This window comes from Rhinolophus sinicus, chromosome 12, assembly GCF_057876585.1.
Source record: "Rhinolophus sinicus isolate RSI-liver-muscle chromosome 12, RSI-T2T, whole genome shotgun sequence".
In the NCBI taxonomy this organism is placed as follows: Eukaryota; Metazoa; Chordata; class Mammalia; order Chiroptera; family Rhinolophidae; genus Rhinolophus; species Rhinolophus sinicus.
In genome coordinates this window covers 17351431-17637735 of record NC_142512.1, presented here as the reverse complement: position 1 = coordinate 17637735, position 286305 = coordinate 17351431, and the positions used below count along the sequence as shown (strand labels likewise).

General features: G+C 44.1%; 15 protein-coding genes, 1 non-coding gene and 3 pseudogenes across 28 annotated transcripts; 7 read left to right on the top strand and 12 right to left on the bottom strand.

Moving 5' to 3' along the window:
• Positions 1-5552: 5552 nt before the first annotated feature.
• On the bottom strand, positions 5553-6491 carry LOC148756481 (olfactory receptor-like protein DTMT). The gene has a single exon (XM_088788983.1). It carries the CDS (start codon positions 6489-6491, stop codon positions 5553-5555), a length of 939 nt encoding a protein of 312 aa, XP_088645109.1.
• A 29134-nt stretch (positions 6492-35625) lies between these two features.
• LOC141568969 (olfactory receptor-like protein DTMT) lies at positions 35626-36564 on the bottom strand. Its single transcript, XM_074320415.2, has one exon. It carries the CDS (start codon positions 36562-36564, stop codon positions 35626-35628), a length of 939 nt encoding a protein of 312 aa, XP_074176516.2.
• Positions 36565-45510: 8946 nt separating this feature from the next.
• On the bottom strand, positions 45511-46494 carry LOC141568968 (olfactory receptor-like protein DTMT). The gene has a single exon (XM_074320414.2). It carries the CDS (start codon positions 46492-46494, stop codon positions 45556-45558), a length of 939 nt encoding a protein of 312 aa, XP_074176515.2. The 3' UTR covers positions 45511-45555.
• A 9530-nt stretch (positions 46495-56024) lies between these two features.
• On the bottom strand, positions 56025-56973 carry LOC141568892 (olfactory receptor-like protein DTMT). The gene has a single exon (XM_074320010.2). It carries the CDS (start codon positions 56961-56963, stop codon positions 56025-56027), a length of 939 nt encoding a protein of 312 aa, XP_074176111.2. The 5' UTR covers positions 56964-56973.
• Positions 56974-65681: 8708 nt separating this feature from the next.
• On the top strand, positions 65682-65844 carry LOC141569096 (U1 spliceosomal RNA). Its single transcript, XR_012492494.2, has one exon. It is a non-coding gene; the product is annotated as a U1 spliceosomal RNA (small nuclear RNA).
• A 2252-nt stretch (positions 65845-68096) lies between these two features.
• On the bottom strand, positions 68097-69090 carry LOC109453769 (olfactory receptor-like protein DTMT). The gene has a single exon (XM_019743785.3). It carries the CDS (start codon positions 69088-69090, stop codon positions 68146-68148), a length of 945 nt encoding a protein of 314 aa, XP_019599344.3. The 3' UTR covers positions 68097-68145.
• An 11359-nt stretch (positions 69091-80449) lies between these two features.
• Positions 80450-81388, bottom strand: LOC141568897 (olfactory receptor-like protein DTMT). Its single transcript, XM_088788986.1, has one exon. The coding sequence runs from the start codon at positions 81386-81388 to the stop codon at positions 80450-80452; it is 939 nt and encodes a 312-aa protein (XP_088645112.1).
• A 7446-nt stretch (positions 81389-88834) lies between these two features.
• SPATA22 (spermatogenesis associated 22) lies at positions 88835-116399 on the bottom strand. The gene is made up of 9 exons (XM_074319559.2): positions 116229-116399; positions 102436-102545; positions 100312-100440; positions 98372-98432; positions 98144-98239; positions 95688-96033; positions 93209-93338; positions 91110-91207; positions 88835-89026 (listed from the first exon to the last, which is right to left on the bottom strand). The coding sequence occupies exons 2-9, from the start codon at positions 102470-102472 to the stop codon at positions 88835-88837; spliced, it is 1089 nt and encodes a 362-aa protein (XP_074175660.2). The 5' UTR covers positions 102473-102545; positions 116229-116399.
• Positions 106225-125372, top strand: ASPA (aspartoacylase). Of its 3 annotated transcripts, none has more exons than XM_019743851.3 (7): positions 106225-106330; positions 108352-108612; positions 111641-111836; positions 113188-113281; positions 114657-114764; positions 118808-118917; positions 123875-125372. In XM_019743851.3, the coding sequence occupies exons 2-7, from the start codon at positions 108377-108379 to the stop codon at positions 124070-124072; spliced, it is 942 nt and encodes a 313-aa protein (XP_019599410.3). In that variant the 5' UTR covers positions 106225-106330; positions 108352-108376; the 3' UTR covers positions 124073-125372. The 3 variants fall into 3 exon arrangements, with proteins under 3 accessions (XP_019599410.3, XP_019599411.3, XP_019599409.3); XM_019743852.3 differs by lacking the exon at positions 106225-106330 and adding an exon at positions 106484-106627; XM_019743850.3 differs by lacking the exon at positions 106225-106330 and having other exon boundaries at positions 108215-108612.
• A 3056-nt stretch (positions 125373-128428) lies between these two features.
• TRPV3 (transient receptor potential cation channel subfamily V member 3) lies at positions 128429-159959 on the bottom strand. Of its 2 annotated transcripts, none has more exons than XM_074319560.2 (17): positions 159841-159959; positions 153564-153668; positions 153308-153394; positions 152438-152592; positions 151451-151627; positions 146866-147006; positions 144759-145039; positions 142904-143080; positions 141778-141936; positions 140947-141048; positions 139817-139890; positions 137560-137725; positions 136090-136156; positions 134504-134778; positions 133310-133422; positions 132105-132184; positions 128429-131809 (listed from the first exon to the last, which is right to left on the bottom strand). In XM_074319560.2, the coding sequence occupies exons 1-17, from the start codon at positions 159957-159959 to the stop codon at positions 131712-131714; spliced, it is 2376 nt and encodes a 791-aa protein (XP_074175661.1). In that variant the 3' UTR covers positions 128429-131711. The 2 variants fall into 2 exon arrangements, with proteins under 2 accessions (XP_074175661.1, XP_074175662.1); XM_074319561.2 differs by having other exon boundaries at positions 128429-131806.
• Positions 159960-162363: 2404 nt separating this feature from the next.
• Positions 162364-164522, top strand: LOC148756480 (small ribosomal subunit protein eS6 pseudogene; annotated as a pseudogene).
• A 1010-nt stretch (positions 164523-165532) lies between these two features.
• Positions 165533-201893, bottom strand: TRPV1 (transient receptor potential cation channel subfamily V member 1). Of its 2 annotated transcripts, none has more exons than XM_074320845.2 (16): positions 201726-201893; positions 190875-191261; positions 190033-190199; positions 189805-189957; positions 189249-189389; positions 188805-189103; positions 188075-188254; positions 184645-184803; positions 183337-183432; positions 182054-182124; positions 176986-177151; positions 176495-176561; positions 173685-174007; positions 172618-172745; positions 171921-172036; positions 165533-166296 (listed from the first exon to the last, which is right to left on the bottom strand). In XM_074320845.2, exons 2-16 carry the CDS (start codon positions 191156-191158, stop codon positions 166124-166126), a joined length of 2523 nt encoding a protein of 840 aa, XP_074176946.1. In that variant the 5' UTR covers positions 191159-191261; positions 201726-201893; the 3' UTR covers positions 165533-166123. The 2 variants fall into 2 exon arrangements, with proteins under 2 accessions (XP_074176946.1, XP_019599392.1); XM_019743833.3 differs by having other exon boundaries at positions 190875-191176.
• A 154-nt stretch (positions 201894-202047) lies between these two features.
• SHPK (sedoheptulokinase) lies at positions 202048-229707 on the bottom strand. The gene is made up of 7 exons (XM_019743836.3): positions 229147-229707; positions 223045-223186; positions 213543-213726; positions 212846-212998; positions 211719-211894; positions 208151-208351; positions 202048-204624 (listed from the first exon to the last, which is right to left on the bottom strand). Exons 1-7 carry the CDS (start codon positions 229318-229320, stop codon positions 204212-204214), a joined length of 1443 nt encoding a protein of 480 aa, XP_019599395.3. The 5' UTR covers positions 229321-229707; the 3' UTR covers positions 202048-204211.
• Positions 229708-229784: 77 nt separating this feature from the next.
• On the top strand, positions 229785-247481 carry CTNS (cystinosin, lysosomal cystine transporter). Of its 4 annotated transcripts, XM_074320849.2 has the most exons (13): positions 229841-229924; positions 230552-230728; positions 230849-230928; positions 234913-234991; positions 236193-236277; positions 237549-237652; positions 237756-237887; positions 241585-241684; positions 241780-241899; positions 242977-243147; positions 244949-245066; positions 245316-245430; positions 245791-247481. In XM_074320849.2, the coding sequence occupies exons 2-13, from the start codon at positions 230715-230717 to the stop codon at positions 245906-245908; spliced, it is 1236 nt and encodes a 411-aa protein (XP_074176950.2). In that variant the 5' UTR covers positions 229841-229924; positions 230552-230714; the 3' UTR covers positions 245909-247481. The 4 variants fall into 4 exon arrangements, with proteins under 4 accessions (XP_019599404.3, XP_074176952.1, XP_074176950.2 ...); XM_019743845.3 differs by lacking the exon at positions 230552-230728 and having other exon boundaries at positions 229785-229924; XM_074320851.2 differs by lacking the exon at positions 242977-243147 and having other exon boundaries at positions 229838-229924.
• On the top strand, positions 237756-241000 carry LOC141569012 (transcription factor BTF3 pseudogene; annotated as a pseudogene). The gene is made up of 2 exons (XR_016022848.1): positions 237756-237887; positions 238288-241000. The product of XR_016022848.1 is annotated as a transcription factor BTF3 pseudogene (transcript).
• Positions 247482-247930: 449 nt separating the features above from the next.
• On the bottom strand, positions 247931-252654 carry TAX1BP3 (Tax1 binding protein 3). Its single transcript, XM_019743842.3, has 4 exons — positions 252503-252654; positions 249700-249819; positions 249243-249320; positions 247931-248926 (listed from the first exon to the last, which is right to left on the bottom strand). Exons 1-4 carry the CDS (start codon positions 252539-252541, stop codon positions 248789-248791), a joined length of 375 nt encoding a protein of 124 aa, XP_019599401.1. The 5' UTR covers positions 252542-252654; the 3' UTR covers positions 247931-248788.
• Positions 252655-252759: 105 nt separating this feature from the next.
• On the top strand, positions 252760-254214 carry EMC6 (ER membrane protein complex subunit 6). Of its 2 annotated transcripts, none has more exons than XM_019743843.3 (2): positions 252760-252917; positions 253127-254214. In XM_019743843.3, the coding sequence occupies exon 2, from the start codon at positions 253165-253167 to the stop codon at positions 253495-253497; it is 333 nt and encodes a 110-aa protein (XP_019599402.1). In that variant the 5' UTR covers positions 252760-252917; positions 253127-253164; the 3' UTR covers positions 253498-254214. The 2 variants fall into 2 exon arrangements, with proteins under 2 accessions (XP_019599402.1, XP_019599403.1); XM_019743844.3 differs by having other exon boundaries at positions 252834-253017.
• A 1390-nt stretch (positions 254215-255604) lies between these two features.
• On the bottom strand, positions 255605-273417 carry P2RX5 (purinergic receptor P2X 5). 4 transcript variants are annotated; one of them, XR_002138379.3, is made up of 13 exons: positions 272638-273417; positions 267963-268113; positions 267297-267368; positions 266932-267007; positions 266749-266845; positions 266382-266462; positions 265932-266070; positions 265248-265384; positions 264656-264749; positions 264450-264515; positions 262125-262209; positions 261741-261823; positions 255605-259455 (listed from the first exon to the last, which is right to left on the bottom strand). XR_002138379.3 is itself a non-coding variant. In XM_019743802.3 (12 exons), exons 1-12 carry the CDS (start codon positions 272772-272774, stop codon positions 259386-259388), a joined length of 1203 nt encoding a protein of 400 aa, XP_019599361.3. In that variant the 5' UTR covers positions 272775-273386; the 3' UTR covers positions 255605-259385. The 4 variants fall into 4 exon arrangements, 2 of the variants coding, with proteins under 2 accessions (XP_019599361.3, XP_019599359.2); XR_016022847.1 differs by lacking the exon at positions 262125-262209 and having other exon boundaries at positions 255605-256062; positions 259287-259455; positions 272638-273387; XM_019743802.3 differs by lacking the exon at positions 262125-262209 and having other exon boundaries at positions 272638-273386.
• On the top strand, positions 272813-280941 carry LOC109453767 (large ribosomal subunit protein uL11 pseudogene; annotated as a pseudogene).
• The last annotated feature ends 5364 nt before the right edge of the window (positions 280942-286305 follow it).

Genomic DNA, 286305 nt, shown 5'->3' with positions numbered 1-286305 from the left:
GGCAGGGTTTTGTGAATTTCTGGATCATTTTAATCTAATGGGAATCAGTTTGAGGAAAAGTTCAGAGTAACTGGCTCGCACAAAGCAGAGCAACAGAGAGGCCCACCCAGGAAATAAATGGCCCATTTCTCCCAGAAGCTGGAAAACTCCCAAATGCAGAGAAATGAAATGGGTCTCGGGGCCGCTGAAGGGTGGAAGGGAGTGAAACAGTCAACTCTAAGGACGAGAGAAGAGGCCCAGGTGTGAAGCAGCTGCTCACAGCCCAAACCTAGACATCATCCCAGGCGTGACTGGTTTGTTAGGTAAACAGGAGACTTGCCTGAGGCAGCTTCTAATGAAGCCAGTGGGGCCACATACACAGGGAACCCAACTCTGGTGAAGGTCTGGTCACGACAGTGAACACAGCAGTGATTTCCCCTAATCTGATCCTCCCCGCAGGGCTTCCTCTTCGCTTGTGTAGGTGCTGAGGCCCCTGTGAGTCCACATTGGAGGCTGAAGAAGGTACAGGCCAGGGAGCAGTGAGCTGATCCAATGGCCCCCAGAATCCTTTTCTAGTGTGCACAACCAAGTGGGGCCTCTGCCACCGCACATCCACCCCCTCCTACCCCTACTCGCTGCGCTGATCCTGGCATTGCTACTCCATAGAAAGCCCATATTTGTCTACCTACCCACTTATCACACCCCCTCATCCACCTGTCTCAGGATAAGGGGCAGGTGAGGATGATCCCAAACTGATCTGAGCCCATGTCCCCTGCCCGCCCCAGCCTGGGGACAGTTTAGACCCACAGGGGCTGCTCAGACTCAGAAAGACATGAAGGGCTGACTTCCAGAAGGCAGTGAATTTCTCTCACCATCTACTGGCACTAAACCCCACCCTCCAAAGCTTTGGATCCACTTTGTGACACGGGAACTACTGGGAACATGGCTCTCCCACTTTGATTTCTCTGTTACCTAGATTAGCACAACCTCCACCCACGTAGGAGTCTTGTCTCTTTTCCCTTTGAAGACTATTGACCCAGGGAAACTTAGGCAGGGAAGTAAGACTTAGAAGGGAATAGATTCTGAGATGAACATTCTGGAGGATGTCAGGGGAGCAGCTGAGAATGGGTGAGCCCAGGGTGGCATACACAGTATTTAAGTGCTAGGTCCCTGGAGCCAGTCCTCCTGGGATAACCTTACTGCATCGTACCAGCTTCATGACCTGGGCTGAGGATCTTAACCTCCCCTACAATGAATTCTCTCATCTGTTTAATAGAAATGAAAGTATCTAATTGATCATGACAAGGGAGAGAAAAAAATGGAACAATTCATGTAAAAAACTTTCTATACAGTGAGACAGTGTGGCATTAGTAAGACTTACTATTATCATAATTAAGTTCTGTGATGAGGACGCAGTATTTTCCCAAAGACCCCTTCCATTATTTTCTCCTCTCCCGATGAGGACAGACCCTTGGGGCTGGTAGAGAAGGCATGGGGCATGTGGGAAGGAAGTAGTTATTAGCTAGAAACAATACACTGGAACCAGAATAGTGAGGATTTCCTGTCACATTATGCGTTGAATTTATCCCTAGGTAAAGGCATTCTTAATATTAAGAGAGCTCTTGGAGAAAGAAAACTGGCTTCTCAGAAAGGAGTTCTCAGGATGCTCTCTTACAACTGTTTAACTTGCCCCCAAACACAATATTCAGGAGCAAAGAGGAGTCAGACTCCATTGTTTACTGGCCTGTGACCTTGGCAATAACAGAACTTTTCCAACATTACACTCCACCATCACTGAATCTTCCATACCTCACAGAATTGTAGGTTTGGAATGATTGATACCTGCAAAGTATAAAATATACAATTTGTTAATTCCCATTAACAAGTCTGATGATTCCCAATTACATTTAGAGATGGGAATCACTGTTGAGAGTGGGAAGCAGTGAGGAACATGACTTCTAAACCATCCTGCAGGAGTTGCGCTACAGAATTATGGAATCCTAATATCTGTTAAAGGGGATTTTAGTATAACTACTTCTTCTGAACTCCCTCCCCACTTACCTAGCTTGTCTGAATGTGGCTGCAGAGCCTGCTTCTTGTTTGCTGCTTCCACCTCGTGCATTTCCAGCCAGAGTCCCTGCCATTGTCTCCTGACTCCTCTCTTCTACAATGCCCTGACCCCTGGGGTCCCTGGGTCCCGTAGAAACTCATTAGTAACAAACCTGGTGCTTGCCCTCACCCCACCTTACTCTTGCACATTTCTGAATAAATCATGTCCAGAGACAGAATTCTAGATTCACCCCAAGTCTGACCTTCTCATGGAAGCTTGCCCGGACTACCACTGACACCTCTAATATCACCCTTCTCCATCCTATGCAGTATCTGGCCTTTTACAAAGTTCGCATAATCAAATACTGTCAGGTGATCACCACTGTTTTATGTTGTGCAGTGAGTGCTCCCATATATACCAACCTTCTCTCATCAGCTGGAGTTTAAGCTCTGTGATAGTAAGTAATGTGTTAACTGACTCACCCAGGAAATACTTAGTGCATCAGTTCATTAATGCATCCCTTTAAGTAACATTTACTGGGAAAGTACCATGTGCAAGACCGTAAGCCATGTTCTGTGGGAAAGACTGTGGCCGAGGTAGAAATGGTCCCTGCCCTTAGACAGCTTACAGTTTAGTTGTCAGACACAACTAAATAAGCTACTACCAAGTATTATAAATGTTTCATAGGAGAAATAGAGGATGTGATAAGAGTACGTATCAAAGACTCCTAAACTTATCCATGAAAGACATCTATTTTTTTAAATAAAGTTTAAAGAATCTAAGGAGTCTTCTAGGGAAAGAGAATGAAAATTGTCCAGAGAGAGAAAAGTACATGGCAAAGCCCAGAGGTGACAGAGCCTTGAGCTGTTTACACAGTAAAGGGGGCTCAGTGTGGCTGAGGTGTATGTGGGTGCTGGAAGGAGGGCAGAGGATGGGGGTCTCTGGGAGGGAGGAAAGGTGAAGGATATAATTTGGCGATTCTTCAAAATGTTAAGCATAGAATTAGCACATGACCCAGCAATTCCACTCCTCGGTGTATGTCTCAAAACACTAAGGTACTGAAACAAGAACTTCTACATGAATGCTCACAGCAGCGCTGCTCACAACAGCCCCAACTGCAAACAACCATCAACTGATGACTGGAGAATAAATTGTGGTGAATCCACACGTGGAATATTATTCAGCGATAAAAATAAAGTACTGATTCATGCTACGAGATGAATGAGTTTTGAAAACATTATGCCAGTTGATAGAAGCCAGTCACAGAAGCCAAATATTATATGATTCTATTTATATGAAATATCAAAATTGGCAAATCCATAGAGACATGAAGTAGATGGTGATTGCTAGGGAAATACATAGTGATTCTTAATGGGCATGGGATTTCTTTGAGGGTAATGAAAATGTTCTAAAGTTGATTATGGTGATAGTTGTGCAACTCTGTAAATATACAAAAAATATTTAATTTATAATTTAAATGGGTGAGTGATATGGTATGTGAATTATATGTTAACAAATCTCTCATAAAAAGCAAGTCTTTATCATTGGGGAAATTTCTGTATAGATTACACATTAAATATATGTGAAATCACTTGGTTTGATAATAGTATAGTTATGTATGAGAATGATCTTGTTTCTAGCAGATTCTGAAGGCTGGATATAGTGGCTAAGTGTCTTGATGTATGAAAATTATTTCAAATGTCTCATCTATTTACAGAAAGAAGGAGAAGGAGAAGAAAGAGAAAGAATAAACAAAGGCAGAAGAAGGCAGTGAGGGAGGGAAAGAGGTTGATATATGATATAAACATGAACAAATGAAATGTGGAAATATTTGAGTCCTTAATGGAGTGTAAGAAAGACAAACTAATTTGAAATCAAGCATTTGTCTTAAATATCACAGGTTTAATGACATAAGGTTCCATTTGTTTCAATCTATGAGATCAAGTACACACCTTGTTTTGGCACTGAATGTTTATGGAACCACAATATTATAAATTCCTAAGGTATACAAAATAACGTTATTATTTTTGTTTAGGTAGATTGTAGTGCATAAATTTCAAATCTTGTACAAAAATTATTGATCTTACTAAAGTAAAGAACAGAAAAAATGGAACAATAATAATGTTCCAAGATATAATAGTAGATAACTCTCCTGAAATGGAAAAGATACAGATTTATAAATTAAAAAGGATTTGCTGTGCTAATTAAAAAATTGTAACAAAAATCAGCTGTTACAAAAAGAAATTCTGATGATGTTATTCAACTTCATGTTTGGAAAATAATACTACAATTTCGGGTGTAGCGGAGAAGATGGTTATATAAGGGGTGGAGAGAAGAAGGAGCAGTCAGCCTTACCTCAGATTTTTCCACAGCTGTTTTGGAAAAGACACAAATAGACCAAAGTTGGAAACCTAGTGCATGCCACAAATGGAGCCAAGAGTTTCCTTTGTTTATTTGTTAGTTTTTTAATGGCTTGTCCACTTCTTGTTGAGGTAAAGAAAATAAGAAGAACCTGTAGAATCACATAGTCCAGAATCTTACATACACTCAACAATTCACACACAGTATGACTTGGCAAGTAATTGAACACCATAATTTTTAGTCAGTGAAATAGTGATAATTTTTTCAATACGTCCTTAGAATTATCATGAGGCTAGAATAAAAACATAGTCATGAAGTTCTTTTCTGAAGTCCAAACTATTATACCAAGAGGAGAGAAGCCTCCTTCAACTCTGAACTTGTATACCAGCTTCTAGCTTCTTTCCACTTCTAGCTTATTTGCTGGAGAAATAAATTTTAGGGCCCCTAAATTCATTATTCTCAGAAAAAGACAAAATACACTCTTGTTGTAAAAGTGTTTGGGTGGTGAACACACAATACAATATATAAATGCTGTAATATCGAATGGTACACTTGAAACAAATTATATTATTTAATTGCTAATATCACCCCAATAAATTTAATTTTAAAAATCAATTTCATGTCTGGCCTAGTGAGAAAAGGCAAAGTCAATGCCAATTTGAATCAGAGAAGAAAAAATAGTTAACAGATAAAAGGAAGTGAATATTGTGTAGGGAGAGGTAAGTAGGAGCCATTTACAGGAAGCCTGGGAGGTTGAGATGTTTTTTAGATTTTATTTAGTACTGACCTAAGACTACAGAGAATCATTTAAAAAATGATACTACAATTAAATCAGAGTTCTGATTTAAAAAATAACATCCTGTAATATATCAGTTAAGAATGTAAGGTATGGAGATCATTTAAAATAGTACTTCTTCAACTACACTTTCCAGGATCTACAGGGGAAACCAAAGAGAAAAGCCAAGTCAGAGGTCACAAGACTTGTTTCCCTAGTTCAGCTATGAGTTCCACATCATCCCTTTCACATATTGAACTATTATATAGTATGTCATCTTAACTGATGTTTCCATGATGAGGAAAATATCTGGATAATGTTCCAATATTATTAATAATATATCTACTGAATAAAGTTATGTGAAAACCTCAAGTGTTACCATCATTGTTAACCAAAAAACATCTTTTTACAAAAGACTCTGCCCAAGGCTCCCTTCATGTCTCTGTTTCTCAGGCTGTAGATGAAGGGGTTCAGCATGGGCGTCACCACAGTGTACATCATGGACATGACAGTCTCCTTAACAGTAGAATTGTTAGCTGATGGGCATAAATAGACAGCAATAACTGTCCCATAGAATAGTGACACCACAGAGAGGTGGGAGCCACAGGTGGAGAAGGCCTTGCGGATACCCCCAGCAGAAGGAACCTTGAGGATGGAGAACAAAATTCGTGCATAAGACGTGATGATGAGGAGGAATGGGATGACTACAGTGAGCCCTCCAATGGTAAATATCACCAACTCATTAACTCGAGTGTCAGAGCATGACAGCTTCAGCAGAGCAGATATGTCACAGAAAAAGTGGGGGATCACGTTGTCTGCACAAAAATACAACCTGGCCATGAGCAGAGTGTGTAACAAGGAATAGAATGTGGTCAGCACCCAGGACAGCACCACCAGGGAGAAGCAGAGCTTGGGGCTCATGATGGTGGTGTAGTGCAGGGGGAAGCAGATGGCCACATAGCGGTCATAGGCCATGGCCACTAGGAGGAAGCTCTCCAAGTCTCCAAAAAACAGGAAGAAGTATATTTGGGTCAGACAGCCTGCGTAGGGGATAGACGGGACTTGGCTCTGCATGTTCTGCAGTAACTTGGGCATTGTGACAGAGGAGAAGCAGAGGTCAGAGAAGGACAAATTGCTGAGGAAGAAATACATGGGTGTGTGGAGGTGGGAGTCCCAGTGAATGAGCAGGATGATGAGGAGGTTCCCCAGGACGGTGGTAAGATACATGGCCAGGAACAGGGCGTAGAACAGGTCTCGTTGATCTGGTTCAATGGGCAGGCCCAGGAGGAGGAATTCTGAAACGATGCTTTGGTTCTCCATTTTCATGTTGTTATTTTATCACCTTTTTAAAATGAAAAATAATTTGTATTAAATTGCTAGTCACAAAATAGTCACGAGGATGTGAAATACAGTATGGGAAATATAGTCAATAATGTGTAATATTTATATATAGTGTAATATTTATATATAGCTTTTTGGGGATCACTTCATAAATTATATGAATGCCTAATCACTACTCTGTACACCTGAAACTAATACAACATAATACTGAATGTCAACTATAATTTAAAAAATAGGTGTACAGTTAGGAATGTAAATTGCAATGTAGGGAATATAGTCAGTGGTATTGTAACAGCTATGTGTGGCATCAGATGGGTAGGAAACTTGTAGGAGTGTTTAAATGTCTAATCACTATGTTGTTCTGTACACCTGAAACTAGCAATAAAAAGTTAATTAATCAATTAGTTAAATGTTTTTTAAAGTATAATTGCTATTAAAGTATGAACCTATAGATATGTGTACACACATATAAAAATTGCAGAACTTTCAAAAAGATCTTTTCTAATCAAACACTCATAAGGTCAGTATTTCATTTATCCTCTACCAAATACAAAAGTAAATATTTACATAAAGCAAAACTCTGAAAGCATCTGAGGTTATGCATCCAATTCAACCATCTTCCCGAATTCTATCAGAATGTTCCATAATTGCTTCATGAATGGAGTCAATCAGCGTGACCTGAAAGGAGGAAGGAAGTAGTCTAATACTTCTGTATGCTTCTGGCTTACAGATGTGTGAGAGAGAAGAAAAATCTATGCCTAATTTTACTAATAAAGTAGAAGAAATGAAAATAAACAATGACACTGTTAAACTGATAAGGATGGAAAAAGAGTAGCAAAAATTCAAATAAATAGATTCATGCAATTGATGAAGCTAAAAGCACATATGAAAAAATTTGAGGCCGATGTCATCAAAATGGTGGCGTGAGGTGAGCCTCTGTAAAGCTCCCCTGGATTTTACAACTAATTGAACAACAATAACTCCACAAAGGACTCCCTGCACAGCAGACAGGCAAGACGAAGAGCTCAGTGCTCCGAGATCGCTGCATCCCGGAACTACCGCAGCTGCAGGAGAGGGAAGAACTCGGACTGCAAGGGCTCCGCTTATGGCCCACAGGGGTGAGGGGGCAACATACAACACGGCTGAACCCAACGCTCACAGCAGAGACCTCAGAGAAAAGACTGAGGGAAGAAGGCTGAAAATGGTGGCTTAAGCCCTCACTGCCAAGCAGAGAATGGAGCCTTAGGCACTGAGACTAGCCACCTCCTCCCTACCCTCCCAGAGCTCGCCCCGCCCCCATGTGCTGGGTGCTAGAAACAGAACAGTAGCAGTGTCAGATCAAAAGAACAGAATATTTGCTGTTCTGAGAACTGTGGACCACAGACACAGATTCGCAGCCCAACTAGTTCCAGCAAAGGAGAGGGAGCTAAGGAAGCAGGGCCGGTTGTGGTGATGGTCACCACCATTGCTCTGGGCCACCACTCACAACTGACCCTGCCCCCGGCCCCACCTATCTGGGCAGATCCCTGGAGGAGTAAACAGAACTGCTGAAACATACGGGCTCTGAATCTGGTGCAGGAAGAGCTTTGGATTTTCAAAAGCTCTCTGCATACCCACCGGGACACTGTGCCCTGTGTCCCAGGTGAACTATTAACAGAGGAGAAGCCCGTCTCCCAGGGAATCCCCCCATTGTGTGAGAAGCTGGAATAGTGCAGAGAAAACATAGCACTACCGTGTGTGAGAGAGAAAAAAAGGCTGCAGTCGGAAAGAAAATAAAACGTTCTACCAACAAGTACTGGAAAACAAAAGAAAGACCTCTTCCTATCAACCTGTTGCAGAAGCCACTCCTGTAGATGTCTAGGAAGAGAAAAAATAAATCAGTAATTGCCATGAATAACCAAGGCAACAAGACAGCTCAGAAGGAAAGTGAAAAGTCTCCAGAAAAGGAACTTAAAGATATGGAAATATGTGACTTAAATGACAGAGAATTCAAGATTGCAGTTCTGAAAAAACTCAACGAGATGCAAGAAAACACAGAAAGGCAGTTTAATGAACTCAGAAACACAATCAAAGATCAACATGAGCATTTTATGAAAGAGATTGAAATTTTCAAAAAGAACCAAATAGAATTTCTGGAGATTAAGAACTCAATAGAAGAAATTAAGAATGAAATAACCAGCTTAGGTAGTAGAGTTGACCAGATGGAGCAAAGAATCAGTGACATCGAAGATAGAAACCTGGAAATTACACAGATGGAAGAAGAAAGAGACTTGAGACTTAAAAGAAATGAAAGAACTCTACAAGAACTTACTGACTCCATCAGAAAGAGTAATATAAGAATAATGGGCATACCAGAAGGAGGAGAAAGAGAGAAGGAAACAGAGAGTATATTCAAACAAATTGTTGATGAGAATTTCCCAAACTTGTGGACAGAACTGGATCCTCAAATCCAAGAAGCAAATAGAACACCTAATTACCTCAATCCAAACAGGCCTTCTTCAAGGCACATTGTATTGAAGCTGTCTAAAATCAACGACAAAGAAAGAATCCTCAAGGCAGCCATGGAAAAGAAGACGGTAACCTACAAAGGAAAGCCCATTAGATTATCATCAGATTTTTCAGCAGAAACTCTACAAGCCAGGAGGGAGTGGAACCAAATATTCAAACTATTGAAAGAAAGAAATTATGAGCCAAGAATAATGTATGCAGCAAAGATATCCTTTACATATGAAGGAGGAATAAAGACCTTTCCGGGCATACAGAAGCTGAGGGAATTTTCTAATACACAACCTGTACTACAAGAAATACTAAAGGAGGTTATTCGACCACCATCAACAGGGATAATTTGTGGCAACCAAAATATAAAAAGGGGGAGAGTAAAGGCCTGAACCAGAATATAGGAATAGAGAAAGTAAGTGTGCTGAAGAAAATGGAATACTCTAAATATTTACATAAACTTAAGGGTAACCACTCAAAAAAAATGCAGAACTGAAATATATACTGTAATAAAAGAAGAAACAGAGAGAAAAATCACAGAATAACACCACACAGAAATAATAGAGAACAACAAAAAGGCAAAGAAACAATGGAGACACAGCCTTACCAGAAAACTAAAGATAGAATGACAGGATATCCTCACATATCAATAATCACCTTAAATGTAAATGGACTGAACTCACCAATAAAAAGGCACAGAGTAGCAGATTGGATCAAAAAACTAAACCCAACCATATGCTGTCTCCAAGAGACTCATGTCAGCTACAAGGATAAGCATAGACTCAAAGTGAAAGGGTGGAAATTGACACTCCAAGCAAATGGTACCCAGAGAAAATCAAGTGTAGCCATCATGACATCAGATGAAACAGACTTCAGGGTGAAAAAGATAACAAGAGACAAAGATGGGCATTTCATAATGGTAAAGGGGACTATACAACAAGAAGACATAACAATCATCAATATTTATGCCCCCAATCAGGGAGCACCGAAATATACCAAACAACTACTAACAGAACCAAAGGGAGAAATTGACCAAAACACAATTATAGTAGGAGACCTAAATACATCATTGACGGCTATGGCTAGATCATCGAAACAGAAAATAAATAATGAAATAGCAGCCCTAAATGACACATTAAATGAAATGGACATAATAGACATATATAGAGCACTTCATCCTAAAACATCAGACTATACATTCTTTTCTAGTGTACATGGAACATTCTCGAGGACAGAACATATATTGGGACATAAAATCAGCCTCAGCAAATTTAAGAAGATTGAAATCATACCAATCATATTCTCTGATCACAAGGCTTTGAAATTGGATATCGACTGCAAAAAGAAAGCAGGAAAAACCATAAATATATGGAGATTAAACAACATACTTTTAAAGAACGACTGGGTCAAAGAAGAAATTAGAGGAGAGATCAAAAGATACATAGAAACAAATGAGAATGAAAATGCATCCTACCAAAATTTTTGGGATGCAGCGAAAGCAGTTTTAAGAGGGAAATTTATATCATTACAGGCCTATCTCAAGAAAGAAGAAATATCCCAAATAAATAACCTCATATTACACCTTAAAGAGCTAGAAAAAGAAGAACAAGTGAAACCCAAGGTCAGCAGAAGAAAGGAAATAACAAAAATCAGAGCAGAACTAAATGAAATAGAGAACAAAACAACAATAGAAAAAATTAATTTGACAAAGAGCTGGTTCTTTGAAAAGATTAACAAAATTGACAAACCCTTAACTAGACTCACTAAGATAAAAAGAAAGAAGATACTAATTAACAAAATCAGAAATGAAAAAGGGAAAGTTATCACGGACGCCACAGAAATACAAAGGATCATCCAAGAATACTATGAAGGACTATATGCCACCAAATTCAATAACCTAGAAGAAATGGACAAGTCCTTAGAAACATATAGCCTTCCAAGGCTGAACCATGAAGAACTGGAAAATCTAAACAGACCGATCACCAGTAACGAAATCGAATCAGTCATCCAAAACCTTCCCAAAAGCAAAAGTCCGGGACCAGATGGCTTCACTAGTGAATTCTACCAAACCTTCAAAGAGGATCTAATACCAATCCTGCTCAAACTCTTCCAAAAAATTGGAGACAGTACTCCTAACTCATTCTATGAGGCCAACATTACCCTGACACCAAAACCTGGTAAGGACAACACAATAAAAGAAAACTACAGACCAATAGCTTTGATCAATGCAGATGCAAAAATCCTAAACAAAATTCTAGCAAATCGAATACAACAATGCATTAAAAAGAATATTCATCACGACCAAGTGGGGTTCATCCCCAGGGCACAAGGATGGTTCAACATCCGCAAATCCATCAATGTGATACATCACATAGACAAAATAAAGGACAAAAATCATATCATTATTCCAATTGATGCAGAAAAAGCATTTGACAAGATACAACATCCATTTATGATTAAAACACTTAGTAAAATAGGTATAGAACGAAAATACCTTAACATAATAAAGGCCATATATGACACGCCCTCAGCTAATCTCATAATTAATGGTGAAAAACTGAAGCCCTTTGCTCTACGTTCAGGAACACGACAGGGCTCTCCCCTATCACCTCTGCTTTTCAACATAGTGTTGGAAGTCCTTGCCAGAGCAATCAGGCAAGAGAAAGAAATGAAAGGCATCCAAATTGGGAATGAAGAAGTTAAATTGTCACTCTTTGCAGATGACATGATGCTATATATAGAAAACCCTAAAGAATCCACCAAAAAGCTATTAGAAACAATCAATGAATACAGTAAATTTGCTGGCTACAAAATCAACGTACAAAAGTCCATTGCATTCCTATATACTAACAATGAAATGTCAAAAAAAGAAATACAAAAAGCAATTCCTTTTGCAATTGCAGCAAAAAGAATAAAGTACCTAGGAATAAACTTAACCAAGGATGTGAAAGACCTATATGCTGAAAACTATAAGACATTTTTGAAAGAAATTGAAGAAGACATAAAGAAATGGAAAATTATTCCGTGCTCATGGATTGGAAGAATCAACATAGTTAAAATGGCCATATTACCCAAAGCAATATACAGATTCACTGCAAACCCCATCAAAATCTCAATGGCATTTTTTAAAGAAATAGAAAAAAAATCATCAGATTTGTTTGGAACCATAAAAGACCCCGAATAGCCAAAGCAATCTTTAAAAAGAACAATACTGGAGGTATCACACTCCCTGACTTTAGCTTGTACTACAGGGCTACAATAATCAAAACAGCATGGTATTGGCAGAAAAACAGACACATAGACCAATGGAATAGAACTGAGAACCCAGAAATAAAACCACATAAATATGGACAGATAATTTTTGACACATAAGCTAAAAACATACAATGGCGGAAAGACTGCCTCTTCAATAAATGGTGCTGGGAGAATTGAATAGCCACGTGCAAAAGAATGAAACTGGACTGCTATCTGTCACCATGTACCAAAATTAATTCAAAATGGATCAAAGACTTAAGCATAAGACCTGACACAATAAACTGCATAGAAGAAAACATAGGTACTAGACTTATAGACCTTGGGTTCAAAGAGCGTTTTATGGATTTGACTCCAAAGGCAAAGAAAGAAGAGCTAAAATAAACGAATGGGACTATATGAAACTTAAAAGCTTCTGCACAGCAAAAGAAACCATCAACAAAAGAAAGAGGCAACCAACTGAATGGGAGAAGATTTTTGCAAACAGTGCCTCCGATAAGGGGCTAATATCCAAAATATACAAGGAACTCATGCAACTCAACAAAAAAAACCAAACAACCCAATTGAAAAATGGGCAGAGGACTTGAAGAGACATTTCTCCAAAGAGGACATACAACTGGCAAATAGACATGTGAAAAAATGCTCAACATCATTAATCATCAGAGAAATGCAAATAAAATCCACAATGAGATATCACCTCACCCCAGTCAGAATGGCTATCATCAACAAGACAAATAATAACAAGTGTTGGAGAGGCTGTGGAGAGAAAGGAACCCTCATATACTGTTGGTGGGAATGCAGAGTGGTGCAGCCGTTATGGAAGGCAGTGTGGAGGTTCCTCAAAGAATTACGAATAGAATTACCATATGACCCAGCAATCCCTCTCCTGGGTATATACCCAAAAAAATCTGAAAACATTTATACATAAAGACACGTGTGCTCCAATGTTCATTTGTTTACGGTGGCCAAGACATGGAAACAACCAAAATGTCGTTCGATAGATGAATGGATAAAGAAGTTGTGGTATATATTCACAATGGAATACTATTCAGCGATAAGAAAAGATGATATAGGAACATTTGTGACAACATGGATGGATCTTGAGAGTATAATGCTAAGCGAAATAAGTCAGACAGAAAAAGCAGAGAACCATATGATTTCACTGATATGTGGTATATAAACCAAAAACAGCCAAAGAACAAGACAAACAAATGAGAAACAAAAACTGATAGACACAGACAATAGTTTAGTGGTACCAGAGAGTAAGGGAGTAGGGGATGGGAGGTGAGGGTAAGGGGGATCAAATATATGGTGATGGAAGGAGAACTGACTCTGCGTGGTGAACACACAATGGGATTTATAGATGATGTAATACAGAATTGTACACCTGAAATCTATGTAATTTTACTAACAATTGTCACCCCAATGAATCAAAAAAAAAATTGAAAAACAGTAAAACTGATTAAATAATTTTAGATCTTTTGTGTTCCAAAGATCAACAAAATAGACAAAACTGAACAATCTAATATTTTATATTAAAGTTTTTGGGGTCAAATGGTTAATAAAGTTACATAGAAACAATAAAATAATACAGTAAAACTGCCGGGCAATCTAATGTTTTAAAAGATAAAATTAACTATAACACATTAGGAATAAGAAAAACGATATAGTCACAAAGGCAAATTTTTAAATCTTCCCAAAAGTTCTCAAATATATTTGAAAATCTGAATGAGACATTTTCTAAGCAAAGACAAACTTCAAAATTTGGCTGAATAATATATAAGGTATCTAAATCGACAATTAAATAAATATTAAAGTAGAGCAACAAATGTGAAATAAAAGAAAGAAAACAATGTCCAGTAAAAGTCCTTAGGACAACAATAAGCATATGAAAATGCACCTAACATTGTTATTCATCAGGAAATGAAAATTAAAATCTGAAGATACTACTACATATCCACTAGAATGGCTAAAATGAGAAACATTTACAATGTCAGATGTCGGCCAGGATCTGGAGCAATTAACACTCTTATACATCACTGGTAAGAATGTAAAATAGTAGTTCCGGAAAAATGGCGGAGTGAGGTGAGCCTCTGTAAAGCTCCCCTGGAATTTACAAAGAATCGAACAACAAAAACTCCACAAAGGACTCCCTGCACAGCAGACAGGCAAGACGAAGAGGCCCACTACCGACTGAAATCACCTACAGGTGGGAGATTCGCGCGCGCGAGCGGGGGGAGGAGGAAAGTGAGAAGCGGGCGGAGACGCAGCTCCGCGGGCGCAGGACTCAGACCCAGCTCAGTGCGCCGAGCTCGCTGCTTCCCGGAACTACCGCAGCTGCGGGAGATCGGACTGCTAGGGCTCCGCCAGGGCTCCACAGGGCTGAGGGGACAGCATATAACACGGCTGAACCCAACGCTCACGGCAGAGACCTCGGAGAAAAGACTGAGGGAAAAAGGCTGAAAACGGTGGTTTAAGCCCGCACTGCCGAGCAGAGAACGGAGCCTTAGGCACTGAGACTAGCCGCCCCCTCCCTCCCCTCTCAGAGCTCGCCCCGCCCCCACCTGCCCGGTGCTAGAAGCGAAACAGTAGCAGTGTCAGATCAAAACAACAGAAAATTTGCTATATTTGAGAACTGTGGCCCACAAACACAAATCCACAGCCCAACTAGTTCCGGCAAAGGGAAGAGAGCTGTGGAAGCAGGACAGGCTGTGGTGGTGGTCGCTGCCATGGCTCTGGGCCACCTCTCACAGCTCACCCCGCCCCTGGCCCCACCTATCTGGGCGGTTCCCTGCAGGAGTAAACAGAACTGCTGAACAAAAGAAAGACCTCTTCCTATCAACTTGTTGCAGAAGTCACTCCTGTAGATGTCTAGGAAGAGAAATAGTAAACCAGTAATCGCCATGAGTAACCAAGGCAACAAGATAGCTCAGAAAGAAAGTGAAAAATCTCCAGAAAAGGCACTTAAATATACAGAAATATGTGACTTAAATGACAGAGAATTCAAGGCTGCAGTTCTGAAAAAACTCAACGAGATACAAGAAAACACAGATAGGCAGTTAAATGAACTCAGAAACTCAATTAAAGAACAGTATGAGCATTTTACGAAAGAGATTGAAATTTTAAAAAAGAACCAAATAGAATTTCTGGAGATTAAGAACTCAATAGAAGAAATTAAGAATGAAATAACCAGCTTAGGTAGTAGAGTTGACCAGATGGAGGAAAGAATCAGTGACATCGAAGATAGAAACCTGGAAATGACACAGATAGAAGAAGAAAGAGACTTGAGACTTAAAAGAAATGAAAGAACTCTACAAGAACTTTCTGACTCCATCAGAAAGAGCAATATAAGAATAATGGGCATACCAGAAGGAGAAGAAAGAGAGAAGGGAACAGAGAATATATTCAAACAAATCGTCGATGAGAACTTCCCAAATTTGTGGACAGAACTGGACCCTCGAATCCAAGAAGCAAATAGAACACCTAGTTACCTCAATCCCAACAGGCCTTCTCCAAGGCACATTGTACTGAAGCTGTCTAAAATCAACGACAAAGAAAGAATCCTCAAGGCAGCCAGGGAAAAGAAGACGGTAACTTACAAAGGAAAGCCCATTAGATTATCATCAGATTTTTCAGCAGAAACTCTACAAGCCAGGAGGGAGTGGAACCAAATATTCAAACTATTGAAAGAGAGAAATCATGAGCCAAGAATAATATATCCAGCAAAGATATCCTTTAGATATGAAGGAGGAATAAAGACCTTTCCAGACATACAGAAGCTGAGGGAATTTTCTAATACACGACCTGCACTACAAGAAATACTAAAGGAGGCTATTCGACCACCATCAACAGGGACAATTTGTGGCAACCAAAACTCAAAAAGGGGGAGAATAAAGGCCTGAACCGGAATATGGGAATGGAGAAAGTAAGCGTGCTGAAGAAAATGGAATACTCTAAATATCAAACTTACTTTTACATAAACTTAAGGGTAACCACTCAAAAAAAATCCAGAACTGAAATATATACTGAAATAAAAGAAGAAACAGAGGGAAACATCATAGAATACCACCACACAGAAATAATAGACAACAACAAAAAGGCAAAGAAACAATGGAGACACAGCCTTACCAGAAAACTAAAGATAGAATGACAGGAAATTCTCACATATCAATAATCACCCTAAATGTAAATGGACTGAACTCACCAATAAAAAGGCACAGAGTAGCAGATTGGATCAAAAAACTAAACCCAACCATATGCTGTCTCCAAGAGACACATCTCAGCTACAAGGACAAGCATAGACTCAAAGTGAAAGGGTGGAAATTGACACTCCAAGCAAATGGTGCCCAGAGAAAATCAGGTGTAGCCATAATGATATCAGATGAAACAGACTTCAAGGTGAAAAAGATAACAAGAGACAAAGATGGACATTTCATAATGGTGAAGGGGACTGTAAAACAAGAAGACATAACAGTCATCAATATTTATGCCCCCAGTCAGGGAGCACCGAAATACACCAAGCAACTACTAACAGAACTAAAGGGAGAAATTGACCAAAACACAATTATACTAGGGGACTTAAATACATCATTGACAGCTATGGATAGATCATCCAAACAGAAAATAAATAACGACATAGTAGCCCTAAATGACACATTAGATGAAATGGACATAATTGACATTTATAGAGCACTTCATCCTAAAACATCAGACTACACATTCTTTTCTAGTGTACATGGAACATTCTCAAGGATAGACCATATATTGGGACATAAAATCAGTCTCAACAAATTTAAAAAGATTGAAATCATACCATGCATATTCTCTGATCACAAGGCTTTGAAATTGGATATCAACTGTAAAAAGAAAGCGGGAAAAAACACAAATACATGGAGACTAAACAACATACTTTTAAAGAAGGACTGGGTCAAAGAAGAAATTAGAGGAGAGATCAAAAGATACATAGAAACAAATGACAATGAAAATACATCCTACCAAAATTTTTGGGATGCAGCGAAAGCAGTTTTAAGGGGGAAATTTATCTCATTACAGGCCTATCTCAAGAAACAGGAAAATTCCCAAATAAATAACCTCATGTTACACCTTAAAGAACTAGAAAAAGAAGAACAGGTAAAACCCAAGGTCAGCAGAAGAAAGGAAATAACAAAAATTAGAGCAGAAATAAATGAAATAGAGAACAGAAAGACAATAGAAAAAATTAATGTGACAAAGAGCTGGTTCTTTGAGAAGATTAACAAAATTGACAAACCCTTGGCTAGACTTACTAAGATAAAAAGAGAGAAGACACTGATTAACAAAATCAGAAACGTAAAAGGGGAAGTTATCACGGACACCACAGAAATACAAAGGATCATCCAAGAATACTATGAAGGACTATATGCCACCAAATTCAACAACCTAGAAGAAATGGATAAGTTCTTAGAAACATATAGCCTTCCAAGGCTGAACCATGAAGAACTGGAAAATCTAAACAGACCGATCACCAGTAACGAAATTGAATCAGTCATCCAAAACCTTCCCAAAAGCAAAAGTCCGGGACCAGATGGCTTCACTAGTGAATTCTACCAAACCTTCAAAGAGGATCTAATACCAATTCTGCACAAACTCTTCCAAAAAATTGAAGAAGAAACAGTACTCCCCAACACATTTTATGAGGCCAACATTACCCTGATACCAAAACCTGGTAAAGACAGCACAAAAAAAGAAAACTACAGACCAATATCTCTGATGAATACCGATGCAAAAATCCTAAATAAAATTCTAGCAAATCGAATACAACAATGCATTAAAAAGATTATTCATCACGACCAAGTGGGGTTCATCCCCGGGGCACAAGGATGGTTCAACATACGCAAATCCATCAATGTGATACATCATATAAACAAAATAAAGGACAAAAATCATATGATTATATCAATTGATGCAGAAAAAGCATTTGACAAGATACAACATCCATTTATGATTAAAACACTTAATAAAATAGGTATAGAAGGAAAATACCTTAACATAATAAAAGCCATATATGACAAGCCCTCTGCTAATCTCATAATTAATGGAGAAAGACTGAAGCCCTTTGCTCTACGTTCAGGAACACGACAGGGATGTCCCCTATCACCTCTGCTTTTCAACATCGTGTTGGAAGTCCTTGCCAGAGCAATCAGGCAAGAGAAAGAAATCAAAGGCATCCAAATTGGGAATGAAGAAGTTAAATTATCACTCTTTGCAGATGACATGATGCTATATATAGAAAACCCTAAAGACTCCACCAAAAAGCTATTAGAAACAATCAACGAATACAGTAAAGTTGCTGGCTACAAAATCAACGCACAAAAGTCCATTGCCTTCCTATATACCAACAATGAAATCTCAGAAAAAGAAATACAAAAAACAATTCCTTTTACAATTGCATCAAAAAGAATAAAATACCTAGGAATAAACTTAACCAAGGATGTGAAAGACCTATATGCTGAAAACTATAAGACTTTTCTGAAAGAAATTGAAGAAGACACAAAGAAATGGAAAGACATTCCGTGCTCATGGATTGGAAGAATCAACATAGTTAAAATGGCCATATTACCCAAAGCAATATACAGATTCAATGCAATCCCCATCAAAATCCCAATGGCATATTTTAAAGAAATAGAACAAAAAATCATCAGATTTGTTTGGAACCACAAAAGACCCCGAATAGCCAAAGCAATCTTAAGAAAAAAGAACTATAATGGAGGTATCACACTTCCTGACTTTGGCCTGTACTACAGGGCCACAATAATCAAAACAGCATGGTATTGGCAGAAAAACAGACATATAGACCAATGGAATAGAATTGAGAACCCAGAAATAAAACCACATAAATATGGACAGATAATTTTTGACAAAGAAGCTAAAAACATACAATGGAGCAAAGACAGCCTCTTCAATAAATGGAGCTGGGAGAATTGGATAGCCACGTGCAAAAGAATGAAACTGGACTGCTATTTGTCACCATGTACCAAAATTAATTCAAAATGGATCAAAGACTTAAGCATAAGACCTGACACAATAAACTGCATAGAAGAAAACATAGGTACTAAACTTATGGACCTTGGGTTCAAAGAGCATTTTATGAATTTGACTCCAAAGGCAATGGAAGTAAAAGCTAAAATAAACAAATGGGACTATATGAAACTTAAAAGCTTCTGCACAGCAAAAGAAACCATTGACAAAATAAAGAGGCCACCAACTGAATGGGAGAAGATTTTTGCAAACAGTGCCTCCGATAAGGGGCTAGTATCCAGAATATACAAGGAACTCATGCAACTGAACAACAAAAAAACAAACAACCCAATTGAAAAATGGGCAGAGGACTTGAAGAGACATTTCTCCAAAGAGGACATACAAATGGCAAATAGACATATGAAAAAATGCTCAACATCACTAATCATCAGAGAAATGCAAATCAAAACCACAATGAGATATCACCTCACCCCAGTCAGAATGGCCATCATCAACAAGACAAATAGTAACAAATGTTGGAGAGGCTGTGGAGAAAAAGGAACCCTCATACACTGTTGGTGGGAATGCAGACTGGTGCAGCCGTTATGGAAGGCGGTGTGGAGGTTCCTCAAAAAATTACGAATAGAATTGCCATATGACCCAGCAATCCCTCTCCTGGGTATCTACCCAAAAAATCTGAAAACATTTAGAGATAAAGACACGTGTGCTCCAATGTTCATTGCAGCTTTGTTTACAGTGGCCAAGACATGGAAACAACCAAAATGTCCTTCGATAGATGAATGGATGAAGAAGTTGTGGTATATATACACAATGGAATACTATTCGGCAGTAAGAAAAGATGATATAGGAACATTTGTGACAACATGGATGGATCTTGAGAGTGTAATGCTGAGCGAAATAAGTCAGACAGAAAAAGCAGAGAACCATGTGATTTCACTGATATGTGGTATATAAACCAAAACAACAAAAGAACAAGACAAACAAATGAGAAACAGAAACTCATAGACACAGACAATGGTTTGGTGGTTGCCAGAGGGTAAGGGGGGTGGGGGGTGGGGGGTGGGGGGTGGGAGATGTGGGTAAGGGGGATCGAATATATGGTGATGGAAGGAGAACTGACTCTGGGTGATGAACACACAATGGGATTTATAGATGATGTAATACAGAATTGTACACCTGAAATCTATGTAATTTTACTAACAACTGTCACCTCAATAAATTTAATAAAAAAAAAAAAAAAAAAAAAAAAAAAAAAGAATGTAAAATAGTAAAACCACTTACAAACTGTAGTTTCTTAATGTTTAACATTCACCTATACTAGTACTCAGAAATTTCACTCCTGAAATACCCAAAATAAATGAAAGAAAATGTCCCCCAAAACTGTGTGTAATTGAATTTCGCACAGAAGTTTCAGTCATAACAGCTAAAACCAAACAACCCAAAGGTCCACCAGAAGGAGAATGGATAAGCAATTCATTGGCATATTCATTTCAATCATACATTACATAGCAATGAAAAGTAACGAACTATAACAGTTCAAACAATAACATGGATTATTATGCTAAGCGAAATAAGTCAGACAGAAAAAGTGAAGAACCATATGATTTCACTGATATGTGGTACATAAAACTGAAAACAACAAAGGAACAAGACAAACAAATGAAGAAACAAAACCTCATAGACACAGACAATAGTTTAGTGGTCACCAGAGCATAAGGGGGCAGTGAGGTGGTAGATGAGGGGAAAAAGGATCAAATATATGGTGATGGAAGGAGAACTGACTCTGGGTGGTGAACACACTATGTGATATATAGATGATGTATTACAGAATTGTACTCCTGAAATCTATGTAAGTTTTCTAACAATTGTCACCCTAATAAACTTTAATTTAAAAAAGAACATGGATAAAATCTCAAAAACATGTATGTTGAGTAAAAGAACCCAGTTCATGAGCTGGCAAATCTAGTCTATGGTGACAGAAACTAGGACAGAGGTTATTGCAAGATACTTGTGAGTATTGACTAGGAGAGGGCACGAGGGAGATTTCTGTGGTAATGTAAATGCTCTGTATTTTGGTCTGTGCAGTGTTTATGTGGATGTAAAATCAGTGAGCTGTGCACTTAAATTTGTGTGCCATACGTAAATTATATTGTAATTTTTTTAAACCCTTGGGCCAGGGAGCTTTCTAGATTTTTCAAACTTTCAAGGAACAAATAATCCCAGGCTCTACATAAGGCATTCTAGAACCTAAAATTCAATAGAAAGCTACATAATTTACTGAAGAAGGAAAACAATCATTAAGTAGTGTGCATCAGGCCCCATGTAGGGCATCTTTCTGAGAATTTATGAAATATACATAATAAAAAGAACTATCTTATCAAGAGTAAACAAGGTCAAATACATGGTGATGGGAAGAGAATTGACTCTGGGTGGTGAACACACAATATGATATATAGATGATGTATTACAGAACTGTACACTTGAAAGCTCAGTAATTTTACTAACAAATCTCACCCCAATAAATTTTAATTTAAAAAAAGAGTAAACATTACACACAGTGGTAAAAAAAAATTTAAACCGTCAAAACTATGGAGGCAATCAAAATGTAGCATATTGATTAATCTAAGGCATCGCTGTCCACTAGCAATAAAATGCAAGGCATAAATGTAAGCCACATATGTAAGTTTAAATTTTCAATAAACACATTTAAAAATGCCAGAGAAACAGGAAAAATAATCTTAATAACATTTTACAAATACAATATATCCAAGATATCCTCATTTCAATATACAATCAACATTTAAAAAATTAATATGTCATGAATCTATTTTCTTCAAATTCCAGTGTGTATTTTATGCACCCAACTCATTTCAATTTGAGCTAGGCACGTTCAAGTAATCAACAGCCACATGCAGCTAATGGCTACCAAAATGGACAGTACTGATTTAAAGCATTGCTTCTCCATGATATATTCTGTGGACAACTACAATCAAATGTTAAAAAAATGCTCAGCGGTAGCAGGGCTGGGAAATGAAACAGTGCCATTGGCATGCCAGAGCTTTGAGAATTTCTGGTTCAGATGAAGCCAATGGGAATCAGTTTGAGGAAAAGTTCAGAGTAACCGGTTCACACAAAGCACAGCAACAGAAGGCCCACCCAGGAAATAAATGGCCGATTTCTCCCAGAAGCTGGAAAACTCCCAAATTCAGAGAAATGAAATGGGTCTCGGGGCCACTGAAGGGTGGAAGGGAGTGAAACAGTCAACTCTGAGACTACAGAAGAGTCCCAGGTGTGAAGCAGCTGCTCACAGCCCAAACCTAGACATCATCCCAGGCGTGACTGGTTTGTTAGGTAAACAGGAGACTTGCCTGAGGCAGCTTCTAATGAAGCCAGTGGGGCCACATACACAGGGAACCCAAACTCTGGTGAAGGTCTGGTCACGACAGTGAACACAGCAGTGACGTCCCCTAATCTGATCCTCCCGCAGGGCTTCCTCTTCCACTTGTGTAGGTGCTGAGGCCCCTGTGAGTCCATATTGGAGGCTGAAGAAGGTACAGGCCAGGGAGCAGTGAGCAGTGAGCTGATCCAATGGCCACCAGAATCCTTTTCTAGTGTGCACAACCAAGTGGGGCCTCTGCCACCGCACATCCACCCACTCCTGCACCCTGCTCGCTGCTCTGCTCCTGGCATTGCTACTCCATAGAAAGCCCATATTTGTCTACCTACCCGCTTATCACACACTCTCATCCACCCATCTCAGGATAAGGGGCAGATGAGGATCAGCCCAAACTGATCCGAGCCCATGTCCCCTGCCTGTCCTAGCCTGGGGACAGTTTAGACCCACAGGGGCTGCTCAGACTCAGAAAGACATGAAGGGCTGACTTCCTGAAGGCAGTGAAGTCCTCTCACCATCTACAGGCCTTAAATTCCAGCCTTCCACAGTTTTGGATCCACTTTGTGACACTGGAACTACTGGGAATATGGGTCTCCCACTTTGATTTCTTTGTTACCTAGATTAGCACAACCTCCACCCACGTAGGAGTCTTGTCTCTTTTCCCTTTGAAGACTATTGACCCAGGGGACCCTAGGCAGGGAAGTAAGACTTAGAAGGGAATAGAACTGAGATGAACATTCTGGGGGATGCCAGGGAGCAGCTGAGAATGGGTGAACCCAGGGTAGCATACACAGTATTTAAGTGCTAGGTCCCTGGAGCCAGTCCTCCTGGGATTACCTTACTGCATTGTACCAGCTTCATGACCTTGGCTGAGGAACTTAACCTCTCCTACAATGAATTCTCTCATCTGCTTAACAGAAATGAAAGTATCTGATTTATCATGACAAGGGAGGGGAAAAAATGGGACAATCCATGTAAAATACTTCCTATAAAGTGAATCAGTATGGCATTAGAAAGACTTACTATTATCATGATTAATTTCTGTGATGAAGATGCAATATTTTCCTAAATATCTCTACCCTTATCCCCTCCCCTCCCAATGAGAACAGCACCTTGGGGCTGGTAGAGAAGGTATGGAGCCTGTGGGAAGGAAGAGCTACTGGCCAGAAACAATACACTGGAACCAGAATAGTGAGGATTTCCTGTCACATTACCCATTGAATTTATCCCTAGATAAAGGGATTATTAATATTAAGACAGCTCAATGGAGGGGAAGGAAAACTGGCTTCTCAGAAAGGAGCTCTCAGGATGCTCTCTTACACACTGTTTAACTTGCCCCCAAACACAATATTCAGGAGCAAAGAGGAGTCAGACTCCATTGTTTACTGGCCTGCGACTTTGGCAATAGCTGAACTTTTACAACATTACACTCCACCATCACTGAATCTTCCATACCTCACAGAATTGTAGGTTTGGAATGATTGATACCTGCAAAGTATAAAATATACAATTTGTTAATTCCCATTAACAAGTCGCGATTCCCAATTACATTTAGAGACTGGAATCACTGTTGAGAGTGGAAAACAGTGAGGAAGATGACTTCTAAACCATCCTGCAGGAGTTGCGCTACAGAATTATGGAATCCTAACATCTGTTAAAGGGGATTTTAGTGTAACGACTTCTTCTGAACTCCCTCCCCACTTACCTAGCTTGTCTGAATGTGGCTCCAGAGCCTGCTTCCTGTTCGCTGCTTCCACCTCGTGCATTTCCAGCCAGAGTCCCTGCCATTGTCTCCTGACTCCTCTCTTCTACAATGCCCTGACCCCTGGGAGCCCTGGGTCCCGTAGAAACTCATTAGCAACAAACCTGGTGCTTGCCCCCACCCCACCTTACTCCTGCACATTTCTGAATAAATCATGTACAGAGATAGAATTCTGGATTTACCCCAAGTTTGACCTTGCAAGGAACCTTTCCCTGACCACCGCAGACCACTCTAATATCACCCTTCTCCATCCTATGCAGTATCTGGCTGTGGGGAGGGAGCCCTAGAGAGCAGTTTCCAACTCTCAGCCTCACATATGAAGGTGCTGGCTCAGGTAGTAGATGGTCATTAGCTGTGGCTAGTTGGTCGTCAGCTGTAACCAGTGAGCCATTAGCCAGTAATATAACTGCCGTGGCTACGCTAGCAGCAAATGGTGGCTAGCGAGTAGATGGTGGCTGAGCTAGCAAGAGCAGATTGCAGTTAGCACGGCGGATTGCAGCTAGCAAGTGAGGTTGGTTGGCATAGAGAAGTGGACGGCAGGTTGAGGATAGTGTGGCTCCTGCTTCCTGTGTCTCCAACACAGCTGCCAGCGAGAAGATAGTGGTATGACTCCCCTATCTATGGCTCCGTAGGTGTTCCTTTTTGGCCTCACCATGTCTTGCGTTCTTATGTGGGGAGTGGGAGCAGAGAACCCCATGACACCCTGCATGACACTGGCCTTCTGGAAAGTTAGCATAATCAAATACTGTCAGGTGATCACCACTGTTTTACGTTGGGCAGTGAGTGCTCCCTTATATACCAACAATCTCTTCTTAGCTGAAGTTTGAGCTCCATGGTAGCAAATAATATGTTAATTGACTCATGCAGGAAATACTTAGTCCATTAGTTCGTTAATGCATTCCTTCAAGAAATATATGCTGAGTAACTACCTTGTGCAAGGGAGTCAGCCATGTGCTGTGGGAAAGACTGCAGCCGAGGTAGACATGGTCCCTGCCCTCAGACAACTTACAGTAGCTGTCAGACAGAACTAAATAAGCTACAACCAAGTATTATAAATGTTTCATAGGGGAAATACAGGATGTAATAAGAGTACGTATGAAAGACAACTAACCTTATCCAGGAGGTCAGAGAAGACATCTATTTTTTTTTTAAGAAAGTTTAAAGAATCTAAGGTGTTTTCTAGAAAAAAAGAATGAAAATTGTCCAGAAAGAGAAAAGTACATGGCAAAGCCCAGATGTGAGAGAGCCTTGAGTTGTTTACACAGTAAAGGCGGTTCAGTGTGGCCGAGGTGTATGTGGGTGCTGGGTGGAGGGCAGAGGATGGGGGTCTCTGGGAGAGAGGAAAGGTGAAGGATACAGTTAGGTGATTCTTCAAAAAGTTAAGCATAGAATTAGCACATGACCCAGCAATTCCACTCCTCGTGTATGTCTGAAAACACTAAGGTACTGAAACCAGAACTTCTACTTGAATGCTCACAGCAGCGCTGCTCACAACAGCTCCAACTGCAAACGCCATCAACTGATGACTGGAGAATAAATTGTGGTGAATCCACACATGGAATATTATTCAGAAATAAAAATAAATGAAGTACTGATACATGCTACGAGATGGATGAATTTTGAAAACATTATGCCAGTTGATAGAAGCCAGTCACAGAAGCCAAATATTATATTATTCTATTTTTGTGAAATATTAAAATCGGTATATCCATAGAGACATGAAATAGATTGGTGATTGCTTGGGGGAAGTGAGTAATGATTGTCAATGGGCATGGGATTTCTTTGAAGGTAATGAAAATGTTGTAAAGTTGATTATGGTGAGGGTTGTGGAACTCTGTATATATACAACAATATTTAATTTATACATTAAATGCATGAGTGGTATGGTATGCAAGTTATGTCTTAACAATAGCTCATAAAAAGCAAGTCTTTATCATTGGGGAAATTTACATATAGAGTATATATTGAATATATGTGTATTAATGTGAAATCACTTGGTTGTGATAATGGTATAGTTATATATGAGAAAGTTCTTGTTTCTAGAAGATTCTGAATGCTAGACTTAGTAGCTACGTGTCTTGATGTCTGAAACTACCTCAAATGGCTCACCCATTTACAAAAAGGAGAAGGGGAAGAAAGACAAAGAATGAAAAAGAGCAGAAGGGAAAGAGGTTGATATATGATATAAGAATGAACAAATGAAATGTGGAAAGATTTGAGCCCTTGATGGAGTGTAAGGAAGACAAACTAATTTGAAATCAAGCTGTAACTTTTGTTTTGAACATCACAGATTTAATGACATAAGGTTTCATTTTTTTCAATCTATGAGATCAAGTACACATCGTGTTTTAACACTGAATATTTATGGAATCATAATATTATAAATTCTTTTTTTCTTTCTAATTTGTAGAAAATAAAGTTATAATTTTTGTGTAGATAGATTGTAGTGCATAAATTTCAAATCTGGTGCAAAAATTATTGATCTCACTAAAATAAAGGACAGAAAAAAAATGGAACAATTATAATGTTCCAAGATATAATAGTAGAAAATTCTCTTGAAATGGAAAAAGGTGCAGATTTACAAATCAAAAGGGATTTATTGTGTTATTTAAAAAATTGTAACAAGAGTTAGCTGATACGAAATCAAAATCTGATGAAGTTATTAAACTTCGTGTTTGGAAAATAATACTACAAGTCTTGGGGGTATGGGAGAAGATGGCTACATAAGGAGTGGAGAGAAGTAGGAGCAGTCAGCCTTACCTCAGATTTTTCCACAGCTGTTTTGGAAAAAGGGTTTTCAGTGTGAAAACAGATGTCCACAAAATTCCATACCTAGTAAGGCTGTCCTTCAGAGGTTAACAAACATAGAAATGGAAATTTTAATATGTGAAAATTCAATAAATATTGTACTCATGTATGAATCTTATTTTTAAAATGACTGGAAGATATAACCCAACAAAGGAATTAATTAAAATAAAGAATTAAACAGTAAAAACTCATTATGGGAAAATAATATTGGGAAGAATTCTGTTTAACATAACTAAGAATAAAGGAGGAAACATATGATAATAAATGCAAATACCTTGCTTAATCATTTAATAGAAAGCTGAAATTTAGCTTATAGCATTTTAAAAAATGAAAATTCATTGCTATAATAAAGGGGATAGAAATATTCCTTTAGGATCAGGTCAGGTTAAAAAAGACACTACGGATATATGAATACATTAGGAAAAATTGACGTGATAGAGATAGAATGATGTGAAATTTGAGTAGAAATAGGTCAGGTAGGAAACATATATGTCAATGGAACAGAATAGGTAATGCAGAAATAGATGCACCCATACATGGTCAATTGACTTTACACTAATGTACTCAGGAGAGTCAGTGGGGAAAGGATAGTATTTTCAATAATTAATAAACTGCAAAGGCTCGATACAATTCAAATCTCTATCAAAAGGTGAACGAATGAATAAGTTGTGCTATATTTGCACAATGGAATACCACTCATTGATAAACAGAAACAAACTAATGATACACAGATTTATAGCTAAATCCACAAAACTATTTGCTGAGCTAAAGACACCAGATGCAGAAGAAAACATACTACATGATTCCATTTATATGAAATTCAAAATCATGCAAATCTAACCTATAGTGACAGAAATCTGGTAGATAGAAATCAGATCAGTGGTAGCAAATGGGAGACTGATTGTAAGGTGTCACAGTGAATAGTGAGGTGATGGAATTTTCCAGGTATATTTTGGGGTTGAAATTACACAGATGCTTATAATTGTCAAAACTCATTGAACTGTGCACTTAAATGGGTACATTTTCTTGTATGTAAATTACACTTCAAGAAAATTGAAATGTACATCAGTTTTCTTATTCCCACATCCTTGCTTTACCATAGAATATCATTTATTCATTTTTCTATTATGTGTTGTCATTCATTTACCACTTCTTGTTTTTTCAGCTTTATTTTTTCTGGTTCACATTGAAGTTGAACATCTTTTCATATTGTTTATTCTTTATAAATTTCCTGTTAATATTCTTTGTACATTTTTCTAGTCAGCTGTTTGTTTGTTCTTATGTCATTTGTAGTTCTTTGTATATTCTGAATATTAATTTTGTATCTGTTAGGCCTGCAATAGTCTGTCACTCTCCATCAAATTTCTTTATGACATCTTTTGTCCTGCAAAAGTTTCTTATTTTAATATGGTAAAATATGTCAAATTTACATCACAAAATAATTCCATTGAGAATTTGATTTGGATTGCATGCATGTACCTGAGAACTGATGTTCTTAACATACTGATGTTTCAAAGTTCATCAAAATGCACAATTTTAAATGAATTGATTTTATCATATAAAAATTACTCTTAAAAATGCTGTTTAAAATGAGGCACCCTTTCCAGCCTCATTGTATTATGTCAATTTAAAGTGGTATTCATTTATATATTTCAGTAAAGTTTTCATTTTTTCTTTTTGTAGTTCTTGCTCCTATTTTTCATTGTTATTGAAAATCTGATCTATTTTTCATTAGCTTTTAATTGGATTTTTCTAGTATAGAGGAAAGTGATTCAATTTAAATATTTTTCCACTGATATCTCTGTTGTATTATGCCATGAGATTTCAGAATGTACCCATTATACAACCTAGTGTTACCATCTCATGGAGAATAATAAAATATTTCAGGAAATACAATATTAAATGAAAATGTGTAATGCAAGATTATATGAACTATAATCTACTTTTGTGAATATATGTACATATAGAGGTGGCTGCTTGGGTAACAGGGTGGAAGATAACATCACAAACCAAGGTATAGAATAAAAGACAAAGAACAGACTTGCGGTCATAAGAGTTCAATGTTCTATATGTTGAGATTGAACAGCTCATAGACCCTCAAGTGGAGAAATCCACTGGGCAGATGAGAATAACAGCTGGGAACTCGGGAGAAAGGTCTGGGCTTCATATAGAGATGTGGAGGTCACCAGAATATACAAAAGGATGAAAGTGGTGGGTTTGGATGCCATCATTTAGAGGAGATAACTAAGGATACAAATGGACCAAGGCTGGATACCTAGTCCACGCCACAAACGGAGTTAAAACTTTTGTTTGTTTCTTTGTTTGTTTTCTAATGGCTGTTCCCTTTCTTGTTGAAGTTGAAGAAAGTGAGAAAAACCCATAAAATCACACCATCTGGAATCTTACAGAGACTCAACAATTGACACACTGTGTGACTTGGCAAGTAATTGAACACCATATTTTTCAGTTAATGAAACAGTGATAATATCTTCTATACTTCTTTAGAATTATCATGAGGCTAAAATAAAAACAGAGTTATAATGTTCTTTTCTGTAGTCCAAACTATTATACCAAGAGAAGAGAAGCATCCTTCAACTCTGAACTTGTATACTAGCTTCTAGCTTCTTTCCCCATTCCTGGAGAAATAAATTTTAGAGCCCCTGGGTATTCATTTTACTCATATAAAGACAAAATACACTCTTGTAGTAAAAGTGTTGGGCGGTGAACATACAATGCAATATATAGATGATGTATCATAGAATTGTACACTGGAAACCTACTATATGGTTTTATTAACCAATGTCACCCAAACAAATTTAACTTAAAAAAAATGAGTTCCAGGTGATAGCACATCAGGAAACACAAAGTTATCACAAATTTAAATCAGAGGGGGGAAATGATTAACAGATAAAATATGTGAAACTTCTGTAGGTATGTAGGAGGCATTTAGAGAGAGGCTGGGAGGTTGAAAGGTGTGGATCTTATTTAGTACTGACCTAAGAGTACAGAGAATCATTTTTTTTTAAAGATACTACAATCAAAACAGGGTTTTGATTTAAAAAATAATGTCCTGTAATGAATTAGTTAAGAATGTAAGGTATGGAGATCATTTAAAATAGTTCTTCTAAATGAAGAGTGAAATAGCCAGGTTAGGTAGTAGAGTTGTCTGGATGGAGGAAAGAATCAGTGACATTGAAGATAGAAACCTGGAAATTACACGAATGGAAGAAGAAAGAGACTTGAGACTTAAAAGAAATGAAACAACTCTGCAAGAACATTCTGACTCCATCAGAAAGAGCAACATAAGAATAGTGGGCATATTAGAAGGAGAAGAAAGAGAGAAGGGAACAGAGAGTATATTCAAACAAATAATCAATGAGAACTTCCCAAACTTGTGGAAAGAACTGGATCCTTGAATCCAAGAAGCAAATAGAATACCTAGTTACCTCAACTCCAACAGGTTTTCTCCAAGGCACATTGTGTTGAAGCTGTCAAAAATTAATGACAAAGAAAGAATCCTCAAGGCAGCCAGGGAAAAGAAGATGGTAACCTACAAAGGAAAGCCCATTAGACTATCATCAGATTTTTCAGCAGAAACTCTATAATCCAGGAGGGAGTGGAATCAAATATTCAAACTATTGAAAGGGAGAAGTTATGAGCCAAGAATAATATACCCAGCAAAGATATTCTTCAGATATGAAGGAGGCATAAAGACCTTTCCAGACATACAGAAGCTGAGGGAATTTTCTAATACACAACCTGCACTACAAGAAATACTAAAGGAGGCTATTCGACCACTATCAACAGAGACAATTTGTGGCAACCAAAACATCAAAAGAGGGAGAGTAAAGGCCTGAACTGGAATATGGAATGGAGAAAGTAAGCATGATGAAGAAAATGGAATACTCTAAATATCAAACTTTCTTTTACATAAACTTAAGGGTAACTACTCAAAAAAAAAAAATGCAGAACTGAAATACATACTGTAATAAAAGAAGAAACAGAGGGAAAAATCATACAATGCCACCACACAGAAATAATAGACAACAACAAAAAGGCAAAGAAACAATGAAGGCACAGTCTTACCAGAAAACTAAAGATAGAATGATAGGAATCCTCACATATCAATAATCACCCTAAATGCAAATGGACTGAACTCACTAATAAAAAGACACAGAGGAGCAGATTGGATCAAAAAAACTAAACCCAACCATATGCTGTCTCCAAGAGACACATCTCAGCTACAAGGACAAGTATAGACTCAAAGTGATAGGGTGGAAATTGACACACCAAGCAAATGATATCCAGAGAAAATCAGGTGTAGCCATACTGATATCAGATGAAACAGACTTCAGGGTAAAAAAGATAACAAGAGACAAAGATGGACATTTCATAATGGTAAAGGGGACTATACAACAAGAAGACATAACAGTCATCAATATTTATGCCTCCATTCAGGGAGCACCGAAATATACCAAGCAACTACTAACAGAACTAAAGGGAGAAATTGACCAAAACACAATTATACTAGGGGACTTAAATACATCATTGACAGCTATGGATTGATCATCCAAACAGAAAATAAATAATGAAATAGCAGCCCTAAATGACACATTAGATGAAATGGACATAATTGACATTTCTAGAGCACTTCCTCCTAAAACTTCAGACTATACATTTTTTTCCAGTGTACATGGAACATTCTCAAGGATAGACCATATATTGGGACATGAAACTAACCTCAGCAAATTTAAGAAGATTGAAACCATACCAAGCATATGCTCTGATCACAAAGCTTTGAAATTGGATATCAACTGCAAAAAAAAAAAGCAGGAAAAACCACAAATACATGGAGATTAAACAACATACTTTTAAAGAACGACTGGGTCAAAGAAGAAATTAGAGGAGAGATCAAAAGATACATAGAAACAAATGACAATGAAAATACATCCTACCAAAATTTGGGGGATGCAGCAAAAGCAGTTTTAAGAGGGAAATTTATCTCATTACAGGCCTATCTCAAGAAAGAAGAAAAATACCAAATAAATAACCTCACGTTACACCTTAAAGAACAAGAAAAAGAAGAACAAAGGAAACCCAAGGTCAGCAGAAGAAAGGAAATAATAAAAATCAGAGCAGAACTAAATGAAAAAGAGATAAAAAAGACAATAGAAAAAATTAATGTGACAAAGAGCTGGTTCTTTGGAAAGATTAACAAAATTAACAAACCCTTGGCTAGGCTCACTAAGATAAAAAGAGAGAAAACACTAATAAACAAAATCAGAAATGAAAAAGGGGAAGTTATCATGGATGCCACAGAAATACAAAGGATCATCCAAGAATATTATGAAGGACTATATGCCACCAAATTCAATAACCTAGAAGAAATGGACAGGTTCTTAGAAACATATAGCCTTCCAAGGCTGAACCATGAAGAACTGGAAAATCTAAACAGACTGATCACCAGTAACGAAATCGAATCAGTCATCCAAAACCTTCCCAAAAGCAAAAGTCCGGGACCAGATGGCTTCACTAGTGAATTCTACCAAACCTTCAAAGAGGATCTAATACCAATTCTGCTCAAACTCTTCCAAAAACTTAAAGAAGAGACAGTACTCTCTAACTCATTTTAGGAGGCCAACATTACCCTGATACCAAAACCTGGTAAGGGCAACACAAAAAAAGAAAACTAAAGACCAATATCTCTGATGAAAAATCCTAAACAAAATTCTAGCAAATCGAATATAACAATGCATTAAAAAGATTTTCATCACGACCAAGTGGGGTTCATCCCTGGGGCACAAGGACGGTTCAGCATCCGCAAATCCATCAATGTGATACATCACATAGACAAAATAAAGGACAAAAATCATATGATTATATCAGTTGATGCAGAAAAGGCATTTGACAAGATACAACATCCATTTATGATTAAAACACTTATAAAATGGGTATAAAAGGAAAATACCTTAACATAATACAGGCCATATATGACAAGCCCTCTGCTAATCTCATAATTAATGGAGAAAAACTGAAGCCCTTTGCTCTACATTCAGGAACACGACAGGGATGTCCCCTATCACCTCTGCTTTTCAACATAGTGTTGGAAGTCCTTGCCAGAGCAATCAGGCAAGAGAAAGAAATAAAAGGCATCCAAATTGGGAATGAAGAAGTTAAATTATCACTCTTTGCAGATGACATGATGCTATATATAGAAAACCCTAAAGACTCCACCAAAAAGCTATTAGAAACAATCAACGAATACAGTAAAGTTGCTGGCTACAAAATCAATGCACAAAAGTCCATTGCCTTCCTATATACTAACAATGAAATCTCAGAAAAAGAAATCCAAAAAACAATTCCTTTTGCAATTGCAGCAAAAAGAATAAAATACCTAGGAATAAACTTAACCAAGGATGTGAAAGACCTATATGCTGAAAACTATAAGACATTTTTGAAAGAAATTGAAGAAGACACAAAGAAAGAAATGGAAAGACATTCCGTGCTCATGGATTGGAAGAATCAACATAGTTAAAATGGCCATATTACCCAAAGCAATATACAGATTCAATGAAAACCCCATCAAAATCCCAATGGCATATTTTAAAGAAAGAACAAAAAATCATCAGATTTGTTTGGAACCACAAAAGACCCCGAATAGCCAAAGCAATCTTAAGAAAAAAGAACAATAATGGAGGTATCACACTTCCTGACTTTGGCTTGTACTACAGGGCTACAATAATGAAAACAGCATGGTATTGGCAGAAAAACAGACACATAGACCAATGGAATAGAACTGAGAACCCAGAAATAAAACCACATAAATATGGACAGATAATTTTTGACAAAGAAGCTAAAAACATACAATGGAGCAAAGACAGCCTCTTCAATAAATGGTGCTGGGAGAATTGGATAGCCACGTGCAAAAGAATGAAACTGGATTGCTATTTGTCGCCATGTACCAAAGTTAATTCAAAATGGATCAAAGACTTAAGCATAAGACCTGACACAATAAACTGCATAGAAGAAAACATAGGTACTAAACTTATGGACCTTGGGTTCAAAGAGCATTTTATGAACTTGACTCCAAAGGCAATGGAAGTAAAAGCTAAAATAAATGAATGGGACTATATGAAACTTAAAAGCTTCTGCACAGCAAAAGAAACCATCGACAAAAGAAAGAGGCAACCAACTGAATGGGAGAAGATTTTTGCAAATAGTGCCTCCGATAAGGGGCTAATATCCAAAATATACAAGGAACTCATGCAACTCAACAAAAACAAAAACCAAACAACCCAATTGAAAAATGGGCAGAGGACCTGAAGAGACATTTCTCCAAAGAGGACATACAAATGGCAAATAGACATGTGAAAAAATGCTCAATATCACTAATCATCAGAGAAATGCAAATAAAATCCACAATGAGATATCACCTCACCCCAGTCAGAATGGCTATCATCAACAAGACAAATAGTAACAAGTGTTGGAGAGGCTGTGGAGAAAAAGGAACCCTCATACACTATTGGTGGGAATGCAGACCGGTGCAGCCGTTATGGAAGGCAGTATGGAGGTTCCTCAAAAAATTACGAATAGAATTACCGTATGACCCAGCAATCCCTCTCCTGGGTATCTACCCAAAAAATCTGAAAACATTTATACATAAAGACACGTGTGCTCCAATGTTCATTGCAGCTTTATTTGCAGCAGTAAGAAAAGATGAAATAGGACCATTTGTGACAACATGGATGGATCTTGAGATTATAAGGCTAAGCAAAATAAGTCAGACAGAAAATGTAGAGAACCATATGATTTCACTGATCTGTGGTATATAAACCAAAAACAACAAGAGAACAAGACAAACAAATGAGAAACAAAAACTCATAGACACAGACAATACTTTAGTGGTTACCAGAGGGTAAGGGCGGAGGGAGGTGGTAGATGAGGGTAAAGGGGATCACATGTATGGTGATGGAAGGAGAACTGACTCTGGGTAGTGAACATACAATGTTATATATAGATGATGTAATACAGAATTGTACACCTGAAATCTATGTAACTTTAGTAACAATTCTCACCCCAACAAACTTTAATTTTAAAAAAAAAAGAAGAAAACGAAGAAAAAAAATTAAAATAGTTCTTCTTAAACTACACTTTTCTAGGATCTCCAGGGAAAGACAAACATGAAGGCCAAGTCAGAGGTCACAAAGACTTGTTTCCCTAGTCCAACTGTGCAGTTCCAATTCATCTCTTTTACATATTGACCAATTATATAGTATGTCATCTTAACTGACGTTTCCATGGTGAGGAAAAATATCTATATAATAGTCTAATATTACTCATAACACACTACTAAATAAAACTATGTGCAAAGCTCAAGTGTTATCATAATGTTAACCAAAAAATATCTTTTTACAAAACACTCTTCCCAGGGCTCCCTTCATGTCTCTGTTCCTCAGGCTGTAGATGAAGGGGTTCAGCATGGGTGTCACCACAGTGTACATCATAGACATGACAGTCTCCTTTACAGTAGAATTGTTAGCGGATGGGCATAAATAGAGAGCAATAACTGTCCCATAGAATAATGACACCACAGAGAGGTGGGAGCCACAGGTGGAGAAGGCTTTGCGGATACCCCCAGCAGAAGGAACCTTGAGGATGGAAGACAAAATTCGTGCATAAGACGTGATGATGAGGAGGAATGGGATGACAAGATTGAGCCCTCCCATGAAATATATCACCAACTCATTAACTCGAGTGTCAGAGCATGACAGCTTCAGCAGAGCAGACATGTCACAGAAAAAGTGGGGGATCACGTTGTCTGCACAAAAACACAACCTGGCCATGAGCAGAGTGTGTAACAAGGCATTGAACGTGGTCTGCACCAAGGACAGCGCCACCAGGGAGAAGCAGAGCTTAGGGCTCATGATGGTGGTGTAGTGCAGGGGGAAGCAGATGGCCACATAGCGGTCATAGGCCATGGCCACAAGGAGTAAGCTCTCTAGGTCTGCAAAAAACAGGAAGAAGTACATTTGAGTCAGACAGCCTGCGTAGGGGATGGACAGGACTTGGCTCTGCATGTTCTGCAGTAACTCGGGCATCGTGACAGAGGAGAAGCAGAGGTCAGAGAAGGACAAATTGCTGAGGAAGAAATACATGGGCGTGTGGAGGTGGGAGTCCCAGTGAATGAGCAGGATGATGAGGAGGTTCCCCAGGACGGTGGTAAGATACATGGCCAGGAACAGGGCGTAGAACAGGTCTCGTTGATCTGGTTCAATGGGCAGGCCCAGGAGGAGGAATTCTGAGACGATGCTTTGGTTTTCCATTTTCATGTTGCTATTCTTTTACCTTTTTAAAATGAAAAATAATTTGTATTAAAGTGGTAGTCACAAAATAGTCATGAGGATGTGAAATACAGTATGGGAAGTATAATCAATAATGATATAATATTTATACATAGTGTCAGTTGGGTACTAGGCTTTTTGGGGAATCACTTCATAAATTATGTAAAAGCCTAATCACTACTCTGTACACCTGAAACTAAAGTAATACAATATTGAAAGTCAACTTTAATTTAAAAAACGGCTACATAGTTACAATGTAAAAAAAGCATAGGAAATATAGTCAATGGTATTGTAACAGCTATGTGTGGCATCGGATGGGTAGGAAACTTGTTGGAGTGTGTAGATGTCTAATCACTATGTTGTTCTGTACACCTGAAATTAATAAGAAAAAATAGTTAATTAATGACTTTTAAAATTTTTAAAGTAATAATTTGTGTTAAAGTATGAACTTATATATATGCATACACACAAATATGAATTGCAGGACTTTCAAAAAGATATTTTCTAATCAAGCACTCATAAGTTCAGTATTGTATTTGTCTTCTACCAAATATAAACATAAATATTTACATAAAGCAAAACTCTGAAAGCATCTGAGGTTATGCATCCAATTAAACCATCTTCCAGAATTCTATCAGAATGTTCCATAATTGCTTCATGAGTGGAGTCAATCACATGACCTGAAAGGAGGAAGGAAGTAGTCTAACACTTCTGTATGCCTCTGACTGAGAGATGTGTCAGAGAGAAGAAAAATCTATACCTAGTTTCTACTAATAAACTAGAGAAAAATGAAAATAAATGATGACAGTCTTAAGCTGAAAAGGGCTGAAAAAGAGTGGCAAATATTCAAATAAATAGACTTATGCAATTTCTAAAGCAAAAGCCTATATTAACAAATTATAAAACATAAAAGCAGTAAAATGGATCAAATAATATCAGCGCTTTTTTTTCCAAAGATCAATAAAGTAAACATAACTGGACAATCTAATTTCCTTTAATTAAAGTTTAGTGGTGTTAAATAATTAATGAAATTACATTAAACAATAAAAGAAATATAGTAAAGTTGCCGGCCAATCTGATGTTTTTAAAGATATAAATCACTGTAAGATATTAGGAATAAGAAAAACAAAATAGACACAAAGGCAAATTTTAAATCTTCCTAAAATTTCTCAAATATGTTTGAAAATCTAAATGAGACAAATTCTAAGCAAAGACAAATTGCAGAAATTGGCTCAATAACATATAACGTATCTAAATAGACCATTAAAATAACTATTAAAGAACAGCAAAAAAATGAAATAAATAGAAAGAAAACAGTGTTCTGTAAAAGTCCTTAGGACAACAATAAGCATATAAAAATGCACCTAACAATATTATTCATCAGGGAAATGAAAATTAAAAATCTGAAGATACTACTACATATCCACTAGAATGGCTGAAATAAGAAACATTTACAATATCACGTCAGCCAGGATGTATAACAATTAACACTCTCATACATCACTGGTAAGAATGTAAAACAGTAAAACCACTTTACAAACTGTTTGTAGTTTCTTGAAGTTTAAAATTCACCTACACTATCATTCAGACATTTCACTCCTGAAATACCCAAAATAAATGAAAACAAATGTCCCCAAAAACACATGTAATAGAATTTCCAACAGTAGCTTCAGTCATAACAGCTGAAAACAAACAACCCAAACATCCATTGGCAAGAGAATGGCTAAGCAAGATCTGGCATATTCATTTCACTGACACACTACAGAGCAATGAAAAATAATGAATTATAATGATCCAAACAACAACATGGCTAAAATCTCAAAAACATGAATGTTCAGTAAAAGAATCCAGTTTATGAGCTGGAAAATCTAACCTATGGTGACAGAACCAGGATAGTGGTTACCTTAGACCCTCATGGATGTTGACTAGGAGAGGGCACGAGGGAGATTTCTGTCATAATGTAAATGCTCTGTATCTTGATCTGTGCAGGTGCTTACAGAAGAAAAACTCAGTCAGCTGAACACTTACATTTCTGTGCCACGTGTAAATTATATTGCAATTTTTAAAAACCTTGGGCCAGGAAGCTTTCTAGATTTTTCAAACTTACAAGGGACAAATAATCCCCAGGCTCTGCATAAGGCATTCTAGAACCTAAAATTCAATACTAAGCTACATAATTTACTGGAGAAAGAAACACAATCATTAAGTGGGGTGTTTTGGGCCCCACTTAGGGCATCTTTCTGAGAATTTTGAGAAATACATCAGAGAATGATCTCTTTTATCAAGAGTCAACATTACACCTATTGGTAAAGCATTTAAACTATCAAAATTTGGGGGCAATCAAAATGAAGCATATTGATTAATCTAAAACATCACTGTACATTGGCAATAAAATGCAAGCCACATTGTGAGCCTAATACGTAATTTTAAATTTTCAATAACATATTTAAAAATACAAAAAGAAACAGGTATTAATTAATCTTACTAACCTTTTATAGAGCCAATATATCCAAGATATCCTCATTTCAATATACAATCAATATTTAAAAAATTAATATGTCATGCACCTGTTTTCCTCAAATTCCAAACTCTATTTTACACATGCAGCACATGTCTTTTTGAACTGGCCATGTTCAAGTAATCAACAGCCGCATATAGCTAATGGCTACCAAAATGGACAGTACTGATTTAAAGTACAGCTTCTCCATGATATATTCTGTGGTCAACTACAATCAAATGTTTAAAAAAATCCTCAGTGGTAGCAGGGCTGGGAAATGAAACATAGTGCCATTGGCATGCCAGAGCTTTGAGAATTTCTGCATCATATTAAGCCAATGGGAATCAGTTTGAAGAAAAGTTCAGAGTAACCAGCACACACAACGCACAGCAACAGAGAGGCCCACCTAGGAAATAAATGGCCTATTTCTCCCAGAAGCTGGAAAACTCCCAAATTCAGAAAAATGAAATGGGTCTCGGGGCCACTGAAGGGTGGAAGGGAGTGAAACAGTCAACTCTGAGATTAGACAAGAGTCCCAGGTGTGAAGCAGCTGCTCACAGCCCAAACCTAGACATCATCCCTGGCAGGACTGGTTTGTTAGGTAAACAGGAGACTTGCCTGAGGCAGCTTCTAATGAAGCCAGTGGGGCCACATACACAGGGAACCCAACTCTGGTGAAGGTTTGGTCACGACAGTGAACACAGCAGTGACGTCCCCTAATCTGATCCTCCCCGCAGGGCTTCCTCTTCACTTGTGTAGGTGCTGAGGCCCCTGTGAGTCCATATTGGAGGCTGAGAATGTACAGGCCAGGGAGCGGTGAGCAGTGAGCTGATCCAATGGCCCCCAGAATCCTTTTCTAGTGTGCACAACCAAGTGGGGCCTCTGCCACCGCACGTCCATCCACTCCTGCCCCTGCTCGCTGCTCTGCTCCTGGCATTCCTGCTCCATAGAAAGCCCATATTTGTCCACCCCCTCCGCTTATCACACCCCCTCCTCCACCCATCTCAGGACAAGGGGCAGGTGAGGATGAGCCCAAACTGATCCGAGCCCATGTCCCCTGCCCGCCCCAGCCTGGGGACAGTTCAGACCCACAGGGGCTGCTCAGACTCAGAAAGACATGAAGGGCTGACTTCCTGAAGGCAGTGAAGTTCTCACCATCTATAGGCACTAAACCCCACCCTCCAAAGTTTGAATCCACTTTGTGACACTGGAACTACTGGGAACATGGCTCTCTCACTTTGATTTCTTTGTCACCTAGATTAGCACAACCTCCACCCACGTAGGAGTCTTATCTCTTTCCCTTTGAAGACTTCATTGACCCAGGGGACCTTAGGCAGGGAAGTAAGACTTAGAAGGGAATAGAACTCAGATGAACATTCTGGGGGATGCCAGGAAGCAGCTGAGAATGGGTGAACCCAGGCTGGCATACACAGTATTTAAGTGCTAGGTCCCTGGAGCCAGCTCCTGGGATAACCTTACTGCATCGTACCAGCTTCATGACCTTGGCTGAGGATCTTAACCTCCCCTACAATGAATTCTCTCATCTGCTTAACAGAAATGAAAGTATCTAATTTATCATGACAAGGGAGGAGGAAAAACGGAACAATCCATGTAAAACTTGCTATACAGTGAGACAGTGTGGCATTAGCAAGACTTACTATTATCATGTTTAAGTTCTCTGATGAGGATACAATAATTTCCCAAATATCTCTACCCTTATCGCCTCCCCCTCTCGATGACAACAGCACCTTGGGGCTAGTAGAGAAGGTATAGAGCCTGTGGGAAGGAAGAAGCTACTGGCCCAAAAAGAACAGACTGGAACCAGAATTGTGAGGATTTCCTGTCACATTACGCGTTGAATTTATCCCTAGGTAATGTCATTATTAATATTGAGACTGGCTTCTCAGAAAGGAGCTCTCAGGATGCTCTCTTACACACTGTTTAACTTGCCCCCAAACACAATATTCAGGAGCAAAGAGGAGTCAGACTCCATTGTTTACTGGCCTGTGACCTTGGTAAATAGCTGAACTTTTACAACATTACACTCCACCATCACTGAATCTTCCATACCTCACAGAATTGTAGGTTTGGAATGATTGATACTTGCAAAGTATAAAATATACAATTTATTAATTTCCATTAACAAGTTGCGATTCCCAATTACTTTTAGAGATTGGAATCACTGTTGAGATTGGAAAACAGTGAGGAAGATGACATCTAAATCATCCTGCAGGAGTTTTGCTACAGAAATATGGAATCCTAATATCTGTTAAAGGGGATTTTAGTATAACTACTTCTTCTGACCTTCCTCCCCACTTACCTAGATCTTCTGAATGTAGCTCCAGAGCCTGCTTCCTGTTTGCTGCTTCCACCTCGTGCATTTCCAGCCAGAGTCCCTGCCATTGTCTTCTGACTCCTCTCTTCTACAATGCCCTGACCCCTGGGGTCCCTGGGTCCCATAGAAACTCATTAGTAACAAACCTGGTGCTTGCCCCCACCCCACCTTACTCCTGCACATTTCTGAATAAATCATGTCCAGATATAGAATTCTGGATTTACCCCAAGTCTGACCTTGGTAGGAACCTTCCACTGACCACCGCAGACTACTCTAATATCACCCTTCTCCATCCTATGCAGTATCTGGCTGTGGGGAGGGAGCCCTAGAGAGCAGTTTCCAAATCTCGGCCTCACAATGGAAGGTGCTGGCTCAGGTAGTAGATAGTCATCAGCTGTGACTAGAAGGCCATCAGCTGTTACAGGTTAGCCATAAGCCACTGATAGAACTGTCGTGGCTAAGCTAGCAGCAAATGGGGGCTAGCAAGAAGATGGTAGCTGAGCTAGCGAGAGCAGATTGCAGTTAGCAAGTGAGGTTGGTTGGCAGAGAGAAGTGGATGGCAGGTTGCAGATAGTGTGGCTCCTGCTTCCTGTGTCTCCAACACAGCTGCCAGCGAGAATATAGTGGTATGACTCCCCTATCTGTGGTTCCGTGAGTGTTCTTTTTGGCCTCACCATGTCCTGCGTTCTCATATGGGGAGCGGGACCAGAGAACCCGCATGACACCTTGCATGACACTGGCCTTCTGGAAAGTTAGCATACTCAAATACTGTCAGGTGATCACCACTGTTTTATGTTGGGCAGTGAGTGCTCCCATATATACCAACCTTCTCTTCTTAGCTGAAGTTTGAGCTCCATGATAGCAAGTAATGTGTTAATTGACTCATGCAGGAAATACTTAGTCCATTAGTTCATTAAAGCATTCCTTCAAGAAATATGTACTGAGTAACGATCCTGTGCAAGGGAGTCAGCCATGTGATGTGGGAAACACTGCAGCCGAGGTAGACATCGTCCCTGCCCTCAGACAACTTACAGTAGCTGTCAGACACAACTAAATAAGCTACAACCAAGTATTATAAATGTTTCATAGGGGAAATACAGGATGTAATAAAAGTACGTATTAAAGACAACTAACCTTATCCAGGAGGTCAGAGAAGACATCTATTTTTTTAAGAAAGTTTAAAGAATCTAAGGTGTCTTCTAGAAAAAAAGAATGAAAATTGTCCAGAGAGAGAAAAGTACATGGCAAAGCCCAGACGTGAGAGAACCTTGAGTTGTTTACACAGTAAAGGGGGTTCTGTGTGGCTGAGGTGTACGTGGGTGCTGAGAGGAGGGCAGAGGATGGGGGTCTCTGGGAGGGGGAAATGTGAAGGATATAGTTTGGTGATGCCTCAAAAAGTTAAGCATAGAATTAGCACATGACCCAGCAATTCCACTCCTTGGTGTATGTCTGAAAACACTAAGGTACTGAAACCAGAACTTCTACATGAATGCTCACAGCAGCGCTGCTCACAACAGCCCCAACTGCAAACAGCCATCAACTGATGACTGGAGAATAAATTGTGGTGAATCCACACATGGAATATTATTCAGCAATAAAAATAAATGAAGTACTGATACATTTTGAAAACATTATGCCAGTTGATAGAAGCCAGTCACAGAAGCCAAGTATTATATTATTCTATTTTTGTGAAACATTAAAATCGGCATATCTATAGAGACATGGAATAGATTGGTGATTGCTTGGGGGAAATGAGTAATGATTGTCAATGGGCATGGGATTTCTTTGAAGGTAATGAAAATGTTCTACAGTTTATTATGGTGATGGTTGTGCAACTCTGTATATATACAAAAAATACTCAATTTATACTTTAAATAGGTGAGTGGTATGGTATGCAAATTATACCTTAACAGTATCTCATAAAAAGCAAGTCTTTATCATTGGGTGAATTTACATATAGAGTATATATTAAATATATGTGTATTAATGTGAAATTACTTTGTTGTGATAATGGTATAGTTATATATGAGAATGTTCTTGTTTCTAGGAGATTCTGATTGGATTTAGTGGCTAAGTGTCTTGATGTATGAAAATTATTTCAAATGGCTCATCCATTTACAAAAAGGATAAGGAGAAGAAAGAGAAAGAATAAACAAGAGCAGAAGAGAGGCCGTGAAGGAGGGAAAGAGGTTGATATATGATATAAGAATGAACAAATGAAATGTGGAAAGATTTGAGCCCTTGATGGAGTGTAAGAAAGACAAACTAATTTGAAATCAAGCTTGTAACTTTTGTCTTGAATATCACAGGTTTAATGACATAAGATTCCATTTGTTTCAATCTGTGAGATCAAGTACACACCTTGTTTTGGCACTGAATATTTATGGAACCACAATATTATAAATTCTGCTTTTCTTTCTAAGTTGTACAAAATAAAGTTATCATTTTTGTGTAGGTAGATTTGAGTGTATAAATTTCATATCTGGTACAAAAATTATTAGTCTTACTAAAGTAGAGAATGAAAAAATGGAACAATAAAAATGTTCCAAGATATAATAGTAGATAACTCTCTTGAAATGGAAAAAGACACAGATTTATAAATAAAAAAGGATTTGCTGTGTTATTTTAAAAAATGTAACAAAAAATCAGCTGATACAAAATCAAAATCTGATGAAGTTATTAAACTTCATGTTTGAAAAATAATACTATAAATTTCAGGGGTAGCAGAGAAGATGGTTATATAAGGGGTGGAGAGAAGAAGGAGCAGTCAGCCTTACCTCAGATTTTTCCACAGCTGTTTTGGAAAAGATACAAACAGATCAAGGTTGGAAACAGAGAGATTGCACAAATGGAGCCAAGAGTTTCCTTTGTTTGTTTGTTAGTTTTTCAATGGCTGGTCCAGTTTTTGTTGAAGTTAAAGAAATAAGGACCTGTAAAATCATATAGTCTGGAATCTTACATACACTCAACAATTTACCCAACTGTGTGACTTGGCAAGTAATTGAACACCATATTTTTCAGTCTGTGAAATAGTGATAATTTCTTCTATAGTTCCTTAGAATTACCATCAGGCTAGAATAAAAACATAGTTATGAAGTTCTTTTCTGAAGTCCAAACTATTATACCAAGAGAAGAGAAGCATCCTTCAACTCTGAACTTGTATACCTGCTTCAGATTCTCTCCCCACGCATGGTGAAATAAATTTTAGTGCCCCTGGGTATTCATTATAGCCATACAAAGACAAAATACACTCTTGCAGTAAAAGTGTTTGGGTGGTGAACACACAATGCAATATATAGATGATGTATATAGAATTGTACACTTGAAACCTATTATATGATTTTATTAACCAATGTCATTCCAACAAATTTAATTTAAAAAAATGAATTCCAGGTCATAACACATCAGGAAATACAAAGTTAACACAAATTTAAATCAGCGGGGGGAAATGATTAACAGATAAAGTATGTGAAACACCTGTAGGTATGTAGGAGACATTTAGAGAGAGGCTGGGAGGTTGAAATGTGTGGATCTTAGTTAGTACTGACCTAAGACTACAGAGAATCATTTTTAAAAAAAGATAGCACATACCAGAGGGTAAGGGGGGTGGGGGGTGGAAGAGGAGGGTAAGGGGGATCAAATATATGGTGATGGAAGGAGAACTGACTCTGGGTGGTGAACACACAATGGGATTTATAGATGATGTAATACAGAATTGTACACCTGAAATCTATGTAATTTTACTAACAATTGTCACCCCAATAAATCTTAAAAATAAATTATAAAAAATTAAAAAAGATAGCACAAACACAACAGAGTTCCGATTGAAAAAAATAATATCCTGTAATGAATTAGTTAAGAATGTAAGGTTTGGAGATCATTTAAAATAGTTCTCCTTAAACTATGCTTTTCCAGGATCTCCAAGGGAAGACATAGAGGTAAGTCAAGTCAGAGGTCACAAAGACTTCTTTCCCTTGTTCAACTGTGCAGTTCCAATTCATCCCTTTTACATATTGAACAATTATACAGTATGTCATCTTAACCGACGTTTCCAAGGTGAGGAAATATATCTGGAAAATAGTCTGATATTACTCATAACACATCTACTGAATAAAAATATGTGAAAACCACAAGTGTTACCAACATATTAACAAAAAAACATCTTTTTACAAAAGACTCTTCCCAGGGCTCCCTTCATGTCTCTGTTCCTCAGGCTGTAGATGAAGGGGTTCAGCATGGGCGTCACCACAGTGTACATCATGGACATGACAGTCTCCTTAACAGTAGAATTGTTAGCAGATGGGCATAAATAGAGAGCAATAATTATCCCATAGAATAATGACACCACAGAGAGGTGGGAGCCACAGGTGGAGAAGGCCTTGCGGATACCCCCGGAAGAAGGAACCTTGAGGATGGAGGACAAAATTCGTGCATAAGACATGATGATGAGGAAGAATGGGATGACTACAGTGAGCCCTCCAATGGTAAATATCACCAACTCATTAACTCGAGTGTCAGAGCATGACAGCTTCAGCAGAGCAGACATGTCACAGAAAAAGTGGGGGATCACGTTGTCTGCACAAAAACACAACCTGGCCATGAGCAGAGTGTGTAACAAGGCATTGAACATGGTCTGCACCCAGGACAGCACCACCAGGGAGAAGCAGAGCTTGGGGCTCATGATGGTGGTGTAGTGCAGGGGGAAGCAGATGGCCACATAGCGGTCATAGGCCATGGCCACTAGGAGGAAGCTCTCCAACTCTCCAAAAAACATGAAGAAGTACATTTGGGTCAGACAGCCTGCGTAGGGGATGGACGGGACTTGGCTCTGCATGTTCTGCAGTAACTCGGGCATCGTGACAGAGGAGAAGCAGAGGTCAGAGAAGGACAAATTGCTGAGGAAGAAATACATGGGCGTGTGGAGGTGGGAGTCCCAGTGAATGAGCAGGATGATGAGGAGGTTCCCCAGGACGGTGGTAAGATACATGGCCAGGAACAGGGCGTAGAACAGGTCTCGTTGCTCTGGTTCAATGGGCAGGCCCAGGAGGAGGAATTCTGAGACGATGCTTTGGTTTTCCATTTTCATGCTGTTGTTTTATCACCTTTTTAAAATGAAAAATGATTTGTATTAAATTGCTAGTCACAAAATAGTCACAAAGATGTGAAATACAGTATGGGAAAAACAGTCAATAATGTGTAATATTTGTATATAGTGTCAGATGGGTAGGAAACTTGTTGGAGTGTGTAAATGTCTAATCACCATGTTGTTCTGTACACCTGAAACTAATAAAAAATCAATTAATGAATTATTTAGTTGAGAAAAATTTAAGGCATAATTTCTGTTAAATTATGAACCTCTAGCTATGCATACACACATACACAGATTGCAGAACTTTCAAAGGTATTTTCTAATCAAACACTCATAAGTTCAATATTTTATTTATCCTCTACCAAATACAAAAATAAATATTTACATAAAGCAAAACTCTGAAAGTATCTGAGGTTATACATCCAATTCAACCATCTTCCAGAATTCTATAAGAAAGTTCCATAATTGCTTCATGAGTGGAGTCTATCAACATGACCTGAAAGGAGGAAGGAATTCATCTAATACGTCTGTATGCCTCTGGCTTAGAGACGTGTCAGAGAGAAGAAAAATCTATGCCTAATTTCTACTAATAAAGTAGAAAGAATGAAAATAAGTGATGACACGGTTAAGCTGACAAGGATAAAAAGAAAGTGGCAAAAATTCAAATAAAAAGAATTATGCAATTGATGAATCTAAAAGCACATATAAAAAATAAAACCAGTAAAATTGATTAAATAATTTCTGACTTTTGTTTTGCAAAGATCAACAAATAGACAAACGGGACAATCTAATTTTTTAAATTAAAATTTATTGAGATGAAATGGTTAATAAAGTAACATAGAAACAATAAAAGAATACAGTAACATTGCTAGGCAATCTAATGTTTTAAAAGATAAAATTAACTATAACACATTAGGAATAAGAAAAACGATATAGTGATAAAGGCAAATTTTCAAATCTTCCTATAATTTCTCAAATATGTTTGACAATCTGAATGAGACATTTTCTAAGCAAAGACAAATTGCAAAAATTGGCTGAATAATATATAAGGTAGCTAAATCGACAATTAAATAAATATTAAAGTAGAGCAACAAATATGAAATAAACAGAAAGAAAACAATGTCCAGTAAAGTCCTTAGGACAATAATGAGCATATGAAAATGCACCTAACATTGTTATTCATCAAGGAAATGCAACTTATAATCTGAAGATACTACTACATATCCACTAGAATGGCTAAAATGAAAAACATTTACAATATCAGATGTCGGCCAGTACATGGAGCAATTAACACTCTTATACATCACTGGTAAGAATGTAAAATAGTAAAACCACTTACAAACTGTAGTTTCTTAAAGTTTAACATTCACCTACACTGGCATTCAGAAATTTCACTCCTGAAATAACCAAAGTAAATGAAAGCAAATGTCCCCCAAGATGTGTGTAATTGAATTTCCCACAGAAACTTCAGTCACCACAGAAACTTCAGTCATAACAGCTAAAACCAAACAACCCAAGGGTCCATCAGCAGGAGAATGGATAAGCAAGTTGTGGCATATTCATTTCAATCATACATTACACAGCAATGAAAAGTAATGAACTATAACGATTCAAACAACAACATGGATTATTATGCTAAGCGAAATAAGTCAAACAGAAAAAGTCGAGAACCACATGACTTCACTGATATGTGGTATATAAATATGAAAACAACAAAGGAACAAAACAAACAAATGAAGAAACAACAACTCATACACACACACAATAGTTTAGTGGTCACCAGAGCATAAGAGGGCAACGAGATGGTAGATGAGGGTAAAAAGGATCAACTATATGGTGATGGAAAGAGAACTGACTCTGTGTGGTGAACACACTATGTGATATATAAGTGATATATTACAGAATTGTACACCTAAAACCTGTGTAACTTTCCTAACAATTGTCACCCTAATAGACTTTAATTTAAAAAAAACCATGGATAAGATCTCAAAAACATGTATGTTGAGTAAAAGAATCCAGTTTTTGAGCTGGCAAATCTAATCAATGGTGATGGAAACCTGGACACTAGTTATTGCAAGATACTTGTGAGTACTGAAACTACAGGGCAATCAAAGTGTAGCATATTGATTAATCTAAGGCGTCACTGTCCACTAGCAATAAAATGCAAGGAACAAATGTAAGCCATATAAGTAAGTTTAAATTTTCTATAAACACATTTAAAAACGCAAAAGGAAACAGGAAAAATAATCTTAATAAAGTTTTACAGAGCCAATATATCCAAGATATCCTCATTTCAATATACAATCAATATTTTAAAAATTAATATGTCATGCATCTATTTCTTTCAAATTCCAGTGTCTATTTTATACACACAACACATTTCAATTTGAACTAGGCAGGTTCAAGTAATCAACAGCCACACGAGCTAATGGCTACCAAAATGGACAGTAGTGACCTAAGTATAGCTTTTTCATGATATATTCTGTAGCCAACTAAAATCAAATGTTAAAAAAATGCTCAGTGGTAGCAGGGCTGGGAAGTGAAAGAGTGCCATTGACATGCCAGGGTTTTCAGAATTTCTGGTTCAGATGAAGCCAATGGGATTCACATTGAGGAAAAGTTCAGAGTAACCGGCTCGCATAAAGCACAGCAACAGAGAGGCCCACCCAGGAAATAAATGGCCCATTTCTCCCAGAAGGTGGAAAACTCCCAAATTCAGAGAAATGAAATGGTCTTGGGGCCACTGAAGGGTGGAAGGGAGTGAAACAGTCAACTCCAAGGACGAGAGAAGAGGCCCAGGTGTGAAGCAGCTGCTCACAGCCCAAACCTAGACATCATCCCAGGCGTGACTGGTTTGTTAGGTAAACAGGAGACTTGCCTGAGGCAGCTTCTAATGAAGCCAGTGGGGCCACATACACAGGGAACCCAACTCTGGTGAAGGTCTGGTCTCGACAGTAATCACAGCAGTGACGTCCCCTAATCTGATCCTCCCCGCAGGGCTTCCTCTTCACTTGTGTAGGTGCTGAGGCCCCTGTGAGTCCATATTGGAGGCTGAAGAAGGTACAGGCCAGGGAGCGGTGAGCAGTGAGCTGATCCAATGGCCCCCAGAATCCTTTTCTAGTGTGCACAACCAAGTGGGGCCTCTGCCACCGCACATCCACCCACTCCTGCCCCTGCTCGCTGCTCTGCTCCTGGCATTCCTACTCCATACAGAACAAACTGGAACCAAAATAGTGAGGATTTCCTCTCAAGTTATGGGTTGAATTTATCCCTAAGTAAAGTTATTATTCATATTAGGACAGCTCAATATAGGGGAAGGAAACCTGGCTCCACGGAAAGGAGCTCTCAGGATGGTCCCTTACACATTGTTTAACTTGCCCCCAAGCAAAATATTCAGGAGCCCAGAGGAGTCAGACTCCATTGTTTACTGGCCTGTGACCTTGGCAATAGCTGATCTTTTCCACCATTAACTCAACCCATCACTGAATCTTCCATACCTCACAGAATTGTAGATTTGGAATGATTGATACTTGCAAAGTATAAAACACTCCACAAATATACAATTTATTAGTTCCCTTTAGCAGTTCTGCTGATTCCCAGTTACAGTTAGAGATGGGAATCACTGTTGAGAGGGGAAAGCAGTGAGGAACGTGACTTCTAAATCATTCTGCAGGAGTTGTGCTACAGAATTATGGAATCCTAATATCTGTTTAAGGGGATTTCAGTATAACTACTTCTTCTGACCTTCCTCCCCACTTACCTAGATCTTCTGAATGTGGCTTCTCCAGAGCCTGCTTCCTGTTTGCTGCTTCCACCTGGTGCATTTCCAGCCAGAGTCCCTGCCATTGTCTCCTGACTCCTCTCTTCTACAATGCCCTGACCCCTGGGATCCCTGGGTCCCATAGAAACTCATTAGTAACAAACCTGGTGCTTGCCCCTCCTCCCGCCTTACTCCTGCACATTACTGAATAAATCATGTCCAGACACAGAATTCTGAATTCACCCCAAGTCTGACCTTCTCAAGGAACCTTTCCCTGACTACCGCAGCCCACTCTAATATCACCCTTCTCCATCCTACGCAGTATCTGGCCTTCTACAAAGTTACCATAATCAAATACCGTCAGGTGATCACCACTGTTTTATGTTGTGCAGTGAGTGCTCCCATATATACCAACCTTCTCTCATAAGCTGGAGTTTAAGCTCCGTGATAGTAAGTAATGTGTTAATTGATTCATCCAGGAAATACTTAATCCAATATTTCATTAATGAATTCCTTTAGGAAATATTTACTGAATTACTACTGTATCGAAAGCTCTGCGACATGTGCTGTGAGAAAGACTGTGGCCGAGGTAGACATGATCCCTGCCCACAGACAACTTACAGTAGCTGTCAGACACAACTAAACAGGCTACTACCAAGTATTATAAATGCTTCATAGGGGAAATACAGGATGTGATAAGGGTACGTACGAAAGACAGCTAACCTTATCCAGCAGGTCATGGAAGACATCTATTTTTTTAATAAAGTTTAAGGAATCTAAGGAGTCTTCTAGGAAAAGAGAATGAAAATTGTCCAGAGAGAGAAAAGTACATGGCAAAGCCCAGATGTGAGAGAGCCTTGAGCTGTTTACACAGTAGAGGCAGTTCAGTGTGGCTGAGGTGTATGTGGGTGCTGGGAGGAGGGCAGAAGATGGGGGTCTCTGGAAGGGAGGAAAGGTGAAGTATATATTTTGGCAAGTCTTCAAAACGTTAAGCATAGAATTAGCACATGAGCCAGCAATTCCAATCCTTGGTGTATGTCTGAAAACACTAAGGTACTGAAACCAGAACTTCTACATGAATGCTCACAGCAGCGCTGCTCACAACAGCCCCAACTGCAAACAGCCATCAACTGATGACTGGAGAATAAATTGTGGTGAATCCACACATGGAATATTATTCAGCAATAAAAACAAATAAAGTACTGATTCATGTATGAGATGGATGAATTTTGAAAACATTTTGCCAGTTGATAGAAGCCAGTACCAGAAGCCAAATGTTATTTGATTCTTTGTATATGAAATATCAAAATTTGCAAATCCATAGAGACATGAAATAGATTGGTGATTGTTAGGGAGTGTGCAGTGATTATTAATGGGCATGGGATTTCTTTGGGGGTAATGAAACTGTTCTAAAGTTGATTATGGTGATGGTTGTGCAAATCTGTAAATATACAAAAAATATTTAATTTATAACTTAAATGGTGAGTGATATGGTAGATGAATTATATGTTAACAATCTGTCATAAAAAGCAAGTATTCATCATTGGGGAAATTTATGTATAGATTATATATTAAATATATATGTATTAATGTGAAATCACTTGGTTGTGATAATGGTATAGTTATGTATGAGAATGTTCTTGTTTCTAGAAGATTCTGAAGGCTGGATATAGTGGCTAAGTGTTTAATGTCTGAAAATAATCTCAAATGACTCATCTATTTACATAAAGAAGGAGAAGAGAGAGAAAGAATAAACAAGAGCAGAAGAGAGGCAGTGAGGGAGGGAAAGAAGTTGATATATGATATAAATATAAACAAATAAAATGTGGAAAGATTTGAGCCCTTGATAGAGTATAAGAAAGACAAACTAATTTGAAATCAAGCTTGTAACTTTTGTCTTGAATATCACAGGTTTAATGACATAAGGCTCCATTTGTTTCAATCTATGAGATCAAGTACACATCTTGTTTTGGCACTGAATATTTATGGAACCACAATATTGTAAATTTTTTTCTTTAAGTTGTAGAAAATAAAATTATCATTTTGTGTAGACAGATTGTAGTGCATAAATTTCATATCTGGTACTAAAATTATTGGTCTTACTAAAGTAGAGATCAGAAAAAAATGGAACAATAATAATGTTCCAAGATATAATAGTAGATAACTCTCTTGAAATGGAAAAAGATACAGATTTATAAATCAAAAGGGATTTGCTATGTTATTCAAAAATTGTAACAAAAATCAGCTGATACAAAAACAAAATCTGATGAAGTTATTAAACTTCATGTTGGAAAATAATACTACAAGTTCGGGGTTAGGGTAGAAGATGGCTTTATAAAGGTTGGAGAGAAGAGGAGTAGTCGGCCTTACATCAGATTTTTCCACAGCAGTTTTGTAAAATGAGTTTTCAGTGTGAAAACAGATGTCCACAAAATTCTATACCTAGCCAAGCTGTCCTTCATACGTAAACAAACATACAAATGGAAATTCTAATTTGTGAAAATTCAATAATTATTGCATTCATGTAACATTCTTATTTTTAAAATGACTGGAAGATATAACCCAACAAAGGAATTAACCAAAATAAAGAACACATACACACACAAAACTCAAATGGTAAAATAATGGTGGGAAGAAGTTTCTTTAACACAACTAATAATAAAGTAAGACAAATATGATAATGAATGCAAACACCATGTTTAATCATTTAATAGAAAGTTGAATTTAAGCAAATAGCATTAAAAAAATAAAATTTCATTCCTATAATAAAGGGGATAAAAATATCCCTTTAGGATCAGGTCAGGTTAGAAAAGACCCTATAGCTATATGAAGACGTGAAGAAAAATTGATATGATACAGATAGAATGATGGGAAATTTGAGTAGAAATAGGTCAAGTAGGAACCATATAGGTCAATGGAACAGAATAGGGAATGCAGAAATAGAGGCACCCATACATGGTCAACTGACTTTACACAAAGGTACCCAGGTAAGTCAGTGGGGGAATGGATAATATTTTTCAACAATTCATAAACTTCAAAGCTAGATACAACTCAAATATCTATCAAAAGGTGAAGGAATGAACCAATTGTGCTGTATTTGCACAATGGAATACTACTCATAATAAAAAGAAACAAACTACTGATACACAGTTTTATACCTAAATCCTCAAAACTTTTTGCTGTGCTAAAGACACCAGATACAGAAGAAAACATACTAAATGATTCCATTTATATGAATTTCAAAATCAGGCAAATCTAACCAATAGTGATAGAAATCTGGCCGATAGAAATCAGGTCAGTGGTAGAAAATGGGAGATTGATTGCAGGGGGTCACAGTGAACAGTGAGGTGATGGAATATTCTAGATATTGATTGGAGTTGAGATTACATGGATGCCTATAATTGTCAAGCACTTAAAATTGATGCATTTTTTGTATGTAAATTATATTTCAAGATAATTGAAATGTACATCGGTGCTCTTATTCCCACATCCTTGCTTTACCATAGACTATCATTTATTAATTCGTCCATTATGTAGTCATTCATTTACCACTTCTTGTTTTTCCAGCTTGGTCTTACTTTCCTGGTTAATATTGAAGTTGAACATCTTTTCTGTTAATATTATTTGTACATTTTTCTATCAATTGTTTGTTTTATTCTTATATCATTTGTAGGAGTTCTTTGTATATTCTGAATTTTAATTTTGTGTCTGTTAGACATGCTATAGTCTGTTACTTCTCTTTCAGATTTGTTTATGTTATCTTTTGTCCTGGAAAATTTTCTTATTTTTATATGGTATATTTGTCAAATTTACATCACAAAAATATTCCATTGAGAATTTGATTTGGATTGCATTGCATGTACTTGAGAACTGATGTTGTTAAAATACTGATGTTTCAAAGTTCATCAAAGTGCACAATTTAAATTGGCTTGATTATATCATTTAAAAATTACTCTTCAAAATACTGTTTAAAATGAGGCACCCTTTCCAGCATCATTGTATCATGTCAATTTATTGTGATATTCTTTTATGTATTTCAGTAGAGTTTTCATGTTGTCTTCTTGTAGTTCTTCCTCCTAATTTTCAATTCTATTGAAAATCCAATCTATTTTCATTGGCTTTTAATTGGATTTTTCTAGTATAGAGGAAAGTGATTTCATTTAAATATTTTTCCACTGATATCTCTGTTGTATTATGCCATGAGATTTCAGAATGTACCCATTATACCGCCTAGTGTTACCATCTCATGGAGAATAGTAAAATATTTCAGGAAATACAATATTAAATGAAAATGTGAAACGCAAGATTATGTGAACTATAATCTACTTTTGTGAATATATGTACATATAGAGGTGGCTGCTTGGGTAACAGGGTGGAAGATAACATCACAAACCAAGGTATAGAATAAAAGACAAAGAACAGACTTGCGGTCATAAGAGTTCAATGTTCTATATGTTGAGATTGAACTGCCCATAGACCCTCAAGTGGAGATGTCCACTGGGCAGATGAGAATAACAGCTGGGAACTCGAGAGAAAGGTCTGGGCTTCATATAGAGATGTGGAGATCACCAGAATATACAAAAGGATGAAAGTGGTGGGTTTGGATGCAGTCATTTAAAGGGGACAACTAAGGATACAAATGGACCAAGGCTGGATACCTAGTCCACGCCACAAAGGTAGCTAAAACTTTTGTTTGTTTGTTTGTTTGTTTGTTTGTTTGTTTTCTAATGTCTGTTCCCTTTCTTGTTGAAGTTGAAGAAAGTAGGAAAAACGCAAAAAATCACACAGTCTGGAATCTTACAGAGACTCAACAATTGACACACTGTGTGACTTGGCGAGTAATTGAACACCATATTTTCCAGTCTGTGAAATAGTGATGATATCTTCTATACTTCCTTAGAATTATCATGAGGCCAGAATAAAAACATAGTTATAAAGTTATTTTGTGTAGTCCAAACTATTATACCAAGAGATGAGAAACATCCTTCAATTCTGAACTTGTATACCTGCTTCAGATTCTTTCCCCATGCCTGGAGAAATAAATTTTAGTGCTCCTGGGCATTCATTATACCCACATAAAGACAAAATACACTCTTGTAGTAAAAGTGTTTGGGTGGTGAACACACAATGCACTATATAGATGATGTATATAGAATTGTACACTTGAAACCTATTATATGATTTTATTAACCAATGTCACCCCAACAAATTTATTTTAAAAAATGAATTCCAGGTCATAGCACACCAGGAAACACAAAGTTAATTCAAATTTAAATCAGAGGGGGAAATGATTAACAGATAAAATATGTGAAACTTCTGTAGGTATGTAGGAGGCATTTAGAGAGAGGCTGGGAGGTTGAAATGTGTGGATCTTATTTAGTACTGACCTAAGAGTACAGAGAATCATTTTAAAAAAAAAATAGCACAATCACAGCAGAGTTCTGATTGAAAAAATAATGTCCTGTAATGAATTAGTTAAGAATGTAAGGTTTGGAGATCATTTAAAATAGTTCTCCTTAAACTATGCTTTTCCAGGATCTCCAGGGGAAGACATAGAGGAAAGCCAAGTCAGAGGTCACAAAGACTTCTTTCCCTTGTTCAACTATGCAGTTCCAATTAATCCCTTTTACATATTGAACAATTATATAGTATGTCATCCTAACTGACATTTCCACGGTGAGGAAAATCACCTGGATAATAGTCTAATGTTATTCATAACACATCTACTGAATAAAAGTATGTGAAAAGCTCAAGTGTTACCAACATATTAACAAAAAAATATCTTTTTACAAAAGACTCTTCCCAGGGCTCCCTTCATGTCTCTGTTCCTCAGGCTGTAGATGAAGGGGTTCAGCATGGGCGTCACCACAGTGTACATCATGGACATGACAATCTCCTTAACAGTAGAATTGTTAGCGGATGGGCATAAATAGACAGCAATAATTACCCCATAGAATAGTGACACCACAGAGAGGTGGGAGCCACAGGTGGAGAAGGCCTTGCGGATACCCCCAGAGGAAGGAACCTTGAGGATGGAGAACAAAATTCGTGCATAAGACGTGACGATGAGTAGGAATGGGATGACTACAGTGAGCCCTGCCATGAAAAACATCACCAACTCATTAACTCGAGTGTCAGAGCATGACATCTTCAGCAGAGCAGACATGTCACAGAAAAAGTGGGGGATCACGTTGTTTGCACAAAAACACAACCTGGCCATAAGCAGAGTGTGTAACAAGGCATTGAACGTGGTCTGCACCCAGGACAGCACCACCAGGGAGAAGCAGAGCTTAGGGCTCATGATGGTGGTGTAGTGCAGGGGGAAGCAGATGGCCACATAGCGGTCATAGGCCATGGCCACTAGGAGGAAGCTCTCTAGGTCTCCAAAAAACATGAAGAAGTACATTTGGGTCAGACAGCCTGCGTAGGGGATGGACGGGACTTGGCTCTGCATGTTCTGCAGTAACTTGGGCATCGTGACAGAGGAGAAGCAGAGGTCAGAGAAGGACAAATTGCTGAGGAAGAAATACATGGGCGTGTGGAGGTGGGAGTCCCAGTGAATGAGCAGGATGATGAGGAGGTTCCCCAGGACGGTGGTAAGATACATGGCCAGGAACAGGGCGTAGAACAGGTCTCGTTGATCTGGTTCAATGGGCAGGCCCAGGAGGAGGAATTCTGAGACGATGCTTTGGTTTCCCATTTTCATGTTGCTATTTTATCACCTTTTTAAAATGAAAATTAATTTGTATTAAATTACTAGTCATAAAATAGTCACAAAGATGTGAAATACAGTATGTGAAATATAGTCAATAATATGTAATATTTGTATATAGTGTCAGATGGGTAGTAGGCTTTTTGGGGGATCATTTCATAAATTATATAAATGCCTAATCACTATTGTGTACACCTGAAACTAATATAATATAATATTGAAAGTCAACTACAATTTTAAAAAATAGGTACAGAGTTACAATGTTAATTACAATATAGGGAATATAGTCAATGGTATTGTAACAGCTATGTACGTATCAGATGGGTAGGAAACTTGTTGGAGTGTGTAAATGTCTAATCACCATGTTGTTCTGTACACCTGAAACTAATAATAAAAATTAATTAATCAATTATTTAGTTAAGAAAAATTTAAGGCATAATTTCTATTAAAGTATGACCCTATAGAAATGCATACACACATATACAGATTGCAGAACTTTCAAAAACATATTTTCTAATCAAACACTCATAAGTTCAGTAATTTATTTACCCTCTACCAAATACAAAATAAATATTTACATAAAGCAAAACTCTGAAAGTATCTGAGGTTATGCATCCAGTTCAACCATCTTCCAGAATTCTGTCAGAACGTTCCATAATTGCTTCATGAGTGGAGTCAATCAGCATGACCTGAAAGGAGGAAGGAATTCATCTAACACGTCTGTATGCCTCTGGCTTAGAGACGTGTCAGAGAGAAGAAAAATCTATGCCTAATTTCTACTAATAAAGTAGAAAAACTGAAAATAAGTGATGACATGGTTAAGCCAACAAGGATGGAAAAAAATAGCAAAAATTCAAATAAATTGAACTATGCAATTGATGAATCTAAAAGCACATATAAAAATTTTCGAAAAAATAAAAGCAGTAAAATTCATTAAATAGTTTCAGAGCTTTTGTTTTGCAAAGAACAACAAACAGAAAAAGGGACAATCTAATTTTTTAAATTAAAGTTTATGGGGATGAAATGGTTAATAAAGTTACATAGAAACAATAAAAGAATACAGTAAAGTTGCCAGGCAATCTAATATTTTTAAAGATAAAATTAAGTATAACATATTAGGAATAAGAAAAATGATATAGTCACAAAGGCAAATTTTTAAATCTTCCTATAATTTCTTAAATAGATTTGAAAATCTGAATGAGACATTTTCTAAGCAAAGACAAATTGCAAAAATTGGTTGAATAATATATAAGGTATCTAAATTGACCATTAAATAAATATTAAAGTAGAGCAACAAATATGAAATAAACAAAAAGAAAACAATGTCCGGTAAAAGTCCTTAAGACAACAATAAGCACATGAAAATGCACCTAACATTATTATTCATCAAGGAAATGCAACTTATAATTTGAAGATACTGCTACATATCCACTAGAATGGCTAAAATGAGAAACATTTACAATATCAGATGTCGGCCAGTATGTGGAGCAATCAACACTCTTATACATCACTGGTAAGAATGTAAACTAGTAAAACCACTTACAAACTGTAGTTTCTTAAAGTTTAACATTCACCTACACTGGCATTCAGAAATTTCACTCCTGAAATACCCAAAGTAAATGAAAGCAAATGTCCCCCAAGATGTGTGTAATTGAATTTCCCACAGAAACTTCAATCATAACAGCTAAAACCAAACAACCCAAGGGTCCATCAGCAGGAGAATGGATAAGCAAGTTGTGGCATATTCATTTCAATCATATATTACACAGCAATGAAAAGTAATGAACTATAATGATTCAAACAACAACATGGATTATTATGCTAAGGAAAGTAAGTCAGACAGAAAAAGTCGAGAACCACATGATTTCACTGATATGTGGTATATAAATATGAAAACAACAAAGGAACAAGACAAACAAATGAAGAAACAAAAACTCATAGACACAGGCAACAGTTTAGTGGTCACCAGAGCATAAGGGGGCAGTGAGGTGGTAGATTAGGGGAAAAAGGATCAAATATATGGTGATGGAAGGAGAACTGACTCTGGGTGGTGAACACACTATGTGATATATAAGTGATATATTACAGAATTGTACACCTGAAATCTATGTAACTTTCCTAACAACTGTCACCCTAATAAACTTTAATTTTAAAAAGAACATGGATAAAATCTCAAAAACATGTATGTTGAGTAAAAGAATCCAGTTCATGAACTGGCAAATCTAATCAATGGTGTCAGAAACCTGGACACTAGTTATAGCAAGATACTTGTGAGCATTGACTAGGAGAGGGCACGAGGGAGATTTCCGTGGTAATGTAAATGCTCTGTATCTTGATCTGCGCAGTGCTTACATGGATGTAAAATCAGTGAGCTGTGCACTGAAATTTCTGTGCCATATGTAAATTATATTGCAATTTTTTAAAACCCTTGGGCCAGGGAGCTTTCTAGATTTTTCAAACTTTCAAGGAACAAATAATCCCAGGCTCTACATAAGGCATTCTAGAACCTAAAATTCAATAGAAAGCTACATAATTTACTGAAGAAGGAAATGCAATCATTAAGTAGCATGCATCAGACCCCATGTAGGGCATCTTTCTGAGAATTTCTGAAATACACATAATAAAAAGAACTATCTTATCAAGAGTAAACGAGGTCAAATATATGGTGATGGAAAAAGAACTGACTCTGGGTGTTGAACACAATATATGATACATAGATAACGTATTACAGAATTGTACACTTGAAACCTTAGTAATGTTACTTAGTATTCTCACCCTAATAAATTTTCATTTAAAAAAAGAGTTAACATTACACACAGTTGTTGTCACACAACAGCCTAGCCAACTGTCCCCCCGTGTCTTTCCTTAAGGAAAGAAGAGTCTGTAAGACTGTGCCTTTCTGGGACTCTGTTCCATCCTTGTGTTTACACCTTATGTCTCTCTGTCTGTTCCCCAAAAGATGGTTTGCAGCCAAAGACGGGTAAGATATCTCACGGGAGATACAACCTAAGCCAGGCGGAACCGAGTGGGGACCCCCAATGAGCTGCCTTAGAAAAATCTGGGAAGGAGGCTTGCCTCCTCTTCCCCCTGCCTGGGAAAAGCTGTTGCCGGCTCTGGCTTTTCCCTGGCACCTGTTTGTGAGAGAAGTCATGGGGGCAATAAAGATCAGTTCTCTCACTTATCTCTATGGAGCTGTTACAATATGCGAGACTTGACTCTGAAAAGGTACATACCTTAGGTAGGACATCATGGGACCTTGTACTTAGCTTTTTACAGACAAAGGGTGATTGGAATAAACATTTTTCTGTTGTGATGTGTGAGTCTCACAGACCGAGTAAGAAACAGTGTTACTTTCTTCTTTGTATACCTATCAATAAAAACCTTCAGTCGGCCTTATTCTGGGCTCCAGTCCTCTGAGACTGAGAGACCACTGGCCTTCGGAGAGATTTAACTACATTAAGTCTCTGTTTGTTTCTTTCTTAAAAACTTAACCCAAGCCGCCCTTTCTCGCACCCTCACTGCCCGTGTTGCGCTGGACGCGACACACAGTGGTAAAAAAATTTAAACTATCGAAACATGGGGGCAATGAAAGTGTAGCATATGATTAATCTAAGGCATCACTGTCCACTAGCAATAAAATGCAAGGAACAAATGTAAGCCATATAAGTAAGTTTAAATTTTCTATAAACACGTTTAAAAACACAAAAGGAAACAGGAAAAATAATCTTAATAAAGTTTTACAGAGCCAATATATTCAAGATATCCTCATTTCAATATACAATCAATACTTTAAAAATTAATATGTCATGCATCTATTTCTTTCAAATTCCAGTTTCTATTTTATACACAAAACTCATTTCAATTTGAACTAGACAGGTTCAAGTAATCAACAGCCACACGTAGCTAATGGCTACCAAAATGGACAGTAGTGACCTAGGTACAGCTTCTCCATGATACATTCTGTGGCCAACTAAAATCAAATGTTAAAAAAAATGCTCAGTGGTAACAGAGCTTGGAAATGAAAGAGTGCCATTGACATGCCAGGGTTTTCAGAATTTCTGGTTCATATGAAGCCAATGGGATTCACACTGAGGAAAAGTTCAGAGTAACCAGCTCGCACAAAGCACAGCAAGAGAGGCCCACCTAGGAAACAAATGGCCCATTTCTCCCAGAAGCTGAAAAACTCCCAAATTCAGAGAAATGAAATGGTCTTGGGGCCACTGACATGTGGAAGGGAGTGAAACAGTCAACTCTAAGGACGAGAGAAGAGGCCCAGGTGTGAAGCAGCTGCTCACAGCCCAAACCTAGACATCATCCCAGGCGTGACTGGTTTGTTAGGTAAACAGGAGACTTGCCTGAGGCAGCTTCTAATGAAGCCAGTGGGGCCACATACACAGGGAACCCAACTCTGGTGAAGGTCTGGTCACGACAGTGAACACAGCAGTGACGTCCCCTAATCTGATCCTCCCACAGGGCTTCCTCTTCACTTGAGTAGGTGCTGAGGCCCCTGTGAGTCCATATTGGAGGCTGAAGAAGGTACAGGCCAGGGAGCGGTGAGCAGTGAGCTGATCCAATGGCCCCCAGACACCTTTTCTAGTGTGCACAACCAAGTGGGGCCTCTGCCACCGCACATCCACCCACTCCTGCACCCTGCTCGCTGCTCTGCTCCTGGCATTCCTGCTCCATAGACAGAGCAGACTAGAACCAAAATAGTGAGGATTTCCTCTCAAGTTATGGGTTGAATTTATCCCTAAGTAAAGTTATTATTCATATTAGGACAGCTCAATGTAGGGGAAGGAAACCTGGCTCCACGGAAAGGAGCTCTCAGGATGGTCCCTTACACATTGTTTAACTTGCCCCCAAGCAAAATATTCAGGAGCCCAGAGGAGTCAGACTCCATTGTTTACTGGCCTGTGACCTTGGCAATAGCTGATCTTTTCCACCATTAACTCCACCCATCACTGAATCTTCCATACCTCATAGAATTGTAGATTTGGAATGATTGATACTTGCAAAGTATAAAGTACTCCACAAATATACAATTTATTAGTTCCCTTTAGCAGTTCTGCTGATTCCCAGTTACAGTTAGAGATGGGAATCACTGTTGAGAGTGGAAAACAGTGAGGAAGATGACTTCTAAATCATCCTGCAGGAGTTGTGCTACAGAAATATGGAATCCTAATATCTGTTTAAGGGGATTTCAGTATAACTACTTCTTCTGACCTTCCTCCCCACTTACCTAGATCTTCTGAATGTGGCTGCAGAGCCTGCTTCCTGTTCGCTGCTTCCACCTCGTGCATTTCCAGCCAGAGTCCCTGCCATTGTCTTCTGACTCCTCTCTTCTACAATGCCCTGACCCCTGGGATCCCTGGGTCCCATAGAAACTCATTAGTAACAAACCTGGTGCTTGCCCCTCCTCCCGCCTTACTCCTGCACATTACTGAATAAATCATGTCCAGACACAGAATTCTGAATTCACCCCAAGTCTGACCTTCTCAAGGAACCTTTCCCTGACCACCGCAGCCCACTCTAATATCACCCTTCTCCATCCTACGCAGTATCTGGCCTTCTACAAAGTTACCATAATCAAATACCGTCAGGTGATCACCACTGTTTTATGTTGTGCAGTGAGTGCTCCCATATATACCAACCTTCTCTCATCAGCTGGAGTTTAAGCTCTGTGATAGTAAGTGATGTGTTAATTTATTCATCCAGGAAATACTTAATCCAATATTTCATTAATGAATTTCTTTAAGAAATATTTACTGAATAACTACTGTGTCGAAAGCTCTGAGCCATGTGCTGTGAGAAAGACTGTGGCCAAGGTAGACATGCTCCCTGCCCACAGACAACTTACAGTAGCTGTCAGACACAACTAAATAGGCTACTACCAAGTATTATAAATGTTTCATAGGGGAAATACAGGATGTGATAAGGGTACGTACGAAAGACAGCTAACCTTATCCAGCAGGTCAGAAAAGACATCTATTTTTTTAATAAAGTTTAAAGAATCTAAGGAATCTTCTAGGTAAAAAAGAATGAAAATTGTCCAGAGAGAGAAAAGTACATGGCAAAGCCCAGAGGTGACAGAGCCTTGAGCTGTTTACACAGTAAAGGGGGTTCAGTGTGGCCGAGGTGTATGTGGGTGCTGGGAGGAGGGCAGAGGATGGGGGTCTCTGGAAAGGAGGAAAGGTGAAGTATATATTTTGGCGAGTCTTCAAAACGTTAAGCATAGAATTAGCACATGACCCAGCAATTCCACTCCTTGGTGTATGTCTGAAAACACTAAGGTACTGAAACCAGAACTTCTACATGAATGCTCACAGCAGCACTGCTCACAACAGTCCCAACTGCAAAGGCCATCAACTGATGACTGGAGAATAAATTGATGTGAATCCACACGTGGAATATTATTCAGCAATAAAAATAAATGAAGTACTGATTCATGCTACAAGATAGATGAATTTTGAAAATATTACACCATTGATAGAAGCCAGTCACAGAAGCCTAATATTATATGATTCTATTTATATGAAATATCAAAATTGGCAGATCCATGGAGACATGAAGTAGATTGGTGATTGCTATTGGGAAATGAGTAGTGATTGTCAATGGGCATGGGAATTCTTTGAGGGTAATGAAACTGTTCTAAAGTTGATTATGGTGATGGTTGTGCAACTCTGTAAATATGCCAAAAATAATCAATTTATACTTTAAATGGGTGAGTGGTATGGTATGTGAATTATATGTTAATAATCTCTCATAAAAAGCAAGTCTTTATCATTGGGGAAATTTACACATAGAGTATATATTAAATGTATGTGTATTAATGTGAAATCATTTGATTGTGTTAATGGTATAGTTATGTATGAGAATATTCTTGTTTCTACAAGATTCTGAAGGCTGGATTTAATGGCTAAGTGTCTTGATGTCTGAAAATTATCTCAAATGGCTCATCCATTTACAAAAAGGAGAAGGAGAAGAAAGAGAAAGAATAAAAAAGAGTGGGAGGGAGGCAGCGAGGATGGAAAAGAGGTTGATATATGATATAAACATAAACAAATAAAATTGGAAGGATTTGAGACCTTGACGGAATATAAGAAAGACAAACTAATTTGAAATTAAGCTTGGAACTTTCGTCTTGAATATCACAGGTTTAATGACATAAGGTTCCATTTGTTTCAATCTATGAGATCAAGTACACACCTTGTTTTGGCACTGAATATTTATGGAACCACAACATTGTAAATTCTGTTTATCTCTAATTTATACAAACTGAAGTTATCATATTTGTGTAGACAAATTGTGGTGCATAAATTTCAAATCTGGTACAAAAATTGTTGGTCTTACTAAAGTAGAGAACAGAAAAAAATGGAACAATGATAATGTTCCAATATACAATAGTAGAAAATGTCTTGAAATGAAAAAGATACAGATGTATAAATCAAAAGGGACTTACTGTGTTAATTTAAAAATTGTAACAAGAGTCATCTAATACAAAATCAAAATCTGATGAAGTTATTAAACTTCATGTTTGGATAAATAATACTACAAAGCTCAGAGATAGGAGAGAAGATGGCTAAATAAAGGGTGGAGAGAAGTAGGAGCAGTCAGCCTTACCTCAGATTTTTCCACAGCTTTTTGGAAAATGGGTTTTCAGTGTGAAAACAGATGTCCACAAAATTCTAAACCTAGCCAAGCTGTCCTTCAGAGGTTAACAAACATACAAATGGAAAATTTAATATGTGAAAATTCAATAAATATTGTATTCATGTATGAATCTTAGTTTTAAAATGACTGGAAGATATAACTCAACAAAGGAATTAATTAAAATAAAGAACTAAAAAGCAAAAATTCATCCTGGGAAAATAATGGTGGGAAGAATTCTGTTTCACATAACTAAGAATAAAGTTGGAAAAATATGATAATAAATGCAAACACCATGGTTAATCATTTAATAGAAAGCTGAATTTTAGGCAAATAACATTTTAAAAATGAAATTTCTTTGCTATAATAAAGGGGATAGAAATATCCCTTTAGGATCAGGTCAGGTTAAAAAAAGACACAACGGATATATGAATACATTAGGAAAAATTGATTTGATAGAGATAGAATGATGTGAAATTTGGGTAGAAATAGGTCAGGTAGGAAACATATAGAGAATGCAGAAATAGATGCACCCATACATGGTTAATTGACTTTACACCAATGTACCCAGGAGAGTCAGTGGGGAAAGGATAGTATTTTCAATAATCAATAAACTGCAAAGGCTGGATGCAATTCAAATCTCTATCAAAAGGTGAATGAATGAATAAGTTGTGCTATATTTGCTCAATGGAATATCACTCATTGATAAACAGAAACAAAATAATGATAACAAAGATCTATAGCTAAATCCACAAAAATATTTGCTGAGCTAAAGACACCAGATACAGAAGAAAACACTACATGATTCCATTTATATGAAATTCAAAATCATGCAAATCTAACCTATAGTGACAGAAATCTGGTAGATAGAAATCAGATCAGTGGTAGCAAATGGGAGACTGATTGTAAGGTATCACAGTGAATAGTGAGGTGATGGAACTTCCCAGGTATATTTTGGGTTTGAAATTACACGGATGCTTATAATTGTCAAAACTCATTGAACTGTGCACCTAAAATGGGTACATTTTCTTGCATGTAAATTATACTTTAAGAAAATGGAAATGTATACTTACCTGGCAGGGGAGATACCATGATCACGAAGGTGGTTTTCCCAGGGGGAAGCTTATCCATTGCACTCTGGATGTGCTGACCCCTGCGATTTCCCCAAATGTGGGAAATTCGACTGCATAATTTGTGGTAGTGGGGACTGTGTTCGCGCTCTCCCCTGAAAAAAAAAAGAAAATGGAAATGTACATCAGTGCTCTTATTCCCACATCTTTGCTTTACCATAGACTATCATTATTAATAGGTCAATTATGTAGTCATTCATTTACCACTTCTTGTTTTTTCAGCTGTTTTTTCCCCCTCTGGTTCACATTTAAGTTCGACATCTTTTCATGTTGTTTATTCGTTATGATTTTCTGTTAATATTCTTTTTACATTTTTCTATTCAGTTGTTTGCTTTATTCTGATACCGTTTGCAGCAGTTCTTTGCATATTCTGAATTTCAATCTTGTGTCTGTTAAACATGCTAGTTTGTCACTTCTCTTTCAAATTTGTTTACATTATCTTCTGTCCTGGAAAAGTTTCTTATTTTAATGCAATAAAATATGTAACATTTATATAACAAAGTAATTCCATTGAGAATTTGATTTGGATTGAATTGCATGTACTTGAGAAGTGATGTTAAAATACTGAGGTTGCAAGTTCATCAAAACGCACAATTTTAAATGGATTGCTTTTATCATATAAAAATTACTCTTCAAAATGCTGTTTAAAATGAGGCACACTTTCCAGCATCATAGTATTACATCAGTTTATTGTGGTATTCTTTTATACATTTCAGTAAAGTTTCCATGTTTCCTTCTTGTAGTTCTTCCTCCTAATTTTCATTCCTATTGAAAATCACATCTATTATTCATTGGCTTTTAATTGGATTTTTCTAGTATAGAGGAAAGTGATTTCATTTAATTATTTTTCCACTGATATCTCTGTTGTATTATGCCATGAGATTTCAGAATGTACCCATTATACAACCTAGTGTTACCATCTTATGGAGAATATAAAATATTTCAGGAAATACAATATTAAATGAAAATGTGAAACGCAAGATTATGTGAACTATAATCTACTTTTGTGAATATATGTACATATAGAGGTGGCTGCTTGGGTAACAGGGTGGAAGACAACATCACAAACCAAGGTATAGAGTAAAAGTCAAAGAACAGACTTGCGGTCATAAGAGTTCAATGTTCTGTATGTTGAGATTGAACTGCTCAGAGACCCTCAAGTGGAGAAATCCACTGGGCAGATGAGAATAACAGCTGGGAACTCGGGAGAAAGGTCTGGGCTTCATATAGAGATGTGGAGATCAGTGGTGGGTTTGGATGCCATCATTTAGAGGAGACAACTAAGGATACAAATGGACCAAGGCTGGATACCTAGTCCACGCCACAAATGGAGCTAAAAGTTTTGTTTGTTTGTTTCTTTGTTTGTTTTCTAATGGCTGTTCCCTTTCTTGTTGAAGTTGAAGAAAGTCAGAAAAACCCGTAAAATCACACTGTCTGGAATCTTACAGAGACTCAACAATTGACACACTGTGTGACTTGGCAAGTAATTGAACACCATATTTTCCAGTCTGTGAAATAGTGATGATATCTTCTATACTTCCTTAGAATTATCATGAGGCCAGAATAAAAACATAGTTATAAAGTTCTTTTCTGCCATCCAAACTATTATAGCAAGAAAGAGAAGCATCCTTCAACTCTGAAATTGTATACCACCTTCTAGCTTCTTTACCAATTGCTGGAGAAATAAATTTTAGGGCCCTGCATATTCATTATACTCATATAAAGACAAAATACCATCTTGTAGTAAGAGAGTTTGGGTGGTGAACACACAATGCAATATACAGACAATGTATTGTAGAATTGTATACTTGTACCTATTATGTGATTGTATTAACCAAAGTGACCCAAATAAACTTAATATGGAAAAAAATGAATTCCAGGTCATAGCCCATCAGGAAATACAAAGTTAACACTAATTTAAATCAGAGGGGGAAAGTGATTAACAGATAAAATATGTGAAACTTCTGTACATACGTAGGAGGCATTTAGAGAGAGGCTGGGATGTTGAAATGTGTGGATCTTATTTATTACTGACCTAAGACTACAGAGAATCTTTTTTTTAAAAAAAGATACCACAATCAAAGCAGAGTTCTGATTGAAAAAATAATATCCTGTAATGAATTAGTTAAGAATGTAAGGTATGGAAATCATTTAAATAGTACTTCTTAAACTATGCTTTTCCAGGGGAAGACAGAGGAAGGCCAAGTCAGAGGTCACAAAGGCTTCTTTCCCTTGTGCAACTATGCAGTTCCAATTCATCCTGTCTACATATTGAACAATTATATAGTATGTCATCTTGAGTGATGTTTCCATGGTGAAGAAGAATATCTAGATAATGTTCCAATATTGTTCATAACACATCTACAGAATAAACTATGTGCAAAGCTCAAGTTTTACCATCATATTAACAAAAAAAATATCTTTTTACAAAAGACTCTTCCCAGGGTTCCCTTCATGTCTCTGTTCCTCAGGCTGTAGATGAAGGGGTTCAGCATGGGTGTCACCACAGTGTACATCATGGACATGACAGTCTCCTTAACAGTAGAATTGTTAGCTGATGGGCATAAATAGAGAGCAATAACTGTCCCATAAAATAGTGACACCACGGACAGGTGGGAGCCACAGGTGGAGAAGGCCTTGCGGATACCCTCAGAAGAAGGAACCTTGAGGATGGAGGACAAAATTCGTGCATAAGATGTGATGATGAGTAGGAATGGGATGACAAGAATGAGACCTCCCATGAAATATATCACCAACTCATTAACTCGAGTGTCAGAGCATGACAACTTCAGCAGAGCAGACATGTCACAGAAAAAGTGGGGGATCACGTTGTTTGCACAAAAACACAACCTGGCCATGAGCAGAGTGTGTAACAAGGCATGGAATGTGGTCAGCACCCAGGACAGCGCCACCAGGGAAAAGCAGAGCTTGGGGCTCATGATGGTGGTATAGTGCAGGGGGAAGCAGATGGCCACATAGCGGTCATAGGCCATGGCCACTAGGAGGAAGCTCTCTAGGTCTGCAAAAAGCAGGAACAAGTACATTTGGGTCAGACAGCCTGCGTAGGGGATGGATGGGACTTGGCTCTGCATGTTCTGCAGTAACTCGGGCATTGTGACAGAGGAGAAGCAGAGGTCAGAGAAGGACAAATTGCTGAGGAAGAAATACATGGGCGTGTGGAGGTGGGAGTCCCAGTGAATGAGCAGGATGATGAGGAGGTTCCCCAGGACGGTGGTAAGATACATGGCCAGGAACAGGGCGTAGAACAGGTCTCGTTGATCTGGTTCAATGGGCAGGCCCAGGAGGAGGAATTCTGAGACGATGCTTTGGTTTCCCATTTTCATGTTGCTATTCTTTACCTTTTTAAAATGAAACATAATTTGTATTAAATTGGTAGTCACAAAATAGTCATGACGATGTGAAATACAGTATGGGAAATATAGTCAATAGTGTTATAATATTTAAATGTAGTGTCAGATGCGTACTAGGCTTTTTGGGGATCACTTCATAAATTATGTAAAGAAAACCTAATCACAGCTCTGTATACCTGAAACTAAAGTAATATAATATTGAAAGTCAACTATAATTTTAAAAAATAGGTACACAGTTACAATGTAAATAAAATATAGGGAATATAGTCAATGGATTGTAACAGCTATGTGTGGCATCAGATGGGTAGGAAACTTGTAGGAGTGTGTACAACATGGATGGATCTTGAGCGTGTAATGCTGAGCGAAATAAGTCAGATAGAAAAAGCAGAGAACCATGTGATTTCACTGATATGTGGTATATAAACCAAAAAACAACAAAAGAACAAGACACACAAATGGGAAACAAAAACTCATAGACACGGACAATAGTTTAGTGGTTACCAGAGGGTAAGGGGGGTGGGGGATGGGAGATGAGGGTAAGGGGGGATCAAATATATGGTGATGGAAGGAGAACTGACTCTGGGTGATGAACACACAATGGGATTTATAGATGATGTAATACAGAATTGATCCCTGAAATCTATGTAATTTTACTAACAATTGTCACCCCTATAAATTTAAAAAACAAATTAATTAATTAATTTAAAAAGAACAGAAAAAATTCTAATCACTATGTTGTTCTGTACACCTGAAACTAACAATAAAAAATTAATTAATGACTTTTAAAATTTTTAAATGAATAATTTGTATTAAATTATGAACCTATATATATGCGTACACACACATACGAATTGCAGAACTTTCGAAAGATATATTTTAATCAGGCACTCATAAGTTCAGTATTTTATTTTTCCTCTATGAAATATAAACATAAATATTTTCATAAAGCAAAACTCTGAAAGTATCTGAGGTTATGCATCCAGTTCAACCATCTTCCAGAATTCTATAAGAAAGTTCCATAATTCCTTCATGAGTGGAGTCAATCAGCATGATCTGAAAGGAGGAAGGAAGTAGTGTAACACTTCTGTATGCCTCTGGCTTAGAGATGTGTCGGAGAGAAGAAAAATCTACGCCTAGTTTCTGCTAATAAAATTTAAAAAAGTGAAAATAAATGATGACAGTGTTAAGCTGAAAAGCATTGAAAAAGAGAAGCAAATATTCAAATAAATAGGATTATGCAACTGATAAAGCAAAAGCCTACATTAACAAATTGGAAAATATAAAAGCAGTAAAATGGATCAAATAATATCAGCGATTTTGTTTCCAAAGATCAACAAAATAGACAAAACTGGACAAACGAATTTTTTAATTAAAGTTTACTGGGGTTAAATAATTTAAAATTACATTAAATAATAAAAAGTACAGTAAATTTGCCGGCCAATCTGATGTTTTAAAAGATATAAATAACAGTAAGACATTAGGAATAAGAAAAACGATAGTCACAAAGACAAATTTTAAATCATCCTAAAATTTCTCAAATATATTTGAAAATCTGAATGAGACACTTTCTAAGCAAAGATAAATTGCAGAAATTGGCTCAATAATATATCACGTGTCTAAGTAGACTATTAAAATAAATAATAAAGAAGAGCAAAAAATATGAAATAAACAGAAAGAAAACAATGTCCTGTAAAAGTCCTTAGGCCAACAATGAGCTATGAAAATGCAACTAACATTATTCACAGGGAAATGCAAATTAAAATCTGAAGATACTACTACATATACATTAGAATGGCTAAAATGAAAAAAATTTACAATATCACGTCAGCCAGGATGTATAACAATTATCACTCTCATATATCACTGTTAAGAATGTAAAATAGTAAAACCACTTTACAAACTGTGTATAGTTTCTTAAAGTTTAACGTTCACTTACACTATGATTCAGAAATTTCACTCCTGAAATATCCAAAATAAATGAAAACAAATGTCCCCAAAAACATGTGTAAGAGAATTTCCAACAGTAGCTTCAGTCATAACAGCTGAAACCAAACAACCTAAACGTCCATCATCAGGAAAACGGAGAAGCAAGTTCTGACATATTCATTTCACTGACACACTACAGAGCAATGAAAAATAACGAAGTATAATGAGCCAAACAACAACATGGCTAAAATCTCAACATGAATGTTCAGCAAAAGAATCCAGTTTGTGAGCTGGAAAATCTAACCTATGGTGACAGAAACCAGGATAGTGGTTACCTTAGACCCTCATGGATGTTGACTAGGAGAGGGCACGAGGGAGATTTCTGTGGTAATGTAAATGCTCTGCATATTGATCTGTGCAGGTGCTTACAGAAGAAAAACTCAGTCAGCTGAACACTTACATTTCTGTGTCATGTGTAAATTATATTGCAATTTTTTAAAACCTTTGGGCCAGGAGGCTTTCTAGAGTTTTCAAACTTACAAGGAACAAATAATCCCCAGCCTCTACATAAGGCATTCTAGAACCTAAAATTCAACACAAAGCTACATAATTTACTGGAGAAAAAATGCAATCATTAAGTGGGGTGTCTCGGGCCCCACTTAGGGCATCTTTCTGAGAATTTTGAAAAATACATCAGAGAATGATCTGTCTTATCAAAAGTCAAAATTATACATATTGGTAAAGCATTTAAACAATCAAAATTTTGGGGGGCAATCAAAATGAAGTATATTGATTAAAACATCCACTAGCAATAAAATGAAAGCCCCAATTGAGAGCCAAATATGTAATTTAAAATTTTCAATAACACATTTAAAAACACAAAAAGAAAGGCAAAATTACTCTTAATAACATTTCTCAGAGCCAATAGATCCAAGATATCTTCATTTTAATACAATCAAGATTTCAAAAATTAATACATCATGCATCTATTTTCTTCCAATTCCAAAGTCTATTTCACTCATACAGCACATGTCTTTTTGAACTGGCCACATTCAAGTAAACAACAGCCAGAGGTAGCTAATGGCTACCAAACTGGACAGTACTAATCTAAAGTACAAATTCTCCATGATATATTCTATGACTAACTAAAAGGAAATGTTAAAAAAATGTTCACTAAGTAGCAGGGCTGGGAAATGAAAAACAGTGCCATTAGCATGCCAGGGTTTTGTGAATTTCTGCATCATATTAAGCCAATGGGAATCAGTTTGAGGAAAAGTTCAGAGTAACCAGCTCGCACAAAGCACAACAACAAAGAGGCCCACCTAGGAAATAAATGGTCCATTTATCCCAGAAGCTAGAAAAATCCCAAATACAGGAAAATGAAATGGGTCTCGGGGCCACTGAAGGGTGGAAGGGAGTGAAACAGTCAACTCTGAGACTAGAGAAGAGTCCCAGGTGTGAAGCAGCTGCTCACAGCCCAAACCTAGACATCATCCCAGGCAGGACTGGTTTGTTAGGTAAACAGGAGACTTGCCTGAGGCAGCTTCTAATGAAGCCAGTGGGGCCACATACACAGGGACCCCAAACTCTGGTGAAGGTCTGGTCATGACAGTAAACACAGTAGTGACGTCCCCTAATCTGATCCTCCCGCAGGGCTTCCTCTTCCACTTGTGTAGGTGCTGAGGCCCCTGTGAGTCCATCATCGGAGGCTGAAGAAGGTACAGGCCAGGGAGCAGTGAGCTGATCCAATGGCCCCCAGAATCCTTTTCTAGTGTGCACAACCAAGTGGGGACTCTGCCACCGCACATCCATCCACTCCTGCAACCTGCTCACTGCTCTGCTCCTGGCATTCCTACTCCATACAAATCCCATATTTGTCTACCTACCTGCTTATCACCCACCAGCCTGGGGACAGTTTAGACCCACAGGGGCTGCTCAGACTCAGAAAGACATGAAGGGCTGACTTCCTGAAGGCAGTGAAGTTCTCTCACCATCTGTAGGCACTAACCCCTGTCCCACCAAATCTTAGGATCCACTTTGTGACACTGGAACTACTGGGAATATGGGTCTCCCACTTTTATTTCTTTGTCACCTAGATTAGCACAACCTCCACCCACGTAGCAGTCTTGTCTCCTTTCCCTTTGAAGACAATTGACCCAGCGGACCTTGGGCAGGGAAGTAAGACTTAGAAGGGAATAGAACTGAGATAAACATTCTGGGGGATGCCAGGGAGCAGCTGAGAATGGGTGAGCCCAGGGTGGCATACACAGTATTTAAGTGCTAGGTCCCTGGAGCCAGTCCTCCTGGGATTACGTTACTGCATCGTACCAGCTTCATGACCTTGGCTGAGGATCTTAACCTCCCCTACAATGAACGCTCATATCAGCTTAATAGAAATGAAAGTATCTAATTTATCATGACAAGGGAGGGAAAAAAATGGAACAATCCATGTAAAACTTGCTATACAGTGAGACAGTGTGGCATTAATAAGACTTACTATTATCATGATTAAGTTCTCTGATGAGGATGCAATATTTTCCCAAGGACCCCTACCCTTATCACCTCCCCTCCCAATGAGAACAGCACCTTGGGGCTGGTACAGAAGGTATGGAGCCTGTGGGAAGGAAGAAGCTACTGGCCAGAAACAATACACTGGAACCAGAATAGTGAGGATTTCCTGTCACATTACGCGTTGAATTTATCCCTAGGTAAAGGCATTATTAATATTAAGACAGCTCGATGGAAGGGAAAGAACACTGGCTTCTCAGAAAGGGGCTCTCAGGATGCTCTCTTATACACTGTTTAACTTGCCCCCAAACACAATATTCAGGAGCCCAGGCGAGTCAGACTCCATTGTTTACTGGCCTGCGACCTTGGCAAATACTGAATGTTTCCAACATTACACTCCACCATCACTGAATCTTCCATACTGCACAGAATTGTAGGTTTGGAATGATTGACACCTGCAAAGTATAAAATATACAATTTACTAATTCCCATTAACAAGTCTGGTGATTACCAGGTAAATTTAGAGATTGGAATCACTGTTGAGAGTGGAAAACAGTGAGGAAGATGACATCTAAATCATCCTGCAGGAGTTGTGCTACAGAATTATGGAATCCTAATATCTGTTAAAGGGGATTTTAGTGTAACTTCTTCTTCTGACCTTCCTCCCCACTCACCTAGCTTGTCTGAATGTGGCTGCAGAGCCTGCTTCCTAGTTGCTCCTTCCACCTTGAGCATTTCCAGCCAGAGTCCCTGCCATTGTCTCCTGACTCCTCTCTTCTACAATGCTCTGACCCCTGGGATCCCTGGGTCCCATAGAAACTCATTAGTAACAAACCTGGTGCTTGCCCCCCCCTCCCGCCTTACTCCTGCACATTTCTGAATAAATCATGTCCAGACACAGAATTCTGGATTCACGCCAAGTAGGACCCTCTCAAGGAACCTTTCCCTGACCACCGCAGCCCACTCTAATATCACCCTTCTCCATCCTACGCAGTATCTGGCCTTCTACAAAGTTACCATAATCAAATACCGTCAGATGATCGCCACTGTTTCATATTGTGCAGTGATTACTCCCATATATACCAACGAACACTTCTTAGCTGAAGTTTAAGCTCCGTGATAGCAAGTAACATGTTAATTTACTCACCCAGAAAATACTTCATTATTTCATTAATATATTCCTTCAAGAAATATTTACTGGGAAACTACCATGTGAAGGCTCTGAGCCATGTGCTGTGGGAAAGACTGTGGCCGAGGTAGACATGGTCCTTGCCCACAGACAGCTTACAGTAGCTGTGAGACACAACTAAATAGGCTACTACCAAGTATTATAAGTGTTGCATAGGGGCAATACTGGATGTGTTAGGTACGTACAAAAGACAGCTAACCTTATCCAGCAGGTCATGGAAGACATCTATTTTTTTTAATAAAGTTTAAAGAATCTAAGGAGTCTTCTAGGAAAAAAAGAATGAAAATTGTCCAGAGAGAGAAAAGTACATGGCAAAGCCCAGAGGTGAGAGAGCCTTGAGCTGTTTACACAGTAAAGGGGGTTCAGTGTGGCTGAGGTGTATGTGGGTGCTGGAAGGAGGGCAGAGAATGGGGGTCTCTGGGAGGGAGGAAAGGTGAAGGATATATTTTGGCGAGTCTTCAAAACGTTAAGCACAGAATTAGCACATGACCCAGCAATTCCACTCCTCGGTGTATGTCTGAAAACACTAAGGTACTGAAACCAGAGCTTCTACATGAATGCTCACAGCAGCGCTGCTCACAACAGCTCCAACTGCAAACGCCATCAACTGATGACTGGAGAATAAATTGTGGTGAATCCACACGTGGAATATTATTCAGTGATAAAAATAAATGAAGTACTGATTCATGCTACGAGATGGATGAATTTTGAAAACATTATGCCAGTTGATAGAAACCAGTCACAGAAGCCAAATATTATTTTATTCTCTGTATATGAAATGTCAAAATTGGCAAATCCATAGAGACATGAAATAGATTGGTGATTGTTAGGGGAAATGCGTAGTGATTATTAATGGGCATGGGATTTCTTTGGGGGTAATGAAATGTTCTAAAGTTGATTATGGTGATGGTTGTGCAAATCTGTAAAGATACAAAAAATATTTAGTTTATAATTTAAATGGTGAGTGATATGGTATGTGAATTATATGTTAACAATCTGTCATAAAAAGCAAGTCTTTATCATTGAGGAAATTTATGTATAGATTATGTATTAAATATATATGTATTAATGTGAAATTACATGGTTGTGATAATGGTATAGTTATGTATGAGAATGTTCTTGTTTCTAGAAGATTCTGAAGGCTGGATTTAGTGGCTAAGCATCTTAATGTCTGAAAATTACCTCAAATGGCTCATCTATTTACAGAAAGAAGGAGAAGAAAGAGAAAGAATAAACAAGAGCAGAAGAGAGGCAGTGAGGGAGGGAAAGAGGTGATATATGATATAAATATAAACAAATAAAATGTGGAAAGATTTGAGCCCTTGATAGAGTATAAGAAAGGCAAACTAATTTGAAATCAAGCTCGTAACTTTTGTTTAGAATATCACAGGTTTAATGACATAAGGTTCCATTTGTTTCAATCTATGAGATCAAGTACACACCTTGTTTTGGCACTGAATATTTTTGGAACCACAATATTGTAACTTCTGGGGTTTTTTCTAAGTTGTAAAAAATAAAATTATCATTTTGGGTAGATCAATTCTAGTGCATAAATTTCATATCTGGTACTAAAATTATTGGTCTTACTAAAGTGGAGAACAGAAAAAAATAGAACAATAATAATGTTCCAAGATATAATAGTAGATAACTCTCTTGAAATGAAAAAGATACAGATTTATAAATCAAAAGGGATGTGCTATGTTATTTAAAAATTGTAACAAAAATCAGCTGATACAAAAACAAAAACTGATGAAGTTATTAAACTTCATGTTGGAAAATAATACTACAAGTTTCGGGGATAGGGAAGAAGATGGCTTTATAAGGGGTGGAAAGAAGAAGGAGTAGTCAGTCTTACCTCAGATTTCCACAGCCGTTTTGGAAAATGGGTTTGCAGTGTGAAAACAGATGTCCTCAAAATTCTATACCTAGCCAAGCTGTCCTTTACAGGTAAACAAACATACAAATGGAAAATCTAATTTGTGAAAATGCAATAATTATTGCATTCATGTACCATTCTTATTTTTTAAATGACTGAAAAATATAACCCAACAAAGGAATTAACTAAAATAAAGAACACATATACACACAAAACTCATAATGGTAAAATAATGGTGGGAAGAAGTCTCTGTAACATAACTAATAATAAAGTAAGAAAAATATGATAATGAATGTATATACCATGCTTAATCATTTAATTGAAAATTGAATTTAAAGCAAATAGCATTTAAAAATTAAAATTTCATTCATATAATAAAGGGATAAAAATATCCCTTTAGGATCAGGTCAGGTTAGAAAAGACACTACAACTATATGAATACATTAGGAAAAATTGATTTGATACAGGTAGATGGTGTGAACATGTGAGTAGGGGTAGGTTAAGTAGGAGCCATATAGATCAATGGAACAGAATAGAGAATGCGGAAATAGATGCACCCATACATGCATCTATTGACTTTACACAAAGGTACCCAGGTAGGTCAGTGGGGCAATGGATAATATTTTCAACAATTCATAAACTTTGAAAGCTACATACAACTCAAATATCTATCAAAAGGTGAAGGAATGAACCGAATGTGCTATATTTGCACAATGGAATACTACTCATAATAAAAAGAAACGAACTACTGATACAGTTTGATAGCTAAATCCACTTAGCTTTTTGCTTTGCTAAAAACACCAGATACAGAAGAAAACAAACTAAATGATTCCATTTATATGAATTTCAAAATCAGGCAAATATAACCTATAGTGATAGAAATCTGGCCGTTAGAAATCAGGTCAGTGGTAGGAAATGGGAGATTGATTGCAAGGGGTCACAGTGAATAGTGAGGTGATGGAATTTTCCAGACATTGATTTGGGTTGAGATTACCTAGATGCCTATAATTGTCAAGACTCATTGACTGTGCACTTAAAATGGATGCATTTTCTTGAATGTAAATTATATTTCAAGATAATTGAAATGTACATCCGTGCTTTATTCCCACATCCTTGCTTTACCATAGAATATCATTTATTAATTGGTCCATTATGTAGTCATTCATTTACCACTTCTTGTTTTTTCAGCTTGGTGTTTTTTTCCTGGTTAACACTGAAGTTGAACATCTTTTCTATTAATATTCTTTGTACATTTTTCTATCAGTTGTTTTTTTTTTATTCTTATATCATTTGTAGGAGTTTTGTATATTCTGAATTTTAATTTTGTGTCTGTTAGACATGCTATAGTCTGTCACTTCTCTTTCAAATTTGTTTATGTTATCTTTTGTCCTGGAAAGTTTCTTATTTTTATATGGTATATATGTCAAATTTACATCACAAAAAAATTCCATTAAGAATTTGATTTGGATTGCATTGCATGTACTTGAGAACTGATGTTGTCAACATACTGATGTTTCAAAGTTCATCAAAGTGCACAATTTTAAATGGATTGATTTTATCATATAAAAACTACTCTTCAAAATGCTGTTTAAAATGAGGCACCCTTTCCAGCATCATTGTATCATGTCAATTTATTATGATATTCTTTTATGTATTTCAGTAGAGTTTTCATGTTTTCTTCTTGTAGTTCTTCCTCCTAATTTTCAATTCTATTGAAAATCCGATCTATTTTTCATTCGTTTTTAATTGGATTTTTCTAGTATAGAGGAAAGTGATTTCATTTAAATATTTTTCCACTGATATCTCTGTTGTATTATGCCATGAGATTTCAGAATGTACCCATTATACCGCCTAGTGTTACCATCTCATGGAGAATGTAAAATATTTCAGGAAATACAATATTAAATGAAAATGTGTAATGCAAGATTATATGAACTATAATCTACTTTTGTGAATATATGTACATATAGAGGTGGCTGCTTGGGTAACAGGGTGGAAGATAACATCACAAACCAAGGTATAGAATAAAAGACAAAGAATAGACTTGTGGTCATAAGAGTTCAATGTTCTATATGTTGAGATTGAACTGCTCATAGACCCTCAAGTGGAGAAATCCACTGGGCAGATGAGAATAACAGCTGGGAACTTGGGAGAAAGGTCTGGGCTTCAGATAGAGATGTGGAGGTCACCAGAATATACAAAAGGATGAAAGTGGTGGGTTTGGATGCCATCATTAAGAGGGGACAACTAAAGATACAAATGGACCAAGGCTAGATACCTAGTCCACGCCACAAATGGAGCTAAAACTTTTGTTTGTTTGTTTGTTTGTTTTCTAATGGCCGTTCCCTTTCTTGTTGAAGTTGAAGAAAGTGAGAAAAACCCAAACAATCACACCGTCTGGAATCTTACATAGACTCAACAATTGACACACTGTGTGAGTTGGCACGTAATTGAACACCATATTTTTCTGTCTGTGAAATAGTGATATCTTCTATACTTCCTTAGAATTATCATGAGGCCAGAATAAAAACATAGTTATAAAGTTCTTTTCTGTAATACAAACTATTATACCAAGAAAGAGAAGCATCTTTCAACTCTGAACTTGTATACCTGCTTCAGATTCTTACCCCATGCCTGGAGAAATAAATGTTAGTGCCCCTGGGTATTCATTATTCTCAGATAAAGACAAAATGCACTCTTGTAGTAAAAGTGCTTGGATGGTGAACACACAATTCAATATATAGATGATGTATTATAGAATTGTACACTTGAGACCTATTATATGATTTTATTAACCAATGTCACCCCAACAGATTTAATTAAAAAAATGAATTCCAGGTTATAGCACATCAGGAAACACAAAGTTAACACAAATTTAAATCAGAGGGGGGAAATGATTAACAGATAAAATATGTGAAACTTCTGTAGGTATGTAGGAGGCATTTACAGAGAGGTTGGGAGGTTAAAATGTGTGGATCTTATTTAGTACTGACCTAAAGTGTACAGAGAATCATTTTTTTAAAAAAAGATACCACAATCGAAGCAGAGTTCTGATTGAAAAAATAATACGCTGTAATGAATTAGTTAAGAATGGAAGGTATGGGGCCGGCCTGGTGGTTCAGGCGATTAGAGCTCCATGCTCCTAACTCCGAAGGCTGCCAGTTCGATTCCCACATGGGCCAGTGGGCTCTCAACCACAAGGTTGCCAGTTATATTCCTCGAGTCCCACAAGAGATGGTGGGCTCTGCCCCCTGCAACTAAGATTGAACACGGCACCTTGAGCTGAGCTCCCAGATGGCTCAGCTGGTTGGAGCACGGGCTCTCAACCACAAGGTTGCCAGTTCGATTCCTCGACTCCTGCAAGGGATGGTGGGCTGTGCCCCCTGCAACTAGAAAATAGCAACTGGACCTGGAGCTGAGCTGCGCCCTCCACAACTAAGACTGAAAGGACAACAACTTGACTTGGAAAAAAGGCCTGGAAGTGCACACTCTTCCCCAATAAAGTCCTGTTCCCCTTCCCCAATAAAATCTTTAAAAAAAAAAAAGAATGTAAGGTATGGAAATCATTTTAAATAATTCTCCTTAAACTATGCTTTTCCAGGATCTCCAGAGGAACACATAGAGGAAAGCCAAGTCAGAGGTCACAAAGACTTCTTTCCCTTGTTCAAATGTGCAGTTCCAATTCATCCCTTTTACATATTGAACAATTATATAGTATGTCATCTTAACTGATGTTTCCATGGTGAGGAAAAATATCTGGATAATAGTCTAATATTACTCATAACACAACTACTGAATAAAAGTATGTGAAAAGCTCAAGTGTTACCAACATATTAACAAAAAAATATCTTTTCACAAAAGACTCTGCCCAGGGCTCCTTTCATGTCTCTGTTCCTCAGGCTGTAGATGAAGGGATTCAGCATGGGCGTCACCACAGTGTACATCATGGACATGACAGTCTCCTTAACAGTAGAATTGTTAGCAGATGGGCATAAATAGACAGCAATAACTGTCCCATAGAATAGTAACACCACAGAGAGGTGGGAGCCACAGGTGGAGAAGGCCTTGCGGATACCCCCAGAGGAAGGAACCTTGAGGATGGAGAACAAAATTCGTGCATAAGACGTGATGATGAGTAAGAATGGGATGACTATAATGAGCCCTCCGATGGTAAATATCACCAACTCATTAACTCGAGTGTCAGAGCATGACAACTTCAGCAGAGCAGATATGTCACAGAAAAAGTGGGGGATCACGTTGTCTGCACAAAAACACAACCTGGCCATGAGCAGAGTGTGTAACAAGGCATGGAATGCGGTCAGCACCCAGGACAGCGCCACCAGGGAGAAGCAGAGCTTGGGGCTCATGATGGTGGTGTAGTGCAGGGGGAAGCAGATGGCCACATAGCGGTCATAGGCCATGGCCACTAGGAGGAAGCTCTCCAAGTCTCCAAAAAACAGGAAGAAGTACATTTGGGTCAGACAGCCTGCGTAGGGGATGGACGGGACTTGGCTCTGCATGTTCTGCAGTAACTTGGGCATCGTGACAGAGGAGAAGCAGAGGTCAGAGAAGGACAAACTGCTGAGGAAGAAATACATGGGCGTGTGGAGGTGGGAGTCCCAGTGAATGAGCAGGATGATGAGGAGGTTCCCCAGGACGGTGGTAAGATACATGGCCAGGAACAGGGCGTAGAACAGGTTTTTCTGCTCTGACTCAATGGGCAGTCCCAGCAGAAGGAACTCTGAGATGACAGTCTGATTCCTTTGTTCCATATCTCTCTCCAGTATCATAGGAAGAAATAATAGTATCCATTAAAACCTGAATTTAAAAATGAACAGATTTCTGTGATACACTGCCTTTTACGCACTCTACAATTACAACCTCTATTCTCCAAATCTATTATCAGAATCTCTGTGATCAAAAATGATGTATTATCTTCACTTCTCTTTAAAACATAACAATGTTTCACCTTTTCTAAAAACACTCTCATCCATCAGCTCCTGGGGCACAAAATATATTGGTTTTCCTCATACCTGCCTGGCCAGACAGCCTCGGTGACTGTAACTGGCTCCTGCTGTCAGTGTCTTGTGTAATGATGCTGCCCAGGGCATTTTCCTAAACACTGTTCTCTTATAATTCTACATATACCAACCAAGAAAAACTCATCTACTCCAAAGGCGTCAATTACCACTTAAATTCAGACATCGCTGACTCTCTAACCTATAAAAGAGGATACTCAGTTGTTTAATGAATATCTTCCCTTGGTGGTGTTATGCATTTTAAGCTCAACAAACCCCAAAAGAAAACCATGGTCTCACCCTGCTCCTCCCCTAATCTCCTCCTCTAATTTCCCATATCTCAGTAAAAGATCCAGGTTCTGCACAGACCTGCGAGTTTTCTTTCATTTCCCCCCTTTTCTCTCATCTATGTCCAATCTGTCAACAAGTCCAACAGACACTGCCACTGAATTCTTTCGCATTCGTGCATTCCTTATCTCAATTTTCACTACCCTATATCAATGGACATCATATGTTGTCTACACTATTGAAACAGCCTCTTGAGTCATCTCCCTCCTTCCATGCTGGACCCTATGCCTGCAACATCTTTCCGTCTCTCTGTGGCATTCTAAGATGCAAGTCTGATCAATGCAAGTCTGATCATCATTCTCCCTAAAGTCTCCATGGATTCTCATTGTTCTGAAGATAAAGGAAAAATTCCTTTCAAAAAGTGCTTCATCTTTTTCACCCATCCAGTGAAGGGGAATACAGCCAGGAATATCAAAACTTTGCGCAGTCAGAGATGAATACTAGACTTGGTGTGGTGATCACATTGTAAAGGACGTAAATGTCAGATCAGTATATTGTACACCTGAAACTAATATAACGTTGTACACCAACTGTACTTCAATTTTAAAAAGTGCTTCATGACCTGACACTGACCTACAACCACAACTTCATCTAGCTCCACAATTGCATTTAAATTCCTTACCCAGCAATGCTGGACTTCAAAGTCACTATTTCTTGCCTCCAGCTTTTTGCACGTGACGTTCCTCTTGCCCAGCATCTTCCTCCCTCAGGCCCCTCTTGACCTGGCTTGCCCCTACTTACCCTGCAGGTATATTACACGTCACTTACTCAGCTATAATAAATCTTCCCCGTCTCCCCAGACCAGGTGCAGACGACTGCTATGTTTCACAGCATCCTGTGCTTGTCCCCACAGCAATCGGTGCCATTGGGATTATTTGCTGACAGCTGTCTTCCCTACTGGATTGTAAACTCCGAGCAGGAAAGGTCATGTCTGCTCATGACTGCAGCTGTGCCAGCGCCTGGCAAAGGGCCTGGATGTAGCTGATGTCTCGTACATATTTATTGGTTGTGCTTCAGGCTGAGACATGCATTCCTCCAACTTTAAAGGCAGCAAAAGTCCTTTCAAGTTAGAGTCACTACTCTTACAAAATTTTCCCAGAGCAAGAACTCACTAACCTCAACTATTTAGTGCTAAATTTGACACTTTATTACTAAAAATGTTAAGGCACTTCAGATATACTACTCTTGTCACTAATACAGATGATAATAGATATATAGCTATGCATCTAGATAGATATAGATACAATCTCCTATTGGTTCCACTTCTCTGGAGAACCCTAAGACACCCCAGTGTGCCTCAAAGCTGACAAAAATGTAGAGAAGCACCGAGAGACATGAGAAGCTCCTTCAATAAAGACAAAACTGAGTCCAGTTGCTGGGAGCTTCCCCCCTAGATGTGTTTGATCCAGCCACATTAACAGTTTATATGCTGGGGCATTACGTAGTGGTATCACAGTGGGAAAAAGATCCAGGGAAAATCGTACACCTGGTTTCTCAGACTGTTGCTTACCTGGTAAATGAGTCGAACCTGACTTTTGTGTCAATAGTATGAGTGGAGATGACAAACCAGAGACAGCACCTGCAGATGACCCCACCGATGACGCAGCAAGCTTCTCCTCTTCTTCACCTAGTAAGTCAGTAATTCTCAGCCTGGATTGCACATCAGTGGGGCCGGTGCTTCTAAAATTAATGTCCAGGCAAATCCCCCAGGAGTTCTAGTAAAACACTGATTCTGTGTCTATACACAAGCTTCTACTTTTTAAATTAGCCCCGAGTTAATGCCAGTGCTGTTGTCCATGGAGTACACAATGAGTTGCAAGGACATGTGATGCTTTTAAAAATAAAGATTCCTGGTCTCCCTCAGATAAATGTAATCACAATCTCTGAGAAGAGGGAGGCCTATGCAAAGGTTTCTAAAGCTCGAGATGATTCTAAAATAAAGCAAAGTCTCAGAACTAGTGTATTAAAGCCTACCTCGAGAGTTGTCACTATGTTAAAAGTATACTATATTGTGGGAATACACTCCAGAGGAAGTAATACTTACAGATTCTATTATTAATAAGAGGCTTATAACTAACAGTAATAAAAATATTTCTAGATGTAGAGAAGTCTTGGGAGGCAGAGAAGTGGAGGAGGGTTATCGTACCTGAAAATCTCCCCTGCAGGGCATCACATAACCTGGGAAATTAGGACCCTCAGGTTGGAAGGACCCCACGAGTCCAGCTCTTTCATCCTCTGCCCACCTTAACCAGTGTGTCTGAGGGTGATTCCAGGACCCTGACCTGAGATCCTTCTCCCCTTTATTCACTATGACATGTGAAGTAACAGCCTCTGTGGTTGTCACCTGTTTCTGCAACATCCTGTCTCACATCTCCCATTCTACATATCCCTGTGCCAAAAGTGTTCTGGGCCCTGGAGGACTCTAGGTCCTGGAGGAGCTCGTTAAAAATAGAGTAATTACCCAGGACTTCTCAAAACAAATGCTCTCAGAGTCATGAAGCAGTGACTGGTTATAGTCATTGAGCACACCTAACTATACTTTGGGGGAAAGAGGGGATGGACAGAAGCTCATGTACTGGTGCCTAAACACTGCCTCTTTGATGTACAGTAGCCCCATGGGACTAGAGCCTACATTTTGGGAGGTGAAATAGGATGGCTGGAGAAGCCATAGAAATAAGCAGGGGCCAGATTGAATACCCTAAAATATAATATCTTCACGTGTACGAGTATAGCCTTTATCCTCTGGGCAAGAAGAAGCCATCGGGGTCTTTGAGTAGAGTACCACCATGGAAGACACAAATTTTGGAAAGATTCCCAGGGGGCAGAATTTCTCACTACAACCCAATTCCCCATAAACACACCTGAGGAAAGAGATAAACCTACAGCTAACAAAGACTCGACTTCTATGACCCAATCATATGCACTGCAGATATATGGAAAGGACAAGAATAAAAGATAAACTCTCCCAGATCATGTTCAATTCTTCATCAGGCCAAGACAGAAAAGAAACCCAGCTTGGCATCCCACTGAGGTCCATCGAGCTTCTTACCTTTCTAGGAAAACCCACCATCACCATTACCTCTACTACGCTCCGTATGTCAGATTACCTCCTGTTTCCGGCTCTTCCTTACCTTGAAATTGATCAAAAGGCCATAGCTAACATAAACTTCTTCCTTACCTTGAAATTGATCAAAAGGCCATAGCTAACATAACCTTCTTCCTTACCTATTCCATGTTCCCTGTCACCACTTCAGCTGGATGGGGTTACATTCGACCTTCATTCCTTGGGAGTCTGAATCCTCAGTGTTCTATGAACTTTTAATTAGTGGCACCTCAAAGAACCTCCTGGATATCCGGCATGGTCTTTTCTTTCCTCATTATGTAGAGAAACCCAATTTTCTATTGTTAATTTGGATTGAATTATGCCAAACAGTATGGTAACTCCTTTGTTTGCCCGCTGGTTCACTGACCCAAAATGGCCAGGTGGCCATTTCAGCTTCCAGTAGAAGAGAACCATTGCAGCAGTCCTGGTAGCACTCCTCCCTTGGGAAAGGTATCAGACACTTCTTGTTCATGACCTGAGGCTCTCACACATAATTTTTTATTCCAGCCACAGCTGCAGTAACCGGTTCTGCACAAACTTCAACCAGCTTCTTCACATAGATACAATCTGACAGCATTACTACGGGCCTGCTCTACCTGCTTCTCGTGTCCTGCCACGTGGTGTCTCTGATTCCCTGGAGTGAAATACCATGGGAAGCCAGCTTAACACTCACACACACAACCTGATGAATATATGCTTCCATTTTCATTAAGGTGGACGGTCCTGTGATGCACTTCATCAAGCCTTATTCACTCCCAGTGGCATCCAACTTAATAAGCCACCCCAGTATTGGCTCTTCCATCTTCCTTATTTACCCCATCTATCCATTACTTCTCCCTATAACTTTCCCAAATAAGCTACTAGCAAAAAGGACTTTCTCTCAGTCTCTGCTTTTTGGACCACTCAGGTTAAGACAGAAAGTAAGCTCTCTAAACCAGCAGAGCAAAAAATTGAGAATGGGAAGCAAAAATTCTGCAAGTACATTTGGTCTAATAATGACAGAAGTCAGTCCTGCTACCAGCCCTTGATTTCCAGACTCATGAGTCATGGTTATGGGGGAAATAGCACCAAATATGGGTTCCTGGTTCAAAGCATACTGTATTCTATGAGTTTACACCAATCTTTCTGGATGTGATCTCCCAACTGGCACAACTGAATCTTTGCTACAGACAGTAACTGCAAAGCTAGGAAAGAACTTATCATCATCCTCTGCATGCTCCTTTCATGTACGTTCCACAACATTTCTCCACCTCGTTTTTGAAGCTGGGGCCTGTAATCCCCCTCACCCCTCTTCTTGCTTGATTCATAGAATGGTGAGCAAAAGAAATCTAAAGAATGGGGACAGGAAGAGGATGTAGGGAGGAAAGGCCAGAGTGCAATGTGTTTCAGAAAGACAGGTCTGAGGAAATAGAGAATTAAATGGGCATTTTGTGTGTGTGTGTGTGTGTGTGTGTGTACACATATATCGAGAAATAATAGAACATGATCTGTGCAAGATTTTTATGAACAAATTTATAAAACTTTACTAAAAGACATAAAAGAAGATCTAAATAAATAGACATGACATATTTCTTAACAGGAAGATTTACTGTTAGAAATATGTCCACTCTCCCCAGAGTAATTTATAAATTTGATGCAATCCTAATCAAAACTCCAACAGGATTTAAAATGTAAAAAAACAGACTTTGAGGCAATATCTGTAAGAATACTTAACAAATTAATCAAAAAAAAAGTTTTAAAAAGAACTCATGCTTGCTTTATTTTATAATAAACATGGTATTTCAAATCAATAGGAAAAGGATGTTATTATTCAAGAGATGGTGCTGGAATAATCAGCCACCTATTTGGGAAACAAAGTTAAATCCCTTTGCCTTGCAACTTATACAAAATAGTAACTCCCAAATTGATGAAAAAGCTAAATATATAAAATAGGACTACAAATTTTAAAAAAGGAAACATTAAAATCTTTAGCATAAACCTCTAAGTTTATTTTTTTTAGATGCTTCCCAGTGGTCCCAATACCATTTATTGAATGGTCTCTCTTCCCCACTGATTTTAGATGCTACCTTTATCATTAAGTTCTCTATATACTTGAGACGATTTCTGTACTTTAAATTGTTGTACTGACCTGTCTATTCATGAACCAGTACCGTATTTTGCATGGATAAATATGTCTTTATAATATGTGCTAGTTTTAAAATATGTCGGCCATTCCTTTCCTTCAAATGGTGGAGCCTAATTCCCCTCTTCCTAAATGTGGTCCACCTTAGTGATTCACTTCTAACAAACAAAATGCAGAAGTGATGTTATGTGACTTCCAAGGTGAGGTCAAAAAAAGGATAGCTTCCACCTGGGTAACTATTAGATTACTCACTCCAGGGGAAGACAGCTACTATGTCGTGAGAACACTCAAGCAGCTCTTTGGAAAGACCCGCATAGTAAGAAACCAAGGCCTCCTGCCAACAGGAAGCACCCACTAGGCAGTATGTACATGAGCCACCTGGAAGTGGGTCTTCCTAAGGGACTGCATTCCAGAACTGTCCAGCTGAGCCACTCCTGAAAAGCTGGCCCACTGAAACTGTGAGATAATAAATGATTATTGTGTTAAGCCACTAATTTGGAGAGGGGGCTAATTGGCTATGCAACAATAGATAATACATTTAAGGCTTTATAATATCCAATAAAACTATCCTCTATTGTTCTTTTGGTCTTGTTTTTCAGTTTTCCTGACTATTCTCATTTATTTTTTTACGTATAACGTTTGGTATCAGCTTGGTGTGTGTGAGTGTACACACAGGGAGAAATTACATGTTACAAATTAATTTGAGCAAAATCAACATCTTTGTTTTCCTATCCAACTAATTTATTTTCCATTTGTCCAAGTCTTCTTCTCTATTTCATTAGTATTTTGAAGTTTTGTTCATATACTTTTCATATTTATCATTTAGTCTTGATTAGTCTTGGATATTTTTTCTATCTTAAATGGTATCTTTATCCATTTTGCACTCTAATGGTTGTTGAGTCATATAAATACCATCTACTGATGAGTTCTGCATATTATTCTATTCTAGTACCTTATAAATTATCTTATTTTTGCAAGTTTCTCAGTTGATTTTCTTAGGTTTTTCACATATACGATTATATTAAATCCCAATAGCAATAATTCTTACACCTCAAATTTTTCTTTTTTTATCTAATGTATTTTCTGGGTCCAGAAATATAAACTCCTTAAGTGCAGAGATTTTTGTTACTTCATTAAGTGCTTTAATGAAGCATGTGAAACACTGCTTGGCATAGAGTATGTGCTCACTACGTATTTGAAGGAATTAAATAAACTCCATTTAGAGACTGCAGCGCCAGTATAATACTTAGTAACAGTGCTAATCGTGGGCACCCTTGTCTTCTTGTTCATGACGTTAGTGGGAATGTCTCTATATTTCCCCATTAAGCTTGATGTTGGCTTTTGGGCTGACTCAAACGTATTATTATCTCATGTTAAATAAGTATCTACTCCTATTGAGCTTTTTTATCTGAAATGGCTGTTGAATTTTAGAAAATATACCATTTTTATAAAAACAGTAAAATTATTTTTCAAAAACTCTTTACACATTGAAAAGGATTTAAATATTTTAATTCAACAAAGTACAGAGAAGCTGTGGCTATAAAACCATAAAACCATGCATATTGTAATTTAAACAGTAACAGAAAAATGCTTTAAGTTATACTATTTAAACTTCTTTTATCACTATTTAAATTTCATTCTTTACATTAGTATAATACCGCATCTCAGCATCTGCAATTTTAACAAATGCTTGAAAACTATTTTGTTCAGAAACAGATGCCGGTCTGACAGAAACACACTTGAAAATATTATTTTTCTGGTCATAGTTTCCAACACACCTATGAACTCGGCCTCTAATCAGTCTTGGAAGTTCACGATCCTGTTATTTAAAAGATAAATATCAATAAAGTCATTTATTACGTCACCTAAATTTCAACTTTTTGCAACTAATAATATGATCAACTAAGTATAAATCACCCCAAAATGCTCTAACTCCCTCACCTGATTTAGGGCCCCACAGCTAACAAGACCATGATAGCTAGGTATATATGGGTGCCCTGTCAGAGGAAAGACCTTCACTTGGGTCAGGCTTCTTACAAGCTAGCAAGCTGCTGCTCCTTGAAAGATTGACCAATTCTCAATGTAATGGCACATGAACTATTCTTCCCTTAGATTGTGAGAGTTCCATTTTCAGTAGAATTGCAGAGAAATGAGATAGCACTAAACATCTACTAGAATAGCTAAAATAAAAAAGACTGACAGTATTAAGTGTTGATAAGCATGCAAAGAAACTACAACTCACCTGCACTGATTGTGAGTGTGTAAACTGGTACAACCCTTTGGAAAATTCTTTAGCAATAACTACTGTATTAGAACATACACATGCACTCTGGTGCAGCAATTTTACTTTTAGGTATATACCCAACAGAAATGCACGCATGTGCACAAGAGACATATACAAGAATGTTCACAGAGCATTATTCGTAACAGCAAAAAATCTGGAAACAACCCACATGCCCAATAGTAAGACAGAAAATTAACTGTGGTATATTCAGACAACAGAATATTGTATGTAGAAGTATAAATAAATGAACCATAGTTACATGCAACAACATAGATAAATCTTACAAACACTGTGTTGAGTGAAAGAAATCAGACATCGAAGAAGTACCGTATCATATTATTTATATGAAGTTCAAAAAGAGGCAGAATCTGACATTAAAAATCAGGCTAGTGGTTACTTTTAGGTAGGAGACAGGAGGTAGTGAATGGGAGGAGGCACAAGGATGATGGGGTGACAGCACTCCCCTAGTTCTTATCCTTGGTATTGTTCACTTTGTGATACTTCACAGAATTGTACAGTTATGATTTGTGCACTTTTCTGTATATGATATACTTCAATAAAAAAGTGTTTTTAAAAACTTACCAGACGAGAGAAAATAAACATTCAAGATATTTTAGAAATTACTAATATGACAACTACTATTTCTTGATCATTTACTATGTGTCAGATGCTATACATCCATGTTTTATCATCTAATCTCCAAAACAATCTCTCAAAGTAAGAATTAGTCTCCTCATTTTACAGATAAAAAAAAAACCTGAAGTTCAGAAAGTTTAAGCAGCTTACTCAAGGTCATAAAGCTAATAAATGGTGGAGTAAAAACTAGAATCCACATCTGATTTCAGAATTGCAGCCAATTTCAGAATTAATGCCAAACTTTTATAAAATATGTAAGTCTTATAAGGTCTCCAGACTCCCTTGTGATCTCCAGCCTTCTTTGTCACCCCCAGCCTTTTCTCTCACCAAGCCTCTTCTTCCCTATATCTCAGTCCACTCTTTGCCTTCACCCAACTTCAGAACCGCTACCCTTGCCCCCATCACTTACTAATTCTACACGCTGGTAATTATACACTACTTGCAGTTTCCTATACAATCCAGGCTCTCTCTTAGCTTCATGTCTTTGAATATGCTGCTCTCTCAATTTAAGAGTGCATTCCTCCTTACCTCTTTCCTTCCCCCTAACACACTTTGGCTTAATTTACTAGTCCTTAAATATCTAAAATAAAGTAAGTTACTACATTCTTCGAAAATGTTTCCCTGATCTTCCCATCTACTTCTATAGCACTGCACATACCTCCCTCATGCCATTTATCACACCACAGTGTAACATTTATGTAACTGTCTTTCTACCTGAGATTATGAACTCTTTAAGAGAAAGAGCCATTTACCACTTATATCCCAATTTGTATCCATTGCACCTAGCACAGCACTTGGCACATAGTAGGCTCTCCATATTAGTTGAACGAATAAACAACTTTAATATCAGAACTAAAACCAAACAAAATGGTGAAAGTACTACTAAAGTGTTAACAGAATTTCTACTGCAATGCAATTACAGCCTGCATTTGTATGTTTTGTTGGTATATGTTTTGCAAAGAATATTTAGACAAATACTCACTATTTCATAAAATACACAAGGCAGAGTGTTTTTCCCATCTCTCATAAGAAAAGTCTTGGAATAATGTGGTCCGTGTGTAACAGCTGAGTCGAGAACAGCTAAGCAACATTGAAACAAGGAGGAAAAAAATCAATGCTGGTAAAATGCAAAGAAAATTTAACAAAGAGAAGTTGATATTTAAATAACTATGTCCACACCAACCTTTCTCAGTTTTATTTATACAATAATAAAGAAGATATTTAAAGAGGAAAAGATTTTTTCTGAAACTGTTTTATACTAAGAGAAACAAAATTTCTGGCCCTCTTCAATTTAGGAATAGGCTATATGCTAAAGTTCATACAACTGACAATAGTTGGCCATCTGAAGCTTTCTCCTTAGAATGTATTCTATAGAGTGGTTAAATCCCCAGACTAGTCTACTATATTATAATAATAAAATACACACATATGACAAATAAGCATCGTGGTTTAATGAAAAAAACAAAACATTGAATTAGAATCAGAAGGAATGCATTTGAGTCCCAATTCTTCAATATACTAAATTGAGCAAATTATTTAACCTCTTTCAAATCTGTCTCATCTATAAAATGCAAATAAATCATGTTTACCTCAAGAAATTATCAATTAAGGGCAGTATTTATTCCTTTAGTAACCATCTATTGAGTACTAATAGTAATAACATTTGTTATTTTGAGGTCAGCCTCTATTTCTCCTAATAATACCCAGATTTTCCTTTAGGAAACCTCGCCTATGCCATATGATTTGAATGGGATTTGTCCCCATGCCCAGATGCAGGAGTGATCTGAGACTGACTTAAATCAATCAGTGTATCCTATTCCCCAGCTACAGAGTTCAGTGTCTAGGTGATGGGCTTGTTACCCCGTCAGAAATGATGATATGCAAGGGGTCATTTGCTAGTTTCTGGGAAAGAGCAACCAGAAGAAACTACTGAAGAACATGACAGTGTGGTATAAGGATGGGTGGTACAGAGAACTTTGATAATCATCTTAATACCACAAGTGAAGAATCAGAAGCTGCTAGAGACGACACGTGAGCTTCAGGATGAAGACAATACTGTGACAGAATAGAAAATGGCTAAATCTTAAACACATTATGCTGGATGAAGATGGAAGGAGAACTGACTCTGGGTGAACACACAATGTGATATATAGATGATGTATTACAGAATGGTACACCTGAAATCTATTAACTTTACTAACAATTGTCACCACAAAAAACTTTAATTTTAAAAAATGTAAGCTGCATATTTTAAAACACATAAAGCAATAAAAAGTATATATATAAATTTATGAAATCAAATGGACACAGTAAAATTATAAAAGCATGGACAAGAAAGATACCACAGTGATTAGCTCTAAAGAAGAAAAGTGGATGGGGGTTTCAAATATATCTGTAACATGGATATGTGGATATTATATTCGCTATATGTTTAGAATGTTTCATAATTTAAATTAAATTAAATATTTATATTACTTAAACTATTGAAAGAAATATGTTTTGAATCTTTACGTGTTTATCTCTTCATTCTAGGTAAAATCAAATTCCACATTCTACAAAACTCTCCTCCACTTAAATATTAATTTCGAAAACAGATTAATTGTAGGGTGTCTATTCATATCAGTAAAGGATTCTTTACAAATGTTATTTCAGAGTATTTAAAATATGATTCAATTTATATACAAAATTACTACTGGATTTAGTGCAATATAGGAGAAAGAACTACATTGGTAACATGGAGACTTGGATTCTAGATCCATTTTTGGTACTACATAGTTTCGTGATTTTAGTCAAGTCTATCTTAATTATTTGCTCCATTTCCCCACCTACCTCAAGGGTTGAGTTGGATTACTTTAAGAATCCAGTTTTAACATTACGAATCAAAAGAATACCACCATAAATAACCAAGTACATCTTAAGTCACACAAATTAATGACAGACCCAGGTGCTGAACAAAATCCTAATGAACTATAATGTCCTTTTGCAAAATTTTTTCTTTAAGATCTCCTATGTATTCCTACTGACATTCAAAACTATTGTCCAAATAGTATTACTGAAGTATTTTTGAAGTATTATACTTACCCAATATTTCAAAAAGAAGTACAGTTTTTTGTGCATGTTCACGCCAGTACTTCATGCTTTCAATAACTGCAGATATAATTCTTAAAGAATTATCTTTTTCCTTAAACTTTAATGGATACAATGAGGCATCCTTTTGAAAAAAATAAAATCATAGCATTAGAAAAACCTTTCCTTTTTTTCATTATACTCTTTCACTTCCTTTGTAAAGATTCTATGTCCTTATAATAGGCAAATGTGTAAAATATTTTTTTTTTGAGGTACCCAATTCAACTTATAACAAAAGTGTTTGTCACTTTCTCCTTTCTTTTTTTAAATTAATTATTAAGTGAGTTGTATTTTCCTGGACCAACCATTTGCAAGGGTCTTCTGTGCAGGAAGGGCAAGAAGGACCAAACCAGTTTTCTAGGCTTCACGATGCTTTGACTGCCAGTCAGACTGTCTCATTCAATGTGGCTCTTTTTTGTGGTTTTTGTGTAGCCTTCCTTCCTTTTCTTCTTTGTTCTAAACTGGCCCCATAGGGCTTCTGCTCCCAGATCTGTTCTCTATGTCATCATCACTAGTCATTGCACAAAGGTAACACAGTCCCTACCTTTCAGGTGGGCATTTCATCTACTTTCTGAGATATACCATATCTGAGTTTCCCAGACACGCTTGTGAACACTCTGTACTTCCTCTTTCTACTGTGCTCCCTGTAACTTCAGCCCAACCTCAGTTCTTTTTATCTCCACCTCTGTTCTGGTTGTTTCACTTTGAGGAAACAACTAAGTTTTTCACTTTGTCATGAACTTCTCATTTTAGGGAGTCTATTTTTGCTGGTATTTTCTTGGATCTGCTGCTGTTGATTCCCTTAAACACTCCAGGTGCAACTAAAGACACTCATGAACGAGGACTTCCAGAACTGCTTCAGAAAGTGGCAAGGCGATGGGATAAGTGGGTTCGAAGCGAGGGGAAGTATTTTGAGTGTAAAATATTTTTAAAAGACTATCAAACATTTTAGTACAGTTACTCCCCTAAATTAATGGCATCATTAGCATTTTATGGGAGAAACTAGGATGTACTTGGAGACAATTAATCAAGAAGAGAACGATTTATATGGGCATTCATTCTTTATTCATTTGTTCATTTGTCAATATTTTTAATGTATCATGTGCCAATCCTCTGATAAACACAGGTGAGCAAAACACAATTCCTAATGTGCTCACTCTAGGATAGAAGTCAGACACATTCATTCATTCATTAATTCCAAAAGTACTTATTGGCATCTACTAAGTGCCAAACATAGCTAATGAAGAAATAATAGTGAACAAACAACATATCTACCCTCACAGATTTTGCTGTCCAATGGGAATTCAGAAAATAAACAATATATAATATCAGAAATTGATATATCCTATGCATGAAAAAAAAAAAGCAGGGTAAAAGGTTAAAAAGAGGCAGGGATTATTAAATAAATATGACTATTTATTATTAAATAGTCATATTTCCAGCAAAACAAACAAATCAGAATTTACCCTAGATGGTTCACTGAAAAAACTTCTTACAGGCATACAGGCAGAACAAATACGAGGTACATAAGCACTCAAAGGACTAACAATAAGAAACTTCTACCATCCCTAAGCTAAAAGGACAAGTGGAAGAAATAAAATTACCAAACCTGTGAAAACTGGACTCATGGAGTGGCTATATCATGCAGGGACATAGCTATGAGTATTGCCTCTGACACAACATTTAAGCAGGGAGGGAATAGGAAAACCCAACCTCTCTCCCCACCCTTTGATGTCTGGCCAGTGAATCACACTGGCTGAACCATAACAGAAGTCAGCTAATGGATCCCAGGTCATAGTTAGTCTGGTCTTATTTTACCTTTCTAGCCTCATATTCTATATTCCACTAATTCACCAATGCACTTGGCCATTTCAGACTCTTCCCAATTCTCTAAACATGATATACACTCTGCTGTCTGTTTTTGTTAACTTTTATTGGAACATGCCACACTCATCCATTTATGTATTGTCTATGGCTGCTTTTAAGCTACAATGGCAGAGTGGAGTAGTATAATTGAGGAGTTACAAGGAAGACAATATGGCCCATAAAGCCAAAAATATTTACTATCTTGCGCTTTACAGAAAGTATGTTGACCCTTATTACAAAAACTTAGACTGACATATGAAGGGGTTGAAGAACGTCTGCAACCACTGGATAAACTTACATAATCTCAATAATTTAATAGTGAAACTAAGAACCCAGGAGGATACTCTAAAGCAACAATGAAAAGGAGCAGCCATTCACAATCTCTTAGAAAATATTTTGGAAACCAACATTCACTCACTCCAATGGAAATAGATATTTGTGCTAATCAAGTAATGCATGCCATGGGATTGATTTCAAATACTCTTATCTCTATAATTTTCTAAATACTTATTTCATATTTTTAAAATGTAAATATAAAAATGTAAATAATTCATATTTAAAAGTTTACCTTGAGAGTGTTTTCTTCTGGAATATCATTCGACACTTTTTTCTTAAATTGATTTTGTTGGAAATTGGGCTTAAATCCCTGTAATGCACTGTTTTTGTCTAGACTTCTCATTGTGGAGCCAGATATTTTTGATGAATGTGTTTGTCTGCGTACTTCATTTTCTCTTTGGTGAGATAAGTTAGGAGGTTCAGATATTCTTAATTGTTTCTGTTGTTGAGCTCCCAAACTCATACTTGGACAAGAATTTCTTCCATCATTTGCTACTAGGTTTGTTCTTTTGCATTGAGGCCTAAATTCATTTCTATCCCAAGTTTTCAAGCTGGTATTTTTGTTTCTATCTCCATAGCTGTAATAGTTTTTATAAAAATGAGTATTAGTTTTTGTTTCTATATACTTTGTCCTAATTAAAAGAAAATGAAAATTTGCATTTATATAGTGCTTTGTGGTTTATAAACTACTTTGTAACTACTAGCTAGTTAGAAATTCTAAATACATCATCACAACAACCCTACAATATATTCTATCTCTTTTCAGGTGAGGAAACTGAGACTTAGGAAGAAAGTAACTTGTCCAAAGTCATATAGCAACCCAGAACCTAGAGAACCTTAGTCTCCCAACTCAGAGTCCAATGCTATTAAAGTATATTTTTAAACTATACAAGCCTTCATACATGTATAACAGTGGTTGTCTCTGAGTGGTAAGATTTTGAGGACTTTTGCTTACTTCTTTACACATTTACATTTAAATTTTCTATAAAGTAAAATTTTAAGAAGTTAAACTAATGGCTTGCCAGTGATTTTTAAATCAAAATAATAGACAGCAATTTTATTTTCAATAGAAACAATTTTGTCTTTTCTCTCTCATGGCTGTAGAAATTACTTCTATTATTCATAGTTTAGAAAAGTTTCTTTCAGCCTCACAACTCCTTATTGGTAACAGCACATCTGCAACTTCCACCAACATTTTTGCTCAGGAGGTGCTCCTAGCCTGGACGAGCCCTGGGAGAACTATGGTCCTTTGACCTCACTGGGCATGCCCACACACAGTGCTGCTTCAGCAGCCAATCCAGCTCAGCCAGGTCCGCAACATCCCAAGCAGACCACGAGGCCTAAGTTGTAGTGGCTCCTCACAGGGCAGGGAGCAGTGTGTCCCTCAGATCCTTCTCCTTGGGGACAAAGATAGGGTCCAGATTTCAATTAGTTCCCCAGGAACAGGCTGTTGTTGGGGGCAGATGGATGTGAAGGTAAAGCCTGGATTCTGAACCTAAGCATAGAACCAGTCAAAAGATCTTCAGCAGATTACTAATTGCCTACTTGGGTTTTCAATGTTTTCTGTTCCTGGATTTCCTGTTGTTATAGTCCAACTGTCTGATGAATCATCTATTATTTCAAATTAGAATATCAAATACTGGGTGCCTCTCTAGATTACAATCTGTTTCCTAATTCTCTAATGCCTGTCAGAAGGGACTTTCTTCTTAGCACATGCAGCTGGAACTATGCCTCCAGGGACCATCTCAAATCAAGAATAGGCCTAGTTTCAAGCCCTGAAGAAAATAACTGACTGATCCTAAAGAAACTAGCATGAGTAATAAAACCAAAACTCAGTTTTTAAAAATAAAAATATTGTTTTGATGTGTATATTAACCACTTTATTAAAAGCTCCCCCCTTTAAAAAACAATACAGTATCTTAAATAAAAGTGAAGGTAATGTTAACTTCACAGGATTATTGTAAGGATTAGTAAAATAACATATGGAAGCACTAAACGGTGACTGATATATGTATCTGTTTGGCACTGTTTTTCCAATACATTTTTCTCCAAATTATTTCCTTTAGTAGTTGCCACTTACCCAAGAATACTAAAATCCAACCTAAAATATAATCCATGTCATTTTTCCATCCATTTTTTCATAATATTTAGGCATTAAATTTAGATTCTTATGGCAATGACTCAGAAGTACCCTCACCATCTTCCTTGATGGTTCTCTTCAGATGTATACGCATTTCAGTCTCCATCTTTCTTTCTTATTCTGTTTTATTTACCTTGAAGCAAACTGTCTTACTAGGGTAAAATTGAGCATTCTATTTGGTTTCCAATTTCTAAATATATCCAACATTCAGAAACAGCTATTCCTGACTCTGTAACATATTGTCAATTAGACCATTAATGATCCATAGCAAAATCTTAAATTCATGTGATAAATACTGGCAGAAATTTCATTATAACATGAAGAATTGTTTGGAAACATAATCACTGCCAAAATTTACCTATTTTTAAAGTTCTTCACCACTTTCATAAAATGTAGCTAATACTGCTATAGTCATTAAGTATAGATAAATTTCCTAAATGTAATTCTAAGAAAGGCAGAAGAGATGGGGAGAAGAAAAAGGAGGAGAGGAAGAGAGGGGAAGGGGAAGAAGAAATAGAAGAAGAAAGAGAAATCTTAAGTAGACTCACCTCCAACCACTCTTGCTTCTTTCAGTATCTGATTGAATAGACTTAGACACAGAATCTTGACTTCTCAGGGGATGAGAAACTGAATGTGGTATTTGCCTTTTGAGGAAACGTATCTTTTTATTAAATATTAAAAATTTATTTCCAAACTGAGAAATGTAAAATATACATAGAAGGATAACATCAGGCAGTAACAGACATGCATTTGTTGATGTATATTTTTCTACATACCCTGCGTTCATTGTTTTCGTTAAAGGAGGCAACTCTGGATTCATCGCTTCCCAAGCAGAATCTCAAAAGATGTAAGTAATGGGAAAAAAAGTAAAATAGGTAACGTTTTTCAAAAAATAATTATTTCAAACTTATTTAATTTGGGGGTTGAAAGCTTGAAGACGAATTTAAAGATATGGACTTGTTATTCAATGGCACTTTATTGGAATTTTTCACAGCCTGCCTTATTAATTCTCATAGATAGCTTTCTTCCCCACTGTATTTTAAGCAAAGGTAATAGTATCTTTTCCACAACCAATCCTAGTATAGTACCTTGTATTCTGTAACATGAATTCAGTGTAATCAATGATTCTTAGACTTTTTTGATCCCAACCCACTGCAAGAAGTACATCATAACCCAGAATATATACAGGTGTGGTGTGCATGTGTGTGGATGTGTGTGTGAGAGAGAGAGGAAAAAGAACATAACAAAATTTCACCATCATTTCTTATTCTTACTATGTGTGATACCCTCTGATATTTTCTATTCTACTCTACTCTATTCTCTTTCAGTTCTTTTTTTAAAATATTGGTCGTTTCCAAGCCTAATGGATCAAGACAAAATTTTGAAAAACACTTATCTAGTCCTATCTCTTACCTAATATAAGGATCTTATTATATCTCTGGCAGATACTAATCCTAGTCAGAGCTTGTAGAGTGCAGAGTACTTTAGGAGGATGGATGCGCATTTCCCTATGGAGCAGCTCAAATTGTTGTCATTTTTCAAGGTCAGCATTCATGCTATTTATGAAACTATTTTAAATGGTGGAGAATTTTTAAATGGCAAAGGATGACCAGATAAACATCCACTTATGCATATCCATATGAATTTTTTTATCCATAAAAAAATGGGAATAATATAAAATTCTTACTTCAAATTCTTCAAATATGGAAGAAAACAAAATAATTATAGTTTTAGAAGTAGATTAAGGTCTATGGTTGCACACTGGATATTAACAATACAAGTATTGAGAAAGAGCGAGAGAGAGAGAATTTTAAAATTCTAGTTGTGTAAGATCCTATTGAAGATTTTTGAAGTGTGCCCCCCCAAAATGTAAAAGTAGATAACCAGCATATACCAAATATATTTCAGAATGTGTGCCTGTCCATACCTTCTTCTGGAGAGAAGCAAAAAGTCAGAAAACATTAAGACCTCCCAGCACCCACTACCACAGCTAATTGTTTTAGAGATGAGAGGCCTAAACATAAAGCTAAACCAATATTTTAGTGACCTCACTTAAAAATATGAGCCAAACCAGAGGCTCTCTGTCTCTAAAGTTTGAATAAAGAGATATAGAGGACAGTCAATGATGGGCTCTGAGGACTAGAACTAAAAGGTTATGTTAACTCCCCAGCAAGTGCAATTTAGTTCATGTGCTAGTTGAAACTGTAAGAGAGCCAAGTGGATGAAAGAGTAAAGAGTCAACAAATGAAGAAAGGCAAAAATATTATAAGAAAAGGAAAAAAGACTACAGCCAAGCACTAGAAATCCTTGGGCTTCTACCCTTGCTAAGTTCTATTTTTTTTCCCATTTTTCCTGTGTTCCCATGCACATTTATCCTTATTCCTAAGGCAAACTGAGTTTCTCTATTCTTTAACACCAAATGTCTAAATATCCTTATGTGTTTTGAAAAGAAAATTCTTTGCAATGCAGGTTACTAGTTCATTAGAACAAAGGCTCCAGATCTAAGATACTCCATTTAAATGCTAAGCCACCCTTGTAGACAAGGAAACTCAAACTACTGCACTGGAATGTCCAGAAAGAGCCAAGTAACCCCTATATTTGGATAGTGGAAAGAAGAAAAATATAAACTTTATATTTCCATTACAATAAAATAGAAAATGTAATTTTCTATAATCCTAGTTCTTATTTTCTGAAAGTTTTCACCTTATTTTCTTACCTGTTGGTAGAGGAAAGAAATCATAACTGTCAGAAGCAGTACTTATACCTGGATCATTTTTAAGTGGATTGGATGTTAATGGTTGTCTATTCCTCTTTTTCTGATTGAACAATGGTACAGGCAAACAGCCTAAATTTAATATACCAATAAATTAGTACATAACAGGAAAATAGATATAGTTATAGAATAATTACTAGGACATAATAATGCACAATTTGAATTTGTCTACTTCTATTTGTTAATTTTATATTTATTATAAATACATTTCTACATCTTTGGATTGATCTTTACATTCTTCATAAGATCCTAAATAGCCTCATTTGAGTCTCTAAAAATTCCTTTCTTGTTCTACATTAACACTGCCTTAATTTTTCTTGTTTGGAAGTAATTCTCATCTCCTTCCTCATCCCTCAACCCTTTGAAAATCCACTTTGTTTTCCTTATCTCTTTCCTGTGCTTGCCTATTATCACATTAACTCGAGGGGATCCTTCAAATACAAAAGTGGTGAGAGAGAACCAGACTTTGACCCATGCTTTCCAAACCGTAACCATTCTTTGGACTATGGTAGCACACCCTTTAGAGCCATGGTTCTCAAACTTTAGTTTGACTAAGATTTATATGGAATCATGCTTAACATGCTAGTTCTTAGACCCCACTTTCATGGATTTTATTTTAATACATTTGATTTGTAAGCCAAAATCCTGTAATTTTAATAAGTACTCCAGGTGTCTGTAATGCATATTTTTTGTGGAACATTTTGAAAATGTCTCAGAATGACAACATCCAATCCAAATGAGAATAAATACTACCTCTAAACCCTTCAGATAAGAGACCTGGGATCTCAAGTCAAGCCAAAAGTCAGAATTTATAAGTAGTAAACCTAGAAGGGATCTCAGAGGGAAAAGAGGTCCTAAAAGCTTGCATATTGCCACAGTGGAAGGACCTAGATAGGACACAAGCTTCCTGTTTCTCCGTTCAGATATCTTGCCACTATACCATACTCTAAATCAGGGGTGTGCAAACTTTTTTCAACGTTTTTTACCAAGGGCCATATGCGGTAAAATACACAAACAGCCGGGTCACTCACTCGAGGTGAAGTACGTATTGCCTCACCTGGTTTATTTAACTAAATATATTTTTGGAATTTGCTGCAGGCCAATTAACAATGGATTGCGGACCGCAGTTGGCCCGCGGGCCGCAGTTTTGACACCCCTGCTCTAGATGGGCCACCAAAACTTGTACTACCAGAGAATATAGACTTTGTAATAACTGTCTCATAGGAAAAGCTGGGAAAATGATGTGGGTTCTAGAGTCAGAGCTCCTGGGTTTGAATTACAACTTCAAAGTAGGTTTGAATTATGTACAACTCGAAGTATAAACTTGGACAATCTCCTTAAACTCTCTGTGCTAATATGACATATACTGAGAGGCAGGATAATACAGTGGTTAAGAGCATGGACTCTAGAGCCAGATTCCTATGTTCAAATCCTGGTTCTGCCACTTCCTAAATTACTTATTTAACAACCTCTTTGTGCCTTAATTTCTCATCTGGAAAAGAAGGATGATGATAATAAGGCCTAGCTCAGAGGGTTGGTGTAATCATTAAATAAACCACTACATATAATTAAATATCTAGAATACAGTACATCCACCATAAATAATAGCTATTACTATCTTCATTGTGCATTATCGCCATTACCCTGGTTCTCTTCATGCTTGCCCTCTAACTAATAAATTGAGGAGCAGAAATGGTAGGGGAAGCTGTTAGGGAGACAGAAGTTCTTCTGGAAATACTTTAAATAAGTCACAAATACAAACGAAAAACAAACCTATTTCTTTGTTTCCAGCCTAAAAGCACAGAAAACTCAAGCACATGGGGTTTGTAGAAAGAACACTATAGTAAATCCAGAAAAGTTTGATTTTACTCCTACCTCTGCCACTAAATGTTTTTCCCTTGAGTAAGTTATTTCCTTGGACCTAAAAAGTAAAGAGGCTATACCACATGTTCAATCTTTTTTAAAGTTCCTTTCAAAATGCCCCATCTAGAAATTATACAAGCTTTATTGTGATATATACAAAATACAGAAAATTTAGAAAATTTAAAAATATAAGTTGTTCAATACCTGCTGTACTTCGAGTTGAATTTTCATTTCTCTTCATTTCCTTCAATATCAAAGTCTGTAACTTTTTCCTTAGCACTCCAAATTTATAACATGAAGTTATTTGACTAAACCTTCAAAGAAAGAAATGTGTAACTCATATCGTATCAGCAACAAAATCAAAAATTTAACCTAGTTAATTACTGAAACTGAGGTTTAAAACTATGGTTTCAAACCTGATAATGTAAACACTTTACTGAGTCTTTTGTTTCCTGAGTAACAATTTATAACATAAACCATTTTTCCAACTCTGTTTGAAATGTTAGGACTGGGGTGGTTATAACCTTGCTTCCTAAACATACGCAGAATTTCACGCAGTCTACGTAATTTGTTTCAGAACTAATGATCCACAGGAGAATAATTCTGGACCAGATTTATAAAGAGAAAAATGGATTATAACACTGACAAACTTATATGGTTACAAGGCCAGAGAAGAAACATAGACAGTTCAGCTAACCATGTGAGAACACGCCATGTCTCACTTTAAAACACTGTGTAGATCATTTGTTTTGCCCATTAGTGTGAGATCCCTGGATTATGTAACACCAAAGACTAAGGCCTCACTTAGTATCCAGAATAACCGAAATAAGTTTCCACTCAGTTTCTGTAACTTCAATGAGTGAAACAATTTTTTTTACAGAATTTCTGCTGTAATTTTTTCCATGGTTAGCCTCCTAATATTATTTCAATCCCAATTTACACTTACAACAAATACTTACCTATTGTGTGAAAAGGCAAGACACAAACCTAAGTAAGATCATTTCTGCTCCCAGGTTCCCTACCCAATGAGACAGGTAGACATGAACACAAGTAATAATACAAATCATAGTGAGGTAAATACCAATTTCCAAATATTGTTTATAGAAATAACACTTGGGAAACCTAAGAGCAGTAAACGCCTCTACTTTCTGTATCTTGGGCGTGAAGCTGGACCTAGTAGGTCCCTTAGAAAATATTCTTCACGCCATTCTAGGAACCAAACCAGAGGTGACTTTTTCTCAGCACAGAAATACCATCACAACTCACATCCTAAACCCAGACGGGACTTATGAGGGCTATTACGTTTCCGAGTATCACGCAAACAAAATAAAGAAACGCGTAACGCTCTCCCTCTGGCCCACTGACCCTGTCACAGGGACTGAGTTACACCCGCCACCCCCCAACCCAGCTTCCAATTGAACCTAAATGGCATTAATGTGGTGGTCGGCAACAGTGCGCAAAAAGTTTGCTCAATCTGCAAACGCGCGAGCGCACAGAACCCCCAAAGACCACGGCCTCGCATGGAGGCCCGAGGGCCTATTTCAGGCCCTCGTTGAGGGGGAGGGGCGTCCCTGTCAGGGTTCACACTCTCTTCCAACGTTCTCCTCACGCAGGGAATGGAGGCAGTTTAGTAACTAGCGAAAACACGGTCTTTCCCTTCTTGGCCTTCCTACCAACGCGACACGCAACTTTTGCCCTCAGGTTCCTTCAGCTTCCCTCACTTCAACGGTCGCGGTGACCGCCCAGTCAACTATCACACGCCTCCGCCTCGAGAAAGCGCGAGCCGTGCGCAGGCGCACCTAGATCCTGCGCAGGCGCGCCTCCCCCTGAACCTACCCCTCCGCCCCCACCCCGCGCAGGCGCAGAGGCCACCACCTTGGGGCACGTGCGCAGTTGTGTCGTCCTTTCTGATAACGAGAAAAAGACACGTGCCCCGTTTCCCAGAAACGATGATGTTAACATCGTAAGATACGAGGCGCACGGATGGCTCTCCCGTCTTTAGAATTTTGCCCAAAGAAGAAAGAGCTTGTTCTAGTTACTGATGAGTCGGTGGCAGATCTGCTCAGCGGTCTCTGCCCCAGCTTTGTCGAAAAAGTGTGCCCAAGGCTGGTCGCCTAACACTCTGCTCCGCGGTCATTTCATCAGTCTGTAAAATGCTGGTGGTAACCTGGAGTGTGCCTAAAAAAAACTGACTCAAAGGCCACCGGCCTCAAAACCCGGTCACAGGAGTCTTACGGTCTGGCTGAGTTTCCGAGTCAGATGAATCAGGGAATTAGAGTTGCCAGGAGGCCGGTGGGAGAGTTGAGGCCTGGGTTTAGGTAACAGACTTGCAAGGCAGAGAGTAGTCAATAAGGCAGGGCCTGTGCTGTGCGAGTTCCGGGGAGGGAAAGGGCACATGTTCCTCAGCGACCTGGGACCAGGCGAGGCAATGGAATGGTGCAGTGACTCCGAGCTCTGGCCTTCTGGCCGCTAGATCACTGCTTCTTAGCCCTTTGACCTTGGCAAGTTATTTATCCCTTCTAGACCTACATTTCCCTCCTCAGTAAAAGAGATACAATATTTATTTAATTGTACTAAAAGTATTAAAAGGAAAAATTAATGGTACTGGCACACAGTAAATGCTCAATAAATGTTAGCCCTTATTTAATAACACTAGCTGCCATTTATTGCATACTTACTGCAGGCCAGGGTTAGTAATTCTAGTTCTGTCTAGGTTCAAAGACCATACTTTGTTGTTACCATGCTTTCTGACCATGGGAAGACTGGGCTAGGTGAAGGGAAGACGTGCAGAGGGTGCAGAGATGTAGGCGAAGTTGTTAGTAAAGGCTTACTAGGACTATGTAGCCATGACACATCAGAGTAGTTTCTTTGAAGATTAAGTCTAATAAAGGAGAGTATTAGGAGATAGGATAAGAGGTAGACTGAGACCAGATAATATGGGGCCTTGAATGCCAAACTTAGGAATAAGCTTAAAGAAATAGGATCTTCATTTAATTTGGAAAAGAGAAGACTTTAGATAAAATGTCTGAAAAGATTTGTTATTCATCATGGTTCCAGAGAGAAGACTTAAAAAATTAGTAGAAGCTTCAGGGAAGCCACTGTTGACCATATATATATATATATATATATATATATATATATATATATATATACATGTATACATACATATACTTACATACATAGATACATACATATACAACACCCCCAAAAAATAGATTCCTCATTAAAAAGGAAACAATAAACATACTATGAACAACATCCTGTGCTGCATCTGTGAGGAATTCGCATATGAGGAATGTGGAATCTTTGCTAGCAGTTTACAAACTTATCAATTCTATCCCTATCTTGTTCTGGTTATCATTTATTTATTTCCACCTAGAAAGTTGGTCAGGATGATGACAGCAATAGGGCAAAGGGGAAGAGGAAAATTAAAATAGTGAGAATAGTTTGATTACATGACTGTTGGACCACATGTTATGTATGAGACACCTTATATATAATAGAGGGAAGACCTTCCTTATCTTCCAATCATACTATTTTGGAAACTATCCCACCTTAAATTTGTCTCCCACAAAATTTCTGGCATTGGACAGCCATGACTATGAAAATTTTACTCTCCCTTTTTAAAAAATAAACTACATTATTTTACCAATAAATCAGGCACTACTATCCCCACAAAACATTTGCAGTGGGGGAAGTTATTAGCCTTATTCTTTCAAGTACTTCAGAACATTAAATATTCAACCTAATAGTGAGGTTGTGACAACTAGAAAGGATTTGCTTTGTGTACTATTAGTTCTTTGAACTTTCAAAAAATAACTATACTGTTAGGTTGGTGCGAAAATAATTGCGGTTTAAAAGGTTAAAAATAATTGCAAAAACTGGAATTACTTTTGCACCAACCTAATAATAAAAAAAGTTTCGTTTTTGTGGGGCTCAAAAATTTAGTGTGCATTGGGAAACAGGGAGTTAAAAATCTTTTGGAAGTTAACTTGGTATAAGAGTATGAAAAGCCGCTGTTGCTCTAGTTCTAAAGAAATGCTCTCCTTTTTTCTAATAAAGCTTCCACAGAAGACAATCTCTGTGCACAATAAACAAGGTAAGTATGGGAATTACTAGAATTCAAAACTCTAAAAAAACTTCTTCATTTTGCATGTAAGGGAAACTGTACTTATGAATGTTAAATGTGCTTCAAAGTGCTGATCTGTTAAAATTCCGTAAAACAAGCTTCAAAATATGAGTCATTGGTGCCAGCTATCTATGAGTAAATAACTGAAGCAGCATTTCCAGAAAGACTGGGGCAAAGAACAGAATTAACCACAAATCAGCAGAAAAACAAAACAAAACCATGATCAAGAGTTAATAATTCACCATAGTTACTGCTCTTAAAACCAAAGTAAGTAAATAATAACTGTCATCTGTTTGTATTTATGCTTGTTTTCACCATCTCTACATTGTAGTGTTCCGTGTACATTGATGTGGGTAGAAAATCAAAGGCTACGTGGGACTTTTTCTTGGAACAGTCATTTTAATGTGTAAATGTCGATTTTATTATTTTGCTTTCTCTATTTCTGCATTATAATCCTTTAAAGGAAGAACAGAGGAATTGGTTTATTAAATGTTTTGAAGTATTCACATTTTGTATTTCCAGCATGCATTTTGTTTGTATGCTTGTTTTTTCCTGAGCACACTGTAGTGACTGTTTATGAGAATTCCAAATGAGCAAATTAGAACTTTGGGGAAGGCCAAAAATAACAGGCAGCACCCTATTGTTCTGTGAAAAACACTGGTATTAATATTAAAATCGGGCAACCTGGGTCCAAGGCCTACTATTCTCTTGGTAGCGGAGGAAACTTCAAGTACATTAAACTATTTTTCCTTTACCCCTGCAATAGGGATGTCAATACCTAACCCATCCTATTTTATAAAGTGAATATATGAATGAAACGAGATAACATACGCAGAAAAACATTATAGATTACACTACTCTGCAGTTGCAGTGAAGTACTTACTCTTCTTGTACCTCTCAAATAAGCTGGCATTACTAGTGTATAGTGTTTCCAATACTTGAACATATTTGACTTTCTAGATGATTGAGCATGAAATAAAATTGGATTTGGTTCAGAATCATTTCTCCAAAGGAATATAATCACTTTAGTATTCTGGATAATTGCCCCTAACAAGGCCCTCTTTTGAGTAACACATTCCAGTGGAGAGTCTCTGCTGCCAGTAAATTAGGCTTACTGTGTCTACATAAACTCATATAATCTGGTTAGTATATATAGCATGCCCTATGGCATTTTCAGGCATTACAAAAACCTGAAAATTACTAACAGTTTCTTTCTTTTTAGTATCAAGGCAAAAAAGTGAGAAAGATGCCTAAGGAAGTTGATACAGAATTACAAAAAACTTCATGAGAAAGAAATTAAAGCATATTTCAAAGAGCTTTCTAAATCCCAGTGATCATTGATTTGGTTCTTGTGTCTCTGATAACAAAAAAAACAACAACACAGCGTTCTGAAAGAAAGGAAGCCATTCCAGAGGAGGTCTCTGAGGATCTGCCTTTGGCTGTTCATAGAGATGAAATTCAAATGCCCTCAGATGGTGAAAAGTATCTGAACTTATTTCAGAGAAGAAATGTTTTTAAACGCAAGTGGAAAGATAAATATTGAATAACATGCATATTATGAGCCACTTTATTTTTTTTTATTTTTGAGGATTAAAAAAGTATAAACTGTTTTTTATTACTACAAATAGTCATGAAAGCACCATTAGATGACATCCAGCTGAAGAGAAAACAATTTTTATATTAGTATGAGCTGCTAATTTATTATTGCATTTAGATCTAGCAACCATTTGAGGGAGTTAGAAGTTAAGTAAACAGCTGTAACTCTAGTTGATCTCTGCATATTTTAATCCAAATATGGTAAAGGGCAGGGCTAAAGAAGGGAGTGCTCCTATAATAAACAGGGCTCAGAACTTGTAAGAGAAAATTAAAATATACTCCACTCAAAAGAACTCTGCACTTTGTACTTTGGTTAAAGTTTCATTTAGATTGAAATTTCTAAACTTTTCTTAAGAAATTAAGCTTTCTTCGGTCTCCTCTCTTCTGAATTGCAGACATCAGATAAAACTACTAGATAAAATGACTTCTTGTCACGTTTTTGAAGAGCCTATAAAAAAGGTTGCTATCTTTGGAGGAACTCATGGGAATGAGCTAACAGGAGTATTTCTAGTTAAACACTGGCTAGAGAACGGCGCTGAGATTCAGAGAACAGGGATTGAGGTGAAACCATTTATCACCAACCCAAAAGCAGTGAAGAACTGTACCAGATATATTGACTGTGACCTGAATCGAGTTTTTGACCCTGAAAATCTTGGGTAAGACTATATTTTGTGGGTGTGTGTGTGTGTGTGTGTGTGTGTAAATTGGGTGTGTGGGAGAGAACATGTATATGTAAATGTACATTATTTATGTCCATACATATAGTCGCTATTGTGAATGAGATCACTTTCATTTTTAATCACATTCCATTATGAAATCACTCAGTTCTCTAAATTGGGCGTTCGTGTGCTCTTTTATAAACCTTTTTAAGCATCGAACTATTCTTAACTGATTTTCTTCTTAAATGTATCCTATACAGACTGAGACAATAAATAACACAGGTTTTTATTTTTAATCATATCTCTAAAGAAATACATTTAACGGTCTTTTGCATTAAATTAGTGTTTGGCCACTGTACTTGGGTACATTTTTGTTAGCTTTCTGGGTGATTCACTACTTTGTTTTTATGCAACTATGTTTATGGTAGTGCATAAAGTTCTAGTTAAGGAAAGTGTAATGTTTTGATTAATATTCGTTTAATGAAAGTATGCAACCATAACACTCTAAGTATGTTCTTATGAATTATTTTTGTCTCTATTTACATCATTATAGTTACTACTATTTGTATATAGGCCTCTAAGTATTTTCTTTTTACCAGTTCTGTCTTTCATTTACCTAAAAATATTGTTAAACACCTACTCTTTGCGAGGCACTGTGGGAGTACAACGCTATGTACAAAAATGGTTTCTAACCTCAAGGAGTTGGCAGATTATTAGCTAAGATTTAAGACGGGGACAGGAACAACTAACAGCACTGTTTTATGTACTCATTTTCTAATAAACTCTAATTTGAGTTTAGAAAGCTACTTAAATTTAAGCTCACCACAGATCAAAAGATGGCTACTACTTTTAGTACAAATATGCCTCACTTTATGGAATAGATTTTTTTCCCAGGGCATTTATACATTAGTCATACATTGTATATGAAATCATATTTTTACTAGCATACATTTTAATTGCAGAAATGCTTTATCTTCATGACTGAGGTATGTCAACACAATTAAAGTTTGTCTATTCACCTTAAATAGCTATTAAGTGACTCATATTACAAGTAAGAACTTGTTGAAGAAAAACTTTTCGTTGACATGTTAATGTCCAAACAACTCTGAAATGGATTAGGATGAGTTTTCTTATTATGACCACTCAATAGTATGCATTTTAATGACAGCAGTCTTTTAAATTAAATTCATGTTCTATTTCTTACATTTAACACTATTCAGAGGCTAAACAGTTCTCTTTCAGGGTGGTTATGGAAACTTATAAGATTAATTACCTTCTCCTGTCACTGTCCCAAATTAGCTCCTTTTCCTGTATTCCCCTCTCATTGATAGCACTGTTACCCACCAAATCTCCTATGAAAATCATCTTAGAACCTTCCTTGTTCCTCATCTCCCACGTCTAGTGGGTCACTAGTCTTCCCAAGTATTCAAGTATTGAACAATTACAAGTATTTTGCAAATTCAATCTTCCTCTCCATTTTCACTACCTAAGTTTGTTTCTTCTGTGGACAGTTGGAGTAGTCCCCTGAAGAATCTTTCTGCATCCAGCCTTACTCCAATCATTCCTGCCATCGATTTTCAGTATGGTAGCAGCCATAGGGATCGTCCTAACATGGAAATCTTACTGTGTATCTCCCCTGCTGAAAATTCTGCAAAAATCGCCTATCCGGAATAGATTTAAGTAACTTAGTATCGTTGATGTGCCCTTTAGGATCTTGCCCCTGCCTGTTTTTTCAGTTTCACCCTTAGGACTCTTTTTTGGGATCTGGACTCCAGGCATGCGAACTCAAAGCGTCCATTATCATTTAAGACTTCAAGCCTTGACTCTGAGCAACTAGGCGTCTAGTGATTTCCTCACATGAGGGAGAATTAGAAGCAAATCAGATGGGGATGGGAGGACCTCATGGAGTTGTTTCATGAATTAACTTTTAAAAGACATATGAATCAATTAGGAACTATGGTTGCATATAACAGAAACTGAAAACAGTGGCTTAAACAAATAAGGGTTTCTTTTTCACAAAGAGTAGGTCCAGGGGTATAGTGGTTCAATAATGTCATCAATGCCACAGATTCCTTCTCTCTCCCCACTGCACCATCCTTAGCCTGCAGCTTATGTCCTCAGAGTTTTTGCTTCCTAGTCAAAAAGATGGCTGCTCCACCTTCTTGATTGCATTCCTGGCAGAAATTACCCAGGTGCAAACTGTAGGTCCTTTGAAGATACTAGCAAAAATAGTCAGGAAATAGAAAAACATAGATGGAATTATAGAGGTGTAATGATAAAAAATAAATTTAAAGCATCATCATGTATAGAAAAAAATGCATCCTAACCATTGCTGAGGTGGGGAAGGGGACAGGTAGAGGCTTGTTTGAGAATTCAATAAAAATTATTAACCCTTACCCCAGGGGGAAAAAAAAAAAAAAAAAAAAAATATATATATATATATATATATATATATATATATATATGCATATACCTGAAAAAATTTTCACTTTTCTCTGGGTTTACAGACTTGTCTGTAAAACTTGTCCCTGGACCACTGGAACACTATCGGTTCCTGGACCTCAGTTAAGAATCCCTAATTAGATAAGTGAGCATTATGTAAGTTTGACTATTTTGTGCACTAGCATTAGCTAGAGGGCAAAAAAACCATTGGTTCATTTGACTGTCTAGCTCCATAATAGCCTAGTGCACATACCTACTAAGAAACTGTTGATTAAACTAATGGATTAGTTTTGTTCGAGGTTGAAGTCAAATGGTAAATTCTGTTTGAAATGTCCTTCCTTTGGCCAGCCACATAAATGAACTATTATTTGCAAGCATGCCAATGCAACATTACATAGAATCAAATGGAGGAAAAGAAATGTAATTTTTAATTTGTAAAGTTTTCAAATAAGTTTCCACTTCACTCACAGATTTTTCATATTAAAGGTTTGGCAACTGGTTCCTTATATACTGTGTTCTTATTGTATGTTCATGTAATCTTACCCACAGATGTTGTTAATCTTTTTCTTTCTGCTAATAACAGCAAAAAAATGTCAGAGGATTTGCCATATGAAGTGAGAAGGGCTCAAGAAATAAATCATTTATTTGGCCCAAAAGATAGTGAAGATTCCTGGGACATTATTTTTGACCTTCACAACACTACTTCTAATATGGGGTGTACTCTTATTCTTGAAGATTCCAGGAATGACTTTTTAATTCAGATGTTTCATTATATTCAGGTAATGTCAATGTTATTAATTTATAAGTTAGCATAAGACCTGTACTTTTAAGTCAATTATAGATGTAAAACCACCAGAAAAGGGTCAGGAGGGAGGGTCCAAGAGAGATGGGGAAGTGAGAAGAGCCCCAGAATAGAGGCAGTGGTGACAGGCAGGAGAAAAAGTAGAAGAAATGAGTAAATTAATACCAAAATTTAAAATGGTGGGGTTGCAGTAGTTCAATTACAGTTTTAGGAAGCCTAAGAAATAGTCATTTAATGTTGACTAAAGAACAATGATGAAAAGATTGGCTCTCTTTTGTCCTGCCCTTCTCTCCATTTAATTCAGACATCCCAATACACAGCTGATGTTTCAGTACTTCATATAACTAATCATTTTAAGGCCAGAAATCGACAAGATGAAAAATTCAGCAATCCAGTGCCTAAAGCTAGAGAAAAATTGCTAGAAAAGAACAAGCAAGCAAAAACACAAATGAGGATCTGTATGCTTATTTCTGTATACTGGATATCGTTCCTTCCAGAGAGCTAAGATTATTCAGCGGAAAGAGTTTCACCCATGTATCTAGGAGAACCTGGGTTCAAATCCTGACTTTCTCAGTCACTAACTGTGGACAAGACACTCAACTCCCCAAACCTTGCTTTCCTCGTTTTACAAAATTGACATAATAACATTTACCCCACATGGCTGTTCAAAGCCTTAGGGGGTAAAGTATTTAAAGCATTTAGCCTGATACCTAGCAGATGGTAAAGATTAACTATCATTTTTGTTTCCTTTGAGTTTTTGACAATAACTAGACAGTGGTTCTGGCAGGAAATCATATTCTTTGTTGCACCTTGAAGGAGAGCTGAATGCTCTGGTTGCCAGGCATGGAAGCAGCATGGCTAACAATTATTAAAACTGAGAGGCCTGTCTTGAATTCTCATTCAAATAAGTGGAGGTAGGGGGAGTTACCCAGCCTCTGCAGAGACCTGGACCATGGGGGTAGAAACAGAATTCTTTAAGAGAGCAATACTAAGCTAAATCGTAAGTGTAACCAGTGATGAAAACAAAAATAACCAAATCCATTCAGGAGGAAAATTTATTTCATATTCTTTGACCATGATTCTGGAGAATTTTAATGTGCATTTTACCCATAAAGCTATGTATAATTCAATTTCATATGTAATTCATTTACATGTTTTTAAAAGCTATAATAACAACATTGGATTTTAGGATATGTTTCATAAAGCTGTCTTACTAATCTTAATTAATGTAGTAAAACATATTGAAAGCATTTTTGACTCCCTAGCAGCACAAAAAACAAAGCATACGGTCTTGACATAATAAGAAAGATGTTTCTAATTTTTTTCAGACTTCTTTAGCTCCGTTACCCTGCTACGTTTATCTTATTGAGCATCCTTCACTCAAATATGCAACCACTCGTTCTATAGCCAAGTATCCTGTTGGTAAGTCATATTTCTCATTGTCACAACTAAACAAAATATGTCCTAAATAAAACTCTGAGAAAATGATTTTTTAAGGAGTATTTATAACTACCTTACTTATCATTGTGACTTATAATTGTCAAGTAATAAGCAAACTAACTCCAGGCAGGCTCGAACTAGATCAAATTCCCTCTGTTTCCTTGAGCAGCCTTCTGCATTCCAGGAGAGAAACAATGGGTTGAGGGAACTTGAGTTTTTTATAATGCACAATAAACATGCCTGCCTTTTGCTCCAAGGAAGACGTCATCCCTATCTTCCAATGCGGTTCACTATATAAACATTCTTCAAAAGTAATTTGGAACCAAGGCAGTCAGTGTCTTTCTGAAAAAATGTGCAGAAACAAAAAGACCCGTGGAAAATCTTCTCCCAACATCTCACTCAGCACCCACCTTGCAGTAGCCTCCCCGAAACTGTTTGTTATCCATTCATTTGTTTGCCCTGTCAGTTACTGGGCTGTGAACTCATCTTTACCTTCTGATAACCTCCAACATGCAAACTTGCACTTTCACATACCCTCTCAGACGGATAGTCTCTTTTCTATATCCCATTCTCTTTCCTGAGCGACCTATTAGCATAATTGTTTGCAGAGTACATTAGAATCATTAAAACTGCTGTCACAACTTAAAATCTTTTAAGTTAGATCTCAGATAATTTCACCAAGAACAATTTAATTTAAAAATGAGTTGTCAAACAATGTAAGCAAATTTAAAGTTATCTTGATTATTCAATTATTAATACTTTTGGTGCATAATCAAGAGATCAGTTGGAGCAATCTAAATATACAAGTTTAGGTAATTATTTGAAACAAACCAAATGTTTAATAATAAGGGATAGAGATCCTGTTTCTCTGTGACACCAAGTAAAGCATAAAATGTCCAAACCTTGAAAGGGCAATCTTGGTCTATGATGTCTGTGGGGCAATGCTGCTGTTAGCTAGAATACGTAAGTATCTACTGATATGTTTGGCAACTTTTTATTTTGCAGTATATATTTGTCTACTCTTTTACTATATTATGATTTAAAATGTTTTGACAATATTGAAGGAAATTTAAAGAAAAAAAATGACCCCAAGATTTTGCAACTGTAAGACAACTCTGATTTTTTTCCATGTCCTCTCCCAGTCTGTATTCATTATGCATATAACTTGTACATGTAAATGTTCTGCTTTATTTTTTTGCCTAACATTATGTCTCAAATATTTTCCATGATGTTAAATGGTCTAACTTTTTACCAATTTTTAATGATGGGGTTCTAGATCTTAATATATGAACATGCTTGATTTTATGATACATTCTAATACGTATGTAAATGTGACTATCTCCCACTCTGTATCTAGGTATAGAAGTTGGTCCCCAGCCTCAAGGGATTCTGAGAGCTGATATTTTGAATCAAATGAGAAAAATAATTAAACATGCTCTTGATTTTATATATAATTTCAATAAAGGTAAGTAGCAGTAGGAGTTGTTACCTTAATTGTTAGTGTGTGCATGTGTGTGTGTGTAAGTATATCAGAAAAGGGAGATGTGATGAGCACACAAAGTGACTTAACCACTAAACATTGAAATAGCCATTGTAACCTAGATCAAATTTGCCATGCTCATGATATTAAGTGTTTTTAAAAATTTTCATTCACTTCAGCCATTCCTCAATGACCAGAATAGACATATTCAAGAAAAGCAGCTACCAATTAAAGGTCCCCAAATAAAGTCCTTATTTTCCTATTAATTTCCATTTTAAAATACAAAGAAATACTAAGATACAAATGTCCAATTAACATATGAAAAGATGTCCAACATCGCCAGTAAACGGTGAAATGCAAATTAAAATGAGAAACCATTTTCTCTTATTACAGTAGGAAAATATTAAAATCTGATAATATTAAGTGTTGGTAAGGGTATAGGAAAAGAGGATGATAAAGACATGCTAGAGAATAATTTTATAGTATCCACTTTTGAAAATGCACAAATCCTATGACCTAGCAATTCCACATCTCAAAGAAACACAACCACATGCACACCAAATGTGTTATATACTAGGGTGGTTATCACAGCATTGTTTGTGACAACAAAACAATAGAAACAGCCATAAGTTGGTAAATAGTTAAACTAACATGGAAAGATCTTCAAAACACATTGTTAATTAAAGAAAGCAAGTTGCAGACCAAAACATACAATGTACCAATTTCCTTCAAAATAATAATAATAATAATAATAATAATAATAATAAATACTTGCTAGAATACATATACATATATATACGTTAATGTACAGAAAAAGTTCTAGTAGAAAACACACCAATCCGATAACAGCAATTACTGGGGAGGAAAGGGAAAAACCAGATTAATTTTGTTTTGATTATTTTCAAGAAGAATGATGTATTCATGTATTATTTGTTAATTATGAAATAATTTAATGTGGTAGATATATGAAACTCTATGTACTATCTGCTCGTTTATTTGGTAAATCTAAAACTGCAACAAAAAATAAAGTTTATTAATTATAAAAAAAGTTTAGTTAAAAATATTTTAAGTTATAATTAAAATAAAATCAAAGAGACATCTTATGTAAATAATTATTCCAACAGGCTGAATTCAAATTGTTGTTGAGGAATGGGTCATTATAGTGACAAAGCTGGTGAACAGTTCAGTGTCCATGGGGAATAGAACTCCTTAACCTTAGACTGTGAACCAAACTGCGATCACAGGAATGTTTTCTGTGCTTGGGAATCCTTTGACTACAAAGGAAGACTGAAAATCAGGTTTTCACCACCTTTGTCTGAGGACCGGTCCTATACTGTCTAGTGGGCCTGGTATTGGGAAGGTCACACTTATTCACAAGAAACCCTTCAGGGAGTAAGTAAGGGACTACAATACATTAAGACATGAAGCACCCAGTAGAAGACCACAAACCTGAGTGGGAAAACATGGTTTTCAAATCACAGTCCACAGATTCCTGCCATAGGCGTGGGGAATCTAGTTATGGTCCAGTAGCTCCAGGATAGCACCCTCAACTTGCTTTAACCAGGGCAGTTCTTCTGTCTGTTTTGTTGCTCTTCCACGTTACATTTCATTTACGCAAAGGATTCTGTAATTTAAAATGTTTAAACCACTATTAATTTAGACTATCCAGCTTGGTGGATTTTTAACTCGCATGAAAAGGGCACCATTAACCAAAGAATGCTGATCATAACCACCTAGAGAAAAGTCTCTAGAAATGCATGGAAGAGCTCCGTCTGTGGCTCTGTGCTACTCAAAGTTATTATTAGTAACTTGGATAAGGACATAAGTGACATGCTTTTATATAAGTGATAGGTAGCAGGAAGCCTGCAGGAAAATATCTGGTTCAGAAGGTGGATCCAAAAAGTCCTGACAATCTTAAACAATTGTCTAAACCAAATGTTTTAGGTTAAATACATCGGGTACATAGTTTTGCTTTTATGTTAAAAAAAAAATCCCAGAAAGAGGGATGTTATGGTTTCTTTTCTGCCTTAGATAAACAACACTTGAAGAACTGTGAATAAATTCTAAGTCCATATTTCAGAAGAAACATCTATTAAGTAGAGATTAGCCAAGGTGAGAATTGAGAATTTTGAAGAGTTTGGAAGACATAATAAGAACAATCCCTAAGATGCACATAGAACTTCAGTTTTAAAAGTACCTTCATATATATCCTCATGGATGTGACCACATATGAGTAGTGACTGACGGAACTAAGAATACTTAGAATGGCAAAAAGAAGGCTTAAGGCAATTTTATTTTAGATTTTCAGAAGTGTTATATTGGAAAACAATTAGATATTTTCTGTGACTCAGAAGGCAGAATAGAATCAATGAGACAAAGTTACCTGGAGACAGAAATTTCTAGCAAATAAAGATGATCAACAATGGAATGGACCACACTATGTGTGGCTACTCAAGCTTGAGTAAGATGACCATTCGGCCAGAAAGATATGGAGAATACTCAAGCATCAAGGAAGTTAGGCATTTGAGGCTCCTTCCAACTCTGAGAGTCTAAGTAGCAAAAATGTACTCTTGTGTTCTACACTTTTTGCTTTCTTCCCAATGGACCTTCTGGTTTAAAGAGATGACATATGATAAGTTTCCATCTTTACCTTGGAAGGTATAGTAGATTACACAAAGACTACAAATTCTTCCCTTCCTTGAATTCATGTCCTTGCAATGTGATGTTTTAGATCCCTCTATCATGATATGGAGTCTATTTCCCCATCCCCTGAATCTGGCTTGGCCACGTGACTTGTTTTGTGCCACAGAAGAGGCTTGAAAATGACTTGCACATCAGGGCTTGGTCTCTTGCTGTCCTGGAAACCCTGTACTTCCATTATGTGAATCAACCCTCCCTATCCTGCTGGAGAATGTGAAGCTATGAGGTGGAGAACTCCAACACCCTAGCCAATAGTCCTGCAGCAACAGCTGACAGTCAAATGCCAGACATGAGAGTAAGGCCATCTTAGATCATCCAGCCTCCAGCTGACCTGCCAGCTCACCACGAATGCATGAGCAAGCCAATCAGAAATCACCCAAGTCAACCTAAACCTGAGAAAGTGCCCAACAAACCCACAGAATCATGAGCTAAATTAAACGGTCATTGTTCTACACTCCTAAATGCTGGGGTAGTATGTTAGGCAGCAAAAGGTAACTGATACAGAAGTGACCACAACTGTCCACATTCCAGCCCTGGCTGCATTTTCTACTCTAAGGGCCAAAGAAGATTTTCCTTTGAGTTGCAACCATAGCACATGATGGGCCCTTCACTGCATGAAACACTGCATGAAAGTTCATCCTGTTTGCTCAGAGATCGCATGGTATACATGTAAACTACTCCTTTTCCAAGTTTCTGGGCATTGGGATGTTTAATACAGCTGCATCTCTGGAAGTTAAACTCCACTGTTGGCAAACTGCCTGCATCCCAAGATCTCACAGCTCAGCAGCTGTCCAAGTGTTTTATGTACTTAGTTAAGAGAAGGAACGCGATGCTGAAGTCCCCTAACCTGCTGGAAATCCTCCTGAAGATACGTGATCATAGAATGTCAGAGCTGGAAGGGCCGTCCAGGATAAGCTGATTCAAAACCTCCATTTGACAGGTAAAGAAAGTGAACCTCGAGAAGTCAAGCCTCTTGCTCAAAACTACACGGCTAGGAGGTTCGAGCCCAAGTGTCCTGATTCTCAGTCCTAGTCTCTTTTTCTCCCACACTGGCTTTTTAAGTTCTGTTTTCTTCCTGTGTGCATCGGTGTAGTTGGGGGCAGTGTGTTCATAGGAATCACTTGAGAACATCTCCTTTAGTGTTGTTTATGAACATCCTTAACTGAAATAGTGTGTTTGTTCTCTATTGTCTGTCTTCCTTTTTTTTTTCAATTCCAATTGACCTTCAATATGTAATTTACTATCTTCACTTTTTGTTGTTGTTCTTCCCTTAAAGTATGAACTTCCTTTTCTTCAGTTGCTATTTATACATATTGTTTTTGTCATAGGAAAAGAATTTCCTCCTTGTACTATTGAAGTCTATAAAATAATGGAAAAAGTTGATTATCCCAGGAATGAAAATGGAGAAATTGCGGCTATTATCCACCCCAATCTGCAGGTAATATTTGCTGTTTCTTTAAAATATTCAAAATAATGAGGCCCCACCTTTAAGTAGAATTTTACAGTTCATGAAGCATTTTACATACTCATTTGTTGTATTCCCAAGCACACTGCAGTGTAGGTAAGTTGCGCAGAACTTCACTCAATAAGTTTTTATTGTGCTGGCTCTGGATGGTCTATATTTTTGTGGAATTTGTAGTCTAGACATACTCATGTCTAAAGTATGATTTAGAAATGAAGATAACCAGATGCTATAACAGAATAATGAGGTGGGGAGGGCTGGTCAGACAAGGCCTCTCAAAGAAGGTGAAATCCCTGCCCAAGTGCAGTGGATAGGAATTATTATATTTATTTTGACATAAGAAAGCAGGCTCAGAAGTTAAATTCTTCCCATAGCCACACAGATATCAATGGCAGGTCCAGAGCTAATGTTCCTTGCAGTTGACCACATTGCTGCCACCTCCCTGTGATCACCACTGAATAAGTTAGAGCAAAAAAATAAAAATCTCTTTCTTTGGAATCTTTTTTGCTTCCATTCCCTGATTTTTCTCAGAACCCTGATATCTACTCCTGTCTTGTTTGGACAAGGAAGAAAATGCTCTTGGAGAGTGTAGGAGGTTTGAATTTGGGAAAGGCAAAGTTAAAAGCAGGAGGAGCAAAGATTCCAAAAAGCTAAAATATCTATTTCCATTACAAGTACCGTTAGACCTCAGAGGTAGAAGAGACCTGGTGAATTATTTAGTCTGGGGCTACATATTGCCTAGAGAGCCTTTTGAAAAAGAATGACGCCAGGACCCCTCTCTGAGATAATCTGATCTTTTGGACTGGGTAATCAGGATGGAAAACCACTGATCCAGTTCAAACTCCTGTTTAATGACCCTAATAATAGTCATCCAGACTTACAAGTTAATAAAGTAGCCTGGCCCCAGATACACACTAGTGGAGCAAATCCTTCTTTGTGCTTTAGTGGGATCCAGGTGGAAACATAAAGAAGGAGCCTTAGGCAGTGTTTGAAAGGAAAGAAAGATAAAGATTGGGGGAGAGAAAAGAGGAAAGCACTACACGTAACAAAAATAGCAAGTATAAGACACAGAGGCCAAGATAATGATGTCATAACTGGCTACAACACAGGATTTTTTAAGTTTTCTATTCCTCAGGGTGAGGTAAACAAAAATCATCCTGGGGAGGCAGGAAGTGAGATTAATAAAATCAGTAACAAAGAGGGTTAGTGGTAGGTCTTAAAAATCAGAAAGGATAGTTTTGATAGAGAATAAGGAAAGGCTCAGTATTCTACAGGAAGGATTGATTGGTTAATTATTTTCATAAATATCTCTGAGTGACTCCTAAGACTCCTGAGAATCAAGATAGACAAATCCCCTCATGGAGCTTCCATACTAACAGAAGGAGAAGAGGCCATGAATAAGTAAACAATATATAAACCATTGGGTTTTGGTCAAGATGGCAGAATAGGTCAACGCAATGCTCACCTTCTCTCACAACCATATCAAAATTACAACTAAACTACAAAACAACCGTCATAGAGAATCACCTGAAGTCTTACTGAACAGAAGCCCTACAACTAAGGACATACAAAAGAAACCACTTTGAGACTGGTAGGAGGGACAGAAACATGGAACGTGCTGGTCCCACACCCACGTGTGACCATTAAAAATTGGGAGGGATATGTCAGCTGCAGAGGTCACCCCCAGAGAAGCAGTGGGTGCCAGTCCCACACTAGGCTTCCCAGCCCAGGATTCCTGGGGGGAAAATCCCCATAATCTGGCTGTGAAAACTAGCAGAGATTGTGGCTGGGTGGGACAGAGGGTTGCTGCACTCCCAGGCGCTCCTCTTCAAGGACCTGCACACGGACTTACTCACTGACGGTCTCACCTGCTCTGAGCTCCAGCACTAGGGCAGCAGCTCAAAAGGCACCAGGGACATACGGGGAGGAACTGAGTTGCCTGGCTTCAGAATGAGGGTTGGAGAGGCAGCTTCTCCCCAGACCGAGGAGCTAGCAGAAGCCATTGGTTCTTTGTTGAGCCCTCCCCCTTCCCGGCATGCAGATGCAGGCAGCCACTCTATCTGAATCTCTTTCACATTGGCTATCACCTTTCATCTGCCCTGCCCTGGTAATTTCCGGAGACCCCACCCTATCCCAACTTTCAGTAATACCTAAGCTACTTCCAGTGGCTTTTTCATACAAACTGCCTGCCTTGGGTCATGCTGCGGACTTTCCTAAAGTCTCTCAAAAGTTCACAAAATCCAAACAAGCAGCAACTGGCTTCAGCATGTCCCATACCTCTGGTTGAGCAGCCCTAAGCCCAGCACTAGCAGCAACTGACCTTCGTTTGCTTCTTGGCCTCTTAAGGCACCTCAAGCACAGCGTGGGTGGCAGCCATCTGTGGATTGCTTTGTGGTTCATGCCAGGTGGCCACAAGCAGGGCACTGGCTGCAGCTGAACTTGGCCTGCAGTGGGTCCCCTCCCAGGTGGCCCTGGGGCTGGAATGCCCAGTGGCCAGCTTTGAACTTAGCTGGAGCATCACCTGGCTGCCTCCAAGGACAACAGACCCAAAGGGCAGACAGGGCAGGCACCAGAGCCTTGCTAAAGTGAATCCTGCTCCATAGGGTCAACCCCTGCACAATAGTTCCTCCACGGTAGTCATGGGCAGTCCTCACAACAAATGAGCCTGAGGGTCAGTCCCTTCCATTGATCTGCAAATAGCAACCAAGGCTCAACTACAACAGCAGGACACACACAACCCACACAAGGGACACACTGCAGCACCCGGCTCTGGTGACTGGGAGACTGCACCATTGGGCCCACAGCACACCTACTACATAAAGCCACTCTACTAAGACCAAGAGACATAGCAACCACACCTAATATGTAGAAACAAACACATGGAGGCAGCCAAAATAGGGATACATGTCCAGAACATGTCCAGAACAAAGCTCCAGAAAAAGAACCAAACAAAATGGAGACAAACAATCTATCAGATGCAGAGTTCAAAATACTGGTTATAAGAATGCTCAGTGATCTCAGGAAGAACTTCAACAAAGAGATAGGAAACATAAAAATGAAGATAGAAAACATAAAAAAGAACCACTCAGAAATAAAGAATACAATAACGGAAATGAAAAATACATTAGAGAAAATCAACAGTAGATTAGATGAAGCAGAGGATCAAATCAGCTATTTAGAAGATAAGGCAGCAAAAAACATCCAATTGGAACAACAAAAAGAAAACAGAATCCAAGAAAATGAGGACAGTTTAAGGGGTCTCTGGAATAACATCAATCATACCAACATTCGCATTGTAGTGGTGCCAGAAGAAGAAGAGAGAGAATAAGGAATCGAAACCTATTTGAAGAAATAGTGATAGAAAACTTCCCTAACCTGGCAAAGGAAATGTATATTCAAGCCCAGAAGCACAGAGAGTCTCAAACAAGATGAACCCAAAGAGACCCACACCAAGACACATCATAATTAAAATGCCAAAGCTTAAAGATAAAGAGAGAATCTTAAAAGCATCAAGCTAGTTACCTACAAGGGAGCTCCCATAAGACTTTCAGCTGATTTCTCAACAGAAACTTTGCAGGCCAGAAAGGACTGGCAAGAAATATTCGAGTGATAACAAGCAAGGACCTACAACCAATATTACTCAACATAGCAAAGCTATCATTTAGAATGGAAGAACAGATAAAGAGCTTCCTAGACAAGAAAAAGCTGAAGAAGTTCATCACCCCCAAACCACGAAGAAGAAGAAGAAGAAGAAGAAGAAGAAGAAGAAGAAGAAGAAGAAGAAGAAGAAGAAGAAGAAGAAGGAGAAGAAGAAATAAAATATGGCAATAACTACGTTATCTGTCAACAATTACTTAAAATGTAAATGGATTAAATGCTCCAATAGAGTGGCTAAATTAATAACAAAACAAGTCCCATACATACGCTGCCTACCAGAGACTCACTTCAGATCAAATGACACACACAAACTGAAAGTAAAGGGATGGAAAAAGTTATTCAAATTGTGGTAATGCAATGCTTGTCAAACTTTATTGTTGAGCATGTGAATCTCTGGGGATCTGTTAACATGAAGATCTTGATTTAGTAGGGCTGCAGTGGAGAGTGAAATTCTGCTTTTCTAACAGACTCCCAGGGTTGCTGCTGCTGCTGCTGCTGCTGCTGCTGGGAAATGTTAGGAATGCAGACTCTGAGGCCTCCACCCCAGACTCATAGAATCAGAATCTGCATTTTAACAAAATCCCTACATGATTTTCAATCACATCAAAGTTTGAGAAAAACTGCTGTAGGTTTTCCTGTGGATTTATAACATGGCATTTGAGGGCTCAAAGGTCCAAATTCCTGGTGTGGGACTTTTCAGATCACTCAGTTGTTATCATAATGTGGGACAGATGGGAAATACATCCACTTCATCTTAGACTCTTCCCAGCCCACCCCACCTTCTCTCACCAATCCCCATCAGAATTGGTCTCCTCATGTGCAGGCACAATGTTATTCATTTTTATGTTCCCAAAGTATTACTGTCTTGCACACAGAAGGCTCTTAATGGATAGCTCCTAAATCTCGCTGAACAGAATTTAACTTCAGCTAGCAAGAGGTGGAATGAACATACAATAAAGGAGACATATATTTTGTTTTGCCTTTTAACATTACAAATCTCTTTGGCAGCATTCAAGGCATACTCAGTATTGAAGTGAGCTCTAATTACATGTTATAAAATTAAAAGGGGAGCTCTTAAAACTGCTGCCAAAATTAGCTACTCAATCTCAGTTTAGTCAGATCACTTATATGTTTCTCAATGTATCCTTTTCAAGTATCTCTTTTAAAAGAATCCAATACTATAATTTATTAGTTGTCTAGATAGAGCCTGACATAAAAATTTTAAAGTAGGAGAAAATCAGAATGTAATATATGTATTTTAATTGCTTCCTAAAAGGATCAAGACTGGAAACCATTGCTCCCTGGGGATCCTGTGTTTATAACTCTTGATGGAGAGACCATTCCATTAGGTGGAGACTGGACCGTGTACCCGGTGTTTGTAAATGAGGCCGCATATTATGAAAAGAAAGAAGCTTTTGCAAAGACAACTAAACTAACACTCACTGCAAAAAGGCTTCGCTCCTCTTTACATTAGAAAACACTTCCAGTTCACTTGTTATATGGTATCTTGAAAAACTACTAGTTTGTAAGCCCCAAAGGGCGGGACAGTGCCTTATTCAGTGTACGCCTTGTTCAGATCCATACTACCTGGTCCAGTGCCTTGCACATAGTAGGCATTCAGGCAAATTCTTTGAACGAATTAACAAATTAATGAGTATATTTTAAAGGTATCATAATGTGTATATAGCTTATTCAAAGAAGTGCATCTCTTATTTCTAGATAGCTTTTTATACATTATACTTTGATAGCTTAACATTCTTAATAAACAGCCTTTAAATTCAAATTTTTAAATTGAACTAGATACCATATACAAAAAGTGATTAACTTGAGCATAGAATTCAATGTATGTTTTCAAGTAATGTATAATGCTCCTAGAAACCAATGGGGCAGACTGGCGATTTTTAAATTTTCCTTATGTGACTGAATGATAATGTATTAAGCCTCTAAACTTTAGCAAGAGTTGTGATATCCATAGGAGGTTTTTAAATGTTCCTTTGAAGATGAAATGTGTACAAGAAATGAGGGCTGATTGTAAAGGTAACATTGTGAATGAATCAAAACCTCTGAATGGTCCTTTGTCCACTGACAGATAGTAATCCACACAAAGCATCGCTGCTCTGGCACGTCCACTTGTTCTGCGCTGACCTCAGGGAACTGGGAGCCTCCCCCAGACGTCTCATGTGCTCCTTGAGAAGCTAACGTTCCTTCCCAAATTGGGAAAGTTGGAAGGGGCATATTCCTCACAGCTGTCACTTCTCCTTTTGAAAGAACACACTTGTCCTCATTCCCAACCAACATGTGAGCAAGTCTTTAGGCCCCCAGCAAAGGTGCTAAGGATAGAAGAAGCAGAGAGCAGTGGACAGTAGTGGAAATGTGACCTAGACCCACGTCTCTGGAAATGCAAATGCATTCTTTCAAGAATTGTCCATGTCCTAAATGCCCACATCCCTCACCTCCCGTGCGTCTTCTCCTCAAAAGGCCTTGGGCTGAAATGCTGCCTCCCTCCCTTTCTAGCCCCTACAGGAGCCTCCCCTCTCTCCCTTTAGGTCACTGTGGTCAAGTAAAGAGCATTTTTATCACATGATTTGGGACCCATGTTTATGGTTTCAAATGTCTTTACCAAAATCATAATAACATTATCTGAAATATATATATATGTATTAATTCTTCCATTAAGTTATACTCAACGTTCTATAAAGCACTAATTTTTTCAGCACTTATTTTTGTACTTTAACAAAATTATTTTCATTGAAATAAACTCTTTTTCTTCTGAATTCTGTGGTAAAAATTCAATTTGTCAATCAGTTTTTGTCCCTAAGTTTTACCAAGTTTCCTTCTCCCACTGTGAATGTTCCTTTGTGTTTTATGTCCAAGTCCAATTTTTCTGAGTCAGTTTTTCCCAGGTGTAAATTTTGGCAAGAATACCTTATCCTTCCTTCAAATTTTAGTTACTTACAAAATTTACAATGTGCAATTTAAGCCACTGTTTTTTCAGATTTCGTAGTATTTTGATCAAGTCTAATTTTCTCTGACTCAATCCTTAATAGTCTTCAGAATAGCTAATTAGATGGATTTTTTTTTAAAAAATCTCTAACATATTGCTGTGTGGCTCTAGCCACTTTTAGTTTTATTCTATTTTGGTTATTTCTAACAGTTTACAGACTTGGTTTTCTCATTTATAAAATGGGGGTGATCATAATAAAGTGCCCCTCTCGTGAGATCATTGCGAAGAATAAGTAGGCTAATGCATGTAATCACTGAGCACAGCGCCTAGCACAGAATAATAAATTATTCAAGTTCAAATTCCTAACACAAATGGCCCTTTATGATCTACGCCTCCCTCCCCCATCATCTCTCCACACCCATCTCCCTCAGGTCTACATTGTGCTGCTTTATTCCTATATGCCTTACGCAGACTGGTCCTTCCAGCGAGAATTTCTCCCTTATTCCTCCATCCCTCCCCCACTCAGACTTCGCTCCAGCTAATTCCTATTTTTCCTTCAAAATGCAACTCAGCTCTTATTTCCTCTATAAAGCCTTCTTGGGTTGCCGATTTGCCCCTCTCCGCTTCCATCCCATCCTGAGGACGTTGCCAGTGTCTTTTTTGCAATCTAATAAATGCCCAGTAAAGTTTAGTTGAATAAATAAGTGTGTGCAAACATTCCTTCTCTACTGAAAAGTCTTCATAGTATGCCAATGTCCCTGCCTTTTTGTTGCCTTCTTTCCCAATCACTTCCTGAGTATTCCCATCTCCCAAGTGAAATTCATTCCATTCCACACTCTTCAGACTGTTACTATGTCCCAAAGAATGGAGGTGGAGGGAGAAAATATACCCTTTTAAGACTAAAAGCCCATACAAAAACAGAGAAATGTTCACATTCAGTAATCACTCTGCATAAAACCTTTTAGGCTTCCCCTAACCCAACCCTTGATATGAAATCTCAAAGCCTCACCATAGCAGGACAAGTCCTATGTGCCCTGGCCTTCGTCCATCTCTCCAGCCCTGTGTCATGTCACTTGCACCCTTGCTCTCAGCAACTTGGCCAGACAGACTTCTCCATCCTCAGCTATACCAAACTCCCTTACTACCTTGGAATCTTTGCCCACATTGTTCCCTCTTCTGGAAATCCTATCCCAACCTCCTGGGATGACACTTATTCTTAAATGTGATGACACTTATTTTTAAATGTGACTCGGGCGAGGCTAGACCATTCTGTTATACAAGCCCACTGATTCTACTAGACTGGCACTTACCAGTAAACTTCAGAGAACCTAGATCTTTAGCCCAGGAAAAAGCATTCTGACCTTTACCTGTCATTTCATCTCTCTCCAAGTCTCAATTTTCCCACTTATTAAATAGAGATGTAATACTCATCAAACCTACAAAACTGTGTGTCATGCGGGTGACCCTGCTCGCTGCGCCATTTTTCGTGCAGGGCGGCCTGCGGGTTCTCTGCTCCCGCTCCCCACATAAGAACGCAGGATATGGTGAGGCCAAAAAGGAACACCTACAGAGCCATAGGTAGGGGAGTCATACCACTATGGTCTCACTGGAGGCTGGGTTCACCGGATGTGCGACCTGCTGTCCGTTTTTCTGCCAACCTACCGACGACTCTCCTCCACTCTCCTCGACTCTGCGACTCTGCTCTCCTCGGCTCTCCTCCGTAGCCACAGCAGTTATATTAGCGGCTAATTGGCTAACTGGCCACAGCCGACGGACATCTACTACCCGAGCCAGCACCCCTCCACGTGAGGCTGAGAGCCTGTAAACTACGTTCTGGGGCTCTGTCCCCACACGTGTTATGAAGATAACCAATATGAATGAAAGAGGTTTATAAATGGGAATCATACAATCTCCAAGGCTGTAAAAATTGCAAAATACCTTTTCGAAGGTAATTTTTCACAATATCAAGAGCCATCAAACTGTTCATACTCATTGATCGAGGCATCCCACACCCGGAATTTATTCTGTAAGAGTGGTTTCCACCCTTTTCCTATCAATCTATCCAGAATGCTCCCACGGATGACACATTCCATTCCTAGATTATAGGCTGAAGCCTATTTGAGCTAGGATGTGGATTATGTACAATTCCCATTTCTTGCCACTCAAGAAGACACATCCCAGTGAAAAATGTTATTCTGAGAATCATTTGAATTAAGTAAATAATTCAACAACTGTAGCATATCACTTATTGATAAGTTGTTTGCAAGTTCTGCAACCCATCAAGGCACAGCAGTGTCTGGGCATTTAAGTTGAGAACTGTCATCCTTATGAAATAACTCAAAAGAGTGAAAAAATGCATATACATATGAGTTGGGCAATAATCATGGTAATAATATCAGCTCTTTCATATCCATTCCCTCATTGCCTCCTCACAAAGGTCCTGCATGGTAGATGAAGGGATTTATACTTCTGGTCTCCAGGTGGAGCCACGGTTTTATACCCATGCAAAATAAGTTGAGCGCCAATAGATAGAGCACTGCTTGGGGGTCATACATCCTGAATCACTAATATTTTCTGACTGTGATTCCTTGGGCATGTCATTCAATTCCCTGAGTCTCCTTTTACTCAAACTGAATCCAGGGTTGTTGAGTAGTTCCATTGGGGTACTAGACGTGAATGCACTTTGAGATGTAAACATCATGCAAAGATGACATGTCTTAGTGTGCTGGCTCTGTCCCTGAGCCAGGACCAATTAATAACATTTCAGGTCCAAATAGTGGCCTTCCCCTTATCCACTCATGTCAAGTAACATTCTAGGATTTCTAGTAGGCCTTTATATTGGCATACCTAACACAAGGATAAAACACGATCGTAACATGGCAAAATAAATATTTATTAGCAATTATAAAAGCATTTATTCAATGGCATTAAAATGTTCTTACTCTATTTATGACTTCTTTCATGAACATAAAGTTTCACATACATACAACACTAACAACAAGTATGCAAATTAGAATTTACAAGGATCAGGCACATTCGATAAGAACAAGGTGACAACTCTGTGTTTGGGACCAAGATCACAGTAAAAACATGTAAATCAATGCAGAAATCAAGTATGGCTTACAGGCCGGGGTTACAGGCCATCTGCCTGGGCCCCGCTCAGAGCAACAGGACACAGCTGACCAGGCCTTGAGGAAGAAAAGGACCGTCAGTAACACTGGGCTCTACGAGGCAGGGGCCTTCTAAGAGCTTAAAGACTTCACAGTACAACCTCAGACACCTTCTCCCACATCTCAGGGAGGAAGGTAAGCACCATTTTTATTCTAAACAGATACATCACATAGTGTCTAGAAAACTGGATTCTTCCAGGGGCAGAGTTTAGCTAAAGGAAAATTTCCAGCCAAAACCATTACCTGAGCATGGGAGAGTCCATCCCTGGAAAAAGCCTTCCCCTTAAATTACTGAAATGTCAATCATGGAACCCTGATACACCCATGGATTCAATGTGGCATGGTGTGTGTGTGGTTTTGTGTACATCTGTGTGCACACTTGCGTTTTAAACCTATCATACAGACCATAGGGAAAATACAGACTGCGAACAGGAATGATCCGAACAAAAAAGCCCCAGCCCTTTGACATATGCCAACCACAAAGGCAGACTCAAATGTACTGAACAACTGTGCTAAAAGATATATATCATATATGATGTATATATGATATATACATACCATATATATATCTGTGGTCCAGGAATCAGAACACTCTAGCTTTAACATCTCTAATATGACTTCCTGCATGACTTTGAATAAGTCCACTTTCCTTTCTGAGCTTCAGTCTCTAGGTGTGAAATAAGGGAACTGGTCCTTTTAAACTGACGCCCTTTGACTCATTGCTTCCCTTTGCCTTCATAAACCTACCTAAGCCAGACTGTCCAGGCTAAAAAGCCTCTGGGGGATGAACATCCAGTACAGAAAACGGTCCTGCCAACAAATTCCATCCAGAGGCACAGAATGCAGCTCTCCATACATGTGATAAGACAAAGATCCCATTGTTGATTTCTGTTTGCCTAACCTCCCAGCTTTTGTTCAAGCAGAAAATGGAAATGGCTTTATCCATCCATAGCTGACTCAAAGCAAATCTGGAATTCCCAGCTCCGTGTGTAGAGCATCGTCCCATAGATCCAAATGGCTGCCCTTCAAACCAGGACATGTATTGTGGATAGATGTAAGCAGGTAACTCCGGATACAGGATGCTGATCTCCAGGCTTAAAGAAACTTAAAGTTTATCTGACTGGGATCTTAAACACTATCTCTAATAAGTGCTTAACGAGCTTCTGTTTAACCATCTGAAATATCTGGAGCAATTGCTGGACTGAATTGAACCAAAATCTTTCACCCTGAAATTTCCGATCTTTGGCACTAGTTCTGTATATCTGGAACACATCTGCTCCGCCATGACAATCCCCCCACACAAAAAAAATCTTCCCTTTTCCAGAGGACATGCCTGGTCCCTATACCCCTGCTCATACCTCAGTTCGGTCTAAGCACTGCTGCTTAAAGCACTGGTTGGCTCGCAGCTGGCAGTGCAGGGGCTGCTACGGATAGTGCAGTTCTCAGGCTGTGTCCTTGACCCACCCGACTCTCCCTGCCCCAGCCCATCAAGGGCATGAAGGCCAAGTTTCTACCCACCCAGGTAAGCTGGTCCACAGAACAGTGCAAAGCAGAGAAACGGGCCCAGCACGACTGTTTGGCCAGCACATTTCATTTTGCCTCAAGTCAAATTAAGTAACCAATTGCCAAGTGTCTAAAGGCCAAATTTATTGTTGTGCTATTTAAAATTAAAATTCATGGTTAACATCTTCATGATTCTACCTTTAAAAAATCCCACACGAATCCTTTTACCAGATAACTGAGGCAGTGGCTTTTCTGGTTGTTTCGGCTCTAGTAATCTGGGACATTTCTTCCATCTCCACTTCACCTCTGCCCCTAGAACTGACTCTGTATAATTTCCGGGGGAGAAAAATCAGAGGCTGAGGATCTAAACATAAGCCCCACGTTTTGGCAAGTGTGCCTTTCTCATATACCTTTTTCTCTGCTTCCACATTCACAGTTAACAAAAATATTTAATACCAGAGCATTTCAGGTAGTTTGCTCAATTCCTGCAACGAGAAATACTGATATAAAATACTAACCTCTGAGATTTAAGACCATATAAATAGAGCAGCTGCTATTTCTGTTTCAGATGAAGCCACAGTCCTGGCTTGGAGACATGTACGATTGCAGGGCCAGTGTAAGGAAAAGGGCCAAGCTCTTTCACCCAGATTACAGCGATTTACACAGGCCCTGCTTGGCACGCCCCATGTGGACTTTTGTGTGTAAAGAAAAGCTTTTTGTCTTTGCTTTGGCCACCCTGAGGCCACGTTCATACTGCTAACATCCAGTCTCAAATCTTAAAATCTATTTTTCAAGTTTTAAAATCATGTGTTTCATCTGAAGCAATTTTCATTTAAAACTGAAATGTCTTTTCTCTATTGAAAATAAAACCCTGTGTTAATGACACTACTAAAAACGTCTCTCACTTTGAGACAGTTTGAGCCTTGGGTTGCCAAGGAACACTCATTCCAAGGGTAGTTTCCTGTTCCCTGAAGGTTCCGGAAGGGCATTTCTAGATCTCACTTTTCTCTTCCCCCAGGATATCGGACTTAGCCCAGTCCCCTGTACGAGCTGGGATGGGATCAAGAGTGCCCTAAATTCAGGAAATCCAGTCACAGTAAGGGAGACAGTGGAATGTGTGGGCTGGGGCTGAAGGTTATCAAGGAAGCGTTGGCAGGACGGAAGTCTGCTCCTCAGGCCCTGGCCCCTTCCCTACCACTCCTCTCCCAGCCAAGCTGACCTGCAGTGGGTAAACCCAGGACCTTCACCCAGGACTTCCTGGATCCCAGGCTCAGGACTGCTGGCCATAGGTTTACACAAACTCTTCCCGGGGTGTTTGCCACTCAGACAAACTAACAACTGCTTCTCAGTTCAGCCACTGCTCAGCATGAGGATGCTTTCTGCTTCAAGGCAGGCAGAGCCAGGCTCCACCAGTCTGCAAAGTCTTCTGCACGGAGTCCAGGACCTGTCCTGCAGCTTTGGGTGGCCCATGCTCACATGAGCTCTGGATTCTGCTTCTACACCGAAGTTTCCGGAAATTCATCTATTTCTTCAAATGCATTGAGGGTGGTTTTGCTGTTGCTCCTGGAAGAATCTTGGACTTTGCTGAAATCTACTTTAAAAAAAAAAACCACACACACACTATTTTTAAAATACAGCATTCTGCACTGTATGCTTCCCTATCTTGGTGCTCCACCTGTTTTGTGTTTTAGGTTTTTTTTTTACCACCTGATTTTTAGAAGTTATTTCAATGAGGATTATAGAACGTTAGCAATGGAAAGGACCTGAGAACCAATTTAATTCAATCCTCCTAATTTACAGATGGGGAAAATCAGGGCCCTCAATTCGATTTGCCCAAAGTCCCATAGTCAGACAGGAGTGGTCATCACACTTCCTAACAGCAGTAGTACCTGTCCGCCTCACGGGCCCTGGGTCCTCATTGAGGAAGGAGACGTGCGTTTTCCATTCCGTCCATTTCACCTCGTTAATCCTGCAAGTGTGACAATCATTCTGTTTTGCAACTGCACCTCATTAAATGCAAACAAATAGCACCGTGTTTGGGGTGTCCTGGACAGCCCCCTCCTGTCTGTCCCAGGAATCAGGAGCACTCCTGCCCCACAGAGTTACATCAGCGTTGTTAGGGTTTCAAATCTGCCCAAGTCCCCATTTTCCCAGGCCTCCAGGGATCAGTGCCCTCCCAGCATGTGGGACCCAGGAGCTCAGAGAGATATAAAGGGCACAGCTTCAGATAGCAGCAGGGTGCCTGACTGGTGAGAGGCAGTCCCTGTGGAAGGGGAGAGAGGAGGAGGGAAGGAGGGCCCCAGCTGAGAAGATGTAAGGGCATGAGGTTTAAATTCGTAGCCGGTTAACTAGGGTTAAGGTTGCACTAAACGGTGGCTAAACTTCAAACCCCAAAAGAGTAGGTAGTGTCTACCAAATTGGATTGCAACTGAATATGATGGTTTGGCTAAAGTTCACATTCAGAGAACACTTCTAGAGTGAGGGTGTCAACATTAGAGATATTTGTTAGAATAATGATAGTCAGAAGTGATGGTTCCTGGGACAGCATGGGAATTTCAGAGAAGTAGGTTTAGGTACAGTTATAGTCAGGTACCTAACGAAGGTAGCTTGTAGGATTAGGCAGTCAGATGGGGGTAGGAAGAGGTAGGTTCATCAGAAAAGATGGTCATGGCGTGTGTTTTTTTAAATCAAAAACTTGATGTCTGTTAAAAGCAGCTGCCATTCTCCAGTGACAAAAGGTGCCTTGGGTCCCCTGGTGTCACATGAACCCATACAAGGTAGACAGAAGGACAAAGAATTCCAAGTTGAAAAATCTTTTCTAAACCAGACACTGGAGAGGGAGAGGCTGTGAAGGCCCCTCCAAAATGACATATAGGGGACCTGCTGCTGGCATAGTCTCCTTTCCTCTCCCTTCCAAACTCAGGAAGCTTCATCCCAGAGCCAGTGATGCCAAAAGAGCAAATTCCACCTTCCAAGGAGTCTAGAATAGACCATGGCTGTGCAAGTGGCAGTACTGTTTCTTTAACATTCACCGCCTCGACTCTCTTGACCCACCCAAAGACTTCCGCCAAAGGGCCCTGGCTCCCTTTCTTACCGCAGACACAGCCGGAAATCTTCCTCTGCTACTTTGCACAGCTCCCCCATCCGGAATCTGCTCCTCAGCCACTCTGGCAACATTTTCTCAAACTCCAAGATTGTCCTGGCTCTCTGGGGACAGAAACGAGCCTAAGCACATTGCTGAAGGGCCAGCCCAGGAGCACAGTTGCGTATGAGTGTGCGCACACCTACACACACATACACACACACGCACACACAAGTGCATACATACATGCACATATGCACACAAGTGTACCAGCACACACCACCAAACAGCTCACTCCACCCCTCCTAGATGCTTAATGCATAGATCTTGGGGGGTTCAGCTAATCCACAGATTTCAAAAATGAAAAACCGGAAAGTTTGGGAAAGGTGTTCACATTGCTTTGCACATGGCATGAACGATGCTTCTGGAAGTCTAGGTGCTTCCTAACTGAAAATGTTAGGATCCTGGGATCCCACGGTACAGGGAAACTCAGACATCATGTAGTCCTTCCATCCCAGGCTTGGAATGCCCTCGGCAGGTTTCTTGGCAATAATTTGTCCAATCACTCCTAAATATTGTCAACAGCCAATTAACAAGGCCCTCATAATTAGAAACTTTCTCGTGTCAAATCAAAGCTTTTCTCCTGTAGTTGCCCCATCTACCTCAGTTCTGCCTCTTGAGGCCACAGAAGGTAGTTGCTCCCTCTTTCACAAGTAGCTCTGCAGATAATCTGGAAACAATACCACCTACTTCAACCCCGGTTCCAACACCATTTCTGGAAAGGCATGGTTTCCCAAGGCAAAGTCCTCTCCCAAGTCTGGTCACCACCTCTGGACATTCCTGTGGGTTGGTGTCCTCAGCATGTGAGGCCCGCAGTATGTGAGGAGTGTCGAGGCCAGGATGGAGGAGAGCAGAATTGTCACTTCCATTGTGCTGCACCCTATCCTCCTCGTAATGTGACCTAAGGTCACACTTCAACAGCCGCGTATCACACCACTGACTCTGAGAAGAGCACCCTCGTAAGCCTTAGTGCTTCTCACACTCAAGGAACCTAGACTCACACGTCCTCAAATCTGGCCAAGCACAGGGGTCTTATGTAGATTCCCAGGCCCCAGCCCAGACCCACCGGTGCTTATAGCTGTGAATACCATGTGCTGAACTGAGTCCCCATGAAGGCCTCCATATCAAGGTCTCCATCAGGCTCACCTGTAGGCGCCAGATGCGCTCACTCTCCTTGGAGATCTTCTCCACGGTCTCTCCCATGAGCGCAATGAGCATGTTGAGGAGGAGGACGAAGGTGAGGATGACGTAGGTGATGAGCAGGAACAGAAAGAGGATGGGGTACTTGGAGTTCTGCTGGATGTTCAGGTCGCCCAGGCCTATGGTGAGTTTGAAGAGTTCCAGTACAGCATCACTGAAGCTGCCATAGGAGCTGCAGTCCTTGTTGTCATTGGAACACTTCTCAATCAGCGAGGCCAGCGCTGGGAGGACAAAACAGGGTGTTCTCGTTAGCCTCTCTGCCTGGTTAATGACCCACCAAGCTTGTGCATACTTGCAGGTACACACGTGCCCCACACACACACTGCAGGTCTGCTGCCTCCTTCCCTCTGGTTAGTTAAGTTCCAGCTCCAGGCCCAGCTCTTCCGGAAGCCTCATCAAGCTGGTTCTCTTCCTTGACCTCCTGCCTTACAAAGCCCATGCTCTTCTCTCCTTCTTCTACCCCACCCTTCACCTGTCAATCACTCGCAGCCTTGCAGAGTTGCCAATTATAATCTATGTGTGTCTCTGGCTCCCCAGCTAGACTTTGAGTTCCTGACTTCCTGTAGTCTGGGTCATCTCCCCAACACTGTGATGTCCTGAGGGTCCTCCTAATGCTCTGGAGTGAGATCTCCTGTTCAAGGCCAAGGTCCTTTCTACTGTTCTTTCCAGTTCACTATAGCAGTGGTTCATTGCCGGCTGGCTGGCCGGCTGGCTGGCTGGATGGATGGATTTACTTACTCAGATTAATGACTAAGTAAATGAATGGATGAATAAACAAGCAAGAGAAGGATCAAATAAATAAGCAAATTATGACACAGGAAAAATACTGGGCAGATGGGAGCATCTGCCTAATTTCAAATGCCAATGATCACGGGGGTAAAAAAAAACTGTCATGGGGGAAAAAAAGAAAAAAACAAAGGAAATGTGTCTCCCATGCAGAGGGTAGAAGTAAAATCAGGTTGTGCAGTTCCCTCTGTTGTAAATAGAGAGGTTTTAAGAGGGGGCTCCCTATCCCTGGTCCCCAGAAGACCAGAGGCTCTCACAGATCTATCGGAAACAAACTGTGAGAGAAACATAATGTGGAGGGCCAAAGAAAGTTGCCTTGATGCATTAATTTACTTACATTTTTCAAAAACCATCAATCAAATTTTTGCGAACTTTAGTTTTCCCATCTGTTACATGCGGCCAAAAACACACCTGCCCAGCCTGTCTCAGCTTGTGAGAGTCACAAGGATGGATGTGAAAGTGGGAGGCCTGTCCCACAGTGGGGAAGGATAAGAATGACAGGCCTGCTTCAAATCCTGGGGTCTAAGCTTCAGTTACTTTACGATCAGGGATGATGTTTCCCACTTGATTGAGATATTGAGAAAAGTAAAAAGACACTGCTTGGAAAATGCTAAGCTCAGCAAAGGCTCTGCTGGTAGCTCATATAATTGTTGCTGAGGCTGCAATGTGTTTTGTCATTTTGACATCTATATACTCGTAAAGTACTTTACAAATGTGGAAGTTACTAGTATTTATAAATCAATTACCTACTCCGAATCCAAGTAAGAAGACGATATATACAAACAAGAATTTCAGAACATCATGCAAAATGACCTGCAAAGAAAGAAACATGATTGGAGGGTAAGGTCTTTGTACACATTCACGGGATACTGATTTCAGCGCTTCCCACGCTCTCCCAGGCTCCCACCCTAACCATGCCCTCCCTCTTCCCTCCACAAGTTCTGTCTCTGTCCCTTGTCCATGAGCACCATTCTTCATAGAGTCTCACATCTGGAATTCTCACACTTCCCAGGGGCAGTGATGTGCTGGAGCCAGCTCAAACTAGCTCACGGGAGCTGATTATTACACGTTCATGAATTTTGTGAACTGGTTGTTAAACACAGCCATTATGAAAAATTAAATATAAACTTATAAGTAAATAAATTACATTAAAACAGAGATAATGAATATTTAAAACCCATCACTTCTTGTTATTTTACAATTATCTATGCTCTTAAGGTTATGTATATCTATCGTAGCCATATGGTGGAAATACTATTAATAATGGTACTGTCCATCTCTTCCCAGCTCCGTGTTCAGTGACGTCATATTGGTAGCTTGAAATCAGTTAGAGTGGAGTATTTACACCATAGAAATTGGTGAATGCTACGAATCAGAGATTGACTCATTGTTTTGTTGACTATCTAGATCTAGACTGAAGACAGTGATGGAGAAAATGTTAAAGCAGATTAAACTTAAAAATGTGTCATATCTGTAGCTGCTACATTGCGAATAGCACAATAATATTAATGAAATAATCTTCTAGTATTTAAAACCTATTATCCAATTCAGCAAACACATGGCTCACATCATAGACAAACAACTGAAGTTTCAACATAAGTCTTCATTGTCTCACCTTCATCTAACTCCTTAAAAGAAAGAAGAGTATCAACCAACATTTATGTTGGAATAACACCCATTTGTCAGTTGCAACCATAGGTTGGCAACAGATATAAGAGTTCAACAAAAATCAACATTAGTTGATTATTATAATTATTCTGCGAGACTCAACTAGCTATGTGGAATTTACAATAAAGAGTATTGTCTATTTTATTGTTGCAAATTATATGCTACACATCCTTTATATAGTACATTTTATTAAAAAACGTGTGTGTGTGTGTGTGTGTATGTGTGTGTATGTGTGTGTGTGTGTGTGTGTGTCCCAGAGAGCTGGTTGTTAAATACTTAGCAGCACACCACTGCTTGGGGTGAGAACATCCCTTCACAAAGTATATCCCACCCCAAATACCCAACAAGCCCAGGCATTTCAAGGTCTGGACCCTTAAAGCTGACCAAAGGCAAATGGAGACAGTGGCATTCAGGAGAAAGAACAGTGGCCTGTCCCTTGGGCAAATTGTTTTTACTCTCCAGAACTGTTTCCCTTTCTAGAAAATGGACATTGTCTGAGGGCCCTCTTGGCCAGCGTGTCTCTGATGCTCGGAGGCCCCCCAACACACCTTCTGGATCATGACGCTGTACATGCCCATGGACTGGAACCCCCGTGTGTAGTAGAGCATGTTCGCCCAGCCCAGGGCCATGGCCAGCACGAGGCAGGCGAGGTACTCTTTGTAGGCAAACAAGTACAAGAAGACAGAGAGTATCACAAGCACAGCTTGGACAAAACTGTTCAGGAGACACAGGAGACAAGGGCCTTACTTACTTCTCAGCATCAGGGCAGATATTCAAACTCCCAACCTCCCTTAATCCCTGAACCATCACCCTGGTGGTGCTGACTCTGTCCCAGCTAATGCTAGAGAGACAGAGAAGGCTGCCCCAGCCCCACTCGACTACGTCTGAAATCCAAATCCCAACGCCAGATGTAAGTCGGAACCAGCAACAGGCTGGTTGCAGTAGACTTTTTAAAAACACAGATCGCCAGGGCCCCAGGAGATTCTGGTTGACAAGATCTGGAGTATGGCCCAGGAGATTGTGTATTTTTTAAACCACCCACATGATTTCTGATTCTCACATAGATTGTGGAACCACTGGGGTAGATGGAGAATGCAGTGAATGATTGCATTTTTAACCAAAATGATACTTACAAACCAATCATAACGAAAGTCCCCAACACCTACTTTTTTACCTTTTAAAAAAGCATGATACACGCTAAGTGAAATAAGCTAGTCACAAAAGGACAAATACTGCATGACTCCACTTATACAAGTACGAGATCCTTAGAGTGGTCACATTCATAGAGACAGAAAGTGGAATGGTGTCACCAGGGGCTGGGGGAAAGGAGTAGGGAGCGTTATTTAATGAGGACAGAGTTTCGGTTTTGCCAGATGAAAAGAATTCTAGAGATTGGTTGCACAACAACGTAAATATACTTAACAGTACTGAACTAACTGCACGCTTCAAAATGGTTAAGATGGTAACTTCTATGTTTTGTGTATTTTCCCACAATTGAAAAAATTTTGAGTACAATATATACCAAATACACAAGATCAAAATCTACTCTCAAACAATATGTACACCATCAGTTATGCAGACATCTAGATCCAGACTCTCTCTGGCTTATAACAGCAGGTAGCCCCCACCATTACAAAATATGTAGCTGAAAAAAAAGAATATGTAGCTAGTTAGTGAGGACACAGGCAACCTTGTTTGTCTCATGCAGTGAAAAGCAAATGTTGGGGTGCATTTGGGACTAAAGGGAGGAAGCACATCTACACTTTCTTCTACACTAACACAACAACTAACACGCAGAGGAGCAGGGCAGTGCATTGGTGGCTACACAAATGGGTTTTTCTCTGGCATCGTCATACTTTCGCAAAGGTGACATACTCCAATGTGGTTCGCATCATGGGCAGGGCTGCACCTGGCCTATCCATTCAGTGCAGTCTCTGGGCGCCCCACTCACCCACAGTGACGAAGAACTCATGCCTCTGGAAGGCAGGTACATACTTAATAAAACACCTAGGTATTTGGAAACATCAGGCCAAGATTCAAGATCCTATATACACAGCCTCCCAAATACTCAGAAGAGGGACTTCAGTGGCGTCTACAGAGCTATGGAGCTGACATTCTTCAACTGGGGCTGCAGACTCTGTTCCATTCACATGGCAGCAAAGCTGAACCCGCCTCTGCTCATTTAGAGACAGGTCACGTAAGCCTCTGTTGTCCAGTGTACATGACCTCACTTAGACAGGGCTGAGCTGGGCTTTCTGGCTAGGGCCCTATGGTAACTAAGCCTGCACTAGGGTGGGGAGCAGAAGACTGGGAGGCCGAGTCTGGCTTTGACACCACACACGCTCCGAGTGACGGTGAGTGACTCAATTCTCTGGTCTGGACCTCAGTTTTCATGCCTTCAGATGAGACTCAACGGTTTCTCAAGTACATCCCAGCCCTGATCTGCCAGGGTCCAAGATGGCAACTTCTAGCCCGCATGCCACTTAGAGGAATTGGGCTGGAGCCCTTCATAAAAAAAGTAAACAGCACCGTTAAACCTCTTCATGCTGTCTGCCACCCAAGGCTCTGTGGCAGGGGGGAGTCAGCCATCACTACAGCTAGATGGTGGGTCCTAGGGTTTACTGGACCTCTCCAAGGGCATCTATGTATCTCTTTTAGCAGAAGTTAGAGGGGAGGTGCCTGGCCATGCGGCTATGGCGGAATGACTGGGGCACCGTGACAGCTGTTGCAGAAGGACACAGCAGCCACCATACAGGACTTCAGCCCTGCCTGTGAGGTGGTGACCAAGGGGACAGATGTACTTACAATACAAAGTGAAACCAGGCATCTGAGAGTATGGACTGCAGATCTGAGGGTCTCAGCAGGAAGATCGCGATGCCCTGAGGCCAGAAAGGAAGGAAAAGCTGCAGCCTCTCTGTGCCCCTCATTGGGGGATCTGACAACGTAGGTGTTTCCTCAGGACCAAGACTCAGCATGTGAAGGCCCAGCCAGAGCCCAGGTGAGGGGCACAGAGGGGCACCTGTGCCTGGGGACACAGGAGAACCCAGAGAAAGAGTGCAATGCTCCCCCAAGTCTTCTTATATTTCCCATTCCCATCCTCATCCTCACCCCGGAACCTGCAAAGCAGCACAGCCATGTAGCTACCTGCCACTCCTCAAATATGGCCGCCTCACTTTCCAGCCTCAGAGCCTTCATTCATGCTATTCCCCCCACCTGCCCTGTAATGACCTTCTCCTTCATGTCCTCATGCCCTCCAGTCCTACCAGAGTAACTACCATCTCTGACTTCAAGCCTTCCCTCCCTCCCTCCCCGTCCCCAGATAAGTCCTCTCTTCCTCTGAACCTGATGTGGGTTTTCGTAGTCTATCTCAAAGTCTAGATGCTTGTGTCCCTCTGAAATCCCCTACCAGACTGTGAGCTCAAAGAGGACAAACCCTCTCCCTCCCTGTCACCTCTCCCAGGACTCCACATATAGAAAGTGTTCAGAATATACCTGTTGATTCATTGATTGAATAGATGGATGGATGGATCAATCAAGTGGTTGACTGATAAACAGATGGAAAGATGAAAGGATGGAAGGCTAGTGGGTAAGGATGAGTGGGCATTTGATTGGATGAATGAGTGGCTGGGTCGATGAGAGAGGGCAGGTGATTGGATGAATGGATGGAGGGGAGAGGAAGATGGGTGACTGTGGCTGGGAGGGTAGATAAATGGCGGATAGACAGACAGATGGAGGGGTGCGTGGATGAAGTAGGTAAGATAGGTCTGCTTATTTATTTATTCCCATTTTGTAACTAAGAAACCTAAAGCTTCGAAAGAAAATGGCTCCCTAGATCCCCCGAGCAGTGATGGCAGAGCAGGGCAGGAGGGAAGCCAGGCTTGCTGTCACCTGCCTGCATCTCACACTAGTCCGGAAGGGTTTAGTGGCCCACTCACCTCTTTCACAGAAATGCACGTGGCCCAGATGAGTACGAACATCCTTCCTAAGAGTTGCAGCCACCCCATATTGTGTGTCAAGGCCAAGGGGTGTGGGAGAGCCTGGGAAAAAGAAAAGGGAATGGGTAGTGCTGGATGGGGAGTGAGGAGACCAGGGGTAGTGCCAGCTCTGGAGGAAACATGCACGTATACCCGCCGAACCCTCATGCCAGGCCAGGAGCCAGCAGGAAGCCCAATCTCTGTACAGGGTGGCAGAAGGAACGGCAGTCCCTTACCCTTGCCTTCCCCATCCTTGGTGGAAACCCAGAACTCTACAGTGAGGAACCTGAACCAGTCCACACACTAACAATCCTCACACCTCGTGGCATTTGTCTGTTCTAGAGCCCATCCAATTCCAGACACTCACAGGGCCTCATGGCACAGTTAATTAAAGCTGAAACTCTGTGCTCCAGTAAATACATGGGAAACTGAGGCCCAGAGTGCTGTGAAAGCTTGTCCAATGACCTCCTCCTCCTCCCATTTCCTGTGGTCCTCACAGCAGAAACACCCAATCAGCTCCAGATTCAGACAGAGCCTGGGTACGGCCTGGGTTTCCTTACCCTCCAGCTCTCTGCCCAACATGGGCCACTGTGGGGCTGAGCACCTGGGGCTTAGCTCAGCTAAGCACTGAGACATGTTTAGTTCCCTAGAAACAGTGAAGGACAACAATTGGGGAGGCCCATGCAGGGCTCTTGGCTTCTCTGTGCCTCAGTTTCCCCATCTGCACATGGGGTGTCTCCAAGCTCCTGCAGCTCTGACTACCCCATACCTCCCATCAAGGGGCCCACGTACCTCCTCTTCCCGGGGCCGGTAGTAAGAGACGAGAGTCAGGGTGATGTTGTAGAAGAAATAGAAGCAGAAAGACAGGAAGAACATGTACTTGGCAAACTTCTTCCATTTCTCACGCAGCAGCGTGTGAAGGGGCTCCAGGGTGAGCATCTCGTGCCGGTTCTGAGGGTAGATCGCCACAGTCACCATGGAGATGAGGGGAGGGCAGACCATTGTCAGAGGCCCTCATTTCAAAGGGAGCCCTGAGTCAGCACTGCCCCCGGCAGAGGGGCCACTCATTATGTCCAATGGACTGGTTTGGCTGGAAAGGTCAGAAGGGTAATTTCCAGCTCCTAAGGCTCCTTGCCAGTGGGCCCAGGTGGCAGCCAAATGCCACAGGAACTGAGCTCCCAGCAGGAGGACCTGATGCTCAGTGAGGAGTGAGGGTAGAGGGGGGCAGGGAGTGTGACAGGGGTTCTGGCCTCAACTTGGGCCCCCTTCACTCTGTAACCTTAGGAAAGCCCCTGACCCTCTCTGAGCCTCGGTCTCCTACCTAGACAACTGATGTCAATCAAACTGCCCTACCTACCCGGCTGCTATGAGGGTCCACAGAGACCGTGGACAAAGTAGGCTCTGGGAAGCACGACTTGGTAAAACGTGAAGGATGGAGATCCAGTCTGCTGCCTCACTTCCCTCCAAGAGCAAAAAACTTCCCACTGTTGATCCTTTCTGTCCCCCTCCAGTTTCACCAACCTCTACTTCTTGCCTCCTCCAGGAAAACCTCCCTGATTGCTCCGGCTGTGCCTCATTTGGGGCCAGGTTTAGGGGAAAAGAGAATTCTGAGCCTGGCTATATAGAACCAGTTAGGTGAGTGGGGGAGAAACAAGATGGAGAAGTCAATACCAATGACCCATCCCCACACTGTCCAGGATTCTGGGGCCAGGAGACCGCACTCAAGGACAGCTGGGAATACGTGAGCCCAGCACAGGGCCCGCCCATTCTGTGCTGACTCCACCCACTGAGCCAAAGGAATGGGGGATTGCAGATATGCACGGCTAGTGGCACGGGGTCTTCCCAGTGCCCCTGGAATCCTTGGCCTAAGGCCCAACCCCTGTCCCTTGCCCTTCCCCAGCCCACCCGGGAGACCCACATCGATGTTGGTGTTGTAGACAATGATTTCGAGCACTGAGTTGTCTGTCATGGTGTCCACGTTGGTGAGGTCGTAGAGGGAGGACGACACAGGCCCATATGCCCAGTCGGTGAACTTCCTGGACAGGCTCCGGAGCGGCTTCTCCTTTATCTCACGACTGAGGATGTACTTCAGGATCTGGGGACAAGAAGAGGAACAACCATTAGCCACAGAAAGGGGCTTGAAGCCAACAGGGCCTGGAAGATGCTCCCACCAAGGATGGATTGAGTCTGGCCTCTGTGTCTGATGCCATGACCCCTGGGCCCGGCCTCATCTGTGGAATAGGCTAGAAGCTCGCTATTCTGCCCATCTCACTGGGGATTATGAACACCAGAGACAAAAGGTGCAAAGGCCCTTTGCACACTGCAGAAAGCTGCACAATCAGTTAATAAAACCCTGTATAGTGAAGAATCCAGAAACCGACAATTCTGAGAAATAATTTCTGTTTGTCCTGGATTTGAGAAGAAGCCTCAAGTTTTTCTAGCTTTCCCATCACACCGTCAGTCAAGATCCTGCCAGTTGAGGCTCACTGCTCTGGCCAGACATAGGATGATGCAAGACGCCAGCCTTACAGAGAAGCCAGGGCACCCACTCTCTAAGTCAGTGATCCTCAAACTGCTGCGCATTGGGTCCCGGGAAACATTAAAAATCCCACACCACCAACTAATCCAATCCAACTCTCTGGAAGGGGGCCCAGGCATTTGTATCTTGTAAAGCTTCCTAGTGGTTCTAAAGTGCAGGCAAGACTGAGAGTCACGGCTGTCCAACTCACTATTTCCCGAAATCTGAGCCCTGGGGTCCCCTAGGATGGGGGCCAGGGCTTCCCAGGGCACTAACGCAAGGCCAAGGAGGAAGAGCCTATTGGGGAGAGCAATGTTAGAGCCCTGATCGCACTTGAACCAGTGGGATTTCCATCTCATCTCACATGGGAGGCTTGTCTCCACAGCCCAGGCAGAGAGCTCCTAGGTATGGGACAGGTCTCCCACAGACAGGGTCTGTGTCTTAAGAACAGGGGTGAGGGGTTGGGAGATGGGGTTGGGGGTGGGGGAGAAATACAATTCCTCGTCTGTCAAAGCCATTCTCCATCCCCTCCTCCCCCGACAAGTGAATGAAAAGGTCCTTTGTAGGCCCCACTGGGACAGGACCTAACCACTGGGACAGGACCCAATGCCCTAAGGGCACCACCCCCACCTTGATCTCAGACCAAGCATGGCTCCAGCCACCAGTAGAGATTCGAGCTCACCCCAGCACAAGTCTCCACCAAGGCTCCCGGTTAAGCCTTGAGTCCACAGCCACATCACACAGCGCACAAGGGGCCGTAAGCAGCCACATGCTCTGCTGAGAACTTGGCTCAGAGTTTCAACCTGATGCACAGGCTGGAGTCTCTCCAGAGTTGGGGAGCAGCAGCCCATCGGCTCTGGAGTCAGAGCAGCCATTCTGGAACCCCTGTCCTCATGAGAGGCTGAAGCCCTCGAGGGTCAAACACAGCCTCCGTTCAGTGCCTTGCCATGCAAGAATCCTCAGCCATGAGGCATTAGAGACGTTATGTCACTGTAGCCTTAAAGCTCTCCCAGTGAGGAGGGTCCCAGGGCAGGAGATGGAAACAGGGAGGGTCAGGGACTGAAATCCAATTGGTGGGCCCACACGCTGCATCTCAGTGGCTCTGTGTGATCACTCAGAGCAAACCCATCTCAGGCCACAACTGCACTTCCGAAGCTAAGGCTGAGACCTTCCCCGGGCTGAGGTGTGCCCTATGGGGCCCCAGGGCTGGCTGACGGCAGAGTGCCTCCCGCCCTCCCACCTGCCCCAAGCCCACCTCGGCCTTGCCCATCTTGGCCGCCAGCTGCAGCGGGGTGAGGCCGTCGTTGTTGCGCATGGTCTCCAGCTCCCAGTTGCCACTCCTCAGCAGGATCATGTCATACATGCGCTTCACGAAGTCATTCTGCTTTTTGAAGTCCTCGGCCACCGTCACCAGCGCGTGTAGGATGTTGTTGCCCCGTGAGTCCTGCGAGGTGATGTCTGTCTGCTCATTCTCCATCAGCAGCTGCACAATCTCTGGCTGGTTGGTGCATGCTGCCAGGGCCAGGGGTGTCTCACCTGGGAGAGGGGGAGCAATGGCACTCAGCTCACTCGTGGACCAGAGTCCCAGGAGTGAAGACCATACCGTGACCATCTCAGCAGAACTGACCCCGAGATTCCCTGTCCCTTTCCCTAGCTCCCCCTGGTGCGGGAAGAGACCGAAGCTACATCATTGCAATAACCCCCCAGCTGCCCTCCAACACTCTATCCTCAGCACAGCTGCCAGAATGATCCTTTTACCACATAAGGCTCCATTTACCCAGAATGAAAGCTCAAGAGCTCAAGTTTCGACAGGAGCCTACAAGGCCCTACATCTTCTAACGTTATCTCTTCCTCTCTCCCTCATTCCTTTCCAGCCACAAGGGCCTTCTTCCTTTTCCTCAAACACACCAGGAATTTTCCTGCCTCAGGACCTTTGCACTGGCTGTGCTCTCTGCTGGCAGTGCTGTTCCTCAGATATCTGCTTCACTCAGCCCCTCACCTCCTTCAGGTCTCTGTTCAAACATCACATTTGCAATGAGTCACCCTACCTGCCATATTTAAAAATGGAAATCCACCTCTTTTCTGCCCCAGAGCTTCTGTTTCCACTTCCCCTGCTTTACTTTTTTATTTTTTCAATAGCACTATCCTTTTCTAACATATTACATAATATTACATTTATTATGTTTATTATTGATGTTCTCATTCCCATCTAGAATGTTAGTTCCATGAGGGCTTTTTTTGTTCCCTGATATATTTCAAACACTTAGAATAGTGCCTGATTTATATAGTAAGTGCTCAAATATTTGTTAAGAATAGAGAAGGCAGGCGACTCCCACAAGGTCACACAGCAAGCCTGAGGCAGAACCAGGATTGGACAGCAGGTCTCTTGCTGCTTCCCTCCCAAACTCTCTCCTGTCCCGTGTCTCTTCATCCCACCCAACAAATGTTTCCCTACACTGGTTCCAATCAGGTCTGATGCTGGGCAATGGACTGCCAAGACCCTGTCCTCAAGGCCATCCAGACCCATTTAGTCTTACTGATTAAAAAAACCACCTGGAAGAGAAAACAGGTCAGTGGTTGTCGATTAGGAAGAGGGTTTGACTACAAAGTTGTACCAGGAAACTTTCTGGTGTGATGTAGCTGTTGGTTCCCTGTCCTGACCACAATGGTATGCATGTGTGGAAAGGAACAGAACTACAACTGTACGTTACAGTGGGTGAATTTCACTGTATCGAAATTCCACATTAAAAATTTTTTTTTTCACCTAGAGCATTGTAACCCCAATTGCTTTTGGACACCCTAAGGTGTCAGTCAGGGAATTTTCACACTCTCATTTTGACTCCTTGTCTGCAGTCCTGAGAAACACTGAGCACGGGGAACAGAGGCCAGAGCTGACAGCCAGGAAGCCTACGTGGGCTCCTTATTACACTGGGGCAAGTCCTCTCCCTTCTCAGAACCTCTCACCTCACCTGTGAACTAGGGCTCTCTCTCTCTCTCTCTCTCTCTCTCTCTCTCTCTCTCTCTCTCTCTCTCTCTCTCTCTCTCTCTCTCTCTCTCTCTCTCTCTCAGGTCTCCGTTCCCTGCAGAGAGCTGCTTAGGTGAAGGCTTGTGTGCCTCTAAGACCACCCAGCACCCCCTCTCCCTTAGGCCCTGGCGGTCCAGTTCAGATGGACTAGAGCCCTCCCTAGCCCGGCTCTGTCCTCCCGGACACGGCAGAAATTCGCCGTGGGTTTCTCCACCAGCCCGCCAGCCCTGCGTCTCGTGGGGCGAAGGCCATCGTGCTGGAGCGGGGTGGGGCGCCCCCCCCCACGCCCACCGCCCGGACCCGGCCCCCGACCCCGTGCCGGGCTGACGACACCCACCGAAGTAGAAGCCTTCGTGCTGGTACTTGGGGTTGAAGAAGACCCCCTTGGCGTGGGCGTTGACGTCGGCGCCAGCTGCGATGAGCAGCGCGGTGATGTCGCCCTGCCGCCGCTCGATGGCGATGTTCAGTGCCGTCTGCCCTGCGGACAGGGTGGGGTGAGTGCGGGGGCGGCGTGGAGGCTGGGGGACTCAACGGCTGGGACACTGGGTGACAGACCCTATCTGGCTTTTTCCCCTTTCTGGCCTCCATACCCTCCACGGAATCCTAGTGAAATAACAGCTGCCTGTCTGGTGTGTGTCGCCAGCTACCAAGAGTCCCAACTTCCCTCTTTGCTCCATTCATTCTTGCATGGAAGCAAGGAATATTTATGGAGTGTTGGCTCTGCTCCGGAGGGGGGTGGGATACACTGCACACAGGATGCAGTTTTGACTTGTCCTGAAGAAGCACAGTCTCACTGAGAATTAGATGCTACCATACAGGAAGGTGGAGGCGCTGTGGTTCCAGAGCAGGGGGTCAGCGGTCTTCCCAGAAGTGACCTCTAAGCTGCCACCTAGTAAGTTTCACGGGACTGGATGGGGCTAGCTCATGGCCTGACAAGCCAGGTTAAGAGGGTTAGAACTTCATCCTAAAGACCGTGGGAGGTCGGCCACAAGGTATTGAAGCAGGAAAGTAACATGGCCAGAGTTTGGGTTTATGTGCATGTGCATTTTCAGATCATTCTGGCTGCAAAATTGGAAGATGTCTTAGAAGGAGCCCAGACTTATGCAGAACTGTGGCTCCAGTTGAGAGATAATGAAGCCCCAAGACCCTTAGAGAAAGTGTCCTCAGGATGGTCTGTGGGGCTTGGGGGAGCAAGGGCATCTCTGGTAAGGTCCTGGTGTCTGGACTCGGAACTGGGTGGCTGGTGCCTGTGACCGAGGAACAGAACAGGGGACAAGCAGTGGGAAGGGGGAGGAGGGACATTAACTCTGTTAGTGGAGCCTGCAGAACCTCCAGACGGAGGGGAGCAAAAGGCTGGGGCGATAGTCTTAGAATGTCCCACTAGAAGTAGCATTTTACAAAGAGCTGCCATCATACCATAAATAAAAATAAAGTCCTGGTGGATTAAAGAACTAAGCAGTTTTAAAATCGGAAAATTTACGTGGGCCAGTTGGCTCAGTTGGTTAGAGCACAGTGCTCATTCCGTGTTTCCCCAAAAATAAGACCTAGCCAGACAATCAGCTCTAATGTGTCTTTTGGAGCAAAAATTAATAGAAGACCTGGTATTATATTATATATTATATTATATTATTGTATAACACCCAGTCTTATAGTAAAATAAGACCGGGTCTTATAGTAAAATAAGACCAGGTCTTATATTAATTTTTGCTCCAAAAGATGCATTAGAGCTGATTGTCCTGCTGGGTCTTATTTTTGGGGAAACAAGGTAACCCCAAGGTCACCAGTTCGATTCCCACATGGGCCCTCCACAACTAGATTGCTGACAACGAGCTGCAGCTGAGCTTCCTGGAGGGGCAGCTGGATGACTCAGTTGGTTAGAGTGCAAGCTCTCAACAACAAGGTTGCGGGTTCAATTCCCGCATGGGATGGTGGGCTGCGCCCCCTGCAACTAAAGATTGAAAACGGACTTGGAGCTGAGCTGCGCCCTCCACAACTAGATTGAAGGATAACTACTTGGAGCTGATGGGCCCTGGAGAAACACACTGTTCCCCAATAATCCCCAATAAAAATTTTTTTAAAAGATTTTTTTCATTGGAAAATTTGTTTATAACTAACCTTTCAATAAGGAAAACCTTCTTAAGCAAAATTCAAAATGCAAAAACCATAAAGAAAAAATCGACATGTTTCCTTATATAAAAATTAAAGATTTCTGTATTTCAAAAGACAGCTTAAAGAAAGTTAAAAGGCAGTGGATAGGCTGGGGAAAATATTTGAGACATGTAAAAAGACAATATGTTTTTAAAAATCCATAATATATTAAGAGCCCTACAAATCAATAGAAAGACAATCTGAAAGGAAACTGAGAAAAGAGTATGAAGTACCTCACAGAGAAGCAAATACACATAGCCAATAAAGAAAGTGGAAGAGGTTCGAATCACTGGTAATCAGGAAAATGACTTATTATTTTTCCTCCACCAGATGGGCAAAGACCAAAAGAAAAAAGGAGGAGGAGAAGAAGGATTAGTGAATGGTGGGGGGAGAGTAAAGTAATAGCCTTTGTAGACAAATTTGGCAATAACCATTATAATTTTAAATGCGCATGCCCTTGAACCCAGAAATTCCATAGTATTTTCCTAAAATATGTGTACATTGTGCACAGGGTCATAGATAAGAATGTGCACTGTGATATTGTCATAATGAAAAATTGGAAACCACCTGGATGTCTGTCAACAGAATGGTGAAACTAGCCACGTACAGCTGTGCTCAGACGAAACAGGTAAGAAGGAAGCAGACTTTAACATTCTGACATGAGAAGGTGTCTAAGACATATAGTCAATCCAAAAACAAGCAACTTGTAGAACAATGTAAATAGTATAATACTATTCTATATTAAATAAATAGATAAACAAATAAGGCTGTCTATTTCTATGTGCACATACACATATACGTCAAGAGTCTAGGGAAGTCCTCAAAGCCTCTGGAGAGGAAAGTGGGGAACAGGTAAAGGTGTTTTTTTTTACTTCGTTAAAATATTTGAATGTTTTATCAAGAAATTCTATTCATATGTCCTTTATGTAATTAAAACTGAATTATGTTAAATTTCAATGATGGATATCTAGAGGTTCATTATGCTAATATCTCAAATATATGTTTAAAATTTTTAATAAAATTTTTTAGTTGAATATATTATTTTTAAATAAGTCTCTGAAAGCCTCTGATAAAATGCTAAAAACAATTATACTTTTAAAGTTATCATTAAATACTCTTAGCAGTATAAGAAGGAAATATTAGCCTCTGCCAAATGGGAAAACTGAGGCTCAGAAAGGCAAGGTGACTTGCCCAAAGTGAGGAAAAATGCTACTCTGATGGTTCCAGGTGGCAAGGAGTATCTAGAACATGGAAGAGAAGGTATCAGCAGGTACCATCAGCGGGGAGAATGGGAGGCTGGTGTTTGGGAAGACAGGAAAAATGGCTCCTTCCACCATGCAGAGAGAGAAAGGGTGCCCACAGCCCCCGCTAACCCCAGTAGCAAGAGGCAGATTTATGAAAGAAGGAAGAGACAAGGAGGGGCTGAGAAAGGAGAGAGGTAAGGATTTGCAGCCAGGACAGCAAAGCCTTAATAGAGACACTAATCTTCATTTATTCACTGATTCAAAAAGGATTTATTAAGAACCTCTTATGTGAGACCCCAAGGGCACCAGGGAATCCACACGGGGAAGACAGGCTCCGTCCCTACCCTCAAGGAAAACATGCTGATAGGAGTCCCTGTAATACTGACAAGAAGAAAGGAGGAGACCGAAGGGGAGATGAGTCAGGACAGAGAAGCTTGAGGCACTGGCCTAAACCTCCCTGGCTACAGGACTAGTGTCAACTTCCTAGTGACAGGCTGAGCACATTATACAGCTCATCCAGTTTCTTTCTTCGCTTTGATTACCAGGGAGCTCAGTGTGCAGTTCAGCCCTCAGTTGTAACAATCTTCCCTGGGTTTCCCCTCCTTCACTCCATAGTTTCTAGTTTTTCACAATCCTTGACTTTTTCTTATATATAACAAAAAAACTTTGAAAGTCTGCAGAGCTTAAATAAATAAATAAAAATAAGGTTACTTTCTCCCATGAGAAAATGTAAGGGCCCAAGCTAAACTCTCATTTGCAAAAAGCTGAGTTGTTTAGTGTTCCCTGGCATATCAGCAAAGTGGCATCCAGTTATTTTTCAGCCCATCATTTTTGTCACAAGCATCTCATAATATATTAACGGGAGGTTTCCTGACTCCAAAAACCCAAATGAGGATACACCTTACTGATTATTCACAATGGATTTCCTGGGCAGGAAAACACTATCCCAAATTTGGTCTCCCTGCACACTCTCTGACCCACCTACAAGAAAAGCCACAGAATTGAGACCCAAATGAGGGGTTAATAATAATGATGATGATGATGGTAATACTAACAGTTGCCATGTGTTGGCCCCGCAGAGCTCTCTAACCTCATCCCCGGCCTTCTTTCTGTCACTCACATGTGCCACGTCCATTCGCATCTCAGGCTATTGCCCTTGCCTTGTTCTGGATCGCTCTCATCATACAGGTGTCAGGTCAAAGGTCACCTCTCTGACCATCCTTCCTGAAGTTGCCCATCCCCAGTTACTTTTGGTCACATTACTTTCTTTTCTTTTCAAAGCATTTTCCATCTAAAATTACCTTATTTAGAGCAGTGGCTTTTATCTGTCTTGATCACCACTGCATCCTGGTGTCAAAAAACAATGCCTGGCATGTGGTCAGTGCTCAAAATTATTTGCAGAATGAAGGAAGGAAGAGAGGAGTGTCTGCGATGTGGCACGCTGTGTTCCCTGGGCTGTCAGTGACAGCAGTTCCTCCGCATGGCCTGACCCCCACCCGCTGTCGGCACACCCGTCCCTGAGGCAGGTACCTTCGTAGGCCTCCTCCGTGTACTCGGCGTTGATGAACCTGTCCAGGATGTCATTCTCCTCCGCGAAGGCAAGCAGGATCCGCACAATGGCCTTGGTGTTGGGGTTGATGTTTAACAAGGCCTTCATCAGACAAGTCTTCCCAGTGTCCGAGGCCGTCAGCTTGTGCATAAGGAAGTCTGCAGGCAGAGCCACAGGCTGAAGCCACAGGGAGGCCCCTTCGCCCTCCCAGCCCCACGGAGGGGAGGCCAGGGTGTGGGCTGAGCTGCAGCCTCAGACCCTGGGACGCTGCTCCAGGCCTACTGCTGGTCTCCCTGAGTCTGCAAACCGCCCTCCCCGCCCCTCCCATCCTTCCCTGCCTCCCCTCCTCTTCCTCTCCTTTGCTGGCTCCTTCTCCACAGCCCATGAGAGCCTTATCAGAGGGCTTTCACTCTTTAGCTTCTTGCCCCTCTCCCTGGTAGGAAGCGGTCTCACCCACTGCATGGCTTCTCACTGTCCACCTCAGTGCTAACACCCTGACATCTGCAACCTGCCCCCTCCTGGTAGTCTATAAATAGAGCTCATCGCCTCCCCCTAACCTGTACTCCCCTGGTCCCCGAGACAGCTCAGGCTCCAACATCACCAAGTCTCCCGTGGCACCACCCGATTCCTTCCTCTCCCTCACTGCCCGCATCCTTGAGTCCTGCCAGTGCCACTGCCTGAAGTGCTGTGCCCCCTCCCCCAGCCCTGCTGCTGGGGTTCCAACTCTGCCTGGACAGTGGCCTTCTCCAGTTTCACCCCCGTCCTCCACACAGTAGCCAGACCATGACCTTCATCTGTCTAAGCCCCTCTGTGGCTCCCCATTGCCCTCAGCGTCAGGTTCAAAGTCCCTAGTCCAGCATTCAAGGCTCCTTACACACCAGCCCCATGAGTTGGTGGGAGGGAAGATGGACAGTAGGAGCCAAGCAGAGCCCCTAACCCTGCACCCTGTGCCAGGACCAGCCACTGACCAGGCACGTCCAGGCCTCGGCGCCGCTTGCAAAGCTCCTGCAGCTCCACTAGCAGATCTAGCAGCTCCTGCACGCAGCCCTCCGACACCGCCGCAAAGATGCGTTTCTTCAGCCGCTTCTTTTTTCGCCTCTGCTCTTCTTTGGCCAGGTTTGCACTGAGGCCAGGAAATTTGTCCCACTCACCACACGTGCACCACCACCCCATGCTCTCCCCACTTCCCCTGCCAGAGCCAGTGTGCCTATAGGGCACTGCACCAGCCCTCCAACTCTGCGTGCCTGTCACATGCCTAAAATCCCCTCCATTAGTGCCCCAGGCCCCTGGAGCAGCCTCCCCTTCTAACCCAAATGCAATCACATTCCATCAAAATCTATATTTGGATACACATAGTAATGACCAGGAAGGATCTATACCTGTTAATAATGATTACCTCGAAAGTATGGAATTAGGAGAAGGGAAATTCCATTTTCGTACTTTGTGTTGCTTGAATTTTTTTCATCTACCTTTCCCTGCCCTCACTCCAAACAGGCAGCCATGCTAATGCACTGATGTGTATCCTTTGTGTGTGTTCTTGCAAAATGCACATTGACGTTTGATGGCTTATATGCAGGTATTTCTCATTTACGAATATGGTATTGCATTAAGTTCTCATTCCGCTGTCTACTGTAATGAATGGATGTGACTTTTACAGTTTGTAAAAGATAATACTCCTGTCCCCCCGAAGTTTCCTACACACCACAGCCATGGGTCCAGACATGTGTCCCACACCCGAGGAATGGTGGCTTCTTTCTGTTTCCTGCAGGGTCCCTGTGCCTGTCCTTCTGGCGCCTGCCTGCTGGGCACTGTGGGAGGAGAGGAAGGGCCAAGCTCACCTGGGACTGTTCGGGTTGGATGGAGTCTCTGCCATGTCATCCTGAGGAGATTGTGGGGAGTCCATATCATCACAGTTGCCAGAGAGGCTAGCGGGAATGGGGAAGGGAAGAAAGAGGCACAAGCTTCAAAATGGACAATGGTAGCATGCCACAGCCAGGCCTGGCCATGTGGCCCAGGGCCAGTCACTGCTCACCCACTGGAGCTGAGGGCAGGCCAGGACAGGGGGCAGGGGACTGGGGGGCAGGTTGTACTCACCACTGCCGGATATTGGAGTCCATGGGCTTGGAGAAGATAGGGGGAGAGGTCTTGGCGACAGTGGGGTTGGGCTCGAACCCTTCTATCTCCAAGAAGAAGTAGGCGCTGGGGGGACACCCAAGCAAGGCCGTTAGAGCTGGGGCAAGGCCTATCCACCTGTGTGTCCAGCCGCCCTGCTGCCAAGGATGCCCGCCTACCAGCTCCATGCTGTACTCCATGCCCACGTGCCCTTGCTCAACCTTCACAGCAGCCTTGTGGGGTGGGTGCCATCCTTATCACCCGCATTTCACAGGTGCTCTGAGGTCAAGCAACTTGCCTGAGGTCACACAGCAAGTAGGTGATTGAGTCTGGCGTCAAAACTGGGTCTGGGTGACTCATCACTAGAAATATTGGGTAGGTGAACTCAGTGGTCTCTCTTGGAGTGGCCTACCAGCTGTGGGGGTTTTCCTGTCTGCCTCCAGGTGCAAAGGAGTCACCGGGGAACTAATTCCTCCATCATCTGCCCCCCCAATGGCCCCTCCTCCCTCAGGTCTGAAGCACAGAACTTCCGGAGAGGTCCCTAGACCCTGAGATCTGCAAGGGCCTTTCTTGGCTCTTGAGGGAGAGGAGAAGGGCTGGAGTTACACTGGTGGCTCAGGTGCACCTCCCACCCCCACCTTCAAGCCCCTTCCATCATCACTCCTGCTGGAAATCCCTGTCAGGGAGGGAACCTCAGGAAAACCCTTTGGATAGTGGAGGTGAGAAGTGGAGGGGCGAGTGAAGGGTCCGCTTTCCCCAGGGACGGGGAGAAGAGAGACATGGGCCCAGGGCCTGTGACCTGGCTAAGCCTCAGGGAAGAAGAGACATTCACTGTCCCATGAGAGGCAAGACACACACCCAAGATGTGACTCCCCAGGTAGACACAGCCCCAGCCAGCCTCAGACACCCACAAATGTGGACACACATGCTCTCAGAACCCACAATCACACATTCAGAGACACACCTTCTCGTGACAACTAGGATGGTGAGGATCAGGCTGAGGATGATCTTGGTTGCAGCAACATCCCCACCCCACAGCTGCTGCAGCACAACTGCTGGCTCTGTGAACTGGCTCTGCGAACTGGCCCGGGCACTGGCCTCCTGACCAGCAGGCCTCTCTCTCCTAAGCACCTCGGCTGCCAGCCGCCTTCCCAGGCCCAGAAGGATCAACGAGTCCCTCCCTTCCTCACAAGACCACAGAAGGGTTCCCAAGTTCAGTCCCATCCATATCAAGTTCAGAAAGGAAGGCAGCAGGAGAGGGATGGTGATCCCATTCTACATATGGGGAAACTAAGGCCCCATATGAAGAAGCAGCTCGTCCACAGTCACGCCTCTGGGGAGAAGCCAAGTTAGTCAGTGAACCTGACTCCTGATGTCCAGGCTCACAGCTCACACTGCAATCTGAGCTGCTCTGCTCTCCCCTTAGCCCTCTGGATCTGCTTCCAGCAAACCAGCTCCACAGAGAGAAGCCACCCAACTTAGCCATCTCCTGAGGGCGGGCGGACAGTAGGAAGCTGCAGGCCTTGCTTGGGGAATCCCTCTCCTCTCTTCCAGGCACAGACAAGCCAGAAAGGCTCCGCTAATCCAGAAATGGGTCTAAGTGGGGTGGGAGGCAGTGCTGGCTGACACATCGGCCTCCACCCTCCTGCCTCCTGGCCATCAAGAGGAATTTTCTTACCTGACCTAAAATCAAATCCTTCTCCCAAAAGAAGACAAAGGAATAAACTCCTGTCTGGGAGCCTGAGGCCTGAGTTCTAGTCGGGCTCTGCCTCTGCCTCCTGTGTGGCTCCAGGTGGTCACTTGCCATCTCTGGGTCAAATGTCCTCACCTGGATGGAGAATGGCTGGGCCAGATGATCCCTAAGGCCTGGGCTCTGGAGCAGGGCAGGACTGGGGTCATCCACTTACGGACTGGCCAGCTGGAAGGGGCATCCGGGGTCATCCAGTCTGATCACCCCTCCCCTGCAATAGTCACCCAAAGCTCTCCTGTCTGGGCTCCTTAGTAGTACATTTACTCAACAAATATTTATTGAGCACTATAATGTGCCAGACACTGTTCTAGGGGCTGGAGATGGAGTGGTGAACAAGTGGGCAAACTATCCTCTCACAGATCTACTGTTCTAGTGGGTTGGTCAGAACTGGCCCCAAGGATTAGACCAGGGCATAGCACAGTGAGGCCATTGCTTTTCTTACTCTAGAAGACACTCTACTTCAGCTATATTTGTAAGTTCCTCAACGGCAAAAACTACAATTGCATTGTCCTTGATTCACCAGAACACAACACTGGTCCTGACATTCAGAAGACCTAAATAAATGGCTGAGCAGAGGGATGGATAGGTGATGAGTGGAAGATAAATGAGTGAAAAGAATAATGGCCGGTGGTGTAGGTGGACAGATGAGTGGATAGATGAATAGATAGACAACGAATGGAAGGATGAAAGGATGAATGGAAGGAAGGAAGGATGGATGGATGGATGGATGGATGGATGGATGGATGGATGGAAAGAAGGAAGGAAGGAAAGAAGGAAGGAAGGAAAGAAAGAAAGAAGGAAGGAAGGAATAGGGAAAGGAAGGGAAGGAAAGGAAGAGTGGCTGAGGAATTAGTAGTTGGGTGAGTAAATAGGGGAATAGATGGAAAGACAGGTGGACGAGACCAATAGGTGAACAGACCAATACAACCTTACACTGTAAATGTTGTTGGGAGGTTGCATCCCTCACGTGACTCCCACTGGGCTCTCAGTCGCCCAAAGCCCTCACTTCTCCCAGTCTTGCACAAGAAGCTGAGGAGGGGTCCTCTGCCTCTCTGCCACATCCCCTCCTTCTCAGGGCCTCCTGCCAGAGCCCACGGGAGTCTCAAGAATGGTCCTGGAAGGGTGGCCGGATGGCTCAGTTGGTTAGAGCGTGAGCTCTGAACAACAGGGTTGCCGGTTCAATTCCCACATGGGCCAGTGAGCTGCACCCTCCACAACTAGACTAAAGACAACGAGCTGCTGCTCATCTTCCGGAGGGACGGCCGGATGGCTCAGTTGGTTAGAGCACGAGCTCTTAACAACAAGGTTGCCAGTTCAGTACCCACATGGGATGGTGGGCTGTGCCCCCTGCAACTAAAGATTGAAAACAGCAACTGGACTTGGAGCTGAGCAGTGCTCTCCACAACTAGATTGAAGACAACTACTTGGAGCTGATGGGCCCTGGAGAAACACACTGTCCCCCAATATTCCCCACTAAAATTAAAAAAAAGAAGAAGAATGATCCAGGAAACCAAATGATGAGAGCATCTGTCCACTCTGGGCCTGGAGACTGGAGACTGAGGGCCCGAGGGAGGAGAAGAAGCATGTCCTTATCGCATCGTGAAGTGTCCTCACTCGTGCTGAGGCACTGCTGAGCCACACGGCTGCTGACTCATCAACTCACCCACTCCTGCTCTCTATGTCTTGCCTGCTCTCTCGCTGACTCACCCACTTACTCAAAAACTACGACTACTCCTATGCTATACTCGTATGCTCTGTGTAGGAAACGTGGGGACAAGAAGGGAAGCGATGACCTTTCCAGCAACCCTGTCCTCAGAGATTTCAACCAGAGCTAAGACATCATCCTAATCACGACGCTACCTCTTCAGAGAGGCTATCGGGGCTCAAGGAAGGAGACGGTCCCTTCCAGCCTAGGAGAGGGATCAGGCAAGCCTCTGTGCTCTGTCAGGGTGGGATTTGAGCTGGGTCTTGAAACGGACCTGCAGTTTGGGAAAAGCCTGGGAGCAGAGAGCAACACGAGAGAAGCCTCCCTGGCAGGAAGGTGAGGGCTGCGGCTGAGGAAGGAAGTCTTTGGGAGCTGCGAAGGAGCGTGGTGAGAGCCAGGCCAGAGAAGACCCGACTGTGGGCCAGGACCTAACTCCTGGTGCAGGGAGCTGCTGGACCATGAGGGCCTGTCCCATGCCTGCCCTACTTGCCACTGCAGATGTCACCTCTCACCTGCCATCAACAGCAGGTGGCAAGCAAGGTCTTGTGACATCCTGGCTCCTGACCTGCAGCATATGCTGTTTGTTCATCCTTACCTTTGGCCCAGACCAAAGGACACCATCTTGGTGTTGTTAACTCAGGTAAACAGACAGGTGTGCATGTTTCTCCTGCATTTCTGTCTCTTTGAAGGCAAAGAACTATCCCTGAGCATCTCCAGGGCTGGGGAGGAGCCTATCTCACCTGCTTTGTCCCAAGAAATGCCCAAGGACTCTTCCACGGCTTTCATGGGGAGGGGGGGGCGTCTCTGTCCCAGGGCATCACCTTGCCCAAGGCCCAATAAGATGGTCACAGTGACACCTACTCATGGGGAGTGGCATGATAGTTCAGGAAACATCTCTCCCCAAGATTTCTTGGTGTTTTCAATTCTATTTCCTTAGTGGTCAGAATTGCCTTCCTTATTTACACATAATTTTTTCTTCACTTTTCTTTTCCTTTCTAGACCTGAGTCCTATACTCAGTTCTGAGGGAGATTCCCAAACCTTCTGGCTATTGGGAGAAGAAGGCACATGAAGGCCCCCAAAGAGCCCTTGGGAAGGAGAAGGAGCCACCACTTCCTGAGACAAAAGTCACACCTTACACCAGACCCTTGACTGGTCAAGGTCATAGGCACAGTGAAGACTGGGGCTAATTCATGAACAGGGATGGGCTCAAAAAAGACAGCTTGACCGCAGGAAGGACCTGGGATTTTCCTGAAACGCTGTCCTCAGTCTTTCCCTGACGTCCAAACTTCCCCTGGTAACATGAGCGGGAGGGAGAGGGAAACAGAGTCAGGAGGGCGGTGTTCAGTGGCTTCTCTCAAGCATATCTCTGCTCATACCCAGACAAGCCCACCCAGACCCAGGTTGCCCCATGGTCCCACTGAGACCTGTCTGATCTCCGTGTCCAATGAGTTTTCTGTCCTATGCTCCAGGATGGAGCTTCTACCTGGATGTTCCACAGGTACCTCTCAGCCAACATTTCACACCTGAACTTGACTTGTTTCTCCTTGCTCCTTCTCTGATGTGCCCATGTCAGAGATGGCCCCATTATCTTATCAGCCTCTGCTTAGATGCCCTTTCTCTTCCTCTCCACCTGCCATCATCCACTATAATGCCACCTCCTCCAGGAAGTGCCCCGAGATGCCCCTGGATCGGAATGACCTGCCTCTCCTCAGACCCTGCCCTCTGCCAAGTGCACCCTCATCAGGGCACTTTTCACATTCTCTATGGTGCCCCTCTCACCAACCAGACTATGAGTAGGGGTGGGAATTCTTTGTCTCTGTGTCTCAGTCTCCCCAGCCTGGACCCAGCCGCAGGCCTGGTGCACAGAAGACCTCAGTGATCATTACTCAGACCAACAGGAGGGAAAGCAACAAGCTCACCTCTGGCCCAAGAGTGGGTCTGGGATGGGGCAAAAGAAGCAGGGCAAGTGGCTAACCTAGACCAGGGGGACCACTCTAGGGCCAAGGGAAACACAGCTGGCATGGAGGAAGGGCATTCCAGCTTGAGGGGCACAGAAGAAGCTGAGGGAGTGGAGGGACTGCAGTGGAGGCAGCTCAGGGGCCAGGTGTGACTTTCCCTGGAGAAGTACTTTCCCTGCTCCCACCTCCTCCATGTCCCCAACTGGGAAATGGTCATAAGCATCCCAACGCTGTCCAGTCCCCAGGGATCCTATGGAGTGACGATGACAATGAAGGTGACGTTCAAGACAACAGAAACACTACCGACGTCAGCATGGGCTGGGCACTGACTGCGGGGCCAGGCCCCATGCTGAGCACTTTGATGGCACGGTCCCATCAACCACCATCCTACGAGTTGGTGCCATCACTGGTGTCCCCATTACACAGGGGGGGTTAGAGAGGGTGAATGACCTGGCTGGGCACATGGTGGAGGTGTGTGAAAAATGTACCCAGTAGGGGGTCCAGGCCACCTGGAATTTCCACCCGCCTTTTGCTCCTTATCTCAAGGATGACTCCAGCAATCCCTTGCCTCCCCCAGGAGCCTCCCTGAATGTTCCTGCCTCTGTGTTTCCTGACCCCTCCAGGGAGCCTCGCTGATGCAGTTATACTGACCTCCCCAGCTTTGAGTTGGCAGTGTGGTTTCCCCACCCATCCCCAGTTATAGGCCGTTGGGCAGGACCAGGCCACCACAGATGAGACGGAGACTCTCAGGTCCACCCCAGGCAGGGGCTCCCTGAGGGTGGGCAGCAGGACTCCTCCCGTGCCCCTCACCGTACGGCTCCCAGGCCTGAGCCTGCTCGTCCTACCTCTTCTTAGTGGGGGTAATCTCCGCTGGCCTCTTCTCCTGCAGAATGGCAGCGTTCCCACTGGGGACGGTGGCTTTTCTGCCCATGAGGGGCACCATCTCCTTGGGACGGTCATTCATGGCTAGAACATAATCACAGCACAGGTATTCAGGTTGAGGGGGCATGGAGGTGGTTCAGGGGATTCAGACCCCCTTGTCGCACCACGTGGCCCCTGTTCACACCCCCTAGGATGGGGAGCTCACTGTATCTTTCCAGGCCACCAACCTTTCTCAGGAATAGGGAGACTGTCTCTGCAGCTTCCCCGTCTCCCTGCTCCAGCACCCCTGCTCCTGTGGGTCTTAGGAGAGCCCAGCGGAACTTCCAGGTAAAGACCACCATGCCCTTAGCCTATCTCAAAACATCATCTCCAGCCCCACCAATCTCTGGGTGAACACCTGAGAATAAGCTCTGCTTTCTCAGTGTTCCTCTCAGATTGTGCGCTCAGAACTCTCCTCGACAGAACAGGAGGTCTAGTGCTACCTCCTTTGCATTAGACACTGCTCCTAATAGTACAGCTTCAGCCCTCTGGTTTTTGGATTTCTCAGCACCCTGGTGGTCTCTGCAGCTAACACACTGATCATCTCTCTCTCTTACCCACACAAAGCTGAGTGTACCCTGCCTCGTGTCTGTCCACCGGGAGGGAGCAGGTGAGCCCCCTCCCCCAGAGGCAGAGGAGGCAGCCTCTCGGTCCAGACCTGCTTTATTGATGCTCAGTATGGCTGGATCCCCTGCTGGGACGGAGATGTTGGAAAGAGGGTCTGATGCATCTTCCAAGGAGACTGTGTGGAGGAAGGACAATCCAGGCAGAGGGAACAGCCTGAACAAAGACCAGAGGTCAAGAAAGTTGAACAAGTGGCAAGGAGCTGGTGTGGCTGGAGAGCCTGGGTTGTTCGTGGGGCACCATGGCAGTGAGAAGCTCAGGAGCAGGTTGAGCCAAGTTGTGAGGACGTGGAACACCAGTCAGTCACCATGGCAGACCCCCAGAGCAATGTGGGACCTGGGAGGGCTTAGGGTCACATAGGAGACGGCCACCTTAGAGAGAGCAGGCTGCGTGCGGGACGGGGGACACCGGAGGCTAGGGGACCAGGAGGAGACTTCTATGGGGGTCATCAGGATGGGGAAGGGTGGGCTGGCCATACAGGATGAGATGGTCAGGGGAAGGGGTTGTGTGGGCAGGAGGCGACTCTGCAGTCAACGGGGGTCATTCTGAGCTTGAGCAGTCCTCAGTCATGGAGGTGAGGGTGGGGGGTATTTCTGTAAGAAGAGCCCAGTTGTGTGGGGTGGAGCTGGGGCTACTCGTGATCCTGCCCCAAATCAGAAAGCTTCCTGGAGGAAGTATCTGGAGAAGGTGGTCACCAGACTGGAGTGAGGTTTAGAAATGGGACAGCCCCCACCACACACACACACACACACACACACACACACACACACACACACAGTGAGCAGCCTTGGGAGAAGGGGAGCCATTCGGGGGAGGCCTTTGCCCCTGGAGTACCGGCACGGTGAGGCAGGGAGCTCTGAGGACAGGCCTCAAGGCCAGACCGGTGGAGCAGCCCATTAAGAGAGAATCATAAGCAGCCAGATGCACAGAAGTGAAGGCCAAGAGTGAAGGAAAGGGAAGAAAGGGATGGCTGTCACCCCTCTCTGGGCCTCTGTTTCCCCTTCTGAGAAACAGGCTGAATTGTCCCCAAGGACCCTGTATCCCTCACCATGACAGCTGGCTGCTCCATCCTCTCTGCCCTGGCCTGTGAGTATGAAGCAGTCCTGGGCAGCTGGGGCAGGAGAGGGTCAGGAAAACTCGGGACTGGGGTTGTGGCAGCTGTAATTAGCTCCCTGAGTCACTCTGTATGCCCCATGTTCTCACCTGTGTTCTCCCTTGCTGCCCCAGCATCTCTCTCTCTCTCTCTCTCTGAATCAGGCTTCCTCACCTGGGAAGTGGGAGGTTGTGTCTCCCAAGCCCTAAACACTGACTGGAATGGCCTTTCCTGGGAGATGGACCAAGCCCACAGCCACAGGGAGGCCCCACGCCTGCTGGTCCAGCACCTGTGGGATGCCTGGGCTCTGTTCCTCTCAAGTTCTGGAGCCACCTCACCCCATCCTGAAGTCTTATCACACTCCTTCCCCAGAGAGCCACATCTCTGGGGCCTGCTGGGGAAGACAGAAGCCTCTCCTCTGGGCCCAGGTAGCTGTAAGAGTTCCCCCCAACCCCAGATCCCAAACCTCAGGGAAAGGTTCCTGGGTCCATCAGAACCTGTGCTCTCATATATTCTTTGTGGCCAAGAGCTCATGTATAGCTTTTTTCCCCCTGCTAGAGGCCCACACTCCCTCCCAAGTCCTATCAACAAGGGACAGACATGGCCTAGAAGATCTCTTAGGTCCTCTCGCTGGGCTCACCTGGAGCCTTGAAAGGCACTGGCTACCTGTATGGAGACTCACCTGGTGAGATCTGAGTGGTGGTATCTGCCCTTGCTCTGAGATCACCGCATGTCCTGGGCCCAAGGCCCCCCAGAGGGACTGTGGCTGAGGCGGCAGGAGGCTCTCATCGCAGGCAAAGGGATGGCTGGAATGAGGCTTCAGAGGCAGAACTGGATGGGCCACCTGCCCTCAGCGCCAGGCAGGCCACACCCACCAGCCACAGCCACAGTGCCCGCCCGCCCACGTGCCCTGCCTGAGTCACCCCCACGCCCACAGGTGGACTCGCCCTGAACCTGGAGAACCTGGAGAGGCAGCAGATGCCAAGGCCGAAGTTCTGGTCCTAACTCTTCCCTCTCTGGTATTAGATGCTTCCTATCATGGGCCTCAGTTTCCCCAACTGGGGAATGGGAATCATAATGCCTACTTCCCAAGGCTGCTGTGAGGAATCAAAGAGATCCTGTTGGGGTGGGGGGTGGGGGGTGGGGGGGAGGGAGGGCTAATGAACAGCCAAGTGTTCTGCTCTGACCCCTGGGAGGCAAGGCCACAGCCGAGGACGGGCCTAGGTGACCCCAAGACTTGGTATCCATCTCCTTCTAAGGGGATCATGTCCCTTCAGAGACAGAAGTCCCCATTCAATACTCCCACCAGAAATTATGCACACGGACCTTGGTGTCAGACAGCCTCACCCATTTCTGGCTGTATGACCCTGAGCAAGTCATTCTCCTCAGCCTCAGTTTCTTCGTCTATGAGATGTGCTTTATAAACCCACCTTGCCAAGTTACCAAGTTACTGCGGGGATTAAATGGGAGAACACATAGAAAGGGCTAGAACGAGGCCAAGAGGGCAGAAAGAATTCGATCCATGGTGACAGCTGTTAGTTATTATTGTTTTTGTCATAACAATTCATTCTCTCAGCAACAGCCCTGGCCACCTGCCTCCAAGGCCAGGGCCTCAGGGAAGACTGTGTGCCCTCCCTCCAGCTCAAGCCACAACTGTGAAGGGGGCGGAGCAAGGCTGGGGTGGCCCTGCCTGTCTCTACGTCACTCAGGAATTGCACACCTGTTCCCGCAGGCAAGATGGGACTGGGATGGAGCAAGAAGTCTCTGCTGACAGGGAAGTCACTGGTGACTGATGCAGCAAGGACTTCCCCAGCTGCCATGGGGCTTGCCCCTTGATCCCTTCTCACCACAGCCTGCCAGGCCTGGAGAGAAGTAGGAGGCAGGGGCAGGCTTCTGACCATGGGACAGCAGACCCTGTGACCAGGAAGGGACAGAAAACCTGGCTTCAGGGCCAACAGTCCTTTGTGGGAGATGTAAGGGGCTGCTTTTGCTATTTAAGTCAAGGGGGTCCCATAGTTCCTACGCACACAATTCAAAATCTCCCCACTGCCCAAAATCCACATTAAAACCCAATTGTGTCTCTTTTTCATGGCGCCTCAGAGGCGGTCGGCTGCTTCAGGAAGAAACTGAACATCTCTTTCCCAGCCACTGGCTGCCAGAAACTCATTGACGTGGACGATGAACGCAAACTTCATACCTTTTATGAGAAGGACGTGGCCACAGAAGTTGCTGCTGACGCTCTGGGTGAAGAACAGAAGGGTTATGTGGTTCAAATCAGTGGTGGGAATGACAAACAAGGTTTCCCTGTGAAGCAGGGTATGTTGATCCACGGCCGTGTCCGCCTGCTGCTGAGTAGGGGGCACTCCTGTGACACACCAAGGAGGCCTCGAGAATGAAAGTGCAGATCTGTTCAGGGTTGCATTGTGGTTGCCAATCTGAGTGTTTGCAACTTGGTCATTGTACAAAAACGAGAGAAAGCTATCCCTGGTCTCACTGACATTCCTGTGCCTCCTCACCTTGGGCCCAAAAGAGCGAGCAAAACCCACAAACTTTTCAATCTCTCTTAAGACGATGTCCGCAAATATGTTGTGAGAAAGCCCTAAACAAAGAAGGTCAGAAACCGAGGACCAAAGCACCCAAGATTCAGTATCTTGTTACTCTGCGTGTCCTCCAACCCAAACGTGATTGTATTGCTCTAAAGAAACAGCATACTAAGAAAAATAAGGAAGAGGCCACAGAATATGCTAAACTTTTGACTAAGAGAATGAGGTCTCCAAAGAAAAATGCCGGGAACAGAACACCAAGAGATGTGGGCTGTCCTCTCCGAGAGCTTCTACCTGTAAGTCTGAGTCCAGTCAAAAAGGAGATTTTCTACGAGCAACAAATTAATAAGATCAGACATCAAAAAATAATTTAATTAATAAAGCCTAGTCTTGGATCAAGCATAATCCTCCTATTACTCAGTTCATTGCCCCTCCTGACTGAGCCCCTCACCCCTCTTAGCTTGCTTCTGATTACCTGAGAGCCCTGGGGGCAAGGGTGTCGCCAAGTGTTTACATTTTGCCTCGTGTTAGCACATTTTCTCAAAAACCAGGCTGCAGCTGCTTAAAAAGGCCCCATCTCCCACGCAAAAGTACATACTGTGCCCAGCAAGGAGTAAGAGGAGACCCCTCTGCTGTGCTTGGGAGCGGGGCCAGGTCGTCAGGTAGAATCAGAGCCACTGCCCCCCACTCACACCACATACACATGGAAACAGCAGTTGCAGCCCCACGAACTGTGCGACCCTATCCCCACCAGGCAGGTTGTAAGGACAAAAAGTGTTCAGACCACCAAGGAGGGAGGAAGCCCTCTACTGGGGGGGAGAGGTGAAGGGAATGGGTTCAGGGAAGACGGAGTGTTTGGGTTGGACTTGGAAGGAGGGAGGACAGTCTCCACAGGGACAGCGGCAGGAGCAGGGGCTCGGAGGCTGGAGACCCCTGATGGTCAAGGAGTGCCCTCACCCATGCGTAACAACTAAAGAGTGACCAGAGGCTCCTAGCCATACGGGGTAGTCCACAGGCACACGCACAGGACACATACATACACATGTGCACGCATACACACACGCTCACACAACCGCACAGAGCCAATTAGCGACGCCCAATGACTGGCACCAAGTTCACACTTGATATAATATATATATATATATACATATATTTATACATTTACATTTATATATATATATGTATGTATATATACCTATGTATTTATGTATATATATGTATATATGTATTACATATCTATGCTTATTTATTTCATGGATGACAGGATGGATGGAGGTGGACGTATGTGCCACTGCAGGGGGGCAGGGCTATGTTCACTACAAATGGAAGATCATTAAAAGATTCTTACCACATGGCTTTGGGACACGGTTCTATACTTTATTTGAACAGCAGTAGAGTTAACATTGTTGGAACTGTGATGCATCATGGAAGGATGAAGTCACTCTGAAAAAACCTGATTCTGGCAGAGCTGGGAATGGGACCAGCTTCCCCCAACTTCTCTAAGGCGTAAATGACATCACCCCCAAACTGCTCCGGACAGGGGAAATAGTAAGTACAATACAGAGAAGGCTCGTGGCATTTTACATCAAAAGAAGCATTGTGTTCTAAGAGTGTTTTCCTGGGCTTCATTTACATTTACTCCCAGTCATATAAAATTGAAGAAGACAGGGGCATCACATATGTCAGAGAGATTTATCATTCGTAGTGTTTAATAAAACCTTGAAAGCAAGATCCTTTCCTGTTGGCAGATCCACTCGGGGACAGTAACAGTTGGATGCATATCTCTTCCCACACACCCAGCAGTGCTTCCCACAGCTTGCCCAGTGCAGTCTGGGCAGGCGCAGACTGAGCCAGCCTGCTGAGAGAGCACGGGTGTTCCCTACACAGACCCCAGGGACAGTGTGCTAGCCTAAGGCCCACAGTGTTGAGAGCCCCCGGTGGGGCCCCTCACTTTCTCCCAAAAGCAGCAGGATCCTTGAAGACCTCAGCATCTTCTGGCTTGAGGGACCCTGCAAAGTGCTTTAGATGAACTTCCTCCGGCTCGGCAGGATGCCTTTCTCGAGTACTTGCTTCTCTTAAAAGGGGCACCAGGGCAAAGTTCTTCCAGTTTCTCCCTGAAACTGAAGGGTAACACATCATTACTGCCTTGAATGCAGCAAAACAATAATAGACATTGATTTGTTGGACTTCCCAATCTCCAGATAAAAGGAGACCAGGCATGTCAGTGCTTCCCGAGGCACCTACATCAGTTCCATTTCCTCTTCCCTCAGCTGCTCAAGGAGGCTCATCCACTCTGGCAGCTCCTTAAATTCTCTTCCTCCGCCCACCCTGACTTGCTTGTGGCCTCATGAGGGTCCATTGCTTGCCTGTCTTGCCTCCATTTCCTCCGTGGGAGGGAGAGCTGGTCTCCACAGAGCAACACTGGGGCCTGCCTCATGAATGGCTCCACACCAAGTCAGGTGTAGGGTGATGAACCAGCCAAAGAATTAGGATTTGGGGTCCAGGTTCCACCAGAGCATAGCATATTGGGAACCATGCTGAGGGAACTATGGTGACACTAGGCCTTGAATGGGGACCTCACATGTGGCCTGTAATTCCAGGAAGCTCCTGAGGATCCAGTTGTCACCCTCATAGCTACCTCCAGCCCCCAGCCACCTCAGAGAAATGGCAGACAGGAGGGAAAGCTGTGTGTCTCTCCTTCCATTTGTCAGAGCCTTGGTCAGCTTAGCCCTCTGGTTGGTCACACCTCCACCGTCAGGCCACAATTCAGGCCCCTTTGCTGGTGTCCACACTGGCCAAATCTTAGAGGTTGGGCCCACCATGACCACTCCAGCTGAATTCTCCCGATCCTAGTATTTACATTAGGTGCACAGGCTGACACTGGCCTGGCCCCCAACCCCAGTCTGACACTCAGCACCAATGGCTAAAGGAGGATCCCTCAGGGAACCCAGGCATAGAAGCAGGAGGGTGCCATCAGGAGACAGGCCAGGTGCTCACTGAGACACATCTTCTGGCTGGATGAGTGGTGGGGATACCCAGCCTCAGGGATTGCTTGGCCCAGCTCCAGCTCCAGGGTTCTCAAAGGAAGTATGGGGTTCCCAGTGCCCACTTCCCACAGTCCTGATGCAAAGACCCCCTCATGTGCTCTCCCTAGCTCAGCTTCTGACCGCTTTTCTTTCCTGGCCTTTCTTGCATTCCCTCACCCCTTCCCAATTACTCGTACCATGTGGTTGGGGAGAGGTCCTTGTTACCTAAATTATCTGACTACTCATACTGGAGTTTCCACGGTTACAAAGTTGTATAGGGAAGTAAAATCCTCAGGAAATATTTGTTAAGTAAGTATAAGTATGAAATCAGGGAACCTCTAACCATCCCCCATCCCCACCCCAATGAACATGAATGTGTCTATCCCTGCCACCCGGTCAAGGTCTTTGTTAATATCACAGTGAATGTACAATGTCATAAACAGCCAATAATGTCATGCAAACATAACGCAAATTGACTTCAAGGTGAAACAGCATATCTTGTAAAAGATGTGGGATTTCATAAAATCAATAAGAGTAATGTTGGAAAACTGCTCAAATCACATGCAAAGCCATCTTCAAATGTTCCTGTGACAAAGTAGACCAGTTAACAATTGGGGAAGAGATCATCAATAAATATTATGAAATGACACATGGAGTGCTTCCAGTGAGACTGTGGGGAAATTAAAGGATTGCCGAAGGCTCTTGGGAAAACTGATGAGGCCCTTGACTAGTTTTCCAAAAGTAAGCCTCTTGATAAAATAGATTTCCACTTCCAGCTCTGATGGAGCTGGGCTAGCCATCCTGCTATAAACCACCAGAAAATTGGACAAAATACATGCAGCAAATACATGCATGCCCTATGTTTCCAGGCCTAGGGCACCAGGCAGTGAAAACTGCAATTGCTGAAAGAAGTGAAATTCACAAGGTGAGTCCCATGATCGTCTTGATGTTTTGTTTAGGGACAGTTCTCTGACTATGGTGCACTGAGCTGGAGTCCAAGAAGAGCGTGCCAGTGCCTCTGAGCTAAGGAAGGAGAGATCAGAGCTCTGGGCAGCTGAAGCAGCTAGAATCTGTAGAACAGGGCACAGGAAGAGGAAGAAGGGAGCTGGAAGGGGTGGTGGTTCAGAAGTCTTTGGGGTAGGTTTCCCCCAAGTTCTTGGCTGAAAGCTGAGCTGTGATTGTACAGGGTAAGACTGCATGAGGTTTACCAGAGAGTGGCGGCTATGGGGTTGAAAGTGGGACAGAGATGCTAGAAACTGAGCAGTACTAAGGGATATTGGAGATCCAGCCCAGCCAGAGTGGAGAGACCTCCTTAACACTCTTTCTCTAGTCTGAGGATAAACCTAAAATACCAGAAATTCCCTACTTACTTAACATGCCCTAGAATAGGATCTACTCAAAACCTACCCAACAAAGCCTAAAACCAAGCCCTGACAAGATCCTCAGTGGAAAGTTTGGAGGCTGAGTCCCACAAGTGTGATGGGATTGGCACATACCTTGGACTGTCCACACAGCTAACATAATAAGGCTTAAAACTAAGCCTACACAAGTTCAAGGTGATTCATCAATAATGGAACCACCAACTAGAACAAAAATCCAATCAAGTGTCTCTACAATATATTTTCCATAATGCCCAGTATACAATTAAAAGTTACTAAATATGCAAAGAAACAGGGAAATGTGACTCAGCCAGAAAAAAAAATAGTCAATAGAAACTGACCCCAAGGTGGCCCAGATGTTGGATTTAGCAGATTTAACAGACAATTTAAAGCAGCTATTATAAATATATTCAAAGAACTAGAGGGAGATATGGTCTTAATGAGGGAACAGCAAAGGAATCTCAGAAGAGAAATAGAAACTATAAAAAAGAACCAAATAGAAGTTCTAAAACTGAATAGCATAATATTTGAAATGTAATCATCACTGCATGGGCTTAATAACAGTTTAGAGAGGGTCGATGAATTTGAAAACAGATTAATAGAAATTATCAACTTTGAGAAACAGAAAAAAAATGGGGGAAAAATGAACAAAACCTCAAACACCTATGGGACAACATCAAACGGTCTAACATATATGTAATTGGAGTCCCAAAAGGAGAAGATGGGGAGACAAAAGCAAAATATATATAGTTCCCCAATTTGATGAAATATATTGATATGCAGATCCAAGAGAGATTCTAAGCAGATTCTAAACCCTAAGCAGGATAAGACCAAAGAAAACTATACTTAAGCACATCTTAACCAAACTGCTACAAACCAAAAATAAAAAGAATGTTTTGAAAGCAACCAGAGAAAAAGAGACACAGTACAGACTAGAAAACAACAATGCAAATAATGGGTGACTTTTCATCAGAAACTATGGAGGCCGGAAGACAGTATAGAAACACAGTTAAAGTGCTCTAATTTTAAAAAGGAAAAAAACACCTGTTAATCCAGAATTCTATATCCAGTGAAAATATCCTTCAAACATGACTATAAAATTGACATTTTCAGGTTAAAAAAAAAGCTGATATAAAACTATTCTGTACTCTTAAGTCCTCACTTAACTTCCTTGTCAATGGGTTCTGTGAGTTTAAGTGAAACGATGTATAATGAAACCAATTTTACCAAAGGCTGATTGATATAAACAAGAGTTAAGTTCCCATGACATTGGATTTGGCAATGATTTCTTGGATAAGTCATCAAAAGAACAGACAACAAAAGAAAAAGACAAATTGGGCTTCATCAAAATTTAAAACTTTCATACATCAAAGGACTCTATTAAGAAAGTAAAAAGACAACTCACAGAATAGGAGAAAATATTTGCAAATCATATATCTGATAAAAGATTAATATTCTGAATAGATAAAGAATTCTATAACTCAACAACAAGAGAAAACAAATTCTAAAATGGACAAAGGGCTTGAACAGGCATTTCTCCAAACAATATCTATGAATGGCAAATAAGAACATGAAAAGATGTTCAAAACCATTAGTCATTAGGGAAATGCAAATCAAAATTGCAATGAGATACTACTTCACACCCTTTAGGATGGCTGCAATAAAAAAAAAAGAAAGGAAAAAACAAATGTTAGTGAGGATCTAGAACCCTCATGCATTGCTGGTGGAAATGTAAAATGTAGTTGCTTTGGAAAATAGTTTGGCAGTTCCTCAAAAAGGTGAACAGAATTATCATATAACCCAGCAATTCCACTCCTACCCAAAAGAATTGAAAGCAGAAATTCAAACAAAACTTATACACCAATATTTATAGCATTATTCACAATAGCCAAAAAGGTAGAAACAATCCTAATGTCAATCAACAGATGAATGGATACATAAAATATGGTGTACCGTATACATACAATGGAGTATTATTCAGCCAGACACAAATGGACAAATATTGTATGATTCCATTTATATGAGGTACCTAGACTAAGCAAATTCACAGAGACAGAAAGTAGAAGAGGTTACCACAGGTGGGGGGCGGGGCATGTAAATGGGAAGTAATATTTAATGGGTACACAGTTTCTGTTTGGAGTAATGAAAAGGTTTTGGAAAGAGATAGTGCTGGGCCAGCCCAGTGGCTCAGGTGGTCAGAGTGCCCTGCTCCTAACGCCAAGGTCGCCAGTTCGATTCTCACATGCGCCAGTGAGCTGCGCCCTCTACAGCTAAGATTGTGAACAACAGCTCTCCCTGGAGCTGGGCTGCCCGTGAGCAGCCAGAGGTGGGCATGGGCTACCCTGGGCTACTATGTGCTGCTATGAGCGGCCGGTGGCCAGCGTGAGTTGCCGGCAGCCAGTGTGAGTAGCCAACAGCCAACGAGAGCCACTGTGAGCCACCGACCGACAACTGGCAACCGACTGCCTCAGCCCGGGGGAGCACAAGGCTCCTAACACCAGCATGGGCCAGGCAGCTGCATCCTACACAACTAGACTGAGAAACAACGGCTTGAACAAGAGTGGGTTGGGGCGGGCGAAAGAAAGGGAAAAAAGAAAGAAATAGTGCTGATGGTTGCACAACATTGTGGATATAACTAATAACACTTAATTGTACACTTTAAAAAATAATTAAAACAGCAAATTTTATGTCGTATATATTTTACCAGTCTTTAAAAAACGAAAAACAAAGAATCCGTGTGGGGTTGTGATCATAACTCAAAATGTGTTCCATATAAGCTAGGTTAGCTTCGTTTTAAAGTAAATATCTTCAGTTAGACCTTTAATTTAATGTCTACTGTTAAATGTTTACCATTAACTGGTAAAGTTGTTTTTCTGGTAGTGATTTTCCGCAGGGCTTTTCTGCTCAAGGCATACCCTTTACTCTTCCCATTCCCTCCTCTGCCTGCCTGGATGCATCCCTGTTTGTGTCCCTAAGCCTCACAGTGCTTAGTGCAGACACTCGGCGTGAGGAATGGGACAGAGAACATAAGACAGCTCACAATGAGGCCGGCCAACCAGGTGGCTGGATGGAGGCTGAGCTGCTTCCTCTGGGCACTGAGAACAAGTGCCTGGGCCAGGGGTGCTGGCAGAGCTAGCACGCATGGGCACGTGGAGCAGCTAGCTGTGCGGGCGTGCATAAGAGCACACAAGGGTGCCTGTGACTGAGTGTGTGCAGGTGGTTGACACTTGGGACTATTCCAGCACCCAGGCTGTGGGGTGAGGAGGGCTTGCGAGGAGTGGGGGACCCCAAGGCTTCAACTGCCCAGCATGCCATAGCACCCTTCCTCTTACACCTCACCTCGGGCTGACCGCAGGGAGAAGCTCAGGGTGCGCTTGATGCCCTCGCAGTTGCCCGGGTCTTCATTGATGATGCCCACATTGGTGTTCCAGGTGGTCCAGTTCACCTCATCTACCCTACAGGGCGAGGACACGGGGGCAGGAAGCTGATGGCCTAAGAGCCATGCCCAGCTTCCAGGCTCCCAACGAGCCCGTAGACCAGGATGGGGAGACACAGCTGATAGGGGGAGGGCCGAGAGGGGCCTGCCTTTTGGACACCACCCATGAAGATGTGTTCTCTGACCACACCATGGAGCTTTAAATACTGGATTCCGGGTTCTGACCCTGATCACCAGGTGATCCCTTCTAGACACCTTCTTTTCCAGTATTTAATGTCTGGATCCCACCAGCTAAGCTCTAAGGTGGGTCTGCTATGCCCACAGCTGAGCGCTGCGGTAGCCCCTGGCCTTGGGAGAGTCCCCATATCATGACTGGCCCCAAGAGGCCCTGAGGCAGGCGTCTGTATGCACAGCTAGCTCTAGGTGGGTCCCCCGTGTTCACACTAAACCCCAGAATGGCACCTGTACCCATAGCTAGCTCTGGGTGAGTCCCTGTGCACACAGGTGAGCCCTGAGGCAGCCTCTGTACCCATAGCTGGTTCTGGGTGGGTCTCCGAACTCCACAGCTGAGCCCCTGAGCTCCCCAGGCTTCTGCATTACCTGAAACACCACCTGTAGTCGTCCTTGCCATCAGGTGTGTACCCCACCTGCAACAGCTTGCCTGAGCGGAAGGCCTTCCTCATACACTTAAGGAAGCTCTTCTCTGTATCCAGGATGGTGATGGCTCTCTGTGGGCAACACAAAGGACAAAGGGGCAGAGGACCACCCTGGCTGCCGGTGATGGCCGCCAAGGTCAGCCTCTCCAGAGTCTCTCCCAGACCCAGCACCTCCAAGCAGGACCACCAGTGCCCTCTACACCAGGCTTGTTTCTGCAGCTTGGTGGGTGCACACTACATGAAAGGAGCTCAGCCCACCCAGCCCCTGACCTGCCCAGGCACTGCTGGTGAGTGGTGAGCGCCGTGCGTGATGTGGAGGGTACCAGCCCTGGACTCTTCCCTCAGGAGCTCATGAAGGGGTAACATAGTGGTTAAGAGCAGAGCCTCGGGCATGAGACTGTTTGGGCTGACTCCTGGCTGGGCTACTTACTAGTTGTCTTGGACATGGATACCTAACTGCTCTATGCCTCAGTGCCTACATCCAAAAATGGGGCTAGTGATAATATTACAGCATTGTTGTAAGGATTACATGAAACCATGTAAGGAAGACACTCAGAACAGTGCCTGGCACAGAGTCGGTGCTACTTAATAAGAGTGGTACTTTTCTTATTAGTTGGGAAGGCAGGTGTGGACCAGGTGGCTCAAAAATGCCGCTGTCGTGGCCTGCCCCATATTTGCTGCTTCCCTGAATTTGGTCTCTGGTGCCCACCATAGACCAAGTTCCTCTGCGAAGGGCATGGATGGGGATGGGCCCTCCATCTCCTTCCCTCGGGGGCCACCTAGCCCACAGCAAACACAGTATCCATGAACACCAGCTGATGACACTGGGCAGGGAAACCTTGCAGGAGTAGCCAGACAGGTGTTGACAGAGGAAGATGCTGCTGCACGCTCCCCCTGGAGGCTTTCTGCCCCCTCCTCAAACCCTGAAGGGGTCCATGCACCCAGCTATGTTAAGCAACAGACAGAGCAGCTACCACTGTCCTGCTGCGCACACCCCACCCATCGACCCACCTGCAGCTTCCAGATGTTCTTGCTCTCCTGCGCGATCTTGTTGACGGTCTCACCCATGAGGGCGATTAGCATGTTGAGCAGGAGGATGTAGGTGAGAATGACGTAGGCCAGCAGCAGGATGATGAAGACAGCCTTAAAGTCATAGTTCTCGGTGAACTCCAGGTCGCCCATACCGATGGTGAACTTAAACAGTTCCAGACACGTGGAGTACAGGCTGTTATAGGAGCTGTCGGGTGGCCGGCACCCAGGCCCCCGCCACCTGTGCGATGTGGGCTCGACAGACACCGAATCATTCTTTCCATCCTCGATCAATGTCACCACAGCTACAGGGCATGGGGAAGAAGGGGTACAGCTGGATGGGAGCCAAGACCTCGGGTCCCCCCGACATACACACCCACTACCCCAGGATGTGTCTGCAGCAGGAACAGTGATGGCCTATGCAGCACTTTTGTGTGAATTTTTTTTTAAGCACCCCCTTCTTCAAAACTATCAGAAAATTGTCATAATACACTGCTTTGTTACAGTAAGAACTTTATCATCTGCTAGGAAAAAAATGTTAAAATAAATATACAAATCTCTATGTACAATGTAAATACAGCCAGCTTTGTGCACTACACAACCTGCCTGACCTTACACGGATCCTCACCCACTTTCTCAGTCACACCCTGTCTGCCTGTGCCCCTTAGAGGGTGGCCCAGAGCCAGCCCATTCCAGAACCACGGGGGCTAAGCAGCTCAGAGCAGAATGGCCTCTTGCCGCATTCTGCACTCTTTTGTGGGAAATGTAATCTGGAGCCTGAGAGCTTCTGTAGCAGCTGTGCCCGTGGTGACTGCACACTCAGTACCCACTAACCTACTCGGCCTAATCCCTTCCTGTGGCGACTGATCAGCAGGCCTTCAGACCAGGGCCAGAGCCCACAATGACCCGTCAGTCAAAGCTCCTAGGCAAAGTGGCCCACGACTTCCTGACAGAGATGCCAAGGCTGTGGGGCAGGGGCAGGGAGGATATGCCATGTGGACCACGTTACTGCAGGACTCAGATGAGGATCGAAGCAGAGCCAGGTGCTCAACAAATTATGTGGATGTATCAAAGGGGCACAGGAGCCAGCTTGAAGGGACTCCCAATGGTGACTACTCAGACAATTTGAGCATCAAAATAGATGATGACAGTAAGGAGTTATGACCCATTTAACAAAGTGAGAATCCAGGAAAAAACAAAAAAGGAATCTAGGAGACTATATTTATGTAGATAAATAAATGAGGGAGAATGGAAAGCTCTTCCTTACAACCGAATGCCAGCAAATAAATACAGAAGGAATGATGGCGTTAGAAAATCACCATTTGACAACCATTAGGATTGGGTGATTCAGGAGCAAATAATCAATCAGTGGATGCTAAAATGATTGGGTGAAATTTTGATGAGAAATAGGATGTCTACATAGCCTCAAAGCATCTCCTCGCACATTATTTATCCATCACAAAGGGAAAGATAATGACTTGACCGTGGAAAAATCTGGCAGACCCACTGTGGGGACAGAGCCCCAGAGAGCAGTTTCCAGGCTCTGGGCCTCACGTGGGGGGGTGCTGACTCAGGTAGTAGATGGCCATCGGTTGTGGCTAGTTGGCCGTCAGCTGTAGCCAGTTAGACAATTGGCCCCTGATATAGCTGCTGCGGCTGTGTTGGTTGGTGAGTCGAGGAGAGTCGTCGGTCGGTTGGCAGAAAAGCGGACAGCAGGTCGCACGTCGTGTGAATCCAGCCTTCAGTGAGACTATAGTGGTATGATTCCCCTACCTATGGCTCCGTGGGTGTTCCTTTTTGACCTAGCCACATCCTGCGGTCTTATGTGGGGAGCGGGAGCAGGGACCCCGCAGGCCGCCCCATGTGACACCCACCAAAACCAAATAATCAAAGTTAACATCTCCAGAAACGGGACAAACAGACATTGTGGGACTCCCGATATAATGCACTGAAGAAGACACACATCACTTCCTCGATATTCTGACCAAAAAGGCATACCTGAAACTTATCGTGAGGAAACATCACACAGACCCAGATTAAGAAACATTGTAAAAACTGGCCTTTACTCACTAAAAATGCTAAGGTCACAAAAAGCAATGAAAGATTGAGGAACTGCTCCAGATGGAAGGAGACTAAGGAGGTGTGACAACTGAATACAATGCATAATGGGGATTTTCATTTCTATAAAAGACATTATTAGGGCAATTGGTGAAATTTGAACAAGGTGGGTGCTGTATTTATGTTAGTTTCCCGATTTTGATCATTATACTGTGTTTATGTCCATCTTTTTCAGGAAATACACACTGAAACATTTAGTGGTAAAAGGTTGATCATGTCTGATCATAAAAAACTTATTCTCAGTTTTTTTCAAAGTGTGTGTGTGTGTGTGTGTGTGTGTGTGTGTGCTCATGTGTTTTGTGTGTAGCAGGGAAAGTAATAAAAATGTGGTAAAATTTGGGGAACCTAGGCCAAAGAGTGTAGATAGTTATTTGTACTATTCTTGCAACTTTTCTATAAGTCTAAAATAATGTTAAAAAGGTTTTCTTTATAAAACTTAGCCAAAATGTAGCTATCCTACAGGCGAGCAGCACTTCTTACCCCCAAAATTACTTAAAGTACTTTATAAATAACATTTCCAGGTTCTCCTGCTCATTATACTGTGTTCGGTGTCCATCCACTGCCATCTGCAGACACACACTCCACTGGGCCCCTTCACCCCGCCCCTGCAGAGTCCTCAGGCAGCTGAGGTGAGCAGGAGACCTTCCCCCACCAGCCCTGACCAAGCCCGTTACCTGTGGAAAACCCGAACAAGAAGACAAGGTAGACAAACATGAAGCGACACAGGTCCCTCAATATCATCTGCAGGGGAGAGCAGGCTTGTCAGAACTAAGTCCAGGCCCCGGGCAGGGCTGAGGGAAGGGTCAAGGCTTTGTCAGCCTAGGAGTTAAGGTTGAGCCCCAGTGAAATCGGAGAACATGCAGGAAGGTTTGATTTGGTGGTTTGCAGCTCAGGTGTTAATGAGGGAATCATCCACAGCTCCCCCTATGACCTTTGTTCAGGGGGGCCTGATATGTTGGCAGAGTCAAGTTTTAGGGGAGCCCCCAAACTTGAGTCAAGATCAGATTGCCTGATTCTTGGGGAATTAGCGGGAAAAGTGGGTCTTGAGCTAAACTAGCACTTCCCCAGACAATACAGAGTGGATGGATAGTTTGTGGGACAGGGTCCCCCACACCCATGAGGTAAACGGGCTCTGTGGAGGATCCACTGAGGCCCTGGCACCCACCTTCTCGATCATGACAGCATAGATGCCCATCTGCTGGAAGCCGCGGGTATAGTAGAGCATGTTGGTCCAGCCCATGGCCAGGGAGAACACCATGGAGGCCACGTACTCCTTGCGTTGGCAGAAATACAGCACCACGGTCCCCAGCATGAACAGTGACTGCACAAAGCTGAGGGTGGGGGGACAGGAAGCTCTGTCTAAGATCACCTGGGAGGCCTGCACCCCCACAGACAGGAAGACCCCAGCTGCCTGGGCCTCTCAGAGGCAGAGACAGCAGGCCAAGGGGGGAGCTAGGCCTGGCTGCCCTGTCTCCTTTATTCCATGATTCTCAGTGGGAGCAATATTTCCCCCACGGGGGCAAATATTGCTTCTGAGAGGGGGATGCAAAATCTTATTATCTATATACATAAAGCACAGATATAAATACAGTCCGTAAACAGCTATACAGTATATTTGTGGTATTAAAATTCATGGGAGGGGTAATTGGAAAGAATTGTCCAAAAAGGCAATAATGAAAACAAGGGTGAGAAACACTGCCTTAACCCCAACAATCTTCCTGCCCAGTCCCCATGAAAACAGCCTCATGGACAACAGAGACTCTAGGAGGGCTTAAGTGTGTGAGAAGGGACAGGTCATGCTCTCCTGGGAAACCACAGGGAGAGTCTGCTGGTCACACCCTCAAATTCAGCAGGAGAGCCAGAGAAAATGTCCTTCAGCTCCTTAGTCCAGTGAGGCTGTCCAAGTCGGAGCCCTACACAGGATGGAGGACATCTGGACGATCCTATAAGAGGGTCTGCTCAGTGGTCCCTTCCTTACCTATTTGTTCTAGCGAGGCCTCCTTGTTCAGCATGGCTCTCTTCTAAGAGTCCCCTAAGCTGCATTAACACAGCAGACCACACTGACCACTTCACCTCCCATTTGTGTGAGAGAACCCAGCAAAAATCTGCCACTAGGCTGATGTGAGTCCATTAAAAACTGATGTCAATAAACTGGCTCATCAACTGGAGTTCTGCTGCAGAGAAACACCTCTGCATGTGCAGGACCTTGGCCAAAATAAGAACTGATGGCAGTTGAAATAGGTAAAGGGTTGCCTTGGGTGGGAAATGGAGTACCTACATATGAATTTTAGAAGGTGGGAAGCAGTGGAGAAATGGAAACTGACTTAGCAGATCCAAGAAAACCAAATCTGAATCACAGGGGGGGAAGGTGAGAACCAACTCTTTTAATCAAGGAGCCTCAAAAGTCTCCTCTGGAGGAGAGGTGAAGAGAGCCAAAAGTAAGGAAGAGTGGAGATTTTGTCTCTAAAGAGGATAAAACAGAGGGTCTTTGGACCCAGTTTTATCAAATACCAGTGAAAGCACTGGTATTTTACCAAAAACAGGAGATTATGTGATTTTCATACAATACAGATTACAGAAAGCCCTCTTCTCCACTAGGCTCTCAAAAGCCAGCAGCCAGACTTCTTCCCTCCAGATAGAAGATTGAAAAGATGCAAAAGACTGAATTGGATATTCTCCAATAACTGGTTTATCTAGACTAGCCTATAATGAAGCTCAAAATTGATAAGCTCCTGTCAGAGGGATAGTGGATGGGGGGAGGGTGTTTGACACAGTGTGAGGGATATAAATGATAAATGTATAACTATTACATTGTTTTGTGCACCTGAAACTAATAAAAAAATAAAATAAAAAATTGATAAGCCCCATTCACACATTAAGCGCTTCCAACCAGCTTTTCGGTCCTCTACTCTTACTCATGAGCAGACATCAAAGATTTTCAGATATCCTAAGGATAGCCTCTAGTGTGAAAAAGAGAACAAAACAAGCAAATGAGAAACACCTTAGAGAAAATAAAAACTATGCCAAAGAAGAAAAATTTACCAAAAACTATCTTAATAGCCTTAGAGATACAAAAGCAGATAGTGCATCCATGAAACAAGAATAGAATGCTATAAATAAGGAACAGACAGCATTTTTTTAAAGAGCACTTAGAAATAAAAACATGATATCAGAAATAATAAACTAAATAGAAGGGTTGGAAATTAAAGTTGATTTGAACCTCCCAGAAAGAAGAGCTAAAGATAAAGAGATATAGCACAAGTGAGAAAATGTAAGAACTAGGTCAGGACTGTCAGGAGACCTATACAAATCATAGGAGTTCCAGAGGAGAGATCAAGAAATAATTCAAGAAAATTTACCAAAAATAAAGGACATAAATTTCCAGATTGAAGGAGCCCACTAAGTGCCCAGAACATTGGATAAAAACAAATCTAAATCGAGACACAAGTTTCAGAACACTAGGGGTGGGAAAGAAGATACTATAGATTTACAAAGAGAAAAACCAAAACAGGTCTCAAAAGAGGATCCAGAATTAAAGTGGTTTTAATATATAATACTGAAAGCAAGGAAACAATGGAGAAATATCTTCAAATTTTAGAAAGAATTGTATACCCAACCAAACTATATCAATCAAATTTGAACGGACAGTAGAAATCTTTTCAGATGTACCAGATTTATACGAAATTTTACTTCTCCCTTTCCCACTGTATGGCTTCTTTCTTTGGTTGAGACGTCCTTCCCGCAAAAAAAGGAAATAAATCAGGAAAGAGGAATACACAATGTTCAGAAAATAAGAAATACAACTCAGCAGAAAAGCAAAAAGGATGTTCAAAGTTCTAGTAAAGAAGGAATGACACCTTGGAAGAACATATGTGAGCAACGTAACTCAAGAATCAGGCCTGGTGAAAGCTGTCATCACTGTGCCTGCTACTATTAATACTACACCATCTTTTGCACCAGATTAAAATACTGAAGGATGTGCTCAAATAAAACAATGGGGAACATCAAGAAAGAGACAGATCCTCTAACCTGGGAGGAAAGCGATGAGAATTTCAAGGTTGGCAGCAAAATGAAGTCCCAGGATAAAAGCTAAGCAGCAGACCCAAAGAACAACCATCCAGGTTAGAAAAAGAGGACAGTGCTCCAGGTGAAATTCCTCAAAAAAAAAAAAAAAAAAGGGGGGGGTGGGGATCTGATCATATAATTTATGTCATTGATTTTGTTGTTGTTGTTCTGGCCTTTTCTTTATTGGGAGGTTTCTATGGAGCTTTTTTTATTTGTTTGTTTTAATTAATTTTTTTCTAGTTACAGTTGACATTCAATATTCAATTTATATTAGTTTCAAGTATACAGCATAGAGAAAGAAAAACACCACATGATCTCGCTTATATGTGGAATCTAAGGAACAAAATAAACAAACAAAACAGAAACAGACTTATAGATACAGAGAACAAACAGATGGTTGCCAGAGGGGAGGGGGGTTGGGGAGCTGGGTGAAAAAAGGTGAAGGCAATAGGAAATACAAATTGGTGGTTCCAAAATAGTCATGGAGATGTAAAGTACAGCATAGAGAATGTAGTCAAAAATGTTGCAATAACTATGTATAACGCCAGGTGGGTACTAGACTAAACGGGAGGATTACTGCCTAAATTACGTCACTGATTTTTTGAGGAAAATTGTACTGAGAGGTTTCCAGATGTGTGGGAAGAATTAACAACGAGTATGAAGAAAACTCAGCAAGATAAAACAACGTAATAATTAACTTTAAGAGAAACGGAAAGAAAAATAATATAGTATATTGTGAAGCTCAACTGCAACTAGTATTTACAGAGACATAAAAATGTAAATACTGAATATTGATTAAAACAAAAATTATTACAAACCATATTGGAAAGCTAGAGGAGGGGAAGCAGAGGGGAAGGCAGTATAAGGATGCTAAACCCTCATCTACCAGGTGAATAAATGTTAGAAAAAAGAGCTGCAAGAATGGAAAGTGATTGTCCCTGGGAAGGAGGATTGCAAGGAATGAGACGAGTTGGGGCAGGGAACTCCTACATTGGCTGTAAGCTTTCTAGTACTCTTTAAATTTTTACCTATGTGCATGGGTAGCTTTGAGAAATTCAATTTAAAAATGTGTAACGTACCGACAGTGGGTCGTCCCAGGAATAAAATCAAGTTTATTGGCATAATGCTATGTAGGAAAACACTGCCTCTCTTAATAAAGCAAATCAGCATTGTGCTAATCCTATACACCCCACCCTTGAATTTGCCCTTGGGGGCTAAAGTGTAAGTATCTCAAGATTATGGTAAAAGGATGGGGTTTCTGAGTCCTAAGGACAAGTTAGCTGCAATGGGGTGAGAAATCAACTCCTTGCACTTGCCAGGAATAAAGAGAGAGGCCCCAGGAATGAGGGAAACCTGGGGATCAGGGTAGAGGTCATGAGTTGAGATCCCAGGAGAAGGACCCTTCCCCTTCTGAAAGCCCCCTCTGTATCCTGGGCCCTCCAAGGGAACCTCATAAGGTTCTGGTTTATTTTACGCAGGAAGAGATTTCCTATGACATCCACATTGTTTTCATGACTATATTTTTATTAATCAGTCTCCCCCTAAAGCAATGATTTTCAATTGGGTGATTTTGTACGCTTCCCAAGTGGGGGGCATTTGGCAACATCTGGAGACATTTTTTATTGTTAAGACTAGGGGACAGGGAGAGTGCTACTAGCATCTAGTGGGTAGGCCAGGAATACTGCTAAACATTCTACAATGCGCAGGACAGCCCCCCACAACAAAGAATACACAGGACAGCCCCCCAAAATGTCCATAGTGCCACGATTGAGAAACTCTGCCCTAAAGATTGGAAATTCTTTAAAGGCAGGAACCATGTCTATTTTATCTTGGTATACCAGAGCCAACTCAGTGAATGCCAGACAGATAGACAAAAGGATGGAAAAAGTGAATAAGGATATGTCTAACTTAGACTATAAACCACATGAGCCCGTAAAACAGGTCTGGTATTCCCTAGCACTTGGTTCATACCTGGCACAGAGTGGACCCTCATTCACCCACCAAACATTTATTGAGTGCCTTCCATCACTTATTCAACATGTTTGTGAGGTCCTACTACGTTCCAGACCTGGTGTATGCAAAAGAATGAGAGCTGATTGCTGTAACCTCAGAACTAAGGCAAAAGATGCTGTCTGTTACAGAGGCAGAATAGTCAAAGGGTCACTTACAAAAGCATCTCACTGTAGCTGTCCACAAACAAAGTCTTCAGTGATGGCCGCCTCTGCAGGAAATATTGAATCTGCAGGTAAATAGACAGAGTAAGATCCCAGGAAAGGTTACATGTGGCTCAGTGGTGAGCGCCTGGATGGACGACGGGAGTGTGGCAAAGCAAGATAATGAAGAGAGTAGAACAGCATGGGTCAGGCTAATGGGGTAATGTTATGTGAATCAGGAGAGATTTTTAAAAATAGAAAGTGCAATGACAACTATACCTGGAAGTAAAGACAGGAAAGAAAATCAAATGTTATCAGTTGCTGGGCTTGAATGATGGGATTGAGCAATTGTTTTTCTTCTTTCTAATTTGTGCTTTTTTTCATAATTTTTTGTAAGTATGCATTACAGTAAAAATTCTTTAATCAGCTGAACTAACTCACCAGATTAACCAGATTAATCAGTGCTCTCCACTCCCTAAAAACATTCTGACTGATGCCCACGGCCCTGCAAAACACTGGCAGCTCGGAGATCCTCTCCCGGCCACCCACACACTCTGCCAACCTCCCATCTGTTAATCCTGTGTTTGCCAAGAATGCTTTTTGCCTTTAGTACTTTACTATCACGTAAACTATGTACTTTATTATAACATAAACTATGAGTGCAAAAAAAAAAAAAGACAGTTGTTTCTGTAAAGATACAGGGCAATGATTTGGAAAGACTCCTTAAAATTAAATTACTGGGGAAAAAAATTGGGTGTAGCTGAGATCAAAAAGATTAAGGGAAAATAATCACAATTATCTTAAATTATTTGTACATGTAACAGTGGTCCCACATTCAAAGAAAAGACTGCTCATATATTAGAAAATGGCCAAGGATTGTGCATCTGTGAGTTTTCAGTTAAAATAAAATGGTTCCAGTATACAGGTAGATTTCTTTCATTATTCTGAACTTTAATGGACTGTTTCAATTAATTAAACAACTACCTGTCATAAGCCTATCTCTTAAGAGGCTTCCCCTCTACTTCTGTAGTTAAATATTACAGTTAGTAGAGAGCCCTGACTGCATGTCTTCAGAAGACATGAGTGCCTGAGGGGCCCTCTGGGTGGACCCTCACTCCCCAAAAGTGAATGCCTGGCGGGCCCTTGTCTTCACCTGTGCATCTCTCAGCTCCTCAAGCAGGGCCGTTACCTGTCCTACCTGTCCAATGAATTAAAAAGTGAGTGAGCACTGAGTGAGCCTACTGGCTTTCTTTTTCGGTGGCAGTAGAAACTCTCCTAGTGTAGGAAAGAATGCTTACCCCTCGGAAAAAGAAGTAGATTCCCCCTGATACAGAAAGAATCTCTCCAGTAACTCGGAAATAGTCGCCGACGGTGTATTTCAGCTTATAGGGAGGCTGCAAGGGACAGAAATTAATAATCACTCATTCATTCATTTGTCAAACATTTACCAGGTGCCAATACCTGTGATTAAGACCCAAATTCTGCCCGAGAGGTTCAGCCACCATCAGGAGAGAAAGAAAAAGAGAGATGCAAATAAAGACAATGTACTATTATGGGGACACCTGCATGGAGGCCCCTCTGTGGGACCTGATTCCCAAAGTGGCAGCCTCCAGGTGCCAAGAGGACCATCCTTACAGTGTTGTGCTATCTCCTGAACTATGTCCCAGCAAAGAGTCCACTGGGAGGAGGGTGATGGCGTAGATGGAGGCACTTTTACAGACCCAATGCCACATGCTTCCTGCTTCTCCCACAGCTATGGTGAACCCTGGTCTCCCAAAACTGTAAAAGTTTCCCACGGATAGTGGAGGGAGAGAGGTCCCACACACGTGTGTGCCATCCTTGTGTTTCAGCCACCATTTCCTGAAGCGGGTTCCCTTTTGGCATACTACCAATGTTTCGTAAGCACTCGTTCACCAGCCGGTCTTACTAGTATGTTCCTCTTTTAAAATGATTCATTAAATGGCCTTAATAGGTGGATAGAGATTAGGTTTCATCTAACTAGGACATTGTGTTTTAAAATCAAATTGACAAGCAAGGCACCCTGAAAATAAAAGCAGCAAATTAAGTGTTTAGGTATTGTACGGAAAGGACTTAATTCTGAAACTCAAGGGAGTCCATGGCTGGGAGAGGAAGTCTGTTAAGATGCTTTTGAGGATGGCCCAGGGCATGGCAAAAAAGAAGTACTCCAAAGCATATGTCTAGGGGATAAATAATGAGCGAGGGAGTGAACAAAAATGGGCAGGCAAGCAGGATGGCAACAGACCTGGGGCTTATGCCTTCCCATGACCCTGCCGACACCCAGCCCAGGGGAGAGCTGCTTCTGAGCCCTAATTCTGCATCCTTTCTAACCTACTGCTCCCCTTCAGCCTCACAGAACCAGGATGCTAAAGGAGGGGCTGAGAACAGGAGAGGGGGTGCGTCTCCAGGACACCCTGAGAGGCAGGACTGAGCACAAGAATATCAGGGTCCTCAGGTGACCCTTCCATTTCTCCAGTGAGCTGGGAAGGAGTCCAGGGCCCAGCCGGGGCCTGAGGTCTTGGGGGTGCTGGAGAACGCCCGTGCCCTCTCTCCCCTCCCTGCAGCGAGGCCCGAGCCTGGGGCCGCACCAAGCCGTCCACAGGCCTGTAGTAAGCCGCCGTGGTGAAGATGATCATGTACAAGCAGTAGACAAAGAAATTGAAGTAGAAGATGCGCTTGACGAATCTGTCCCACTTGTCCTGCAGGAGTCGGTTCAGCGGCTCCACCAAGAGCATGTCATGGCGATTCTGAGGGGAGCAAAGAGAAAGGAGGCTCACTCCCCCGCCAGGAACCACTTCACCCCCACATCAGCCTAAGGCACTCCCCGCATCCTGGTCTCTGCACGCCCTCAGCCCTCGGAGCAGCTGGGGGCTCACAGATCTGCACCAATGGGCCCTCCCTCTGGGCCTCAGTGCCCCTGTGTGTACAGTGAACAAGAGGTAAAACTGGACAAGGGACCCTAAGTGCCCTGACACCTAAATACTCACAAGTGTTGCCCGACGTTCTATGCCCATTATCTCTAATACATAACTTACTCCTGAGTGCCTGCGTCCTTATTATTCCCACAATAGCGGAAAGGAGCTGGCAAAGGCAGAGTCTGACATGAAGCCGCTCAGGGAGGGGTTGGAGGCAGGTAGGAAGGGGCCTCTGGATTCCTTATTTCTCACATGTCCAGGCCTGGGTCAGTCAGGCTATCCAGGCAAGAGTGGCAGTTATTGATGCATGAGACTGAAGGGAACTAGAAAGGCTTTCCTGCAGTGGGTGGGCCAGTGCCTGGGATACCATCATTACAAGTAGGCTTTGGGGCAAAATTCTGGTATCCAGGAGAGCTCTGTTAAAGTTCAGGTATCCCTAGGATGGATGAACCAAAATCAGGTCATCCCAGCCTTTTCAGGCCATCAAGCCCTGGCCCCAGCCCAAGCTTGAGCTTCCCCAACGAGGTCCCTGTTCAGTATCTTCTTCAATTCTTCTGGGGATGGGAAGCTCCCTGTTGCCTCAAGAAGCCTGTGGAGAAACACTAACTGTTGGGAAGATCCATTCCCTGGAGTAAAGTTGGTCCTCTCTGCTTTCCACCAGCGGTCCCAGCTCTGTACTCAGGGTGCCAGTACTGCATTCCTAGCCCCTGAGAGTCTCCAGAGACATGAAGATGGCAGCCATGGCCCCAGAGCGCTCTCTTCTCTAGTTCTAACTTCCCCATCCTCCTGAGGCCAGTTCCTCCCAGGGCCAGCCCTCCGGGAACACTTGCATCCAGGATTCTGAGTCAGAGGCCAGGACTCAGCATAGCAGCCTGGATAGGGGCTGACAAGGCAGAGCAGAGTAGGCCGGGCATCTCTCCCTCCCCTGGACTCTGTCCCTGTAAACGCAGCCTCTGCCCTGTGAGACAGGGTGGCAGCCCCTCCTCGCCAACAGATTCCAGCCCCTGAGTTCATCTTGGGACTCAGAGTGTCACCTTCAAAAGAGCTAATAAACAAGGTGGCCTTTCAAAGCAGTGGTAGCAGCGTGGGTATTTCATTAAGTGAAGTTGGGACCCTCTTTTGGAAACCAAATAAGTAAGATGCCCACCTCACACCTACACAAACATGAATTCTAGATAAATTAAGGAGCCAAACATAAAATACCTACAAAGGAACTGTAAGAAAGTGTTGAAAGATATGTGTGTAATCTTGAAATGGGAAAAGGCCTCCAAAGGAAAACACAAGTCACAGAAGCTATAAGAGAAAAAGTCTAACCAATTTGACTCTATCAAAATTAAAGGCTTCTATAAGCACATGATGTCATAAATGAAGTTAAGAGACAGACGAATGGATAAAGAAGATTGGTATACATATACAGTGGAATATTATTCGGCCATAAAAAAAGATGGCAATCTTGCCATTTGCAACAACATGGATGGACCTAGAGGATATTATGCTAAGTGAAACAAGTCAGGCAGAGAGAGACAAATAATATGCTCTCACTTACATGTCAAATCTTAAAAAAAAAAAAAAGAACAAGGTCATAGATATACAGAGGCAGGGCATAGGGAGTAGGCAAAATGGGTGAAGGTCAAAAGGTACCAGCTTCCAGTTATGAAATAAGTCACGGGAATATAAGGTACAGTATGGCAACTATAGTTAATAATACTGTACTGTATACTTGAAAGTTGCTAAGAGAGTAGATCTTAAAAGTTCTCAAAAAAATGTATAACTGCAGAGACAGATGTTAACTAGACTTACTGTTGTGATCGTTTCGCAATATATATAAATATCGAATTATGTTGCACACCTGAAACTAACATAATGTTGTATGTCAATGATATCTTAATATAAATAAATAAATAAATATTTTTAAGACAAAAGACAGACTGGGAGAAAATAAAACATTTGCAACAGATGCAATAGAGAGAGGATCAATTCATTCTACAATGAGAACGCCTGCAAATCAAAAAGGGGTGAGACAAACAGTCCACTAGAAGAGATGGCAAAGGACAATGAACAGGAAATCTACTGAAGCAATACAAATAGTTGATAAACATGAAAAAAATGCTAGACCTCACAGTAATCAAGAAAACTAAAATTAAGACATCAGTGAGATAGCATGTTTGACTCCATTGACTTATAACTAGTTTTTAAAAAACTAGTTTAAAAAAACTAGTTAGGGGGAGGCCAGTTAGCTCAGTTGGTTAGAGTGTGGTGCTCTTAACAACATGGCTGCCGGTTCGATCCCCACATGGGCCACTGTGAGCTGCGCCCTCCACAACTATAATGAAACAACTACTTGACTTGGAGCTGATGGGTCCTGGAAAAACACACTTAAATATAAATAAATAAATATAAACAAATAAATAAATAAATAAAACTAGTTTAAAAAAAAGATTGACAATACACAAGTTGGCAAGGCCATGGGTAGCTGTGTACCCACCACTCATGGGCAAGGGCAGATAGTCTTTCTGGAGGACAGTTTGGCAGGAGCTATTAAAATGTACACACTTTTTGACTTGGCAATTCCCATTCCAGGTATCCTTCATAGAATAATGCTCAAACCCAGGCCCAGTGGCCTTCAGCATTGTAATAGCAAAAACCTGCAAATAACCTGAATGACCTTCTATGGACGTTTTCTCCCCATCTCTACTAAGGGATACTATGCAGAAGAAGACCCTTATGTACAGATGCAAAATTATCTACAAGACTCGCCATTAAGTGGAAGAACCAGTGGTTCTACATTATGTGTAGTGTGATCCTATTTATTAAACAGAATGAAGCTACATGTTTTCATATGGATAAAAGGAGGATTCTTTCTGTCTATGTACTGCTGAAATATGTATGTTTTTAGGGGACTATCTTTGTATATTGTTTGTATGTTGAAGGAAAACATTCAACAGGAAGGAAATGGGTGATGAGGCTGCAGGGCATAGGTCCGGGGCAGCAGGTTTTCATCGAGGGGAAGACGGCGGAGCCGGGCCAGGGGTGGGGGTGGGGGTGGTGGCTCCTGCGCCGTGAGACCGAAGCCCTCCCTCGGTCCCTGCCCAGGCCCACTCACAGGGGTCTCACTGCTGCTGTAGGCAATCACCTCCAGCACCGAGTTCTTCTCACAAGTGTCAATGCAGGACAGGTCATAGAGCGAGGAGTGCACAGGCCCGTAGGCCCACTCGGTGAACTTCCGGGACAAGTGCCTGCACTCGGGCTCATGGATCTCCCTCTGGAGAATATAGGCCAAGACCTACCACGGGGATACGAGAGCTCATTAGAGACCAGCCTGGAGCCCTGCCACAGGCTGGGTCCCCACTGGGCCACCCCCTCTGCTTTAAGAATCATTCTGCTTCCCAGCCTAGTTGGAGATCCCACCCAAGCACCAGGGGAGCCCCAGCCTCCATCCAGCGGCCACTGTCAAGATCAATGTGCCGGCTGCCTCAGACTCCAACTGCAGCCACATCAGAGCTACGTATCACCTGATCCCACCTGCCTGATCACATCCATGTCACCCTCAGCTCGACCCGCCCCCTTCCCAGGCCCCAGCACCCCAGCCCCTCCTCGTGTCTTACTGGCGATGCGCAGAGTCATTGTAGAAATCAGAAACGGCCACATGTGCGATGCTGGGTTCCCTCAGCTCTCACAGCTCCTCTGGCTTATTCTCACAGCCTCCTACCCCCACCCCTACAGGCTGCAGTGACAGCATCAGGGCTCCCACAGTGGCAATCCCAGGCACGCACAGTGAGGTGGGCTGTCCCCTCCCACAGCACCCCCAGCTCAGCGTGAAACCCCCTCCCTACCCCAATCTTCCCACTACTGGCGGCCAGGGCCAGGGGCGTCAGCCCTTTCTTGTTGGTGAGCTCCTCCAGCTTCAGGGTAGGGTGGAGCTTGGCCCCCAGGATCAGAATCTCATTGTACATGCTCGTCACAAACTTGGTGTTGTCAACTGTGTTGTCAGCCACCTCCACCAGTGCATGCAGCACCGTGTTGCCCACCGAGTCCCGGGCGCTGATGTCTGCTTGCTGCCAGGAGTTCTGCAGCAGGAACTTCACAATGCCCAGCTGGTTGGTGCATGCAGCCAGGGAGAGGGGCAGCTCACCTGTGGCCAACACAGATACATGGTGGGCCTCAGGAACAGACAGCTTGGGGCCTGGATTACCGATCTCTAACTTCCTCTATCTCTGCCCCAAACTGCCCTTCAGCAATTGTCAAAAAGACAAGTGTCTACCCCAGGGTCTCCCTACCAAAGTAGAAGCCAGGCCGTCCTTCGATTTTCTTAAAGAAGTCCCCATTGGCTGCAGCCTGGACGTCTGCACCGTTCTCCACCAGGAGAGTCACCAGCGTCATGTTCCGCCTCTCAATGGCAATGTGCAGGGCCGTCTGGCCTGTGGAGGGTACATGCTGTTGGTATTGTGCCCACAGTTCTGCAGGGGTGCCCACACAGGTGGGGAAGGGCCTGGGCAGAAAGTACCAGATGACCCCACCACTGGAGGAGGCCAGGCCAAAAACCCCAAAGGGGGATCAGGGAGTCCCTGAGGCAGGAGTAGAGACCCCCAGGGACAGGGCCTGGGAGCTGGAGGTGTCAACATTGCCTGAGGGCACAGAGGGGAGGTCGGGACCCTCAGCACGAGGAGAAACCAAGCCAGCAAGTGGGGGACGCATGGACCTTAGGACCAAGCAATGCCAGCTCAGTGTCTGGGACAGGGAGTAAGTTATTCAGAGGCTTGCCCAACCGTGCCAGTGCCCTCCTGGCTCCAGATATGCTTGTAGCAAAGTCATGCTGACCCCATCGACCCTCACCTTTGTAGTAGCTGTCTGTGTAGCTGGCATTGACAAGCTCCTTCAGGCTGTCCGTCTGCCGGGCAATCTCTAGGAGCAGGGGGATGGTGTCGTTCTGCCCATCATGCAGGTTGAGCATCGCTTTCAGCAGACAGGTCTTCCCTGTCTCTGGGTCTGCAAGACAAAATGAGGGTCAGAGAAGGGCGTGGCGCTGGAGCATCCCGGGAACCCGGCCCTCAGCGGGGCCACCTTTGAACTCGCTGTCCATGAGGTGCTTCTTTCTCTTCTGCAGGAAGAGCAGCAGACTCTCCAGCTCCTTGCAGTCATTTTGAGCAACAGCTTCGAAGATCTTCCTGCGGTCATAGAGCTTGAGGCTCTTCTCGGCACCGGCAGGGACGGAGTCCTGGGAGAGCTGCCTGTAGGCCAGAAAACGCCTTCGTTTCATACTCTGGTCTCCCCTCAGGCCCAAGGCCTTCAGAGCTTGTCAGGGAGCATGATGAAACCCCAAGGCAAATCAAAAGGGGGAAAACATGATTAAAAAAACCCACTCCTCTGTCTAGGTGACCATCCAGGAAACTGATGCAACAGGAGACTGGGGGGGTGCACATGTCCCCCTTCTGTCCCCACCCTGTCTGCAGGCACCATTTGAAAGTCTTTGACACCACCACTTCCTCCAACACCCATGCCACTCACTTCTGTGCCTACTGCAGAGCTGGGGCCCTGGAGGCAGTAGCCTAAAGGCGGCTGGAAGCAGGGTTTGGGCTCGTCCTCTCGGTCTAAAAGCATCCTTCCCTTGAGCTTTTTGACTGGAAATCTAAGTGTTTGGGGCTGGTGAGCATTCTAGACCTGAACACCTAGAGATCAGCCAACAGCTAGGATATATGCCGGCATCCATGGGCGACCATGTGTCTTAAAGGTCCTATGACTGCAGACGCTGGACCAGATGGCCTCTGATGGCTTCCCAGCTCCTCAGCTCTATGACCTTCAGCCCACAAGTTGGAGTAGCATGGTATCTCCATGGCTGGGGCCTCAACCAGCTGAGCCAGTTGGGCTCCTGGTGGGGAGTGGGCGGGGCTATAGACGCAGCTTACCTGGCACAGGTGGGGCCATCCCCAGTCTTCTGGACAATAAAAACAGGGCTGACTGTGATGGCTGGGCAGGAAGCTGGCTGGCCTTCCTCATAAGAGCAGTCCATAGAAGTCTCCTCCGAGTCACATTTCCCGAACAGCCGGCTGCGGCTCTTGGCCGTGGGGAAGATGTGAGGCTTGGTTGGAGCCGGCCTGGAGTTAGGGTCTCCATCCAGGGGGTCTGGGCACGAGTTGTATGGTGGCAGATCCTCAGACTCCCCTGAGTCTGAATTCCCCCATTTCTTCATCCTTGCCCAAGAGGCAGCCTGCAGGCAGCCACCAAGATCGGGTTTGCCCCTGGCTCAAGGACTATACGACACTAGCCCCGACCTGCCCTCCTTGCAAAGGCACCTATGAAGCAGAACATCCCAGAGGTCCAACACTGATGCCTCCAGCCCCCCAGAAGGGAAGCTTTCAAGGGTGTTATACATCCTACCCCAGAGACCCCGGTAGCAGCCCCATGGGCATCAGCCTCCGGGGGTAGGTGCGCCCCCAGCTTGGAGCCGGCAGGCTCTGAGAGACTTGGCTGAACCACTCCTCTTTTCGGGGCCTCAACTGCCTCATCTGCAGCCTGGGGATGGTACCACTACCCTGCCTCCCTGCACGAGCAGAATAAGGGAAACAGGTGGCGTGGCCGTGTCTGGCTGTGCATTCAGGAACAGCTCGGCGATGAGGACAGCTCAGCCCCAAAGAGCCAAGCAGTCTGCATGGCCGGGAACGGAGGGGCTGGCAGAGACCGACACTCACACTGCACTGCACAGGACACATGTCCCTGTCATCAGTGTGCACGCGCCTGTCTTTGCTCCTCTACCTGGCTGCTGCAACCCCTGAGTTTGTAGGGGAATTTTCTTGTGCTTTTTGTTTACCATTTTGGTAAAATTAGCATTGGTCAAGCATCCTGGCCCTGAACTTTTTTATTTTAAGTGATTCGGGGCTGGTGGGCCTTAAGGCCTGCACAGCTGGAGTTAAGCTGGCCACGAGAGCCAGCACATAGGGCGGTGAACTTGGGTAGATGCTGTTTTCCCACCCCCTGACCTCACCTCCTGCTCTTCCCCTCCGTCCAGCTGGGCCTCCTCACTCCCTGGTACCCACTGCTGTCCCACATCTCAGTGGCCTTTGCTCCTGCACACCTCCACTGGGGGTGCTTTCTCCTCCTTTTCTTGCCCAAATCTTACCACCTCTCAGGCGCCACCTCCCCTCGGGGTCCAGCACTCACGCCACCTCCTCCGTACCCCCTCATCCCTGCACTGGTCATGCTCCCTCCCCCTTCAGAGTGGCCCAGCTCGTTGCCACCCATCCCTTATGGCCCCTTGGCATGGTCCACTCTGCAGTCTTGCAAGTTCCATCTGTCATTGCTTTATGTCTCCCCTGTCCTGTGACCTCCTCCTGGGCAGGGAGCTTGCCTGATCCATCTCTTTATGAAAAACAAGCAGTGCTGGTCACCATGGGGGAAGTGAGAGAGATCGGATACAGACCCTTCTAGTTCCCATTTCTACAGGAAGTTAGGGAGAGGCATGTTCCAGCAGTGGCTGGATTCCAGAAAACAGCCACCGAAGGAATGGGAGTGTTCGTAAGACCTATATTTTCAAGTGAAAGTTCAGGCAGTGAAAATTCAGAGTACATGGCTGGGCCACAGCAATAAATCAGCTGTGACCTGCTACCCAGATCCATGGGGGGGGAAATGAGGCAGCCTCACCACTCTGCATCCTATGAAAAAGACAGACAGCTGACTGCCGGCCCATTTCCTCTCCTGCCTGCTGTTCTGCTTTCAGGAGAGCTTGAGTCCTTCTCTGGTTCATGCATCTGGTGGAAACTCTGCATGCAGCAGGAAGTGTCCCTGGCCACAGAAAGTCCCACTTCTGACCACTCACCCATTTGTTCATCCATTGCTCAACACCCATCTACGGAGTCCTACTGAGTGCCGGACCCTGTGCTGGGGGCACAGAGAGACTAAGACCCCATCTGAGACAGGAACCAGGTGCTGGCTGGGGCATGGGGGTGGCAAGAGGGACCAGGGTGCTGAAGAAAGCTTTATGGAGGAGGTGACGGATGAGCTGGGCCAGGAAGGGAGGGGTTAGGCTGGGACTGGGGGAGAGGGTGGGGATCCCAGAGTAGATGATGAAGGGGAAGCCGGTAGGACTGGGGGATAGGCAGTGGGGTCAGACCCACATGGCTGCCAGCTTTGAATGCCAAGGAACAGGGTGCGGGCATTGTTGTGTGGATGGTAGGAAGCCACGAGAAGCATCAGAAGCCTGTGCTTCCAGAAGATAACTTCTTGTCAAGCACGGTTCATAGTATGGAGAGCCTGTCACCATTTAAAAGGCACAAGAGGCTAGTGAGAATGTAAATAATTAACGTGTTTGAGCACGTGCTGTGCGAAGGCAAGCATTGCTCCAACGCTTTACGTGCATTCACTTGCTTCATTCTCACAACATCTCTAAGAGGTAAATATGTTACAGATGAGGAAACTGAGGTACAGAGTGGTGACGTTACTTGCCTGAGGTCACACAGTTGGTAAGAGGCAGAACCTGGATTGGATCCCAGGCAGCCTGGCTCCAGAGCGTCTCCAGCTCTCTACCACCTCTCTGGAAGGCTCGGGGCTCTTCCTTGGCCATGAAACTCAGCCCCAGACTTCACACCAAGACCTGGGGGCCAATCAGACCAGGCTATCCCAGCCCTGGGTCCAGGCAGGTGGGGACAATGCCCTTCAACTCAGAAGCCCCAAACCTGCAGCACCTTCCGGCTTAAACAAGCATTGCAGGAAACTCAAAACCCAAAACGAAGTATGAATAAGACCCAGACCATACGCCATTACATTCTCCCATGAATGCCTCCCCTTGGATAAGGCCGGATAAAAAACAAAGAATAAACCTGCTACCTGACTAGCAGCTCTTAGCCCAACGAGAGGGCACCTATTATAGCAGGAGCCTCCACCAACTTTTCAGTGATGCTCTTTTTTAACAGCTTCACCTCTTCCCCTAACCAATCCAGATCTAACCCAACCCAGTAACTAGGAAGCAGCCCACAGAGTGCTGTCATTCAGTCAGTCAACAAACGCCAAATCTGTACTATATGCCCTGTACCTGATTCCCTACTGGAAACCAAGCTTCTCCCAGAGCAGACAGGGCAGGACAGGGCCTGAGAGGCCATTTGCTCTGCGCTGGGAGGGTAGACAGGGACAGAATAGTCTGTCACTACCAGGCCTGGGTGTGTCCAGCACATGAGCCCCACGGCAACGCACCTGTCATAGCTGAACTCTCTACATGTGATGGGGGGATTCCAACTATAATTTGGGGTGTCTGATAGAGATGGTGGTTCTAGCTTACGCAAGGTTCAAAAACTCACCAATCTGAACTAAAGGACAGTCCCAAGCAAACGACCCTGTCCAGCAAAGACCTGGTTCAGCCTCTGAGTCGTTCTCAACTCCAGAGCCAGAAAGGACCCTGTTCACCCCCTGAGAGAAGCCTCCCATCTTCTCTCCCCAACCCAAGTGACACGTCCTGGGGTGTGGCTCTCCCGCTCCCCTCTCTGCCCAAAGCACCCATCTGCCTCCAGCCTCCCTGCAGGTTCTTGGGAGCTGATCCAGGACCCAGCCCAGATCATTCTCATCCCCTCAGCCTACCTGAGCATCTCCCAAAGAGGGGCAGAGAGCGGGGGGCTTCCCAACCCATGGATGAAGAACCAGAGGAACTCTGCCAAATACAGAGAGAGAGAGAGACAGAGAGAGAGAGGGAGGGAGAGAGAGAGAGAGAGAGACAGAGAGACAGAGAGACAGAGAGAGAGAGACAGAGAGAGACAGAGAGAGACAGACAGACAGACAGACAGAATGGAGCCTGGACAAGAACCCAAGGATCCTGCTTCCCGGCCCAGCCCTTCTTCACTCCAGAGAGGGCAACACACTGAAACCTCTAGCCACAAACCACTGGCCTCAGCAGCAGCCACAGGTTCTTCACCCCAGGATGACTCTGGTGCAAATAATGCACATGGACAATAGCAACGTCCACTATCATTTACCTAGTGCTTGCGATGAGCTGGGCAAAGTGCCCCGCCGCTGCGGCGTCACTTATGCCTCACCACGACCTCCGAGGCAGCCACTGGTATCATCCCCAGTTGTCGGATGGCGCACCCCTCTGTAGGAGATGCTCAGGGAGGCTGAGGTGCTGAGATGTTAGTTGAACCGCCCACAGACTCACAGCTGGAAAGCGGAAGGGCCCAGCTTGGACCGCTCACTATGCCACTCTAAACGCTAACACCTGGGTTGGCCACAAAACAACAAAAGGGACTCACTCACCAGCAGGACGCAGGCACAGCCCAGACCCAGCGGGTGCCGGTGAGCTCTTGAAGGCTGTTGCTATTCGAAGGGAGAGTTGGGCTGGTGTGGGGAGAAGAGTGGCCTCCCCTGCCTCTGGGAGGGTGCTCGGCCCTTCCCTGGGCCACAGCTGCTCTGCACTGGCAGGGATGGGCTGTGGGCACGCTATGGCACTCAAGGAAACGTTTCCAGCAATGGCAGCAGCTGCTGTTGCCGCGGCTCCGATTCCCAGAGGATCCCAAAGCCTTTCCCATCATTTTTGCCCTTTTTTTCAGAAACCACTTAGCCGCTGCCCCTCCTCCAACCATGCCAGGGCTGCAGTGCACTTAGCCACACACAGCCCAGAACCAGCCAGAGCTGCAACCTCAGCTCTCAGGGCAGGGGGACTCGGCTCAGGCCTCCCAAACCCACCGCTCTTGCACACAGGGAGGTCTGGGGTCTGGGGAAACAGCTTAACAAATGCAGTTTCACAACTAGCAGGTAAAACCCAGCAACCTGGAACTGCTCTATTTGCAAAATGCAAAAAGAAGGAGATCATGCAGTCCTGGACTGGCATTTAGGGACTTGGTTTTGAGCGCTGACTTCGCAGCAACTTTGTGTGACCTTGAACCAGTCCCTGCCTTTCTTGGGCCCCTGTTTCCCTGTGCGCCCAAACCTGGGATGGGGATTGAGGTGGGAGCTTCTGTGTCAGCCAGGTCCCAGCCTTTCTCAACCAGAGTTCCTCAAGGAACCACAGAACAAAAAACAATTGTGTCCATTTTCTCACTTCTCCTAGTACAATCAGAAGTGCAAAGTTAATTCATCACATATAATCGGGCTTTATTCCCTCCTGGAACCTGGCTGAGAAAAGCTGCAAAGTCTTTCTGGGTGTTCACACAAACTGCAGCCCCAAACTCCCAGAAGCTGCCTGTAGGAACCCCATAGGACTCTAGTGAGCCATGGGCCAGACGCAGCCTGCAATGAGCAGCCACACACCAGAAAGGCCCATTGCAGCCCTGCCTGGAGTAGCTCACAAGCTCTGCTCCTTATGTCAGGCAGTCAAGTGCACACGTCACATGGATTCTGCAGGACCGTTTACAAAGAATTGTCACAAAGCCACTCTCCGAGGCCACACAACAACCCTGGGCAGTGGGAGGGCAGAGACTGCTGTACCCATTTGATGATTAGATGATTGTCAACCCTTTGGGTGATTCGCCCAGGTCACACTGCTGGTCTGGGCATGGAAGATGGGCCCGTCCCACCAAGCCATACCACGCCCCTGCTTGGACACCTTTCTATGTGTGTGCCATTTTAACACAGTTCAATAGCATTAAGTTCAGTCACAATATTGTGCCCCCATCACCACCATCCAACTCCAGAACTCTTTTCATCTTACAAAACTGAAACTCTGTACCCATGGAACACTAAGTCCCCATGCCTCCCCTCCCCCAACCCCTAGCAACCGCCATTCTACTTTCTGTCTCTATGAATGTGGCTGCTCTAAGAACATCGTGTAAGCGGAATCATTCAGCTTCTGTCCTTTTGTGACTGGCTTATTTCACTCAGCATAATGTCCTTGAGGTTCATCCATGTTGCAGCATGAGTCAGAATTTCCTTCTTTTTTAAGGCTGAATGATATTCATTGGATGTATACATGACATTTGGTTTATCCACTCATCTGTCCATGGATATTTGGGTTGCTACCACCTTTTGGCTGTTATCAATAATGCTGCTGTGAACACGAGTGTGTGACTATCTCTTTAAGACTCTGCTTTCAATTCTTTTGGGTATATACCCAGAAATGGGATTACTGGATCATGGAATTTATTCCTTTTTTTTTTAAATTGGGGAATATTGGGCAACAGTATGTTTTTCCAGGCCCCATCAGCTCCATGTCAAGTCATTGTTTTCAATCTAGTTGTGGGGGGCACAGCTCAGCAACAAGTCAAATTGTTTTTCAATCTAGTTGTGGGGGGGCGCAGCTCACTGGCCCATGTGGGAATCGAACCTGCAACCTTGGTGTTATGAGCACTGCCCTCCAACCACTGAGCAAACCGGCCACCCCAGAATTTATCCTTAATCACTACATAACAATCTATTACATATATGAAAGACTCACCAACAGTGATCCCCTCAACATACAAGTACTCTGGGGTCACTGTTTCTTTTAAACTCGAGGGCCAGAAGTGCCACGAGGAACACCTCAGTACAGAGACTGGGATATGCCGTCACTGTGTCAGGTACAGCCCCTGGCTCACATACAGCCTGCGCCAAGCCCAGGTCTCAGCTATGGACAGCCCTCAGGCATGGGTGGGAGACATCTGAGAGGGGTGCTGAGAACCAGCCAGCCCAGGAGCAATGTCCAGGAAAGGGGGGTGTCATACTTTTCCACCAGAACCATTCCCTTAGCCTCCAAGGGGATCTCTGCGTCCAGTGAAGACAACACACATCACTAAAAACGTCCGTTTTGCCAATAGAGCCAGTGGGTGCTGAGAACATGTCCCAGGGTCTGCTTAGTACCATGTGTGCTCCAAGAGCTGCAGGGAAGATTCTGGCCCTTCTCCTCCTCCCTGACAGCTCCTTCTTGGTCTCCTTGGCCTCCTCGCCTCACCATGCCCTTCCGCTGCACACAGGTGTCCCCAGGACTCTTATCTCCTCCTACCCCTCTCTGGGACCCTCAACGCTCCAGGGACCCATCTAACATTCCCAAGCCTGTGATCCCTCATCCAGGTGTCCAGCCCAGCCCTCTCCCCTGAGCTCCATCCCTGTCTCCCGGAATCTCCAGGTGAAGACCACAAACCCCTTCCCCTCAGCACACCCCAAGATGGACTCCTCTCCTCTCCACGTTCCCTCCCCTCAATGCTCCTGCCTGTAAAGACAACAACTTTCTTCTGGTCACCAGGACCAACATACTTTGTCATCTCCACTGTCTGGCTGTCTGGAATACATTTCTGTGGCTCACATCCATCCCTCTCTGCGGCTGGCAGCCACTTCTTCTCAACCTGGGGCACCCAGAGGTGCCTCCCTTCCCCAGGCCATCACCCCCCATCTGCCACCTCCCAATCCACGGTCCTAGAACATCATCCTGATCTCACCCCCTCACGAGAGGCTCCACCCCTCGGCCTGGCACCCTGAGCCCACAGCCCCAGCCCTCGCTCCCACCGTAGCCCAGCCCCTCCTGTCACCTAGACACATCGGCTCCCCAGCCACACTAACTGTGCCTGCCTCCACGCTTTTCCCCGCCCTCTTTCTGCCCAACATGCTTGTACTATCCATCCCACTAAACCTGCCAGGTGACAGGTGAGACCTACAGATGCTGAGAGTCAATCATTCAAATCCCACCTCCTCCAAAAAGCCTGTCCCCTCAAGGACGCAGCCTGAAATGCTGCAGAAATCTCAACCTCTGTCTTCTCAACTCCTGCGGAAATCTCAGCCTGTGCCTCCCTGTGGTCACTGGTACATACGATCATAATGACAATAATAATCGCAGTGAATACTTACTGAGCACCCGCAGTCTGCCAGGTTCTGGGAAAAGCACTTTATACGAGTTCACTAGCTCATCGGGCCCTCACAAAGTTTTATGACGTGAGTATGATTTTTGTCCCCATTTTAAGATAAGGAAACGAAGTGTCAACAGGGTACGTAACCTGCCCGAGGACAGTGGCAAGCGTACTACTCTCGGGTGGAGTTTCCTAAAGCTGGTATTGAGCTTTAACCTCCCTGTTGTCTGTGTCTTGCTTTACAGATTTTAATGGCTCCAGGGTGAGATAGGGCTCTCGTGCCCTCCAGTTCCCTTCTCTAAGCCTCGCTCTGTGCTTTGCCCAAAGGGGCACGCTGACTGACCTTATCCGAACAGCACCTGCACTGAGTGGCTCTAGTAAAACTCACGCAATGGTGGCGGGGACAAGACCTCAGCGCTGGGCCTCGCCACCATCCGTGCGGTTTTCTGCGTCAGAATTTGAACGGAGTGTTCTAGACTCTACGTAACGATGTGCCCATTAGAGCTCCTTGTAAGTAGATCATGTTTTAATGATGACTTCTAGAAGCGGGCACTTCTGCAAGCTCGGGTCTGAAGGCGAAAAGACGCAGCGCCAGTGGGCGGGCCGGGCCTGCTGTGACCCACGTTAAACCCGAAGTCGCTCAATGGCCACAGTTCTCTCTCTTAGTGTCACCACCAGGGGGCACGTGGATTTCAACGGAGCCCTTGATGCTGGTAATAGAAGCCGAATTTACGTTCTTCACCCACCTGGGTTCCTCAAGGATTTGAAGCCAGACTTTCTGGCACAGCTAGAAACCAGCAAACTCCCATGTGCAGAAAAAGCCTGATGACCAAAGCTGGGAACTATGAGCCTGGCACCTCTAGGAGGACCCGGGTGGGAACCGGGCAGTTCTAGTCTCGGCCCCAGGGAGAGTGGCGAAGGCACCACTGCAGATACCTGTGACCCATCCAAGGACAGTGACGACTCAACTAACCGTGTCTTAAGTTTGCTAAATCTCGTACTGACAGTTAACTTTCCTGATTTGTGTGTCTCGCTTCCCAGATTTTAAATGGCTTCAGGGGTCCCAGGTTCAGATGACAAACTGCAAACCTGGAAGAAAACTACTTTCTTCATTCGGTCTGTGCGTGTCTGTGCGTGTCACCAGTCTGAAAGACCAGCTCCCGTGGAGGGCAGGGGTCTGTGAGAGGGGTCAGCATGCTCCAGAAGTGGATGGAGCTGGCCAGCTGAACTGGGGACGCATCAGCCATCCACTCAGCACCCGATGGCTAAGCCCTCCTCTGCAGCGCTGGGACCCAGGGCAGGGCCTGGAACAAAAGGGAGAAGCAGCTGGGGGGCCGAGGGTGTGGGCAGAGAATGGAGGCAGGGGAGAAGAGGCCTGGCTGTGCCAGATACTTAAGCGGTAGCTGAAGGTCTGGGCTTGCTTCTTCACCCACAAAACCGGCCAGAGCACCTGCCCCTCCTGCTTTGCACGGCTCTCCTGGGGATTAATAAGGATACTGGGTGTGAATGGGCGCTGTGAGCTGGTAGAGCTCCAGGCAAGCATGAAGGGTTGTTGTTCTCATCCTCATTATTTCAACATGAGAACCACGTCTGCAGACTGCTGGGCTGTATCCGGCCATTAGCTCGAGGTTGTGACTAATTGTTTTTTAATGAAAAAAAAACAAGATTTGCTTAATGTTTTATGAGTCACGCAAGTGAGCATCTCAAGACGGAGAATATCTCACTTTCAAAGATAGTGGCTGAGAAGAGGTCAGGTGTAACCCACCCTCCTTCCTGAGGGGCTGCTATGTACTTTTCGAACCCACAGCAGTGAGTGGGGTAAGAGGGTCTCTGCCCTCAAGGAGGCCAGGATAACGAGGACAAAGACCCGCGAGGCTCTCTGTGATGCTGACAGGGTGGGGCTCCCTGAAACAGGCACAAGCCGGGGGCCAACAGGCCATGCCAACAGTGAACACTGAACAGGGCCCTGGAAGCCAGCTGCAATTGTAACCCAGTGGCAAATGCACTGCCAAGGAGACTGCAGCAGGCGGATGGCACTGAGCTGAACCTTGGGCAGGTGTAGGCTTCTGCCTGTGAGGACATACCACCTATGGGCACAGGGGGAGGGAAGAGAACACCTAATAGCGACCCTGCCCTCAAGGAGCTTTCAGTCCACTTGAGAAGAAAAGGAAAATGGAGAACATGAAAGCCACATAAACATTATGTGGATATAGTCAAGGGCCAAAGGAAGGGTGTGTGTGGCGGGGAGCAAGGGACTGAGCTGGAAGGCTGGCACTTACTCCTCTGGCCCCACGCTGGTTCGTGCAACACTATCTCTCACAGGCTATTTTCTAGGTTCCTCCAATTGGGCCCCTACACCCATCCTCCAATCCGGAGTCCATACCACCAGCATTTATACTTCTGAAGCCCGTGAGCCCCAGTCCTCCACTCTGCTGCCTGTAGGAGAAAGTCCGAACCCCCCAGTCTGGCACCCAAGACCCTCCACTGTGGGGCCAACATTTCCAGCCACAACTCCTACGACACCCTTTCATTTGACCAAGTGACAGCAGACAATTCATCCTATCCTGGACATGCCAATCACTTTAACATAAATACGTTTGCTGAGCTTGACCCCTCTGCCTAGGAGCCTAGAGAAAATGGGTTCTAGGCTTTGACTCCCAGTGTTGGATCTTAGGTAAGTTACCTAACTTTTTTGTGTCTCGGTTTCTTCATCTGAGAAATGAGGGGTAATAGTACCCACTTTCTAAGATCATTGTGCAGATCAAACGAGTTCAAACAAGTAGAGGTCCAAGGAGCTCTGATTAGAGGAATACAGAGTAGTACTCAAAAAATATTGTTATCAGTGTCAATGGATTGAAACCCTCCACGGTTTAGATCGACGTCCCTTGCGTAAAAATGAATTGCTCCTCCTGCGCACGTGGGTAAATCTGTCATAGTGACATTCCCTAGTGATGGAAATTCAACAGTACATCACGGAACCTGACAGAATACCCAGTTCCTAGTAGATGCTCAATAAATAAGGCTCACCTGGGTGTGTGCTGGGCGCAGTTAAGACTCTTCAGGCACAGTCTCTCCTGTGGCTGTCACGGTCAGGATGAACTCAGTTATGCTGTGGTAACAAACAACCCCCAAATCTCAGTGGCTTCAAACCTCAGAGCTTTATGTCGCAGTCACACTGCCTGCCACTCACTGGTTGATGAGTGCTCTACGCCACGTTGCCCTCACACAGGACCAAGGCTGACCAAGCCTCCACTCGCTGGGACACCTCCAATCAGTGTGGCCAAGGGAAGGGAGTGTGGCGAATGACACCCTGGCTCCTAAAGGCTTCTGCCTCCAAGTGACACACTTCTTTTTTTTTTTTTCAATTGAAGTTTATTGGGGTGACAATTGTTAGCAAAGTAGACACACTTTAATAGTTAGACACACTTCTAAAGTTCACATTTTACTGGCCGAAGCAAATCAGGTGGGAAATCAGGTGCGAGGCTGCCATTTGCTTCCAAGATCAGGATGTTGCCAGCAGCCATACCTGTAAAAGCCCAGTTCCTCACCTGAGGACCATGCTGGTCTCAAACACTCCCTGGTACCTCCCGGGAATGAAAGCAGAAGCAGTAGTGGTTTCTGACTTCAGGCTGGAAAAACGAGGCTCTGGCAGCTGTTCTCACCTCCTCTGCAGAGGCTCCAGGCCACACGCAATAGAAACGGCAGCAGCACTGTTAGCTGACAAGCTCAGAACGTGCAAGGCTCAGGCCTCAGAGGTAGAGTGGACTCGGGGAAAGGGGCTGCGCGCTCAGCACTGGGCTGGGCTGCCTGGGCTTGTCCAACACCCATCTAGTTCCTAATTTTATAATTGCAGATTCCACCACACACCCTGAGAATGGAAGTCAGAGGGCCAGTTCCTCCTGACGGACACGGCTGTTATCTTTTGACCTTTCCCTTCTCTCAGAAGCCTTCTTCAGGGGCTCAAAAAGGATGGCGTCTTAACTCATTCTGAGAGAAAAATCACACGGCTTTCCTGAGTGATCTGCGGCCACTTGTCCTGGTAGAGCTGTGGTGCAGACAGGTTCTTTCTGCAGGAGAACCTACAAATGAGTCCTCAGGGCTATCAGGTCCAACCTCCCGCACCCAGCTCTATGGCTCTGATGTAACTCACAGTCTTCCCAAACCAGACAGGTGTCTTTTATTAAAGGGAAAAGGCTCTGAAAGAATGAGCTTTAGGATATGAAATTCAATCGGCACAGCCAGACAGATTCATCTAAGAGCTTCAGACAATCATGGAATTCATAAAGTGACGCTTACAAAGAGACGACATGACTGTTTCCCAAACACAAAGTTGCCTGGGTGCCTCAGAGTCTGCCTGAGGCTGGGATCGCCCTTGGGAGTCTGGAGGTAGATGCAGCAATGGTGGCCCTGTCCTGGAAGCCATTCCAGTCATCCTCCTGACCACGGAGGGACCCCTGCAGGGGTTCCTGTAGGCACACTGCCTCAGTGGGATGTCCTGCACGGCAGAAACACATGGTGGGCCAGCAAGGCCACACCAAAAGAAAGAAGAGCTGGGTCCTGTCTCATTAAACTGACCATCCCCTCTGGCAGGAGAATGTCCGGATGCATCCCTCACCTTGGAAAGATTCCAGGGTTGTGCAGGGGCAAAACCCACTGTTGCATAGACCCAACTCTGGAAAAGGGTCCTGCTCGTGCCTGGTTAGACTCTTGGGAACAATGTGCCCGAGTGGTGGTGGCCATGCAGCATCCATCCCCCTTGCTGGTCATGCCATCCACCTTTCCTTCCCTGTTCCATGTCTTCATGCCAGTTGTGTTGTGAGGGTCTGGGGCACAGGCGGTCCTTGAGGGGAAGTACGTGGTGAGAAGGCCAGGCCAGACTCCTGTACCTTCATCTCAGCCAGCCTGCCTCACTGTCCTTGGGCTTCCCCCTGCCCCAGCTCACCAGCTGTGTCCAGGGGAGAATGAGATTGGGAAGGGCTCGTGTGGTACAATCCACTAGAGAAGGAATTTTCCAACAGCACGCATGACCCAAGTCTGGGCTTCCCGTCCCTAAAAACAATCAATCCAAAAGCTGGAGGTGGGGTGCGGGGTGGGAAGGGTCTTCTTTTCTTACGTGGAGCCCACTTTTCTTACTTGGAGCTACCAGATTTTTTGGTGCCTGAAGTCCACATTTATTCTCTCTTTGTCTGCAGGTGAATCACAGGTGAGCTTGCTGACCAGAATGCTGGGCTACTGTTCCTTTTCTCTCTTTCTTGTTTCCACATTTACATTTGCAACCAGCCCCTAGGAGAGTCTCTTTCAGAAGGCACTGATTTGGGATCTGGTTGATGACTCCTGGCTATATTATCAGAGTGTGCCCTGAAGGAAGGTTCTTGGTCAAGATGGTGCCTGAGAAGAAGCATTGTTTAAAAACTGCCCACCGAGCTATCCAGGAAAAGGATGACCCCAAGATCACATGAGAAATGTTAATCAGATAAAATCTGCAACAGTACTTTGGCCACAGAGTGTGCTGACTAAGGCTCCTTCTGCTTGAGGTTTCTCTGGAACATGACCAGCGCTGCCCCCACAGCTGCGTCCACATCCTGCCCAAAGGACACTGGGAAAGGGAAAGCCCTCTGCACTTCCTGCTTCAGCACCTCATTCCTGGACAGCGCACTCCCACTGCCGACCACCCGCTCCACGCCCCACTCTTTAAGCTGCTGAAATGGAAGCATGGAATGCAGGTTCTGCACGATGCCACGGCACAGGGCCCGGGTCACGTGCCCCAGGGAGAGGTCAGAGGAGGAGATTCTGGTCACTGAGGCCAGCTGATCTGGCAGGTGCCTCTCGCCCAACACTGTTGGAGTGATGGTTAGGCAGGTGTCTCTCTGCTGTGCAGCCGCCTGGATCACGCGTGAGTACACAGTGGATTCTTCAATCTCCAGGCCTGCCAGGAATGGAGAAGACCTGTGAGAACTCATGCGCCCCTTGCTGCAGGGTGAAACAATATAGAATTCCCAGGGGGCTGGGGGAGATCTACTCCCTGCTTCTCGCTGCAGCTGGCTGCTTCCGTCTCAGGGACTCACCGTCTGGCTAGCTATGCCCTGCCCCAGATCTCAGCCAGCTCTCTCACTGCAGACCCCAGCTCTAACCATCCCACAACTATGAGACCCTTGGTCCCAAGGGGCCATAATGCATACACTAGTCAGTAAGTATCATCACGGACGCTACTAGACTTACTAGCACTGTCAGAAATCCCAGGGTCACAGGGCTGACCACGCTCTACACTGTCCGTCAGCACAAGCTGAGAAACACCAGTCCAGACCAGTGCTGCTCACATTTGAATGTGCATAGGAATCACTTGGGGACCTTATTCAAATGCAGTGTCTGACTCCCGTGCCTGAGGTGGGTCCTGAGCTTCTGTATTTGTGATCAGCTCCTAGAGGAAACCAGGACTGCTTGCCCGAGGACCGCACTTTTTGAGGAGAAGGTTCTAGACCGGTGCTTACCAACACGTGAGGGCAGCAGAATCAGCTGAGGAACCTTTATAAAATGCTATGCTCAGGCCCCACCCACTCCCCAGACCGAATAATCAACATTTCTGCAGGTGGCACTAGAACATCCACATTGTTTTAAAAACTCCACAAGTATTTCTAGTGTGTGGCCAGTGCCAAGAACCAACAACGTAGAGTCACCATGGAGTCTCGTCATCACATTTAATTTATAGAAACTCAACTATACATGCTCAGGAACTAGAGCACATTTAATTTATAGAAACTCAACTATACATGCTCAGGAACTAGAGCACATTTAATTTATAGAAACTCAACTATACATGCTCAGGAACTAGAGCACATTTAATTTATAGAAACTCAACTATACATGCTCAGGAACTAGAGAGAGAGAGAGACAGAGAGAGAGAGAGAGACAGAGAGAGAGAGAGAGAGAGAGAGAGAGAGAGAATTTAAATATCATAGTCAAAATTTGATCAGTATGACTTTGATTAAACATGGCAGAATGAATATAAGTATCTTTCTTCTCCTTCTAGAAATCCTACTAAAATAGCAGGAAAAAATCACGTGTTTGGTGGGTCACCTAGCACATGTGTACAAGTACATAAATCTGTAGGACTGAGTCCTTGAAGGGGAACTGCTGGATCAAAAGAAATTCACATGACATTTCCTCCTTACGAGTTGTACCAATTTACACCACACAGCAACGTGTAACAGTGACTGTCTCTCCATATCCTAGGAAACACAGTGTGTTGGAAACTTCTACAAGAATAGATATAAACATAAAACCACCAAACTAATGGGTAAAAGGGAAAGGGGACAAAAAAGGAAAAAAACAGATCGCTCAAATAGAAGACAGAGACACTAAGGAGCTATGATGACTTAAATGTAACATGGTATCCTGGATGGGATCCTAGAACAGAGAAAGACATTAGTGGAAAAACTGTTGAGATCCAAATAAACTCTACAGTTTAAAAATAATAATGATGTGTTTGTGTTTCCCTAACCAAAATTCAAAATATTTTTTAAGGAACTGTGGAAAGAAAGTGTTCTTTCTCACTGGGGACCACTTGGGCCACAGCCCAGACTTAATGGAGCACCTGAAGGAAGGTGGATACCAGCTAGCGGCCTGAGAGACCTGGCTCCCAGCCCTGTGTCTGCGTCCCTTGGCTCAGCACCTCCTTGGAATCTACTGGCGGGGTGAACTGCTACGAGTAGCCAAATGTCCACACCATGGGCTTAGAACCACAGAACATCAGAGCTGGAAACTCACAAAAGGGAAGGGACTTACCCAGGCCACATAATGACTTGGGGACAGAGCTGGGAACTGAGGCCACTCTCCTAGGTTGCACCCACCACACTATGCTTATTTCGCAAGCGTTACATGGCACTTACTATGGGCCAGACACCGTTCTAAGTGCTTCGCAATATTAACTCACTTAATCCTCACAGTCCTTTGAGGTAGGCACTAGAATGACCCCCCTTTTCAGATACAGGAAGCAAAGCATACCAGAGTTAAATGACCTGCCCAAAGGCACACACAAGTCGCAGAGCTGGGATTCAAACTCAGGCCATCCTGCTTCAGAGTCTCTGCTCTAATTTACCACGTGAGGAAGGAACCCCTTGTTCCAGCCTCTGGAATATAACGCAAATATAGGATGGTGTTCTGAATAGAGCAAGTTTCATTTTGTATTTTATGCTTTAACATGGCCATTTTTGGTTTTAAAAGTACGTCTTTTATCTAAGTACATTTTATTATATTTGCAATTATGTTTTTTCAATCAAATGACATAACTGTAAAAATTTCATAAAAGGTTAAGGTATGTAAGATACTAACCTTCAAAACACAGTTTCCTCAAAATGAGAACCATGAAAACACAAAAGACTTTTTTCTTTAAGGGTCTTACAGAGAAATTAAATATTACCACTTCTTTCAGGGGTAAGAAAAATAGTCACTTCTGTATAAAGAAAAACACCAGCAGACTCGGTAAACAACATCTAGGTTCTGAAAACTGGTGTTGCATCTTGAAAACTTTTTCTGATGCAAGGCAAAACGAAATCAAAGTTCTATGACTTAAATGAAGCCTTCCAGAGGAGACCCCAGCCACAGGGGCAGAATGGACACACACACACACACACACACACACACACACACACACACACAGCAATCCTGACCTTCCTGGCCAGCCTGAACAGACCCACATGCAACACTTGTCTGCATGACTGACCCTAAGAGCGTCCCATGGCTCCCTGACTGTGTAGGGGGTTTCCTGGAATGACGTGATTTTGAGTTCCTACAGGTAACCAATGCATTAGATAGAGGAACATGATTTCCCTAAACCTGGACGGCTGACCAGAAATTTCATGTCTATTTGAAGTGCTTGGAAAGGGAACCTCTCCTGGAGGAGGGAGATTTCGTGTTTCCCTATAAATGTAGAGCAGAGGGAAGGCCTGATCGACCCTACTCTGAAAATGAAAGAAGAGAGCAGGAGGGCACCAGTACCCAGGAGGGAGCTCGCTCAGAAAGGGAGTCAGGAACTATTCGCCACGATTAAATGCTATGAGGATTTCATAAGATTGTAAAATACCAGGAGTCTTTTCCCTCATTCGTGTTTGACCCTTTTATTTTCATCTGTCGGTAGTCATCAGAAGTAAAACCTCAAATGCAAGGAACCAGGCGCTTACTGGCAGAGAAAATGAGACCGTGGGGCAGGGGAGAGCTGGGAGACTCTTATGATACTCCACAGTCTAGGTTAGAGGAGAAGGTGCCCTCTCAAAACAGAGACTAGGTGATGGCAGCTCAGAAAACGAGAGGAAAGAAGGCTACAAGCGCAGATCCCTAAGGAAGAAAGGATGGCTGGGTCTGAGACATGAATCTAGAACGTGCTTCCACGGCACGTGCAGCACCAAGACACTGCCACGTGGAAAAGACAGCACACCGCTGTGGGGGCCACACCTTACCTAGATCCGCCATCCACTGGACCAGCATGTGAACGAACGTGGCGAGCACGTTGCCCCCATTGAGTGACGCTGCCACTGCCAGGTAGGTCCTGTCAAAGTATGGGAAGTAGGCAACTGGGGCCGCAGGGTCTGGAGTCTGTGCCGGCTGGAATCCTGAAGGCATGGCAGCCACCAGCTGAACCGAAGTGCTCATGTTGAGAACTGGGGTGCAAGGAAAGCGGAGGTTAGGCCTGTCGGGCACACTCAGAAGTCACAAGTCACAATAGGGCAGGGGGAGAGCGTGCTGGTTTTAGGAACATGTCCACAAATTCTTTGAACACTGCTCCTTTCAGGAGAGCCTCGTTCCCCTCCCCGGAAGTGTGGGCCATACTCAGTGACTTGCTTCTAATGGAGGGAATAAAGCAGAAGTAACAGCGTGTGACTTTGAAGATGAGGTCATAAAAAGACACTGCAGCCTCTCTCTTGGCTCACTTGCTCTGGGAGAGGCAGGTACTGTGTTCTGAACAGCACCACGGCAAGGCCCCCGTGGCAACGAGCTGAGGCCTCCTGCCAACAGCCATATGAGGGAACTGAGAAGTGGACCCTCCAGGCCTGGGCAAGCCTTCAGATGAGGGCAGTGCCAGCCCTCCGACAGCTTGACAGCAATCTCCTGAGGGGCCTTGAGCCAGACCCTCCAGCTACACCCAGATTCCTGACTCGCAGAAACTGCATCATCTATTTTAAACACAGATATTTACAAAACGAATTTCAAACCCAGGCACAGACACAAAAAGAGAAACTGGGTGAGCTAACAACTGTTGGCTGTTTTAGGCAACTACATATGGAGTGATTTGTTACACAGCAATAGACAACTATTTACACAGAGTAAGACCTCAGCCCAAATGTTTTATTCCCTTCAGAGGTCTCATTCATTTTTGGCAAATTCCACCTCCTTCTCATTTTCTTAATGAGACCCAGCACAGAGGGAACGATTTTCTCCTTTAGATCGAGGCCGGAGCATGCAGACTGTACCATTCCAGGAGTCTCTTTTCCATTTCTCACAAGACCTGACCAAAAACCCTGCTCTCCATCTGTCGGGGGCCAAACTTATACAGGTCAGCATTCGACTTTCCCACCTACTGGGGGCTTAGAAGCAAGGACAGCAAAAACAAATCTCAGAAAGCCAATAACATCTACTTTCTGCCCCATCGAGCCTTTCCCCATAACTATAAACCAAAAGCAATGTGCCCGCACCTGTCCCCTCAGATGAGGGTGTCAATGATGGGGGCCCATGGGGATCCATGGACACAGCACAGCTGAGCACAGGCTACTAGCCCCCATCTGGAACCAGAGACTACAACCGGCTCAGTGAAGAGGGAGCCTAAATCTCACCTTCTTCCCATTTGACGAGCCCCTCACTCACCACACAGAGAGCACATTTACATCCAGGCACAGGACAGCCCTTTGCAGGCTAAGGGCCTACAAAGGCCTAAGATTTGAAAACCACCAGGTAGGAGGAAAGAACTAGGCCTTTACAGGCAGCAGTACCCCAGTGCACCCCTACAACTGCCTCATGAGAAGACATCATCACCCTTGCTGTGGATGATGACGAGGGCTCTGGAAGAAAAGTCGCCTGCCCAAGGTCATGCCAGATGGAAGAGAGGGGCTGAAATTCCAACCCAGGCCTGAGGGCTGGACTCCAAAGCCCACGTGAGTTCCCTGACATTCATGCTTTGAGATGAAGGTTTATATAAGGAAAGAGATGGTGTACTGGGAAAACTAAAACTCACAGGATCAATTTAGCCTCTTTTCCTGGGGCACCGATTTTCATTGAAAATTTGGGAGAAAAAGTTTTGAACATTTTTGACCTTAAACGATTTTATCACATACATGTGCAAAGAAAACTGGCAGATTTTCACCTTTCCCTCTCAGCTAATCTTGAATTAACAGGAATCACTACCAAAAACAAAACAAAATCAGTCACTTGAAATGTTATTTCTTAATAATGGAATGAAATAGGAAAATACTACACAGAGGATAGAGTGCAGGTCAGAATTTTTAAATTCGAGGGCGGATTGTAATCGTTCTAACTGATGGAGGAAAACAGGATGTGATGTTAAAGAGAACCTAGGTAAGATGAATGAATTCTCTGATCGCCTTGATAACAAGGGACTTCCAAATTGGACTCGTTCAGCCAGGCTGCTGGGAGGATCAAATGAAACATATCCCGCAACCATCCTGCTTGGGCAGACAGGCCCAAATTCTACCCTAGCCCAGGGATGGGCAAATGACAGCTCATAGACCATATCCAGCCCATCTCTTTTGGGATGGCCCAGGAGCTAAGAACAGCTTTCACTTTTTTTTTTTTTTTTTGTACTAATAGCTTTCCTGAGATGTAATTCATATAAATTCACTATAAAATATACCCCTTTAAAGTACACAATTCAGGGATTTTTAGGATATTCACAGAGTTGTACAACCACCACCACAATCTAATTTTAGAACATTTTCATTACTCCAAAGACTCCCCGTACCTGTTAGCAATCACCCTCTCCCCTTCCCACCCCTGGCAAACATTAATCTGCTTTCTGTCTCTACGGATTTGTCTATTGTGGACATTTCATAGGAATGGAATCAGACAATAATATATGGTCTTTTGTGATGAGCTTTATTCATTCCTTTCACTTTCACTCACATGTAGCATTTTAGCTGTGTGGATACACCACCTTTTTTTAATCCGTTTATCAGTTGATGGGCATTGTTTCATACTTTTGGCCTATTATAAATAATGCTGCTAGGAACATTTATGTACGAGTCTGTGTGTGGATATGTGTTTTCAGTTCTCTTGGGTCACATGGTAGCTCCACGTTTAACTTTTGCAGAACTGCCAGACTGTTTTCCAAAGGGGCTGTACTAGTTTACAATCCCAGTAGATGTTCTTCCATTTTCACATGGTTGAAAAGAAATCAAAAGGAGAATATTTCATGACACATGAAAATTATATGAAACTCACATTTCAGTATCTATAAATAGTTGTATTGGTGGAACGTAGCTGGGCCCATTCATTCATATATTGGCTATGGCTGCTTTCATATTCCAACAGCAGAGTTACATAGTTATGACAGAAACCATGTGGCCCACAAAGCCTACACTACTTATTATCTGGTCCTTTACAGAAAAAGCTTGTCAACCCCTGCCCTAGACTGATGCCTCCACCTCACTGTAACTCTCTTACACTAAAATACAGAAAAGACTCTGCACATCTAATCAGATGGGATGGAACTTTCATTGACAAACACAAAATAAGAAACCTTAATCTACTAATATATTTTCTTGGTCATGGAGTTGCATAGAAACCAGCCAACTAGATAGAGTCACTTCCCTCCCCTGGCCCTAGAGAAGAAAGGCACAGACGGCGGTCAGGGATGGAACTGGCCCTGCTGGATGATAACCTCCCCAAGCAGGGGCTTCACCTGTAGGGATGGGGGTGACTTTCATGTTTCCAGAATAATGACTGACAGGATGGTGAGGCTGCCAGGTATGTGCGCCCCTTGGACCCTCACACAGAGTAGAATCTGAGGAGACTTACCTGCATCGGTCCTTTGGGCCATACAGGAATAGACAGAGGCCTGTAAATCACCCAACGCCACGCCCACCTGTGTCCCCTTTGGGATTTCAAACCACGCCTGGGAAGTCCTGCCTGCCACGCTGGCAGGCTGGGCAACATCCGGGAGCAGGTGGACAGGAAAGCCCGAGGCCCTCAATCTGCAAACCGAAAGTGGACAGTGTATTTACCTAGTGCTTGGTTTTCTGGGTTTTATGGTTTCCAGGAACCTCAGCAAAGGAAAGTGCTATAGGATACAAATAGGAGAAGGGAGGATACATGCCAGTGTTTTCACAGGGACCTCAGTTGGCTTTTCTAAAACCAGGAGAAATAGGTTTTTAAAAAAATAAACACTGGCTTTCAACAGCTTGGGATTGGCCTTGAGGGGAAGAAAACAAGCAGTGTAAGCAGGGAGGATCAGGACGGATTAGATAAGAGCCAGATAACCCCGGGCATCCAGCCCCCTGCGTTTGAAGACTCTGCTGCAAAGGGAGGCAGCCAGAGTTTCAGGGCAAAGTCAATGTTGGTTAGCACAGGCCAAACCAAAGTCAAACCCACTGGTCATCTCCTGAATACCAAATGCATTCATCACTCGGGTTAGTGAATATGGGGCTGCCAATTTTACAAAACATGCTAGAAAGTCCTTTACCTGAACTACCAGGTGCTTTTTGTTTTATTACAGAGCTCAGAATTGGGGCCCTGAAGGAAGTGAACTTAGTGGGCACTGGACTTCTGGACCTGAAAAGGCAAATGATTGTTTAAACAGAACTCAGAAGGCATCCCTCATGCCTACCACTTTCATTTCTTCACCTTATTTTAAAACATATTAAAGAGTAAAAGTTGTTTATTGAAATCTACAGGCTAGACCTGGGTCACAGAGAACTGGGGAGCCCAACCCAGGTCTGGGTGACTTTGGGGGAGCCTCTCCAAGGGCTTCACTTGCCGCCAGGCCCACCCATGCCCAGTGACTGGAACAGGCTGTGGGGACGGGTGGCGTTAGCACCCTGGCCTCTTGGAATCCCCCACTCTTCCCAAACCGGAAAGCCCCCATGAAGCTCTCGCTCTAAAGATTCAGCCCTTCCGCTGGAACAAGCATGCAAGGTTATACTCACATCTCCACGTTCCAGGTTTGGCTCTGGGTGTTGAAATATCCCCAGCTAGCGGCATTCTGGTCAGACATCAGGGGTCTGGGCAAGCCACACAGCATGGCAACCACGTAGTCGTGGATGGTGCCCGCTGCATCGTACGACTTCAGGAACTCTGGGCTGTTGTTCACACCGGAAACAATTCAGCACAGTCTGACAGTGACCTGCCAGCGCGTGCGCCACTAGCTGCGCCACCTAGCTGTGGGCAGTGTGGGCTAGACATGGCATAGCTGGGGGGCAGCCAGAACCCCACAGGCTCCCCCAGATAGACCTCCTGCGCTGAGGCCCTCCCAGTGACGCCAAGCAAAGCTGTCATTAGGGGAGGGTAGTCCCGACGGGATACACTCTACCTGGGAAAGCAGAACGTCCGTCGTTCTCAGCAGCCCTGCCCCCACCACAAGCTCCCCACATGACCCTCGGCACCCCTTGTCCTCTCTGGCCCCCTTTTCCACCTCGGGGTTAGAACAGGATAACAAATAGAGAGCCCTCCGGGAAATGAAGCAGTTCTAGACCAAGGCTTGGTCTGTGACCACACCCTGTGGCAAGCCATACTCATTGAGGGATTCTCCAGAAGGCGAGGTGACATTGACCGGCTAGAGTGCAGCCCCCTGGCCAGTCTCCTTTCCCTGGAAATGCAGCACCCAATTCAAACAGTGGTCTGTACCTATTTTTCAAAAGCCAGAAGATGGTTGCACAGCCAAATCCGGTGGCCACACTGAGATGGGACTCTGGCTGGGGCAGAGAAGCCAGGAACTCGCTGCTACACCGGCCATCCTGCCATGTGACCAGTTGGCTCACAGCTCTGGGCTGGAATACACGGGCGGCCCCTCCCTCTGTCCATTCACAGCCTGGAACAAAGGAGATTATCCAAATCAGAGAAAAGAGCCACTGACCAGCACCAGCATATCCACGAGACTACTCTGCTAGTGACGTTCTAGCACAGACCGTATGACTCATGACAATGCTTCACCCACTTCACTCACACATGGGTTCTATTATCAAAGCGCCTGGGTTTTAGCACCGGCTCCACCACCAATGGCTATGTGATCCTAGGTAAGCTGCTGACTCCCTCCATTTGTCCCACTTCTTCTATGTTCCTTTTTTGTCATTTTTTAAAGTTGATATTATACCTCCTCCCCCTCTCCCAGCTAAGAACCGTGGCACACTCTCAAATCCCCTAATCTCTGTCCTTCCAACCCCCATCATGCTGATATGATCTAGACTTGATTCTGGATGATCAAGGATATATTTTCTCTTTTCCTTTGGTCTTAGCTAATTGATTTTTAGACATCAAACTACTAAGGAATCTGGCCATCTTTACTTCATTTATCTCTTGAAACAGCTTCTGGATTTTTCTCTGCTCTTATTAAAAATTTCATCCAAAACTGTTTCCAGTGTAGGTCTTTCTTGGCAAAGTGTCTGAAGGCCTATTGCCTCAGAATGCCTTTTCATATCCTCCTATTTGAATGACAGTTTGACCAGCTACAATATTCTAGGTTCTAAGTTCCTTTTCTTCTATACTTAAGAACACTATTTGGGGCCGCCCTGTGGCTCAGGCAGTGGGAGCTCCATGCTCCTAACTCCGAAGGCTGCCAATTCGGGAATCGAACATTCCCACATGGGCCAGTGGGCTCTCAACCACATGGTTGCCGGTTCAACTCCTCGAGTCCCGCAAGGGATGGTGGGCTGCGCCCCCTGCAACTAAGATTGAACACGGCACCTGGAGCTGAGCTGCCGCTGGGCTCCCGGATGGCTCAGTTGGTTGGAGTGTGTCCTCTCAACTACAAGGTTGCTGGTTCTACTCCCGCAAGGGATGGTGGGCTGCGCCCCCTGCAGCTAGCAATGGCAACTGGACCTGGAGCTGAGCTGCGCCCTCCACAACTAAGACCGAAAGGACAACTTGAAGCTGAGCTGCACCCTCCACAACTAAGATTGAAAGGACAACAACTTGACTTGGAAAAAAGTCCTGGAAGTGCACACTGTTCCCCCAATAAAGTCCTGTTCCCCTTCCCCAATAAAATCTTTAAAAAAAAATAAAAATAAAAAAATAAAACAACACTATTTGTAGATTTGTGGTAGATGGCCACAAATTACTTCCTACTCCTCCATGAAGCGGTAGAGTCTAAATTCTCTTTCCTGGAATCAGAACTAGCCTTTGGTGACTTGCTGGACTGAGACAAATGTGGCAGGAATGACATCCTAGGACTCCCAAGGTTAGGATAAGAAGTGTTTCAGCTCCCAACAGAGCCTCTTGGAGAGCTCACTCAGGGGAAGCCTGCTACCATGTAAGAAGTCTCACTACCCTGAGGCCACCATGCTGGAGAGAATATGTAGAGAAGTCACATGTAGGCATCTGGCAAACCATCCCCAGCTGAGCCAGCCTTCCAGCCTTCCCCACCAAGGCACCAGGCTTTGGGGAGAACCATCCGGAACCCTCCAGACCAGTCTGTCCACCAAATGAAAACTCCCAAGCAACCTCCGTAATACTCCATGTAGAGTAGAAGATCAGTCAGCTGAGCCCTGTCCAATTCCGGCCCCAAGAGTCACAAGATATGATAAAATGGTTACTGTTTTAAATCACTGAGTTTGGAGGTAGTTTGTTACGTAGCAATACAGAACCAAAATACTCTTCTATTGCCTTTTACATAGAATATTGCTTTTGGAAAAAAAAATTAATGTCAATCTGCTTCTAACTCTTTTACATGAGATCTGATCTTTCACTCTTTAAGCTTTTGGAATTTTCTCTTTGTCTTTGAAATCCTAGAAAGTTCACTACAATAGAACTAGCCAGGGTTTTCTTTCTCTCTCTTCTTTAACATTCTATGGGCCCTTTCAGTCTGGGGCATTACATCTTATTTTGCCAATTATGGAACATTTTTCTCCATTAATTCTTCAAATATTTCCTCCTCTACCACTTTTAATTTTCCCTTTCTGAGTTTCCTATTAATCAGATACTAGTGTTTCTGTTTACATCTCAATGTCTCTTAACTTTTCTTTTATATTTTCCACTTATTTGTCCTCTCATTCTTCCTTCTGAGAGACTGCCTCAATCTGATCTTTCATTCTCTACTTGTTCTGAAATGCTATCGATTCTGCTATTAATCCCATCTATTACCTCCTTTATTTCAACTATTATATTTTTCATACCTAATATTTCTCCTTGGTTCTTTCTGTTTTCTTTGTATTGTTTCCTTGCTAACATCTTCCTTTAATATATTTTAGTATTATGTCAACCTCATTTTAAATTCTTAGTCTGTCCATTCTAGTAGTTCTGCTTCTGATAGAATCTCCATCAAATAACCCAGTATGATGTTTTTCTTGTGAAACCATTGTGCTCTTCAAAAGTCTTCTTATCCCAACTTGTGAAATCATTTTGCTCTAGGAGTACTGGCTACTCCATCAGGCAATATGTAAATGGACCAGACCTCAGTCCCTTTCAGCCCTGAGGGGTTGGAGAGGATGGCTTAGTGCTGGGCTGGATCCATAGCTAAGCTATCCCACCCTGTAAAATATCTCCTCAAGTCAGGATTTTTCCTCTGCCCTCCAGAAGAAACAATGTTAAGAGGACCCTTAGATTATAGGTCACTATCCTTGGGGTTTGGCCAGGGACACCTGTTTTTCTCCACTGCCTCGACTTTATTCCTGAAGACCCCTGAGTTCCTGTAGGTGTGGGGGAAGGTGCGGCTTGTCCCGAAGCTATGGCAAGCCAGGGAAATGAGCGGTTCTGCCTCCTAGTCTATCCTTCCACAGACCAGGCTGGCTGCCTCTCGCCCCAGACCCAAACCACCAAGCCACACATACCAGCCCCATCACGCCAGGCTTTCTCACAGTGTTCTCCCCTTCCCTGGTGTTTTTCTCTTATAATTCCTCTGAAATCCATCTTGGGGTAAAGAAACTGCAGTCAAGCTAGTTCAGTGTCTTGGTGGCAACTGCATCTGGAAGTCCAGAGGTAGAGGCGCTTATAACTCTCTCTCCTGGATCCTGGTGGCCCTTTCTGCCTGTGTGTTGACTTGACTCTCTCAGACTAGTAGCAAAGGGAACGGTGAGAGTTAGAGCTAGGGTTGTGTGCTGTGTGTATTGAGTATGTAGGGTTGTATGTATTAAATGAGTTAACACATGTAAAGCACTTAGAACAATGCCTGACACACAGTAAGTACCCGATGAATGTTAGTGATGATGATAATGATGAAATGACCGTGAACCTTGACCTTCTAACCTCTGTCCATGGTCTCAGACTTTTCCAGCAGCCTTCAAGAAAGAGAATATACCCCATTATATGAGTTTTGCTCTTCTTCTCATACAAGGGATATTTCCCACACTGCCATGCAATATAAATACAACTACTGCAGCTCAACGGGAAAAGAATGTTGACAGTCAAGAAAAGTTATCAGGGGGCCAGCCCGGTGGCTCAGGCAGTTAGAGCTCCATGCTCCTGGCTCCGAAGGCTGCCGGTTGGACTCCCAAATGGGCCGGTGGGCTCTCAACCACAAGGTTGCCAGTTCGATTCCTCGAGTCCCGCAGGGGATGATGGGCAGCGCCCCCTGCAACTGGGATTGAGCACGGCACCTTGAGCTGAGCTGCCTCCCGGATGGCTCAGTTGGTTGGCGCAAGGGCTCTCAACCACAAGGTTGCCAGTTCGATTCCTCAAGTTCCACAAGGGATGGTGGGTAGCGCCCCCTGCAACTAGCAAGGGCGGCTGGACCTGGAGCTGAGCTGCGCCCTCCACAACTAGGACTGAAAGGACAACAACTTGACTTGGAGAAAAAAAAAAACAGGCCTGGAAGTACACACTGTTCCCCAATAAAGTCCTGTTCCCCTTCCCCAATAAAAAATCTAAAAAAAAAAGAAAGAAAAGTTATCAGTAATCAAGAACACTCTAAATCTAATGGGTGGAGATGAAACTCTGGCCTCCACTGCAGAGCAGTGCTGCCATAAAGCAAAACAGGGCAACGCCCCACATAAAGCTGTTTCATGGCTGTGTTTGATCTCGGACCCCAGATTTGGGAGCCACGACCATTATACATTTTCTTACAAATGTGCTCCTTAGGAACCAAAGAAAGAGATTTAACTGCCCCTCAGGCCATGAAACATCCCTTCATTTATTAATTCATTCATTCATACGTATATGCATGATTGAATGATATGTTTATTGAGCATCTAATATGTAGTAGGCACTTGTTCTAGTCCCTGAGACTACAGTGGTGAACAAGGAAAAGTCACTGCTTTCATGAGACTTATATGCTAGGGATACCGACTACAAACAAGCAAATACAGGATATCAGGTACTTTTAGTTGCTAGGTAGAAATATACAGCAGGGTAAGGGACTAGAGCGATAGATGGTTGGCGGGTGATCAAGGAAGTCCTCTCTGAGGTGACATGTGAGGAGAGACCTGAACAGAATAAGGGAGTGAGCCCTAAGAATATCTGGGGATACATGTTGCAGATAGATGGGACAGCCAGGCGAAGGTTCTGAGGGATTTTGTCAATCTCTACTTAGCATCCCTGGCCACTACCCAGAAGACCAGGGAGGCAGGTTACAGATGCACACATGTGAAGCATGTCATGTATCACCCAGGGGTGGGGATGGTTCTCCCGGGAGTGGTCTACCCTCATTTCGACCTAAACCTAAAGCTGAGATTCTTAGCCCAGCCCTAAAGCTGGATCACTGCAGCTTTTGTTCAACCCCTTTATCTGCATCCAAAACTCTTTTGATTGTTTTTTTTTTTTTTACTTTTTAGACTATCATTTTTATTTTGTTTGTGTTATAAAACAAATATGGAGCTCTTACCATGTACCAAGTAGTGTTCAAAGCACTTTAAAAATATTAATTCATTTAATCTACATAATAGTCTTATAACATAGATGTGACAATTACCCCCACTTTACACATAAGAAAAATAAAGAAAAGATAAATTTAAAAATTTTTACCAAAGGTCACCTAGCTACTAAGTGGTAGAACCAGGATTTAATTCAAGTAGCCTGTTTCAGAATCTGGCCTGACAAATCTCTCTCTCTCTCTCTCTCTCTCTCTCTCTAGTAAAGAACTGATATATTTTTAATTTTTTAATTACACAGGTGATAAATGAATGCATTCTCCACATAAAATGTTCCAATATTACAGATAAAGCAAAAGGACAGCTCGACCATCTCCACCTGAGTCCCAGCCTCCTTTCTGTCTCTGTCAGCACTTGTGGGGTAACCATCCAAAATTTTTACATGGACACATAATTTGTTTGGTTTGGTTGATTTGGGTTGGGTTTTGTTTTTGTTTATTTTTACAAAACAAATAATACTGTGCTGCATTTATTTTTCTAGGGGTTGTTTTTATCATCCAACAACATGTTCTAGAGTTCCTCCTATGTCAACAAACATGAATGTACCTTATTCTTTTTTTTTTTTTTTTAAGATTTTATTGGGGAAAGGGAACAGGACTTTATTGGGAAACAGAGTGTACTTCCAGGACTTTTTTCCAAGTCAAGTTGTTGTCCTTTCAGTCTTAGTTGTGGAGGGCACAGCTCAGCTCCAGGTCCAGTTGCCCTTGCTAGTTGCAGGGGGCACAGCCCACCATCCCTTGCGGGAGTCGAACTGACAACCTTGTGGTTGAGAGCCTGCGCTCCAACCAACTGAGCCATCTGGGAGCTCAGCTGCAGCTCAGCTCAAGGTGCTGTGTTCAATCTTAGCTGCAGGGGGCGCTGCCCACCATCCCTTGCAGGACTCGAGGAATTGAACTGGCAACCTTGTGGTTGAGAGCCCACTGGCCCATGTGGGAATCGAACCGGCAGCCTTCGGAGTTAGGAGCATGGAGCTCTAACTGCCTGGGCCATGGGGCCGGCCCCTACTTTGTTCTTTTTAACTACTGTCTATCAATCTACAGCGTGGGCATACCAACACTTTTTTAATCATTGTCTTATACTTAAATGTCACAGTTTCCACTACTATAAAAACAGATGCAGTGAACGACCACGATTATGCCTTCTTACACACATACATGTTAAAGCACTTTTGCTGAACAGATTCCAAGTAGCAGCGCTATTGAGACAAGTCAACGTCAGAAACATCTAAACCTGTAGAGACGTCTAATGAGTTTATGTGAGTCAACCTGACGACAACTGCTGGGGAGCAAAACCTCAATGGATTAAGAAAATGCTCTGGAAAATGGCAGTTTTGCAGCTTATTTTATACATTAGAATCAAAGGAGGAGACGTAAGGAGGGTTACTTGAAATCCATTGGGGGTAGATTAAGGGGTGAGAGAAAGCAAAGCGGGGAAATCTCTGGGATTAGATGAAAAGTACAATGAAGACACACATACTTTTTTTACATTGGTGGGTGCAGGATAGTTAACAATGAACGAGTACAGCACATAGAGATGGTATTTGGGGAACAAGAGAACAATGAGGGGTTCTGTGGTCTCCTGCTCTGGTACAGTGGGTTGTGCCCTGGGGGGGATACAGAAAAAGGAATTACTCTGATATTCCAAGTGTATGTTATCTTAGATGTAAAAAGACAATAGACAGGCTCACTTAAGGTAAAGACTGACCTTTGTCAAGGAAGTTACAGGCCAAGGATGTGACTACGGGCCATGACCTGCTCTTAGGAATTTTTGTTCAGACCATCCTCTGTGGTTAATTTCGGTCTCTGAGTTTGTAGGGCCCGCTATGCTGGCCTCCCCTGAGCTTCTCAGGTTTAGTATGTAGCCCCTTTTTTGCCTACAGTCATAGCAGCTATCTTATTTTTTTTTCTTTTGGTAGCAGCTACCTTACCCACCAAATGGCCCTCCAAAATGGCTATGCTGACTGACACTGCCAACAGTGGTACTTGAAAGACCAATTTTCCACCCCCTTTGCCAACTCCTGACATTATCAAACTTTGATTTCTTACAGTCCAATGGGTGGCAAATGGTTTCTCATTACTGTTTTCGTCTGGGCTTCCCTAATAACTAATGACCTTGAGCATCTTTTCATATGCCTCTTAGCCATTTATATTTCCTGCTCTAGGAACTGCCTGTCCTTCTGCTTTGCCCATTTTCCCACAGGGCCACCTGTCCTTTCCTTGTTAGTAGTTCTTTATATGTACCCATATTCATTCTTTTTCTACTATAGACTAGCAAACATTTCTTCCCCGTCTGCTGCTTGCCTTTTAGCTTGGTTTTACGATCCCCACTTCTCTCCTACTATGACTGAGCCTGAAAATGGAGTCTGGAAACAGGCATAACCACAGCCGTCTCAGAAGACACTGGTCATTGCCTCTCCTCTCCTTCAGCTGGCTCGTTTGTACCCGCATGGAAGCACTTAGCTCTCTGCTCAGGTTGACTGCCTTGAATGTGCCCTGGAAAGTGAGGGCTTCAACCACTTCTTTCTATGTCTCCCCCGGGGCCCAGCACACAGCTTTACATGTTGTAGGTACTGAACCCAAACTGAATGATGGCCGCCGTTAAAAGCAGAACAACTCGATCCCAAATATGATTTCACCTAACTCTGCTAAGCAGGTATCATCATCGTCAAACAGTGGCTTTCCTCCTTCCCAGAAACAGAAAACAAAACAAGAAGGCATGCGGGCTGGCTCAATGAAATATTAAGCAGCTGTCTCCAGCGAGGTGAGCCATGGTTTGTGTGGTTGTTACAGAGTCCAGGAGATGGGCAGAAAGGACGGCGTGTGACCAGACCACAATCGTTAGAGCTCTGCTGTCCTCTTTGGGATGGGTTTTAGTATTAAAAGGACATTTATACTCGTTAATGCAAAATTAAGGAGTTTAAAAAGCTTTTACAACCTAGACTCCCTCTGAGAGGTCAGGTCTAACGCCCTAATTGGCCTTCTGCTCCTGCTACTGATTGGAGCCAAGCAGGTCCTGTGGGCCCAGCTGGCCTGAAAACAGGCAGATGAGAGGGAAGGGGGAAAGGAGGGAGGCTGCACTGGCTTCTACCGGTACCAGCCCATCCCAGGGACTGGTCATAGGATGCGTCACTAGGCATCAGTCATGCTGCTGAGAGGCAGGTCACCACTCACATGGCCCAGAGGAATCAGAATCGCTGACTCTCCAGGCAGGAAGGGGTGAATCCAATGTTCAAATCCCCTCAACTACAGCCCCCCTCTCCCCCAAAGTAGCCATCCATCCTCTGCTTAAGACACCTGCAGTAAAATACTGGTATTTTGGAAGCTGGGTGATGGGTATGTGTCGGTTCATTATACTACTCTCCCTACTTTTATGTCAATACAAAATTTTTTATAATAAAGAAAATATATTTCCAACACTTGCCATAACAAGAAGCATACAACTTCCTACAGGAGACTAATCCTTCCTTGGACATTCTGTTGGGCAGCTCCTCCCTTCGTTGAGCTATTGTGCCCTCCCATAGCTCTGGTGCCCCCAGAGGCCTTTCAAAGCTCAGCGTCTGAAGTCAGACAGACCTAGGGTCAAAACCTGGAGGCGCCACTTGCTGCCATATGACCCCGAGCATACTCTTTTAACCTCTCGGAATCTCAACTTCTCATCTGCACAATGAGAACAGTCCTGTAACCTCTGTCATAAGGGTGTTGGGAAAGTTTGACGGCTCACGCAGGTAACATCTTTAGCCCAGCACTTGGCATGTAAAGTGCTCATTGATATTTAACTGGCTTAATTCTCCTCCTGGAACAAGTCACCCACGTCTGCACTGTGGCAGAGCTGATATAAGATGACCAACTACATAATGCTTAGCTAGCAACTGAGCCCATAAAAGGACACACCCTGGAATTTGAAAATCACAAATACCTGTGATTATGTTAAACAGCAGAAACTACACCCAAATTCAGAAGTGTTTCCTCTGTGTCTTGGCATCTTTTACAGCGACACGAACCTCTTAGATGTTGGCAGTGACGCTCTGAGACACTCACACAGATAAAGAAGAAGTTGTGGGAAATCCACGCCGTGGCATCCCACAGGGAATCAGAGGCAACTCAGCCTTCCCCCTCTCCCTATTCCTGGCTATTGAGCAGATGATGTGTGAGTGGATAGTGCACTTATTCGTGACACGTTTGTCCCAGACAGGATGTACACGCACGAGAAGAGGCAGCATGTGCCGTGTCATCCCCACTACAGGGTAACCTGACCCTTCAGACAGCCCTGGGCAGCACTTTTCTCGTCCACAGTGATTGTTAGCACGCGATTATCCCCAGAGCCCAGCATACCTTGGCCTGTTTTCCAAAACATGACTCCATGCATCTGCCCTGACACTCCGATGCCACAGACTTTCCGGAGCGCCTGCTGGGGAAGGGCAGCAAGGCATTCGTTTAGGGCTTGGATGATTCTACTCACATCCTGCTCCCGCGCCTGGAAATAGAACAGGATACGTTGAGCAAGGGCATACAGACAGGCAGGCAGAGGCCTCCAGGGAGTCCCTGGGTGGTGGCTGCCCTGATAATTCCATTGGGATCGCGTGCTGACCAGTGTCAGGGAAGAGATGTGAGACTGAGACTTCTCCACCACCTCCAGCAGCGCGTGGAGTTGGAATGTGGCGCCTGAGGTTCCACTCCCTCCCTTCGCAGATTGAGGCACTGCTACAGATTAGGTTTGACAAATGGCCCAGGCTCGCTCCTCCACTGTGACTGTCAGCTGAGAAAAGCACTGTCCCTGCCTTATAGGAAGTTACGTCTAGCAGGAAAGACAGGAAAACACAAGACAGACCATGCTGTAAAGAGAAATAAGGTCAGGGTCTTTCGCAACGCACATAGAGGAAGGGATAAGAGACGGTTGGAACACAGCAGGGGGGAACCTGGCAGGAATGGTATAGGCAAGAAATCAGGATTTGGAAAAGTCTTTGGAGTCAGATGGGAAAATGCATTGCGGTATCTCAGAGCTAAAGCAATATTAAATTCAATCCAGCAGTACATCCAAATGGGTGGGAGGTACAGACTAACTTCCAAAGTAGGCAACAATGTGACTCAAACCTAAGAAATCTGCATTTCATGACTACCTCCTCCTTTAAATTATGAAGTCCTTGTCAGAGAGACTAGGAACAGGACTCCAGGGTCCCACCCCATCCCAGCGGATGCCTCTAATCAGAAAGAAGTCTCAGTAAGCTAAGGAGGCCACCACAAAATATGCACCTGGGAAAGCAACCCAAGTGACATCATTGTTTTCTTGGTGAATAAGTACATTTCAAAATGGAATGATCAATTAAACATGAGTGTTTAAAAGAATCATTCCTATGTGATTCATATTGTGCTCAAGGAATCTTTGACTATTTGGTATTTTAAGCAAATATATATGTTTAAGACAATTTGGCCTAGATTACTTTTTTTAACTCCAATTTTAAAATGTGAAATTGAAAAAACAAAAAGGAAAAGAAAAACAAAAAAAAATAAAATGTGAAACTGAGTAACTGATCTAGATTTGTGATTATAAGTTCAAATCTCACCATATGTACAAAAGGATTTGAAACATTTAAGAACATTTGAGGTTTGCATAGTTGTATATTTAATTTATTAGATTTATAAGAACTATTCTGAAAAGACCATGTTTCCCCGAAAATAAGACCTAGCTGTACAATCAGCTCTAATGCGTCTTTTGGAGCAAAAGTTAATATAAGACCTGGTCTTACTTTAATATAAGATCCGGTCTTATATAATGTAATATAATAATAATATAATGTAATGTAATGTAATGTAATACTGGGTCTTATATTAATTTTTGCTCCAAAAGACACATTATAGGGGCCGGCCTGGTGGCTCAGGCAGTTGGAGCTCCATGCTCCTAACTCCGAAGGCTGCCGGTTCAATTCCTACATGGGCCAGTGGGCTCTCAACCACAAGGTTGCCGGTTCGACTCCCGACTCCTGCAAAGGATGGTGGGCTATGCCCCCTACAACTAACAACGGCAACTGGACCTGGAGCTGAACTGCACCCTCCACAACTAAGATTGAAAGGACAACAACTTGACTTGGAAAAAATCCTGGAAGTACACACTGTTCTCCAATAAAGTCCTGTTCTCCTTCCCCAATAAAATCTTAAAAAAAAAAAAAAAAGACACATTAGAGCTGATTGTCCAGCCAGGTCTTATTTTCAGGTAATCAGGGGATTTAGGTCAGACAACTGCAATGCCTAGAAAATATATTAAATGTATAACTGCAGTTTAAAACAGCTAAGATATTTAATTAACTACGATGGGATTAAGTATTATTCAAAGGCCCTCAAAAATGATGGTTCATGTTAGACTCATAAATGGAATAAGATTTATAAGGTAAATTAAAAGCTTAAATAAGAACTAGGGTTCTAAATTATTTTGATTTCAACCAAAGTAAAATGTTTCTGCCACATAGAAATCACCTCCAGGCACAAAATAAACTTATATTTATATAACACCTAGAAGAATCCATGGAAAAGTCAAAAGAGGAAAACAGAATGTGGCTGAGCCCTTAATAAATTTAATCTGTTGCTTGGGGAACTGAAAAAGCTGAGGGTCTTGGAAAAGCATTTGACGACTGAGCCCTCAGACCCCTTGCTTCCCTCCAGGGAGAGTACAGGCCCCCCCTTCTTGGAGCAAACCCCTCACTTGCCCTTCAGCCAGCTGGCCTTGGGTAGGGGCAATTCTTTGCTCATAAGCATGAACAAAGGAGAGGTGAAGAGGGGTAGAACCGGGGAAGAAGGAATAGAGAGGGAGCACAACTCATTTTCCTGAGGAGGCATCTCCAGATCCTAACAAGACTCTTCATATATAGGAGAGACTACAGCAGAACTGACTTGGCAGGGAAAGATGGGTAAAGAGACGGGGCATGACTGTGCACGGTTCCCCAAGGAGGGAAGAAAGAAGACAGTGAGGGAAGAAAGAAGTAAGCAGGGAAAAGACATTTGTTTAGACCTGCAGTCATTAGCCACCTGTGGCTAACCTGAATTGAGAGGTGCTGTAAGTGTAAAATACAGACCAGGTTTCAGATGTAGTATGGGGGGGGGGGAAGAATGTACAATATGTCATTAATAATTTTATACAAATTATTACATATTACAATGCTACTATGTTGGAAATACTGGGTTAAATAAAATATGTAATTAGAATTCATTTCACCTGTTACTTTTTACTTTTTTTAAATATGGCTACTAGAAAATTGAGCATTATTGGTGTGGCTCACATTTGTGGCTCGAATTTTTATTGGACATTTCTGGTTTAAAGAGTTCCCATGTGGCCAACAGATGGTGCATCAACCCCGGACAGAGGAGCTGCTGTTTAAAATGGGCCCAGCGTGGGTGAGTTGTGTGGGTGGGGATAGTGAGGAGGGAAACAGGCCATATGGGAGTGAAGTCAAGGAGACGGTCCGTGTTCAGCAGTTCGCTCGAGTTTAGCAGTGAGTGTGATGGAAGACAGACAATGGGTATACCCACCATGTAACAGGAAAAGCGCGGCCCCCATTCCTTGGTTCAGAGTATCAATGGGTCTACATCCAGATCAAATCCTAGGACTTAGATTTGAAAAGAGAACTTACAGTCTCTTAGGTCCTCATTTCCTAGATGACCAAGAAAAGAAGGACCAATGGTCGTGCCAAAAAGGGCCAAGCCATGTGCAGCCTAGGCGACGCACCAGCTGTGCCCGATGCGTGCCCAAGGACAAGGCCATTAAGAAGTTCGTCATTGGAACTTGTCTCATTAGGGAGATCACCTCGGGGATGATGTAGATGCCTGATCACTGCACTGTACGCCTGAAGCTGAAGCTGAACAATAATGAATGTCAACTACAAGTTTATATATATATATATATATATATATATATATATATATATGGTTACATGAAGTGGAGTACAGCATTAGGAGTAGAGACAGTGGAAATGTAATGGCTGTATGCGATGTCAGAGGGGTAGTAGATGGGGGAGGGGGGTTGTCACTATGTGAGGGACTTAAATGATAAATGTCTATTACATTGTGAATAATAATGTAACTAATAAAATAAATATTTTTAATATATTTATTAAAAACTAATAAAGCTAATAAATGAAACTAATAAAATACTAATATATAAAATACTATAAAATACTAATAAAAAACTAATAAAATATAAATAAATAAGAAGTTCGTTATTGGAAACATAGTAGAGGCCGCAGCCATTAGGGACATTTCTGAGGTCAGTGTCTTGGAGCCTATCTGCTTTTCCCAAGTTGTATGTGTAACTACATTACTGTGTGAGTTATGCCATTCACAGCAAGGTAATCGGGAATCACTCTCCTGAAGCCTGAAAGGACAGAACACCCCCACCCAGATTTAGACCTGCGGGCACTGCCACACGACCTCCACCAAAGCCCAAGCAAGGAGCTAAGTCCTTAAGGACTAAAGAAATTGTCTCTGGAAAAAAATATTAAAGTGGTATACTTTAAAAAAAAAAAAGAAAAATGACCTTAGAATCTCATTCAACCCTCCTCCGTGACACCCCTTTTTACAACTGAGGCCCAGAGAGGAAAAATTAATAACTCAAGAAAGTCAGAGCTTCCGTCAAAAACCCTGGTGGCAAATACCTAAAAGCCTGACCTTCCGCATGCAGCGAAGCTTGACCATGGTATACACAATACTTCTAAAGAGTGAGAAATATGGTCCTGAGGAAAGGACAGAGTCATCAGCTATTTCTATGGATCAGTGGTTCTCCCCCCAGAGGTGATTTTTGTCCCCTAGCGGACACTTGGCAACATGGAAACATTTGTGGATGTCACAGCTGGGGAGGAGGGTTCCACTGGCATATAGTGGGTCGAGGCCAGGGATGCTGCTAAACATCCTACAAGGCACAGGACAGCCCAAGGCACAACAAAGAACCTTCCAACTCAAAAAAATCAACAGTGCTAAGGTTGAGAAATCCCACTATAGATGAAATTACAGGAATGCTGTTTGTCCAAGGGCACAACACACATGCGGGGGATTCAAAGGGGGCTATTACTGGCTCCCCAGCAAACCCTTCATTAGGCAGGTGTGGTGCACTGGTTATGCCTGTAAACACAGAACAGCCTGTTGAATGCTGGGGGAAGTGGGGAGAGTAGTGTTCAAGAAGTGGCCCTATGACAAGAGGAAAGGGCACGGACTAAGCCCACTCTCTGTAATCCTGGCTCTTCTGCTCACCTCCACAGGGTCAGAGCTGACTCTGCCTCCATCTCATAGTCCAGGAAGTGAGATAATCATTCTAAAACGCATGTCCCGAACAAACTAATTTTGAAAGCCTCCATGAAAATGCAATGTGCTCCTGAAACCTTTATCCTCTGAAATGTTTCTGAGCAAGATGGACTCTGAACCCTAAAGAACTGACTCCAGATATGTGGCAAGAGCTTGAGAAAAACAAAGCTCTTGGGAGTGGGACTTGGCTCAGAAAATCGAGGTTTGTGGCTAGAAGGGGCCATAGAGGCCACCTATTTCAACTAGGAGAAGAACAAGCTGAGACACAGAAAAAAGTCATGAGGTTACTCAGAAAGTTCTTTGATATTAATTTCTATTGTCAATCAAATGAACATAGAGCTACCTTTTTCGGGGAATTTATCAGCTCTGAGGATTGACACCCTTTCTGAAGGCACATTTCACAACAGAGCCCACTACGATGACATTCTCCATTTCTATCATGTAGCTTTCACAAGATACTAGTTGCGGTGTATTATTACTAAATTTTATAAGATAACAGTTGTAGTGTATAATTATCAACCCGATCTTTTTCTAATAGAGGTATCTCTCAATGTCTTTCTGTCTTTCCTCCAAGATCTTTCTGTCTTTCTGTCTGTCTGTGTTTCCTCCAAGATGTCTCATCCTTTGGGGACTGGCGGCCGGCCCGCCGGTGAGATTTTTGTTGACCAGATGTCTGAGCCCCTCAGTCCACATTCCTCTAGGGTTAGGCCTGATTCTGCATCTGACTTCCAGAGGAAAACCCAAACTTTGCCCTGGGGAACAAGCTGAACTTGAGGACACAGGCAGGTGTGAGCAAAGAGCAGCTAGAATGATAGGGAGGCCTGAGGCCCGTCATTCCACTTTACACAAGGAGAGGAATTCCCCCGCGGGTCAGGGTACAGAAAGTGGAGGGCAGAGAGCAAGGGGATACAGCGCCATGGACAAGGCCCCTAGAGGAGGCCAGAGTGGGAGATCGGTGTCAGCAGCTAGGAAACCTCCTGGGACCAGGCCTAACGGATCAGGGGAGCTGTGGCAGGCAGGCGGAGATCAGGCAGCCTGGAGCAGTCAGGGAGACTTCTCTGAGGAATGGGGATGTCGGGAAGGCCTCCTTGAGAAGGAAGAGGGTTGTCAGGAGGCTCCTGGAGGCGGCGCGGCTCCAGGGCGCTGCCTCACCTGGGGCGCAGTCGCCGCGCTCGGGGCCGCCGCCTCGGCCCGCGTAGCCCGGACACAGCTGGCCAGTACCACGAACCCCGATGGGTGGCCGGGCGCCGCCTCCACCACCGCCGCCTTCACAGATGTGGTGCCCAGGTCGATGCCGAGAGTGACCGACGGTGTAGCCATGGCCATAGGGAACGGCGTAGGTCTCGTCGCCTCGGAGGCGCTCCCTCCCTCACACTTCAGCAGGGACCTAGGCGCCGAGGCGGGGCCTCGCCTGCCAATCCTCCAGCCACACTCAACGTGAAGCTGCTCGTCTTCCCATTGGCCGAGGAAAGCAGAGCCCCGCGCACCCCTCGCAGCCAGTCCAACCACAGACAGACAGGCGGCGGAAGGCGGGACCTAAAGGTTCCACGACAGTGGCGGCAAGTACCTCACCAGGAGAGTCCCTGCTTTACTCTCCAAAGCAGTGCGAAGTTCGCCGACAGGCGCTCCGGGCTCCGAGAGCCTCTGTGTCCCCAAAAGTGACTTAATCCTTCCTGAGAACCGAGCTCCCAAACCTGCCAGAGTGCTTGCGCCCCTCCACTCCCCCCCAACTCTGCCCAATTGTCTCGCTGAGACTCGTGAAAACTGCAGCTCCCATAGTGCATCGCGCCTAGATATTGACTCAGGTGACGCGGGTCACGTGACTTCAGGCCACCCGCTTAATATAGTCAAGCCCGCCCGGGGAAGGGAGTTGTCTGAAGCTTATCCTTCGTCCCATTTGATCGGTCCCCGGAACCTCAGAGGATCCCAGGTGAGAGCCATTGCGGCCCCGACAGCCTCCCTCCGTTCCCCAAATGGACCCGCTGAGGCACGGGGACTGGTGCAGCAAGTCGGTAGGTCAGCCTGCCGTAAATCCAACCCTCAGCCTCGCCAGGGTTCCATCCCCTGCCACCAATGTCGGCCTTGCGACACCGGACATTCCCTAGGTTCGGGGGCCCAGGTGGTGATGAGCAGAGGCAGAGTTCGCCCGGCTGCCGGGGTGCTGTGAGTGGCACTGCCCCAGTGCAGGTCCGCCTTCTGCTTAGTTGCCGCCTGAATCTGAGTCGCGGAGTTTGCAGATTGCTTTGGAGAGGGGAGACGCCGAGAGGACCATTCCAGGAATTCTTTTTGGCATACTGAGCTCCAAGCTGAGCTGTGGGTGTGGGCAGGATGAGATCCCTACCCTTCCCTCTGGCTGAATGAAGGGAAGACCACTGGGCCCTGCCTTTTCCCACAATGTTGAGGAAAATAACAACACTTAGGCTCTTAGGACAGGGACTGAAATTAATTGCCTTAAGGTTTGTAAGTTCACAAAATCAAATATCTGACCACAGTTTTAATAACTGGAAAAAAAGAACCCTTAGCCAATAAAACTGCATTCTTTCTTTCTGTTAACTAGGTTGCAAGAAGCAGTTAAAGAGGGAAAAATTAAGTGTTTGCCCACTTCCTCAGAGTGGGACCTTACACAACCCAGATAGTCTCTCTGAGCCCATTTTTTCATATATCAAACAAAGAGAAGTCCTCCCTGCGGTCCTCCTCTCCAAGCTGGTGATGCAAACCCCATGACGTCACAGGTGTAAGTGAAAATCCTTTATGAACTGTCCATGCCACAGTTCCAGGTGGCATAGTGTCCACTTGCTACCGAGCTGATCCAACTATAACCTGAACTTCTCTTGCCATTTGTTTTTCTTCCTAGTTCTTTGATATCGAGGAACATGATAAAGACTTGGCTGATTATTTTTATCCTTTTTCCCCTGAAGCTCATAGAGAAATGTGGTAAGTTTAGAAATGAGTCATCGATTTTGCAAAGAAGGAAATGATGCTATAGTGTAAGTAGCCTGATCTGTTTGTTGCCAAAGGTTTAGAACTGTCCAGATTACGGGTACTTGCCTGCCCTTTGGTCAAACAGCCACTGGGTGGTGGAGCAGACCCGAGTCTGGGGTCTAGGAGTTTTACAGGGAGCCAGATGGTTCCATAAATAATTGGCCTTCTGCCCTGGAATCCCTATTACCTTGTCTGTATCACCAAAATCAAACTGGAGTTCCAACGATCTGGGATAATATCTGTAAAGAAGGGCTTTTGTCCCTGCCCTGTGGACCTCACAGAGGGAGTTACGGATCCTGGGAGATGCTGCAGAAGCAGGTGCTGTGGCCACCTTGTTGTGCCTGGCTCTGCTAGGCCACAGACACCTAGAGTCTGCCCAGAGCACCCTTGTAAGATGAGAAAACCTTTCCCTTAGAGAGGGACTGAGGAACAGAGCTAAGGGCTTCACACAACGCTGGCTGGTTGTCAAAAACAAAAAACAAACAAACATCGTTGGGTTTGTACATCCTTGTAGGGTTTGACTTTCAGAGCAGGGCCCTGAGAGGCCTGCATCATATTATCAGTTCTCTCATTGTCCAAAGCATTGCTGAAATTCCTTCCATAAAAGGAATTTGTGTTGAGCCTTCCTAGGTCCCCATGGCCATCATTTTGGCTGTTATCAAAAATCCGATACATCTTAAAATCCCTGACTAAAGATTTCAAATGAACCTTGTACAAACAATACAAATCCTGTGGAAGTTTCCCAAGAGCCAGGCACATTACAGTTATCTGGCCTCTTCAGTCTCTGAGGAAACAGTCATCTGATCAGCTCTTCCAGGTCTGTTAGAACAGCTGTCATGGTACTTTGCAGTCACACCTTGTGGATAAGCAATTTCCAGGAAAGGAAAGATCGGACCACGAAGCCTGGCATTTCTCAGTACAGATGCCAGAGCCCCACTCCAGACCTACTGGGTCATATTCTCTGGGATCCAGTAGGTGTTTGGACACATGCATTGGCAGGCTTTAAGTAAAGCTCCATTAGCAATGCTAATGCATTGTTCTAGGGAAGAAGAGCAAACCCACTTCAATTATACAGAGGGAATCTTAGGCCCAGAGAGTGTAAAAGTCTTCCCCAAAGTCACAGAACTAAAAAGTAACAAAGATGGGACGTGTGTAGGGTCCCTGCTCCATTTTATCCCTTTACCTCCTTTCCTGAATGTCATTCTCAAGAAGAGTGGAAGCCACCATAATAATCAAGTAACTGGAATTGGCTTTCTGACCTCATTCTGCTGGGTCTGTCTTCTTTTTGCTTTGGAAAGTAATCATCAGGGACTGTAGGTAAGATGGTTGGCCTTCAGAGTATTTTGCCTCTGACTTGCTTGGGTGGAGTCGTGAGGCCCTGCAACCTAGTGGCAGGAACCTGGGCCTTAGACCAGACAGGACTAGATTAGAATCCTGCTGCCATCTTTTCTGAGCTGTGTGGGCAAGACACTTTCCCTCTTGGGATTCTCAGGGTTTTTTTATATCTGAAATAGGAATCATAATTCCCACCTCTCTCTATTGTAATAATTAAAGAATGGGAGTTAGCAGCGTCGCTGAGTGGCTGGTATGGGGTGAGGAGCACATTAGGAGATGCCAATAAGTATTAGATTTTTAAAAAAAACAGACTCTCCTGAGGAAAAACCTGGGGTGGTCTCATTACACTCATTTCGTAATTCTGATGTGGTATCCAGAGACTTGTGCCCCATGGCAAACTTTAAAATGTGCTTTCCCAGGATACAATGCCAGCTTCCTAACTGCCTTCCATCTTGAACTAAAACAAACAAACAAACAAAAACAGTACTGCCTTGTTTACATAATGGTAAAGGATACAATGCCAGCTTCCTAACTGCCTTCCATCTTGAACTAAAACAAACAAACAAAAAAAAACAGTACTGCCTTGTTTACATAATGGTAAGAATAGTCACCAACAGTTACTTAACACCTGGGCCATGTGGAATGTCACAAATAGCACCACTGTATCTTCACGATGCGCAGTGAGATAGGTAGTACTATTCTCCCCATTTTACATGTGAGGAAACAGGCTCAAAGAGGTTAAGTACCTTGCCCATGGTCACACAGTGAGGAAGTGACAAAGCCAGGGTGGATCTGTTTGACTTCAGAGCCCAGTCTCTCCGCTGCTGAGTACTATTGTCTTTGGTGGCCCTCTGTAGAGGGAAGTAAACATTCCTTGATCTGGTTCTTTGAGATACACAGCCTCCTGTTTGAAAATGTAAACACGGTAAAAGAGCAGAGGCCATGGAGATCTCCCACTGTTCCTGACCACAGCCACAGCAGAGCCCAGACACCCAGAAGTGTTGGTGGCTACCTGGCATCACTTTCAGTTTCCCTGTCCTAGGCTCCGTCTTGTCAGGGTCTTGCTCATCTGGTGTGATGCAGGGACCTTAAATCCTACCACCCCAGCTGTGCAAGCCCAGAGCAGTGAGTGTGAAAAAGAGGCAGACTTGCCAAAGCTGCCTCTAAGCCCCGAGGCTACATGTAGGAGACAGACCATCCTACTCTGCTCTAAGCAGCTTGGCCTCTGCAAGGGCTAGGGTTGGACATGCCACTCTGAGGGGCCCTGGTAGGGGACTGCAGACCAGGACGGGGAGAGTCAGCTTGGAGACTTGCAAACGAGGGACAGCACCTGCATCTGCATTCGTGCCTGCAGGGGTAGCGTGGAAAAGGAGGCTCCGATAGGGTCTGAGAGGGCCCAGGGAGCAGAGCCAGGCTCCGGAGTGCACGTTCCAGACTGGCCCATTCCCTTGGAGGAGGTGGAGTTACTTTCTCTCACGGTGTCCAGGCCGAGAAAGAGAAACCGCAGGAAGGAGTATTGAGAAAGGGGATCAGAGAGTGGAGGTTGAATCAGGACACTTTTAAGTTCTCTTCCAACCTGAGCACCTAAAATTTCAGTTCTTCATCTTCTGCCTTTGATGGGTCTGGGGAGAGGGAGCCCTGGGCCCTGCCTGCAGCCACAAGCCCCACAAGGACCATCTTCATCAAGTTCAGTGCCTGCTTTCGCCTTGGGGGCCCCATTCCAGCCCCAGTCTAGATTCATGATCACACCTTAGGCCGTGCATACCTGGGGTCAGGGAGGTGAGTTGGACCGGTGCCTTGAGCTTTGAGCACACTTGGGAGTAGGGGTGGGGTGGGGACTGTCCGAAAGACACAAGAAGAGGTCAGAGAGAGGCAGACTCACTCATGTTAGGGGGGCCTCCCACACCTGCTTCCTCTCTCACCCCAGAGGCCTATTTGTCTACCTTATCCTGAGTTAACACCTAACTGCCTGTGAGTGAAACAGTGTCTTGTTCACTCGAGTCTTCTCCCAGCAGAGTCAGCCCCAGGGAGGGGATGAGTGAACGGGTTGAGCCGGATTAGTATGGGGGCCCAAAAGGGGTTCTTCAGGAACTGGTTAGCTGGACCCCATGTGTGTCTGTGTATAAGAAGGGGCTGGACCAGTTCTGCAGGGCCATTTTATAACAGCTCCACAAACAGGACACTTCAGATTTCAGTCTGAAGGAGTGACTCAAGTCCACGTTTTCCAATCCCAGATTGTGGCTTGAATTCCTGTGTGACAGCTTTGGGGCTCTGTGGTTCTAAAACTATCTCTTGGTAACTCAACTGCATACCCTCAGAGCCTGTCCCGTTGGGGAGGAGGACGCTGCAGCGTCTCCTGCTCAGGCCGGTGTCTCCTTCTGTCTGTCTCTGGCAGCAGGAGGCGAAAGAAGATCATGAGGCCTTGGGTTTCCAGTCCCAACGCTCAGCCTCTCAGAAGCACCTTGTCTTCCCCTAGAAGACAGGGGTTGTCATGAGTCAGAGCTCACGAGTTCAGATGACAGGAGCCCTTGTCCCAGTGTCTCCTCATGGGACTACGCTGTCTGACCTAATGATGCATGTCATTGATTTGGGTCCTTCCAGAGTCGGTGATCAACCTCACTGTTCCTCCCACCGTGAAGCTGGAAAATGGAAGCTCAGAGAACATCAGCATCTCCCTTCAGTAAGTTCCCAGGCCCAGCGCTGTCCTCAGCCCCGCTCGTTCACCCCACGGCTGGGTCAAGGCTGACCCCCGGCTCAGTCCGTTCATGTTTCAAGTGTGATGCTCTTGCCTCTTCACTTTAAGACCCGCCAGAGAAAGAGAGGCGCTACCCCAGGGCTGCAGGTCGAGGTCCCAGAGTCTCTCCCCCCAGCTGCTGAATCCTGGTTTCCGGTGGGAGGAGCAGGAAGGGGGCTTCTTGCCAGAGACGTGAGCCTTTTCCCCATCTGAGAAGAGTCCTTGAGTGACCAGCAGTTGATGCCAGACCTCAGTGGTCCTTTCTGAGGCTCTAAATATTTGAGGAGAGCCCTGAAGGTCAGGAGTAAGGAACTGAGCACTTCGGAGACGGTTTCCAAAAGCAGAAGTGGAATCACTGGGTGGAGCGCATTCATGGGACTCATGCTTAGCCTTGTCTGAGAGTTTTTCTTGCTGACCTCCGCTGGTTCAGACATGAGGGTGCCAACCTAGTCCAGACTGCCAGAGAGCCTGCCTTTTGTTTTGTATCCTTCACTGCTTTGCCCTACTCCTGCCTCCTAGCCACAGGGATTCCTGAAGATGAAGGTCTGGAACCCTGTCCTTTTCTCTTGACCCTTCTCCCTTTTCCTCAACTCTCCTGCAGAGTCTGTTCTCAAACTAAAGCCTTGGTACCACAGCTCCCTAACAGCCCTGCATTCCATTCCCAGCCCCTGCCACTTCTGCACATCGACACCTTGTAAATCTGACACACCATCCCCTCACCACAACTCTCCCCTCTCCAGAATCCTTGAGTGGCTTTCCACTGCCTTCCACGTTAACCCAGGCCTCGAAAGCCAGGCTTGAGGCCCCCACGGACTGCTCCCTGCTCACACCTGAGTCCTCTCAGAAGCGTTTCCCACCAGAGCAGAGGCCAGGGTCCTGTCAGCGTCTGAACACCTTATTTAGCATTCACAGCCAGTTTCCCACCTTCTCACGTTCTCACCCGGCCCCAGTGGGACGTCTTATCTCCTGATAAATAGAAAACTCCTAAGGAGCAGGGAGCCCACCTCTCTACCCTTCAGGCCAAGTCGTAGCACTTCCTTACCGTAATTGCTTGAGAAATGACAGATCCGATATGAAATACAGAAGGTTGGTTGAGATCTCACAGTGTCCAACTTCACAGCATTAACCAGACTCTTGTCCTCCACAGGCAGCCATTAAATGCAACCTTGGTGATCACTTTTGAAATCACATTTCGTTCAAGAAATATCACTATCCTTGAGCTCCCTGAGGAAGTAAGTAATGAATCTTAACTGATGGGTATTCAACTGCTAGGTAACAAAACACATTTGAATTAAGTGCTTTTGGAAATAGGCAACCTTGTTTTTTACCATAGGCTGCCCCTGTCCCTTTATTCTAGAAATCTCTGATTTTAGTTTTGTGGGTCTCTTTGAGGATTGATATTTTATGCCATATAGATGGAATTAGGAAGCTGATTGTAAGCAATCTGAGGCAAAAAATGGTTCTGAGAATGTAGAAGAAATTCTTAAGGTGGTTTTCTAAGACCTTGCTACTCAAAGGATGTGCGTGGGCCAGCAGCATTGTTCCTGCTTGAAAACCTTTTAGAAATGCATCCCCATCCCAGATCTACTGATTCAAAATATTTATATGAGCAAGATCCCTGGATGATTTGGGTCCACGTTCAAGTTTGCAAAGCACTGTTCTAAAACGCCATGGGTCGAGTGTTATTTACAAAATGCAGTGTCAGCGTCTGTCTGGTATCACAGCGGTAACTATTCATAGCCCTTAAGCATTTATCTGTGAATATATACCCTGCTTCTACCTTACCAAGGATTTGAGCCAATTACCAATAAACTAGATTTTAAAATGTCAAAAGGGGAGGCAGTGATGTGGAGAGTAAATAAGGGTTAAAAATAGACAAGATGTATGCAGGGATGAAATTGATAACCGTGAGCCATGTCACGAGGCCCTGTGTGGTTATAGAAATGGGCTGCAAACCTGCTCTGAGCCCCCTAGCAAGCAGATAGTATTGAAACATGGTCAGATGAAGGGTGTCTACCTGAAAGGACCTTGTGTGAGAAGGGAGTCTCATCTCATCCCATGGCGAACATCACGCATCATTAAGCAGGGCCCTTTCTCACAACTTCTCCTGCGCCAGGGTCTGAGGCCTGCTGCAGGGTAAGAAAAACTGTTGGTTGTAACAGCAGATCTGGCACTCATCTCTCTGAGGTCTGGCTTGATCTACAGGTCACATGGCTAGTGACGAAGAGAACCATCCCATCTTCCGTGAGAGATAAGCCAGGGGAAGGCCTGAGAGCAGAACTATTTTTCTGCTCAGTGAGTCTTAACACACAGGTGTATGGGGGGTTACAGTTGGCTGGTTGGTCCATGGTTTTCTCCCTTTGGTAGTAAGCTCCTGGAAGGAAGCTCCTTGTGTGATCTGTCCTCCATTTCCGAGTGCATAGCCTGAGCTAGACACTCCGTGACAGCCCCATAAATAACACATAAATACATGGCACTGGATCAAACTCAGTTTTCCTTACAGGTTGTGGTGCCTCCCAGAGTGACAAATTCCTCTTTTCAAGTGACATCTCAAAATGTGGGACAAATTACTGTTTTTCTGCATGGAAATCGTTCCAACCAAACTGGGTAAGCTGGGCCTCAAATGATGCAAAGGGAGGTAGTGCTGGGCACAAAGGGGGGATCTTCGAAGCCCAGCCTCAGCTCAGACTGGTCCCCAACTTCTTTCCAGCCCAAGGATACGCTTCCTGGTGATCCACAGCAGTGCCATTAGCATCATAAACCAGGTGATTGGCTGGATCTACTTTGCAGCCTGGTCCATCTCCTTCTACCCTCAGGTGATTAAGAACTGGAAGCGGAAAAGGTAACTTTCTGAGCTATATGTACGGGTTCATTTGGGGGCAGTGTGAGGGGCATTCCAGAGCGCCTGTAGGCAGCATGGGTTCAGACTTTCCTGCTCTGCTCTTCTCTCTTCCCGCCCTTTCTAGAATGTTGTCAATGTGAAAGCTCTAAGAGCCTGTGGTAGCTCTTGCACTGCTGGGCATTTGGTCTCTTGTCCGATTCAGCTACTCCCTGTGAAAGCACCAAAATGGGGCTTCTCGGTGAAATGGAAAATGAGCTGGATGGTAGGGAAATCCCCCCAAATATGCCCTCCTCCTGGTCCATCCAGTCCTGGAGGAGTTAGGGTCAAGTCATGCTCCAGTGCCAGAGTTGGATCCTTCAGCCTTGTTGATTAAGCCTTCCCACCTTGATTTTACAAACAGCTCTAGCTGCCGTCTTGCATCCCCTCATGTGTGCATTTATTCTCAGTTGGTCCGCCCAAGACCCACTGAGCGCCAACTCTAGTCCCCTGCACGGCCCCGTTTCCTCTCCAAGATGAAAGAAACTATCATGAACCAGGAGAAACTTGCCAAACTGCAGGCACTGGTGCGCATTGGTGGGAGAGGAGCTGCTGGCAGAAAAAAGTTGGTTCACACAACAGCTACAGCAGATGATAAAAAAAATCTTCAGTTATCTTTAAAGAAGTTAGGGGTAAACACTGTCTTTGGTACTGAAGAGGTGACTATGTTCCCAAACCAAGGAACAGGGACCCACTTGAACAACCCTGACGTTCAGGGCTCTCTGGCAGAGAAAGCTCTCACCATCACAGGCCACGCTGAGGCCAAGCGGCTGACAGAAACGCTACCCAGCATCTTAAACTAGCTCAGTGCACACAGGCTGACTAGTTCAAGGAGACTGGCCGAAGCTCTGCCCACATCATCTGGGGATGGAAAAGCACCACTTTGCTACTGGAGAGGATGATGGTGTTGAAGTTCCAGACCTTGTGGAGAATGATGATGAGGCTTCTAAGAAAGAAGCAAACGGAACTGAGTCAACTCCTGCAGAAGAGAAAACTTGAAGTTACTGGGAGCTGCTATTTTATATTATGACTGCTTTTTAAAATTTTGTTCATGGAGCTGATAAAATCTTGATCTCTTTTTATTTTTTTTTTTAAAGATTTTATTGGGGAAGGAGAACAGGACTTTATTGGGGAACAGTGTGTACTTCCAGGACTTTTTCTTTCCAAGTCAAGTTGTTGCCCTTTCAATCTTAGTTCAGCTTCAAGTTATTGTCCTTTCAGTCTTAGTTGTAGAGGGTGCAGCTCAGCTCCAGGTCCAGGTGCCGTTGCTAGTTGCAGGGGGCGCAGCCCACCATCCCTTGTGGGATTCGAACCGGCAACCTTGTGGTTGAGAGCCCATGCTCCAACCAACTGAGCCATCCGGGAGCTCAGCGGCAGCTCAGCTGAAGGTGCCGTGTTCAATCTTAGTTGCAGGGGGCAGAGCCCACCATCCCTTGTGGGACTCGAGTTGAACTGGCAACCTTGTGGTTGAGAGCCCACTGGCCCATGTGGGAATCGAACCAGTAGCCTTCGGAGTTAGCACGGAGCTCTAACCGCCTGAGCCACCAGGCCGGCCCTGATCTCATATTTTTAAGCCCAAGCCCTTTGGACACTGCAGCTCTTCTCAGTTTTTGCTTATACAGAGATCATTCTTTGCAGCTAATTAAGGTGAAGAAGCTTGGGAATAAAGTTTGAAAAAAAAGGTTAATCTTTGCCTAGTAAATAAAATAAAAAGCAAAGTGAGAGGCGAGGGCAAGATAGAGGCTCAGGCAGACCCTGAACTCATCTCCTCCCACTGACACACCAAATACACACCTACATATAGAGCAGTTCCTCCTGAAGAAGAACTGGGGGCCGATTGAACAGCTTCTGCACAACCAAGGATAGAGAGACCACATAGAGAAGGGTAGGAGAGATGAAGGCACGATGACGAATGGAATCCCATCCCTGATGCAGAGACTTGCACCAGGGAAGGACTCACCCACTCGGAACACAGCCAAAAAACAGTGGTTGAAAGGGCACCTCGCTTATATGTAGATGAAATGCGTATATGTTGCATTGCTATACACTAAGAGAAATGAAGAAACCAATCCCATTTACAATTGACCAAAAAATTAAAATACCTGGGAATAAATTTAACCAAGGAGGTGAAAGACCTGTATTCTGAAAACCAGAAGACATTGATAAAGGAAACTGACAAAGATACAAATAAATGGAAACCTATACCATGCTCATGGTTGGAAGAATTCATATCGTTCAAATGTCCATACTTACCCAAAGCAATTGACAGATTCAGTACAATCCCTATCAAATTACCAATAGCATTTTTCATAGAACTAGAGTAACTGTCAGAACAGATATCATCAAAAAGAAAAAAAATTAACTTTGGCAAGGATGTGGAGAAAAGGGAACCCTCGTACACTGTTGGGGGGAATTTAAATTGATGCAGTCGCTATGGAAAACAGTGTGAATGTTCCTCAGAAAATTAAAAATACAACTATATGACCCAGCAATTTCACTTCTGGGTATCTCTCCAAAGACGAAAACACTAATTTGAAGAGATATGTGCACCCCTATGTTCATTGCAGCATTATTTACAATAGCCAAGATACAGAAGCCACCTAAGTGTCTATCCATAGACAACTGGACAAAGAAGATGTGATACACACACACACACAAAAGACTATTACTCAGCCATAAAAAAGAACAAACTCCAGCCATTTGCAACAGCATGGATGGATCTAGAGGGTATTATGCTAAGTGAAATAAGTCGGACAATAAAAAGAAATACTGTAGGGGTGGCTGGATGGCTCAGGTGGTTAGAGCGCGAGCTCTCAACAACAGGTTGCCAGTTCAATTCCCACATGGGATGGTGGGCTGAGCCCCCTGCAACTAAAGATTAAAAATGGCAACTGGACTTGGAGCTGATGGGCCCTGGAGAAGCACACTGTACCCCAATATTCCCCAATTTAAAAAAAAGAAAAAAATACTGTATGATTTCACTTACAGTGTGAAATCTAAAAACCAGGAACAAAACAGAAGCAGACTCATAGATACAGTAAACCAACTGGTGGTTACCAGAGAGGGGAGGGGTTGGGTGGGTGAAGTAGGTGAAGAGGGTTAAGAAATACAAACTTCTAGTTGTAAAATAAGTTACAGGGGTGTGATATACGACATAGGGAACATAGTCAATAACAGTGTAATAACTTTGTATGGTGACAGGTGGTAACTAGACTTAGCAGGATCATTTTGTGATGTATGCCTGAAATGACGAGGATATCCTATGTCAATTATACGTCAAACGCATAGCTACACACATACAAAGTGGGCCTGGGGTCGCCTCTTCCTGCAGCAAGGACGCAAGCTCCCCTGCCGTCACCCGAGCCATGTGGGCCTCTTAGGGGGCTGCGGAGCTGAGAGCCCAGGAGCGACATGCCTCCTTTCTGCAAGAGGCCTCCAGCCTCCTCTCTGGGGCCAGGACTTGAGGCACAGAGGAAACTGGTTCCCAAGAGGGTGGGATGAGACAGCATCGATTGTGGCATGGAGAGGGATCCAAGGACAGTGTTCTGCTTGGGGGAGCCAGGCCCTCCTTCCCGTGTGCTGGGAGCTCTGTCCTCCCAGGCCCCTGGCGGTGCCTCTCACCCCCTGCCCTGCTTTGTGTCTCCACCTGCCTGCCCCACAGTGTTGTTGGTCTAAGCTTTGACTTTGTCACCCTGAACCTGACGGGCTTCGTGGCCTACAGCGTGTTTAACATCGGCCTCTTCTGGGTGCCCCACATTGAGGTATGACACTGCCCGCCCACCGCAGCCCAGCCCAAGCCGTGCAGTGGCCTGGCCACCCCTCAACCCTCAGCTTCTCTCCATCCCCCCCCATATAGGAGCAGTTTTTCCTCAAATACCCGAATGGAGTGAACCCTGTGGAGAGTAATGACGTCTTCTTCAGCCTGCACGCGGTTGCCCTCACCCTGGTTGTCCTGGTGCAGTGCTTCCTGTATGAGGTGAGAGGTGAACTTGGCACCTACCCTGCACCCCCTGTGGGCCTCCAGGCCAACACCCACCATCCATACTTACCGTTTTACGCAAGACACACACGTGTTTGTTCACTCAGCACCTGCTTACTGGGGCCAAGATAATAGGCCAGGCCTCACGCTGGACACATGGGCCCCCCTCGGTCTGGGGTGAGGGCCACAGAGAAGCGGGATGACCCAGCAGGCTGAGAGCTGAGGGGGAGGGGAGAGCACAGGAAGCACAGGAGGCCTGACCCAGCCAGGGAGGAGGGGGAGGAGGGCATCAAGGAAATGGTGCTTAGTGTGGTTCATGGGATGAGTGAAGTTCCCCCGGCTAAGGCGGGGTGGGGGTGGGGGGCAGAAGGGGGGCACCGCCCAGCACGGAGACAACTGTGAAGGCCAAGGGACTTCACATGGAGGTAGCTGGGGTTCAGGGTGCCAGTGCAGCGAGCAGGCTCATGAGGGTCCCGAGAGGTCCTAAGGGGTCTGGAGTGTCAGGCTGAGGAGCCTGGACTCAGCCATGTTACCAAAGGGTCATTTGGTGCTCCAGCTGGGAAGGGTATCGTTAGGCTATGTTTCTAGGGGTGGCTGACGTGCACATTTTCTTCCACTTCCCTGTGGGTGCACCACTTCTCAGGGAGTTCCCTTTGCACACACAGTGCCAGCTGGGAGATGCTTGGGCCCCACCTTCACGAACGTTCTAGGTTTTCTTCCTCTTTGCTGTGAATGAATCTTGGATGAAGGAGGCCTACTTTGGGGAAAGGTAGGGGTTGGGGACAGATTTCAGAGATGATCAGGCTCCCTCTGGGTCGTGGAACAAGCCTGAACGGGGATGAGGTGCCAGGCCTCCCGCATGTTGGGGGTTCCGTCCCCAACACCCTTGGCTCCGTGGGCTCTGAGAGGCACCTGGTTCTGCACTGTGGAAACAAGAAGCAAATGGTCCTGGAAAGTCCAAGAAGGACCGACAGAGAGCCTGATAGTGACGAGGCCATGTTGGTGTCGAGGTCTCTGTGCCCCCACCTCCTCCACTTACCTCCCCTCCCTGCCCCCTCTCCACGGCACCCTCAGCGAGGCAGCCAGCGTGTGTCCTGGCCTGCCATCGGCTTCCTGGCGCTCTCCTGGATCTTCGCGCTCATCGTCATGGTTATGGCCGCAGTCGGGGCAGTCACATGGCTGCAGTTTCTCTTCTGCTTCTCCTACATCAAGCTCGCGGTGACACTGGTCAAGTACTTTCCACAGGTACCTCCAGGGCCTTCCTTTTCACATGGCTGTTAGAGTGAGGGGGGTGATACAGACCCCTGGCCCTGCTCCTGTGGGGCAGCTCTGACTAGGGTGAGGAGACAGGGATGGAAAGCTGCAGTGGAAGCCATGAGCCCAGCAGGAGCGGGACAGGATACAAAGCTGTCTGTTACCGCCACCTGCTCCTCCCTGGAGCTGGCAATCTCATGAGGAAGTCAGTGGAGACTTCTCTGAGCTCAGGCTCAGCTCTGAGTCCGGGGTTGTGCAGGTGCCTCCCAGCTGTCCATCCCAGCTTTCCTAATGACTTCAGTTCTGCCCCCCATTACCACAGCTGGTGTCCCTGACGAGCAGCAGCAGGATACTTGGGAAAGATTAGGGGGGAGAAGAGAGCCCACCACTGACCTCCGCCTCCCGTCCAGAGATGGGTCCTCCTTGTGGGCCCTCAGCCCCCTCCCTCCTCAGTCCTATTCAGATCCAGGGACTTACAGTCAAACACGTCTTCCCCCGTAGCTGGAATGGCCCGGGACAGGGTCACATAGGAAACAAATGCCAACTGCAGACTCCACTTATGAATCTAGGGCCTCCTTTAACTCACCCGTTCTCAATGGAGAAGCTTCCGTTCCAGCTTCCCCAGCACAGAGAACCTTGTGTTCCATGAGCTCAGGACGGAGAGCGTTTTGACCAGAGACAAGGCCGGGCTCTGGAAGGGCGTGGAAACAGAGCCAGACGCTTAAGGATGGAGCAAGACTTAATTCTGTGGACACGAGGAGGGGGCATTCAAGGCAGGCTAGGGGCAGCCTACCCAAAGGTACAGGCAGAAAGCATGGGAGGCAGTGAAGCTAGAAAGGAGGGGCCAGGGCCCAGGGGGCTTGGGGTGAAGGCTTCAGAGGGGGGGAAGGTCTTGAGGGAAGTGGGACCTCAGTCCCTGAGTGTAAAAGCCTTCGGGCTGGGAAACCTGGGAGGCAGGAGCCCCAGTGGGAGACATTTTGAACTGTCCAAGACTGGTGAGGTGGCAGCAAATATGGAGAGGGTGGGAGAGGACGAAAAAGGGTACTGGCTGGTGGCTGAGTAGGAGACCACCACCAAGGCCAAGCGCTCCCTCCCGGGTGGTAGGAACTCCACTCAGAGAAACCCAGGAGGTGCTGGTGTTGGAAGAAGGAGGTGGGACACTGGCAGGAGAAAGAGGGGGCGGTGTCCGAGTGGACTCGCCCACTAGACCTGGGAAGTCTGAGACAGAGGCCCCGGAACCCAGCCCGGGCTGTGATGGGAGGTAAGTCCATGCTACAGATGGGGAAACCAAGGCTAGGAGAACTCAAGTAACTCTCCAAGCTAACAAAGCTCCAATATTGAGCTGGGATTCCAAACCAGACAATCAGGACCCCAGCCCAAGTTCATAGGCACAGCATGAAGTCCAGGCTGAGTTTGGAGAGAATCTTCATTGGGGGTGAGGAGAAAAATCAGAGTTGCTGGAAAACCAGGACAGGGCTTTGTCCCAGAACAGGGAGGGATGATGAAGATGGAGAAGCAGCATTTCAGCCTCCCTCCACTGGCGCTGGGGGTGCAGGAATGGGAGGAGGAGGCGGCTCTGTTTGCAGTGCATGCAGATGAGACCGCAGGACCCATCCAGACTCCGCCAGGGCTGTCAGAGCCCAAAGGTCACAGTGCTCCTTGGAGCAGAGGCCAGAGCACACGAGTGGGAGGAATTAGAGCTGCTCTTGTTTAGAGCCGCAGTCACAAGGTGCACGAGGCAGCCACAACCCCCTCACGCCCCTTCATCTCTGTCTGTCTGTCTGTCTGCCAGGCCTACATGAACTTTCACTACAAAAGCACTGAGGGCTGGAGCATTGGTAATGTGCTTCTGGACTTCACTGGGGGCTGCTTCAGCCTCCTCCAGATGTTCCTCCAGTCCTACAACAACGGTGAGTCAACCAGCGGTGGGCTGCAGGCACAGGCTGGGGGCTGACTGCCCCCCAACCCCTAGCCCTGCAGCTTGGGCATCCGAGCAACCCCAGCCCCTAGATCACCCAGGGGCATTTGCAGCTGGAGGGTTTGTGGCTTTCTGGGCAGGTGAGGACCTCCCACACACCCACCATGTAGCCCCACATGCTCCAGCTGCTTCAGGAGCTGCCATGCTGAAACCGGCTTCTGTCCCCTCTGGCTGTTCACAGACCAGTGGACACTGATCTTCGGAGACCCTACCAAGTTTGGACTCGGCATCTTCTCCATCTTCTTCGATATTGTCTTCTTCATCCAGCACTTCTGCTTATACAGAACTAAACCAGGGTATGAGCAGGTGAACTAGCACCCAGAGCCCCAGTGTAAACGGCCTGGGCCCTGTGCCCCCCAGGAAGGCTGGAGAAGTGGTCTGGTGTGCAGGGTTGGCTCCGTGTGCCGACAGTGGAGAAGCGCTCTCTTCCTCAGGGCCAAACGCCTTAAATCCTAACCAGCCTGCCTTCGTCCAGGACTCTCCAAGGCCAGGGAGAAACCTCCCTCTGGCACAGACACCTGACCCTGCTCTGAGATTAAAAGCCAGATGCTGGCGGCCCCTGGCAGCCTCCCCAGAAGACTTAGCCCCTCCCCGGCCTTACTGGCCAGGAATCTGGCCTCCTACAACTCGATGCTGCCGTCTCTATTTTCTTTAAGGCTTCAGGCAGCACATACAGGTTCTGACAGCCATCCCAAGCAGGATTGGGTGCTGAACTTGGAGCCGAAGGCCCTGCCCCAAGCAACCGGTGTTTCTGGGAGCAGCTTGAAGGACTGACCTCGCCGCTGGGAGAGCCGAGGGTGCTTTGCTGCCACTGCTGTGTTCCCAGAGCCCAAGCAGCCAGTGGACTCCAAGGTGCTATTGCTGGTGGCAGAGCTGCTAGGACATTGGGGTTAGGCCTTGGGGTCCCTTCTCAGAAGGCCACATTCTCTGAACATTCATCTTCTTGACACTCAGCTCGCACGACGGCACTTACAGGTGGCCCAGGCCAGGGCCTTGTAAAGCAGTATTTCTGGGCCTTGAGATGCCAACAGATTGGTCCTGAACTGGTCTCATGCTCAACCCTCTCTGGATCTTTATCACACTAACCCCTTTTGGATTTCCTGGAGGGATGTTTTGGGAGTGGCTTACTTTCCTCTGCCTTCTGCCTGCCTCCACTTTCCCAGAGTCAGGGGCCCCATGTGAGCCCCTCCCACTGTTCCTTACCCCGCATCTGGTGTGCAGGAGACACACACACACACACACACACACGCCTTAGAGGCCTCTCAGACCTGCCAAATGGTGAGTAGCTCCCATGGAGGGGAGGGCAGGCCCCCCTTCCCTCACTTCCCCACCCCCTACCTGAGACTCACCAATTTTGTGGCTGTTCATGAGCCCCAAATAAGGACTTGAGACCACCTCACACAATCCTCGTGGGCCCAACCCTGATCCCAAACCCCCTTCCCTCCCAACCCAAGCGGTTGCCCTTCCTGTGGCAGGAAGGGAGGGTCCCAGGACGTGCCTTGTACCTGCCTTGAGTTTGTCAATCCACTCCGACTTTTTACTACAAGAGCCATGTGAAGCGCCTGTATTCTGAATTAAAACCTGTTTCCTTTTGCAAACTGAGCATTTGCCAGATGCAGGAGGCAGGTGTGTTGGCTTCAGAACCAAGTCCATAGGGCTTAGGGAGACGGCCTTACTCACCTCGTGTAAGGAAACGCGTGGGGTTGTGAAGTTCACCAATCCCAAGAAACCTGCGTGCCAGCCGAGCATTTCATCAGGGAAGCCCTCTTGGATAATGCAAGACGCCTGCCTGCCCATAGCCAGGTAGGTCCCACAGATACCACGTCTCTGCATTACCAAGGGCACGCTGCTCAAGCTGTGATTGTGAACAGGAGTTGGATGAGGTATTTACGGGCACGCAACCACTGGGAATGGGGGCATGCCTGATTTTTCCAGATTCTTCCTCTATCCAGTTGTAACAAAATATCAAAGAATTTAGGACCTTGTTTCCCCAAAGCAGAGACTGCAGCCTAACCAACACGCACACCCGTTTTATGTGGGCCACCAGTGTGTTTACCAAGTGCCACACTTTAAAAATGGGAGATTTCAAAAATCTGATTTGAAAAATTGAAAATCTGACTTGGGGGCGGCCGGATGGCTCAGTTGGTTAGAGCGTGAGTTCTCAACAAGGTTGCCGGTTCAATTCCCACGTGGGATGGTGGGCTGTGCCCCCTGCAACTAAGATTGAAAACGGCGACTGGACTTGGAGCTGAGCTGCGCCCTCCACTAGATTGAAGGACGACTTGGAGCTGATGGCCCTGGAGAAACACACTGTTCCCCAATATTCCCCAATAAAAAAAATATCTGATTTGGCAGTGGGTCCATGAGTGGCAACAATTCCCAGAGCTGGTAATGCAGCCAATAGTGGGCCAGGCAGAGGCCCCAGAGCTCTCCAGCTCACCCCATCTTTCCAGATGGCAGTCCCTGGAAACATTTGGGGTTGTAGCCCGAGCTGATGGTCTGAGTGCTCTTAAGAGTCTCAGAGGGCGGGTGTTTTTCCCATGAACCCCTTGGTGTCCATGCAGCCCCTCCTGGGTGGAGCTGAGACCAGGTTCGCAAGGGAAGTTGGGGGCTCCCTGCCGTGCTTCCAGTGAAGGTGCTCCCACACATTCCCATAGACGTGGCCTGGCCAAGCAGTGTCAGGTGGGCCTGGGAGTAGTGGGGCTTCATCCCAGCCCATCTGAGGCCAGCTCAGCAGCCTTACAACCAAAGCCACCCCCAAATACCCCAACCCCAGGCCTCAACAAAGACCCCCTGTGAATTTCTGCACTGTTTATTGGGCACAAGATGTCGGGTGTGGGGCAGCTTGATACTGCCCCATTTCTTCAGTGACCAAAGTAAGTTGCTAAGAGTTGTTCCCAGCTGTCAATTAGTAAGCTAAATTCCAAAGTAGAATTGGCATCTCCAAATAGTAAGATAAAAACGCTTTGTATCAAAGTTGTGATTAAAAAAATACAAAAGTTAAACCCACAGGCATAGAGGAAAACGGCAATCCTGAGAACTGCCCAAAAATGTCAGCCTTGAACCTCGGTCTGAATCCTGTAAGCAGGTGAACCCTGGGGAGGCCAGCACCCCTCGGGGGAGTGGGGGTGCAATGGGTGAGCTGTGAGCCTGCCTGGCTTCCATCCTGGCGAACCTTCGTAGTGCCTCTGGCAGCGTGTCGAGTCCCCACTGGGCAACACAGAAAATCATGGGACACAGGCACTTCGGAGCTGAGACGAGGGCAGGGCCGAGCCCTCAGTCAGGGCAGAGTGTGGGAAAGGCTGGCCCCACCTGGCATTTTCCAGCTTTGTGGTGGCTCTCAGGAAGGGGGCCCCCCGCTCGCCTGGGCGCTGCTGAGGCCAGGCAGCAGGGCCTGGGGGCCGAGCCTGTGGTCACTACAGACCGACTACTGGGCTCCAGGCTGCTGTTTCCAGTCCTCAGTGTCCAAGGGAGAGCTGGTCCCAGAGACTCGGGCCACCAGTGGGAGAGGAGAAGAAGGCCAGTCGGGCCTCTGGGACCAGCTCTTGCCCTTCTGAGCAGGGCCCAGCACTCAGCCAGGACGAGGGGCAGACAGCGCAGAAGTAGTGTCACTGTACAGAGGTGGGCAGGCACACGGCAGGACCCGGCGGGCTGCTAGGACAGCATGGACTGCTGCACGGCCTTCTGCAGCGACTGCCGCGTCACCAGCAGGCGCACCACCTCCTCCGAACGCTTGGTCAGACGCTTCCGGGCCTGGTCGTGTGTGACCATGGTCATGTCCCAGCCATTCACCTAGCCCAGGGAGAGAATACAGCCCACCTCAGCTCCCCGCCCTCTGCCATCTGGAAGCAGGATGGGCTTTGGGGGTCCTGGGTCACCCAAGCAGGCCCCCAAGCTGATGTCCCTGGGCTGGGGGACCCCAAGCGCCACATTTGATGCACACACAGGAGAGAGCCAGCTTCTTCTGGGGGCAACACCAGCTTGAGCTCCAAAATGGCTTTGGTGAGTTTCCCAGGTGCCCTGGGAGGTAAGGGCAGCCCCACCTCCGCCCGAGTGCTTCAGACCCTCTGACCCAAGCCTTGTTTTCCTCTTTTGGGACGTCTGTTACCTGCATGATTTTGTCTCCAATCTGCAGCCCAGCAATTTCAGCAGGGCCTCCTTCAGATACCCGTGTGACGTAAATGCCCTGGGAAGAGACAGCCCAGGTCAAGCTCTGGGTTCACTGGGTTGGCCCCTTATCCACAGAGCGAAGCCCAGCATAGCAGACTCCCTGCACCGAGCGTCCCCCAGCACAGGGTGTGCCGAGACCACCACGGAGACAGCCCCACAGATGCTCAGTCCCTGCTGCCCCTGGGCTCTATCTGACCAGGACTTCCTAGAGCTGGGACGCCCATCCTCATCCCCACCCCTACTTATTCCCACCAGACCATTTCGTGGACCTTCTTAGAGAGGACTGTTTGAAAGAGGTGAGGTCTGCTCCATCCACAAAGGCCCAGGAAGCAGAGGCCCACCATCTCAGGCCTCTGTGCCCCATGGAGAGGCCCCAGGACCCTGGACCCCCTCACCTTGTCCGTCTTATCTTCCGAGAAAGGATTCTGGGAGGGATCCTGGTCAATTCCACCTCCAATGCTGAAACCCAGGATTAAGTTCTCACCTTGACGCAGCTTGTGAATTTCCACTCTTTGCTGACAAAGAAAAAAATGAGTTGGGGGTGGGTGGGTATGTGGAGAACAAATCTGGTCTTTGTCTCCCACAGCAGTCTCAGGCTGCTGGGACAGCTCAGCCGTGCCAAGAGGGTCGGGCTCAGGGCCCTCTGAAGAAATCCAGCTGGTCACCAGCCTGGAAGCTGGGGAGTTGAGACTCGGAACTCAGCCACATCAACCCACCCACACAACCCCGCCCCAGCCTCTCCCCCCTTCTCTGTGTCAGGCACCAGCCTTAGTCAATATGTGCTCTAAGCCCCTCCTAGCCCAAGAGCCAGGCTGCTGTGGCTGCTATGGATGGGGTGGGGGGGGGTCTCTGTCCCAAGAGAGGGAACACACAAGCCAGGAGGTGTCAGGCCACGGGGGGGAAAAAATGTAGGCATCTTGCTGAGGCAGTTCAAGGGCAAGACAGGAGACGCTCAGGAAAAGCGGAGAAGATCAAACACAGAGGAAGGAGATGAAGGGCTGTCCTTGTCAAGGGAACAGGAGCAGAGGCTTAAAGGTGTTGTGGGTATTTGTCCGTGAGACCAGAGTATACAGCGTAGGACCGTAACTGGGAGGTGAGATGAGGCTCACAGTATGAGGCTGGGGCCAGATCAGGAAGGCCGTGAAATACAAGCCCAGGAGACTGGCCCCAAGGGAGGGGGCTTCTCCCTAAGCCCCAGGTCCTGCTCGTGTGCTGTGTAGGAGGCAGAAGAGAGTCCCAGGGTTCTCCCTTTTTATCCAGCTAAGGAGCATGGTCAGGTTTGATGTTAGAATGACCACTCAGGCAGTCAGTATGGGAGCAGACCTCTCCCAGAGATGGGATGCAGAGACGAGGACATGAGCTATTTGAAAAGTGACATCAACAGACTTGGGGACTGCTCATGGCAGAGGAGTCAATGGCCGCATTTGGCCACCTGTCCTGGCTGAACACAACCATCTCTCCGATGGAGACCCTGGAGGAGAAGGCCATGTTGAGTTTGAGTGCCAGGAGCCATCCAGGCAGGTACCCAGAAGGCAGACGGGCCCATGGAGCCAGAGTTCGGAGAGGCCAAAATGGTAAAACATTCTCAAGGTATTAACTACATGGGAGAGGACGGGGGCCAGGGAGTAAGGCTTCCCTACCTCCTCCCCAGTCCAAGACACGAGGGAGAGGCCAGACCCACCGCCCATGTTCAGACATGTGTTGGGAGGTCATGGTCCTACAGCTTAGAAGAAGGCCCAGGGACCAGCTGTAACACAAAACGGGGGGCAGGATGCACAGGATGCATGGCCCGAGGCCCACTGGAGCTAGGTCTTCAAGCCCAAACATTGAGCTCCTCCAGGCCTGCTCCACCTTTTCCAACACATAGCTTTGCACACTTTTGACCCACCTTTAAGGTCAGAAAGAGTTTGGGCCCTTGGGCTGGGAGACAAGGCCCTGACACTGACTTGTTGGGTGAGGTCAGGCAGGTTACTGCCCCCTGACTGGCTCCTCCCCTGTACCCCTTTTTATCCAGCTAAGGAGCAAACCTGGCCCCTTCTCTCTGGGGCAGTTAGGGCTGTGGAAATGTGAGGCTGGTGCAGCCAGGGTGACACTTAGGACCTGTCAGCAAGTCCAGCAATGTTTCCGCCTAGCCCAGGCCTGACCTGGTGCTAAGCTCACCCTCACATGCCAGCCTTATCAGTGGCGTCACACCCCACCAGCTGATTGCTTGAGGTCCCAGCACACCCATCTGAGATAACGCGGCCAGTCCCATGACTCCTCCGCTGGGACTTCCACCTGATCCACTGCCTGCCCAGCAGGCATTTCTTAGAGATCTGGGTTCTTCCTGAGGGCTTCTTTACATGGCTGGCCATGATCAGATCTCTCTGGGACTCACTTTCCCCACCTCCCGCAGCGGAGCTGGCCTCCAGGCCCCATTCAGCTGTGGCACTGGCGTCTGGGTCTCACGTCCCAGCTTCCTCTCCTCCCTCTGCTTATTCTAATAGCACCCGACACCCAAGACAAGCCAAGGGCCGGGCGGGGAGAGCAGGGGTCCCAAAGGGTCACCTCAGGCCCCAAATGCCAGGCAGGGGACCTGGACTTTACCCCAAGGGCTAGGGATACAGGGAAAGTTCCAAGCAGGACTGAGCCACCTTTGTGAGCCTTCTTCATTCTGGACCGGGCGAGGAGTGAGTCCGAGGAAGCAAGGCTGGACGGGGGGAGGGGTAAGGGGCTGCTACTCAGGCCCCGGCCACCTCCTCAAATCTCCCTCCTCAAATCTCCGTCAGGGCGGCGGCGCCGACTGGAGTAGAGGAAGCACTTCCTCATTCCAAAGGCTGCAACTCACGGATGTCCTGGTCGGCGCCCGCCCCCCGCGGCTGCCCAGCTGGGATCACAGGCCCAGGAAAGCCCTGGGCGCTTTCCCAGACTCCTACAACCGGGCCTTTCTCCTCGGTGTTCCCCGCCCCGACCGGCTGAAAGTCCAACGCGGCAGTGCACGGAGTCTGGCCTCGGTCCAGGGTCTCAGGAGGCTCTAGGTCCCAGCCTTCTGTTGCATGGCTGGGGAGACCGCGGTAGTACCGGGGCCTGGAGCCCTGGCCGCGGGGTCTGCAGAAGACCCCGGTTGGACGCTTTGTCACCCTGTTTGGGGTGTCAGTTTACCGCTCTGCAAAGTGGGAGCAAGCCAAGACGAGGAGGAGCCCGCGCGAGCGTACTCACCACCACGGCAGTGACCGGCTGGCCCGGGATGTAGGACATCTCGACCCCAATCTGGCAACCAAGTACCGCTCAGCGAAGCCCTCAGCGAAAATCCCGGCGGCCGCGCCCTCTGGTTAACAAAGGCCGCCCGGCTCGACCCGCCCCCTCATGAATAGTTAACAAATCCCCAGCCAATCAACCGCTGGAGCGCTGTTCGGCTTTCGGAAGTCCCTGTGCGTGCGTAGTAAAGCGGGCAGAGGGGTGGAGCGTGCTTGAGGCTCCAGCGGCGCATGCGCTAGAGGGCGGAAGCGAGGTCTCGGCGCATGCACGGCCTGGGCCCTCCCAGCAGCCTCCAGAGCAAGATGGCGCCGCGGGAGTCTCTATCCCTGTCTGTCTGAGGGAACGCCAAGTGACTGTGTCCATCGCTGTGTTCCAGGTAACCGGGCGAGCCTGGGCGGGGAATGCAGGCGTGCTGCCGCTCCCACCCACCCCGGGCTTGCGCGAGCCCTCAGCCTTCTTCTCAGCGTCTTTTGAAGGTTCGAGACCCAGGAGTGGTGCGAGGATTTGGAAGCCCCAGGGGGAGGGGCGGCGTGAACCTAACTCTCCAAGCTCCAGGCAGCACTTGTAACTTAGTTTTCTCTGCAGCTCCGCGAGAAAGCAGACGCTGAGCCCCGGCGGGTGCGATGGCCGCTGTGGTGGCCAAGCGGGAAGGGCCGCCGTTCATCAGCGAGGCAGCCGTGCGGGGCAACGCCGCGGTCCTGGATTACTGCCGGACCTCAGTGTCAGCGCTGTCGGGGGCCACGGCCGGAATCCTCGGCCTCACCGGCCTCTACGGCTTCATCTTCTACCTGCTGGCCTCCATCCTGCTCTCCCTGCTCTTAATTCTCAAAGCGGGAAGGAGGTGGAACAAATATTTTAAATCACGAAGACCTCTCTTTACAGGAGGTCTCGTCGGAGGCCTCTTCACCTACGTCCTATTCTGGACATTCCTCTACGGCATGGTGCACGTCTACTGAAATGGGGGCAGGGATGACTTTTTTAAAAAACCAGATTGGGAAGACTGTTGCCAGAAATTAACGACGTGTAGACTTACTTAGTTTTTAAATTGTTGAATTCGCTGCTTGTTCTGTAACGTTATCAGTAACTTATATCTGAAGACGAAGAGCCTGTAATGTTCTTCAGATTAAATGAAGCGTGAGACGCTTTACGGAGTTTTTTCCTACCTTAACGCATACCCCTTGTCTATCGTGGGTGCAAAGTCGCCAAGTTTTGACTCCTGGAGAGCTGGGACTGAGCCTTGTAATTTCCTTGCATTTGCACTAGGGCCTAAACACGGAGAGACTTATTGTTAACATCCTAAGAACTAATAACAGTTCATATTTATTAAGTGCGCCCTATATGCCAGGCATTGTGCCTTGTACCTTTTAAACCCATTAACTCATTGAATTCTAGCAATATCCTTACGGAATGGAATCAACGTGATTATTGTCCCCCATTAATGAACCTAAGGCTGCAGAGGAGGCACAGCTCGGAAAAGGCAGAGCCAGGATTCAAATTCAGGTCTCTTAATTGCTCTGGCTGTATTGGCTGAGTGTACCTTTTCAGAGTCCAGCCTCCCCTCCCATTAACCACTGCTTTCTGGTATGAATGGTGTCATTTCAGTTCCATTGCACCAAGTTACAGCTAGCTGTCATCCCATTAAAATATAAATAAATTCAAGCTCTTTTCTAGAATATGTCTAATGATTAAATAGATTGGACTTTTTAAGCTAAACTTTGGGCTTGTTTAGAGTGTAACTGCCTGTCTCTATGCTAATCAGTGATCCCTTCTTGTCAGGAGGGTTCTCTTTCAATAAAATGCACATTTTAATTGAGAAATTAATACTGTGTTATAGTAATGAACATGTTCCTCATGAAATTTATAGGCTAACTGGGAAGACCAGCATTACCTAATTTCAGAAATATTTAAATAATGGTAAGTGCCATGAAGAGAGTACATAGGAACCCCAAACTGAACCCAGGTTGGGAGGTGGAGTTCAAGAAAGGTTTCTTTGAGGAAATAACATTAGAGACCCAAAGGTTGAATAACAGCCAAGTGTGGAGGGAGGTACTTGCAAGAAATCACATGTGTGAGGGCCATTGGGCAGAAAGGAGTTTGGCCTGTTTCTGGAGGGTTAAAGAGGCCATGGGGTAGACCTGGACCAGATAAATCATGGAAGCCCCACGGTGGGGAGTTTGGCCTTGACTCTAAGAGCAACTGGGGGAAGACTTCAAAACTACTCGGGGAGACCTTGCAAGTTTTAGTCAGGAGTTACGTGATCAGATTTGGATTTTTTTTTAAAGAATCAGTTTTAGATCAGAAGGGGACCTGAAAGCTTGAATCCAAGTCCCTTTTTACAGATAGTAGGTGGCCCATGGCGAAATGAGGGAAGTGGATTTGGGACCCATGCCTCCTAAATCCCATTTTGGCTTCTAGACTGTGCTTGCACACAAAGCCCAGAAGCAGCTCAGGCCACAGCTTTGCCTCCCTCTTCCAATGACTTCTGAACCCTTTCTCTGACCACCACTGAAGATGTTCATTCTCGGTTTACAGCGCCTCTGCCAACCTCCCCCAACCCTTTCTCAGGGTCTTCTCTGAGTGGGAAAGGAGGGCTCACTGCTGATGTGGACTAAAGAGGAAGAAACAGTGGGTCCTCCTTGGGTGTGGGGAGATAAATGAGCTGATTTACTTATCCATTCCTCATTAGGCAGTAAGGTTGATTGAAATGTTCACTATTATAAAAAATGTTGCATTGAGTGTCTTCACATCTATATTGTTCTAAGGGAATTTAATAAGCCAGAGCAGAACATTAAAAACTTAATTCCAAATGCTTTTCAGAGTTTTATCAGATTATTCATTGAATGAAAAGTGCCAGTTTTACCAGTGCCTTCCTAGTCTTTTAATGTTTGCTCATTTAAAGAGTTTCCTTATTTTCATTAGAATTTCTTTGCAAGATAATAAGGAATGTAATATATTGCTCACTAATTGTTTCTGTGTCTGCCTCTTTTGGTCTCACTTTCTCCTTACATTTTCCTCTAAAACGGGTGACCATGAAGACATGAAGGGGAAAAAAATCATGACACATTTAAAGTTAATACTTTTATTGCTTTATAACCAAATAAAAATATCAAAGAATACATATATTGGGCAGGTCCCAGAAAATGTTTGCCATCCTACCCCCCTTTAATTCTGTGTCGTGGCCTAAGGGGAAACAAACAGCTGGAAGAAAGGTGTGTCTTTTGGAAAGACCATTCTGGTGTCCACGGAAGAGTATGTTCTGAAGAAAGTTGCATCACTTGGGTAGAGGGGGGTGGGTTGGAACCAAGTGGAGCCCTTTTCCAGATATGCACGACGCCATTCCAAGTGGGGTGATCTAGGGACTGCAGGGTCCTCGAGTCCTTAGCTGGGTGTTCAGAGACACCTAGAGGAAGTCACATTCCTCCCTCAACTGGTCCCCCACTGGGGCAGTCAGCCACTGAGAAGAAAGAACTGATGGGGTGACGCGGGCAAAAGGCATCTGTGACTGGCAGTCCTGGTGGCCCCTGCGTCAGGAGTAGAGGGCAGTTGGCTCTTTAGTGGCTGGTCCCCATGATGTCATATTGATATCACCCAATTTACAAATTTACCTTTGATCAGCATCATATTCCCAAAGCATGGAATAACTCATTCATTAGGTAAATACTAGGTAGATGGCTTTAGGCCAGGGCCTGAGCATAAGCATAGACAATTCATGGGATCTTGGACTTCTTACTTAAAAGTTAAGTCGATGAAAAGAAAGCCTCACAAAACCAGCTCCAGTCACACTGTCTTCCTCCAGTTCCTCGGTTGCTCCTCATGTCAAGGCGTTACTCTTACAGTTTTGGTTCCCTTACCTGGAATGCTTCCTCCATCGCCTACCGTTTCCCCGAAAATAAGACCTAGCCAGACAATCAGCTCGAATGCGTCTTTTGGAGCAAAAATTAATATAATAGACCTGATTGTCTTGCTAGGTCTTATTTTCGGGGAAACACGGTAGTTAGACTGTTACTACCCTTTCGAATTTCAATTTATTTGTCACTTTCTTGGGGAAAGCTCTGGCTACTCCACTGAAAATTCAGTCTGTGACGGTATGTGTGACCACTAGTTAAGGTTCAGCTCCCCCGAGTGGAAGCACTCTGACAGAACTGCTTGTGTTGCCTGCCACTATGTCACCAGCATTTAGTCCCACACCTGACACAATAGGTATTCAATAAATATTCAACTATGAAGGAACAGAGTAGGAAGACATTTTCATTCCAATATAAAATAAATAGTACAATTGTGCCTAGGTTTCATGGCTGCTGCCAAGCAATTCCAAAAACAGCTTCAAAGAAACCAGACCACCTCCTGAGGAGCCGTGACCCCTGCCCTTTTTACTTCCTTCCAAACATAAAAATAACATGCTAAATTATGCAATCCAAGGGTTTGCTTTACTGAAGAAGTGAAACACCATAATGGATCACCCCGATTTTTCACTTTATTTAGACAGCACGGTGGGCTTGTTGACTGGTTACCAGGCAACCCAAGGTGAGGAAGCTGGTTGTTTCCTGTTCTGGGGACCATGACCCTCTGCCCCAGTGGTGAAGCCTCACCAGAGACCTTTCAGTCCCCTTCTGACCCTCTGTCACGCAGGGTGTCATGCGGGGTCTCTGGTCCCGCTCCCCACATAAGAACGCAGGACATGGTGAGGCCAAAAAGGAACACCCACGGAGCCATAGATAGGGGAGTCATACCACTATAGTCTCGCTGGCGGCTGGGTTGGAGACACAGGAAGCAGGAGCCACATGACCTACAATCCGCTTTTCTGCCTGCCTACGTCACTTGCTAACTGTAATCCGCGCCTTTCTGCAATCCGAAATCCACAATCTGCGCTTGGTAGTGTAGCCGCAGCACATATATCAGTGGCTAATGGCTAACCGGTAACAGCTGATGGCCAACTAGTCACAGCTGATGACCATCTACTACACAAGCCAGCACCTTTCCATGTGAGGCCGAGAGCCTGGAAACTGCTCTCTGGGACTCTGTCCCCACACCTCCAAAAGCTCCAGGGCAAGGATGCTTACCTCCTCTGTACCCAGTGGAGAACAAGGCTCCTCTGACTTAAAGGAGGCCCAAAGAGCCTTCCAAAGAGGACACTCCCTAGCGTGACCTGGCAGCTATGCAAATAGCACTGGGGCTTGCTAGGTCTTTGCTGCCTGGGAGGCTCTCACAGTGACTTCTTGATCTGTCCCCTTGGGTTTCCACAGGGACTCCTCAGACACTGGGAGAGGGAGAAGCGGGTTAATAGGCCCCCAACCCAGGCTTTAAGCCTATCCCCTCGTGTCCCTTTCTGGCAGAGACTTGGTCTGGCGTTGCAGGCACCGGGAAAAGTTGATTTCCTGAGAGAGTGAGTGAGTAACTAAGTGGATTCTCAGCAAAACACGAGAAGTTGTTTTGGAATCAGTAACAGGCTGCCTTGGGGAACAGGAGTGGGAGGGGAGCTCTTCACTGTCTATTCTTTTGTACCTTTTAAATTTTGAATCTTATAAATATTATCTAGTCAAAATATTTTCATTTCAATAAATTGAGTGTGATGCTCTTTTCCCTGGGGCGGGGGTGGGAGGTGGGGGAGGGGCATCCTCTCAGTCTCAAGGTAGAAGGTAAGTCTGACCTAGAAATTGGCACCACCCACCACAGGTGGTCGTTGCCGCCCTCAGAACCAGCTTTGCTGATCCCCTCAACCGGTGCTTCACAAACGTGAACCATCACCTGGGAGTCTTGTTGAAACTCAAGCTCTGATTTAGGAGAACAAGGGAGGAGCCGAGACTGCACATCTAACAAGTTCCCAAATGATGCAGATGCTGTGATTCACGGACCAGCTTTGGAGCCGCTAAGGGAGGGAAGCAGTGGAGTCCTCCAGGGAGAGTGGAGAAAGATGGGGGAGGGGGCGAGGGACTCCCTAACAGTTTGGGCCTAACGACCCTGCTTCTACCTGCCGAGTGAGCATCATTGCCTTGGCGCTTCAACTCTAGCCTTGGAGGAGAGAGAGGGAAGCTGGGCAGGGCCACCCAACCCCACAGAGCTGCCAGAGCCAAACCACAGGCCACGGTCCCCCATCTGGATGAGACGCTATGCCCAGAGCCTCCCGAGGTGGGTGAGTTAGACTGGAGCAGAGCCTCCCTGCCTCCTCTTACCCACCTTTCCCAGAAGCCCTCGGAGGCTGCCTCTCCCCTCAAGGGCCAGCTGCCTCCTGACGGGTACAGCCCTCCCCTGGTTGCCTCCTTAGCCACCTTTAAATTGAATCCCTAGGGGTGAGTCCAAAATGTCCCCTTGGATGTTGGCCACATTCTTTCTTTGAGGAGCCATCATTCTCTGCAAGGATTTGTGCAAGTCTTAGCTTGATGCCGGAGGAAGGCTAGAGTGGCTGAGCCTGGCTGTGATGTCTGTTGGCTCTGGAGGGAATTGCATGTGTGCTCTCCTCCCTGAGGACCAGGTCAGTGTCTCATTTAAGCATCTCTTGGATAGGACCCAGCCCACAGCAAAAAAATGTTTACTGCATGAATGAATGAATGAATATCCAACTAGGTTCTCAGAAAAAACTGAAAACACTAGGGTCCCTCAGGCCCCTGGCCTGCCCCCTTCCCTCTCCAGGGTCTCCGCTTCTAGAGCTGAGCCACTCTGGCATTGGGAGGTTCCCCTCCCCCACACACAACAAAAAGCTTGTAGAAAGATCCCAAAATGCAGAAGAGATGGCCATGCCTGGAAGCACCTGTCCTATGCAGATATAAGGATGGTTTCCCAGTCCAGAGCTGCGGGCAGTTCTGCCCCCAACATCGTCACCAGATCTGCTTTCAGCCAACGCCTCTGGCTACGCCTCCACCGTCTGCAGGTCCTGCAGCTGCTCCACACTCACTTTTCCATTCCCCACATGGCCGGACCTGTGTGGGGGTGGGAGGAGGGCACACCGAGGGCACAGAGGATGGTTGGGAACGCTGTGGACAGGGCAGCCTCCCTACAGGCAGACTCCACCCACAGCAGCCTCTCACTGGCAGCACTGAAGGCAGTCAGAGGACTGGCAGGGAGGGGCAGTGTGTGGAGGCCCTGGCCGCAGCCCAGACATGTGGAGATACTGGCACCATCCCAGCAATGAGCGGCGGCAGCCTCCTGGTAGTGCCTGGAGCCTCCCACAATGACAGGTGAGGCTGCACTGAGACCAGCAGGGGGGCCATTCTTCCCTCTCACAGGCTGAGGAGCTCAGGTGAGCACCCAAGAAGTGACCATCAGCTCAGGGAGCACATAGGGGCTGCTGGGAGGTGGCCAAGCCCTGAGTCAGCAAAGAATGAAAGCTGGGGGCCGGAGGAAAGTCCACCCCAGGCCAGGGAATGCCTCCTGGGATGTGCTTTGCAAGAGAAGAGTCACAGAAGCCTAGCCTGACTGAGCAGCAGGGGCTCCTGCGTGAAACCCCCACTGGGAAAAAAAGGGAGAATGGGCCCAGAAAGGGCCAGGCTCCTGCCCAAGGGCACACAGGCAGGCAGAGGTGGGTTGGGCCTGAAGGCTGCCTCCTGACTCAGTTTTGAGGTGTCATCTGCAGAACAAGCCAGGCTGCCCAGGACAGTGGCCCAGGGAAGGCTACCTGTCAGCACAGCCACCAGCCTCCTGAGGCTAGGGCAGCCCCAGAATGTCCTCATCGGGAGGTGTTTAGGGAAGGCATCTGCTGTGGGGAATGGGAAAATGGGGGTGCTTGATAAAGCAGAAAAACTTAATGGAGAACTGGATTCTAGAGACACACTGCCTGGCTTCAAACCCCAACTCTGCCATTTATTAGCTGTGTGACCCATTGGGCAAGTTACTTAACCTTTCTGTGCCTTAGTTTCCTCATTAATAGAATAGAGAATATTAGTGCCCACCTTATTCAAGTTGCAGAAATGAGTTCACATGTACAAATTGCTCATAGCAGTGCCAGGCAGAGAGTAAGCCTGAGTAAATGACAGTACTATTAATGCTGCCTTAGCACAGCAAGCCGACTGCTTTGTGGTCACTTAGGAAACTGGGGAGCTACACCCCCTCCCCCAGAGGCCAGCTTGGATGAGCTCTGCTGAGTCCTGGACATCCTGCTGTGACCAGGTCACCACAGAGCAGGGACCCAGTAGTCTGCTCCAGGAGACGCCAGCACACGCAGCCATCCTCCTTTTGGCCACCACCTTCATCCTGTGCCCAGCAGCCCAGGCCTTTTCACTGCATCTCACCCTCTGGGGCCCTGACCTCCTGCAAGGGCTCCGCCGACAGGGCAAGGACCTGGGCAGGACTTGGCACTAACCCTGGCCTATGCAGCCTGGCCTCCCTCCAGGACTGGTGGGGGCAGGCTCTGCAGAACCACTCGCTCTGCAGGGGGCGCCCCTTTTCATCCCACAATTCAGTTGGGGCAGCTGGTGTGCTCAGGGCTCAGTCTGAGACAAGGTCAGGGCTCAGGGCTCAGACTATAAACCAGGGCTGGGGTTCAAGCCAGTTGAATGACTCCACCGACCGTCCACCTGCTGTCCTAGGATGTGGTCGGGCTGATGGAGCACCCCAGTTCCTATCCCGAGCCTACCCCTGCAATTCCCCATTCGAATCCCAGCTCCTCCAGAAAGTCTTCCCAAGGGCTGGGCCAGAGCCCCTTCTCCTTCCTGTCTACCCACAGATGTCAGGATTGCCCACTCATGCTGTGCTCTGAATACACCCACACACACACCCCGCCAAGCCCACAGCCCAAGCAAGCCTGGAAATAGGCTCCTGCATGGGGGAAAAAAATCCATTTTTTTCTTCCCTTACCATTCCAACTTCCGTTAATCCCAGCCCACCAGGTCCACCAAGTCCAAGAATTCTAAACTATAAGTGCTGGCAGGCACTGTATGTAAACCAATTCTCTCATTTTGTAGGGAAACTGAGGCCCAAGGAGGCCTGGGACTTGTCTGGGCCTGGAAATCAGTTCTCCTGCCTGCAGCTTGTGGTGGCCTTTTCTTCCATGGGCTGCTCTGAGGCAGAGTTCAGTTCTGTAGAGCATGTACTCAGAACATTCCACCTTCTCGGCCCTTCCAGGGGAGCTCCCCATGTTCAGCCCTGACTCCGCACCCCAAGTCCCACCATCTACCCAGGATAAAGGTCCTAAGCCAGGGAGGGGTTGGCTGACCGAGGTGGCTCCACAGGGCTCCCCTTGGACTGCTGAGAAGGAAGCATAACTGACCTTGCTTCCTCATACTTCTTGTTACGGTAAAAGTTGCTCTTTTTGATGAAGTAGATGAGCACCAGATCACAGACGAAAGACCCCTGCAAAAGAGTTGAGGTCCCTGACTCAGAACCCTCGGCTTCTGGAAAGCCCCCAGCCACTTGACACATATTCCAGCCCGTTTGATCCTACAATAATCGCTGAAGGTGGCATCATTGTCCCCATTTCATAGATGGGGAAACTGAGCTCAGAAAGAGGCACCTTTGTTTATAACCACAAAGCTGGTCCATGGGAGAGCCCAGGTTAGCCTGGGTGCATCTGATCCCTCAGGCCAAGCACCTCCCACACTACACTGACCCCCCATCAAATCATGTGTTTAACAAATATTTGCTGAGCACTCACCACGTGCCAGACAATGAGACCCTCTGGGGACTCTCCCTCTGGTGCCGGAGACAAGCATAGAAATTATGACACAGAGTGACATGTCCTATGATGGGGAGAGGAACAGGAATAGGAGAGAGAAGATAGGACTTTACTCAGCCTGGGGAGGGACATCTGGGCTGAGTCTTGAGGGCTGAATAGTTTATATAAAGCAAAGCAAAAGGGTGGGGGGCACTGGTTAGCTCAGTTGGTTAGAGCACAGTGCTCTCAGCAACAAGGTTGCCGGTTCAATCCCCACATGGGCCACTGTGAGTTGTGCCCTCCAAAACTAGATTGAAACAACTACTTGACTTGGAGCTGATGAGTCCTAGAAAAACACAGAAAATAAATTTTTAAAAGTTGTAAAAAAGTTGAAAAAACTTGTTTCTACCCCTGCAGGAAGGGCATTGCAGAGGTAGAAACAAGCTTGTCAGACCTGGGAAATTCCATAGGGCCTGTGGGTGAAGAGCTAGAGACACTTCTGAAGAGGTGGATGGGGACCAGCCTGTAAAGCTTCTTAAAATGTCTTCAAGGCCTTGGACCAAATCCTCTAGGGGGAGGCACTGAGGGCTTTAGACAGGGGCAGGCCAGTCAGAATTGTGTTTTTTTGTGGGGTTATTTTATTTTATTGGGTAACTTTTTCCCAGGACCCATCGGCTCCAAGTTGTTGTCTTTCAATCTAGTTGTGGAGGGAGCAGCTCAGCTTTCAATTTTTTAGTTGCAGGGGGCACAGTCCACCATCCCATTCGGGAATTGAACTGGCAATCCTGTTGTTAAGAGCTCACGCTCTAACCAACTGAACCATCCGGCCACCCCCAGAATTGTGACATTTTAGAAAGATAGTAGTCAGTGTGAGAGATGGGTTGGATGGGTTGGAGGGGACCTGAAAAAGGACACCACAGTGGTGGTCAATCGAAGATGAAGATGCCTGAGCTACTCCAGCTGGGGTCCACTGACCCCTGAGCACGTACAAGCGCTTCTGACCAGAGCGCCTTGTGCAAATGCCCGTCTCCTCCACCAGAGGGCGACGCCACTCACAGCATAAAGGGGAAGGGGCAGGTTTACTGAATGAGTAGAGGGGAGGGAAGGGGAAGAAGCTGATGGATGGGCCCACAGGTGAATCTGGTCCTCTGACCTTGGCCTCTGCACACCTCTTTTTTCCCCCAGATACCAAAATTGTTTTTTATCAATTCTTTGTTCCACAGAGAACACTCCGCACACCCTCACCCAGCCTCAACCACGTTTCCCATTACATTCATTTCACAGGTATGTCTCCCCAATGCCTCTGCATTCAGAGTTAACTCACATCATGAGAGAGCGATGAGTGAAAGTGGCCCCTCGCTAAGAAAGTGATCTGTGCAAACATGCAGCCCTCCCTAACAATGTCAGTTGGCGGTGAAGAGGAATCATTTGGGCTCACTTTCGTGCATCGGGAGTATGGACCTTTGAGTCCTGCTACGGGACACAGTGTCCCTGGCCCCAGTGAAACATCCACCCTGGGTCCTGTGGGAAGCCTCCAGTGGGGCTGCTGTGGCTGCTTGGGCAAAGGAACCAGGGAAGAGGCCACCAGAAACCTTGCCAAGGGGCTTGCTGGGATGGACGACCCCATGTCTTTAAAAATCTTCCAGAAGAACAAAAGGGCGTGACAGACATTCAGAGGAAACCTTTCCCTGACCTCCAGCCACTACTTCCTCTCCTGTGAGCTTCTCTGGGCCCAGCTGTAGGAATAGGTCTGAGAAAGGACTACAGGGCTGACGACCCTGCCTCGCAACCAGAGGTGATTTTGCCCCCCCACCCCAGGGGACATCTGGCAATGTCTGGAGACATTTTGGTCATCACAACTATGGGAGAAAGTGCTCCCTGCATCTAGTGGCCAGAGACCGGGATGCTGCCAAACATCCTGCAAATGCACAGGACAGCGCCCCCTACCCACAAAAAATAATTATCTGGCCCAAAATGTCAACAGGGCCATGCTTGAGAAGCACTGTATATGGCTGGACCCTGTCTCTTTTTAGGAGAAGTAGAGATGAGGCTTAAGAAGTTCAGGGGCTGATGCAGGATCCCCAAGAACCCCCAGGCCCAAGCCCAGCTCCAGAGCAGCAGGCAGACGCCTCTCTGGTTTTGGAATGAGAAACGGGTAGTCACTGCCCTCTGGAGGCGGTGGACAAGGGTCCACATAGCCCCATCTGTGCTGACCTGCTAAGCTCTCATTCTTTCTGTGGCACCATTGGGACGGCACCCCGAGGGCAGTGCCCTCTCCCTGCACTGGTGTTCAGAGGGTAAATGAAGGAGAAGAGAGGTACTCACAACACCCATGAGTGCCACCCCTGAGGCCATGTTGATGATTGTGGGGATGATACTGAACTTCCCAACCTGAAACACAGAGAAACACAGTGGGGTGAGGGAGGAAGGGTGGATAGTGAGATGCCCAGGGCCTCCAAACACAGCCCTCCCGACATACCTGCCCACCCCCGACCTGCCCAGCCTCCAAATGGGAGACGCAGCTCACACACCCTGCCATTCACCATGACATCAAAGCGGATCCCGTAGGCTTTCATCAGCGTGCGGAACTCCACCCCCGCTTCATCTCGGTAATATTTGGCAAACCTGGGGAGACACGGCCCGAGGGAGACCTCAGCCTGGCTGGGCCTTCCCAGTTTGGCAACACAGACTGGGCTGCTCAGAGATTCATAAGCACTCCCAGGACCTTGCTCACAACAGCCCCAGAAGTGGTTGCAGACCCTCTTGCTGACAGTAAGCTAAAGATTCACCCAAATCTTTGAAGTCCTTGACAGACATTTCCCCAGGAGACAAGGGCTCCCACGACACACTGGGCCAGCCAGGGCCACCAAAGCTCTGATGCAGCTGATCCAGCAGAGAAGTCAAGCAAGCCTCAATTTCACGGCCAGCCCAGGGCAATGACAGACCCTTCTCTCCTCTCCCAGAAGCCCTCCCGGTAGCCATCCCTCACTTCTCCTCAGCTGCCTGTCCCTGCACCTCCTGCTCTGACACCCACCCCCAGGAAAGGGTATCATAGCTTTGGCACCCAGGAAAGGACACAAAACATGGACAGAATCCTAAGGCAGCAGGCTTAGCCCCAGTTACCTAAAGTTGTACCCAGAAGAAACAGAGTTTCCTGGAAATCTGCTGTCCAGACGGCTAAAATAATAGCGTGGGTTGCATTCAGAAGGAGCTTTATCAAGATCACAGTTCCACTCAATCTGAATTCCTATCACACCACCCTTGATAAATAAGAGACAAGAATCAGTGCACAGGACTTTTTGGCAATGGACAGAAGTCACAGACCAGCTCTTCACGGAGAGCTGGACAAGACGGGTGTGGTCAGGCCAGGGGTCCACCTCCAGGAGGAAGGTGGAAGGCCCGAAGTTCTAGCCCCACCTCTGGACTGGCTGAGAAAAGGGTGTCACTGACAGCGCCCAGCCCCAGTCTCCTTCTGCCTCATGCATCAGAGGAGAACAAATTACTGGAGTGAGCCTGTACTATGGGCAGGCGCCTCACACAGAACCAGAATGTGCCAGTGGGGCTCCTTCTGGCTCCGTTCTATCTGATGCCCCAGGGACTAAGAACAAACAGCAGGTACTGAGTGTGCCCCTCACCGACGTCCGAAGTCCAAGCACAGGCACAGCTGGCTACAAAAACAGCTAATTCTGAAAAGAGGGCGTCCCTGGGGCAGGTGACTTTGCAGGGCAACCCCAGCCCGTGGGTTCCCCTACATACCTCCCCCTCATTACACTGCCCAGGCCAGAGCCCTAAGAGTGTATCACCCACCTGCAGGGCTATCTCCTGGAAGTTGCTCCCGGTCCAGCTGACCACAGAGCCCAGTCGGAAGATGGGGCAATAGGGGTTCTTGGGGCCAAATCGACAAGACTTCAGGAAATCTCTGTCTTTGGTGTCCAGCACATTGGTCCTGGGTGGGTGGACGCCGTGAACAGCCAGTGAAATGAAGGTAGACTTGCCATTTCCAGGCCAGAACTGAACCTGACCCAGGACTCACGGGGCCCTTTACCTGGCCCAGGCTGAGTCCCTGACGTTAGCCCCTCTACTGGAGCCCTGACTACTTACCACGCTAATATCCTACTGCCTTCAAGAACAGAGCGCCACCCCCACAGCAGGGGAAGGGGCGCCCCAGTCTCCCCGGGTGGTTCATTCACACACAAGTGCCACATACACATGGGCCCATGCACAGCCACCAGGAGGGCCCGCCACGGCCCCACATACTTGGAGAAGTTGAATTTGGGGAAATGAATGAAGTTCTTTATGTAAATGGTAAAGTCTTCAGCCTTGCCCAGGAGTGGTTTCCTGAAAACCAAGCCAGGACAGCATGTTCAAGAAGCCCTGCCCCTGGCCCTGCCCTGGCCCCATCGATGCCTCCCCCAGGGCTTTGGTGGGGCTGAGGCCTGCCTGTTCTCTAGGTCCCCTAGAGCCTTTGCCATGGACAATTAATCTGTTTACGTTGGGGTGGTGCTCAGGCCTTGGGGGTGCCCCTAGAATAAGTATCCCAGCATGCGTATGTCTCCACCATCAGGCTGGGGCCCACTGCACAGGACTGGGTCACTCCTCAGGGTCCTGATCCACAGCCACTCACTCTGGCCTGGACTTCGTCTCCACTGGGCACCAGGCGAAGATCTCGCACGTGCCCCTTTGCGTGTTCCCTGACTGCAGGCAGCGGCCTGTCCTCACTCCTGCAGCGGTGGGACAGGGACAATGCCAGGAGCCTCCCTGCTTCAAGCCCCCTTCTGCCCCCAGCCCTGGCCACTCCAGGCCTCACCATTTCCAGCCATAATAGGCTCCCCAGGAGGGCAGTCGCTGTCTTCATAGCACACAGCATCAGGAATGCTTTCACTCTACCGGGAGAGAAAGGGCGCCTGGGTGGAGGGTTCCCCTGCAGCGTCCCCAGCTCAGAGCCAGGGCCCATCCCTTGGGGGGTTGAGGAGCTAGGACAGGGGTTCCGCCTCTGCCTGGGGCCACACACCCTCTGAGGAACTGCTTCCCTTAAAAAACATTGCAGGTATGTGCACCAGGGCACACATTCCCCAGGGCCCTTGGAGGGGATAGAAACCCCTGCTTCCAGAGAAAGGTAGACCCCAACCAGTGCTGGCGGCTCACCCACAACCTGCCCCAGCCAAGTCAAACCTCAGCACAGGTCTCCTGCCGCTGGTGAGGGGTCACAATCAGGTTGGTGATGACGAAGAAGATGTTCTCTCCCTGAGAAACCGGACAGGGGTTAAGGGACCTCCTCCTGACCGCTTGGGGACCCTCCTTCCCAGGGCTGTCTGGCAGGGGTGGGGTCTCTTCATGGGTGTCGGGGACAATGGGGCCACAAAATCAGTGGGTCCCACCCATCTGCCCACTAATGTACCTTGAGAAGATGTCCTTTGATAGGTCCCTTCCAGGCCTGTACCCTGAAACTGTTCCCGCTGCACAAATCCCTCTTCTGCCCTCAGCCCCTGGGGCCCAAGACCAGACATGGAGGAGAAGGAGCAGTGACGGGGCTGCTCTGGCCCTGCCCAGGTAGGTAGTGACCAGGCCAGGGAGCTAATATAAGGGACGCACACTGACCTGGGGATTCTCTGAGCCCTATTTGGTCTCAGAGACAAACAGGCTCAGGCTTTGTTGGGAACACAGTGGTCCCATGAGGCACAGTCAAGGAGGGCCGGAGCTTGGCATAGGAGGGTGGGGACAAACCCTGGCAGCTGTTCTGGGCCAAGGGAAACAATGGATGGAGGTCCCTACGTCCCTGAACAGCTTCCCATGTGACCCAACCCAGCCAGGCCCTGCCAGCTTTGGTGGGGCTCAGACCTGGGGTGGGATGACGTAGTCGGCAACATCCCAGAGCCGCTCCCCGAGCTCCGAGGTGTTGGTGAAGGTCACACCCTTGACTTTGGTGATGACGCTGCTCTGTAGGGAGGTGTCGAAGTCTTGGTAACCCTTCTTCACCACGAACACCCAACTGCAAGGAGAGGACCAAGAAGGTGGGCATGAGCCTAGTTTCTGCCCTCAAAGAACGCTCCCCAGGCCCTGGTGGAATGCAGCAGGCTTGGGTCTCCTCCTTTCCCAACAGTTCCTGGGCAGGAGTCACAACTCCCACTGCTGCCTGAAGCCCTATCCTGCAAGCAGCAGAGGTGACAGACAACCCCAGAGGGGAGAGTGTACTGCTCTGAGTCAGGCTGTGTCAGCCTGGACTGAAACCTGCTCACCCCTGCACTGGCCATATGACCATGGGCAAGCCAATGAACTTTGGGGCCGGATAACACTGCCTCCCTCCAGGGGAACGAGGAGGGTTAAAGGACATGGTGCATAACCTAAAACCAATCATGAGGACACCTCAGACATCCCCAAACTGAGGGGCAGTCTACAAAATTAGAGTGCAAAATCCTGCACTCTTTGATGCCCAAACACAAGCAACAAAAGAAAAAATAGATACACTGGACTTCACCAAAATTAAGAACTTTCGTGCATCAAAGGACACTATCAAGAAAGTGAAAGAATAATCCATAGACTGGGAAGAAATATTTATGAATCATATAACTGGTAAGGTTCTAGTACCCAGAATATATAAAGAAGTCTTACAATTGAACAAGAAAGAAGACAAATAGCCCAATTTAAAAATGGGCCAAGGAATTTTTTCACCTAAGTCCACATATAGGGCATGATCAAAACATACGATGAATGTTTAAATAAAAAAAAATTTATTACAGCAAAAGACACATTGCCATTAATCCCTCTCAAAATACTCCCCTTCGCTTCAGACACACTTATCCCATCGTTCTTGCCACTTTCTGAAGCAGTTCTGGAAGTCCTCTTTTGTGAGTGTCTTTAGTTGTGCTGTTGTGGCTGCCTCAATGTCCTGAATCATTTTGACTTTGGGAAAGACCCTGAAGTCACACGGTGCTAGATGCAGTGAATAAGGTGGATGAGGACATACCATAATGTTTTTATTTGGCAGAAATCGGCATACCAGAAGCGATGTTTGACACGGAGCCTTTAGCTGTGGTCATAATATATGGTGAATGCTGCTACCAAGTGCCATCCAATGTAAAGGCAGGGAACTTGAATACGGGAAGCGATGCGTCAAATCTTAGCAACAGTGTGTGACAAGTTTCAACTTGTTTGGTGTAGTCAGTCAGGTGTGACCTACAGTTGAGAGAAGGTGTGTTTTAAAGTGTGCTGTAAATCATCCTCCTTCATGACAATGCTCCGTGTCACACATCACTTCTGGTATAGGGCAATTTCTGTCAAATAAAAACATTACGGTGTGTCCTCATCCACCTTATTCACTGGATCTGGCACCATGCAACTTTTGGCTCTTCCCCAAAGTCAAAACGACCGTGAAAGGTAAACATTTTTAATCGATTCAGGACATCGAGGCAGCCACAACAGCGCAATTAAAGATACTCACTAAAGAGAACTTCCAGAACTGCTTCAGAAAGTAGCCAGAACGATAGGGTAAGGGTGTTTGAAGCGAGTGGGAGTATCGTGAGGGGGATTAATGGCAATGTGTCTTTTACTGTAATAATTTTTTTAATTTAAACATTCACCATATTGTTTGATCACACTTAGCACTTCTATAAGAGTGACTTGTAATAAAGGGTTAACAAACAAACAAACAAATAAATAAATATGGGTCAAGGATTTGAATAGACATTTCTCCAAAAAGATACACAAATGGCCAACAAGCACATGAAAGGATGCTCAACATCATTAGTCATTAGGGAAATGAAAAACAAAACCACAGAGATGCCACTTCACACCCAATAAGATGGCTATAAGCAAAAAAAGAAAAAAATTGGAAAATAGTAAGGGTTGGTGAGGCTGTGGAGCAATTGGTTCTTGATAATGGGAATGTAAAATGGTGTAGCTGCTGTGGAAAACAGTTTGGCAACTTCTCAAAAGTTTCATATGACCCAGCAATTCTACTCCTAAGTGTATACTCAAGAGAATTGAAAACCTATGTTTACACAAAAACTTATACATGAACGTTCTTAGCAGCCTTATTCATAATAGCCAAAAAGTAGAAACAGTTCAAATGTCCATCAGCTGAGAAGTGGATAAACAAAATGTGGCATATCCATACAATGGAATATTTTTCAGCCATAAAAGGAATACATGCTGCAACATGAATGAACCTTGAAAACATTATGCTAAATAAAAGAAGCCAAACAAAAAAGGGCATATAGTGTATGATTTGATTTATATGAAATTTGTAGAATGGGCAACCCTATAGAGACAAAAAGTAAATTAGTGGTACTAAGGGATCAGGGTGGGGGAGAACTGGCTGACTGTCATTAGATACAGGTTTCTTTTTGAGGTAATGGAAATGTTCTAGAATTAGGTAGTGGTGATGGTTGTACAACATTGTGAATAGACTAAAAATCACTGAATTGTATAATTTAAAATGGTGAATTATGTGCTCTGTGAATTTTACCTCAATTTAAAAGTTGTTTTTAAAACATCCTGTATTCTTCAGAAAATGTCAATGGCATGAAATACAAAGAAAGACTCGGGAACAATTCCAGATTAAAGGAGCTTAAGAAGACATGACAACTGAATGAAAGGCATGAACTCAGATTTTCTTTTGCTATAAAGGTAATTATTGGGACAATTTACAAAAGGTCTGTATCTTAGACAATAATATCTTTCGATGTTAATTTCCTAATCTTCATACTTGTAGTTGATTAAGTAAGAGAATTCCTAAATTTTAAGGACTATACAATGAAGTATATAAGAGCAAAGGGGTATCAATCTACTCTGAAACAGAAAAAATGTGCATGCACATGCACACACAGAATGAGGAAAAAGGACAACACAAATGTATAAAACGTTAACATTTGGGGAATCTAGGTGATGGGCATTTAAAAAAATTTTTGTATTACTCTTGTAACTTCTCTGTAAGTCTACAATTATGTCAAAATACAAAAAATATTTTAATGCTATGCTACATGTAATCTGCTTAGCGCAGTTAAGTACTTGGCACAGAGGAAGAACTCAATGAATATGACTCATCAACTTATTGCTGGTGTTACTGTGCATGTTAGAGATTGTTCAGGTTAACCTCCCCTTGGGAAAGTTGGGAAAACAGGCCAGGAGAGAGCAGGCACCTGCCTGAGATCAGGCAGTAGTGGTGTGGGATGCCCTGTACCTCCCAGGATGCCAGTAAGGGTTCTCTGTATAGCAGGTGCCACACTCTTTATCTCTGGGGGGCAGAGCTGGCATGTGCTAGGCTCTAGACTGCCCTGTCTCTAAGGAACTCTGAGAGGGCTGTGATCCTTAAGTCAACCAGCCATCTCGGTAGGGACACACGAGACCTGGCCTGGACAGAAACATTCAGCAAATACTCAAGGAACAACATTGCTTCATTCATTCACTCGTTCATGTCTCCTCTCTTGCCTAAGCAGTTAAGTGACACCAGGCTCCACCCTCGCGGCATCCGCAGCCTGGTGGGGAGTCAGATGCAGGCATTAAGCAAATGATTCTCCAAACAAGCATATAATTACATTGTGGTAAATCACCTGACATATGGGAGGGAAAAGAGAGGGAGTTGTGGGAGATCCCAGTCCAGAAGGGTGAGTGGGTGCCTCCCAAGAAGAGGAGGGAAGGACGCCTGGCTGAGGAACAACATGTCCAAAGGCCCACACGTGGGAGACAGCCAGGTGCCTTAAGGATGAAGCTGGGGGAATGCCAGTCCTTTGGCCTCCAGGTGAGGTCAGGGCTGCCCTCCCAGGAGAAGCATCTGCTCCTCCCCCAATCAGGAAATAGCAGGGACTAGACAGCATTTACTGAAGGAGTAAAAGAGACACCTTTGCATCCCAGTCATCTGCTGTCATTTCCTCCCTCCACCTGTTTCCTTCCTACTTGGGTTGAGGGCTCAGAACAGTGACTGAGCAACCCCAAGGGGCTGCCCCTCTGCTGACCATGCCAGCTCCTGCCAGATGCGGGGGTGGGGTGTGAGCGGGGGCAGAAGGCTGCTGGGCAGGACCACCAGCTGGATACCAGAGAGGCCAGTCACCAGAGGGACATGCCAGGCTCATGAGTTGCCCCAGTCTGACGCTTGGCACTGAGCTCAGTGATTATAAATAACCTAGCCGGTGTGGGAGGCTCCTGGGGCGACAGCTGCAGCCCAGCCCCCCTGCATCCTAGCCCTCTTCCCACAGCTCTAGTACTGGGGTTCCAGGCCTAGAGGAGGCAACTGTTCAGGAAAAGCCTCACAGATGGAGGAACCAAGAAGTCCCTGCTGCAACCCATCACCTCCTGAGCCAGTGTCCCGGGAGTAAAGGTCTCTCTCCTTAGCCCCCAACCCTTACACCCAATGGCTCAGGGATGGCCTCCTCTCAAGCAGGGTCACAGACCCCCAACGACAGAGCACACCATGTGTACACAGGCCAGTTCCTGGACCCTGGAGAGACCACAGCTGCGGGCCCCCGCACCTCCGCCACCTTCCCCCAAGTTCCACCCCCTCCCAACCCGCAGCACTCACACCACCAGGTAGGTCAGGATGGAGACCTGCAGCAGCCGGTAGAGCAAGCCCACTTTCTTGTTCTTGGCGATGACATACTTCTCGGTCTTGTAGTCGAACAGCGACTGGGAGAGCCTCTTGCAGCCCGCCTGTCCCATACTGGTCTCACCTGGGCCTGGGGACCGCGCCGCCACACATGTGCCGCATAGGAACCGCCCCTCGCTCGCTGCCTCCGCGCGTGTCCGGAGGCTTGGCCCTGGACGCTTTCTCCACGCGGCGGTGGCCCCTGTGCGCGGCTCCAACGTGCCCGGGCGGGCAGGCAGGCAGATGCCGAGGGCTGCGGGGCGCGCAGGGCCGCGGGTTACTGGACAGAGAAAGCCCCGCGGGAAGCTGGGCGGGGGCAGTGCCGAGTCGCGGACTGCGACCTTGCTGCCACCTCGTCCTCCCCCCTGAACGGACACCGTGACACCAGCGGACCGTCAGCCCCGCCACTGGCCTGGGAAGGCACTCCCAGAGGCAGGGGAACGCAGGTGCCCACGCTGGAGAAGATCGCCGGCGCCACACCACTGGTGAGGAGCCCAGAAGATGAGAGGAGAGAGCTCCTTTTAAAGCAAACCGCCCCTCCCCCTTTCCCTACTCCCAAAGAAATTCCAGTGGTTCCTCCTATTGAATAGATGGGGAAACTGAGGCCAGGGAAGGAGGGACCTACAGTGCTGGGAGCGGAAGTGAAGAGGGGATAAAGAGCATTTATTGGTAAACACTACAGGTTTCTTGGTTTTTCTTGCTCCCTGGGGGAAACTGGGCCCCCACCACACAGGCTAGGAAAGACTAAAAGACTTGACAGACGCATGGGTCCTGCGTCCTTTGTAATTAAGTGGGTGTCCTTACTGCAGCTGCTACTGCAGGTGTAAAACCCCACACTCCCAGGGAGTGAGTTGCCAAGCAGGTCTGAGTGCCCACAGCATAAAGAACTCTGTACCACACCTGGGGTACATGGGGTGGGATTGGGGAGACACAGGCAACCAAGGCCCAGGATCATAAAATAGAACTGCAGAGAGGCGTGCACCAAAGCAAGCTATGGACCTCGGGCCTAATCTAGGCGGCTGAGGCTGTAACCCTTATAGTCGGGCGCAGGGATGAGAAAGAGCATCTCTGAGATCAGCGAGAGGCTCGCCCCTGCCTGTGGGCTCTGCCTTGGCGTGTGAGGAGGGACCTACAGTGTCCCTGTAGGATGCTTCTCATTTTCTGCATCCTGTCATCCTGCCATCCAACCAGAAGCAGCCCTCCTTCCCTTCCTAGCCTGGCCCTCACACAGGAATGAGAAGTCCCCTTTCCCTGAACCACCTGCTCTGGGAGTTATAAGGGACGCTGAAGTTCACCAGACGCGATCCTCAATAAAGTAAAAAGCCCAGGGCAGTCGGTTCCAGTTTTAGTGTACATGGGAATCATGTGAAAGAAAAATGCAGATTCCTGGGCCCCTAACATTTTATTTGCTGAGTCTAGGGAGGGGCCTGGGAGTCTGCATTTTGTTCTCAAACTGCCATTTGGGAAGCACAGATGACGCATTTTTTCATCAATTTCAACTCAAATGTCATTTCCTCAAAAAGGCCTGTTATAGTATCACCCACCAAAAGTAGCCCCACGCCAATCACTTTATATCCCATTACCCCTTCTTATTCCTTTAGAACACATGTCACTCTTGGGTACGATCTCCTTTACTTACTATGTCTCCCACTAAGACCTTAAGTTCCAAGAAGGCAGGGGCCTTGCCTTTTGATATCTCTGTATCTCATGCCCACCGCTCTGCCTGCCATCTGAGTATAATAGTTCAGTACATATTTATTGAGTGAACAAACTCAGGTCTGAGTGAAACAGGGAAGGGATTTGGACCTTCCACCCTGCCCCAGTCATGACGAGGGATTTTAGAAGCTGAGGTCATCCTGGAGGAAAAGCTTGGGAACTGTCACCAGAACTTTCCTCATGCTCCTGCCAGCTTCTTCCTCAGCCTTCCCCCCACATGGCTCTCAGAGGCGATGCAGCCTCAGCTGAGTAACATCACACCTATGAAGACGCCTTCCATCAGAGCCCCTGGGGAAGGCGGCCTTTCAGGGTCTCACAGAAGAGCTCCAGGCTGCAAAGCATCACCCCCACAGGGCACCACCCTTGCACAAGCAGCCCATAGGATGGTGCCACATTGGGTCTTTCCACTCCCCAAGGGAGTTCCAGGCTTCGTGGCCTCTTTGTTCTGCTGGGGGGATCCCCCAGAGACCAGGCCTTCATTGTGCAGGTGGAGTGACTGAGACCCCAGCTTACAGGGCAGAGCCTATAACTAGCTCCTGTCCAGGGCACTCTCCCTGTTTGTGCTTCCTTAAACCTTTACTGAGCATCTGCTGTGTGCTGTTGGAGAGGCTGAAATGCCAGGCTCCCTGCCCTCTGTGGCTTGGGGTAACTGCCCATCTGGCTTTAGAGAAGGGGTTCTGCTCTCACTTGCCTTGCATGTGGGCAGCCCCTCCTCATCACCCCATGGCCCAGCCAGGACCAGGCTGCAGCTTTTGACAGAACTATCCGGAAGTTTTAGAAACCACATGAGGGACAACCAAAGGGAAAAGGGTTATTCTCAGGGCCAGGCCAGACCCCTGCCCCCTCTTTGCCCCCCACCCCCCCGTGGGCTCCCTCACAGCACAGCTTCTTAGACTGCTAGGTCCAGACCCATTGGTGGGTCATGATGTCAATTTACTGGGTTACAACAGCATATCAAAAAAACAAACAAAAAAAGAAAGAGAAAATATCAGAGTGTGTTTAAGAAAGTAAGGGTAGTCATGGTTTTGTGAAACTTTTGCTTGACGTATGAGTGTTTACATATACCATTAGGATGTGGTTTATTTCTTCCTGTGGGTCATGGTCAAAAATAATGTGAAAAATATTTCTCACAAGCTGCAAACCCCAATATCTGCAATCTACCTCCACAGGGCTGGGGCGAGCTCACCCCACCCCCCAAGGTCAGACCTAATACCTATTGTACCCAAAGTGGGAGAAGGGACCTTTGCTTTTTACATTTGCGTTATTAAAAGTCCAAGTCAGGGGGGGTGGGAGATGAGGGTAAGGGGGATCAAATATATGGTGATAGAAGGAGAACTGACTCTGGGTGGTGAACACACGATGGGATTTATAGATGATGTAATACAGAATTGTACACCTGAAATCTATGTAATTTTACTAACAATTGTCACCCCAATAAACTTTAAAAATCAATCAATCAATCAATCAATCAATCAATAAAAAGTCCAAGTCAGGGGTGTTCCCCAAACCAAGATGAATTATCCCCTTGAGAGAAAACGGCCTGCTGCTTTTGAGTGTCCGTTTCTCCAGTTTCTACCTAAGCCCATCTCAACAGTCTCAGAACCCCAGGGCACCCTGTCCATCTTCACCACCATCACCACCGTAAGGAATACTCCTCAGCACTTACTACTTGCTAAGCACTATTCTCCACGCCTTACGTGGATGGGCTCATTTAATCATCACAACTGTATGTAGTTGGTATAATTATTATCCTTATTTTTCCCTAAGAAGTTACATGTGTCTGTGATCATACCACTGGTAAGCATCTGGGCCAGAAATTGAATCTAGGCAATCTGGCTTGCCACCCCAGAAATCATCTCCACTGTCACCATGAGCAGTGTCTTAGTTTCCACACCAACTCATGTGACTCACTCTGTGAGCCAGGCCAGAAAGGTAACTGTTGAGCCCATTTTATACTCGATAGAACAAGGTCCAAGGTCAGCTGAGAAGCTGAGGCTAGTAGAAGGTCTTGGGCCATCCACTCAAGGGCTCTGTCCTCTATAGCCCAGGGCTTCTTCTGGATGACATTTTGTGTGTAGCTCACCTATCGGCCCTGCCGGGGCCTGCACAAAACCATCTTACCTGGTCGTATAGTGCTCCTCGGAGGGAAATGGGCTCTCTCATGATACCTCACGAGTGAAGGGTCAGTCGAGAGAATCGCTCCCACTGCTGCCAGAGCTGAGAGCTCCACCCTGGTATGCGGGGACTAACCGGGTGCCCTTAAACTTCACTCTCTGGCTCAGGGGTCAGGGGTGAATGGCTAGTCTTCAGAGTAGACAAAGCCCCCTCCTGGCCTCACCACCGTGCCCCTTCCCTCCCCTCCCACAAAGGAGTCCACATCATGCTTCATTATAGTGTTGTCCATCTGAAAGAAAGGGATTGGCACTGAGTGAACCGTTCTCATCTGGTTCACAAGCCTTTGTCTCGTTGGATGATTTAAGGTTCCAGTGATGAAGTGATGGGGAATCATAAAATAAATTTATAAAGGGCCTGTTGCTTTTTACATGTCTCACTTGCTCCAAAGATTTGCCAACATTCTAAGTCTAATGTTCTGTGTGGTTTGAATACATTTCTGGGGCCATCTAAGTCAGCTCTGGGTCCTGGGACAGTCTCTAGTAGAAACCACAGTGGATCCTCAAGTGTCTTGAATCGAGAGACAGAGTCCTCTCTGCTCCCCACTAAGAAATGTGCTAGGGGCTCCACTTAGGGGAAAACAGACCCTCCTGCCTCAGATGCCAACCTTTCCCCCATACTATTCTCTTCCTTCTATGAATGTTATAGATTATAAAGGAGTAAGTGTGGTGCAGTGGGGTGAGCCTTTAAATCACCCCTTCAATTAAGAAAAATTCCCATTCTCTAGGAGATAAGAGGGAACTTCTAAGAGAGAAACTGTTGGCAGGAGAGTGGCCAATAGCGTCACTGTGCTTCCATCAGCAGCTTGGAGGTGACACTTGGTCACCTTGCTGTTTCCAAAGACACACTGGTTCCTCCTTTCCCCAGTAGCCCCAGTGAGGACTTCCCCTAGTACAAAAGCCGTCCCCTTAGCCTGAGAGGCTAACAAACTCAAAAAAGGTTCTCCAAAAAATTAAAAGGAAGCAAAATAAAGAAAACATCAATCCCATAAAACAATATAGTTCTTGGAGTAGAGGTTCAGACGCTACTTACTCACAGTGAATGTGGTTCTATTCCCCTCCCGCCCCCCAAAGGAAGAAGGCTCATGCAAGGCCTAGAGCTACGTAGGAGATTTGAGTCTGTCCTAGGTCACAAAAGAGGTTACCACAAAGCCTCCAGGGACCATCTGCAGCCCCGCATTCCTTCAGAGTCCTAAGAATCCTGGATGGCCCAGAAGGGACAGGAGTGGGAAAATCGGGGCAGGAAAGGGTTTCACAAGGGCCCCAAGCAATTTATCCTTTAATTTTTCTTCTGCTCTGGTGGTCCTGCTATGATAAGCACATTCCATTTAAGAAGTAGCAGATGCATTATTCATATCATTTCAATACAGTCAACAGGAAACAGGAAGCTCCTCTCTGTGGGAAGCATTTCATAGTCCACCAAAGCTCATGTGGTTGGTACTCATTACTTACTTCTCAAAATTTGACCTGGGGAAAAAAACTCTACTGAGGTATCAAACACTTAAAGAGAGTAGAGTCAAATGAGGCTTCATGGGGGACTGAAAAGGATATTGAAACATCCACACCCACAGAGGAGTAACAACTCTATCAGGGACACTTCAGTAAAAGCTCATCTTGTTCTTCCCCCTGCTCCCTGCAGTGGTTTGCCTCACAGCATTTATGAAATGTCTCATGTCCATCCCCTTCTCTCCACTCTCCTCAGGTTCACAAGACTATGGTGGTAATGCAACAAGAATGAGCAGGAAACCCTTATATAAACACCGCAAATGGTGTGGCTTCCCATAGTTCCTTGCACACAATTCTTCTGTAGATGCTCATTCCTCACTGCAGCTACTATCTCCACCTGCCCTCCCAGCCTCACATGGCCCATTACACACACTCAGCTTCAAGGCATTGGCTTGCATGCGTTACCATAGCCTTCACTTCCCAGCCTCCGTGCCTTTGCACAGGCTGGTCTCCCCTCAGTCCTCCACGGGGGTCTGGCTCCTTCACAAAAGCCTTCTGGATCCCTCTCTTTCCCTAAATTTCCACAGGAGAGGATTTGTACAATTTAGGGAGTTACAGTTGGGTACATATCTTATCTGTTGTTTACAACTACAAAGGCAGGAAAAGACTTTACCACTCTGTACCACAGGACATTCATGAAGTAGGTAGTCGTGAAAGCTTGTATATGACAAGGGAAGGGGAGGAGGGAGGGAGAATGGACTGATTCCTGATCACCCTGTCTCTGCCATTAGCTTGCATATTTAAGTGTCTGGGTAGAGTGACTAAGTCTTTATTTTTGTGTGTATATTCATAGATTTCAAAGCAGACAATTCTACCAGAGCATTAAGTTAAATCTGCTTCCTGAAGCAGTTTCTTAGCCATCAAGACTCCAAGTCTGTGTTGAGGGCGACCCACTGACAAAGTATAATCAGATGAACAAACCCTGAACTCCTAACTAGTATGTCATAGGGTTCGGCTCTTGCATCAAAATCACCTGGAGTGCCTGCCAAGAAAGCAGATTCCCAGGCCCAAACCAGGCTCGAGTGGGTGGGGCCAAGAAACATGAAGGGCTGAGCTCCTGTAAACAATTCTGCCCAGCAAGGTCTGAAAACCACCATTTCACTAGTGCTGTCACCTCTGCCTTGCCCAGTCTGTAATGAAGCTTTTGTGGAAAAAGGAATTAGACTTGGAGATCCAAAAACCTGCTACTGGAAAAATGGCTCTGCCTTATTCCAGCCCTGTGGGCTTGGACAAGTTGTCTCCTCCTCCATAAAATGCTGCCTGGAGTGATCAAGGTCAGCTGCAAAAGTACAAAGCCCAAGGTAGGACCTATGCTTTTGTTAAATGGACCAGAGTATATAGAGAAGGAAGTCTGTGAAATTGGATGGAAACTATGTTACGTACTGGTACTACCCTTGAATTAAAGTTTAACATTTGCCTTAATTATGAACATAGGCAACAAACCATGGTAGGATTAGCAGTACCGGTTATTATTTTTTTTGGCAGTACTTGTATCCTAATATCAATAGAAATTACAGATATTTTCCCATGACCTTACAGGTATTATAAATACCTCAAAATGCATTTTAAGGTCATCACTACTCTGATAATAGCATAGGTCTGTTGGCTTTCACCGCAGAGGAGGCCAAGATGCAACTTTCTTCGGTCGTCCTAAATCTGGATTCATCAGGCCGCAGAAGATCAATGTCGTATACCTGAGGTGCACCGGTGGGGAAGTTGGTGCCACGTCTGCCCTGGCTCCCAAAATCAGTCTTCTGGGTCTGTCTCCAAAAAAAATTGGTGATGACACTGCCAAAGCAACCGGTGACTAGAAGGGTCTGAGGGTTACAGTGAAACTGACCATTCAGAACAAACAGGCCCTGATTGAGGTGGTACCTTCTGCCTCTGGCCTGATTATCGAAGCCCTTAAAGAACCGCCAAGAGACAGAAGCAAAAAAACATTAAGCACAGTGGAAATATCACTTCTGATGAGACTGTCAAAACTGCCCAAAAGATGCAGCACCAATCTTTAGCTAGAGGACTCTCTGGGACCATTAAAGAGATCTTGGGGACCGCCTTGCCTGTGGTGTGGGCTGCAATGTTGATGGCTGCCACCCTCATGATATCATAGATGACATCAACGGTGGTACAGTGGAATGCCCAGCTAGTTAAAAACAACAGTGGAAATTATTTCAATGAAAGATCATTTGACAATCAAAAAAAAAAAAAGTAGCATAGTTATTAGACCTACTGCTTAATACATTAATAAGGCACATGTATCCCCATATCACAAAATATTTAAATATTTTGATCATTGTGTTCAATATAATTGGTTCTTTGTAAACTTTTGTGTATTTAAAAACAAGCTGACGGATGGACAGATGGAAAAATATGTGATAAAGGCAGCATAGTAAAATGTTCATGGAGGAAATCAGGTGTTCACCGTAAAATTAAACTTTTCTATATTTTTTGACATTTTCATAATACAGTGTTGGAAAAGAATCTGAGAAGGGGTCCTTAGCTTTTACTAGACTACCAAAGGGGCCTCTGGCACACACAAAAGTTAGAAACCCTGACTTAGAGGTACCAGTGTCCTTAACAAGCTAGCCATTCCACCCATGAGTTCCTCATCCAGGAGGCAAAGGACCACACAGCCCCAGTGCAGAATTCCAGGAGTTAGGCTGGTAGCCTTTTCCTAGACTAGGAAATCTGAAAGTTTTGCAGAACTGAAGTGAGCCAGCGTTTTCCCCCACACCCCAGCATGCCGACCTTAGTCTCAGACCTCATAGCTCTAAACAGAGGAAAGACTAGCCCAGGGTAGGACACTAGCCAAGAGCCCAGGAACATCTGCCAGTACTCTGGGCCGGGCTAGTCCAGGCCCTGGAACAAGAGGAAGCATCTCCAGAGACCACACCTTCAATCCCCCAACCACTCTGCCTTCAGGACTGCAGCTGGCGATAGGGTCCTAGGGTTGCCCAACCAGACCCAGAATCCTCTCCTGAGGGAGGAGGGGGGAGAGGAGCAGAGCCCGGGGCTGGCCCTCCTGGAGCCCACACTGTGGTCCCGGTAATGTAGCTGATGTTGGATCTGCCAGCAGTTTCTGAGTGCGGGCCGGGATCGTGTCTCGTGAAGCAGAAGAATGGAAACACGGACCAGCGAGAGGCAAAAAGTTTTAAAAAGAGTATAGTTTATTAGAGGCAGGAAAAGAGGTTGGAGCTCCCGAGCGGAAGGGGGTCCCCAATGGGGGGTGCCCCATGACTGAGGCAAAAGCTCTTACTTTTATACCTTCCCTTGCCTGCTTGGGGAAAGAGAGCTGTTTGGAGAAGGGAACTGGCGCCTTCTAATGGAATTCGTCTACCAGGTTTGTTCTGTTAGCCCATCCTGAAGGAATTAGCAAAATAACCCATTCCTATCTATCAGATCTGTCCCGTTTGTCAGGCCAAAAGGGATTTATGAGTTAATTTATTAACCTCAAGGCGCTGTTACATTTTGTCCTGGAGTGGAGGAGTTATTTCAGAACCTGAAGTTTCAGGATATGGCTGTCTTTGTTTATTCCACCAGAGACTTTCTTGTCTGTCTAACATGTTAACTAACATTTCTCCTTTTCACTGCTGATACCCATGTAACATAGTTCAGTCCTTCTGGAAAGCTACTTGGCGTGACATAGTGATTATGAAAATGTCTTTAATGCCACTTTTGGGAAAAACTGAAAGGGCTTCTTTACAAAGTGTAAAGTGCTAGACAAATTTATTAACTCCCCATAGAAATGTTAACCTCTCCCTATCCTCACCCCGCATTTAGCAGTAACATTTTCTGACATCATTCCTTGAAAATGGTCACAAGTGGTAGAACATATGATTCTATTTATGTAAAAAAAAAAAAAAAGAACCTATGTATTGTATGTGTATATACATGACTGTATGTGTATATATATGACTACTACTTACAAATGCATAGAATGTGGCCTGGAAGGATACATGTTAAACTGGTTCACCTCAGCTTTTGAGGGGCACAGGATGGGGCAAGGTTGTGACAAAGGCAAATTTTCGTTTTCACGCTGATTTTACTATGAGTGGATCTATATGTTATTTATGTTCTTCTCAAAATGTCCTTCCAGTAATTAAACAGAAAACATCAACTGAAGTGGGAATTGTCTGTTTAGATGCATCCAGCTACCTTCTGCACATGCGGAACGGCTACTCTTCCTGAAGTGATTACACTTCCCTTGATTCCATTTACTAAAGCTCTCTTTAAAGCAATGGCAAAACTGTGGCGCTATTACGAGGTTATAACCAGGGGACCCCAAAATACCTAAATCCTGATCTTAACCAAACATTCTCCTGAAGCACGGCCCATTCGGGACCCCGGTAGTAAAGGCCTCGACTAGGCCTCACCTTTTCCTTGACCTATAGCTTAGCAATAGATCACCCCCCTGTGGCTTGAGCCCAGAGGGTCTCCTGCCCCAGTTCCATTTTAGAAAATGACCCTGAAACTTATGATTTAATACCCTTAGGCTTATTGATCACAATCTCAGTGGTCTAGCATTCTTTCCAGGCTCCTCCCATCATTGTTCCTGGGTTGTTGACATCACCAGAGAACCATGTTGCCAGAGGGAAGGCTCCATGCAGACCCCCAGAACCATCACTTAGCCTCTGGAGGAATGCCCAGGTTTTCCCTTAAATACCTTAGCCAGTCTGAGAATGTTAAGGCAGTTTTTGGAGGTGTTAACCTGCTGTCTTCTCAGATCACCAGTGGGTGTTCTGACAATAAACGCTTATCCTATAGCCCAACTCGTCTTGGTCTATTGGCTGAGCAGGGCAGCCAGCACAAGCTCCGGACTCAGTTGCCCTCTGGTTTCACTTCCTTGTAAGGGTATTAGAGAAGGGTGGAGCAGGTAATTTAAGATTGCAGGCTTGGCAAATGGAGCATCCCTTTTTCAAAGTCTAAGTAGGCTTGTCAACGAAAAAACATGCAGCCTAAGAGAAAGCTTATGAGTTTATTTGAGCCAAACTGATGACAATTTCCAGGAAGGAAACTCTCAACGGATTGGGAAAATGCTCCAGAAAATGGCAGTTTTGCAACTTATTTTACACATTAGAATCAAAGGAGGAGGATTACACGAACGCCACTGGTGGTAGATTAAAGGGGTAGGAGAAAGCAAAGCGTTTTGTGGGGGTTGCGGGGAGACTCTCTGGGATTGGATAAAAAGCAAAATGGAAAGACAGATACTTCTTTTACATTGGTGGGCACAGGATAGTTAATAGCATTTTACAGCACATAGAGATGGTGATCAGGGGACATGAACAGGAGGGATTCTGCAGTTTCCTGCGCTGGGTGGGTTGTGCCCTGGGGGTCCAGAAAAAGGGATTGACATTCCAAGGGTATGTTATTTTAGATGATGCAAAAATTAATGGGCTCACTTAAGGTAAAGACTGACCTTATCAAGGAAGCTTCAGGCTAAAGATATGATTTAGTTAGGAATTTTTACGGTCAGGCCATCCTATAAGGTTCTTTTCCGTCTCTGAGTATGTGTGCCCCACTATGTAGATCTTCCCTGAACTTGTCAGGTTTAACATGTGGCCCCTTTCCCATCCACGGGCTTAAAAAGTTTGACCAATTTAGGTATTTACATCTGCTTGATTTCATCTCTCCAACAACCAAATCCAAAGTTTAGATGAAATCACAGCCAGTAACAGGGGAAATGAAAATGGAGAAACCACAAGGGGCATTTTCCCCATGCCAGTGCCCAGATGGCCCATCTTAGTCCTGTTCTGGCCAGGACAGTGGTCCTGTGAAATGACCTACTGTCCTTGGATCTATGCAGGTTTTGGTACTTCCTGTTCCCAGAGGTGAGTGGACAGGAAATGGGAAAGACCTGGCACTGGAAAAGCATCTTTTAGAAAAAGACAAGGCCTTGGCCCAAGTCATAGCAAATGTTTTTGTAAAATCTGACCATGTCTCCATTTAAAATTCTCTTCCTCTTCACAGGCTGACTGGTCCATTATGTAGTCTCTGACTACAGCTGCATTGGTCTAACACCAGTCAGACTGGCCCAGCTTAGTCAGTCAATAGTCCATAGATGGTCAACATAAGGCTCGACTGTTACACTGGGAACGCGGTCTTACCTGCAATAAAAGTATACACGTAGGGGCTGTACGTCAGCTATAATACTGAAAACGTGCACACAACTCCTGAGCACAACAGGGAGATACCTACGCAAACTTCTTTCTTTTTCTTCAAAGGCAAATCCCACTGAAACAACCCAAGAAATATAAACAAGGGGGAAAAAGCCTATGGCAGCATTGGAAAATAGAGCATGGTATATAGAACAAAGGGACCAAAAATATAAAGGAATTCCTGAAAGAAATGAAGCAGATGGAATCAGAAAAGCTGATCGTGCCAGACAGGCAAAATAAGGGGCCCAGAGCAGTGGATGCATGGGGTTCTCCAACCCAGCCCCAGAAACTGCCTGAAGGCAGAGTGGCAGGTCCTGGGACCAAGGGCTGGCTGTGAGGCAGGCAGAGGAGGGCATGCAAAGCTCCCATTCAAATCGGGCACAGAGTTAACTTCTCAGGGCTCTGCCAATTCTAGTCGAAGAAGCAAGGGTGGGGATAAAGTAAACATCAGAAAGACTCCAAGTTACCATTATTTGCAAAATTTCTCCTTAGAAAATGCAAGTGAATTATCTGAAAAGCTTTTTAAAAACAGCTTTCAGTAAGATGGCCAGATAAGATAAATATTCAAAACAACCAATTGTTCTAAATACAAACTGTACAATCTGGGAGAAAAATGGTATTTTTCACAGTTGCAAAAAAAATATACAGAAGAGGTTCTGGAAATTCTCTTTTGTGTCTTTAGTTGCACTGTCATGGCTATTTCGATGTCCTGAATCATTTTGACTTTGGGGAAGAGCCAGAAGTCAGTGGTGCCAGATCTGGTAAATAAGGTGGATGAGGACACACTGTTATGTTTTTATTTGACAGAAATTGCCATACCAGAAGCAATGTGTGACACTGAGCCTTTCCGTTGTGATCAAAAGATACGGTGAATGCAACTGCCGAGTGCCACCCAACGGAAAGGCAGGGACGTTCAATATGGGAAGTGGAGCATTGAACCTTAGTAACAGTGTGTGACAAGTTTCAACTTGTTCGGTGCAATCAGTCGGGTGTGAGCTACGGTTGAGAGAAGGTGTGTTTTAAAGTGTGCCACAAATCATCCTCCATCATGACAACGCTCCGTGCCACACATCACTTCTGGTACAGCAGTTTCTGCCAAATAAAAACATTACAGCGTGTCCTCATCCACCTTATTCACTGGATATGGCACCAGGCGACTTCTGGCTCGTCCCCAAAGTCAAAATGATCATGAAAGGTAAACGTTTTGAATTGATTCATGACATCGAGGCAGCCACAACAGCACAACTAAAGACACTCACGAAAGAGGACTTCCAGAACTGCTTCAGAAAGTGGCAAGAATGATGGGATAAGTGTGTTCAAAGCGAGAGGCAGTACTGTGGCAATGGCAATGTGTCTTCTACTAATACATTTTTTAAAATTTAAACATTCACCGTATTGTTTGATCACACCTCATATATATGAATTTCATAAATGTAACCGCAGAATCTCAAATCATCAATGAGCATTTCACTAAATGAGAGACAACTGTTACTCATTTGGAAATAATACAGATTCAAGATTGTCAAGAAAACGGAAACCACTCTAAATAATTTTAAACGGAAATGGATTGAACAGAGTTAGGTCTCAAATTTGTCGAAAGGGCTGGAAAATAAAAACAGGAGAGCTGGTGTCACCCAAAGGTCAGGAGTTGCAGGAAGCCACCACCACAGCTGGAGGCCACACTGCCATGTGGCTACGCAGGGGCCTGAATGCACCTGCTGCCACTACCACTTCCAGAACCAGAAGGGCGTCTCCCATCTGTCCACCTCCTAGTCTCATGCAAGTGCTTTCACTGGCCAAACCTGAACTAGAAGGCCACTGCAAGGGAGTCTAGGAAATATTTAAGCCTTCCAGCCCCTGTGGTATGGGGAGAGTGTGCATAGGCAGAGAAGGTGGTTAAGTATTTCAGTAAGTGGTGCTGTGAAATTAGTTATGCTTCTGGAAAACCCCCCCGTCAGGTTAAATCCTTAATTCACACAAAATTTATACACACATCAATTTAAAAAAAATAGATTTAAACGAAATAATAATGAAAGCATCTCAATTAGATAAAGAAG

Coding starts and splice junctions, on each gene's coding strand:
- LOC148756481 (XM_088788983.1), bottom strand. CDS start 6,491: ATGAAAATGGAGAACCAAAGCATCGTTTCAGAATTCCTCCTCCTGGGC.
- LOC141568969 (XM_074320415.2), bottom strand. CDS start 36,564: ATGAAAATGGAAAACCAAAGCATCGTCTCAGAATTCCTCCTCCTGGGC.
- LOC141568968 (XM_074320414.2), bottom strand. CDS start 46,494: ATGAAAATGGAAAACCAAAGCATCGTCTCAGAATTCCTCCTCCTGGGC.
- LOC141568892 (XM_074320010.2), bottom strand. CDS start 56,963: ATGAAAATGGGAAACCAAAGCATCGTCTCAGAATTCCTCCTCCTGGGC.
- LOC109453769 (XM_019743785.3), bottom strand. CDS start 69,090: ATGAAAATGGGAAACCAAAGCATCGTCTCAGAATTCCTCCTCCTGGGC.
- LOC141568897 (XM_088788986.1), bottom strand. CDS start 81,388: ATGGAACAAAGGAATCAGACTGTCATCTCAGAGTTCCTTCTGCTGGGA.
- SPATA22 (XM_074319559.2), bottom strand. CDS start 102,472: ATGAAGAGAAATGAAAATTCAACTCGAAGTACAGCAG. Junction 98,240..98,371: donor ACGAAAACAATGAACGCAGG/GTATGTAGAAAA, acceptor TTTCCTCAAAAG/GCAAATACCACATTCAGTTT. Junction 91,208..93,208: donor ACTTCTTTTTGAAATATTGG/GTAAGTATAATA, acceptor AATGTTGCTTAG/CTGTTCTCGACTCAGCTGTT.
- ASPA (XM_019743851.3), top strand. CDS start 108,377: ATGACTTCTTGTCACGTTTTTGAAGAGCCTATAAAAAAGGTTGCTATC. Junction 114,765..118,807: donor TATATATAATTTCAATAAAG/GTAAGTAGCAGT, acceptor TTTTTGTCATAG/GAAAAGAATTTCCTCCTTGT. Junction 118,918..123,874: donor TTATCCACCCCAATCTGCAG/GTAATATTTGCT, acceptor GCTTCCTAAAAG/GATCAAGACTGGAAACCATT.
- TRPV3 (XM_074319560.2), bottom strand. CDS start 159,959: ATGAATGACCGTCCCAAGGAGATGGTGCCCCTCATGGGCAGAAAAGCC. Junction 143,081..144,758: donor CCAAGATGGGCAAGGCCGAG/GTGGGCTTGGGG, acceptor TCTTGTCCCCAG/ATCCTGAAGTACATCCTCAG. Junction 136,157..137,559: donor ACAGCGTCATGATCCAGAAG/GTGTGTTGGGGG, acceptor CTTTCTTTGCAG/GTCATTTTGCATGATGTTCT.
- TRPV1 (XM_074320845.2), bottom strand. CDS start 191,158: ATGAAGAAATGGGGGAATTCAGACTCAGGGGAGTCTGAGGATCTGCCA. Junction 189,390..189,804: donor CACAGACAGCTACTACAAAG/GTGAGGGTCGAT, acceptor TACCCTCCACAG/GCCAGACGGCCCTGCACATT. Junction 177,152..182,053: donor AGCTACAGTGAGATGCTTTT/GTAAGTGACCCT, acceptor CCCCACCCTCAG/CTTTGTGCAGTCACTGTTCA.
- SHPK (XM_019743836.3), bottom strand. CDS start 229,320: ATGGCCATGGCTACACCGTCGGTCACTCTCGGCATCGACCTGGGCACC. Junction 223,187..229,146: donor GCGCGGCGACTGCGCCCCAG/GTGAGGCAGCGC, acceptor TTCTATTTCCAG/GCGCGGGAGCAGGATGTGAG. Junction 208,352..211,718: donor GGCCCAAAGGACCGATGCAG/GTAAGTCTCCTC, acceptor CTTGCACCCCAG/TTCTCAACATGAGCACTTCG.
- CTNS (XM_074320849.2), top strand. Junction 230,929..234,912: donor GAAGCTCATAGAGAAATGTG/GTAAGTTTAGAA, acceptor GGGTCCTTCCAG/AGTCGGTGATCAACCTCACT. Junction 234,992..236,192: donor AACATCAGCATCTCCCTTCA/GTAAGTTCCCAG, acceptor TGTCCTCCACAG/GCAGCCATTAAATGCAACCT.
- TAX1BP3 (XM_019743842.3), bottom strand. CDS start 252,541: ATGTCCTACATCCCGGGCCAGCCGGTCACTGCCGTGGTG. Junction 249,321..249,699: donor CGGAAGATAAGACGGACAAG/GTGAGGGGGTCC, acceptor GTCTCTTCCCAG/GGCATTTACGTCACACGGGT. Junction 248,927..249,242: donor TTGGAGACAAAATCATGCAG/GTAACAGACGTC, acceptor TCCCTGGGCTAG/GTGAATGGCTGGGACATGAC.
- EMC6 (XM_019743843.3), top strand. CDS start 253,165: ATGGCCGCTGTGGTGGCCAAGCGGGAAGGGCCGCCGTTCATCAGCGAG.
- P2RX5 (XM_019743800.3), bottom strand. CDS start 272,774: ATGGGACAGGCGGGCTGCAAGAGGCTCTCCCAGTCGCTGTTCGACTAC. Junction 267,369..267,962: donor ACTACGTCATCCCACCCCAG/GTCTGAGCCCCA, acceptor CCGGTTTCTCAG/GGAGAGAACATCTTCTTCGT. Junction 266,463..266,748: donor GAGACGAAGTCCAGGCCAGA/GTGAGTGGCTGT, acceptor CTTGGTTTTCAG/GAAACCACTCCTGGGCAAGG.